This window comes from Eupeodes corollae, chromosome 1, assembly GCF_945859685.1.
Source record: "Eupeodes corollae chromosome 1, idEupCoro1.1, whole genome shotgun sequence".
Classification (NCBI taxonomy): domain Eukaryota; kingdom Metazoa; phylum Arthropoda; class Insecta; order Diptera; family Syrphidae; genus Eupeodes; species Eupeodes corollae.
In genome coordinates, this window is record NC_079147.1 from 111,296,887 (window position 1) to 111,531,729 (window position 234,843).

General features: G+C 34.5%; 7 protein-coding genes across 7 annotated transcripts; 3 read left to right on the top strand and 4 right to left on the bottom strand.

Annotated features, from left to right (window-relative positions):
* Positions 1-1,557: 1,557 nt before the first annotated feature.
* On the bottom strand, positions 1,558-29,427 carry LOC129953775 (V-type proton ATPase 116 kDa subunit a 1-like). Its single transcript, XM_056067232.1, has 5 exons — positions 29,238-29,427; positions 11,500-11,636; positions 2,211-4,323; positions 1,972-2,143; positions 1,558-1,901 (listed from the first exon to the last, which is right to left on the bottom strand). Exons 2-5 carry the CDS (start codon positions 11,614-11,616, stop codon positions 1,808-1,810), a joined length of 2,496 nt encoding a protein of 831 aa, XP_055923207.1. The 5' UTR covers positions 11,617-11,636; positions 29,238-29,427; the 3' UTR covers positions 1,558-1,807.
* Positions 15,311-16,657, bottom strand: LOC129942752 (uncharacterized). Its single transcript, XM_056051813.1, has one exon. The coding sequence runs from the start codon at positions 16,655-16,657 to the stop codon at positions 15,311-15,313; it is 1,347 nt and encodes a 448-aa protein (XP_055907788.1).
* A 7,665-nt stretch (positions 29,428-37,092) lies between the features above and the next one.
* On the bottom strand, positions 37,093-51,891 carry LOC129941470 (CUE domain-containing protein 2). The gene is made up of 5 exons (XM_056050108.1): positions 51,641-51,891; positions 51,201-51,514; positions 50,913-51,138; positions 50,647-50,813; positions 37,093-39,105 (listed from the first exon to the last, which is right to left on the bottom strand). The coding sequence occupies exons 2-5, from the start codon at positions 51,512-51,514 to the stop codon at positions 38,919-38,921; spliced, it is 894 nt and encodes a 297-aa protein (XP_055906083.1). The 5' UTR covers positions 51,641-51,891; the 3' UTR covers positions 37,093-38,918.
* Positions 51,892-55,096: 3,205 nt separating this feature from the next.
* Positions 55,097-55,819, top strand: LOC129942760 (uncharacterized protein K02A2.6-like). The gene is made up of 2 exons (XM_056051824.1): positions 55,097-55,284; positions 55,360-55,819. The coding sequence occupies exons 1-2, from the start codon at positions 55,097-55,099 to the stop codon at positions 55,817-55,819; spliced, it is 648 nt and encodes a 215-aa protein (XP_055907799.1).
* A 772-nt stretch (positions 55,820-56,591) lies between these two features.
* LOC129942128 (deoxynucleoside kinase) lies at positions 56,592-67,955 on the top strand. The gene is made up of 6 exons (XM_056050936.1): positions 56,592-56,750; positions 66,616-66,818; positions 66,882-67,015; positions 67,073-67,191; positions 67,251-67,402; positions 67,475-67,955. The coding sequence occupies exons 1-6, from the start codon at positions 56,732-56,734 to the stop codon at positions 67,613-67,615; spliced, it is 768 nt and encodes a 255-aa protein (XP_055906911.1). The 5' UTR covers positions 56,592-56,731; the 3' UTR covers positions 67,616-67,955.
* A 4,770-nt stretch (positions 67,956-72,725) lies between these two features.
* LOC129939566 (U1 small nuclear ribonucleoprotein C) lies at positions 72,726-73,399 on the bottom strand. The gene has a single exon (XM_056047622.1). The coding sequence runs from the start codon at positions 73,279-73,281 to the stop codon at positions 72,829-72,831; it is 453 nt and encodes a 150-aa protein (XP_055903597.1). The 5' UTR covers positions 73,282-73,399; the 3' UTR covers positions 72,726-72,828.
* A 7,257-nt stretch (positions 73,400-80,656) lies between these two features.
* LOC129938601 (serine-rich adhesin for platelets) lies at positions 80,657-231,968 on the top strand. Its single transcript, XM_056046263.1, has 6 exons — positions 80,657-82,696; positions 192,211-192,518; positions 203,149-203,450; positions 207,789-208,016; positions 213,290-216,012; positions 230,390-231,968. The coding sequence occupies exons 1-6, from the start codon at positions 81,523-81,525 to the stop codon at positions 231,712-231,714; spliced, it is 6,060 nt and encodes a 2,019-aa protein (XP_055902238.1). The 5' UTR covers positions 80,657-81,522; the 3' UTR covers positions 231,715-231,968.
* Positions 231,969-234,843: the final 2,875 nt, after the last annotated feature.

A 234,843-nucleotide genomic window follows, 5' to 3' on the forward strand; every position in this document is an offset into this window, starting at 1 on the left:
GAGAATCACTTTCAAGAGCAACATATAGCCGTCTTAATTTGACTTAATAATTATTTCTGTGAGGACCTTTCTGCTTCTGATATAAGTTTAATATTCCAAATACGGGCCTACCTCTTGAGCTCAACTACAGGCCACATAGAACTGCAATTTGCTCACTCTGCAACTCAAACCAAAACGAAGATGTCTACCATTTTTTAACAACTTGTCCTATTTTACAAGAAATCCGTAGATTTCATTGTGATAAAAGCCGGAAGAATGGGAACGTGTTTCCAACGAGGAGCATGGTTGGAAATTGTTGGTACGCTTGTCACCCATGCAAATAATTACAGAAATTCTTATTTGAGACTGTTTTAAAGTATCTATTTAAATAAAAAAAAAGTATTGTTTTAGGTAACTAAAAGCCCCAATATTCCATGACTTCAACCTCTTTTTCCGTTTTAACTAAAATAAAAGTCCATATTCTCCGAAACCTTTCCACTTCTTCGCCATTTCCACCTTTTTCGGTTTTTTAGTTAAAAAAAATTAAACTTAAATATTTTAAACAATCATTTAAAGTACCTAATTGTTAATTGTTTTCTTTTTTCATTGTAACACATGTTTATTGTTAACTATTCTTTTTCTTCTTTAAATAACTTTGCCACTTTAACAAAACAACATTTTAGATGATAATTTTTTTGTAGTATTATTTATGTATGTTCTTTATTTTATATTGCATAATATTTTTGTTATAGAGATATTTATGTAGTCAAAAACCAATGTTTACCAATTTTAGTATAATTGTCTTAAAGTTTTTTTATTTCGAATATAAAGATAAACATATTGGATTTTACTAAGACCTTTTTTTTTAATTTACCGAACGTCGTAAACTATATTTTCTTCAAAAAGATATAAGTTTGAACCCAATATTTTAATTTTTCAAAAGTTATTTAAGTCCAAAAATGTGACCAAGTTTTAGTAATGTTTTTTTAGGTTTTTATTTTTTCTAATAAAACTTTCAAAACCTCATGTCAAAAACGTATTCTTCGTTTTATACAATTATTTTGGAGATAAAATCATTTTTTGTTCGTAAAATTGTAAAATTGGGCAAAGCTTAGACCACATTATTTCATATTATGCGTAAGGGCCTTTGAAAAGTTGGCAAGACCTTTTGGAGAACCCTTTATAACTTATGCTCGTAAACTCACTTAAACTCTTGTGAAAAATTCGTACCAAACCTACTTTAAAGTTCGAAAATATGTATAATTAAATCAACAAAAGGTTTAACAGGTGACGACAAAAATGTATTAGCTATCAGCAGGGCTGCCGAAGCACTGCAGTGGCAATATGGTGACGGGCCGAATTTCTTCTACAAACTACACACATAAATAAATTCTGAAATAAAATTAAATAAAAAGCCCCGACTATCGGACTCAAAACTTAATCAAACTGAAAAATCTATGACGATTAAGCTAATATTATATTATTTTTGTAAATCTATATAGGAGTCTGTTTCTATATTATCTTCTTAGAGCAGTTCTTCAAAAAGGTTTACTTAAACAAAATTAAAATAACAACAAATTGCGTGTTTTTTAAATTTATTGCTATTAAAATTGAACATGTAGGGAAAAAAGAACATTCAACAGGAATACTTTATTTGTGTAAAAACTTTTAAGTTTTTTTAAAGTTAAATTTTTGTAAAAAGAAAAAAAAAACAAATATTTTTAAGGGAAAAAAACACAATTGTAACAGAACAAAAACATATACATAGGTAAAGTTATAAGAACAAAAAAAACATAATTATTCGTTGGATAAAAATACTGCACTCTTTTTATTCCTCTTCTTCAGCTTCAAGAATTAATTTAAAGCTGAATGGCTGGAAGGCGTAACCCAAACCGGCATAGAACTTGCTCATGAATTCGACCCTGTTTATGAATATAAAAACATATTTAATAAAGTCTTTTGAACCCTTGAAATAATAATACAAAATCTTACCAATGCAAACGAAGTGTATGCAAGAAAGCCGATAGGCCTTCCATCATGACCAAAATTGCAAGAGTAAAGAGAGTCCATGCTCCAAAAATAAAGAACAGCATAATACTTCCGGTATACGAAGAACTTTGCATACCCAAGGATAGCACCATACTCCAGAGTACTTCAGAAAGTTCTGAAAATATAATTTAAACAAATTTAAAAAAAGGAACTTTCAATAAAACACTTAAGTGAATACTTACGAGCATGAGCCAGTGACAAAGCCCAAAGACGCAAATATGATGCCGTATGGGAAATAGTACTGAGGACGTATTCAATAGTGTGAATAGCCTGGTGAATGAAGATTTCGCTCATCGGTTCCTCCTCTTCATTATGACCACCTTCATGTCCATCGGATCCAAGTGGAAGAGGGCTATCGGTTTCGGGAGTGAGTTCCATTCCTTGGTTAACATCGCCATTAATCTTGACGTGTCCTTGATTTTTTCTGGTCAACTTGACATAAATGGGTTTACCCAACAGCATCCATGGAATACATATTAAACCGATACTAATGAAAATAAGTTGCACCATGTGCTGCGACTCGAACATATATTCGTCACAGGTTTTGAGGGGTTCTGTAGATTTGAAGAGCATCATGTTGATGAACATAATGAGCACAGATGGAGCACATCCGGGTCTGTCAGCTGGAATATCGGTCTTGGCTGTATATTTCACCCATTTAAAGAACATCATAAAGACCATATAACCAAACAAGAGAGTTAAGAAAAGAACTTGTGGCAAGAACTCCAAGAAGATGCTGACACGTTTTTGGAAATGGTTGAAGTTAACGACACTCATACAGACCCCGAAGAACATGTGAATCACACCAAATATAATTGAGAGCTTCATCTTGTAGGTATTCAAGAATATAATCTTGTTCTCTGCCAACTGCCACACAGGATCCAATCCAATTGGGTAAACACCTTCGACGTCTGTTGTAGGGTTAAGTTGAAGATGCTTATTGGTCATGACTGTCGACTCGTTGTAGCTAACTCTCCAAGTCGAGCCAAAGATATTGAAGGATTTGGAGAAGACATCATTGTACATGAAACCGGTATACATTGAGAATACTCCCATGAGCAAAATGATATAGCGACCGCCAAAGAATATTGTCCAGATCTCTCCAGCACGAACCCTTTGCAATTTCCTCTCCCATATGCACATCCATGCACCGAACAATAGCAAAATAAAACCGTGACCCAAATCACCGAACATCACGGCGAACAGGAATGGGAAAGTGATAATGGTGTACAGAGCCGGATTGGCCTCGCGGTAAGTAGCAACACCATAAGCATCAATGAGATTTTGGAAGCCCCGAGTGAATCTGTTGGTGCGATTGTAGGTTGGTGGGGCCTCATTAGTATCAATAACATTCAAAAATGATGGAATAGTACTCCCAACTGCTGCTGATCCATCTGACAGAGCCTTTTGTACGATTGGTAGATCCTGGGTTGGTACCCAGCACTCCCCGATTAAACACTTCTTAGTGACGTCCATGTTAAACAAGTTCAGCGTATGGTAGATTGCTTTCATTTTCTTCACCATGATGCTCCATGTTGGCAAATTTTTCGATACAGTAGCTAATACCCTGCTGCGATGATCTTCGGTCTGACTCAAGACCAGCTTCAAGTCTTCCAACCGAGTACGAACACCCTTTACCATATCTTCTCGTTCTGTGTGCGAACTTGGACATGGATACATCGATGCATGAAAGCCAGTGCACACCTTTTTGATTCGGTTCTTGAGCTGTTCACCTTGGAAGAATGCCACAAAAACGGTCTTATAGATAGGATGACCCGTTGCTGGATCCTTTAAGGGCTCATCCAAATCGGAACGTTTAAGAAAAACATTACCGCGTGAAATACGCCACAACATTCGCTCAAAACCAAAAACCCTTTCTCGATTTATGACACCAGCCACGAAACCCAAACGACCACGATTCTGGTTGACAGTATGTTCGTCGGTTGGTAAATTAGTGCGCATAGAGTCCAAGTTTAGAACTTCTTGATCGGAGAAAAAACCTTGAGTATTCTCCAGAACTTGACGCAATTCGGTGAGTTCCAAATAGTTTGACTTAAGGTTTACTTCGTTTTGAGCCAACTCAAGAATTTCATTTTCGGTCTTCTCTAAATGGGCTTCCAGATCAATGATCTCTCTTGGATTGGGAGCCCTTGGGATATCGTCAATTATATCGGGCAAAACGATTCCATCTTTTTTTATTTCTGTCTCAATATAGCGAATCTTTCGTTCAAGTTCGTCACAACGTCGTACTTCGGTAACAAATTTACGTTGGAATGCATTGACGCCATTGTTTAACTGAAATTAAACAAACACAATTTTTTAGATAAGTTTTGGTTTTGATTATTTAACAATTTATAATTTAATTTGAAGTTTTAGAGAAAGAAGAAAATTTTGCAATATTTATTTCCATAGTTCTTAAAAAGACAAAAGAAACATGTTCGCCGTAGAATCGAAAACACCATCATAAAAGTCAAAATATCAGACTTGCTTTTCCAAAAAACCAAACATTTTAAATCTAACCTTCTTGAACCAACCAGTCTTCACTTCTTAAGGATTGTGATTCTTAATTTCACTTTAAAATGAGAAAGCAGAAGATTTTTTTTATAATTTAAAGACACTCAAGGGGTTATTAGTACCCTTTCTATGTTTATATTTAAACACAGTGCGGGCTTTAGGAAAACGGGAAAGGATTTAAGACGAGATACCCGTTCACATTATTCTCAAAGTTCTGAACATCAAAATGGGGGAAAAACAGAGTTTACCAAAGCATTCTACATTCTCGATGTGCGGTTTAAGGAATAGTCTCTGCACACCCGAAATTGAGCTCAAGAGTAAACTGATGAGCATTCTTGGAATTTGGAGTACTGTTTTAGTTGTATTGTTTAAGTGGTGGAATGCAACTGTCTAGTTCAACAGAATATTGTTGAAAATATCGATAGAACAACGAAAAGCATGAAACATTGCGGCGGTGTTCGAGGGGTGTAAATGTTTTAATAAAAGTTCTATCGCCTATCATTTTTAAAGCCCGTTTTTGAATTCTGAGATTCGAATTTGTTTTGGAGGCACCTGCCAACATGAGAATTATATTTAAGCTTTGAACGGATGAAGGCTTTGTAAATTACAGCTAGAAAAAAAGGGGTGTAAAGTTTCTTGCACCGTAGCTTCGGAGAAATCCTCAGCACCTAGCAGCATTTTCAGTAATGTTGAATATGTTATTATGCCATAAGAGGTTATCTGTGATATACATACCCAGTAATAAATGTTGACTAGTTCCCTGGATTAAAGTGCCACTTATAGATATCAGCATCGAAGATGGGTTACGCTTTAATGACAGGAGACAGTACTGAGTTTTTAAAGCATTAAATTCTACACGGTTCGTAATTCCCCACTGGACAATGCTATCGACATCAGAATTTAATGGGCTTACCATATGCTGCTATTGAAGTTCCACATGCGAAGGACAAGAATGTCGTCATCGAAACAGTTTAATGGATTAGAAGTGGCAAAGATCATTTGTAAATATACGAAAGGGATTCGGAGACAAAACGGAGCCCTGGGAGATACCAGCGTTTATTTTATGAGTTTTAGATTTGAAACCATCGAATACCACTAGTTTGAACGGTTATAAAGGTAGTTTCTAATGCAATGAAGAAGAGATAAAAAATCTTGGTACCAAACTCTATCAAATGGTTTTGAAATATCAAGTTCTTACTTTCTTTAAAACAATGTTAAGATTCGTTCCACTGTTAGATGAACCATGAGATCACCAGCAGCGGACCTATTGATACGACAACCATACTGCCGGACATTAAATAGTTTCTGTTCTTCGAGATATTTCTTAAGCTGATAATAATTAATCAGCGTTTCCATGACCTTGGAAAGAAGTGACATGAGTGCTATTGGACGATAGTTGGAGGGGGAGGAGGATTCGCTTTTTTTAGGGACAAGCTGGATTAATGCTGTTTTCCATCCTCTTGGAAAAAGACCTGTAAAATAGGAAAGACAGAAAAGCTTACGCAGTGGTTTTGCCAACGAAGAAGATCACCGCTTCAGAACAATATAAGAGATACTTTCCAGGCCGGTGAATTTGTAAACGTGAAGATCTTTCAGTATTCTTCCAACTGCACGAGTGTGAAAGTAAATTTGTCCCATAAATCGTTAACGCTCCCAAGAACGGGAGGCTCATGACACTCTTTAGTAGCGTCGAATTAACAGACAACTGTGTTGCAACAAATTATTTTTATTAATGAAGCTTACAAAGGAAGTGTCATTATGAACTAGCTTTGGAACCGAGGATGACTTGGTGGCATACAAAACGTCATTCATATATTTAGACTGTTGCAGGTCTTTCTAGTTTGTTTGAACTTAATCCGGTTTTCCTCAGAGGTGTTGGCTTTATAACAACGGAAACTCACGTTTCTGATCCTAATAACCTTTTTTTTCAGTTCGAATAATCCCATGAGCTTTCTTTGTATTGGCTAAATTTCACCCTATTCAGGATAAAAGTCTCATTCCACTCGCTACTAGATCTGTATCTTGCCAGCGATGTTGGTAAGTTTATGCTTTACAGCCTGCTTTTAGCACCTGGTTTTTCCAAGCACGATTTACTTTTTGTATGTTTGAATTTCAGGTTGATCATCAATTTTTTCAATTCGAGACTTCAAAAACTTAAACACATTTGACTTAGTGCGTGATTTTGACTGCTTAGAATGGAACTCACTGTACTATATGCAAAATGTAAATGATCAAGTCAGGCTTTTACGGCAAACGTCGATCAGCTTTTTGAGAGGCATATTCCTAGGCTGAATAGCGACATCTCTGCTCTGATGTCACGACGTGATGCCGCCTACAGTCAATGGAGACGTTACAAACTGGAGGACTGCAGTTGCAAATTGCATTGCAGACTGCGTAATTAAGTTGTCGTAACGGTCAGAACGGCAAAATACTTTATTATGAAAAAAAAACTTATTTCTTTAACCTCTGGCAAAAAATTATGGAAAAAATCTGCGTGAAATCGGTATTGGCAAACAATCTATAAACCTTTTGGTGACGTCGATTGTGATGCACTCCCTTACTGAGAAGGAACCAACTGCTATTAAAAGCTCTCTGAGTTTTATAAGAATACAAGAGGAAGACATTGTAGAAGCAATTATATCGATTAAATCTAATGCTAAATCAGTCTGGTTTTCGACCTAAGCGCAGCTGCAAATCCACCTTACTTTTTGTAACGGATGAAATAAGAATGGCTATGGACAGTGATCATGTTACATTGCTAACACTGTTAGATTATTCAAAAGCTTTTGATATATTAACTACTCAATTTTTTGTATTTAGAAAGGTGCGAATTAACTTTGGGTTTTCTTAAGAGTCCTGCAAGCTTGTTCTTTCGTATTTCAGCGGAAGGCAACAATGCGTGGTGGCCAATAGATACTCGTCCACATTTCTCAATGTTTTGAGTAGAGTGCCACAGGGATATATTCTTGGACCAATCCTCTTTTCACTTTACATAAATGAGTTATCACAAGTTGTTAAACATTGTTTAATTCATCTTTATGCTGATGATATGCAGCTTCTGATAAGTCGACCTTTTGGGGCTAAAAATGATGCCATAGCTTTAATGAACGAGGATCTGCTCCGCATTTCACAGTGGTCAAAAAAGAACGATCTCCACATTAAACCAGTCAAATCAACATCCCTCCCCATCTGTTGAAACTTGACGACAATACCATTGAATATGTAAGCACTGCTAGAAACCTAGGAGTAGTATTCAATCGCACTCTCACTTGGGATGACCATCTTAATAGTGCCATTGGTAAAGTCTATGGAAGTCTCCACCATCTTCAAGTCACTCGAAATTTCATCCCGATCAAAACTAAACTGCTACTTGCGAAGGCCCTTATACTACCAATTGGGCTGTAGTGGTGTGAAATCTTTTGTAAACTAGGCTGTGTGACTAGCCGCAAATTAAATGTTGCTTACAACAATATTGCCCGCTATATTTGTGATCGTTATTATCACATATCCATTTTTGCGGTACGGATTTCTGGTTGTAGCCTAAACACTTTAATAAACTTTCGCTCTCTGATATACCTGCATGAAATCATCCAAACACAATAACCTGATTATCTATACGGTAAGCTAAATTTCCCTCATTCAACAAGGTTCTTGCTTTAATATTACCCCGATACAATTTTCTAAATACTGAGCGTCAATTTTGTATTCATATTTTACTCCTTTCGAACTCTCTGCCCGGATAGTATTCCCCCTATTGTTCTTAAGAGGTGTTCTTCAACGCTATTAAAACCACTGCGTAAGCTTTTCCATCTTTCCTACTCTACAGGTCTCTTCCCGAGTGGATGGAAAACAGCATTTGTACAGCCTGTCCCTAAAAAAGGCGAATCATCCTCCCTCTCTAACTATCGTCCAATAGCACTCACGTCCCTTCTTTCCAAGGTCATGGAAACGCTGATTAATTATCAGCTTAAGAAATATCTTGAAGAATGGAAGCTTCTTAATGACCGGCAGTATGGCTTTCGTAGCAATAGGTCCACTGGTGATCTCATGGTTTATCTCTCCAACCAGTGGAACAAATCTTTACATCGTTTTGGAAAAATTAAGATTATTGCACTTGATATTTCAAAAGCATTTGATAGAGTTTGGAACCAAGCTCTCTTATCGAAAATGCGTACTTTTGGTAAAGATGAATCCCTTCTTCGTTGGGTTAGAAATTACCTTTCAGACCGTTAAATTCAAGTAGTGTTGGACGAGTTCAAATCTGATATTCAAAAAATAAACGCTGGTTGCCCTAGGGCTCCGTTTTGTCTCCGACTTTCTTCCTTATTTTTATAAATGATCTTTTGGCTGAAACTTCTAACCCACTAAATTGTTTCGCTGATGATAGCTTTTCAATTTCGTTTTAAGATTCTCATCCTTGTTCTTCGGATGTGGAATTTCAACGGCAGCGTATGATAAGCCCATTAAATTCTGATCTCGACAGCATTGTACAATGGGGAATCAAAAACCGTGTAGAATTTAGTGCTTCGAAAACTCAATGCTGTCTCCTGTCGTTAAAGTGTAACCCACCCCCGATGCCGCTTTCCATGAGTGGCACTTGCATCCAAGAAACAAATCAACTGTCAGTACTTGGTATGTGTATCACAGATCACCTTTTATGAAACGATCATATATTTGATATTGCCAAAAATGATGCCAGGTGCTTAGGATTTCTCCGACGACGGTGCAAGAAATGTTTCACCCCTTCTGATCTGGCTGTAATTTACAAAGTCTTCATCCGTCCAAAGCTTGAATATAATTCGCATATCTGGGCAGGTGCCCCTAAAACAAGTATAAGTATTTTGGACAGGATCCAAAAAAGAGCTTTGAAAATGATAGGCAATAGAACTATAACGGAAACAATTACCTCATTTGAACACCGCCGCAATGTTTCATGCCTTTCGTTGTTCTACCTATATTTTTATAAACAGTTTTCTATTGAATTAGCCAGTTGCATTTCCCCCCTAAAACAGTTCAGCCGTAATATTCGTAGTTCTAGGAATGCACCTCAGTTTAACCTTAAACTCAATTTCGGACATACTTTCAAGTATAGAGATTCTTTTTTTAACCGCACATCGAGAATGTGGAATGCTTTACCCAGCTCTGTTTTTCCCTATCATTTTGATATTCAAAACTCTTAGAGCAATGTGCATGGGTATCTCCTATTTGATCCTTCCCTATTTTCCTAAAGCTCGCACTGTGTTTAAAATTCAAACATGTTAAGGGTATTAGTAACCCCTTGAGTGCCCGTTTATTATTTTTAAAAAAATGTCCTACCTTGTAAGCGATTTTTGAAATAAATAAAATACAAACTTTGTTACGATACAATGTGCCTAGAGGCGGTTGCGTATTTGTTAGATTCGGAGGTAAGAAACAAGTCTAGGATGTTGGTGGATTTGCCTGCAACGTCAGGGATTCCAGTTGGATTAACGAGCTGAGTTTTGTGAATTATAACTTAGAACTTGAAGTATTCCGTTTTAGAGGTGCAACCCAAAAAAAGGTACTAAAAACATAAATGTAAGGAAATACACTTTCCCTTACGCAAAAAAACAAACAACAAAATTAATGAGACCCAAATGCAACGGATTATCCAATTTGCGGTTTTAAAAGTATAGGTCTGGAATGCGACATTTGTCAAATTAAGTTGTTGAGCCGTTTTTTTTTTTCAGATGAAAGTTTGACATTTACGAGAATGGATTGCTTAACTATCGCACAGCGCATACAAATATATATATAATATATATACAAAAATGCTGATTCTGCCACAGCCACATAATTAACATGAAAAATATATAAATAAATATTATATGTGTTTAATTTTTCTTGTCATGAAAAAGTGCTTTCTCAAACTAGCCGTTCGGATTCGGCATAAAATTGTAGGTCCCCTCCATTCCTGACAACATTACTCGGACACAGGAATGGTTGAGAGTTGTAAGTCACTAGGCCCTGGTTCACAACGGACTGTTGCGCCACCCCATTTGATTTGATTTTTTTTTTGATGTGTTTAATTTACGTTTACTTTTGAAGCCGCAAAATGGATAACCCTGTATTTATGTTAATTTCTAAGTCCACGAAGAGATCCCTTAGTTATGTGATTACCTAATTAAATTTTGGCAAACAGTGTATTGATTATGAAGGACTAATTCTGCGTAATAAATGTCCTTAGTTGCATTTATTTTTGTCATCAAATTAAAATTAACATAATGACTACATAGCGACGCATTCAAAAAATGCACATAAAATGGTCTACAAATCACAAATGTGTTTATATTTAAAGCCAACAATTCGTAACGCACTATAGTTCTTCACACTTCTAGCTAGACAAATTGAAGCCCACCTATACAATTTTTGTTTTTATTGCCATGTTCTCAAAACTATAAAAATAAAATTAAATATTTTCTCACTACCAGCGATCATCACACACGGCAGATGACATAAATATATAGCTAACCTAGTATTATGTATAAATAAACTTTATCATGCGTTTAAATAAAACAAATTTTTCAAAACGAAAATAAAAACGACTCTTTTTAAATTAGGTCCATCATAAATCAAACAAAAAATGATGATGATAAAAATAAATTCATTTTTAAGCACTTGAACTTGACAGTTTAAATTTTCTTTAATTTTATATTTTATATGTTATTTAGTAGAGCGTGTGTCGAACTTAAATTTAAAAAAATATAGCCTCCATTCATAAAATCAATACTTTCTATATTCACTTGATCAAAATTAAAAATAATAATAACTCCATAGTTACTCGTACCTTTCCTCAATAAAACATTCATCAAATGTAAACACAAATACTAAATTATAAAAACTGTTTTGATTAGCCATGATCCATGAAATTATAATCCAACAGCAAGTAACATTATTTCCATCAATAATAATTCCTCAAATTAATCTAAATAAACTTACATCACGAAATTGAACGCATCCAGTTTCTCCCAGTTCCGACACAGACGTGTATGCCGCCTCTGGCTGTATAAACATTTGGCACAGAGCCATCTCTTCGCTGCGGAACATGTCCCCCATGATGAAGACTTATGATTGCCCTGTAAGAAAAAAAATATTGTTTTGAATAAAAGAATTAAAAGAAAATTTCAAAAACACTAAAAAAACAAATAAAAAGGCTCAAAATCAATCTTAATGTTTAACGATCAAACATTGTTTTGAAAAAAGAACGAAAAAATACCTTCAGCTACATATTGTAAATTTTCTTTTTATTATTTTTGGATAGTTGTTCATTTGCTAGCATTTTTTAGTTCAAAAACTTAAGATCATGTTTAAAAGCTAACTAGCAGTTTTCTTTGTTAATAGAGTTTTTTAATATTATTTTAAAAATGGCTCCTTATAATACTTTCGAAATAAGATCTGATTTCGAATCTAAACATTGATCTTAAATATCCGCTCAGCATTATTTGTGTATATTTTAATATATTTCAAAAACTTGATATTATAATCAAATTATTGGACGATGGATTCGTTGGCAAACAAACATTGTTTTCAATCTGTTTTACCCTTTTCAGTTGAAAAACCTTTCGACACAAATGGTTTAATATTTCTTTAAGATAAATTTGAGACATATGAAATCAAACGCAACCTATGAAGATTTTTCGAACATTTTATAAGATATAGTTTTGGAATACTATCACCAATTGTATCAATAAAAAATGGCTTCGAAAAGCCACAGAACTAATATCTTAATAACCTTAGGTAGGTATGTAGGTACATGGCAGTCACAAGCAGCCCTTGCTGCGCAACTTAATTAGCGCTACAAAGCACCGTTTTGGTATTGAAAAATAAAAATATAGGAAAATACTTGACGGATTGAACTGAGTTTTAGGAAGATTATGTTTTGGGAAAAAGTCTCAAATCTCCTTTTTTGACAAAAAAGAACTCTTCTATTAATAAACCACTCATTTTGAGGACTTCCAACAAAGTTCAATGTTTTTTATTTACAAAAGTCTATAACTTCTTTAAATGGCAAAGCATAATTTTGATTTCAATATTGAATAATACCCCTACGTCTTGTGTCCCTTGTCCTCGTAAAAAAAAGCACATTTCCTTACCTAATATTTTAGCAGACTTCCTCTGTCCTCATTTATTGTAACAACCTCGTTACTCGAAATTACGAGGTTTTCAACAATGACTTGTTACCCAAACTCGAAGATACGAGGTGTTGCTTTTTATGCATTACAAAAGCGAATAATAATATAACTGTTGTCTTCTTTTGAAACTTTTCTTAAAATTCTTATCTTACAACCTTCAATTTTGCCGTAATAAGAGTGGTTTGTACAAGCATTGTTGATTTTCGTAAGATGTGTAAACGTCACAATTGTGTGCATAAGAGTGTTTTGTGAAGCCAATGTGATTTTCTTACCGTATTTTCGGGAGATATAATCTGTGCTTTTGTTAACATTATTAAAATTCTAATCTAAAAATCTGTATATAATCAAAAAGGAGGAGCTGGGTGTTATCAATGTGAAAAATTGTAATTTGGATGAAACAACTGGTGAACTAAACAAAAAAAACACGTTCATATTTGAGCTCGAATAGTGATGATTCTCAATGTGACTTTTTGGTTTCGACTGACGATACAGATTACAAGTATAGCGAATGTTCCAGCGATTCAACCGACTTGGGTAGCTTCCAGGGCTATAAATGAGACCATTATAGCTGAAGCACAAACACGCTACAGCTTAGGCTTCACCTGACGTTAACGAGTTCAGCCATAGGAATTCATTGCATGCTATCACAATAATACATCGACCTCTCGTGTTGTTTGACAATCTTAAGCAAATGAATGACTCCAAACGGAAGGTCTAGTTCAATTATCTGAACATTTGCTCTGTCTGACAGCTCAACAGCTGTACAAAAATGTGAACACACAAAATATTTGCTCTTTGGAGGGATGAAATAATAGAAATGTCATTCAAAGCAACCTTAAAGCAGGCCCACCGTAACGCAGACGAAGCCGAAGATGAAGCGTGTTTGTAAGAAGAAAGTGTCAAGAAATGTCAGTAGATGACAGAAATTAAATTGTTCGTAATTTCTGGCACGTTCTTTCTTGAGATCAATGAATATTGTATGTAAGTTCTATGGTTGCACTAAAGCACTATTCACATGAGCACGACCAACGACCAACGAATGAACGAATATACGTCGATTTTGACATATGAATGAAGTTTGACTCTGGCTACAGCCGAACACCATTCACCACCGAAACCAAAGTAAGTTGCGAGTGTTGATAATGTGGAACGCGAAGAAAGTTTGACAGTTCGTATCAACTACAATTTTTTTCGCGACGGATAAATTTGTTTTCTTAAATTCATTAATATATGATATTGAAAAGTAAAAGTACATATGCATCATAAATCAAATACAAACTATATTGGTATCGTTTTGTTAAGAATTTATGTGGAAATATGTCTTCAAACGTAAATAAACTCACATTTTTTAATTCATTCGTCGTTCGTTGGTCGCGCTCATGTGAATACTGCTTAAAGACTGCGGAAAAATAAACCACGGACATTCCAAGCAAAATATCGCATACGCTCTAGTATAACTTAAAGACTTTGTTCAAGAGTCCTAAAAACGAAATCAATGTGACGACCTATTTCACACGAGACGGTTTCGTCCGTATGATTTTTTATCCGTGAGCCATAGTAAATTTGTAAACTGAGATATCTGCACTATTAAAATAAATGTTAATATTTGATAGACCAGATTTAGTAGTTTTTGACTAAAAAAATGTCTGTGGCCAAGCATTGAAATTAAAATCATGCTAACACAATATTCTATTTCTTTTGGGTTTTCCATATTAAGTCAAGCTTTTAGCTGCATGAGTGAGTGTTATGACTCTGCCTATATTTATCTTTATTTTTATATCGTTTAAGAGAAAATAAGGTTATTGCACTTGATATTTCAAAAAGCATTTGATAAGGTTTGGCTTATGGCTCTCTTATCGAAAAAGGCGTGCTTTTGGTATTCATGAATCCCTTCTTCATTGAATTAGTAATTTCCTTTTAGATCGTTCAATACATTCAATATATTCAAGTGGTATTCAAGTCTGAAATCTACAAAATAAATGGTATACCTTAGATCTCCAACACTCTTTCTCATTTTTATTAATGATCTCCTGTCTGCATCTTCTAATCCAATACATTGTTTCGCTGACGATAGTACTCTTAGCTTTTCATATTCGTTTTCAGATTCACATCCCTCTGCTTCGGATGTGGAACTGCATCGACAAAATATGATATGCTCAGTAAATGCCGACCCAAACAGCATTGTAAAATAGGGAATAGAAACGACGACGTGGAATTTAATGCTTCGAAAACCCAATGCTGTCTTGAATCGTTAAAGCAAGATATACCCCCATTGCCATTATCCATGGATGGCACTTGCATCAATGAGACTGAACACCTCGATATTCTCGGTATGTGTGTCACCAACCACCTCTTGTTGAATCATCACATATGCGATATCGCCAAAAATGCCACAAATGCCCTTCTGATCTGGCTGTTATTTACAAGACTTACATACGTCCAAAGCTTGAGTAGTTTTTAGTTTAATTGACTTCTTTATTTCTTAGAATAATAACATTACATATTATTAATTTCTAAAGCCTAATTGGTATGGCCTATTTGACCGTCTACCAGAGTGACATATTATAATATGAATTCATTGAAAAAATACAGAAATTGTTAAAATTTGTTTTGTTTAATTAAAAATCTTCTTCAATAATAGCTTTTCTATAACGCAGTGCTGTGATAACATAGTTGTAAAGTCCATCCCATCCCTGGTCGCCGTTGAGAATGCTGAGCATTTCTCCTTCTTCCAAGTTGCGTTTGTTGAAGTATCTCAACCGAATTTCAATCAGAACAGGACATATTGCAATAAAATGAAATGTATCTTCACGCGCTTTCAAGTTACATAGACTACACAGTAAAGGCAGATCTGGTCGGTGGGGTACAAAGTTGAGACTGAGCAATTCTCCTCTTGCTTTGAAAATGATATTTATTTTATTTAATGAGTTCTTATTTAGAAGGTACGAGTTCTGTTGAAGGTTATAGTTAAGACGATTATAGTAGCATCTAGACAGAGAAGAACTGGCTTCCGATGCATATCTCTCAAACAAGATGCTTCCAAACTTTTCGAGGATCTCATTGAACTTTCTCCTTAGCATTGACGGTTGTTCCCTTGAAGATATGTTCATGGTTGTACCACATGTTTCGGCGAGGTTAGTCCATTCTTCGAACATTGATCCTTTTCCTTGGATAGCTGCTCTTAGAACTTTTTTTGGTATCCGATTACCATCCATTTCAAATACCTTTACAATATAGTTGAAGTGTATTGCGAGGGTGTCCATAATCAAAGGTGGTGTACCTGTTTCTAGGTAAACCATGTAGTTTGGGGTAGTTTTTGGTAGACAAAGTATTCTTTTCACAAAATATCTTAGGAATTTTTCCACAGATTCAAAGGCGGAATATCCCCAAACTGGCGTTCCGTAGAGCAGGGCTGTAGAGCGGAACAACTTTTGCTTAGCACTGTGTTCAACATACCTGTTTCTGAAGCACCTTTCCCATAACGAAGAGATTGCGCGCTTGGCCTCCGCCAATTTTCCCTCCAGATGTTGTCTCATATTCAGGGTTGAGGTTACGAAAACTCCTAGGTATTTGTACTCGCGCACAATGTCTATTGTCTGTCCGTTATATTTCCACTGCTCATTTCTTGAATATCTGCCACCCCCACCTCTGAAAATCATCATCTTCGATTTTTGCAAATTAACTTCCAGATTCCAACGATTGCAATATATCGCAAGCCTGTTTATCATCAGCTGCATGCCATCTACTGTTTCGGAGAATAGCACGATGTCATCTGCATACATAAGGGCTGGAACAGTCAATCCTTCTACAGTGATTTCACCTCTCACTTCATCAGTAATATCATTTAAGAAAATTATAAATAGGAGGGCGCTAAGAATACAGCCTTGCTTAAGACCAGTTACTGTTGCAAACTCCTCGGATATAGACTCGCCATCCCAAACGTAAGCTAAGTTGTTGTCGTACATCGCTCTTAGCACGTTTATAACTTTACTTGACACACCTGATACAGAGAGCTTGTAAAAGAGAGCTTGACGGTCGACAGAGTCAAAAGCTGCACGGAAGTCTATAAAGAAAGCGTATAATTTTTTCTGCTTCCTTTTATAAAGATCAGCAATGTTCAGCAGTGAGAAAATATGGTCTATGGTTGAATAACTTTTCCTGAAACCAGCCTGGAATTCCGATAGAATGTTCTTGTCCTCCACCCACTTCGATAGTCTGTTGTGAATAAGTCCAGCAAATAGCTTAGCGCAGGTGTTAAGAAAGGAAATCCCTCTGTAGTTTGCTGGGTCCTCGTAGCTACCTTTTTTGTGAAGCGGAAAAATAATTGACTTATGAAAAACTTCCGGAACAGAGGCACTTTCGAAAATTCGGTTGAATTCGGATGTTAAAAGAAAGATAAATTTTTTCGTGGCGTGTTTGAAGAATTCAAAGGGGATCCGGTCATCCCCTTGAGTATAACTACCATCTCTGGGCTGGTGCTCCTGACACTAACTTAAGCCTTTTGGATATATTTGAACGTAGAGCATTTAAATTGAAAGATGATAATATCGTTATAAGTTCATTTACGTCGCTTGAACATCGTCGTAAGGTCTCTTGTCTGACCCTTTTTTACCGTTATTTTAACAGCGTATGCTCTAGTGAAATAGTCAGTTGAATTCCTCCTCTTAAACAGTTCAACCGTAATACTCGCTCTCCTATGAATGCTCATCAGTATACCCTCTAGTCCAACTCAGGCAGTACTGTAAAATACAGAGACTCGTTCTTTAGCCTTACCACACTCTGTCTTTCCTAGTCATTGCAATATTTAGGAATTCAAAACCATTGTGCACCGACATCTCCTTTTAAACCCTCTCTCCTCTTCCTAGTGCTCACACTGTGCCTCTGAATAATAAGGAAAGTAATGTCCCCTTGAGTGTGTGCTTATTATAACAAAATTTTATTATGCACACCAAGAGCAGGTTTGGGCTACATAAACGGGTATAAAATTGTTATTTTAAGATTAGTTTTGGTAATCGTTCTGGCGGTATGTTTTTCAAAATTCAGTTTCTTGTTAAGTGTCACCCCGAAGGTAGTTGAAGTTTTCAGACCAAGCGATTTACAAAGAGTTTAGCTGTAACGAAGTTTGTGGTAAAAAATCTGATTTTTTCGCCGAGAATGCTTGCGGTTTTTATGAAAATAGTTTTGGTAGGGTATTCATTGAGCATTGTAGATTACTGAGAGTGCATTAAGACAATAGCAAATATAACAAATTTAGTGTTTCGTCCAAAGGTCGGGTACATGAAAGTTGAAAAAATGGGTCCTAGCATAGACCCCTGTGGAAATTCACTAACTATATCATAAAGAATAGAGTTTACACACTGCCTGCGTATACGGCTAATTTTCTGTATAGTTAAAATTTTTTTATTAATATTCTAAGATATATCTGAAAACCAACAACAATTAATAATACTTAAATTTACCTCTATAAAATAAAAATAATTTTGTATTCAAATTTAATTTCAGACCACAAAATATAAATATTTAAAAAACTGAACAACCATCCAACAAGTAATTAATGATATATGTATGATTTAGTTTTCACATTGAACGTTTGACTTTTATAAATAAAAAACTCGATTCAAGTTTATCATTCTAGTTGCTATTAATTAACTCGGAGAACATTTAATTTCTTTTAAATTCAAAGAAATATTAATCTCCGAATAACATTGGTTTTAAACATTTTCCCAGATAAACAAATAAGGGGGCTAACCTCAAAATTGCGTTTCTTTATTTTAATTTTTTGCAATATCGTCTAGTCCATGCCCCAATCATACACCACGGGTTAATTAAAATATCTTGGTGTTTTAAATTGACATAATATTAAAAAGAGGTATTTTTTGAACAAAAGCATGGTTGTTTTTTTTTAAAATGGATTAAACGTTTTCAATAAATATCATGCATAATTTTGTAGCCAAATAAAAAAAACGTTAAGTTAAACTTATGAAAAGTTTTGTTCATAAAAGGTACAGATACCTTTTAATGGTTCTATTGAAGGACACTTTCAGACTTTGCTTTGTGTGATACTTTATCTGTTAAAAACGCTATTGATATACATACATATGTACATATATGCACGAGAACAAGGACAATTTATCCAAGGGTATTTAAATTTGTATACTTAGTACACCACGTAGATTGTATACATGAATGGCCTCACATTTTGTAATCTTGTTTTTTCCTTAAATAAATCATTCATATCTTTTTTTAACTTAGGAGTTATTTTTTATTGCATTTATCTTTTTCCATACATATATAAATGTATACAAAATTTCTTAAGAAAATGATTATAATTTGTTTAATCGTATCATTCAACAAAATAGTTAATTTAAATGATAATTAATCCAGTTTATATCTTACAAAAACAAATTGTTTACATTCAATTTGTGTGTGGTTGAGTTTCTTTGTTTTTCTTTGCAGTAAATTAAATTAAAAAACAAAACAATAATAAGCTTCGATACAATTTATGATTGTTTAGATTTTTGAACAAATAAACCATATTGCTATGGTTGAGGCATCATTAATTTAATTTAATTTGTTATTTCTAAATGAGGTTCAAATAGAAATATTTGTCTGAATATGTGCTGTGCACATATGCCTATAAACGTATTTTCTAAAAATGTTACTGCACGAAATATTTCCAGAATGTGTGGCCTATTTAGAACTAAAATGGAATTTTTAATACGGTTAAGGAACATTGAAATGCCCCCTTACATTGGAAGATGTCAACTTATTGGTATGCGATAACTTTTATTCATGACATCATATCTTACCGCATAGACTGTCCTTTTTTATTAGTTCTCATAGATCTATGGCTCAAAATCACCAAAGTTGCAAATTTCAATATGGTTTTATGAGCAACAAAATTGCAAGCTAAAATGATGACTTTTAGCTTATACTTTTTTTTTTATTCACAAGCACTCAAGGGGTTATTAGTACCCTTTATATGTTTATTTTTAAACACAATGCGAGCGTTAGAAAAATAGGGAAGGATTTAAAAGGAGATAGCGGTGCACATTGAAAAACAAAGTTGGTCAAAGCATTCCACATTCTCGATGTGCGATTTAAGAAAGAATCTCTATACTTGACAGTACGCCCGAAATTGAGCTCAAGGGTAAACTGATGAGCATTCCTAGAAGTGCGAGTATTATGGCTGAATTGTTTAAGGGGTGGAATGCAACTGGCTAATTCGACAGAACATTGTTTGTACAAATATCTATAACACAACGAAAGGCATAAAACATTGCGACGGTGTTCTAGCGATGTAAATATTTCGATTATAGTTCTGACGCCTATCATTTTCAAAGCCTTTTTTTGAATTCTATCCAAGAGATGTAAATTTGCTTTGGGGCACCTGCCTAGATATGCGAATTATATTCAAGCTTTGGACGGATAAAAGCTTTGAAGATTATAGCCAGATCAGAAGGGGTGACAAATTTCTTGCATCGTCGGAGAAATCCTAAGCACCTGGTGGCATTTTTGGCGATATCGAATATGTGATCATTCCATAAGAGGTGATCTGTAATACACATAGCGAGTACTGATAGTTGATTGGTTTCATGGATGCAAGTGCCACTCATAGATAGTGGCATCGGGGGTGGGTTACGCTTTAACGACAGGAGACAGCATTGAGTTTTCGAAGCATTAAATTCTACACGATTTTTGATTCCCCATTGGACAATGCTGTCAAGATCAGAATTTAATGAGCTTATCATACGTTGCCGTTGAAATTCCACATCCGAAGGATAATGGGATGGATGTGAATCTACAAACGAATATGAAAAGCTGAGGGTACAGTCGTCGGCGAACCAGCATTTATTTTATGAATCTCAAATAAAAATTTGTATATTAATAAACTTTGACAGGCCAGCGCACAAAATTCTATACGTTATTAGAAATATTTGTTAGTATTAAATATCTTATAGAAACCATCAATTCGGTAACGTTTTTCTAAGTTTGATAATATCAACAAAACAAAGCACATAATTTAAGCTTTGATTTATATTATGTATCTATGCGTTTATTATGTATCTATATTAAATAAGCAATAATGAAAACAATTCATACAAAATCTTTAACAAGGAAAATACGTCAAATCATGTCATGGGAACGTTCCCGAAATGACCGTTCACAAAATGACGATTTCAAATAAGAACGCCCTTTGATTATACGGCGGCCATCTTATGTTATTTCGAGACTTAAAAAAGAATTTCATCAATGATTAAATGTAATAAATACGTTCATAGAGTGACGGACTATTGATGTACGCTCTACGAATAATGAATAGATAGGGACTTAACTTTTAGATATAATTTATTTGACGGCCGGCTTTGTTATTGTTCTCTTCCTCGACTAACGTTTGACACCGAATGGCTGGATTTCGTTAAAATTATTTTTGATCGAGTAATGATATGTTCAATGATATGACTTATGCGATATTGGAAAAACTATTTTTGCATTTTTATAGTTAAAAATAAATAATCTTTTAGCAAAGGTTACCGGGTTAAATACCTTAAATTTTTCAATTATATTTTGGATTTGTTGTTGAAGATTGTATGTAAGGACGCGTTCCCGAAATGATTTTCTATGCGTGTATATTGATTTCATTTAAAACTCAATTTATTAATAAATTATATTGTTAGATGGACACCCAAAACAGGTTAGTTTTAGTATTTTATTCATTTTTTTTAAACTAAATCAAGATTTAAGGCATTAAATTGCTAGCAAAGCCAAACCTGCACCTTAGTGATTGTGAGCCCTATACGCTCCTTTACTTGATTTGACACATCGTTTCTTGTTTCTCAAAAATGCTCATATAGTGAACTATGCATGTGAACTAGGAAGAATTAATTAGAGAAATTAATAACTTATCAAATTGTATTGGCTTTCAGTCTATTCTTTTTTTATTTTCAACACTTAGTATATAACATAATATTTCAAAAAAAAACTTGTGTTATTCATTAGTCTATTTGAGTATGTTGTTAACTCCAATTGATGGAAATAAACAAATAAAAGAATAAATATATACAGTAGCTTATTCTTAAAAGAAGCTCAATTTACCAATATCAGAAGATATTATATATACTTTCTCGTAATGATCTGATTTCCTAATAACAACTTGACAACTTTTAAATCTGAAAATTGTGAACGCACACTTTTACCAAACTTTGAACTGTCACTGTCAATTTATTCAATAAACTCAATAATGTCATCCTGGTAAGTACACAAACGAGCAAATCAGCAGACGTTGATTATCAAAATTTGATACCGGATTTCGAAGTCACTGACCGCAAATGTCAAGAGGTTTAACTTATATTTTCGGTCGCATTCCTCGACCTAGTTTGAAAAACAAAATAATAACGGTTTGGTCGAATTGTCAAAAATATCGCTCTTTTTACACGGTGCTCTCAAGAATTGGTCATCATTTGCGTAATAACCTAGCCTTACACCTCCCAAACAAGATCAAACTGACTTAAGAACTGAAGACGATGGACCATTTTTACCCGATTAAACTCTGGAGAAGATGCGCGAAGATCGATGCCTAATGGTGTGTCAATAACTAAAATATGAGTTATTGGATGGGTTAAAAAACAACATTTGCTTCATAATTCGTTCATGGACCACTATTTTCGTGCAATCATTTTTATTTATTTTTTGCACCCAAGATATTGCCATAATCCACTCAGAACATCTAACAAACGATTTAATGAAGAGTAAGTTCGATGATCACAAGAAAAGGGCCATTAATGCGATTTAACGTCATAGACGTTGCAGCTCTGGCTTCTGAGCCTCAACGAAATGTGTGGCCAAGTCATCGAAAATTAGTTCCAACGATTTAAACGCTGCAAACGTGCCCTTAGTGGCCAAATGATCCAAGTTGAGTTCCAATTATACATTTTTGATTGTACTTCAAGCAGATAATACAAATTTAGAAATATCTCAAATTATTTGCCGTTTATTTAAAGAAAAAGTTGTCTAGTCCTTATAAGAAAACCCATTACACATTTATAGTGTAAAAGCCTCTAAGAATCTTTTTGTTTTCACTTAATAAGCACAATTTGAAATTAAGCCTTTCTATATAAAACCTAGAATACTTTCGTTCATAACGTTTGCCGACGCCGCCGTAGCCGTCTAGTTGCCGCTCGTAGATCTTTTCCAATGGTATGATGTAGGTACTTCGCTTATTGTATGGTACTAAGGTTAAGCAAAACAAATTTGAATGAAAGATTCATACCTGCATCGAGGCTAGTTCCTACTACAGAAAATAATAATAACAATAAAATAACGAAAAAAGAGGCTGGGACGCAACCCACACTGGTAACTTCCCATCAATTAAAAGCTTGTAGGGTTGGGTTAAAAAAGTTGTCAGTTGAATTATTCTTAAAATATTTAAAATTAATAACAATATTTTTCATATAAGGAAATAGTTTAGTTTGAAAATTTAATTTTCTTAAATGGATTTTTAGTAGAAAACAAATTTTTACCAATTTAAGTAGCATTTCTAAACTTTTTACAAATTGGATGAATGAAATTAATTTGAGAGATATCAAGAATTGAACACCAATTTTTACCAAATTTGCGTACTATTTCTTGTATTTTTTTTTTTTTTTTTTTGAGAAAAACCGACTGTTGAATTTTTATAACAAAAAACTACTGAATATCGAAAACAATATTTTTTGTGAAATAAAAAGTTTGAAGACAATATTTTTAATTTGTGAAAAGCTTTGAGTCTTTGAGCTTGAGAATTTGAATCGAAAGTTAATTTTGACCAAGTTTTAGTATTGTTTTTATTTTTTGTAAAAAAAACTTTCAGTTCGATTTTTCTCAAAATTTTAATAAATGTTTATAACAACACTTTTAAAAGATAAAAGTAGTTCAAAGCCAATATCTCAAGTTTTTAAAAAGATATTTGAGTCAAAAATCAATTTTTATCAACTTTTGTTGTTTAAGTTTTTAGTTTTTTGTAAGAAAACGGTCGATTCGATTTTTCACAAAATTTTACTGGATGTTGACAACAATATTTCTTAAAAGTTTAAAGTAGTTTAAAGCCAATATCTCAAAGCTTTGAAAAGATATTTGAGTCGAAAATCAATGTTTTCAAACTTTTATTAATTTTTTCGTTTAGGTTTTTATTTTTTGTAAGAAAATTGTAAATTCGATTTTTCTCAAATTGGTATTTTTCTAAAAATGTATTGGCTTGGTATCACGTTACAATATATAATATAAAATTCAATTCAAGTCTCTAGCGTCACCGGTTCGTGAGATATTTAGGGTTAACCAAAATGTTCACCTTTTTTTAAACTCCTATGATAAAAATACCACCAACGCAATTTTCTTGAGAGCCCTTTCTGAATCTTTCTGCATTATTATCTGTATAACAAAATTTATTTGAAGTTGATTACTGTACTGGTTCTTGAGCTATAGACAACGAAAAAAACGTCGCGAACGTACGTACACACGCACGGACATACATCTTTCTAAAAATCTTTTATTTCGAATCTAGGGACCTTGAAACGTCGAGACATTTAAAAATTTTCAATTCGACAAATCGGAACCATTAATGGTGCGAAGAATTAAATTATCAAATAAATAGATATCATAATCTACTGATCAAAGACGCTCTGTTTAAAAAGAATAAGAGCTATTCCAATTCAATCTTATCTCATTGCAGTTCAAACAAATTATTCGAATCATATTAAGTCCACTTGAGTTCTGACTTCACTTTTCACTTCCTATCAGTAGGTAATCTAAGGTTTTGATTTAATAGCCACTTTAAATTCTATTAGCACATAACAATGATGGTTATCTGATTGAAATAGTTAACAAAGCCCCTTTTTAAAAACGAAACTACTATCCAATCGAATTTTATTTCATGATAACACTGTTATTCGTAATGTATAAATAATTGAGAGACTGAAGAAGTATAAAACTCAAAATAAACCGATAACAAACTTTTTTTAAAGGGGAATTCATTTTGAATAGAAGATTTTTATTTTCTTGATAACTTTATGACAAAGTCTTTGTCAAGTTAACTTCTTGTTTAGGCCCACCCAGAACCCTGTGTAATAAATGGGTTATTTAGACAAATACAAATAAGACATGTACTTGGACTATTTCTCAGTTCCTCACAAGAGGCTTTACCAGTAAAAAACTGAAATGACAATCATAAGCACTAACCATCACGTCACGGGCTATCTAGACAGCTTACGAATAATGAAAAGAAATTAAGTTACCTGTTGACGGGAAAACAAACACAGTTATACCATTAGTTGGTCCGTTGTGATACCACACGGATCTTGAGATCCACCTTACTCGTCGAACCAGCTAGAGTTAGCTATGAAGTCTTTGAGGCATAGATGTCGGAATATCTTAGATCACTAGGATCATTGTAGTTAAAGTAGAGTATTCGTCTTTATGACAATGAACATAGAAAGTCTCCTATTTTTCTTCATCTATGCAGCTTCTGCCAAAATCGTTCGCATTAGTTCCAAGGCGAAAGCCATGCCTACCCATTAAAAAGTGTCCTGTTAGGACTCCTATTACGGATCTAATGTGCAATGTACCAACCTTGATGAGTTGATAAGAGCGGTTATCATGTCATGCCATAGGATCTATCCCTGCCTGTGCCATCTGATTTTTTTTCACGGTTACTGCCTCTTGCGAGGAACTGACAAATTCTCCAAGAGTAATTCTTGTCATGAAAATTGCTTTGTCAAATTAGCCGTTTCGATTCGGCGTAAAACTATAGGTCCCCCCCATCTCTGAAAACAGTCCTTGCACAGGAATGGTTATTATTATTAAGATCAAATAGGATCAAGCATTGGCCAAATTAATTTAGTTGACCGCTAAAAGATTGTATTAGACCATATTTGGGCTGCCTTCTTTATGGTATCATGCTTACGTATAAGTTTACAAATAGCTTTGAGGGGTATCCCAAAGTTGATTTTTTCCCGAACAAAAATAAAGTTGTTTTATTTTAAACAAGTTTGTAGCTTAGCAGTATCGTAAGAAGTTCTGCCTGGAACACGCTACAATAATACAAAGAGACATAGATTCATTCCATCGAAGTACACGCCTCCAACAACCTCGTCATTAAGTTTTGATCCATCTGTTTAAAAGTTGGTTGTTTCATTTGTCAAAAATTACTTATTCTCCCAGTAGAACCTTAAGGGAATGGAGACTTTAAAGTGTTTGTTAAATTGTGGATGAAGGGTTATGTAAGTCGTATTACAAAGTTAAAGATCTGAATGAGTTCAGAATAATGAAGTGGCAAACATTTTAATTGATTGACTGTAAGGTGGCTTTAAGTTGAATGGACAGCTTCAGACGACATAAGGGACTTGTAAGTTAGGCAAGTTTCTATTATCTGATTGGCCAGCTGCCAAAAAATTACATTCCAATTAAGGCAACTTTAATGGAAAGTTGACTGGAAAGTTAGTCAAGAAAAATTTCCCTTACTATTAAGTCAAGTCTACTATTATCAAAATGACAGCTGATCATGTTTTTTCATTCAACTGAAAGCTGAACTTTATTACTCTATGATTTATTTGTTTTCTGCACAACTTCATTTAATGCTCATTGTAAAAGGGTTACTTGTCAAATTGGTAAAGAAATAAGAAATACAAATCGTGATAGACTTGTAGCTTGCCTGAGGAGTGTTTTGTAGACAGTAATTTTGTTGGTACTTTTTGTACTATGAACTTAAAGTAGATGTTTGAGAAGTAGAGTTCTGAACTTGAAATTCATGACACTTGAAAAACTAACTAGTTGCCTTGGTCAAAATGTACGTTCAAAGAATGAAGTTGACTGCAAATGAAGTCCCTTATGTAATCTGAATCTGCCGAATGGCTTTGTTAGTGGCTGACAGTTTGCTGAAAATAATTATCGTTATAAATTGGTACAGAACATCAAGCGCACAGTGACACTTATATAATCGGAAGAACTCAGCGAGTATTGTCATTGGAGATTTTTCGAGTATTGAAGCAGAGGCGGCAACAATTAGTTTAACAAAGATTTAGTTAGCAAAACAAAGTACATGCTGCCATTAAGAAACGACCTACAACACTGGGCGCATTCACAAAGCTAGTGACTACGTAGTCTGAGTGAATGCAAAATTTCACTACAAAGCTAGTCAATCCAAAACTGTCATATTAATGACAAATACAAATATATAAAATAAGAAACATTTGTAGAAGATATAATGTAATTGATTTATATTTGTATCTAAATACCGAAAGATTCATTTTATTTTGAATTCTTGTTTCTTTACCGAGCAGCTGATTGTGACGTCTCGGTCAAAACGTCACCATCAACAGACGTAACTTTGAGGCAGTTAATGACGTTGTCTACCTAGGCTCCGCTATGAAAACAGAGAACAACAGAAGCGCGGAGATCAAACGAACAATTACTATTGCTAACGGTCTCTTGTTTGGAATAAAAAAGCAATTGGTTAGTAAAGTCTTCTCTCGAGCGACTATTGTTGCTATATAAGACCCTCATAATCCCCGTCCTACTCTACGGTGCAGAAGCATATACCTTGGGTCGTTTCGAGAGGAAAGTTATTCGCGTGGTCTCCTTTCCGCTTTGCATAGAAGGTAGGCGGAGAAGAAGGTGGAACGACGAGTTGTACGGGCTGCATAACGACGTAGACTTAGCCAGAAGGATAACAGTCCAATGGCTGAGATGGCGGGGTCACGTAGAGTGCATGGAAACCGGAAAGTATTCCAATCTATGCCCACAGGACAGAGCAGTAGAGGAAGACTGCGAATCTGATGGCGCTCACAAGTGCAAAGTGAACTCACGCAACTTGGATTGCGCAACTAAAGACATCTAGCTAGGGACTGAGCTGTATGGAGAAGTTTGTTGGGTAAGGCCCTAGTTCACACATTACTGTAGCGCCACCTGAAGTTAGTAAGACCATACACAAGTTTTTTTTAATCCACCTACTACAGTCAACTAAACCTAAAAGTCAATAAAAAGTCATCATTTATTCAATCTTTAAAGGCATTTTATTACTAGCTATTCATAAAAATGGCACTCCCTAAAAAACTTTATCCAAAAACGAAACTTTACTTCCAAGTAGGTGAGGTACCTACAATATTCCAATTAGATATTTGTACAGCTCCATTCTTTTCAAAACAACCATCTTATCATTTACTTCCAATTGAAGGCTCAGCCCATATAAAGTTATTGCAAATATTGATATTTAATTTTGAATTTTATTCAAGATTCATCATCAAACTTAATAACAAGTTTAACAAGCTTAGCTCTTAGATAGAATAAAAAAATGAAAAATTTCAATTAAAATTCATTAAAATTATAATATATAATGTATATTTCAAAGATCTTCCACTCCACTCAAGTATTAAAAAACAAAAATGCTGACGTATGTTTCGGTAGCGGATATTTGTATCTTATTTCGCTCTCAAAAAGAAGAAATAAAACAAACATCAGACTATACATAAATGAAAAGGGGTTTCAACTTCCAACCCCACTATTATTCTTCCCACCATTTAAACTGGAAACTTATCAGCGTGAGCCATCATCGGAGAGTAATAATAATTATACCATGTGATATTCATATATATATATCCTATGTTCCATGTATATACAAAAGATCGGAATAAACAGAACAAAAAGTAGTAATTTAGATACCATATTTTTGTTTTGTTTGTTCATCACAATTATATAACCAAAACCATCACCATTTTTATAGGTTTCTATATCTACATCAGCGAAGTTTTGTTGCTACAACACGGCGGCCAACTCCCTTCCCTATCATAAGGCACATGACAAGATGCATAAATTGATCATAATTAATCCTCGAATGTCAAAAATATAAAAATAACAATACTGATAAGAAAACAAGCAAGACTTATACGGCTTATTGTAGGTAACAACTACCTTTATGAGGTTCTCGTTTTCGTTCTCGGTACTATGAAAGGCTTGACAATTGAGTTTGTAGTGTAAATACCTGTTCGTTTTTAGTTGCACAAAAAAGTTTTCAGCTCGTTCGCCCTGAACACTCATACACCTCCATTTCTTCACTAACACCACCACAATAAAACAACAACATCATCGATCATGATGTACTGACACTCTTACTCTATACCTATCTACCTACCTTACCTTTGAAAAACAGCAGGTAGTTTTTTTGTAATTCATTTACTCGATCCCATGACCGATCGTCAGTAAGAAAATTTTATCGAAGATCACGTGCATGTTTTCGAGAAATTGTTAAGAGGAACTTAGAGATGATTAAAAATGATCTAACTATCATAAAAACCACATACCATCTATTGACCCTTTGTCCCACAAAACAAATTTCAAACCGAAAAAAGAAAAAAAACACTAAATTGTCCCCGAGAAATAAGACTTCTTGAATTTTATATCTAAAAATATCTGCAAAGTTATCAAGATCATCTGGGTTGTGTTTCTGTCGCCAAAACAAGTTTCTTTTCTTCTTTTTGTGTAAATTTTTTAAAAACTTCTTATTGGAAATTAACTTACCTCGTGATAAATCAAAAAACCCTTTTTGTCAGTTTCACCAAAGTTCAATACAATTTTAAAACACTAATTATTTTCCAATAAATAATTTTTCTTTCTTTTTTTCCAATGCACTCCACCACAAGACGAGAAAACAGTCCTATTGCGCGTTTACCCGTTCGTAGTTAGTAGACGTCTGCTAGACGTTTGGCTCTATTCCCAAATATCAAGCTCAATCCAATTTGTTCGTTTCATATAAAATAAATTATAGCTATGGGTGTTGTTGGTGTTGTTGTTTTTGTTGTTTTTGTTGTTGAGACTTGAGAGTTTTCAGATGTGGATGGACTTTTAACTCAAACTCTCAATGTTGCTATAAAATTGCTCTTGAGTGAAATTTTATAGAAATTTTCCCACATTAGATCTTTAATAATTTTAATGAAGAATTAGTTTTTCGGTTTTTCTTTTAATTTGTGTGTTGCACCTGTTTAAGAAAAAGAGAAGAGGATCTTGATTGTTTTATTTTATTTTAGATAAGAGTGCTTCCATTTACTGCTGTGGCAACGTCTCAAAGAATTTTAATTAGTTTACATAGACAATTTAAGTTAGATGTCTTTAAAAGCAATCTTTGATTTTTAATTGAATGTAAATAAACACTTTAATAATTTCAATCAACTGTAACCACAAATATAATAATTAAGTTGTTTATATACATATTACAAATTTCTTGGACCTATCCAATCTTTTTGATATTGAGGAAGTTTACCTTTGTCATTTCTGCTTTCGACATTATAGGAAGTATGTAAAGGGAGATATTTTTAAAAGCTATAGAAAAGTTTATTAAAAAAAAATACTGTTCAAAGGAATGCATGTAATCTTTATATGAATCGATAGTACGGTCCATATAATTTAATGTTTTATTATTTTATGCAAATGTTGAGATTGACTGCGTCTCAAATGGTCCGCTTAGTCCAATTTTGGCATACTCTATCCAACATTTCTGTGGGTATCTCACGAACAAATGCTTCAATGTTATCTTCCAATGCGTCAATTAAAGCGGGCTTGTCTGTATATAGACATGAACTTTAACAAAGCCCCACAAAAAATAGTTTAAGGGTGTTAAATCGCACGATCTAGGTGGCCAATTGACCGGTCCCGAACGTGAAATAAAATATTTGCCGAACTCACCTCTCATTAAGACCATTGTTGCGCGTGCTGTCAGCTGTGTTTCATGTGGCACTGTCTTCTTGAAACCATATGTATTTTTAAATTTATTTTTTAAAATAAAAACGATTATAGTTTTCTTAAAAATTAACAATTTAATAAAACTTTATTATACTTATGTAAACAGTTGCCCGATGATAGAACATGAGTTCTGAAACGCGTCGCTAGTTTTATTTATATTAAAAAATTGTTTGTAACATAAAGTTTTAATAAATTGTTAATTTTGAAGAAAACTATAATTGTTTTTTTTTTTTGTAATACCCGTGGCATGATGATTAGTGCGTTGGACTGACATGCAAAGGGTCTTGGGTTCAATCCTTGCCTGTGCCACCTTAATTTAAAAAAAAAAAATGTTCGCGGGTACTGCCTCTTGCTAGGAATTGAGTAATTCTTGTCATGAAAAAGTGCTTTTTAAAACTAGCCGTTCGGATTCGGCATAAAATTGTAGGTCCCTTCCATTCCTGACAATAGAACTCGCACACAGCAATGGTGGAGAGTTGTAAGTCACTAGGCCCTGGTTCACAACGGACTGTTGCGCCACCTAATTTAATTTATTTAATAATTGTTTTTATTTTAAAAAATAAACATAAAAATACATAATATAGCAAACATGGCGACAAGCAACACGTCATATATATGAAACCATATGTCATGCAACTCAAGCTCTTCCATTTTGGGCAAAAAAAAAGGATATCATAGCGCTCAGTATTCACAGTTATGTTACGATTCGCATCATTTTTGAAGAAGTAGGGTCCAATGATGCCATTAGGCCATAAACCGCACCAAACTGTAAGTTTTTTTGGATGCATTGGTAGGTCTTGCAATGCTTTTGCTTGATATTCACTCCAAAATCGACGATTCTGCTTATTTACGTACTCATTGAGACAAAAATGAGCTTCGTCGCTGAACACAATGGAAATGGAAAAGCCCGCGAATAACTTTCTTAACAAAGTACGCATTTTGATAATAAAATTCAACGATTCATGGTTAAATTATTATAGACCAAACTGAGGATGTTGACAGTGAAACAAAACACGAAACGTGCATCAGCTGTTTAAACCAGTGTTGACAAAAAGATAATAGCTATAAAATTTACCTTTAAATGCAGGGTTATCCATTTTGCGGTTTCAAAAGGAAAAACGTAAATAAAGTATATATTTTATTATTATGTTTATTTTCATGTTTTTTTTAAGTCGACGTTATGTGTGAAACACTGCATCATTTAAATGACCACCAAGCGAATTGTCCAGTGGTGTTAAATCGCATGATCTTAGTGGCCAGTTGACATCGCCACGACGAGAAATTACACGGCCAGGACATTATTAAAGTTTCCAGTCTTAATTGTGTGAAAGCAAAGATTTTTTTAGTTTTTTAGTTTTTGAGATCAAAACGCTTTTTGGTGAATACAGTTAAATTACTAACAAATCTTTAGATGAAGTCTTTACTTATACAACTTAACTGTATAGTCTTTATAGCTCATATGCCCCCCACTACATCGTTAACTGATTCACAGTTAATGAATGTGTGCTACTCGATTGTAATAGGGCTGGATTTTCGAGTAATTTTATGTTCTTGGCCTAAGCCTCATTCAAAAGTAGTTATTTTATCTACAAAGTTTAAAGCAATAAAATACAAATTCCATGTTCATACATAAAAAAATAAATAATTAAAAATATAAGGGGGGTAATATCCATCAACGCAATACGAAATTAAAGAAAATAATCTCCCAGGGGCGTCATGACCTTACGTCCCGTTAAGCGATCTTAATTTGTTTTTAGGGAAAAAATCAATGTTTTGGTCAAAAATCAAAAGTTCAATATTTCTAAAAATTAACCGATTAATTTTTATTAAATAATCTCTAAAAAAATGTCTTTCTTAGCTTTTCATCTTTCATTTAAAAAAAAACTGCTCCAAAAGGTTACCTACCTTAAAACCGTTAGTTTACTCTTTTTTAAGTTTTTTTCAAGAACTAATGAACCGATTTCAATAATGTTTAGTCTGCACAAAAGCTCTTATACTGAAAAATTTAATATACACAAAACAAATTTTTAACAAGAACGCTCTAACGATTTTCGAAAAAAGAATTTAATTTTTTGATAATTTTGATGGCACTTACATTTTTTAATTTGAAAATATAATATAATATATACATATATAATATAAAATAATAATATATGTAATATAAGCAGATTATTTGGATACTAGCTGTAAGTTCGTGCAATCTAGAAGTGCACTTTATTTTTTTATCAAGATAAGATTTTAAAATTTCTCGACATTTCAAGGTCTCTAGAATCTAAATCTAATGATTTTTAGAGGAATGGTTATATCTGAAGGACTAGTCGAGATATTGACATCAAATAAATTTTGTTCTACACATAGTAACATCAAATGATAAACTATCAATTAATTGGGTGTTTTTAACTATAGTAATTTGAAAAAAATTTAAAAATTAAGTTTACCTCAAGCATCTCACGAACAAATACCGTTAGTGACTTTAATTTTATTTAATTAAACTTGAAAGAAATGCAGCTAATGTTTTTTTTAATAAATCAAAAAAAAAACTGAAAAAATGTATGTCATCCCGATAATAACAGACAATTGATATTAAATAGGTTTAAATGAGTTTATATGGCAAGTTTTCAGCTAATTTGTTGTTATCCACTATTTAAGTACTCTAAGACTTAATAAGCAAAGTATTTTGAGAACAAAGAAAGATATTAACTTCGAATTCTTTTTTTACCTTTTAAGAAATACTCAATTGACAGTGAAATACAAAAGTTAAATTTGGAATCAAATATCTTGAGAAAAAAGATACTGACTTCAATGTTGTTTCATCCAATAAAAATATTGTTGTCAATATTTTGTAACACTTTTTATGACACGTACATATATATCAATACTTTATTGATTTATTTTAATTTAGCGAGCATTAATGGAAACGTCTTTATGAATTGATTCCTATCAGAAATGTATTTAACTAAAGACTTTAACAACATGCCATGCTTCTACATATAAACAAAATGTTTACAACATTTCTTTCTTAAGAGAAATATTTAAGCACTTATTTCTTAGCGAACGGTTTTATTTCCCGTTCAATATATTGTTGGTGCACTTTGGCGTATACTTACTTTTTTACCTGGATTTCTTAAATTGCTTTGAGCTGAATACCGGACACCCTGTATAGCCCGTTTAGTTTTATTATTTTTTTTAAATGACTATGTTTACTAAATAAATTTTAAAGGTGTGGTAAATGAATAAAGGTAGCTTAAATGTTAATGGAGGCATATTCTTTAAGAAAAAAAAAATTAGGTGGCGCAACAGACCATAAAGAACCAGGGCTTAGCGACTTACAACTCTCAACCATACCTGTGTGCGAGTAATGTTGTCAAGGATGGAAAGGTCCTACAGTTTATATGCCGAATCCGATCGGCTAATTTGAGAAAGCACTTTTTCATGACAAGAATTACTCTTGGAGGATTTGTCAATTCAATGTTGAGTCAAAATAACTTATAAATCTGCAACAAAGCGGAGACATTAAATCAACACTTCTCCTCAAAGAATTTGTTTACAAATTATACATTTGTTTCGAATTTCCAATGGATTGGAGTGATCTCAAATATTTGTTCTCATCAGTGCAACTTACTTACTTACTTAAGGGGGCGCTACAGTCCTGTGTGAACTCACCCAACAAACTTCTCCATCTAGCTCGGTCCCTAGCTTGATGTCTCCAGTTTCGCGCTCAAAGTTGGGTGAGATCACTTCCCACTTGTGCGCGCTGTCCTGTGGGTGTGGATTTGAATCCATTCCGGGCCGGAGCATTGGTTTCCATGCGCTCTACGTGACACAGCCATCTTAGTCGTTGAACTTTTACCCTTCTGGCTAAGTCTACGTCGCTGTACAGCCCGTACAGTTCGTCGTTCCATCTCCTTCTACACTCTCCTCCGATTCATACGGGACCGTAGATCAGACGAAGAACTTTTCTCTCGAACCGACCCAAGGTGCTTTCATCCGCTTTTGTCATAGTCCATGCTTCTGCACCGTATAGCAAGACGGCGATGATAAGGGTCTTATATAGCGAAACTTTGGTCCCTCGAGAGAGGACTTTACCATTCAATTGCTTTCTAGCCCAAAGAAACAGCAAGAGTTATTCTTCGTTTGATCTCAGCGCTGGTGTTGTTTTCTGCGTTTACAGCGAAGCCTAGGTAGACGAAGTCCTTGACTACCTCAAAGTTACGTCTGTCGATGGTGACGTTTTGACCAAGACGTCGGTGTTGTTTCCCTTTCTTGGCGACAGCATGTACTTTGTTTTGCCCTCATTAACCGTTAAACCCATTTTTGCCACCTCTGCCTCAATAATACTCACAAATGCCGCATTGACATCACGCTGAGTTCTTCCGATTATGTCAATGTCATCAGCATGCGCTAGTAATTGGACAGACTTTTGACAGATAGTGCCTCCAATGTTGACGTGTTAGCTCTGCACTATTCTTTCGATCACAATGTTAAAAAAATCACATGACAGTGCATCACCTTGCCTAAAACCTTTTTGACATCGAAAGGTTCTGTTAAGTTGTTTCCAACCTTTATGGAGCAGCGTGAATTCTCCATGGTCATCCTGCACAAACGGAGGATTTTGGCAGGGATGCCAAAACTAGACATGGCGCTGTACAGCTCGTCTCTGTAGATGCTATCATATGAAATTTGGTGTTCTTTGGTTTTTTCCAGGATCTACCGTAATGTGAATATTTGATCGACTGTGAACTTTCCTGGTCTATAACCACACTGATAAGGACCCACCAGGTTGTTGACAATGGGCTTTAGACGTTCACATATTACGGCAGAGAAGATTTATAGGCGAATAAGTCAATCTGGTTGACGGTAGATTGATCTGCAGAACTCTAAGTTCCTTTGTGGATGTTGAGGTATGGCAAACGCGTACTGGCTACCATGACGTTTCGTCCCGCAGCAAAATCTATGTTTTTCCCTAATATATTTTATTATAATATTGTTATATTATTTATTATTGTTTTGTCTAAGAGCTCGAAGAACATATCTTTGGTGTTGTCATCTTTCTCTTCTGTGGGGACGTGCGCGCATATCAGGCTAATGTTGCCGAATTTAGCCTTGATGCGTATGATCATGAGGCGCTTATTGATGCACCTATAGCCTAGCTCCAATGACGAAGTCGCATCCAAATAAGCGCTGTTGATTTTCGTGGTAGCAGTCACCATAGTTAATATCGCAGTTTTTCATCCTCTTTTTGCCCGGCCCATCCCATCGTATTTCCTGGATGGCGGTGATGTCTGCTTTATAGCGGTCTAGGGCCTCCGCTAATTCTTCGGCCGCACGTGGTCTGTTAAGGGACCTAACATTCCACGTGCATATCCAAAGTTCGTTGTCCTTAATTCGTTTGCGTAGGTTGTCAACAGTAAATCCGTCCGTATCCGAGGCTTGTTGTTGCTTCGCAACTATGAAGTTTTTACGTGGCCAGGAAGTCACCCCGAAGGCACAACCCCCAACCTGGAGGGCCAGATCTTAAGTATAACTTCAAGGATGGGGAGCCAGATAAAACAGCTAATTATATACCTGAGCTCCGAATAAGTCGACGAAGCCCTATAAGATGTTCACTAAGTAGTTCAACCTAACTGGAACTGTAGACGCCACCGTTGATGCCATCTCGGGAATTCCTCCGTTGCCGTCTGGACAAGGAGAGGTAGCTTAGTGGAAACTCCTCTCACCCCCTCTTTCGTTGCCTGCACCCAACAACTTTCCACTGGGGTTGAAACCCTAACTCCGGTTGAGGTACTAGTCACCCGATGTTCACCACGGGAAAGTGAGAGTACGAGTTGATAGACAGAGGTGGGTTTTAAGAAAAACCTGTGGACGCTTGTGTCTTCTTGAATGTTGTCTACGATTTGAACATCCATCAGCGCAACATTACAAAAAACAAATCAATAGAACTATCCATTTCGTAATATTTTGTCTTTTTTATAAAAAATTGCACTGAATTCAAAAACTTTGAAATACCTACGTATTTTTCCTTACACAGCTGATTTTAAAAGTAGGCAATGTATTTGGTCAAATCAAGTTGTCTTACATAAAAAGAATTTTGTTTGGTAGTTGTCCTCAAATTGAGTTGTCTTGATTACAACTCAACTAAGTCAAGATCCATAATAGGCCCTTTAGACTCACGAATACGAATATGTTGATTTTCAACACACATTTACTATAAAATATTAAAGTTGATTAATATTTACTTGAAAAATTTGCATTTAATACTAGAAAGACAAAATTTGTATGCATACCATTTTTAGTACTTACTGAAAAAATTCATCCGAAGCAAGTAAATACTGTTTCTTATAGTAATTTCTAGTGTTCTAGTATTTACTGTTTTTATGCATATGAAAATTAGTAAGTGATATGCAAATTTACCACAAGGAACATTTAATATAGTTTATACATATGGCAGAATGTCACAGTTCTGTTTCAGGTTTTAAGGCATCGATAAATCATTAATTAATTTTATTATAAACGAAGCATTATTATAACACAAAAATATTCCCTAAGAAATAAAACTCCAAGTAATTTTTAATAGATGTTCTATTATTATGAAATAAACAACACATCAATATAATATATTTTTATGTACTCATGTAGTTTATACATAATAATGTGTATTATTTCATTTGAGATTTTATTCTAGTATCACAAACAAATATCAACTAAAAAAAATTGTAAGATACAAGTGTAAATATTATAAATCAACCATCAATAAATAAATTGACAGAGATAGATATTTAGATAAATAAATCGCCACAAAAATAAAATACATTTTGTTTTTTTTTTTTTTGTTGTTTCAATAATAATAAGTATTATATAGGTAAGTATATATGTATGTTGTTGTAGTTGCTGTTTTTGTGTATCAAATTTATATTTTGTTATATTGAAATACAATATCTATTTTTGATTTAATTTTAACAAAAACAAAAAAGCACAACATGTCTTATAATACTGGGACACGACAAAGGAAACAATGTGATGCTTAAATAAAATAAATGTCTAATGGTAATTAAAAAAAGATTTTGATTTAAAATTAAAAACGAAATAGGACTTAAATTAAGAATTGTTTGTATATAAATTCATTTAACTAGTTTTAACTTAAAAATAAAAAGATTTACCTTTAATATTGTAAAATAAGAAAAATGGAAAATAGGTCAAAGTTTAATTTTCTATGTTAGATATTATTTTATGTTTTTTTTTTTAAGAAAGAAACACCATAAATAAAAAAACCTTTAAACACAGACACAAAGTAATAATCGTTTATATTAAGAAAAATAATATCCTTTAGTTTGCGAGAAAATTTATATAAAGCGATAGTTTAATTTAAAGACAAAATCAGTAAAGGCTGAAATTCGAATTGTTTACCTAGAGATACCTCAATTTGGTTATGTTTCACTTTAAGATGAAACGAAATTCTGATTCTAACTAATTGTTAGTTAGTTTTATGAATGCGTATGCTTTATCTATTTAAATTTTATAAAGATTGTGGTTACCATATTAAAACATAGATACCTTTGCGCCTTAAAAAAAAAAAGAAACTATTTAAAACTTAAAGAGAAAGAAACCCAACTTATATTTTAATGATACCAGCGGCTTGGTGGGTGGGCGAACTCCGCTCGCATACATGTAAATGCGAATTGCCTTGGTTATTTTATGAATAACTTAGGGTTTTCGAGTTTGAGTTATTTTTGATTTTTGTTTAGTTTTTTTTTTTATAAAAAATGAAATATAAATGTTTTTGTTGTTAAAAAGTCCATAGGATTTGAGCTATTACATTATACATATGTGAAATATATAAGTAATGTCTGTGTGTAAAATATTGTGTGTTCATTTGGAAGGACAGTATAGCAAATGCTTAAACTGCACACCAAATGAACACAGCCATAATTAGCAAACAATAAAATTCGCAATATAATAATAAATTATATAAAGTAAACTATTAATATTGTTATTTCATAAACATGGCGCTGGTAAATAACTTGAATAAATGAATTTTCCAACTAATAATAATAAAAATAATTTATCAAATTTATGCAATGATATCAATAATAATATTAATAATAATAATTTGTTACCTAAATTATATTCGAGGCTGGTGATACTTTTAAATTTTAAATTTAATTGCTGAGACGATGGCAACAACAGCATTAAATTAGTAATATTTTGAAAAGCTATTGCTGTTGGTGATGTCGATGGCGATGGCGATAATGGTGATGGTAATGGTAATTGTAATGGTAATGATTTTTGGGCTATTTCTATTACTCGTATGACTAAAATAACTACTACTACAACTATTATGCACATTGATAGATTGAATAAATTACCGCTGATGATGATTAGATTTTGGGATAATAATTTTAGTAATATTATAATTTGAAGGTTCTTTTTGATGAAGTATTTGAAGTAGATCTTGATCAACTTTAGTTACGGATTAATCTGCTTTTTGGGTTTTTTCAATTCAGCATCTTCGTCACGTTTGATTTCTGTATAACGTTCACCTTTAAGGGATACGATTTTATTATCACGATATCGGACAAGTTTTTTTGGTTCAACTTTTGGTACAAATGGCTTGTATTCACGAGTGGCAGCATTTTTGTCAACATAGGAATACCTGTGGATAATAAAAATAAAAATAATAGCTTAGATGAATGATTTATTTTATTGAAGTATTAAAAATTATAGATATATACTCGTACATATAAAGTGATGGACAAACCAATAGGACCACTTTTAATGTGGAAATATTTCTTATACAAAATTAAGTAATTTACAATTCATTATTCCTTGAACGGCTTCGAAGACATTTAATATCAAACCTATCAAGAAAAATACCTATTTTGAATAATGTTGAAAGGGTATTACATAATGGCATAATTCAAATTGAAAACTTAAAGTTCAATACTATGCTCTTTGTATCGTAGTGTTTGAAATATTTATATGATGTTACTAAAAGCATGTAATACCAGAACGCTGACTTTTTAAATTTTGTTTTATTCTAAGTAAATTCTTAAGAATGCTTGTATTTTCTAGCGCTCAAAAACATGTGAGTAATACTTATCATAACTTGGTATAAATTCTAGAAGGAAATTCGGCATGTCACGATACTTGATCAGCTGCATAAGATCAGCATCACGAAAAAAGGGGCCACAAAAGTAAGTAGAAGCAACTGAATCTTTATTGCCCATTTAAGCAAAATGGATAATAGATTTTCACAAATCTTTAAAATAAGGCAAACGGCAACACTCAATTATTTTCATATATGTACCTACAAATAAATACATTTAATTTAAAAATACAAATCCTGGAGTAAGCTTTCCGCTGATGATATTGAATATTGGATCGTCTCATGACCTAGCAAATGCATTTAATATGATGGTCCTTTTTTTAAATCTCGAAGAACATACGAAGAAAGTAAATTTAGAGTTTGCCAATCGTCTTAATGGTAAAGAAGTAAATAGCGAGAACTATTAACGTGAATGGATTTTGTATTCCATCTCAAAAGGAGCGCTGTTCTGCTCTTATTGTAAGCTATTTCCTGATCACAGTAGGCCAGGAATAACTTTTATAAATCGTGAAGCTTTTTCTGATTGAAAAATGTGTATTTAATAGATAATCATGAAAAATCGAGCTCTCCTAAAAAAACGATGATAAATTACATTACACGTAGATCTCACCGCGGAATTAAGACAGATTTTGACAAACAAATGTAAGAGTCATGTTCATACTGTAAACGTGTACTTAAAAAGGTGGTTGCTGATATTTGATCATTGAACGTGGTCTAGCATTAAGAGGATCTCAAGACAAATTTGGTTCATTAAGTAATGGCAATTTTTATCCTTTCTTGTCCACTCATATTTCAAAATTCGGACATCCTGGTTCAGTAGCAACTTCATATCTATCTAAAACTATATATGAAGAATTGATCAAAATAATCGCTCATAGAGTTCGCTAGGAAATCATTAAACAAATAAATATTTCTGGGTATTTTAGCTTGTCTGTAGATTCTACACAAGATTTGTCTTATGTGGATCAATTGAGTATTGTTATGCGGTATCTTTAAGATGGCCAGCCTATTGAACGCTTCTTAACGTTTTTGGAGTTGCATTCTCATACTGGATCCCGAATTGCCAATCAAGCATTAAAGTATCTAAGTAAACATAACATATCAATTTTGAAATGTCGAGGGCAAACATACGACAATGCTCCAAATATGTCCGGTCAGTATAAAAGGATGCAACAGTAAATTCTTCTGTCAAATCCATATGCAGTCTATGTACCTTGTGCAGCACACTCTTTAAATCTTGTTGGTCATAGTGCTGTGGATTGCTGTCTTATCGCATTTGATTTTTTTTTTCTGAATGAACTAGTAGATGGCAAACGTTAAAATCTGCTCTTTAAAATGATAATGTGATAAAATTACTCTCAAATACAAGGTGGGAAGCTCATGCTACAGCTACTTTTGCCATCATTAAATCATTTAATAAATTATTAGATACTTTAAACGACTTTTCTGAAGATAATGCATTAAAATGAGATGCTGGGAGGGAAACTGGTGATCTACTACACAAAATTAATAAACTTGAATTTGCCTTAATGCTTGTGATTTGTAACCATATTTTACAATGTTTTCAAAAAGTCAGTAAGGTTTTGCAAAGGAAAGATGTAACAATACTGACATGCGCGAATTTGTATAGATCATTGTCCGATCAACTGGAGAAAATGCGTGATAATTTCGACACTATTGAAATGCGTCTAAGGAACTTCTACCTGATGGCAGCTACATGATTACACAAAAACGAATTCGCAAAAAAAGGCTGGAAATGGTAATGCTCCCGATATAGATTTAAGCTTGAAGAATAATTTTCGAATAAACGCTTTTTATATTATTATCGATAAGTTAAGAACACAAATGGATTCCAGACGTCAAATATATAAAGAAATTTCTGAACTATTTGATTTTCTTTGCATCAGCAATGAAAAAGTCAACGTTTTCGCCTGTGCCCAGCGTGTGGTGTTTCAGTTTCAGTTTATTTATTTATAAAGCTTACACAGTAAGATAATAGATATCTTATAAATTTGTGAAAGCCTATGACTTAACTTTATATAACAATTCAAATTTTTAAAAAAATACGATAAGAAAATAATATAAAATTAAATTATATACAAAAAAAGAAAATAAAAATAATTTATCGATAAAATATTAATTGACGTTAAAATAGAAATGATAGAAAAAGAAAGAAGGAAAAGATAGTTAAGTTGGTTAAAGTTAAGAAGAGAAGATAGTTCATTAAGTTAAGTTAGTTGCTTTGGTTCGAAAAGAAGATTTAAATACTTTTTTGGAAAATATGTATATCACTTATATCCCGCAATTGAGTTGGAAGTGAGTTCCAGAGGCGACATGCAGCGATGAAAAATTGCCAAACACGAAAAGCGTGGCAAAATTACTGATGTCGATCTATTCGATGTTGACATTCTGATTTTTTTCAAACAGATAAGCTGGTTGACGTGTTTTCAAGATTTTAAAAAACAGTATCAATGTTCGAAGCTTCATAAAGTCATTAAAAGGCATACTAAGCAGAATCTCTTGAAAATGGGAAATATGGTCGTACCTTCTTAAGCCAAAGATGTATCGAATGATATTATTGAATGCTATGTTTAATTTTTTTTGCTGATGGAATTGCAGTTGTAAAAAAATTCGCATCCATGAGTGAGAACAGGGTTACAAGGGTCTTTTCTAGTTCTTGGTTCAGGGTGAAAGCGCAGTCGTCAATTAAACCCAAAGAACAGCTTTTGTAAATTTGAATGTCATCGGCATAAAAATGTTTTGATACTTCATTTATAATGAAACCGATTTCATTCACATATAATGAGAATAGAAGGGGGGATAAAATTGATCCTTGAGGAACTCCTTGTTGAACCGAAAGAAAATCGGAGAGATTTCCATTTAAGAAAACGGCTTGCTTTCTATCATTCATAAAGGAAGAAAGTAGTTTAATAGCTTCTGAAGATAAGTTGAATCTGTGACGCACTTTATTCAGAAGTATGAAGTGATTAACCATGTCGAATGCTTTTGAAAAGTCTAATAAGACTAAAAAAGTTACATTATCAATATCGAGTTCAGTCCTTATGTTTCAATTATTTTAATTAGTGCCGTTATATAGCTATGGTGCGAACGGAAACCTGATTGAACATCGACTAAAAGGTTGTTGCGACTGACGAAGTTGCTTAATTGTTTTTGCATTATCCTTTCACAGACCTTAGACAGAAATGGAAGTATTGAAATTGGTCGAAATTCATTGCAAAGGGAGTTTTTGGGGATGGGAATTATTTTTGCTTTTTTCCATTCATGGGGGAAAATTCCAGTGGTAAGGATTGAATTTATTACATGTGTAAAATAGGGTAGAATTAAAATCAGAACTTGCTGACGAGTTAATACAATTCCATCGTTATGTGATGCATAAAAATGGCACTTATTTTAATTTTTCAATCAAGCTAATTTATATAAGATTATGTGGGAAGAAAAAATTACGTTATTTTTAAGTCTGATGGTGACAAATTGTTCGGCGGAAAGATCATTTAGTCAATTAAAACGCTTAAAAAGTCCTTGTCGAACAATGATAACGCAGGAAAGACTTGATGCACTATCTCTGCTCTGTATTGAGAGTGATTTGCACATGAAATAGATTCTGATGAACTTATAAAATACTTTGCTGCTAAAAAAAACGAGAAAACAATATTTCAAAAATTAAGTAAAAATCTCAAAAATGTCGTATACATTGTGTTTATATTGTTGTAAATAACAATATAAATATAATTAATTTTAGTATTATGGAACTCGTTGTTGTTTGATTTCTTAAGTAGGTATTTAATTTTGTATGAAGTAAACCATACAATATAAGAAAATATATGCAAAGGGGGCACCATTTATCTTCAGGGGTACGGCCCAAAAAAGATAAATCGGGCGCTGGATATAATGGTGCTTTTCAACTTTTGCAGCATACAGTTTTACGGCCTAACAATAAATTAATTTTAATAAATTAGAAAAAAATTCTAAATAGTTTGCCAAATAAATACTAGTTCATACACCCTTTAGAAAAATCATGATCCTATCATAATATAATGAAAACACTTCCAGGCCAACATACTCGTATACTTAAAAATTAGTTAGAATTTTTTTTTTAATTTATGTTTACATTAAATATGTAAAATGCCTTCATAAAATACAATAATACCAGTCTCATTACTTGAAGTACACAGAGGAAATCGCTAAGACAAACAAAGTAATGGAACCTTTATTTAATCATTTTGTTGATACTATAAAGTTGAGTTCATCATTTTGTTAGAAATTAAATATGAACTAATATTGATTTGCGTGTTGCTTATAAAAATAAACTCGAGTCACTTGTACCCTTCATAATAATACCAACAAATTCAATTAAAGGACGATGCAAAGCAATCAAAAGCTATATTAATGAAGCAAACAGAGCTCCCATGCAACAAAATGTTGAGTTTGAGCCAAAAAAAACTTTGTTTGATTAGCTTGTTTTATAACCAGGAAAAATGCTCCTAAACACCTTAAATCCTTCAGAAAAGTAAACCTGGAAATATGTCCTAGTACTACTATTATATAGGATTTTATGTAAAACTAGGAGTCTTGAATCTGTTTATTCAGCCCGAGAGTGGTGGAAGATTGCTAATCAAATACGCGGACAGTGGATCAAAACCAAAATGTCAGTAAAAGTAATTGAATTTAAAATGCATTTTAAAACCTTACTATCGCAATCAAATGATTCAGCTTCTATCTCATACGCTCTTCCTCAGCGACAAGTTCCAGATTTAGATTACTCCATTGAGCTGCACGCGATATATTCTGGTATATCTTCATCAAAATATCTGAAATCTCCTGGTTTTGATGGAATACTATATGAATTTTATATAAATGCATGTCCATCTCTTATTGAAGAAATACAGAAGTTATTCACTGAGATTCTTGAAACTGCAATGCTTCCATCATCTTTCAGAAAATCTATTATATACCCACTGTTCATGAAAGGAGATACAAATGTTGTGTCAAACTATAGAGGACTTTCATTTCTCGATACGCTCTATAAGCTGTTTACTACAGTTATCTTAAACAGACAGTCAGCTTGGTTAGAAAAAAAACAACATCATCAATAAATTCCAAGCTGCATATAGAACCAACTTTTCTACTGAGGACCAAGTTTGTAATCTTTCATGCATAATTCAACTTCAACTCTGCCAAAAGAAGAAACTCTACGCTTTTGATAGCATTGACAAGAATGCTCTTATTTATAAGTTATCGACTCTGGGAATATCTTTAAAGATACTAGCTATTATAAAGTCTCTTTATAAAGATAATACTGCAGCTGTTTGGGATGGTTGGTGTTTTAAGACTTCTTCCCCACCAAGTAAGATGTTCGTCAAGGATTTGCGCTAAGCTCTCTTCTTTTCGTTCTGTTTTTAATTGATCTTCATGCGTTACTTCCAATCGGTATTGTTTTAGACTATCTTCAAATTAACACTCTCTTATATGCGGACGATATTATATTGGTGTCAGATAATCTTTACAATTTGCAACAGCTATTTGAGGGTTTTAAGACTTACTGCATTCAATGAAATCTTGAAATAAATCTTGATAAGTCGAAATTGTAATATTTCGGAATGGTGGAAGAAGAGCAGCGTGCGAATAATGGTTTTACAATAATTCTGAAATTAAGGTGTCTAATCAATAGAATTATCTTGGCGCAGTGTTCAATTACAAAATGGCTTGGAATGAGCATCTAACAAACTGATTGGGAGCATCTAAAAATGTCTTCAATGTAACGTGATCGAGACTGCTGCGAGACAATGCCGACTCAAAAACTATTATGTTGTACTGTGCTCAAATTTGGGGATACCGCGAATACAACCAAGTCGAAAAGTTGCAGCGTTTCTTCATGGATAGATGGTTTTTACCACCCAATTATACGCCTAACTATGCTCTGCACATTGAAACAGGTTTACGGAAGGGTTTTCTAACGTCCCTCCAGCTACATTTTTCTTTCATAAGACGAAATCTAAATCTTCCTAATAATAGATTACCCAACATTTTATAGAAAGCCATTATAAACAAGAAAATGTTCTGTTCTAAGGAATGGTTGGAGCTTTTTCATGGATGTTCGTTGGATTTTTCTTTGACATGAATATACTTGAATGACCCAGCTTACATACAATTATCTTGCTGAAAATGAAAGAAAAACACTGTAGTGAATTTACAGTTATTGCGACACAGTCTTATTTTCACGATGAATATTGCAACTTGATGTACTCTGGCATACCGAACTACTTTTAGGACTCCAATTCACGTGATACGATTTCCATTATTTTTGAAGCTCGCTGCGGACTCCTTTATATCAATGAAAGAGCCTTCCAAGGAGATACAGATGGAATATGTACGTTATGTAATATGGAAGAATCGGAAAATATTATGTACTTCATTGGAACCTGCCCAGTATGCAAAACGTACAGAAGAAAATTTCTTGGCAGTGGTATGCTTTCTCATTCCCAACTTCTCAGCATTCTTAATGGTTACTGCTACTCAAACTTATATTACTTCTTAAAACGTCGATTAAATATAGCAATCTTATTATAAATTAATTTTCATAACATATGCATGTAACTTAATCTACTTACTAAGCTTATATATTTTAAAACTTCCTTTTTAAAGTGACAGGCAACTTAAAGTTATTGTCAAAACTAATTTTAAACTAGCAATACACATTTTTAGTAAAACCTTTTTGAAAATAAAATAAAATAATATATCTGTCTATATTGATTTGCGAAATTATCAAAGGAGATATTCATAACAAAATACAGTGATGAAAAAAGAATAGAAATGATCTTAGCTTGCAAATTCTATTGCAATCAATAAAAAGCGCATTGGGAAGAGTGCAAACAAATTTAAAAAAATATCCTACAACTCTCCATACTTTAAGGAAAAAATATCATATTGAATTGATAAACTTAAACAAAAGCAAATAATTATTAAAAATCGTTCAAGTATTTCGCACTTATTTGCAATGGAAATAATAATAGAAACGAATTATACTGTACTCTATTACAAAAAAAATTACTTAGTGATTAAAATTGTAGCTAAACATTAAATACATGGTTGTTGCACATTTATTTTAAATAGCATAATTTTATTTTTCAATATAGAAGTAACCATCTTGAAATATGTCATATGACCATCAATTTAATGGGCCATTAATTAAGTATTATGTTATGGAGATTATATAGGTATTTGTTCTACAACTTTTATGAGTGCTTCGGCTCATTATCTTGCGTGATTATTCGTAATTGGCATGCCTTCTTTGGCAAAAGGCATGATTTCGATGCTTAGAGACCGAATTTCATATTTTTCATTTAATTAAAACAATTGGTCTAGCTTCGGATGGTGAAAAAAAAGCGAGAGTTCATAATGCTTCCACCAAAATCCTTAACTGTTATCCCCGTGTATTAGATTCAAACTTAACATGTCTGGATCGTCTGACATGATATTTTCTGTCTTGACTGAACAAATGTTTCTTTGTTCTTCTAAACAGACGATCAAAAAATCTGTATGTGTTTATTGATAAACAATTGTGACACTGTAACACCCTGAAGAGCACTGTGCGCCGTAGCAGGAATGGCAACACTATACAGCGAGCTTATCATAGTGTTGCCATAAGAAGTGATAAATTGTGATATTAGTGTTAACTTTGTTGTGTTTTTGTTAAATTATTTTAAAGTGTTCGTTTATTTATCTTTTTATTTGTGTTATTTATTTATTTATTCAACTTTTTATAACAACAAAAACTAATAAATTTGAAAAAATCCCTTGAAGAAGCTGAAAAATAGCCAGCGAAACGTCGGGTAACAGAAGATGAATTAGTTTTTTATTAATTGCATCAAGAATATTGATCATTAAAGCCCAATCAAACAAACATTATATATTGAATCAAGAACTTATGATCCAACAACCAAACCCATAATTTTTTACTTTATTCGTTACTCTCAGTATTGTTTGAGATTATGGCGAAAATACCTTTTAGCTGTGAGTTTTATATACCGGGAAACCTTCAAGAGGTCCGACGTCTTATTGATACGTCGTCGTTTATTGTTACGGGACCTTAGAAGAAGTTAAATTTACCAATCAAAAGCCGGACATACAAGAAAAGTTCAACTGCACAGTCAAAGAAATAATCAAAACCGAACCACTTTTTTTGTAAAGACAAACTTAATTGGGCCAAAGAAAAATGTCTTTTGGACAGACGAGACAATGATCAATTTATCTCGATCCGATGGAAAACCAAAAGAAGGGCGCCCCAAGAATACTGCATTTGATTCAAAACACATGATAAAATGATAAGGACCGTTAAGTATGGTGGTGGCAACATTATGCTTTTTGGATATTTTTGTCTTCAGGTGTGGGATCGATTTATTGGATTTAGGATGATTTGATGGCCACAGGTTAAGTTGATATAATTAAAAATATAATGTTGTCATTTTCCGAAGAAAAGATGCCAACTTGCAAAAAATTGGTTCAAGGACAAGAAAGTCTATCTAATGGAATGGCCGTTACAATCGCTTTAATCGCATAGAACATCTAGGAAGATTGTTAGGCTACTTGTGCCAAGTTAGTAGATTCCATGGGTACAACGAACGAAGATTTAAAAAATCGTGGTGACACAACAAAATATTAGAAAAAATTATATTTTATTGTTTCAGTTTAAGTTTTTTTGTAGTATTTTTTTTTAATGAAAATAAATTAAGTTAATTTTTTGTTATTTGAATTTTGAATCTAATTTATTAACTTTCCATAGGAAGTTATTGTAATGGGTCCCCGATTTGTTAAATTTAAAATGTTGACATTTCATGACAGAGTCGAAATAAAAGATTTTTTGAAAGATGTCTATGGGTGCGTATGTACGTACGTTCGCGACTTTTTTTTTCGTCGTCCATAGCTCAAGAACCATATCGACTTCAAATAAATTTTGTTATACAGATAATTAGGCAAAAAGATCCAGAGAATGCTCTCAAGAAAATTGCGTGTGTGTTTTTTTTTACCATAGCAGTTTAAAAAAAGGTGAACAAATTTGGTTAACCCTAAATATCTTACGAACCAAAAACGCTAGAGAAGTTAATTAAATTTTATATTATATATTGTAACGATACCAACCAAGTATATTAAAAAAAAAAAACAATTAACGGTTTTTTTATAAATCAAAAAAAGAAACAGAAAAAAATGTTCACCTCGAAAATTTTACGCGTACAAAATAATTTATCTTCAAAACAATTTTCTGCAACGAAAAATAAAGTTTTTAACATCTGGGCAAATTTTGAGAAAAATCGAATTGACCGTTTTGTTTTATAAAAAAATAAAAACCTAAAAAAACATCACTCAAAGTTGGTAAAAATTCACTTTCGACTCAAATAGCTTTTCACAGATTAAAAATATCGTCTTCAAACTTTTTTTATTTCTCAGAAAATATTGTTTTCGATATTCAGTAGTTTTTTTTTTATAAAAATCCAACAGTCCGTTTTTTCATAAGAAAACTAAATTAAAAGAAATAGTACGAAAATTTTGTAAAAATTGTGGTTAGGTTCTTGATATCTCCCAAAATATCATTTCATTTATCCAAATTGTGAAAATTTAAGAAATGCTACTAAAATTGGTAAAAATAGGCTTTTTACTAAAAATCTATTTAAAAAAAACTAGATTTTGAAACTAAACTATTTCTTTATATGAAAAATATTGTTGGTAATTTTAAATTTTTAACCCAACACGGAAACGTACAAACTTTTATGCAAGACAAAGGGAAGTTATCAGCGTGGGTCGCGTCACAGTCTCTTTTTTTTTGTTTATTATTTAAAGTGTACATTAATGTATTTTAAATATAAAATGTAACATTTAAAAATAGTGCAAACATGTCGTTTCTATTATTTTTTCCATTACTGTATATGAATTGTCTAACTTAAGACTTAAACTTTGCAATTTTTGTTAATTAATTAAAAAGAAACTATCGAGTTTTCCAATATGGAATTGACAATTTTGATCAATCATCAAACTGTTATTATCAATTGATTCAGTAAACTCAACATTTTCATCCCAAAATTTCGAAGGAAGTTGCGAATTTAAGAGCATTAACACCAATTTTCTTCCATAATTCGTATTTAAATGGGTTCATCAAAATTGTGGTTTCAAAAGGATGGTGCCACAAGCCACATAGCACACCATACAATTGATTAATTGAAGAGTTAGTTTTTTGATTGGCTACCTTGTTTTTATAGTTTTATAGAGCCTTATTTGTATGGATTGTCTAATGTTTGTTTTTAAAAAAATCACAAGGCACTACGACCCCTTGAGGTATGAGGGAGTGGTTTATGTTATCCCATGGTGTCCGAAAACATAGCAATCATTACTTCTTTTACGGTAATATTGTGATTCTTCTATTATGAAATCAGGTATATACATACATGCATATATTCCCGAAAGTACTAAGATCTCAGACTGGTCGCCATAGTAAACAGTTTTCCTATATATAAACCCTTTTAATTTATAATAAACTTAGGCCTTTTGGAGCGGAAGCCAAAAGGTCCATTGTCCTTTGAAAGTGTCAATCTGCTGCCACACCCACATTTCTTATCGATATATATATTCGTATTTCTATTTGTATTATTTTTATCTCTTACTAAAAATAAAAGGTTTTTCTTTAAAATCTGTTTTCTATCATCATCCTAACATTTTCAATATTTGGCTCCATAGTTGAATTTTTGTATATATTTCGTTTCTAATCAGAAGTCATCATAATTCAATGCGACTTAAATATTTTATAATTGCTTGGAAGAAGTTTAATAATGGCTTCAAAACATTAACAACTATCTGAAAACATTAAAAAATATCCGCTGCAAAATCTATTGTTGCAACAAAGAAACTGAATAAAAATTAAAAATCTTCCGTTCCGCAACCATCGCGCAATCGCTCATATTTTGTTGCTTTTAATTTGTCTTTTAAAGACGAGACAACCAAAAACTTCATCTGGTTAATTTTCATGTATGTATGCAATATGCAAAAGGCAAGAATGCAGTATGCACGTAGATATGTACCTACCTTGCAATGATACGATTCTTCAATTCGGTATCATTTACAACATTATTCTTCCTTCCTTGCAAATTATTGGACTTGTCTGTCAAAGACTGTCCTGTCTCCTGACGATGCAATAGAATTTGTGTTGCACTATCGATGTCACCCTTGGCAATAGCAATGCAATGTTTAACCTAGATTAAGAAAAAGGATAAAGAAGAATGGTATAGATTTTCCTTGTTGTGGATCGTAATTGATTTTTTTTTTTTTCAAATTGTAATTTTTGTACCTACCTCAACGTACGATGTCTCTGGGAACATCTCTTGAAGGACTTCACACTCATCCAGAAAGTAATCACAACCAGAGCTGTCTGTGGATCCGCAATCGCTGGTCTCCGAAAGGTGTTGGGCTCGTTTGCCTGTTCCAGAACCCAGGCCCGAGCATTCGTCCTTCTCGGAAATAGATGACGGGCGAGCTCGGAGCTTTGATTCGGGGATAATATCAGAAAGGCTCAATGAGCTGAAAGACATAAATACAAAGTTTCTATTTCCGTTGACAAAGATTTTAAAATGTATTTTTACTGTAGCGAGATATTAGCAGAAGTTTCAGTATCACGGCTCTTCTCCATCTCGGAGAGTTCACTCTCCAGCTTGAATATCCAATTGCAAATCACTCCAGAATCTATAAGCGAAAACTCTGAGAAATAAGCACTCATCATCTCGGTAAAGCCTTCCACATCGAAGCACGGATCCTGCGATGCTTCTTCCAGAATCGATATTATGTACGAAAGGACGATTTCGTCCACAACACTGAAATCAGCTTCGGGAATATGTCCGCTCACAAACTGAATTAGACTCTTCTTAACAACCTCGTGCTGTTCCTGGAGATTGGTCATCTGAAATTAAAACAGGGATCAATTTTCCACCATCAATACCGCAACACCAAAAAGTGCAAATTAAATTTTCAGATTCTTGTGTAGACATTTTTCGCTTGGCCCAGGGAAAAATTTCTATCCACTTACCTTTTGTTGGTAATCGTTTTAGTTTTGCGTTTTGCAATCCGTCAACTGAGGAAGAATAAATTTAATTAAGATTTATGGCAAGTCTATGTTGTTCGTTGCAGAGATGATTAATTATTATCTCGAACTTAAAGTAGCTTAAACAAAAATTATAGACAAAATCTGCGGCAAAATTGAAATTTCCTCTTCGGTTCTTCTTCTACTCGCAAAACTCAAACACAAAACAATCAATAAAAATCAATAATCAACTTTTTTTTTGCATTTTCTTGTTTTTTCTTCTGCTTTTGTGTGCCTTTTTCTTTTTTCTCTTTTGTTGTTCCTTTTGACAATCAAATTCGGGAGTGGTGGAATAAAATCATCTGCAGCACACTGCCATCTAGGACCTCAATAGTAAAACATAAGGAAGGAGGTGAGTACTGTAGTTGGGATTGTTTTTTGAAAATGAAAAACTGTTCAATCCGACGAAGGTGAAGTTCGAGTTCTGACGAAAAATAATGTCAATAAGTTTACGAGTCAATTGACGCTCCCGTTGACAAACGTTTTTGAGTCAACGTGTAGAGTCTTTTCACGATGTTTCATTTTTGTGACAGTCAGTCATCGCAAAAAGGGGATACAAAACTGTGATATTTACTATGGTGACTGCTTTGGGTGAAATCTAAAAACGCTTATTTGGATGCAGCTTTGTCAAGCAGCAGGCGATGACTTGGTAGGGAGCTTGCACCAACTTATCTGCAAAATATGGTCTGAAGAAAGCATGCCCTATGAGTGCGGTCTCAGCATAGTTTGCCCGATACATACAAAAGGAGACCCTCTAAATTGCGCCGACTACAGAGGCATATAAGATCTTCTCTGCCATGTTATGTGAACGTCCGAAGCCTTTCATCAACAACGTGATTGGTCCTTATCAGTGTGACATCAGACCAGGAAAGCCCACTATCGACCAAATATTCACATTACGGTAGATCTTGAAAAAAACCCAGTAACTTAAAATCGATACCCACCATCTCTTTATCGATTTTAAAGCCGCGTATGACAGCATCTATAGGGAAGAGCTCTACCGAGCAATGTCCAGTTTTGGCATCCCTGTCAAACTTATCCGTTTGTGCAGGATGACTTTGGAGAATGAACGCTGCTCTATCAAGGTCGGAAAAGATGTCACCGATGCATTTGATGTCAAAAAAGGTTTAAGACAAGGCGATGCACTGTCATGCGACTTCTTCAACATCCTTCTGGAAAGAATTGTGCAAAACTCAATCGTCAACCGGCACAATCTTCAAAAGGTCCATGCAACTACTCAGATACGCAGATATTGACATAATTGAAAGACCAAAGCGTGATATCAGCGAAGGAAGCGAAGAAGATGGGTTTAGTGGTCAATGAATGCAAGATCAAGTATATACTGTCATCAAAAAAGGACATTGCACAACGACGTCTTGGACAAAACGTCACCATGGACAGCTATAACTTCGAGGTAGTTAAGGACTTTGTCCAAGTTGGCACCGCTATTCACTTAGACGAAGAATACCTCTTGCAAGTCACTGCTTCTTTGGACTTATAAGGCAATTGAAAAGTAAGGTCCTCTCTGGAGCATCTAAAATCACCACCTGTATGACACTGATCATCCCGGTTCTCATTTATGGCGCTGCGGCCTGGACCCTGTCAAAGAAAGATGAGAACGTCTTAGGATGATTCGAGAGAAAAATTCTTCGGGTGATTTTGGTCCCATACGCATAGATGGAGAATGGAGGAGAAGATATAACGACGAACTGTACAGGCTGTACAGCGACATTGACCTAGTTAACAGAATTAGTGGTCTAACGACTAAGATGGCTTGGTCATGTAGAGCGAATGGACATCAACGCTCCAGCCCGGAAGGTCTTTGAATCCAATCAAGAGGGATGGCGCAGTAGAGGAAGACCGCGACTCAGGTGGCGCACTCAGGTGGGTGAAGACCTCAACTAACTTGGCGTGCAAAACTGGAGACAGCTAGATAGGAACTGAGCTGGCTGGAGATGCTTGTTGGTTGAGGCCCAAGTCCACCCGGACTGAAACGACTAGTTTCGTATGCAGCACTTTAGCAATTCGGGGAAGAATTGGACCGACTGGAACGATTGGGTATTATAACGCCGATAGATTTTTCGGAGTGGGCAGCACCCATAGTTGCCGTTCGTAAAGCCAATGGCAATGTAAGGATATGCCCCAACTACTCAACAGGCTTGAATGATGCTCTTCAGCCCCACCAACATCCACTTCCACTTCCTGAAGACATTTTCGTGAAACATGCTGATGGCAAGTTTTTCACACACATTGACTTGTCGGACGCATACCTTCAAGTTGAAGTCGAAGAAGAAAGCAAGACAGGTAGAAAAAGAAGATCTCGCTCTTACATTTGCAGTGTAGAAGTTTCACCGTGTGTTACTTGGACGTCACTTCACCCTTCAGACAGACCACAAACCACTTCTGTCAATTTGTGGCTCAAAGAAGGGAGTTCCAGTGTATACTGCCAACAGGTTGCAGCGGTGGGTGATTACTTTGCTAAGGTATGATTTTTCGATTCAATTCATTTCCACTAGTGACTTCGGAAACGCGGACATTATGTCACGTTTGATAAGCCAACATCCAAGGCCCAATTCTGAAGAGTACGTCATAGCTACTACCACTGTGGAAGAAGAAGCTTGCGCTGATTTGAAACACACCATTCAGCTACTACCACTTACATACATTCGACATGGTACAAAAAGCTACGTTGAACAATTCAGAACTGAATCGAATAGCTAACTTCATCAAATCAAAGTGGACAAACAAAAACAATCTATCTTCAACCGAGCTTTAGTACTTTAATAGACGGGAAGCATTGACACTCGTTAATAACTGCATCATGTTTGGAGATGGACTAGTTATTCCCGAATTTGACCGTATCAAAATACTTCAATAAGTACACAGAGGTCATCCAGGTATCCAAAACATGAAGGCGATAGCTAGAGGCTACATTTACTGGCCACATATTGATAAAGATATCGAAAATTTTGTGAAGAAATGCTCGAGTTGTCAATCAGCAGCAAAGTCACCAATAAAAATAACACTTCAGTCATGGCCTCTCGCAACGGAGCCCTGGCAACGTATTCATATTGATTATGCAGGCCCAATACAGAATGTATATTACTTGGTAGTAATATACGCTCATTCCAAATGGCCTGAAATTAGAGAAACATCATCTACAACCTCTACAGATACAATCAACATCTTGCGAGAAATTTTTTCCAGACATGGGTATCCGAAAACCTTGGTATCGGATAATGGAACTCAGTTTTGCAGCCACCAGTTCAAAAATTTCTGTGAGTCAGCAGGTATTCTTCACATGAAAACTGCACCGTTTCACCCCGAATCGAACGGGAAAGCCGAAAGATTTGTCGACACGCTCAAGCGATCAATTCAAAAACCAGTAACCAGGAGGTAACCATGCAGGAAGCTCTTCAACAGTTCTTATTCATGTACAGGATAACTCCAAACCGCAACACGCCGAACAGTACGTCACCAGCTGAAGCAATGTATAACAGAAAAATCAGAACATCGTTGGATCTTCTAATTCAACCAAAGTTGAACCAGCCAGTCATCAATGAAAAACAAAACCAGAGTTTCAATCGAAAGTATGGAGCAAAGCACAGATAATTCGCTGTAGGAGATGCAGTTTTCGTCAAGCTGTATCACTCAAAAAAAAGCAGGTGGATTCCAGGTGAAATACTGGAGAGAGTTGGAGCAATCAACTATAATGTTCGCGTCAACACAAGAGATAGATTAGTGCGGTCTCACACAAATCAAATTAGACCGAGATCATCCCCACAGACGTCATCGACACCTACAGCGGAAATACCTCTTTCAACGCTTTTGCAAGATTTCAACATGAAACCAGTTCCAGAACTCCAAAGTCCGGAGATAGCAGCTAGCTTAAGTTCACAGCCTGTAGCAGTTGCCTCAGAGGAGTTTCAACAACATGGCAGAAGACTTGATTGGGAGCTTGGGGACAACAATCCGAGTGGTTCGGATCAGCGAGAAGCAATCATCACTCCGCCGTCTATCCAGAGACGATCGAATAGAAAGCGTGGAGCAACAAAGATATATTCTCTTCCCTCACCACCAGCTAAAAGGGGTGGTGTTACCACCCTAAAGGTACGACATCCCTGACATTATGAATGACAGCAACCTTAAGTACCAACCCTGGACGGAGGGGGGATAATATCACAGACACATTCCATTTTTGCATGCTCATCCAGCAAGTTAATTCAATTATATTCATTAAAAAGCAATTCTATTTTCCATTTTATGTATTACGTAATATTATATTTAAGTTTATGTTCTTAAAAAATATTCAATAAAGTCTACGACTTATTAACTGTCTTCATTTCAAGCACAAAACATAACATTACCCAATAAATAGTTTCTAATAATAATACTTTCCTAGTCAATGCGCGCAATTTGCTTTCTTCACTACTAAATAAAGTTTTAATATTAAAAACATTCAACCGCTTGAAGTTTCACTCTACTATAAACACTCAATAGCTAGCGCGATTCGTTTACGCTCGGTCATGAACATAGCCTAAAAGTTGTATTTTAAAGAGTCATGCTGATATTTGAATTAGTTTTTCGACCCGCCGAAATCGCATGTGCTTCCAAACTTTTTTATAAGAGATGTCATTAGTTTCTTACAAAACAATTATTGAGTCAAAGAAACGAGAGATGGCGTTTAAAAATTGTTTATAATTTATTCCACCAGACCTACAAATGGGCCAGCATAGCTAAAGAGAAGTAAAAAATAATGTGAGAGAAAAGTAAGTCCACTGTCCTGTCGCGTGTATATTGTGCCCAGCCAATGATCCAATCTGTTTCTCACTTAATGTTGATTTCCTCTTCCAAACCTACCATTACTTGACAACCGGTTGATTACCTTCACCGTGAACTTACCTTCCAATCAAAATTCATGTTCTTGCTTGATTCTTTTTATTTACAAATAAAATTCCTAAAAGTATTGTGAAATTCCAATTAAAAATTATTATATCAATTTAACGTTAATGTAATACTTGTCATTTTATTATTCAAATGCTATTAAGAACTATAGGTAAGTGTAGTTTTTATTATAGATGAATTATATTGATTTATATGTTTAATTGATCAGTAATGACGATTGCAATTTTTCCAATTATTGTTTGATTATATTCGTATAGAATATATTTTTGCTTTATTAAATAAAGCATTATGAAAGTTGGATGTTACTTTTTAGTTTAAACGTTACACTCAATCAGAGCAGAGCTGTAATAAGTAATAAGAATAGTTTAATAATTCTGAAAATTTAGTGTTCTTTAGGGTTTGTTTTTGGTTGGTCGCAGTGAATTTAACAATGAAATAATAAAGTTAAAATTTATTCCCTACTTTTGTTCGAGATTCCTGCATTTCTCATTTGAAGCTTATTTACTATACTTGGAGCAAAAGTAAACCGACATTTTTTTTAATAGATATCTTTATTTTTTATCTTTATTTATTCTTCTAAATTCTGTCATCTTCCTCAAAAATGTGCTTCCGAATGCAATACCCTTGTACATATCCTCTTCTGGTATAGTCTCACTTCAGTTTTTATGACTAAACGATGTCCACTGCAGGGTCCTTTAAGTCAAATGGTGCAAAGTCAAGCGAATACGGTGATTGTGCAACGATATGGGTTGAGTTTTTGATGCAGATATTAAGTCGTCCCAGATGGTTTATTAATTTAGTTGCCAGAGGATACTTCGATACATTCTAATAGCAGGGCAGCCCACGATACTAAATGTGGATTTAGTCGGACGTCATGGAAAATTATTAAGTTTCGAAGCTTATTTATGATAAAATGAAACAAATGTTATTTAGCGTCTTAGGACCTTAAAAAAATATAAAAAAAAACTGTTGGGCGTTCCAAATATTTGCATTTTGCTTTGGCTGTAAGGACGATTTGAAAATGTAAACCAAACAAATTTGGAAAAGCGTGTAAGAGTTTTTGAAGGGACGGAAAGTATATTCATAGAAAGTTCTCATTTTATAGTCTGATGATTTAACTTAATAATTTTAGTGGCCAGTTTGTTCAAAATGGGTACGATTTTTATGTTTTGCTAAACTTCGAAGCCTGAAATTTGGAATATTATTTTTGGGAGCCAGACCATTTGTTTGCAATAGATATCAAGTTATTACCTCTACATATTAATTGAGAACAAACAAATTAGTATTCAAGACTTAAATCGCTGTTGTGAGCTGTTGGTTGAATACTTACTGAAACTTACATTCATTTCAAGAAATTACCTTAACTATGCACTTGATAAAATACTATAAAGCATTCGCGACGATGTTCTATGGTTTGGTTTCATTTAAGCTTTAATTTGTTGAGATTTTAGGTCTTTAAATAATTGTATACATAACAATAGGTTGTCATTAAAAACCATTTCTGCTAAAATAAACCGCTTATTTTACTTTAGAATAAGATTTTCATCAACTTATTATTTTGTTTATTTGTTTGTTTTATTTTTACTTGGAATTTACTTTACTAAATTTGCTATTCTTTTCTGAATCTTCAAACTGTTGAAGCGTATATTCTTTTATTTAAATTTAAAGCAACTTTTAAAATGTTATGGGCCCGGTCAATTCCTCACATAGTTAATTAAATTAAAGACCCATTGAAATTTTATTGGAAGAAGCTGAATATTTTCGCAAGATTTTTCGTGATGTCACAAAACGTATTGCCCTCTACCGAAAAACTTAAAGGTCGAAAAAATTGGGATTGCTGAAAGTTCGCGGTTAAGACATGCTTCATCCATTTTCAGTCTGCGAAGACTGCAAAAGAAGCATGGAACAATCTGAAACGAGCTTTTGAGGATTCAGGACTGACGCGCAGAGTTGGACTTTTGGGGACTTTAATCACTACACGATTGGATGATAGTGATTCTGTCGAGTCATACGTAACCAAGTAGTACTTACCCACAAATTGAGATCAGTGGCCATGGAGGTGAGTGGCGAATGGGTTTGTACTTTGCTGCTTGCTGGATTATCTGACGACTATCGCCCGATGATAAAGGCCATTGATATATCAGGTTCTCCCATTACCGCAGATGCTATCAAAACAAAACTACTTCAAAAAGTTAAAACTAGTGAGTCCGAATCTGCAGTGTTCTTTGCAAACGAAAGCCAACGTAAAAGTCACGTGGAAGAAGGTGCTACGAATGTCGAAATTTGGGCATATTTTGCGGAACTGCCCAACAAAAATTTTGAATCTACGAGTTGCTGTCCAGAAGAATGTCCGAGATGTTTCTGTGAAGGACGTTTTGTACATTCCCAACTTGTGCGTTCATTTACCCTCTGTAAGCCAGACAGTTTTTTCTCAAAAACCACCTGTCTATCAACTCCTACTCTCACATCTCCGCGGTGAACATCGGGTGTCTAGTACCTCAACTGGAGATTGGGTTCTTACCCCAGTGCAAAGCAAACGATGGCGGCAAACGAGAGGGAGGAGAGGTGTTTCCACTAAGGCACCTCTCCTTATCCAGATGGCAGCGGACGAATTCTCGAGATGGAATCAATAGTGGCGTCTACAGTTCCAGTAAAGTTGAACTACTTAGTGAACACCTTATAGGGCTTCTTCGACATTCCCCGTCCTTGGAGTTATACTAAGGATCTAGCCCTCCAGCTTGGGGGTTGTGCCTTCGGGGTGACTTCCTGGCCACGTAAACAATACCTTTAGTTGCGAAGCACCAATAAGACTCGGATACGGACAGATTCACTATTGACAACCCACGCAAACGAAATAAGGACAACGAACTTCGGATCTGTATGTGGAATGTTAGGTCCTTTAACAGACCACGTGCAGCCTAACAATAAGCAGAAGCCCTAAACTGCTGCAAGGCAGATATTACCGCTATCCAAGAATTGCGATGGGATGGACGCAAACTAAAAGACTGCGATGTATACTACGGCGACTGCTACCGAGAACAAAAACAGCGTCTATTTGGGTGTGGATTTGTTGTTGGAACTAGACTCAGGCAAAAAGTCTTGAGTTTCAACAGTGTGGGCGAGTGCATCACGACAATCCGCATCAAGGCTAAATTTGCCAACATGTGCGCATGCCCCAATAGAGGAGAAAGATGAAGACACCAAAGACATATTCTTGGAGCTCTTGGACAAGACATATAGCAGTGCCCTGGCTATGACATTAAAATTGTCTTGGGAGATTTTAATGCCAACCTAGGAAGAAAAGACATCTTTGGTAGCATAAGCGGGAGATACAGCCTGCACGATACCACCTTCGACAACGATTCAGGCTGATCAATTTCTCTGCGGGGCGAGACGCAGTTCACACATCTCAATATCCACAAGGGGACATGGAAATCTCCTGATCAATCAACCGTCCACCAGATTGACCACATTGCGATCGACGCACGACACTTCTCCAGTATACAGGACATCCGAACATTCCGAGGGGCCAACATTGACTCGGACCACTACCTCGTTGTAGCCAAGGTACGGGTACGGATATCCCGATCCAAGCCAAAACAAGAAAGTACTGTGAGAAGATTTAACGTTAGACGGCTACAATCCTTTTCCGATCGAGTCTCTAATAACCTCTTATGGAGTCCTATGCTGCCTGCATTAAGCACTGAAAACCAGTGGCAACATTGCCTTGCAGCCATCAGAGATGCCGCCTCTGAAGTGCTAGGATTCACACTACCACCACAGCGAAACCCCTGGTTTGACGACGAATGCCGGCAAAACGGCACTGCACAAAAGGACCAGAGCTGCTCGCGAGCTCTACGAGCAGAAGAGTAGAGAGGAACACCGGCTTCTTAAATGGAAAAAAAGAGAGCATGAGAAGCGCGCGATCGAGGAGATAGAGGGATGTCACAACAGGAATGAAGTTCGTAAATTTTACCAAAAGGTACAAAAAAAACTCCAAAGGCTACCAGCTACGAACCGAAGCCTGTAAAGACGATCAGGGGAACATCATAGTAGAACCGCAGTCAATGCTGAGAATATGGAAAGCTCACTTTTCCAAATTATATAACGGCTATGACGAACCGAATTCCGCTGTAAGGGGAATAGAACCACTCAACCTTGGCGACGCAGATCAACTATTCCGCCTACCAGACCTTGACGAAGTGAAGATAGCTATATCTAAACTTAAGTCAAACAGCTGCTGGAGCTGACGGCATCGCTGCCGAACTATTAAAAGCAGCAGGCGATGACTTGGTATGCAAAATATGGTCTTAAGAAAGCATGCCCGATGAGTGGAATCTCAGCATAGTATGCCCGATACATAGGAAAGGAGATCATCTTAATTGCGCCAACTACAGAGGCAACAAAAAATCAAATGGGGTGGCGCACCAGTCCGTTGTGAACCAGGGCCTAGTGACTTACAACTCTCAACCATTCCTGTTTGCGAGTACTGTTGTCAGGAATGGAAGGGCCTACAATTTTAGGCCGAATCCAAACGGCTAGTTTGAGAAAGCACTTTTTTATGGCAAGAATTACTCTTGAAGGATTTGTCAATTCCTCGCAAGAATTGGTGGCACAGGCAGGGATTGAACCCAAGACCCCTTGCATGACAGTCCAACGCACTAACCATCATGCCACAGGTACTACTACAGAGGCATCAGTCTCCTTAATATTGCATATAAGATCCCCCCTGCCGTATTATGTGAATGTCTGAAGCCTTTCGTCAACAACGTGATTGGTCCTTATCAGTGTGGCTTCAGACCAGGAAAGTCCACTATCGACCAAATATTCACACTACGGCAGATCTTGGAAAAAACCCAGGAACTTCAAATCGATACCCGCTATCTCTCTGCCGCGTATGACAGCATCTATAGGGAAAAGCTCTACAGATCAATGTCTAGTTTTGGTATCCATGGCAAACTTATCCGTTTGTTCAATTTATTCCCTCTAATTAATTGTAAAAATTGTTAGGAGAATATGATATTAATAAAAAATAAAAAGAAAATAAATGTTGTTTTTTTTTCTTATTTTCTATTTATCATTTTTTTCTTCACAATTATTTTTATCTCTCTCAAATTTTGACATAAATTGTTCCTATCATATTCAACAATTGCACCATACTAATTGATCTGTCAAAACTTCCACTATTATTTGGTACAAGACTTTGACAATACAGCTTTTTGTGATAAAGTATTTTGAAATACAGAATGTTAACCATACAGTATTATGACCATACAGTATCACACAGAATTTTGACCATATAGGATACTAAAATGCAGCATTTCGACCATCAATTTGACATTTTTACCACAGTAAGTGTGAAAAAATCAGCTCAATTCTCAACTCATTCATCTTATTTTATAATCATCGGCATAATTATGAACAAAAAAAAGCCTTGAGGCCGCTTTAGTACTTCTTCTACAAATCAGGCATTAAAAAAACAGTGAATAATTGGCTGCGTTCAATCTCAGATAGATAGCGTATCCGGATACCTTTTTCTTAGTGTTTACGTGTAAAATAACAGCTGATCAAAAAAAGCTTACTTACTTAAGGTGGCGCTACAGTCCTGTGTGAACTAGGGCCTCACCCAACAAACTTCTCCATCTAGCTCGGTCCCTAGCTAGATGTCTCCAGTTTCGCGCTTCAAGTTGGGCGCTTCCACTTGTGCGCCCCACCTGATTCGCGGTCTTCCTCTACTGCGCTGTCCTGCGGGTGTGGATTCGAGGACTTTCCGGGCCGCAGCATTGGTTTCCATGCGCTCTACGTGACACAGCCATCTTAGTCGTTGGACTTTTACTCTTCTGGCTAAGCCTACGTTGCTGTACAGCCCGTACAGCTCGGCGTTCCATCTTCTCCTCCACTCCCCTTCGATGCATACGGGACCGTAGATCCCACGAAGAACTTTTCTCTCGGAGCGACTCAAGGTGCTTTCATCGCTTTTGTCATTGTCCATGCTTCTGCACCGTCAGGACGGGGATGATAAGGGTCTTATATAGCAACACTTTGGTCCCTCGAGAGAGGACTTTACCACTCAATTGCTTTCTTAGTCCAAAGAAAGAGCAGTTAGCAAGAGTTATTCCGCGTTTGATCTCAGCGCTGGTGTTGTTTTCTGCGTTTACAACGGAGCCTAGGTAGATGAAGTCCTTCAAAGTTACGTCTGTCGATGGTGACGTTTTGACCAAGACGTCGGTGTTGTATGTCCTTTCTTGACGACAGCATGTACTTTGTTTTGCCCTCATTAACCGTTAAACCTATTTTTGCCGCCTCTGCCTCAATACTCACAAAAGCCCCATTGACATCACGCTGAGTTCTTTCGATTATGTCAATGTCATCAGCATATGCCAGTAATTGGACAGACTTTTGAAAGATAGTGTCTCTAGTGTTGACGTGAGAGCTCTGCACTATTCTTTCAAGCACGATGTTAAAAAATTGCTTGACAGCGCATCACCTTGTCTAAAACCTTTTTTGACATTGAAAGGTTCTGTTAAGTTGTTTTCAACCTTTATGGAGTAGCGTGAATTCTCCATGGTCATCCTGCACAAACGGACGAGTTTGGCAGGGTTGCCAAAACTAGACATAGCTCTATACAGCTCGTCGCTGTATATGCTGTCATATGCGGCCTTGAAATCGATGAAAAGATGGTGGGTGTCGATTTGGTGTTCTTGGGTTTTTTTAAAGGATCTGCCGTAATGTGAATATTTGATCAACTGTGGACTTTCCTGGTCTAAAACCACACTGATAAGGACCTATCAGGTTGTTGACGATGTGCTTTAGACCTTCACATATTACGGCAGAGAAGATTTTATAGGCGATGTTAAGTAGACTGATTCCTCTATAGTTGGTGCAGTTTAGAAGGTCTCCTTTTTTCAGGATCGGGCAAACAATACTGAGTTTCCATTTATCGGGCATGCTTTCTTCCGACCATATCTTACAGATAAGTTGGTGCATGCTCCTAACCAACTTATCTCCAGCTGCTTTATTAGACTACAGTTTAGATATGGCAATCTTTACTTCGTCTACGTCGGGAGGACGGGATTGTTGGCTTTCGTCGTCTATGTTGAATGGATCATCCTGCCTGACAGCGAAATTCAGTTCGTCCTCGCCGTTATACAGTCTGCAGAAGTAGTCCTTCCTTATCCTCAGCATTGACTGCGGTTCCACTATCATGTTTCCACTTTCGTCTTTGCAGCCTTTGGTTCTAGGTTTATGTACATGTGAATTTCGTTTCGCCTGTTCATAAACTTTCGAACTTCATTCCTGCTTTTAAACCTCTCAACATCTTCGACCGCACGCTTCTCATGCCCTCTCTTTTTCCTCCTGAGAAGTCGGCGTTTCTTTCGCCTCTTCTGCTCATAGGGCTCATGAGCAGCTCTCGTCCTTTTATGCAGCGCCGCTTTGCGTGCCTGTTGTTTGGCTACATTTGCCTGCCGACATTCCCCATCAAACCAGGGGTTCCTTGTTGGTGGCTGTTTGAAACCCAGCACATTAGAGGCGGCTTCTCTGATTGCATCTTGGCAATGTTGCCACTGGTTTTCTATGCATTGTGTTGGCGGCAGAGAACTTCGAGAGAAGTTACTTGTAACTCGGTCGGAAAAGGATTTGGCGATCTCTGGCGATTGTAGCCGTTCGACGTTGCACCTTCTCCCAGCATCACCCTGTTTTGCATTGGGTCTGGAAATCCGAAGTGCCTATTTGGCTACAACGAGTCGATGTTAGCTCCTCGGAAAGTTCGGACATCCATTATGCTGGATGCGTGTCAGGCGTCGATCGCAATATGGTCAATCTGGTTGACGGTAGATTGATCTGGAGAAGTGCAAGTACCTTTGTGGATGTTGAGTTGTGGAAAACGCGTACTGGCTACCATGACGTTTCGCCCCGCAGCAAAATCTATGAGCCTGAATCCGTTGTCGGAAGTGTTGTCGTGCAGGCTGGTCTTCCCGATTATTCCACCAAAGATGTCTTCCCTTCCTAGCTTGGCATTAAAATCGCCCAGGACTATTTTAATATCGTAGCTAGGGCACTGCTCATATGTTTTGTTTAGGAGCTCGAAGAACATATCTTTGGTGTTGTCGTCTCTCTCTTCTGTGGGGGCGTGCGCGCATATCAGGCTAATGTTGCCGAATTTAGCTTTAATGCGTATGGTCATGAGGCGCTCATTGATGCACCTATAGCTCAAGACTTCTTGCCTAAGTCTGGCTCCAATGATGAAGCCGCATCCAAATAAGCGCTGTTGGTTTTCGTGGTAGCAGTCGTCAAAGTAAATATCGCAGTTTTTCATCCTCTTTTTGCCCGGCCCATCCCATCGTATTCCCTGGATGGCGGTGATATCTGCTTTATAGCGGTCTAGGGCCTCCGCTAATTCTTCGGCCGCACGTGGTCTGTTAAGGGACCCAACACTCCACGTGCATAACCGAAGTTCGTTGTCCTTTATTCGTTTGCGTTGGTTGTCAACAGTAAATCCGTCTGTATCCGAGGCTTGTTGGTGCTTCGCAACTATGAAAGCTTTTACGTGGCCAGGAAGTCACCCCGACGGCACAACCCCAACCTGGAGGGCCAGATCCTAAGTATAACTCCAAGGATGGGGAGCCGGATAAAACCGCTCCTTATAGAAGCCCTATAAGGTGTTCACTAAGTAGTTCAACCTTACTGGAACTGTAGACGCCACCGTTGATTCCCTCTCGGGAATTCCTCCGCTGCCGTCTGGATAGGGAGAGGTGCCTTAGTGGAAACACCTCTATCGTTTGATGCCCCCAACAACTTTCCACTGGGGTTGGAACCCAATCTCTAGTTGAAATACTAGGCACCCGATGTTCACCCAGGGAGGTGAGGGTAGGAGTTGATAGACAGAGGTTGGTTGTGAGAAAAACCTGTGGACGCTTGTGTCCTCTTGAATGCACATGTCTACCATTTGAACATCAAATGCTGAGATGTCATAAAAGGTATCCGAGAATTCCTGGGGTATGTAGGTATCTGACAAAACAGCTGATTCAACACATGGTTGAATTTCAAGAAACTTAAAAATTGATTTCAGATTTTTGTATTTGTTGGTAAACAAAAAGATACAAAATGTTAGTTAAAGTTGTATTTGAGGATGTTCTGTACATAATAGACGATGAAGAAGCTATTTGCCTCCGAATTTTGCAAGGTAATTATGACCTTTTTTTACACTTCAAAATTGACTTAATTATTAAATTGTTACGCACCTATCAATGCATCATCGTCCGACGAATCAGTTGAATTATCCATCAAATGTTTTATCTTACAACAATTTTGACTTCACAGCTTAAATGTTTCTCTTATTTTTGTAAACAGCTGAATGTTGTTTTTATTTTTTGACAGCTATCCAACTCGTTCAACAAGGTATCTAAAAATCCACCTATCCAAGATACCCTATCCAACACGAGAGCCCTTCAATACTTCCATACGCTCAAGTCTAATAATGTCAGGTATTAAAACCTGCTGTTCATGCTTCTAATGCTTGCTCAATCTGTTTGAAGCATAATGTCACAAACAACAAAATACATTTCCCTCTTTTTTAATGATCCCCTTGTTAAATTCCCAAATGTCAACAGCTCGTTCAGAATTCAAAATAAGTATTTTTAAAAAGCAAAACATCGATTGGATCTGTTTCTGTGTAGATGAATGTGAACAGAGTACTGTCAATTAAGTAAACAAATAAGAAATCTTGGCGCTCTTTTTATTCCCGCCAACATTTCATAATTCTATCAGATCACCAACAAAACTCAAAAGGTTATTCATTCCGAAAAATTTCACCTAAGAAGTTTAATTATTTGTGTGTCATCATTTGTGTTCTCTTGGTTGTTCTTTTTAAATGCTGTATTGACGACTTAAATTTATTAAATCTTAAAGCCTTAGGTTTTCTGATTCTCTAAGTTCCAAGAAACTTGGTTATCTTTTTCGATTTGATTTGGAATTTAATTTAATTCGATTAAAAAGAAAAAACTCATCTCAATCAGGACGACAAATGGCTTCTAAGTCGGGCGTTGTTAATTTACATAAATATGCTGCTGGCAGCCAACCCTTCACTGTCCTTATTGAAGGCAATATAGGAAGTGGAAAAACAACATTCCTAAATCATTTTAATAAGTTCCAAGACGACGTATGCCTTCTTACCGAACCAGTCGAGAAATGGAGGAATTGCAATGGAGTTAATTTATTGGTAAGAATTTACAAAAATCCTTTCTAACTTTCACGATCACTCTTCGACTTCTTTATTGTTTAGGAACTTATGTATACTGAACCTCATCGTTGGGCAATGCCATTCCAAAGTTATGTCACATTAACCATGTTACAAAGTCACATAATGACAACAGACAAAAAAGTCAAACTAATGGAACGATCCCTTTTCAGTGCAAGGTAAGTAGCTAAATGTGATAAGCAGAACACCTTTAATGATCTTGTATACCTATCTAGATACTGTTTTGTGGAGAATTTACGTGCTAATAACACTCTTCACGACGGGATGTATCAAATCCTTGATGAATGGTACAAGTTCATTGAACAATCCATCCACATTCAAGCTGATCTCATTGGTATGTTATTCTTCTAAAGGGTTATCCTTACATTATTGAAAATTATGTCCATATTGTAGTTTACCTTCGAACATCACCGGAAATTGTCTATGAAAGAATGAAAAAACGTGCACGCTCCGAAGAAAGTTGTGTCCCACTTAAGTACCTGCAAGAATTACATGAACTCCATGAGAATTGGTTGATCAAAGAAAGAGTAGGACCAAAGATTCCCGTAAGTAACCATAAAATCTTTTTCTTTGCTCTTAAATTATTTATAATTTTTGTTATTGTTATTTCATTGCAGGTTCTAGTTTTAAATGGTGATTTAGATTTGGAGCACATTGGTAATGAATATCTTCGTTCGGAAGAGAAAATAATCAATTTCTCTGACGTGGAGCGGCATCCAATTCTAGTTTCACCCAGCAAACGACATAGAATGTCTTAGATTAGATTATAACTTTTTGTGCATTTAGTTCTCATCAAAACAAGAGATCGACTTTGATTTGAATATCTTATATTTAATTGTTTACTTAAAAAAATCATTTATAACTTTTTTGTACATTTGTTTTTTATTATCGACATATTTTAGCAAAATTTTTAATTTTCTTATATAATCTCTCTTCTCGTAGTGTTAAATTAAAATAGATAGTTGATTTCTATCGGATGGATTTTTGACAATTTTATTTGTACTTGTACCATATTTTTATGTTTTATAATAATATACCTACCTTCCTACTTAACCATTTAATTTTACATTATTTTAATATTATTATTATTATTTTTTGTGACTACATTAATTAAATATACTAAATAAATAATGATATATGTTTCCAATTTATTAACTGAAACTGTTTTTTTTTCCTGGTGTACCTATTCCGATAGTCTGAAAGGAAAAAGGAAAATAAAGAAAATCCGGCATTGGATTCAACGAACTACGGTTTCCTTAGAAATGCATTTCTGGAGAAACAACACGGCAGCTCATACTTGCTTGTAGAGATAGTGTTGACCTAAAGCTCTCGCTTTACTTCGGTGACCGCTAAAACCAACAACTCTTATTTGGATTCTAATTGCATCCAGGCTTAAGTAACAAGTCAAACGAGCGCCTCATGACCATACGACTAAATTTGGTAAAATTAGTATAATATGCACACACGCCTCCACAGAAGAGAAGGATGCCAACATCAAAGATATGTTCTTCGAGTTCTTGGTGTGCTAGCAACAAAAATAATCGAGAAAACCACCACACCACAACACTTCTGATATCGGATTCAGGCTTATTGAATTTGCTGCCGGGCGAAACATCATGGTAGCCAATACGCGTTTTCCACACCTCAACATCCACAAAGGAATTTTGAATTCTCCAGATCAATCTACCGTCAACCAGATTGACGATATTGCGAACTTTTCCAGGAGCTAACAACGACTCTGACCACTACATCGTTGTAGCCAAGGTACAGGGATATGCTGGGCGAACAAACAACGTCAAACGGCTCAATTACAAGAGATCGCTAAATCCTTCTCCGACGAATCGCAAGTAACCTCTTTCGAAGTTCTATGCCGCTAAAATAATGTATTGAGAACCAGAACCAATGAGTCGCCGGCCGCGCCGCCTTTGACGAGATGGCTTTCAACAAACAGCCACCAACAAGAAACGCCTGGTTTGATGAGAAATGTCGGCAGGCAAATGCAGCTAAACAACAGGCACGCAAAGTGGCGATGCATAGAAGGTCGACAGCTGCTTCCGAGCTTTAAGAGCAGAAGAGGAGAGAGATACACCGACTTCTCAGAAGGAAAATCACAAAGCATCAGAAGCGTGCGGTCGAAAATGTTGAGAGGTTCAAAAACAGGAATGAGGTTCGAAAGTTTAATGAGCAGGTGAAACGATCACAAGCATATAAAACTCGAACCAAAGGCTGCAAGAACGAAAATGGAACCATCAAAGTGGAACCGCAGTCAATGCTGAGGATATGGGAGGATCATTTCTGCAGACTGTATAACGAAGACGATATATCGAAATTCCGCTGTAAGGTATGATCCATTCAATATAAACGACGAAAGTAAAGATTGCTATACGTAAGCTAAAGTCTATTAAAACAACTCGAGCAGATGGCTAACGAAGCAGCTGGAAATAATTTGGTTAGGAGCATGCACCAACTTATCTGATAATGAATGGCACCTCAGTATTGTTTGCCCGATACTGAAAAAAGGCGACCCTCTAAATTGCACTAATTATAGAGGAATCAGTCTACTCAAAATCGCTTTCAAAAGTAATATGTAAACTTCTAAAGCCCATCGACATCAACCTGATAGGTCCTTATCAATGTGGCTTTAGAAAAGGAAAGTCCACAGTCGGTCAAGCATTCACATTACGGCAGATACTGGAAAAGCCCAGGAACAACAAATCGATACCCACTATCACTTAATCGATTTTAAATCCGCATATGACGACATCTTAAAGAACGAGCTGTGAGCCATGTCTAGTTTTGGAATCCCTGCCAAACTCGTCCGTTTGTGCAGGATGGCTGGGAAGAATTCGCGCTTATCCATAACAGTTGTACACAACTTAGCCCAACCTTTCGATGTCAAGAAAGGCTTTAGACATCGTCCTTGAAAGAATAGTGCAGAGCTCCCACGTGAACACTAGAGGCACTATCTTTCAAAAGTCAACCCAATTACTGGCATATGATGATAACATTGACATAATGGGAAGAACTCAATGTGATGTTAATGGGACAAAGTACATGCTGTCATCGAAAAAAGACCTACAACACCGACGACGTCTCGGATAAAACGTCACCATCGACGGACGTAACTCCGAAGTTGTTGATGAAACAAAGAATAACTCTTGCTAATCACTGATAAAAGCGGATGAAAGTACCTCGGCTCGTCTAAAAATTCTTTGCGTGATCAACGGTCCCTTATGCATAGAATGTAAGTGGACGAGAATATGGAACAGCGAACTGCACGGCCTGTACAACGACGTGGACTTAGAGAGAAGGATCAAAGTCTAACGACTGAGATGGCTGGGTCCCGTAGAACGCATAGCAACCAATGATCTGACCGGAATGTCTTCGAATCCGCACCCACAAGACAGTGCAGTAAAGGAAGACCGGGGATCAGGTTCCGCGCACAAGTGGAAAGTGACCTCATTCAACTTGGAATACGCAATTGGAGACATCTAGCTGGGGACCGAACCAGATGGAGAAGTTTGTTAGGTCAGGCCCTAGTTCACACAGGACTATAGCGCCGCCTTTCGTAAAATAAGAAAAAAAGTTATGGTAATACAAATTTGAAATTTATAATACCATTTTAAGGACTTTTATTGGTTTTTGCAGATAGGTATGCTAGAAAAGTAACAAAAAAAGGCAATGCGTTTAATAATACACTGTAAAAGATATACCTACACCTATTCACAGTGTGCTGGAAATGTTCACATGGTAAAACATTACAACACATATTGTCATTTACATATATTTAAAATTAAAAACAAAAAAAATTGTGTAGTGGTTCCCTAAGTAGAAGATTATAAACTAGGACCGATGCTTATTTTAGACATATAAAAACTCAAAACATGCTGTTTTTTAAAGGAGAACAACTTTTCAAAATAATACATACACAGCTAGTCAAAAAATAGGTGTGAGAAAATTTTTGATATCCACTCTTGACTTGTTGCTGATTAACGGTTGTTTTGAATGCAAGCAATGCAACCAACATTTTTTAAAAGAAAGAACAGCTATTCTCTCTATGAAGATGCTAAACTTTTTGCATTTAAGTAAGCAGATAAGCTTTTTGTGTTGGAATAAGATTCTGTGTGTTCTAGAAGTTGTCCATGAAAATAGGTGTGCTCCAAATACAATCCAAGCTTCTTATAATATAAATATTCTTTTTTTCACTCTTGAGGTGGGTTGTTTAAAATCATGTTATTAGCTTTAAACAATAGTTTTTCATTCATTACTGTTTGAATATGGGTAGTAAAGTCCACTGGTCGCCTAGGAAAGGAAATTAGTTCGACCTAGAGATGAGGGTAAGACCTACAAATTTATTGCGGAGTTCCTAGGCAGATCTCAAAATCTAATAACAAATGCTCTTAAGCGTAGAGGAATGCGCTAAAATAGAGGCCGGCCGAAAAAACATCAGCTACCACTGACCGCATCATACTATTTCTAGCTAAATCTAATCCTTTTATTTCGATAAGGACTATAGGTGCTCTGATTGATAATGCGGTCATTGCACGCTCAATCTGAAGAAGGCAAAAACTCAAAACTCGAATATCCCAGGAAGAATCGCCGGGAAAGTTCCATTCCTTAGGGCTAGCTATATAAGGTCCAGAAAATAATTTGCCTCAAACCATGCTAATTGGAACGAACCAGAGGGCTTACAAAAATAGCGAAATATCTTGTGGAGTGATGAAACAAAAGTAAATTTGTTTGCATCGGATTCTGGGCTCAACTTTAAAGGTAGGGACTACCACCCCCGGTATACACCGAAAACTATTAAACACGCAGAAGGGAATATAATGGCGTGGGGCTGTTTTTCCTGGTACGTTGTAGGTCCGTTTGAATAACATCTTAACAAAATATGGATATAGTGATATTTTGGAAGATGTCATGTTACCGTTTTCTAAGGAAAACTTGCCCCTGCGATGGCACTTTCACCAAGACAAAAATATTAAACGTACCGCAAGTCTTGTGAAATATTGGTTTCAAGAGAAACAAGTATCCGTTGTCCCATGGCCAAGTCAATCAACTGATCGTAATCCTATTGAGAACTTGTGGAATGAGCTTAGTTAGTTAGGGAGCCAATATTTCCCCAATGGAAACCAATTGTGGGAAGCGGTTCCAAGGGAATGGAATTCCATATCCCAGCAAACATGCCAAAAGTTAATAGTGTAAATCCCGTGACGACTTTAAAAAGATTTGGATAATAATGGAGGATACTTAGGTTATTAAAATAAAACAAAAATGGTGATAAGATACAGAAATCATTATTAAAAACGATAATATTACTAATTTAGGAAGACGCACCTCCATCTGTAGTTTTGGGGCTATATTATCTATAGTTGTAATGTTTTTCAAAGCCTTAAAGTGTTTGTTATTTATTTAATTTAATAGCTTTAAAAATATCTACGTAAAATAATATTTAACATAAAAAAGGAATACAAAATTAATTATCACACCTATTTTTTTGACCAGCTGTGTATGTCCAAAATATGAATTATTTGTATTAAGCAATTAGGAATAATATTTAAGAATATGAAATCAACAGATTCCAAAGAAGGCAAAAATAACAAACTAAAGAGAGCTGTTGGGGTTACATTTTAAAGGGGAAGTAAAGTTTGTTGGAACACAACCTAAAAGTCATTTGAATAGCCAATATAATGTTCGACTTATGTAGGTAAGGCGAACATTTTTCATTTTAAAAATAACTCATTTTCCGACCCCAGAAGCATATGTTCTTCTATTCTAAAGTCCAAGTTCATAAATCAGCAACTATGTATTAAATGATGTGCTGTATATTCATTGAAATAATAATGTAAAAAAAACAAGGAGTATTCCTTTTTTTGTTTTTAATCATATAAAATGAAAAATTCTTATTTAAAAATCTTAAATAAAGTACAATTTAAAGTTTAGTTAGAAATTACTAGATTTATTCTGATTATTATTTTGGAGGAGGTCCATTCACCAGCGGTGGTCGCATTCCCATTGCACCAATTGGTGGAGGTGGTCCCATCATGCCCATAGGTCCCATCATTGGAGGTGGACGCATACCCATCATTGGTGGAGGTAAAGGTCCATGAGCACCCATCATCATTGGTGGCATTCCCGGCGGCATCATTCCTGGTCGTGGTGGAGGACCAATATTTGTTGGTGGTGGAATAGCAACACCACCTTGCTTTGGTGGAGCTGTAGCGAAGGGATTCTGAGATATTTTACCAGCTTTGAATGCTGCAGTGGTAGCGTCAATTAAATGCTGGGCTTGTTCTTCCATCCATTTTTGATAGTAAAATTTAACATTGTCACGATGTTTACGGCCGGTACAGTGGGTTTTTCGGACACTAGGCGAATCATGAGTTAAATATGTGTCGCAATAGTCACAATAGTATTTGGGCATTTTGCCTTCTTGTAAAATGTACAATTTTTTATTTTATTTAACTAAATAGCGTCGAGATTATTTTAACTTTTCCTACACATTTGGACGCACCACAGAAATAAAGGGAATTCAGCAGGAAAAAAAATAACCATTCAAATTAACATGACATCTGTCAGATTGACAGACTATCACATTCAGCAGTAGGATTCAGCTTTAAGGGCATGAGCAGATGAAGAATTAATATAAATTACCTCATTAAGCTAGATGCACATTATAAAACTAAAATACTATTGACCCATTGTTTATAAAACCTTTAGTACGGAGGTTTGATATGGCGGCATTAGTAATTGCAGTTTTTTTAATTTAACTTATGTATATAAAACTTCCAACGCCATCTGGAGGCTAAGGCGAACGTAACAACTCCATGATAATTCTATAGATTTATATGCAAAGATTGACCTACTAGATTTGATAAGGGCTGCTAGTACCCAACTTAACGCTGGTGTCATCTATTCCTTAGCAGTACTATCATTTTTAAAGGAGAAACTTTTGGCTTGGTCTTTGTATTTTGTTTGTTACCCGTGTTTTTTTCCCAAGAAAACCCATTGGCAATAGCCAGATTTTTGTATTTAAAAATTGGTGCAACTGAAAGCAGACCTGTGAGGATAATAATAAAAAAAAAACACAAATAGAATAAAGTTTGTGAAATGAGCTCGACTCCGGTCGGAGATCGTAGAAAATTCTTATATGGTGCTGAACTATTCAATTCTTCATTGTTTAACACGTATCAAACTATTTCACTTGCATTTCATAAACATCGAAACACCATTTTCATTTTAGAAAACCTTTGGTGGAAACATTCAAAACTTAATTATCTTTTCTATTGTTTTTTCTTGCAAAATATTCCCAGTTAGGCCATTTTCATTAACAAAACTAAATATTATCAACAGTAACAGATTGATTTTTTTTCGCCAATGGAAAACACACGATTCCAAATGCACAACCACTCAACGAACACAGCCATCGAGATACAATACATACTTACAATATCAATCGTACCAACATTTGGGAACGAAATCACATAAGATCAATTCGAGACTCGCATAAAAGTCAAAAACCCATCCGTAATAAGATTCTACTTTAACTTATATCGGTACTATTAATACTGCGGATATTGTTTTTGTTATTCATGTACTATACTGTTTATTAATACATATGCCCTTAATTTCTTTGAGAAAAAGATGGCTTCCAAAGATCAATTATAAGGTTAAACTTACAGGAAGGCAACTAAAGAGGTGGAATCACTTTTAATTTGTTTTGTATGAAAATATGCATCGACCACAAGTTCATATCTAGTATGTCAAAGTTTATCCACTGGATTATTTTTGCTGAGAGTGCTCCAGAGAGACAAATTCTGCCTAAAAAATGACTTTGGACAGACATTGTTCTGTTGGCCTATAAAATATTATATTGGAGTACTTAAATTAACCGTTCTTAATTGATTTAAAAAGCAGCAGACCATTTTTACCACGAAACCGTTTCATACTTTTTAGGCGGTTTTCATATCTCTGAGAGAATTTCATATCAAAATTTGACAGACCAACAATTTCTGTCCAAAAATCTTTGTCACAAACACTCTTATAAAGATTTACATAAATAATTCGATGTGATCTTGGTTTGCCTACATGCGTGACGTTTTTCCTTAAAACTCAAAATACAACAATGTAAACAAATGCGTTTCAAAGGATATACATCTTTATAAGAGTTTTTAATTTTGGAAACAAACCTATAATCACAAATTTTCAGTATAAGTTGTCATTAAGTAAACTAGTCTGTTATAATAAACTTAAGTATTTTAACCTGCGTAATAAGGAGTTTCAAGACATTCTGTAGATTTTTGGTTTCACACTTGAAGTTGGAACAAATTTGTTTTTGACTGTAATTTTGACAGTATGAACATTACCATTAAAATTAACTTCAATCACTTTGGCCCAGGTCTTTTTGCTATCGAGGTAGTTTGCAAGTTCAAATACTTGGGAGTGTTTATTGATCAAACAGCGTTTTCGTATTATTCTTCGCCATTTGTTTCTTTTAAGAATATATTTGAATTAAATAACTCTACTGTGTAACTTTTCATTCTAGACTTCTATATGGTATTATTTGTTGGGGTGGCACTTATATATTATACTATTTTCTCTTTTACTCCTGAACACAGAAATAGTACATGCTATTTTGCTTATTTTGTATTGTTCATAGTTTCATAAAAAAGTCTTTAACAAAATGGTCCGATGCACGCGCATTGTAAAAAAGAGGACAAATATTTTTGACCTTCATACACAACAAACACTTAATTGTTCCCTTAAAATGGTTTATAATGATATAAGTTTAGTGAGAGCAAAACGAGATTTGACAATAGAAAATAAATAAGCCACCACTTCGCAAAACTCCGTAAAGCCATTGGTAGAAAGTGCAAATGTTGCCCTTTTAAGTCATCTTGAGACATTATGGCAAAAGCGAATGATGAATTTAGTGTTCATGTCTCAAGCAGACTGATAAGAAGATTACTCAACTATGCTGTTTGGAGGTCAAAGAGAGTGCTTTGGAGAGACGAAACCAAAGTTAATCGAATAGGTCCAGATGGGAAAACATTTTTTCATCACAGGTATACTCTTAAGGGTATACAATACGGGGAAGGCAACTTGCTAGTCTGGGAAGCCATGAAAATGCACGTGGGTCCACTGGTAAGGATTGATGGCAGAATGGATAAATTCTCAATTCTCAATGTTCTTAAGAATGCCATGGAACCATTTTCCTTTGAGTCTATGCCAGTAAATTTGATATTCATACATGACAATGATTTCAAACATGCATCAAACATAGTCAAAGATTGGCTTTTGGAAGAACAAATTGATATACTGACTTGGCCAGCTCAAAGTCCCTATCTTAACCCAATAGAACATCTATGGAGTGTTGTTAAGGTTAAGATTGGACAGACAAAATACAAAAATTCGACTGATCTTTGGACCGGTATCAAGAAAGCGTGGTATTCTATTCGGCAGTGTACGTGCCAACAATTAGTTATAAGTTTACCAAGAAGGTGAAGGTGAAAGGAAAAACAATAATGTCAGATTTTTTAGCAAAGAGGTCGTTTTTTTCAATTCTAGGAATGTGTGCTCTTTCTTTGTGCACAAGAAATAACGTTACCACAAATTGAAATAACTTTCAAAATCTAGTTTATGGCATAACATTTTAAATTTATATTTTTAGAAGAAGCATTATTAGTTGTAAGAGGTCCTGAAATAAAAATGATAATGTTTGAGTTCATTAGTATAAATACGTGTGGTATTTCTTTGTTCATAGCTGTAAGTAATGTAAAAAGCATTTAAACATATTGTCAATTCTGTTGATTCGAGCGCCGTTATATAGGACCTCGTTGGAATAGTAATGCATGTAAGAAGATTCGTCTGTTCGATGTAAGTCGGTACAGCCAGCGTCGTAAACACTGCCGCTCGAACACCCGAAACTTCCCTATCTGGGAAGGGCAACGTAGAACCACACAGGACAACCATAAACGATCATCGCCCGTATGAGGGCCATGTAGCAAATTACCTTCACTCTGGGGTTAAGCCGACTGCTGTAAAATAGTCGTTTTGTTAGAGCAGCATTTATATGTCTGTCGAAATACTGAGATACTTCACTACACTTTTGCTCGCTAATGGATGACCGTGAAGATGAACGATGACCATCTTTCGCCAATTCTTGCACGTATCCCCCGTGGCCCTAGCCAACGGAGTCCGGAACAAAATTGCCTCCGACTTCTGGACATTTATGTTCAGTTTCCAGTCGTCGCAATATCGCTGAATCTTATCGAAATCACGCTGCAAGCGAATTCTAATAACCTCAACCTTTCTGGCCGTTCTGTACGCAATTATATCGTCGGCGTACGCAATTGCCTTTGTAACACTACATATTAGATCGCTGGTGTAAATGCTGAAGAGAATAGGCGAATTCACCCTGTTCAAGACCATTTTTAAATTAAGAATGCTGTGGCAGAATTTACATTGCCACTTTTGACAACAAACTTTCTACCGTTAAGCATATCATAAAGTATATACAACAATAGCTTGCTTATGCCAAGCCTGCTCAGTTTTAGGTAAAGACCCTCTAACCATACGGTGTCAAAGGCCTTTTTCAAATCAACCAGAACAGCACCTGTGCATTGTTGTTTTGATTTATTCCATTGGATATCAGAAACGAGTTTAGACGCATGAATTGTGCCATGACCCGCCTCGAACCACCTTTCGTGAATGGTAACACTTAGCTCATGTCTGTTTTGACAGATAATTAGTTTTATCCTTCCGCTGAACGAATATGGTTGTGTATACGCTTAAACAACGTTGGGAACAACGCTTAGAGAAGATGCCGATTTTGCCAAAATAATAATCTTTCCAGATGAACCTTTTTTTGATCTTGGCGGGTATTAAACAAGCAAAATTGTCGCATTTGGGGCACAGAAAACCCGCACATTGAAAACCGATACACCCAAAACGATTCACTGTTTGGTTCAGATTTTGGTCCAGAGGCATAATTGAGGCATTTTTCTTCGAAAATGAGCAAGGAGTGGCCGTTACAGTCAATAGCGATCGTTATCGGGCCATGTTGAACGAATTTTGTACACAATAATTAAAGAGGAGGATATTGCCAACATTTGTATGACCCCACTTGGTGTATTGTCCAGCAATAATATTGATGGTAAAGTTACAAAATAAGGAAATGCGTTCATTTCTAAACTGTAACAGAAATACACCTATCAAAGAATATTAGATATGCTCAAATGGTTAAATATTAGATAAACAATTGTTGTTAATACACTAATTTTTATATTTTAAATGAAAAACAATATGTTAATTAGTTGTCTTAGTAGAAGATTATTAACCGTATAACGTAAGAACAAATGATAACTTCAATGTGCAATATTTTAGAAATTTAAAAACTCAACATGCTATTTTATAAAGGATTACAAATCGTCAATGAACTTCCAAATAATGTTGAAACTGACATATTTAAAAAGATCCGCTATATTATTTTTAAAAATTTGTATTAATTGTAAGAAAACGTGTTAAAAAGATAAATTTAATAATTTTTAAAAATTAGTAAACTGTTTAAATAGCTGAACTAAGCTTAACAGACAATACCTAATTTAATTTAATATAATAGGTACAATATAAAACATTTAAAATTCAATTAAAGAAAAAAAAAGTTTTTTCCAAAATGACGAAATTAAATTATTAGTTCAATAAAGAAATATCCTTGAATAATTTGGAAATCAACCAACTGAATGTTGGGAAATGAATATACAATAACAATTGCAAAAACAGAAAAGCCCAATTAACATATGTACAAATTTCCTGCTATTTCTTCCCAGGAATTTTGTTTACCCTGTTTTTCAAAAGCATTCAATACAATATAGACAAAAAGTAAAGTACTAAAAAAAGGTAGCTTAAAAAATAACTAAACGTAAACGACACAACCAGCGTTACCACTTATAAAAAAAAAGTGGAAGTAGATTTTAGGAAAAAAGTGAAGTAGATTGAGAAAAATGGAAGTAGATTTCAAAAATTAACTTTTTCATATTTTTATTTTACAGTATTTCAATAAAAAAAATAGAAAAAAAAATAATTATTTAAGGCTCCATATCATATCCTTCAATATGTTAATGTAACATTTCTTAAATTAAATCTTGGTTGTTAGCAACGAAAAAGCAAAGATTGGGCTCGTGTTGGTCATATCAAATGACTTTAGGATGTTTTTATTGCAAATGACGAGTTCTTCAAGAAATAGTTATTATTGTAATCGTACTACAATTTTAGTACATCAAAAAACCTTTCATCTTTGTTTTTGGACAAACTTGAAAATATCTTTTCATATTGAAAACAAACAATCAAATCCAAAATAAGACTAGGGCACAACTTAAAACATTAACAAACAGAAAAAAATAAAATGCACGACTGGTTCGCATGAACTCGCTCATGTATTCAAAAATGTCTGTGTAAAACTATTTCCTGTATTGAATTAAAACGTACCTGCAAAAACGTTTGTTTTCAAAAATGTAAATGCCATTTGGTTTCTCAAGTAAAAATAAAAAAAATTTTAATTTGCGTTTTAAAATCGTTTTTGAATTTCAGTTTAATAATATTTTTGGTATATAATTTTGAACTTATAATTAGACGACTGGCATTTCAATTTTTTTAAAAATGATAACCCATTTTCAAGAAATCAAATTTCGAAAAAAATAATATTCGTTCTTAAATTGAAAATAAAAACAATGATATTTTTGGCAGAAAAAAAATATCTTAGTTCTTGAGAAAACTCAAAAACAAAATAACGGTTCTAGCTGGGATGGGATAGCCTTTATATATTTTGTATATTGGAAGAAGCTAAACTAAGAACACAAATTTTAGCAAGAATTTAAAAAAATCTATCGATTTGTTTTTAAACCAAAAATCGAATTATCGATTTTTGACCATACAAATTTGTATTGAAACAAATGTTATTCTTACTTTGAAAAAATCAGGGGACCACTTTTTTCATCTTCTCTACCGTCGTAATGTTATGTTTAATTAAAATCTCGAATTCGAATTTGTATACGAACGCAAAAATTGCAATACAGGCCCTTTATGTATGATAGATAAAGATATTTACAAAATCAAACTATGTAAATTTGTTTGGGAGATCGATAAGCTTTGAAAACGAAACAAAAACAATAAATAGTTTTCGTCTATTGAAATCAAGTCGTTGTTATTGAAATACGGCCTAGACATTTTCAACAACCCATTTTTACTAGAAATTATGATAAAGGTCTTTCTAGACCCTTTCATGTATGTCGAAAATGACAAAAGGGTTACACTAGAATACACTAGATAATACGTAACTTAACTGCAAATGAAAATACTCAAGCGATTTTCAATTCTCTAGAAAGTTTTAGACTACATACAAGAGTGAGAGAAAAAAGGAGAAGATTCTGTCTATTTTTATTAAAATTGAAGTAGGTAAAAAACCAGATACTGAAAATGAAGTAGATTTCAATATTTTGATGATGGTGCGAAGTAGGAAGTAGATTTTAAATTTATTTGAAAAAAAGTAGATCTACTTCAATTGAAGTAAAGTGGTAACGCTGGACACAACTGATCATCTGTCAAATGTGAAATTTAGCAGGAACTGCGGAATACAATTCCGCAACTTCATTCCCATAGCTGAATATGCAATCATTTGAAGAGAGTCGCTCTTCTCCTGTTCTTTTTTAGTTGACATTTATTACTCTCTCTCTCTCCGTCGCACAACTTTCGTGTTTCGTATTCCTCCACACTGCATTTGTTTGCTGTATTTTTCATTCATCAATCGAACATTACCAGCCTAGCCGGTAGTGCGTGTTGTACGTTACGTTGTCGTCGTGTGTCCTCCGACTTATTTATTTATATTTATTTTCGTTTCAAAATAACAAAAAGAAAACAACAACCGGCGAATGTGAGATTCTGTGTTGTCAGTTTAGTCTTTTCATTTCGTAACTATCCAACTTGGGTTGGGCTTTTGGTTTTTCATCTCCACATCAATTTGAAAATGTTTTCATAACAAAAGTTACTTTAAACTTAACCAAGTCTCAAAAAAGAAAACAACAATAGGAATAAGTCGTATCTTCCTCCTAGAGGTAATACCTACATACCTATGTTTATGTCGTCCTAACCAATCCTTCGTGCAGTGCAAGAAAACGTAACCCAATCTAGAGCCCTTTGCTCTGCCTATAATTATAATTCACACACAGCAGATGCCGACAGTCACTCCGTCCGGCTCACTCCGGGAAAAGACGCAGGAAAAAAAGTAGTTATTCCAGTTTTTGTCATTTCGTTCGCCTCGTTGTTGCTCTGTCCGTTCCGTGCTCCGTGTTCGTTTGGTTTTTTTTTGTTTAAATATTTTGTATTCCCTCCTCTCGTTTTCTAGTTATTTGTTAAGAATGAAGAAGTGAAAAGGTGCTGCTGCTACGGCTACACTACCACGAACCGAATCCCAGGAATCAGCACACAAAAATCAAATCAGTGGGGAGTAGTTTTTTTTTTTAAACAAGAGCTTCAAGTGGATAGAAGGGTAAATCGTGAGATTTAGTTTTGTGAGTTGAGTTCTTGAAAACTAGTGCTATGTTTAATAGATGCTCTTAAAGTTCTGTCTATAATAATGAGTTGATGTTAGTTAAGAAGAGGTGATTAAATAATGCCATTCGTACAACGCGTTATCCAACCAACCTATCTGTCGCGCTCTCATGGCACTCGCAATTCTGACCATCGTCCAAGGACAACGGGTGCGGTCGTTGTCTCTCGCCAAAAAACCACCCAAAGCCAAAACCCAAACACTGCCTCCATAGCCACCTCTTCTGTTGCCACAACAACAACAACCCGAGTTCTTGTGCATTCCAATGCTGTTGTAGCAAGTGTTGAACCATCTGTTAGCAGCAATGCTGCAACACTTTACAACCACCAAGATGATGCCTCTTCCTCTTCTTTGCATAGTCCACCATCTTCTACTTCTACCACCAATTGTTGTTGTACAGGAATTGGAGTTGGAGTGAACTCTACCAAACAGCACCAGAAGTATACGCAACAATGTTGCAACACTGATGCTGCTGGCATCAATAACAACAACAACAACAATAACAACAACACCAGCAGCAAAAGCAAAGGTATAATTGGAAGCTGCTGCAATGGCAAAACCAACTCGCTAAGCAGCTTCAGCTATTCTGCAGACATTGATATCGAGGTAGTTGACGATGAAGTTGATTCGAGTGCACCAATTCCGCCAGCAAACAGACCCAGACATCCATCGAGATGCCGAGCAGGAGTTTCATCTATGGAGGAACGACACAAATCCAACAATCGACACGAAAGAGAAGAATACAGAGAACAAAATGACGACGAGGATGAATTAAAGGAATTCCTAACAAGCAGCAGCAACAAGAGATCCGGTTATGGTGCTGGCATTGATTGTTATTCCTCATGCAATGGCGGGAGCAATAGCTTACAACAAGCCTCAAACAAACTCAAGACAGTAGACAATGATGATGATGGTGATGGCGATGATGATGATGATGCTGACGAAGATGAAGATGAAAATAATGTTGATGTGGAAGACGATGAAGATGAAGATGCTGCTGTAACTATAAATCAAACTCCGCCAATAGTAACTGGCTATGAACTGGAATCGATCAGTAATATTACTCTAAGCAATGCACTGAGGCAGTTAGCTTCTTTGGTTATAATTGCCAGTGACATTTTTCATAATCTCAATAAGGAGCTACAAAATGTTGGCGATCGAACGAGAGGCATTAAAGCTAAGATTGACTTGTTGGACAGAAAAGTCACTGATTTTGATCCTAAATTGGTCACAGTTCGTAAGTACCTACATATATTCCTATAACTATCTATCCTACTATTTGTGTTTTTACTCCTTTATCATCTATGGATATAGGTATATTTTTGCAATACCTACAATTTGGAAAAAATCAAACCTAGGTAGGTAGAGACCATTTTAGTTAACCTACCTACCAACCTACGACTGAAAAATGTGGGTGGGTTTTTCTCGCTTCTAGCTGGATGCTATAATGACTTTTCAGTAAATGATTCTAGCATAATGAAAATATATACACAAAACAACAACAACAGCATCAACTTCAGCATTGCTCTAAAGTTCAACGACACTAACGCTCAGCTCAGTGGAAAAGAGTTGTGTGTTGTGTTGTTCGACAACGACAACGAAAACAAGACGACGAAGTTTGAACGTTCATCGTTTTTCTTTCACACACACACTTCAGATATATTTGTCTTAAGGTTCTTCTGATTTTTGTTGGATTATTTTCTAGCTTTTTAATCCTACAGACTAATAGGTTTTTGAAGGATAGAAGAATAGTGCACAGGGTAAAAATAAAGGTTCATTATTATCGGTATAGTTTTATTACTCCTTTTTTTTCAAGTGTAGGTAGACGATGTCTTAGTTTTAAATTTAACTTTAAATAAAAACAAGGATCAAAACAATTTTAAAATTTCTCATAAATTGAGGATTGTCCTACCTACACATTTTTGTGTTTTGAGAAATCTATTTTGTTATCTTCTTATAAGAGAAATAAAAAGTCACTAGATTTTAATTAAATTAAGATGTAAGTGCAATGATTATTGGAAGCTGATTTCTAGATCAACATTTGACCCTAAGAAGTCCGAGCAACTTGCTAATATTTTCAAGGCAATACCTAAACCTATGAATGCAATTTATTTTTACCTAGTAGAACTAATAAAACTTATACAATTTTTCTAGGTAATTTTTGACTTTTTAAGCTGGAGCAAGGCGTGTACAGATTAGGTGAAGAATTAGATTAGCTTCTACAAAAATCTTTTGAGAATACGCCTAGCTGCGTGGCGTGCTTTTCTATTAGACAGTGCCCGATTATGACCCCGGATATTGAGCTTATATGCGATCTGCTTGCTATCGATCTTCTTAGATTTTGCAAGCATTTTGAGCGCTTGAATTCTAGTGCAGGCAAGATTTTTACCTTCAGCTTTCTTGTAATGGCTGAAGTAACCTTCCAAGTGCTGCACTCATAAAGAATCACAGATTCGACATTTGTGCGTAACAGTCGTAGCTTTGACTTTAAGCTGATAGAGTTATTCCTCCAAATTTTCGACAACATACCGAAAGTCGCTTTTGCTTTGCCGATGCGGTCGATGACGTCTTGTTCGTTCCTGACTGAAAGCTCTCCACTTTTTCCACCGGTTGTGAGAAAATATTTATTTGAGAGGATGGTCGGGTTCCGAGGCTGATCATTTTTGTTTTGCCGAAAATAATGTTCAGCCCCACAACTTCTGCTTCTCTTTCCACACTTCTTGTCATTTGATGGAGATCCATCAAATCGTCTCGGCAACCTGATTGCTTCCACAACCAATTAACTTTTTCAAACTCGCTAAGAACTGTTGTACAGATCCAGCCAATATTTGCTTGCCTACAATCTGAACGTACATTTTTTGTCCATGCCACTCAATTATGGAACTTACTACCTATTACAACTTATAAACTTATACACATAAGAAGAAAGAGGAAACCACAATGGTGGGCCTCAGAGCTTGACTCGTTCAGGAAAGAATGCAGGAAACTTTTCAACCGGGCCAAAGCCGCAAGACTAGCCTCTCACTGGGACTCTTACAAAGAATCCCTAAGAATCTACAAAAAGGCACTAAGGAAATCTAAGCGATCTTCTTGGCGATCCTTCTGTGGCACGATAGAAGAAACTTCTGAAACCTCTAGGTTACGGAAAATTTTTTCAACTAGTCCAGCTATGCCAAGCTGAACTTACAATTGGACACTCACTTTCCTGGTAGTTCTCTTACCGAAACTTGCAACAATTATATACGTTCAAGTTCAAATACAACATATCCACAAAGTCTAATCACAAGGGATAAGCTACAATGGGCTCTCATCAGCTTCAAATCATTTAAATCTGCAGGACCAGATGGAATAATACCAACCGAGTTACAAAAGACTTCTGACATAATGGCACCAATCATTGAGGCAATTTTTATCAGCCGTCTTTACCTGGTCCATGTTCCCTCCGCATGGAGAGAAGTTAAAGTTGTTTTTATACCCAAAGCAGGTGAATGATCGCAAGTCAATCCTAAAGATCTACGACCTATAAGTCTATCATCATTCCTTCTTAAGACCTTGGAAAGATTGATTGATATCCATTTAAGGGCAAGTATCGATACAAGACTTCTGTCTTCGTCCCAATATGCCTACTGTAAAGGTAAATCGGTGGAAACAGCGTTACACACTTTAGTACGCACCGTCGAATATTCTCTCCATCATAAAGAGTTCACTATCGTTGCTTTCCTTGACATCGAAGGTGCCTTTAACAACGTGGACACATCTGCACTAATATCTCCAAATGTAGAGAGTTCGCTTCGGGAGTTAATTCATTTAATGCTTACTAGCAGAATAATTAACTCAAAACTGGGCAACTCTTCTGGTAGACGATTCGTTAGTAGAGAGACAACGGAAGGTGGTGTTCTACCCCCTCTCCTCTGGAACCTAGCGGTGAATACTTACTAGTCTGGATGCAGAGGGTTTCAGAGTGATAGCCTATGCGGACGACGTTGCTATAGCAGTTTCAGGAAAGCATCTTAACATCCTAAAAGAACTCTTAAAAAATGCCTTGGACAGACTAATATTTTGGGCTGATCGGTGTAGACTGATGTGTGTTAACCCACACAAAACCGATCTGGTCTTATTTTCGAGGAGATACAAAATTCCTTTTGTCAACCCTCCATATATAAAAGGAATCCAATTAAAATTCTCCCAGATCTTTTTGGGAGGATAGGACATTTTTGGAGGATGAGTCCATCCATTTTTACACAGATGGGTCAAAAACAAAAGAAGGGGTTGGTGGAGGTGTGTACTCTAAAAGATATCCGTATTTTCTCTGATAGCCATGCCTTCGGATGTGGAATTTAAACGGCAGCGTATGATCAGCTCATTAAATTCTTATCTTGACAGCATTGTCCAATGGGGAATCAAAAACCGTGTAGAATTTAATGCTTCGAAAACTCAATGCTGTCTCCTGTCGTTAAAGCGTAACCCACCCCCGATGCCGCTATCCATGAGCGGCACTTGCGTCCAGGAAACTAATCAACTTTCAGTACTCGGTATGAATATCACAGATCACATCTTATGGAATGATCACATATTCAATATCGCCAAAAATGCTGCCAGGTGCTTAGAATTTCTCCGAAGATGCAAGAAATTTTTCACCCCTTCTGATCTGGCTATAATCTACAAAGCTTTTATCCGTCCAAAGCTTGAATATAATTCACATATCTGGGCAGGTGCCCCCAAACCAAGTCTAAATCTCTTGGATAGAATTCAAAAAAGGGCTTTAAAAATGATAGGCGACAGAACTATAATCGAAACATTTACATCGCTAGAACACCGTCGCAATGTTTCATGCCTTTCGTTATTTTATAGATATTTTTACAAACAATGTGCTGTCGAATTAGCCAGTTGCATTCCACCCCTTAAACAATTCAGCCGTCATACTCGCACTTCTAGGAATGCTCATCAGTTTACCCTTGAGCTCAATTTCGGGCGTACTGTCAAGTACAGAGATTCTTTCTTAAATCGCACATCGAGAATGTGGAATTCTTTGGCCAATTCTGTTTTTCCCTCCCATTTTGAAGTTCAGAACTTTAAGACCAATGTGCACCGGTATCTCCTTTTAAATCCTTCCCTATATTCCTAACGCTCGCACTGTGTTTAAATATAAACATATAAAGGGTACTAATAACCCCTTGAGTGCTTGTGAATATTTAAAAAAAAAAAAATCTGGACTCTGTCTCTACAAACTCTATAACAGTCCATAACTGTCGATCATCTCTTATGATGGCGCAACAGTTTAATATTCACCTTTGCTGGGTGCCGGGCCATAGAGACATTCCAGGTAACTGTAAGGCAGATGAATTCGCCAGGAACGGTACAGTACTGCCCATCCTACCACGTTTGGCAGGTACAGGCATACCAATCGCTATTTGTAAACTGCTGCTAATGCAAGACGCTGTTCGGAGGGTAGGCTTCAAGTGGAACAACATCACCACGTGTCAAGTCACAAAAAACATCTGGCCAACACTGGATTTAAAACGTTCAAGGTGCTTGCTCTCTCTACGCAGATCTTATATAAGCTGTAAAATAGGTGTCATAACCGAACACTGTCTAAAAGGAAAGCACCCCACGAGACTAGGCGTATTCTCAAATGACTTTTGCAGAAGCTGTATGGACGAGGAAGAGGAAAAAAAGGTTCTTCATCTTCTCTGCACATGCCCTGCTCTAGCTCGAAAACGCAAGAATAACCTAGGAGAATTCTTCTTTAATGATCTAAATCATATCGGTATAATCAGCCTCTCACGTTTCGTAAGGGACTCAAGCTGGTTACATTGAGCTTAGGAGGAAGCCTCAAGATTCATGTGGTATCACAATGGGCCATTAAACTGGCCTATGTGTGTCCGTTTCCATCTTGGACAGCCACTATAACTTAACCTAACCTAACTTAACCTATTAAAATTAGAAAAATAATTAACACAAACGCATTCAAATATCGTCTTTTAACGCATCTGACCAATGATGCTTAGGGTTATAATTAATAAAAAAAATTTAAAAAAATTGTATATTGTAAACTGTTGTTTTAAAATTATATTTTTAGTATCTACTAAATTTAAAGTTCTTGAACGCTCTAACATATTTTATAAAGCCTCCACAGATAATAAAGTTGTAATCTTAATGTGGAGATGAATTAATAAATATGAAATAACCTAACGAGACTGATTCCTCTACAATTGGTGCAGTTTAGGGGGCCTCCTTTTTTCAGTTTTGCACAATATCAATGTTAAAAAGTAGATCAACAACAAATTAATTGATTTGCCTTCATTTTACATTTAATTAAAATTCTTATGCAGCTAAATACCGATGCACTATACCGCTTCCTATTTAAGAATCCTCTACTGCATTAAGTCTTCATACGGTTCTAAAAATAGCTGCTTTTTCCGTTCCTGTCTGCTAATTGCAACGTTTTGCCTTTGAAACTTGAGCTCCTACTTAATGTACATAGGTTGTACTAAAATCAAATAAGTAATAATTTTTGGATATTAAAATCCGGTTATGTGTTCCAAACAATAAATTTTCATGTAAATAAAATAATCTTTTTTTTTTAAGTTGATGTCATAAAATTACAATGTTACAATGATTTATTAGGCTTTTTGGCAAAGTGTAGAGGGTGATTCGATAACTACATTACATTTTTAAAGATTTCTACTCTCCAAGTATCATATTTTATCGTCTGTTTTTTTTCCAATTACTTTCAAGAAAACATCCATATAATATCGAAGTACCTACATATCTAACTTACAAGTAAGTTAAAGTCAACTTTTGTAGTTAAAGAAAAAAAGAAAACTTATTTAGATATAAACAACACAAAAAACATAAACACAGTCAAAAGTTTTTCCCAACATCACAATAAGAAAAACATTCCTATTTTTTTTTAGGTACCAGATTTATTTTTATTGCTTTGCATGAACCACAAATTGTTTTCAAAAAAAAGTTAACAACAAAAACAACCACATTGCCAACTCAACTTGGTTAGTTTAAGTTCCAGCTTCAAGCTTCCAGCTCATGTGTGAAGCTATTCTAGTCTCTGTGTCTGTTCTTTCACCGAATGGAATTTTTTATCCCGAATATTTTATTCAGCTATTTATGTGTTTTTTCGTCTTTCCATAATCATTTCATAGCATCCACCAGCTACCAGTACCTAAACCTTCCAGCCACCACCCCAAAATTTTCTGCTTTCCTTTGCTATTCAAAAGCTTGTCAATGTTTTCAATACTCGTATATATGCAAATCACTTCGATAAGTGTAACGATGGATGGTTCTGTGAGGAGCAAAGAGAGAATAGCTTCATTATGTAAAAAAAAAACAGTAACAATGTAAAAATTGAACAACAACAAAAAGAAATATTCGTTATTCATTCGAATAATAACATTGTTAACGAGGTCAGGTCAGCATTATTGCAAACGCGTACGTACCTAGATAGTTTTGTTGTAGACGTTTCTAACTTTAGTTCAGTCATCATTTTTCATTTTTCCCATCGGCATACTTTTTAGTTTTTGTTGTTGATCACTTATTATTTATAGGTACTATGTAAATATGTACATAGATAGAAATTGGTGTACATGTGTACAATGTAAATTTTTATATATTGTCCTTTTATGTAAAATGAATATTTCATTGTTATATTAAAAATGCAGGGAAGTTTTCAATATACTCGAACACATTGAAGCAAACCATCCCTTTTTAGGGAAGAATACAATAACATCGATGAAAATTACATTCAAGAAACGAAACCACTTTAGTTTAACATGAGCAACCACATCCTTTTTTGAATTTTATAGGGGTTGATTATGCACATGTTCAGGATCACCTATAGCTATTTTAATGCTTCCTTCCGAAATTTGGTTAAAAAGATCAAAGTTTATACCTGCATGGAGGATATTATAATTTACAACGTCTTTTTTCAAAAGTATGCAAACTATAAAAATTCAAAAGCTACTTAACAATATTTTTCTTTAATTTTGGACTTAGGGACTTCATTTGCAGCCAACTGCATTTTTGAAACGCACATTTTGACAACTGGTTAGTTTTCAAGCGACGTAAATTTCAAACTTGGAACTTTACTTCAATGACTTCTACCTTCAAGTCATCGTACAAAAACTACTTAAAATATTATTCTCTACAAAACGCTCCTCAGGCTAGTTACAAGTCCTATTTTGTAATGTAAAGTAATATTACTTATTGCATTTTCAATTTGACAAAGAATCCTTTTACACTGAAGATTAGATGAAGTTTTGCAGAAAATAAATAAATCATAGAGTAAAAAAGTTCAGCTTTCAGTTGAATGAAAAAACACGATGAACTGTCAATTTGACAGAAGTAAACGTCACTTAATAGTTAAGGAGATTGGGCAGGTTCAAGCAACATAAGAGACTTCATTTGCAGTCAACTCCACTTTTCGAAGGTAAATTTTGAGCAAGGCAACTAGTTTTTCAAGTGTCATGCATTTCAAATTCGGAACTTTACTTCGCAAACCTCTACTTAAAGTTCATTGTACGAGAAGTACCAACAAAATATTGTCTACAAAATACTCCTCAGGCAAGGTACAAGCCTGAGGAGTTTTTGTAGACAATATTTTTTAAGCTGAACTTTCAGTTGAATAAAAAAACATTATCAACTGTCAATTTGACAGAAGTCAACTTGACTAAATAGTTAGGGAGATTTTTCCTGACTAACTTTCCAGTCAAATTTTCATTAAAGTTGCCTTAATTGGAAAGTAGTTCTTTGGCAGTTGGCCAATCAGATACTAGAAACTTGCCTAACTTTCAAGTCCCTTATGTCGTATGAACCTGCTCACTGAAATGAAAATACAAACAAAAATGGATGATAAGAGCTCAAACTTAACTGATAAATAAAATGGTATCGAACATCCAGGCTATGTTAAAGCTGTAAGGGTGTTTCGTTTACTTTAATTAATTAATTTAGCTTTAATTTGATTTGATTGCTTTGCAGCACTGGCAGTGTGTTGACCTTGAATCTATGTAAATATCCTTGCTTTGTATTTGATTGCTTAAGGAATAGAAATATACTCCTTTAAGATTTACATTGAACTGGTGGACTTGGCTGGTTTATCAACCCTGTTATCCGAATACATATATAATAAGTGTTTTTGCAGATATACTTTATGTATTGAAAGCAAAATTATACCAAGGTACAGTATACGTGATTTTTTGGCATTCTATAAAATATATAGTACAATAGTAAATTGCCAAGAAAACCCATCGGCAGTAGCGAAATTTTTGTATTTTAAAATTGGTACAACTGAAAGAAGACCTGTCAGAATTATAATACAAAAAACATAAGTAGAAGAAAGTTTTGTGAACATCAAAAGTTAAAATTAACTTCAGCAAAAAAAACTAACTAAATCTAATAAAATGGACAATTGTCAAGAAGAAATGGTAAGAAAACAACTGGAAATTGAGATTTTATAAAATAAGTTCATCTAACAATAGTAGTTTTGATATAAAATATAAACTTCAAGAAAGGGGTTTGTTTGTAGACTACTAAATTAACATATGGTGTTCAATTCTTTATATATCTGAATCGAGTTGAAATGAGCTTAATTCTACTCGATTCCGGTCAGGAATCGGAGTTCAATCTCAATAGTGTATCCAGATACCTTCGTGTTAGTATTTTACGTGTAAAATAACAGCTGATCAAAAAAATCTGAGATGTCAAAAAAAGGAATGCAAAGAAATCGAAAATTTCTGGAATTTGCAGGTATCTGACAGAACAGCTGATTCAACACACTATTGAATTTCAAGAAACTTGAAAACTGATTTTACGTTTTTAACTTCCCATAGGAAGTTATTGTAATGGGTCCGATTTGTCAAATTGAAAATTTTGACATTTCTCGACGTTTCAAGGTCCCTAGAGTCGAAATAAAAGATTTTTAGAAAGATGTCTGTGCGTGCGTGTGTACGTACGTTCGCGACGTTTTTTTCGTCGTCCATAGCTCAAGAACCAGAAGAGATATCGACTTCAAATAAATTTTGTTATACAGATAATAAGGCAGAAAGATGCAGAAAGGGCTCTCAAGAAAATTGCGTGGGAGGTTTTTTTACCATAGCAGTTTAAAAAAAAGGTGAAAATTTTGGTTAACCCTAAATATCTTACGAACCAAAAACGCTAGAGACTTGAATTAAATTGTATATTATATATTGTAACGTGATACCAAACAGGTATATTTTTTGAAAAAAATCGATATAACGGTTTTTTTTCTAAATCAAAAAAACTGAAAAAAAAATTTGTCACCTCCTAAATTTAACGACTAACATATGATTTCATCTCCAAAACAATTTTGAGCAACGGAGAATAATGTTTTTGAAATCTGATAAAATTTTGAGAAAAATCGAATTGACAGTTTTTTTTATAAAAAATAAAAATCTAAAAAAAACATTACTCAAAGTTCGTAAAAATTAAATATCGATTCAAATATTTTTTCAAAAACTTAAAATTTAGGCTTCAAACTTATTTTATCTTATAAGAAATATTGTTTTCAACATTCAGTAAAAATTTGAAGAAAATCGAATTGACAGTTTTTTTTACAAAAAAATAAAAACCTAAAAAAAAAATTAATAAAAGTTGGTAAAAATTGATTTTCGACTCAAATATCTTTTCAAAACTTTGAGATATTGGCTTTAATTTACTTTTATCTTTCAAAAAATATTGTTGTTAACATTCAGTAAAATTTTGAACAAAATCGAATTGACAATTTTTTTTATAAAAAATTAAAAACCGAACAAAAATTAACAAAAGTTGGTAAAAATTGAATATGGATTCAAATATCTTTTCAAAAACTTGAAAGTTATACTTCAAAATTATTTATCTTATAAAAAATATTGTTTTAAGCATTCTAAAAGATGTTGAAAAAAATCGAATTGACAGTTTTTTTACAAAAAATAAAAACCTTAAAAACAAATTTATAAAAGTTCGTAAAAATTGATTTTCGACTCAAATATCTTTTCAAAAATTATAGATATTGGCTTTTAACTACTTTTATCTTTCAAAAAATATTGTTGTTAACATTTAGTTAAATTTTGAAAAAAATCGAACTGATAGTTTTTGTACAAAAAATTAAATACCTACAAAAAAATTTAACAAAAGTTGGTAAAAATTGATTTTCGACTCAAATATCTTTTCAAAACTATAAAATATTGGCTTCAAACTAATTTTATATTATAGAAAATATTGTTTTCAACATTCGATAGAATTTTGAAGAAAATCGAATCGACGGTTTTTTTACAAAAAATAAAACTCTAAAAAAAACAATACTAAAACTTGGTAAAAATTTAATTTCGACTCAAATAGCTTTTCAAAAATTAAAAATATTATCTTCAAACTTATTTTATTTTACAGAAAATATTGTTTTCGATATTCAGTAATTTTTATATGAAAATCCAACAGTCCGTTTTTCATAAAAAATAAAATCTATAAAAAATAGTACGCAAATTTGGTAAAAATTGATACGAGTACATATAGACAAACTTTTAAGCAAGACAAATCGACAGACGGGATGGGAAGTTATCAGTGTGGGTCGCATCCCAGCCTCTTTTTTTTTATATGTTGGTAAACAAAAAGATACAAAATGTTAGTTGAAGTTGTATTTGATGATGTTCTGTACATAATAGACGATCAAGAAGCTATTTGCCTCAGAATCTTAGAAGGTTATTATGATCTATTATTTAAACTTCAAAATTGACTTATTTATTAAATTGTTACGCACCTATCAATTCATCATCGTCCGACAAATCAGATGAATTATCCATTAAATGTTTTATTTTATAACAATTTTGAGTTTGAAGCTTAAATGTTTCTCTGCTTTTTGTGAACAGCTAATAGTTGCTTTTATTTTTTGACAGCTATCTCAATACAGCTATCCAACTCGTTCAAGAAGATCCAAGATACCCTATCCAACACGAAATTGAACGCAGCCATTGTCATATGTAATTTAAATTCTAAATCGTCGACTAAAAAGTTTTGAAACGGAAAATCTTAGAAGTATTATGTATAAAAAGTGAAGAAAATCGATTTAGAAAAAATTCGATATAATTCGAATATTTGGGATAATTAAGTTTTATTAATTTTTATAACAATCCCTTGTGCCAGAGAAATTAAATGCTTTCTCGAGGTCTATTTTAATGTAGGTAGTACATTCTTCAGATTTCAAGTTATGAACAATTTTGTGTAGCGTATTCAGTAGAGTACTCTTTTCTAAATCTAAATTGATTTTTAGGTATTATATTCAATTATTAGTGTTTTTTTTCGAAAAGTTTTGCAATGCTTGAGAGCAATGATATAGGATATAGGCTTTGAAATTCTTTAATCGATTTGTTTTTTTTGCAATTGGTAATAATTTTGCTATTATCCTATCTGAGGTAAAATGCAGTGATTGAAGAGTATCAAAAGAATTCCTCCATTTTGATAGGATACAATTTGGTATCCTGTCAGTTTCTGACGATTTCTTGGGCCTGCTGTGGAGTAGTAAAAGGAGATATGCCAGGACTATATGAGGAGTTGCCTGCTGTAGGCTTTGAAATTCTTGTAATCGATTTGTTTTTTGCAATTGGTAATAATTTTGCTATTATCCTATCTGAGGTAAAATGCAGTGATTGAAGAGTATCAAAAGAATTCCTCCATTTTGATAGGATACAATTTGGTATCATGTCAGTTCCTGACGATTCCTTGAGCCTGCTGTGGAGAAGCAAAAGGAGAGATGCCAGGACTATATGAGGAGTTGCCTGCTGAAAAAGTGATGTTGGGTGCACAGAGATAAGGATTAATAAAACTATTGTACCGTGAAACTTCTTAGGTGACGTTACTGTCTGAGTATTAGCTAAATCAAGGCCATTTTGAGTAAGAACATCTTTCTGAATGTCAGTACCGAAGAATTTTCTTCCAGTTATTTTGCCGATTTCTTTAAATGCTTGTGAGAAGGGCGACATGCAATTCTGGATGAGAGTTCCCGGGACTGAAAATGGTTGATTTTATTATAATTTTAGACAATATTTTCGTAGAAAATCGACTGACAATTGTTGACAATTTTTTTAATTCCAATTTGAAATTGTCCGTTAATACGGCTAGAAGACTTTAGGAAACAAAAAATTGGTAGGCTCATCAAAAGACGATCTTCTTGAAAGATGACAAGTGGATACATAATACAAAAAAACTATAAATTTATTTTAGAACTGAAAACCATAGATTTGATAAAATAAAGAAAATAAAGCAGCATAAGTTTAAATAATTTCCAGGAAATCTCTGGCCAAATTTGTCAAGGTTAAGATTGAAGGTTTTGCGGAGATTTGACTATTTGGCTTTACATTCGTTAATGGCATTCCATAAGCATCGATCGCCTCGATAACTTTTAAACTTTGTTGATGCGTCCAATTCTTTCCAACTTTTTTTGTATGACGCCTTTTTTGTTATTTTTTCTTTCCATTTTCGTAGTTTTTAAATTCATTCAAAATCATGTTAACTTTTGTTGTTGTTTCGTGCTCAAAAACTATCTGTTGTTGGCAAGAACACCATCCATCCAATTCAATATTGATTTAGCGATTTAGCGGACAATCGTCCAATAGTTTGACAAAAAAAAATGTTTATTTAGATGACTTCAAACTATTGCAAGAAGTCTTTCAATTTTTTTTTTATAGAAAAGACACTCCAAGACACACAGTTGGCTGCCAATCTTAATTATGCCATTTTCGAAAGATAAGATTGTGTGTTTAAATGGTTTATAGAAAATTATTTGAGATTTGTTGCAGAAAATCTGGCAGTATTGAAATATCATGCAATCGTGTACTAAGCTTGAGTTTCAAATGCTGGGCAATCTGAAAATAGAAACTTTTCTTAGCTTAAAATCTTTAATGTCGTCTATAAATAGCTCAAATAATTAAGGTGAATGTAAGCGTAGTCCCTGTTTTCTTTTTCGATTTTTAATTGTGTTATCTTATATCATAACCCCCGCATTAGCAAACAAACACCTCACTCAAATCTTAATGAAATTGTGGTTAAAGTTAAGAAAAAGTAGATGGGGAGCGCCTCCCTGGGCCATACTTATTTTTGGCAGAATTTTAGAATGTCTTTGAAAATTTAGACGTTGCAAAATATTCGAAATATTTCCTACAACCAACAAACTTTGATAAGTTTAATTTGTTTTAGTGAGAAGAATAATTTTGATTGTCAGAAACAAAACCTTCAGTTCTCAGTTCCAAATTATTGCCACTTGAAAAATGGAACAATTTGGAAAATACAGGTTTTTTGTCTCTATATAGAAGTCGACATTGCATACAACTTTCTATCCCAACAAAAACAAAAGATTAATAAACACAACAAGTGGTCTGAATGTTATGGCGCCCACTGTTGGATGCATCGAAGATCTTTTCAAGCGATGATGCTTCCATGTTTATCGAGAATGTTGCATGTTTATTTGTGATGGCTAATGTTTATTTATCTGGATACATAAACCATCAATGTATTTCCTATAGTTCCCAGTATCCAACAGTGCATTCATTCCAGCTCTATATTGGTCTATAGCTTCTCTAAGAGGCATGACGTCTAGCTCTAGATCTACTCGTATACATACAAGTTCTAGACTTTATCTTTTAAACTTTCTTATGTTCAACAAAAAGAACTTCACCTGTATGTGCTGTGCATGGGTTGGGTTTTGAGTTTGGGTACCTATACAATAATCTTTCTAGTATGTAGGTATTTAAATTTATGGCACGTCAGCTTTCTTGGTTGATATTTGTTTTTGATGATAAATCGAGCAGCACTTGACCAGATTGTTGTTTGTTCTTTGCCTAGTCTATATGTAGGAACGAGTATGTTGTTTATAAATGATATGAATCCTTTAAGTTTGTTTATCAAAAAATTCAATTTTGAAGAATTTCCTTAGATTCTTGTTTTTCCTTTTTAATTGGCCGCAATAAAGAAGTTATGTTGTTGTGTTTTCAATCCATGCGATGGATGTCTACTTCAACTCCGTTCCGTCGTCATGTGTCGGTTTTCGTCGTCGCCGCCGCCTCCGCCGTCTTGGTCGGTGGCAAAGGCACAAGTCATCCTTTTTTTTTTCGTTCCTGATGCTCAGGTGAAGATAGACTCGCCAACCTGTTTAAATGTATACAATATAGGTACAACATTATAGCCTTATGATGTTTGGATATCGAAGTCTTTTGAATTTATTTTTTCATCCTAACCACACATTATGTTTGTAGTAATTGGTTGTGCACGGGATCGTGAGCAAGATACGAGTAGAGGAGGGAAACTACTTTTATGACCATCAAAAACAAACTCCTAGGACTTCTTTGCCTGCCTACCTTTATAAATTGTACCTCGGCTCTTATATAGGTGAGGTGTACCAATACCAGCCAACTAAACTGTACATAACTTTAGCTTCCTATAATGGAGGAAAAATGATGACGGAACCACTAGAGTGTGGTAGACCCTCGTGTATTGTTGTTGGGTTTTTCATTTCTTATTTTGGTAATGTTGATGAGTTTCGACTTTTAGAGTTACACTTGGCTGAGCGCAGCAGCGTAGAGCGGCAGCGCACAGGTTCAAAATAACGATCAACTAACTGTGTTTTAATACAAATATGGACACAATAATTTTTATATGTATCTACTGTTGCTATAGTTGTGTGGTGGTTTAATTTATTGATATAAAAATATACAGGTACGAAAAGGTATGTAAGTTAGACCGATTAAGAAAAACAAAAAAGACTTACATTTTTAATTCAACTAGCTTTTTAAAATGTCTTCTTTTAAGTATGGTTTTAAGAAGTCGTTTATAGGGGTTATAATATAAAGTTGTATTTAATAGCTGATTATTTTAACACTTGCTCCAAGAAATAGAAGAATTAGCCATGAATTATTATTAAAGTTTATTAATTGCATGTATTTACAAAATAAATACAAACCTTTTTTTAAAGCCATTCAAAAATGTATAAAAAAAGGTCACTTTCATAATTTAAACATTTATACCTATGTTTTTGAAGTTATGCGAAACAACCAAAAAATCCTATACAATTAATTCGAAAAAAAACAAAAACCCTATTAGCGACCTCTAAATATGAATCTAATAAGCTTAAATTTTGACTAAAGCATGTTTTGCCTCCTACCTACTAAAAAACAATAGTTTTTTTTTTTTTGATTTGGCAAGCTGTTGAAAAATTGCACAAACAACAATACAATTTTGATCTGTCAATTTCTCGATTAAGAAAATTGTTGTAAGAATGTTTTAAAATTCAAGCTTTTCTAATGAAATTCGGAGTCGGTAGCCGCACCTTAAGAGCGTCAACCCTAACTTTCGGTCGTAATTCTTGCTCTTGCAGAAAGGCATTGTAACAAATTTAGTGCAAACATCTGAGTCTATATATGTACATATTTATTTGTGATGAAGTATCAGCGAAATAATGGATTGGTCAAAATGACGAACATTTCGCGTCTGGTTTCTAAAGAATTAGTCGTCGTTCAAACCACGATGTGTAGTTCTTGGTTAACACCCATAAAAGTTGAAACTGACTCAAGAATTAAAGCAGATGAAGCAAGGGCTTTGGAGAAAATATGCTTATTTTTGGCTCAATAAGCGTGTTATCTCAAGAACGGGCCAATAGATTAGTCGAGCAATTTCACGCTTAAAGACTATTTTCTTTGTGGGGCTAAGTTAATTCATTGGACTGTAAAAATGTTCAGAGCCAACATTGAACGCGAAATAGCGGCTGTTTCGTCAGAAATATGTGGCCTAGGTATTGAAAATTCGGTCCAACGAATCGACCACTGCAAACGTTTCCGCTTTAAGTTACATTCATACATTAAATGTTTTGATTGCTGTTGAAGCACAAGCAGTTCATCAATCTATTATTGAATTTTTGTTTTAAACTAATTTTTTGAATTCACTTAAAATCTATACTTAAATTAACTCTTGACTTAACACTAAATTTATTTTCAATTTGATATTTTTAATACTTAAACTTTAATTTAAATGTAAAACTTAAAGTCTAAACTTGAATTTAAAATTCTAAAATGTAAATACAAAAATCATTGCGAGTATAGCTTAAAATGTTAAGATCCTAAATTTGTACTAAAATTCTTAAATTTTCAAATTTGCCGCCACTAAAAATCATCGGCCATCTTTAAATGTAACAAATGTAAAACTAAAAACAAGAAAGAGAAAGAGAAAGAAGAAAATAAAAGAAGGATGTGGCATTCAAGCACTGACCACCTTACCGAAAAGTTCAACTTTGTTTTTCTTTCGTGCTTTTTCTTGAATCCGCTCCACCGTCGCTCGTCGGTCGTCGCTCGAATTTTCCAAAGGCTTTTTCAGTTTTGAAGTAAGTAGAATAATTTATTATCAGTGAAGATTTGCTAATCAGATCATTCGCGATTAAAAAAGCAGAGCGAATGAAAAAAGCTTTGCTCGTACAATTGCCATTCAAGCAGATAGTAAAGTTTTTGAAATAATTATTATAAATAGTTTTCCGTCGACATTAAAGAACAGCACAAAAATACAAAAATAAGATCTTAAGCTTAGTATAAACGATTGGTAGATTTTTCTAGTAACTAATTGGCCAGCTGCCAAAAATGAATTTGACAATTAAAGCTTGAACATAAAACATTAAATGGAATTATGCATAAAATAAATAAATCACAGGGTAAAAAATTTCAACTTTTAGGTAAGTGAAAAATCAAAATTAGATGTCATTTTGACAGAAGTGGACTTTACTTGATAGCTAGGGAGATCTTTTTTCCAGTTAACTTTCCAATAAAGTTGTCTTAATTGGAATTAAAATTGTTGGCATCTTGATTTACTTTTAAGTCCGTTATGTCGTCTAAGCCTGCCTATTGTCTTATAAAGGGTTTTTCAATAAGAGCGGGTAGATGTTGAAATGGAATAAAACAAGCTGTGTGTGAGGTATTAACTAAATTACTTTTTTATTTGAAAGGCACTTGTATGCTATTAAGTATGGAATATGACATCATTCAAAAAACCGACTCGGCTTCTTACGGTGGCACGGATCCGAGTGGTTCAATTTTCAAAGAATCTTCCGCTTAGATCGGGCTGAATTTGGGTGAGGGCCTGTGTTATGTTCATCTTTAGGGCATCGGTCGATTGTGTTTTATTTGCATAAACCTGCAATTTTCAGAAACTCTGAGGAAAAAGTCTATCGGGGTCAAATCGCAAAACCTTAGTGGCCAATTCACGTCACCCCTCTCGCTTACCCTTAATTCGTTCATGCAAAATGTCAATCGTGGCGTTTGCTGTGTTGCACGTAGCGCCGGCCGTCCTGCTGGAAACACATTTCGTCTAGGGCTATGGTTTAATTTGGGCCATAAGAAATTAATAATCATCAATAATCAACATAGCACTCGTTTTCAAAAAAGTACGGCCCAAAATCCACACCAAACAATTACTTTTTAAAGGTACATTATTGCGTTGGTTAGTGTCGTCCCATGTACAGAAACTTTGCTTGTTAGCACAGCCATTCATCCAAAAATGCTCCTTGTCACTAAAGATGATTTTTCGTCCAAAATTGGGGTCCTCCTTCAAATGATTCGAAGCCCATTCACCGAACAAACGGCGTTGTCTGTGGTCATGAGCTCAAGTCCCGACGCACAATTCGACGAGTTGAAGTCTGCGAAAAGCCGAGTTCTTGTGAACGGGAAGAAATAGACTGCCTCGGGTTCTGCTTTACACTTTCACGGACCGCGGCGATGTTCTCGGCCGATCTTACGTTCCTTGAACTCACGGGTTTTGGTTGAATGTTTACTGAACGGGTGGTCTCAAATGTGACCAAAAAACGTTGAAGAGCCGACTGTGAAGTGCCACCACATCTACCATAAAATGGGCTGCTTAATCGTGTAACTTGCTATGATGATTTGGCATAAATAAAATTAGGTGGCGCAACAGTCCGTTGAGAACTAGGGCCTAGTGACTTAGAAAATTTAGATGGCATAGGCAGGGATCGAACCCAATACCTCTGGTATGACAGTACCAGAGGTTCTACGGGTACTAAGGCAAAAACAACTAAATAATAAACAAAAGACTTGACAGATGTCACCAAAACAAAACGGCCGCAAGGCGGCGCCAAGATCTACCCGTGCCAATTGAAAACCCTTTTAGGTATTTGGATAAAATTGACCAATCGTATAAACAAACAATTTCTACTTGATATCGAAAATTGGCAATTGTCACCTTATTGTATGCTATTGGAAGCCTTTTGACAGTTCGTCAAATATTGGACGGTCTTCCAATTAGTTATATGTACTTAGTTTTAAATTCAAAGTATTGAAATATTCTTTTCCTATATCAAATTCTTTCAAAAATAAACATTTTTTGTTGATGTTATTTTTGCTGCTGTTGTTTTTTGTTTTTATTTTGACAGGATACGATTTATTTATAAAACGACGATGACGACGACGACTGACTTCCCTGAATGTTAAATCCTGCAGAATAACTTAATTTAAATTCAACATGAACGTTCGTTTTTATTGCAAAAATTGATGATACCGCAACGCATCAGGCTTGTATCGGCTATCCCCATAATAACGACGATGATGATGGCTATCGACTTCTCTTCCATTCTGAATGCGTCATTTTGCAATCATTTAGGAGCTATGAACATTTGTTATGTTCATATATAGCAAACTATGTATTCAACTGTATTTATTCAGTTTGGAAAATTTATTTAAGCTTTTATAAGCATCGAGTCTTACTCTTAAATGCAATGTATTCGTAGGGATAAATTGAATTTTTGCACGAGTTTCCAATAATTATTTTTAGATCATTGGTAAACAAAAAAATACTCCAAATTGTATATAAAATCGTTAAATGATAAAAATGTGTTCAACCATATTGCGGCATTCAATTTTAAACAAAAGCAACGTTCTCTCTATACTTTCCGATTGTTTCGCATTCATTTTTTGTGCCATAATTAAAAGTTGTGCCATAGGCGCAAAGGCTATGGCAAAGCAACGTCAAGGCATATGAACCTACAAAGCTACAAAATATTTAAACATCAGACGGGAATAAAAAGAAGTTTTTCACATCGTTGATTACATTACACAACCCAAATACACATCTGTCTGTAACACACAGCTTTTAACAACTTTACTAGAGCTAGAGGTGGCCAGCCTAGGTATCTAAATACACTCTGCTTCATTTGATTGACATCGACATCAATTAGATTCATTTAGCTTTTTTTGTAGAAAATTTAAATTGATTTATTGACTGAAGAGATTTTTTAAACTTTAACAGGGATGCCAAAACTAGACATGGCTCTATACAGCTTGTCCCTGTAGTGCAGATCCTGGCATATGCTGCCTTGAAATCGTTGAAGAGATGGTGGATTTCGGTTTGATGTTCTTGGGTTTTTTGCCAGGATCTGCCTAATGTGAATATTTAATCCATTGTCGACTTGCCTAGTCTTAGACCACACTGATAAGAACCTATCAGGTTGTTGACGATGGGCTTTAGACGTTCACATATTACGGCAGTGTGGAGCTTGGAGGGTCTCCTCTTTTCAGTGTCGGGCCAACAATACTGAGGATCCATTCACCGGGCATGCTTTCTTCCAACAATATTTTACAGATAAGTTGATGCAAGCTCCTACCAAATTTTCTCCAGCTGCTTTAAAGAGCGAGCATTCAAGCCATTGACTTTTTAATTGAAGAGATTTTTTAAAACGTTTAATAATTTTTTTAATTTTATGGAAAAATGCTGACATTTTTGTTGCAATGACAAGAACATCAAATATGGAGTGACTCGGTTAACCTCAATCAAATAATGTAGAGTGTATATCTACGTTTTCAAGTACTGACACTCACGTGCATCTTTGGTTTTTTTGGCGTTTACAAGTCATTACAATTTTTGAGAATAAACAAAACAGAGTCAGCAAAATAAAAATCTTCTTTTTTCTCAGTTTTAAATAAAAACACCAAACTTCCCGTCTAAACTGATGTTGGTTGGTGTGGTGTGGTGGTGTTTACTTTCACTCCCTCTCTGATATTTTTGAATTGGATAAAAATTGTTAAATTTATACATTTCTATTTGACTTTTGAAAACAAAAATATACGTTTTTAAGACAAACCTCAAAATACAAAATGAATTGAGTTTTTCTACAAACAAAATGAAAACACAAAACTCGATACGGCAGATGTACAAGAATGCAGTAAGAATACCAACCACATGGTTTTTTCAGTAGGTAGGTACTCCGCATCCGTACTCAGACTCACCCTACTTTCGGTTTTGGGTATGTACACTTAAGCAGGGGTAAAATAATGCTTCCAAGTGATGTTAATTATACGTCACTTCATTTAAAAATTGCAGACAGACATCTTGAATATGTGTTGTTTAGGGAGTCGAGGAGGGTATAGCAGGAAATTGGAATGTGTTTCAATTTAAACATCTAGCAGCTGAATTTCAGCAAACGCAGCAGTGTGGCAGTATGGCGTCTAACTGCTAGACAAGACAACAAAAATAAAGCAAGCAACAGGTACATTCAATTTATTTAAACGATCCATATCTTGAATTGAACACATACAATTTGTCTTATTATAGTTTCGAAATTTATGTAAATATTTGCACAATTAGACTTTTTGCCACAAATATCAATGTTTGTTTTTTTTTTCATATCAATAATCAAACATTTGATTACTTTTATAATTGGAAAAACAGTGCGGTCTCGAATTAGCCAACCGATTTGTATTAAAATTTTGTTCAGAGATACATAAGTCGCTTGTCAAAAAAGATGAGAAGGTAAAAAGAGTTAAAATCTGGAACGAACTTACTGATTATAATCCAAAAACGGTTTAAAAAATGCATGAGCTTAAGTAGGAACAGCTTAAGAACAGTAATTAGCCTACTCACTGACCTAACCTAAACATTGCCAGTTGTAGGATTTTACCACTTGACCACATTTTGAAAAAATATGAAGTTCTCATGTATCGAAAGAGGGAATAGTTGGACCAATTACTTTCTTACTTAAGGTGGTGCTACAGTCCTGTGTAAACTAGGCCCTCAAACAACACACTTCTCTATCTAACTCGGCCCCAGGGTAGATGTTACCAATTACGCACTAGAAGTTAGGTAAGGTCACTGTCCCACGTGCTACCTGAACCGCGGTCTTCATCTACTGCGCTTTCCTGTGGTGTTGATTCGAAGGCATTCCGGGCCGAAGCATTGGTTTCCAAGGGCTCTACGTGACCCAGCCATCTTAGTCGTTGGACTTTTATCCTTCTGGTTAAGTCTATAGCACGTCGTTTCATCTCCTCCACTCACCTTCTATGCATACGGAACCATATATAATGCGAAGAACTGTTCTCTCGAAACGACCCGCTTTTATCCGATTTTGTCATAGCCACTGCTTCTGCACCGTTTTGCTGGAGGGGGATGATGAGGGTCTTAAATAGCTCGAGAGAAGGTTACTACTCAATTGCTTTCTCAAGGCCTAGTGTTGTTTTCTGTGTTCAAAACGAAGCCTAGGTAGAGAAAGTCCTTAACTACTTCAATGCTACGTCTGTCGATAGTGATGTTTGACGAGACATCGGTGTTGTAGGCCCTTTCTTGAAGGCCCTCAATAACCGCTAATATCATTTTTGCCGCCTTTGCCTCAGTACTTACAAAAGCCCCATTGACATTACCCTGAGTTCTTCCAATTATGTCAATGTAATCTACATAAGCCAGTAATTGGGCGGAGTTTTGAAAGATAGTGTCTCTAGTGTTGACTTAGGAGCTCTGCATTATTCCTCCAAGGACGATGTTAAAGAAATCGCATGACAGCGCATCACCTCGTCTAAAGAATTTTTTGACATCGAAAGGTTCTGTTAAGTTCTTCCAACCTTTTTGAAGCAACGTGAATTCTCCATGGACATCCTGCACAAACGGATGTGTTTGGCAGGGATACCAAAACTAGACATGTCTCTGTACAGCTCGTCCCTGTAGATACTGTCATATGAGGCCTTGAAATCGATGAAAAGGTGGGTGTCGATTTGATGTTCTTGGATTTTTTTGCAGGATCTGCCGTAATGTGAATATTTGATCGACTGTGGACTTTACTGGTTTAAAACCACATTGGTAAGTACCTATCAGGTTCTCGACAATGGGCTTTAGACGTTCACATATTACGGCAAATAAGATTTTGAAAGCGATGTTAAGTAGAATGATTTCTCTATAGTTGGTGCAGTTCAGAAGATCTGAGGTTCCATTCATTTCTAATAAATTGGTGCATGATCCTAACCAAATTATCTTTAGCTGCTTTGAAGATTTCGGCATTCAAGACATCTGCTCCAGCGGCTTTATTAGACTTCAGCTAAGATATGGCTCTTTACTTCGTCTAAGTCGGGAAGACGGGATTGTTGGCTTTCGTCGTCTTTACTAAATGGTTCATCCTGCCTGACAGCGGAATTCAGTTCTTCGTCGCCGTTATACAGTCTGCAGAAGTGGTCCTTCCATATCCTCAGCATTGACTGCGGTTCTACTATGATGTTTTCACTTTAGTCTTTGCAGCCTTCGGTTCTAGGTTTATGTACCTGTGAATATCGTTTCACCTGTTCATGAAACTTTCGAACTTCATGCCTGCTTTTAAACCTCTCAACATTTTCGACCACACGCTTTTCATGCCCTCTATTTTTCCTTATGAGAAGTCGGTGTTCCTCTCGCCTTTTCTGCTCATAGAGCTCATGAGCAGCTCTCATCCTTCTAAGCAGCACCGTTTTGCTTGTATGTTGTTTGGCTGCATTTGCCGACATTCCTCATCAAATTAGGGCTTTCTTGTTGTTATCTGTTTGGAACCCATCTCTGACGTGATGGCAGCTTCTCTGATTGCATCTTGGTTATGTTGCCACTGGTTCTCGAAACATTGTCTTGGAAGCAGAGAACTTCGAAAGAGGTAAATTGTGTCTCGGTCGGAGAAGAATTTGGCAATCTCTCGCGATTGTAGCCGTTCGAAGTTGTATCTTCTTCCAGCATCTCCCTGTTTTGTTTTGGGTCTGGAAACCCGAAGTGCCACCTTGGCTACAAGGATGAAGTGGTCAGGGTCGCTGTAAGCCTCCCGGAAAGTTCGGACATCCATGATGCTGGAAACGTGTCTAACGTCAATCACAATGTAGTCAATCTGGTTGACGGTAGAATGATCTGGGGAACTCCAAAGTTTCTTTGTTGATGTTGAGGTGTGGAGAACACGTATTGGCTGACATAATGTTTCGCCGGCAAAAAAATGGATAAGCCTGAATCCGTTATCGGAAGTTTCCCGATTATGCTGCCGAATTTAGACTTGGTGCAGATGGTCATGGGGCATTGGTTTATGTCCCTCAAGACTTGTTGCCTAAGTCTGGCTCCAATGACAAAGTTGCATCAGTCAAACTGAAAATATATATATATAAATCGTATTTTGTTCGCATATTTGGATTAAAAATAAATCAATTTATTTAGCCAAAGAAAATGTAGGTACTTACCTAAAATCAATCAAAATTAATTTTCCGATTTAAGTTTGATGATGAAGCAATCAAAGACGCCATAAGTCTCCTAGTTCTAGGTTATATCATAATATACTTATAATTTTGTTTACTATTCTAATAGATTTGTGTAAATAAATCAAACATAAGTGACATTGACTATACAAAAACAAAATATTTCAAACCGATAACAAAATAAGGTTTGTATGTATCCAAAGTTAATTATTGAAATGGATAACACTTTCATAAGAAAATAAAAGATAGAAATATTTTCTTGCGTATAACTTTATAATCTTGAAAATGATAAGAAAATAAGATTGAAGGTGTGTTCATAAGATGATAATGATAACGATAAAAATTAAATTGGTTCAATGCCGCAGCGAAAATATGTAATTTAAACTTAAACAAATGCGTAATTCTATTTATTTTCTGTATTAGTTTTAGCAGGCAGTTTTATTATTTTTTTTATAACATTTGTTGTACGTTTAATTTTACAAGATAATTATTTACGATGACCTTAAAAAACACCCTATTAAGTTTGATTGAGATGTGATGAATCATAAAGTTAGGACGTAAAAGCTGCAATTCATTTTTATTTAAAAAACGTTTACGCCAATTTCTGTTTTTGGAAAATTTGCTAACGACTGTTACGAAAATTCACCAAAAAAAGACATGTAAAAGATTGGCAAAAAGTGAGAAAATTTCGAACGGGGATACGGTCATTAAAAATAGTTAAATAGTGAATTTTCTCATTCTCTGATTTGCATTTATAGCACTTATATTTACTTAGTGACTTTTCATACTTATGGGAAATGATCACATGAACACGCAATGACTTTTTCTGGAATTTGGGAAAAATTGCACTTAGTGACTTTTGACTCCAAGCAGACGATTTTAGTGATGTCGACGAAGTAATGGTCAGGCTTCTGTCGTTTGGATGAAGTCGTTAGCCCATCAGGACACGCTGCAGGTGGCTAGTTTCATAATGATTCTCGAAAACTCATTGCAGTTTCTTTGTCAACGCTGAATTAGTCAAAACCAGTACCAACAATTCTGCACCAGTAGCAACCACTATGACAGCTGCTAAAGAAATACTGTACGAAATATGTCTTGAAGATCCGACTTTAAAAAACTTCATCCCGGTAGCTGCCAACAATAGATAAGTAACTATTTGAGAATTTTGAGGAACGACACAAAACAAAAATAAAAGGGTAAGGTTTTTTTTAGAAAATTTTCGAAAAGCAAACTCAAGTTCAAGAAAAATTAGTCTCCAACATTGATAAATCTTTAAAGGACATCGAAAAATACCTTAAAGAAGATTCCAATGCAATTATTGACATCAACAAATCTTTGATAACTACGAGAGTCGTTTGAAAAGTCCGTGCGAAAATAAAAACTGCTTAATTTTTTTGGATAAACCTTTTTTATTTTTCAACGTAGTCTCCTTTCAGGCTTATACACTTCGTCCAATGCTGCTCTAGTTCGTTGATCCCTTCCGAATAATAGGATATGTTCAAGGCCGTAAAGTAGCCATTGGTTTCTGCAATCAGCTCCTGGTTTGAATGGAATTTATTTCCCACCAGCTATTTCTTCATATTGGGGAACGACGACGGAGCCAAGTATAGAGAATAGGGGGATGAGGAACGATTTGGAATCCTAATTCCAATAGTTTTGCAGGCGCAACTGCTGAGGTATTAGCTGGTGCGTTGTCGTGTTGGAAAAAAACTTTTTTGTGGGCCAATCGTGGACGTTTCTTTTTCAGCTCGGTTTTCAAACGGTCCAATAGTAATGCTTTATATTCACCTGTAATGGTTTTACCCTTTTCCAGATAGTCGATGAAAATTATTCCTTGCGAATCCCAAAAGATAGTCACCATAACCTTCCCTTCCGAAAATTTTGAAACCACTTGTAAACTGTTCTAAAGGGTGATTTTTTTGAGGTTAGGATTTTCATGCATTAGTATTTGACAGATCACGCGAGATTTCAGACATGGTGTCAAAGAGAAAGATGCTCAGTATGCTTTGACATTTCATCATGAATAGACTTACTAACGAGCAACGCTTGCAAATCATTGAATTTTATTACCAAAATCAGTGTTCGGTTCGAAATGTGTTTCGCGCTATACGTCCGATTTATGGTCTACATAATCGACCAAGTGAGCAAACAATTAATGCGATTGTGACCAAGTTTCGCACTCAGTTTACTTTATTGGACATTAAACCAACCACACGAATGCGTACAGTGCGTACAGAAGAGAATATTGCGTCTGTTTCTGAGAGTGTTGCTGAAGACCGTGAAATGTCGATTCGTCGCCGTTCGCAGCAATTGGGTTTGTGTTATTCGACCACATGGAAGATTTTACGCAAAGATCTTGGTGTAAAACCGTATAAAATACAGCTCGTGCAAGAACTGAAGCCGAACGATCTGCCACAACGTCGAATTTTCAGTGAATGGGCCCTAGAAAAGTTGGCAGAAAATCCGCTTTTTTATCGACAAATTTTGTTCAGCGATGAGGCTCATTTCTGGTTGAATGGCTACGTAAATAAGCAAAATTGCCGCATTTGGAGTGAAGAGCAACCAGAAGCCGTTCAAGAACTGCCCATGCATCCCGAAAAATGCACTGTTTGGTGTGGTTTTTTTATGCGTTTTTTTTTTTTAAAGTTCTCAAGCTCTTAAAAAATCATCGTTTACTAGAAGGTGCGCAGTCACCATATTGTTTATCAAACTTCTGTTTAGTCTCCTGAGGAGTTTTGACTTTCATAAAGTAATGTTTATTCAAACATTTTTGTTCATTTTTTTTTTTACTTCCTCAATTCAAACGAATGTCAAACACAAACCAATAGACCAACATGGCTAAAAATTGGTGTGTATTCTTTCAAGATGTGGTACTTATTGTAAATAACCTCGCTATACGCCAGTAGTGCCATCTGTCTGACTTTGCACGGATTTTACAAACGACCCTCGTATTTCTGGAAATCTCAAAGAAGGTAAAATTCCTTTTCGTTTGTAGTAGTTGTAGTACATGATCTGTCATTTCAAGACTCAATATCGTAGCATAAATGACATCAACCTATCCAATTATACCTGGAAAGCTAGCCCGTTAAAAAAAAGCTTATTTGCTTCACTTTTTCGAAATTCCGCGAGCTCCATTTTAATCCAGAGCAGGCATAGTTCCCTCGAGGATGTTTAACATTTCATTGAGTATTTTACTTGAGTTAAGCTGTGATAGTCCTAAATTAAAGTCGTTTCCAACTCCTTTTAGGTAGCTTCCTTCTGTGAAAAATCTAAGGGTGGCAGCTAGCTTAAGGGGCATTGGAACTGCCTAAAAACTTTCTGAACATAATGTACTGCTTTATACAATTTATATTCATTAACATTTTCCCATTTAGATAATACTCTCTTAATTCCCTGCAGTAAAATTAAAATTACAAGTGAAAATAGCTACAGGCAACATAAATCAAAAACCCAAAACTCATTTTTCAATATGCTATAAACCTTGTATTTAAAAAGTCAGAACTAGTGATTAAATATTAACAACAACAACAAAAAAACATAACTTTAAGACTTAAACTACCGTAATTTAACGCCTTTTTATACCTATTCCAACGTACATACCCACATTTATTGTGTGTTACTACAGGTATCCATCACACAATAAGCCCATTCATCAAATAAAACTTTAATAAAACCTTAAATGGTCTTAATGACCGGAAACTTGACTACACTCAGCCTTTTCATTAACGCCAAAGTTATAATATCGTCCATCCTCTTCCTATTGCAACCTTTGCTTCCATCATCATCATCGTCATCATTATATCAATCCCCTGGTAAATGTGCTATGAAGTAAATCTCTTCAAGCGCATTTGTAGAACGTATAGGTACCTACCTATAACGCCATACTTCACCATTACCCCAGCGTAGTTCAGTGAGTCCCATGGTTAACTCAAACAAGCTACAGCATAAACTTTTAACAGTCATTCATTCAACTTTCTCTCAGTCCTCCAGAGTTGGAGTTGTAAATTGTTTGGGTATAGAAAAAATAAAAAACTGCGTGGGACAATCCGGTTGGATTCGGTTAAATAAAGACAAACTCTTCACAACACTCCCGCGGCTTAGGAAGGTATCGGCCTAGAAACAACAACATAAATTCGTGCAACAGGTAAAATCTAACCTAGAACACGTTAACGTTACTATTTTCAATTGGCCATAGATAGACGTTGATCCATGTTTTTTATTTTACGGTTGGCGGCGTTAAGAATACAAGATCTCAAGCTTCGACCGGTTGAGTCCACAATCATCACAGACAGGTTTTTGATTTTACAAAAAATTAAAAATAAATTCTGACAATTCACACCAAATACACAACACAGTCCAGCACAGCACATTCTTCGTGTAAATGATTGAGGTGCGGTTTTCTGGCTTCTCTCTGTCTGCTCTTACACCAGGCCAGTGCAGGGCAGCGCAGCAACGCCTATCCCTTTAATTATGCACATGCTATTAATTTAAGAGTATATGGAATGAAAAACCCAGATAGCCGAAAAGCGACCGATACGATGATGATGACGAGGGCAGCACTGGGCACAGGCACAGCGCCGCCGTCGCTGCCGTCCTTTCAACAACCCTAATCTCAGTTTTGAAAAAAAAAAAGAAAGATCCTTTCACATATGCCTGCCTATATTCCATGCAGAACAGATTAGTGAGTGTGTCCTTATTTAAAGAGGCTCATGGCATTATTATTAAATCAGTTTTACCGCAAAAGGTTCTTTCTCTCTTTCAAAAAAATAGATGACAGCTGCATTGCTGTCACTTGTCAAAAGAAAAACACGTAGGATTTTTGGTATAGGTAGGTACTCAATTAGATCATTGGAAACATGCATATGTATATTAAAAGAAAAAATATGAACCTACACTGCTGTTGGTAAATTTGATCGATTTTTTTGTGGTAAATGGATCACAACTGATTATATTTTTCCTTGACGTTCTTCTAGATTTTAGAAATAATAACGACAGAAAATGTCAAATTTTCTTTAAAAATTGTCGAAATGATAGATGAAACGTAACTTAAAAAATGTTGGTATGTTTACTAAATTCATAACAAAAAAAAAACAACAAAATGATTCTCATTCTCATTCATTAAGGTATACACAAAAAACCGAAACTTATTACGAATCTCGTCAAGGCGTCTTGTCTGATAAAAACATACAACTTATTGACTGGTTTCGAGCGTTTTGTGAAGATTTTCAAATTTACCAAACAATTATTTAAAAAGCTTCAAATTGATCTTTTAGAGTTTTTAATATTTGCTAGGAAAAAGTCCCTCAAAAAACAAAAACTTTAAACGTCAACAGTCAAATTTCACAATGTTTTATGCTGTCAAAACACTTGTCGCCGTTCATCATCATGCTTACTTACTTACTTACTTAAGTAAGTAAGTAACAGTAAGCTAAGTCCTGTGTGAACAAGGGCCTCACCCAACAAACTTCTCCATTTAGCTCGGTCCTCTACGTAACCCAGCCATCTTAGTCGTTCCATCTTCTTGTCCACTCCCTTTCGATCCATACGTGACCGTAGATCACACGAAGAACTTTTTTCTCGAACCGACCCAAGGTGCTTTCATCCGCTTTTGTCATAGTCCATGCTTCTGCACCCCGCCGGACGGGGATGTCTTATATAGCAACACTTTTGTCCCTAGACAGAGGACTTTACCACTCAATCGCTTTCTTAGTCCAAAGAAACAGCGGTTAGCAAGAGTTATTCTGCGTGTGATCTCAGTGCTGGTGTTGTTTTCTGCGTTTACAGCGGAGCCTAGGTAGACGAAGTCCTTGACTACCTCAAAGTTAAGTCTGTCGATGGTGACGTTTTGACCAAGACGTAGGTGTTGTATGTCCTTTCTTGACGACAGCATGTACTTTGTTTTGCCCTCATTAACCGTTAAACCCATTTTTGCCGCCTCTGCCTCAATACTCTCAAAAGCCCCCTTGACATCACGCTGAGTTCTTCCGATCATGTCAATGTCATCAGCATATGCTAGTAATTGCACAGACTTTTGAAAGATAGTGCCTCTAGTGTTGACGTGTGAGCTCTGCACTATTCTTTCAAGAACGATGTTAAAAAAATTACATGACGGCGCATCACCTTGTCTAAAACCTTTTTTGACATCGAAAGGTTCTGTTAAGTTGTTTCCTACCTTTATGGAGCAGCGTGAATTTTCCATGGTCATCCTGCACAAAATTACGAGTTTGGCAGGGATGCCAAAACTAGACATGGCTCTATACAGCTCGTTCCTGTATATACTGTCATTTGCGGCCTTAAAATCGATGAAAAGATGGTGGGTGACAATTTGGTGTTCTTGGGTTTTTTCCAGGATCTGCCGTAATGTGAATATTTGATCAACTGTGGACTTTCTTGGTCTAAAACCACACTGATAAGGACCTATCAGGTTCTTTTACTCAAAATGACCGATCTCAGCTTTAATGCCAGTCCTAAAACGCCAGTGGCGCGCATTGCTTCCGTTAACTTTATCTTAAGAGTTTTACAAATTTCAGTAAGAAGTCTTTGAGGCACGCTCTCCAATTCTACCACAAAAAAAAATCTTAGATATTAAAATATGGACTTTCCGTGAGCCAATGTAAAGCTTCTTTAAAACCTACTATATTGCACCTAAGGCACTTTTGTGTTGCGTTTTGTTTATCTTACCATAGTGTTAAAGAAGAATTTATGTATCTCCGTTCAAAAAGGACTTCTGTTAAACAGGTAATCAAACTCTCTTACACTTCTCTAAAGTACAAATTGTCAACAGTTTTCATATTTGTTCCCAAAACTTGTGTTATGTGAATTTTTGGAGTAAGCCTTTCAATCAAACCATTACAGAAAGATGGCGATGATTAAGTTGGAACCTTAGAACAGTAGTTTTAGTTTAATATGATGATGTCGCATAGATTGTATCGTTTGCTTTGTTTTTTACTTCTTCAACGTCAAAAATCTTTTCATTCAGAAAAAAAACAATGCTCTTTGATTTTTTTCACGATAACTTTTTGGAGTCAATGGGTTACCAAATCATAGTCGATAGTCCTTTATGTGCAGATGTTCCCTAATCAGCATTGAAACGGATCCGGTGAATATATCTAATTCTGTGACCCATATATTTCTCTTCCAGAGAGATTTAAGTGGTATTCGTTTTGATGCTGCTTTCATAAGCGTGCAAAGGTGGCCAATGTGCAGACAACTGCTTTTTGGGATTGGCATCTTCACTTGAAGATATGAGAAACCTGAGGAGAAACCGACTCCCGAACAGTATTGCGGTTCCCCGGTTTTTAAAATGAAAAAATGTCGCCAGAACTCATTCCTTACCTATGTTTGTCAATAGATACGATTCTTCTTTCTTTAGCGCCTCACTCCACTGTAACATTAGCGAAACTAAATGTCAAAAAAAATGTGTAACTTCTATTATAAATTAAATGATTTGACATTTTTTTTTTTAAACACAGCACTGTTTATTCAATCATATTATTTATTTTGATTGATACTGTGATTTCGTTCCAGCTCTTCCAGTTTCCTAGAAAATTAAAATTATAATCAAATACTTGATCAGGAAGGCAATCTAAAAATAAAAAAGAATTAACCGACTATGGCCAATTATGCATCTTTCTATTGACAATATGTCAACTTTAAAAAATAAAAATAGGGTCACCCAGCTATTGAAACGGATGAACGGATGAAAACCAAGAGTACTTTTGTTTGCTTTCAAAAAGATTTTAAGGGGACGAACAGACTGAGTACTTTCAAAACTAAGCGTTTTCGGTAGATGCATATATCTGTATTCCATTTTTAAAAGGCGGTATAATTTTCACAGTTGTTTCCGTTTTTCGTTCTTCTGTTATTTTAGTTTTTATGGTTGAGTGACATCCTAGACTGAGTGAGGCTGTTTTGAAGTTGTAAAAACTTTAATATGAGTGGCGAACTCGACCCTCTCTGGTTGCCCTAAATTTTAAGGTAAAGTTGTTGAAGATTTTTCTCACAACATATGCATCACAATTCAATAGAGAGAAAGACGATAAGAGGAAAGTTATGGGTATCCGTACCACCTATGGCAAAGGGGAAGTACGATTCGAGTACCCATAGTGTCGTGTGCATTTACGGTTTGGATAAATGATTTCAAGTTCCGGTTGTTGACAAGGACTTCTTTTTCTTCTATGCTGACGTTGAAGATTGATTTTTTAATCATGCACTTGCATATCAATGTGGAATTAGAACTTAGTTTGCCTTCCATATGACTATGTTCTTTAAAGATACAATTGTGCTGACCTAAAGTTTGATATTAAAATAATTGCAATTCGTGCAGCATTATCGTTCCTACATATGATGTGGGAAATCGTGCAGTAACTAGCCAAGAACATAATAACAAAGGACTTGCTTCATTTGAGATAGTGAAGAAATTGCTTACGAACTACGAAGACGACGACGACGCCCAAACACGAATGAAATGAGACTTCGCTTAGGGCAAGGCTATGATGATGAAGCATTTTGTATATAGGGAATGTATAAAAATGCAATGCTAACACTCAGGTTCTCTAGCTTGTATCTAGACGTGCTACAAAAGGATTTCAACTTGGATTGAGTTCTTATGAGTAAAAAAGAATTAAACAAAGCGATATCCAAAATATCCATTAAAGAAAAAGGTTTAACCTGCATATAAAGTTTTAAGTCCATTTAAAAATAAATAAATACAGATTTTGAAGTTTGTATTTATTTTTAAGTGTATAACCCACTGAGGCTTACTGTAAGTCTATACGAATATGGCAATGGGCTTACGCTTGGATTCAGTGTAATAAATATTTTCTTTAACCATTGCTCTTTGACTGCACTGCATGACATAGCTTAGCTAGAGTATAAGCTAAGTAAGCATACCTACCACCTAAACCTACCTACATAAATATAGAGCTAAAGATCTGATCTCTTAAGTCGTCAATGTAGCCTTGTGGTTGTCGTCGTCGCGTCGTTCGTCGTCATTCCCAAAGTCGTGTGGTGCCCACCCAGAAATCTTCCTTCATGTCACATTTTAAACGTAGATTTATTTTGGAGCATATATACACTTTTGTGACTTGAAATTGAATTGCAAAAAAGGGCAACAAATAGACGTAATGGTCGTCGTCGTAGTCGTTGGAGCACAAAATTCGTTTGGTTAAACTTTTCGATTAAGATATATAATTTTCGTGAGCAGAAAAATATAATTTAGAAAATAAAAATGTCTGTAGACGATCATTTCAAAAAAGTATTGGAACGTGTAGATATAATCATTTTATACAGAAAAAAAAAACTTAGAAATTCTTCTGGACGACCAATTATGACCACACACGCTGAAGCTTTCATCTTTCGGACATTCTTATAATTGTTGCAATAAATCAAAGGAATCCAACAAATGTATTATCTTAAAGGCCATATATGTAGGTAAAAATGGGGGCTTATGAGTTGGTAATTTTTCATAACGTTTATCTTTTTCGAATTAGGTTTTTCTCTTTCAATTTTCAACAACTTAATCGCTAGTGATTAACTTTTTACTTTATTTTCCCAACACTTTCACATTGAAGCGTTGTTCTTATGATCCCACAGAGTTTGTTATTTAAATAAGAATCTTGTAGCCCCACGTATAAGCATTTGTAACTGATTCACTCATTTGAAAGTTTTGGGATGTTTTCACATATTAAATATATAAAAATGGACGTAAAGTCGTTCGTGACGTAATGTTTCTGTGTGAATTAACTTGGAAACAATCAGTTAGTTTATTTATTGCACCTTCCAAATCCACCAGAAGAAGATTCTGAGGATTGCCAAGAACCAAAATGAGTTTCTCCAATACCAATATTATCACATTAAAAAAAAATGACAATACATTTTTTGAATAACTTGTGTTTATTCAAAATCAACATCAGTCCTTAAAATTTAACCACTCTTTAGCTCAAACTACCTAGAACATGTTTTCCTGACATTGAAACATAGAACCCAACCTCTCAACATAATTAAGGGATGTTAAAGATTTCGAAGTGCTTTAATTTAAAATAATATATGTCTTTGACTACGAGAACCGTATGAGATGATATATTATGAAAAAACCGACTTGGATAGTCTCGACGACTTTTTCAGGAATTTTAAGGGGTTAGTGACCTTCTTGCTTCTTCGATAGTAACGTGGATTTTAGCGCAGATAGGGTTACAAACTTAATTCATTGTGGAATGGGAAATTCTATTCCGAAAAGTATAAAGTCTATGCAAGCTCGATTGATAAAGCCAATTTGCTTGCAGTATGATTATAAATAAATAAATTGGGTGGCGCGACAGTCCGTTGAGAACCAAGGCCTAGTGACTTACAACTCTCAACCATTCCTGTGTGCGAGTAATGTTGTCAGGAATGGAGGGGACCTACAGTTTATATGCCGACTCCGAACGGCTAATTTTGAGAAAGCACTTTTTCATGACAATAGTTACTCTTGGAGAATTTGTCAATTCCTCGCAAGAGGCAGTACCCGTGAAAAGACTTTAGATGGCATAGGCAGGGATCGAACCCAAGACCTCTAGCATGACAGTCCAACGCACTAACCATCATGCCACGGGTACCACGCAGTATGATTAGGTTAGGTTAAACTGGCTGCGGGTACAGAATCCACATGAATCCAGAGAATTAATTCTTACTAGTCGAACCATTTTGAGCTTTTTATAAAGCAAAGAAGATATTTGATATCATTATTAGCTAGTTCACTGGGATTATCAAAAAGGTAGTCTCCCAAATGAAGTCTGCGTCTTAGTGAAAGAGCAGGGCAAAGGCAGAGAAGGTGAGAGATTGTTTCCTCTGCTTTTTCGTCCATACAGCTCCTGTAGAAGTCATTTGAAGCTACACCAAGTCGTATTGCGTGTCTGCCTATAAGACAGTGTCCTGTAAGAACACCTATTAGGGAGCTAATATAAAGTCTACTTTGAGGCCCAGTGAAGGCCATATGAGTTTTGTGGCTGCGCATGTTGGTAAATTGTACCACCTAAAGTTCGCTATCGCGAAAGCTGTTTCTTTTAACAGAAGTTTACATGTAGCTATCGGTATACCTATCTTCTCCCTTTCAGATGAAATAGGTATGACGGTTCCATTTTTAACGAGTTCATCGGCTCTACAATTTCCTGTGATGTCTCTGTGGCCCGACACCCATCTCCATAAGAGACGATCGAAAATCGAGGGCCGTTTGAGATTTCGTTGAGACACCCTCAAGAGATTTAATAGCAGCCTGACTGTCAGAGAAGATGCGGATATCAGAAGTTGATAACACGTTTTCTCTTCACCAGGAGAGGACCTCTTTGATCGCTTAAATTTCCGCTTGGAAAAGCAGAAGTGATAGCGGATGTTTCAACGTTGTTGAAAGCGCCCTCAATATCCAGGAAGGCAACCTTAGTATATTCTTGTGCTCTAGGGAGTATTCGATAGTTCTTACCAGAGTGTGAAAGGCTGTTTCTACCGATTTCCCTTTGCAGTAAGCATGCTTATCAATGCTATTACGTACATGAATATCAATCAATCGTTCCAGAGTTTTGAGAATGAATGATGACAGGCTAATAGTTTGACATGCGACCATTTGCCCACCTTGGGAATAAAAACTGTCTTTACTTCTCTCCACCGCTGAGGTATATAGACCCGATCTAGACAACTTTTGAAGATCATCTCAATGATTTGCAAAGTTATAACGATGGTATGTTGTAACTCAGCTGGTATAATTTGGAAGGTTCGAAACTGTTCACAGCCCATGTCAATTTTTTTTTGTAACAAGACCTTGAGGAGAAGTTAAGTTAATAGACAAAGTAGGACGATTTGTTGTATTAACGGATATGGAGTTATATCTGGGAAGTGGGTGTCTAGTAGCACGGTTAACGTTTCTTCAAAAGAGTTAGTCCATGTACCGCTTCTGAGTTTTTAAGGCAACTAGGCATGGTTGGATTTGTCGAGAGAATCTTCCTTAGCCTGGATGCCTCCGAGGATTTGTCTATTGAGCTACAGAAGGATCTCCATGAGGACCTTTTGGTTAATCTCAATTCTTGTTTATACTTTTTGAGGGATTTCTTATAAGAATCCGTATCTTGGGGGTGTCTAGAATTGTTTGCACGTTTGAAAAGCCTTCTTCTGCTTGCAGTATAGTTTGTTGTTAATTCGACGCTATATGCGAGTTTCATTAGTCCTCTTCTTGGGAGCGTAAACGATTTTAAGGGTCGAATCTTCTTTCGCAACTGTGCAGTTTCACGAGTACTGAAAGACCTTGGCATACACAAATCCGCTGGTCAGGATAGTATCCCCGCTATTGTTCTGAAGAGGTGTTCTTCATCGCTGGCAAAACCACTGCGTAAGCTTTTCTATCTGTCTTATTTTACAAGTACTGGTATCTTTACGAGTAGCTGTTAAACGGCATTTGTCCAAACTGTCTTTGTGGGGCTAGTAATTACCTTCTTAACCGTTCAATTCGAGTAGTATTGGACGGTTTTAAATCTGATATCCAGAAAATATACGCTGCTGTGCCCCAGGGCTCCGTTTTGTCTCCGAGACTCTTTGTTATTTTTATAAATGATCTTTAGTCTCAAACTTTCAACCCACTTACTTGTTTCGTTGATGACAGTACTCTCAGCTCTTTATATTCGTTTTTGGAGCCTCATCCTTGTTCTTTGGATGTGTTCTACCAACGGCAGTGTATGATTAGCTCATTAAATTCTGATCTTGATAGCATGGAAAATCAAAAACTATGTACAATTTAATACTTCGAAAACTCAATGTTGTCTACCGTAGTGAAAGTGAAACCCTTCACCAATGCTACTATCCATGGGCGGTAATTGCATCTAGGAGACTGAACAGCTCTAATTTCTTTGAATATGTATCACACGCCAAAAATGCTGCTTAGTGTTTTGGCTTTCTCTGACGATATAATTCTAATATTTGAGCCTTTTGGATTGTACAAATTGAAAAAAGAGTTTTGAAAATGATATTGAGCTATTTTCCTCTCTTGAACACCGTCGCAACTTTTCATGCCATCATTGTTTTATCGATATTTTCACAAACAATTCTCTAGTGAAATAGTCAGTTATATTCCTCTCTTCAAACAATTCAACAGTAATACCCGTACTCTTAGGAATACCAATAAGTTTCCCTTTGAGCCTTATTTTCGAAGTACTGTTTAGTATAGGGATTCTCTCTTTAGCCTCACTATACGAATGTGGAACGTTTTACCAGGCTCAATATTTTCTAGTCATTACAATGTGCAGACGTTGGATCTTCGGCAACACTGATATTTGTCTTGAATAACGATTGTGTTACCGCAGTCTATTTTTTTTAAATTAAAAGCTACAAAATAATTTATACTTAATATATTTCTTAGCTAAAAATGTTTCGCCTCGTGTATTCCAGCAGAGATGTCTACCGCTTATCTGGGAAAGAAAAAGTGTTAAATACAAATTTGAAAAAGGAAATGTTCAAAAACATCTTAATTTGTTGAAGTGTTGCTGTACTCTCAGTAAAGAATACAGGTAAAACCCAACGTGATTTCAACATTTAGCATTAATATCTTGAAAACACATTATCTACGCTTTTATTAGATAAACGAGAAGGTAGTATTTCATCTTATTAATAAAGCTGAACGAATTCATAACAGTAGTACAATTTATAACTTTACTTTCTTAAATTTACATATTATTAATTTTTCTATCAACTTGATAGACCATTATGTTCCACTATATATGCACTCAACAACCTCAATTTAACAAAACACTTATGTATCTTGAGTATAGGTAGACAACAGTTTAACAATGAAGATGGTTATATAAAAGCTATTAAAAAAGAGACAAAGTTAATGGCGTTTAAGTAATATGTATATAGGAAAAGAGTATAAACTTCATATTTAAATTATATTTTTCTTCTTCAAAAGCCCTTTTTCATTTCCATCTTCTTCACTTCTCTAATGCTTTGAACATCTTACACTTTTAAATAAAATATACATCCTCATTATGTAAATTATCATTTAAATTGTGAATTTTTTCATTTATCTTAGCAAAACGAAAGACACCGAGCAGACTCATAAATAACAATCACAAGAAGATTCTAGTTTGTTTAGTAAGAATATCTATAACGTCTTCAAATCGTTATACGAAGGAAGGTTACGTTATATCAATTTATTTAAATAAATTCTCCATTTTTATTTTGACGCTTTTACATTATAGAATTTTCGTTTTCGAAAGAAAATAAATTGAAGAGACTTTACATAATCCAAATTCCAGATTTGACAGCGAGCAAGCATCAGAATGAAATGAACAAAATATAGCCTGTGGGGAAATATAATATCTTCCCATTCCCATCATCATCCACAGGCGGATATTGTCAAACCTGTGCACTCTGCACTCAGGCATCCCTACGATGCATATTTTATTTGTACTTGCTTGCTGCGATAAAGGTAAAGATTTTATGGATGAGTTAAGGATTCGTGAAAAAATTTAAATAACAGAAATGCGATGTGAATACAGTCTGCTTTACAATTGGACAATCTAATTACAGATGTGACGTAAGGGACTTGAAAGTAAGGCATGTTTCAAGCATCTGATTGGCCAGCTGCCAAAAAAATTGCCTTCCATTGTGTAACTTTGTTTGAAAGTTGACTGCAGAGAGTTAGTCAAGAAAAATCTTCCTGACCATCAAGTCAATTTCACTTATGTCAAAATGACATCTAATCATGTTTTTTCATTTAACTGAAAGCTGAACATTTTTTCCCTGTAATTTATTTGTTTTCTGCACAATTCTGTTTGATGTTTTATGTTAAAGGGCTCCATCTCAAATAAGATAATAATAAAAGTTTGCCTGAGAAGGGTTTTTAAGACAATAATGTGTTCGGTAGAGGTTAACAAAACATAGTCCCGAATTTAAAATGCATGACACTTGAAAAACCAAGTAGTTGTCAAAATTAACGTTCAGGGAATGTAGTTGACTGCAAATGAAGTCCTTTATGTTGTCTGAACCAACCCACTCTAGGCTGCAACGGAAACTACAAATAACAAGTGTTAACTGTCAAACTTCCTGTCACTAGAGAAAGTGTTGCCAAATCAAAATTAAAATACTCCCTTAAAAGCAAATAATTGCGACACAATCGTTCTCTTTATTTCATTTCACTTTGTCACTTGGGCTGAGTTTGGAATACAAAAAGTAAAAAACACAGATATCCAGAAGAAAAAAGAGAAATCTTAGTGCAAGAATGAAAAATAAAGGTTAACAAAAAGAAATAAGTTTAAAATCCCTTTGGGTATAAATTGAAACGGAAATTTTAAAACGACACGAAATGAGCAAGTGAAACCAATACTCTTGTTGGTTTTCGTTTTTTTTTTTTTCGTAGCTCGGTCCCGGTCCCGGTCGTCACACTACACCTGGAATACAATTGAAAAAAAAAATCAGTCATCTTTATGGGAATTATTCTCTGACGGCAAAACTGACATCATTTTTGATTGTTATCTTCGTGTAAACTTCACACAGAAACAAATAAATATAATGTTTTTCTTAGGAATTATATTGCAGTTCATTATCTTTTGTACATACTTTTGATCTACTTATGTATTTTGTGTAATTAAATCGGACTACATAACTTTAAATATCGAATTTTGTTTGCTGTCAAAAACTGTTCGTTTTCAATCAGTCGATTAATTGACAGGATAAATACGAAATTCGTACTTAATTTTTAATTATTTATTGAAGTTGACATTTGTAGATGGCAGAATAGGTTCGTTTGTGATCTGTGTTAGGTCCGTTTATTTGACGTTTATTAAAAACATTTCTCATCGTGATAGTAAAGTGTTTTTAAATTATCAAATTGTAAGTGTGATTTTAAACACAGGTGGTTTAAAATAAATGTAGTACCCGTGGCATGATGGTTAGTGCGTTGGACTGTCATGCAAGGGGTCTTGGGTTCAATCCCTGCCTGTGCCACCTTAATTTAAAAAATTAATTTTCGCGGGTACTGCCTCTTGCGAGGAATTGACAATTCCTTCAAGAGTAATTCTTGTCATGAAAAAGTGCTTTCTCAAATTAGCCGTTCGGATTCGGCCTTAAATTGTAGGTCCCTACTATTCCTGACAACAGTACTCGCACACAGGAATGGTTGAGAGTTGTAAGTCACTAGGCCCTGGTTCACAACGGACTGTTGCGCCACCCCATTTGATTTTTTTTTTTGGTTTAAAATACAGCACCATAGAGAAATTGTAGGGACATAAGATTATGGGGCTATAATTTATCAAGAAAGACTGAAAGAATAGAAATGTTGAAAATTTCAAGATATGAGTTCTGTATGGCATCAAAAGCAGACAAAACAGACGAGAAAGAACTATCATCGAAACCATATTGATAAACTTACTTACGTACTTCAGGGGGCGCTAGAGTTCGGGTGGACCTGGGCCTCAACCAACATGCGTCTCCAGCCAGCTCGGTCCCTAGCTTGCTGTGTCCAGTTTCGCACTCTAAGTTGGTTGAGGTAATCTCCCACCTGCTTGAGCTACCTGTCTTCCTCTACTGCACGCCGCCGTCCTACGAAATTGGATTGGAAGACCATCCAGGTTGGAGCGTTGATGTCGATTCGCTCTACATACATATATCAACCATTTAAGTCATTGGATTTTCATTCGTTTAAACAGTTCAGTGTCGCTCGTTGTATCTTCTCCTCTACTCTCCTTCTTAGCAGACGGGACCAAAAATCACCGAAGAATATTTCTCTCGAAGCCTCCTAAAACGCTTTTATCTTTCTTTGACAGGACCAGGCTTGAGCTTTTTATTTTTTTTTCCAAAAAAGACTCCGCAATGCTCCTTAAAACGAATATATGATCGATGATGGAGTAACCCGACCTGAATCCTGCTTGAGGCTCACATAATAGATTGTTCGAGTCCGACGTGTTCAGCCGCTTTAGTAGAATCCCAGTGAAGATTTTATAGGAAGCGTTCAAAATCGAGATTCCTCTACAGTTGGCTGGATCTTCGATGTTGCCTTTTTTGTGTATCGGAAAAATCAAAGCATTTTTAAATTGCTAAGGGATGATAACAGTTTCAAAAATTTGATTATATATATTTGCCAGGTTCTTAATCATTTCGTCAGTGCTATATCTGTAGAATTTCGATGGTATCCTGTTGGCACCTGCCGCTTTTCCATCTGCTAGTGCGTTGACCGATACGCGAACCTCATACTGGGAAATTGCACTGTCTAATCTCGTCACTTGTTGGGCATAGTAGATCCTGACTGGGTCCATCATTGCTGGGCTCAGTAGTTGATTGAAATGAAATATACTTCGATCCATTTAGTTTTGGTGTCAAGTTCCAAAATTCAGAGGGACTACTACATCTAGCTACCTTTTCTGCTTTAGCTTCATACTACTTTTCTCTTTTTTTATTACAAAGCGCTTTATAAATTTGATTCTGTTCAATATATTGGTTTTTTGCATAGCATACGCCTAAACTCATTAAGCCAAGCAAATGATAATTTTCTCGCTCGCGCACAAATTGAATCAAATTAAGGTTCTTTAAATTTCTTTTTTTCTTGACGGTACCTTGTGCGCCTCCTTTATGAAAAATTCAATTTTGCTCAAACACACATAATTTTCCTCGGACAGTAGGAGTGAATTCAGTTTTGTTCTGTAATTTAAGGCCGTTGTATTCCTCCATTGGAGTTTGGGCATAAGTTCTTAGGCCACAATTTCCTCTCGTACCATTTCGCCACATTTAAATGTTACCACAATTGGCATATGATCTGAATAGTTTTTTGTTTTTGAACTTCAAAATCAGTTATAAGTGAGCTCCATTCACCTCTTTCAAGCTATAAACTAAAACAGAGCTACCCTGTTTCCCGACAAATGTGAGTTTACCTTGGTTGGTACCGTTTTGGATCCGGAGCCCGAAAGAATTGCATAGATCCAACAACTTTGCACCCCTTCCATTCTTCGTTGCATCTTTCGTTCTCCTGCTCATACCAATTCGATCATTTTCCGTTCCTCCTTCGTTAAAAATCCTGGCATTTAAATCTCCAACTAGCAGCAAATTTTCAACCAGGTTTACCGATGTATTGTTTGTTTTTCTCCGTAATAGATCCATCACCTTCTCAAGCAAGTGTTCTTCAATGGTCCAAAAAAAAGTTAGGAATACATGCATCATAGAAATCAAGGTATAATAAAAATTAAAGGATTAAGACAATAGTAATACTGTCATAATAATACCCATAGAGTTCAAGACATTCATAAGATCCTAAAACAATTCAATATCAAAACGGTTTAACTTGTGAGCAAGGTTAGGAATTCCCCTAATCCAGTATTTCAGCTTTTTTCTTATTGTTTATTTATCAACTAAGATTCTGTTTTCCGTTGAATGACTGCTAGGTAGGTAGGTACCAGTACTATTCAAAAACAGCAGGTAGATCGAAACATTGCAACAACCAACCTTATTTGTTGTTCTTTTGTTTATTTTTTAAGAACTATCTACTGTTGTTTATATGGATTGTAATGCATTACATTCAGAGGGAATTCTATATATAAGATCCTACCTATTCGATACCATTTGAAGACATATACGATTTAAATATCGTACAAAAAGACCCACGTTTGTCAACTTTCAAACATAACTCACGCCAACAGAGAAGTCAAATAAAAAAAACGAACTTCTGCTTCACCGGGTATGTGTTTCCTTCAGCTGTCAAAAAGTCAGTAGGTTCATAATATGCCTATATAATTATTTGTACAAAGTTATTTATAATAATTTTAATGTAACAGGTAGGGTCACTCGTCACAATTATGACTTAACACAGGTGTTTTGAAAATTTTTCTTTAATGTATGGAAAATTATATATTTCATGCTAAGGGTTAATTATATGTAAATTAAAAGACAATTATGGAACCATGTTATCTTTTGACATAATCAAATTTTAAAAAAAGAACACAAAAATGTAGTCAATAAAAAGTCTAATTTTTATACAAAATAAACATAAGGTAATCTTTGTTTCCCAGAAAGGTAAAATTTTTGCCGACGGACGCCATCGCCAGTCTTATCCCACCATGTTAAACAGATTTATTGCCTAACATATAACACATCGTATGCTATAGGTTTTACACTTTATCAATAACCTGCAACTTTCATGAGTTCAAGCACTTATAAAAATGTTTGCCATAAAATATTAATAACTATTTCGATCAAACACTTCCTTGTTTGCTTTTGCATTATTTTTATGACACTCATAATCTTTGCTTTTAAGAGGTTCAGTCTTTTCTCGAAGCTAAAAGAACGAACATTAAATGGCCGTATATTTAGTTTCATCACAACACTGTTATGCTAATGTTTGTCAAGAAATCTCAAAAAACGGACGCGCACGTTTGTGCGATGGAACATTTTATGCTAAAAGCAACAATGTTCCCTTATGCAAATAAAAATGAAAACAAAAAAACTATATATAGTAAATATTTACATTTCAAAGAGTCACAGATCGTTTATATAGTGAGTGTTTAACGTTTTGGTATTTATAAGCTAAACATTGTGAATGTCAAACATTGATGCCATTCATAATATTGACAGACTGTGTGTCAATCTTTATAAGATTTTGACATTTAACCAAAAGAGAGATTTTTAGTGTCCGACCGAAGGTCGATTTTCAGCCGAAGCCGAAGCCGAAGCCGAATTATTAGGCTGAAAGAAAATCTTCGGCCGAAGCCGAAGCCGAAGCCTAAGGTTAAAAAAGTCAAGAATTTTCCTTTCCAATTGGATACAAATATTATTTTTATTGAAATTTATTGCTTACAAAACATAAGACAAATGAAATAAAAATAACTAATTAGTAATTATAAAGAAAAAAGAAATAAATAATTCATTTTTAGTAATATTAATTCAAACAAACGATTTGCAAAAGGTGTCAGGCAAAATTCAAAAATTGAAATTCTGCGGCGCCTACTATGATGGCACACAAGTGTTTTGAAATACCTATTCAAAAATTTTAAAAATTTAAATTTTTTTCGGGCCTGTTACGATGCTCGAATAAACAGATTCTTCGGCTTCGGCCAAAACTTCGGCCTAAAATGGCCGAAGCCGAAGGTTTGGCCGAATGTTGTTTTTTTGGCCGAACTTCGGCCGAACCGAAGCCGAAGCCGAAGCTTCGGTCGGACACTAGAGATTTTCAATAAAGAATTGAAGGACATGTTTTTTTTTGTTTAGTCTGTTCATAAGGATTTGAAAACAATGTCAGATGATATGAAGTTTTGTGTATTTCGAAAATTTTTTACGGGCACAAGTTTTCTTAAGGATTTCAATGACAACAAAACTGGAAAAATTGTATGTCCCTTTTATGGTTCTTTTTGATACCGTAAAAAATCTAACAGAAAGTTACGGGGATGCTTGAAGTTATTAGTAACCTTTATACGGTTATATTTAAACGAGCGTTTGGAAATAGGAGGTCTTGAACTTCTGAACATCAAAATGAGAATGAAAAACAGTTGGCCAAAGCATTCCACGTTCTCAATGTGCGGTTTAAGAAAGAATCTCTATACTTGACAGAACAAACGAAATAGAGTTCAAAAGTAAACTGATGAACATTCTTGGAATTTTGAGTATTACGATTGAATTGTTTAAGGGGTGGAATGCAACTGTCTAGATCAACAAAACATTGTTTGTAAAAATATCAATAGAAAAAAGAAGGGCATGAAACATTGCGGCGGTATTCAAGCATGTAAATGTTTCGGTTATAGTTCTATAGTATACCTGCCCCGATATACGAGATGTATTCAAGTTTTAGACGAATGAAGGCTTTGTAAAATACAGCCAGATGAAAAGAATCGTCAGTTGTGAGAACGGAATAAGTCCATTTTGGAAAAGTGTTGGGAAAACGCAAAAAACTGAAAAGCGTCTATATTTTACTTTTTTGAGATACAAGACCTGTAGATAAAATGAAGATCACGTAGATTTGAGGGGAATGAGGTACAAATTGTGTTTGGAAAACGTTGGACTTATTCCGTTCTTGCAACTTACGGTTTGAAATTTCAAATAAAACTCATATTTTAATGAAGTAAATATTTAATTTGTTTTAAATACATTTTTAATTTAAAATAATACCAAAATATTTAAGTAATAGTAGAGATTATGTAATTAAAAAAAGTGGTATACATAAGCAAGATCACATACAGAAATATAGCAAAACAAAGTTGTATCCTTCTTCTTCTTTAGCCCTTGCAGAAGCTGTGCTTGTCCATGTTAATATAGTTAGGTAGAACTCCAATTCTTGTCGTCTTTTATATACGATATGATTTGGCAGCCATCCTTCATCTTTTTATGGTTTATGGAAATTTTATTTTCATAAGCCATTGTCGTTGGCAAGGCAGGAGTGCCGAGGCTTTTTTGGAGCAAAACCTGGTGTTTTATAGGACCGTCGATCTATTCCGAAGCTTCGACGCCCTATAGATGTTGAGCTGTAGGGCAGATGTCTGTATTAAGAAATCAGAAACATAGAATCCTTGTTTAATGATTTGCTGGGTTTTTGAAAAAAATAACCTTAAAACGGCCCAATTAAACTAGTAGCAGGAAAAATATTACTAGTGTGTTGTTCCTGTTTTGCCCTCCACACGCGTCACTGAATACATGTAGTTCTTTGATAGCAGGATCAAGATTTTGAATACTCTTTCACAGCAGACTGCAAACGTCATCAGGTCCTCGCCTTGCTATGCCTTCATGGTACGTATAAAAGTCCGCAGTGTTCGTCTTCATATCATGGACGCAAAATACATAGAGCCACAGTTTTCGCAAATAAAACATTTTTTCAAAAACTGTAAAACTCAAAATAGTTTACTATCTTATATTAAAAACCAAACTAGACATTGATGAAAAAATAACGTCACATTTATAGCACAAGTTTTTCGCGATCTGGACACTTTTTCGCAGAGTTTGAAAAAACATGCCTTTTTTTATTTTCTTTCATAAAGTTCGTGGGTTTTCCTAACGACCCCAATATCTTTATGACTCCCCGTTTTCCAAATATTTACTTTTTGGTAAAAACAAACATTTCTCTGAAAAAAAAATAGGTATCCAATAGATGTTTTTTATTACCCTTCTAAAAGGGCCAAGTATAAATAACGCAACTTCGCCTTAAAAGAGGTAAAATCTTACATTTCATTAACAGAACTTGGGAAATTCAAAAACGTTTTTCTAGTGACCTGTCAAAGCTGAATTAAAAAATAATTAGGTTTCCCTTACAAGAAATGATTCCAAGAAAATCTTGAAGAAATCTACAACTTAAAAATGTACACGAAATTCTAAAAGTTTTGAGAAAACTTATGAAATTTTTCACCCTTTGTAACTTCGACTACCAAAATAATTTGTTTGTTTTTTTTCGACTTAGAAGATGTGTCTTAGTCTAAACATCTGCATCAAAAAGTGAATTTCGAAAAAAAAGTGGACTTATTCCGTTCTCACAACTGACAATTCAAAAGGGATGTACAAAATTTCTTGCACCGTCGAATAAATCCTAAAAACCTATCAGAATTTTTGGTAATGTCAATTATGTGATCTTGCATAAGAGGTGATCTGTAATACACATGTCGAGTACTGAAAGTTGATTAGTTTCCTGGATCCAAGTGCCACTCATGGATGGTGGCATCTGAGTGTGGGTTACGCTTTAACGACAGGGGACAGCTTTGAGTTTTTGAAGCATTCAATCTTACACGGTTAATTATTCCTCATTGGACAATGCTTCACCAATGGGAATTTAATAGGCTTATTATACTCAGCGTTAGTTGTACCCGTGGCATGATAATTAGTGCGTTGGACTGTCATGAAAGGGGTCTTGGGTTCAATCCCTGCCTGTGCCACCTTAATTTAAAAAAAAAATGCACGGGTACTTCCTCTTGCGAGGAATTGACAATTCCTTCTTGTCATGAAAAAGTGCTTTCTTAAATTAGCCGTTCGGCCTAAAATTGTAGATCCCTTCCATTCCTGACAACAGGAATTCCTCGCACACAGGAATAGATGAGAGTTGTAAGTCAATAGGCCCTGGTTCCCAACGGACTGTTGCGCTACCCAATTTATTTAATTATACTCTCCGTTGAAGTTCCACTTTCGAAGAACAAGGATTAATCTAGAAACGAATATGAACAGCTGAGGTACTGTCGTCTGAAAAACAGTTTAATCGATTAAAAGTGGTGGACATGGACAAGAGATCATTTAAATGAATATAAGGAAAAGAGTAGGAGACAAAACAGAGCCCTGGGGGACACTAGCATTTATTTAATGAGTTACAGATTTGAAACCATCTACTACAATTTTTGCTGGACGGTTAGAAAGGTAGTTTTTAATCCAACGATAAGACATGAAAGAACTTGAAATATCAAGTGCAATAATCTTACTTTCTCCAAGCTGATTTAAAGATTTGTTCCACTGTTCGGTGAGATAATCCATGAGATTATTAAGAACCTTTCGTTCTTCGAGATAGTTCTTGAGCTTATAATTAATCAGCGTTTCCATGGCATAGGAAAGAGAGGACGTGAGTTTTATTGGACGATAGTTGGAGTGGGGGGATTCGCCTTTTTAAGTTACAGGCTAGACCAATGATGTTTTCCATCCGCTCGGGAAGATACCTGTAGAGCAGTAAAAATGAAAAGCTGGTAAGAAACAAGTCTAGGGTGTTGGCAGATTGACTAGCTGTGTAAATTGATTTAGCCCAGCAAAGGCCTCAACATACCTTCCTTCGAGTGTTACCTAGCCAAAAAAAAGCGAAGTCAAGAAGTATTTTGTACATTCCAATTTCAATACTTATTTGAGACAGGGAACGTAATTTTCTTGATCCGATTGTGAAGTTGTCCTACGAACTCTATTTCCTGAGTAAGAACTTTTAAAAATTTTTAAATACACATTCGTTAAATAACATTAGACTTCGAAGCTCTTAGAAAAAAGAACATCTTTTCCTTATTTTAGTACCATATCCATAAGTGTTTGTGTGTAACGTTTAGATAACATTTTATCTAATGAGCACAAAGTTGTTTCTTCTAAAGTTTGTTTTACGACATCAAAGTACTTTTTAACGACCTGTTGGAGTACCAGAGTATAGTCGTAGCAATAAATGCTCAAGAGGCGATCAAGTTTGTAAAACAAATAACCTCAATTTATATTTACGTGCTTTTTAACCATCATTGTAACAATCGATAAGAACTTAAAAAACAGAATGTATCTCCACTTTCAGGTGTACATATTCACACAGGCGTTATTTTTTCGGCGGACATTAACCAGCTTCTTTAAGTAAAACTTTTCTGTTTCTATCTTACATATTTAGTTGAATGACCCCTTTCGTTCCTTTTCCTCTATAGCTTCGAAATATCTAGCTGCAACAATCAATTCGATCTACATTAACATACCAGCTTATACAAAAGAAAAAAAAAGACTTCTAGTATAAGTCAGCGCTGGTATAACCATTGCCCGGATGCCCACATAAAAATAGTACCGCATGTCTATTGCAATTCACCTCAAAACCAAAAACCGCGATGTCATTTTGATTTTGACTTCGATGGTTTGTTATACTCGACGTTGAGTATAGACGATGTTGGCGACCTCTTTCATTAGAGCTCCTTTTTTTCCTTTGGCTGCTGATGTTTAATTTAAACATATTTCTTGTGTTTTTTTTGTTGATTTTGTTGTTGTAATCTTTTCTTCGACTTTTGATTAACTTTCAGTGAAAAAGTCTTGAATAAAATAAAGCAACCGCAGGCATAAGGGCCGGAGCGATCAATTGACAGAGCCTGTGTTTAACTTTTTTGATATTTAATAACCTTTTGAATCACTTAAAAATCCAATGTTGCTAATATTTTTGTATTGATTCTAATACTTGTACAAAAAACATACATTTTCGAAGACTAAGTGATACTCGTAAATACCCTTGGTGTAATGGTTTGAGGTCTTGAGTTCAATCACTTACCTGTGGCACCTAAAGTTTTGTCTTCATGCATGCAAACTCTTGTGAAAAATTAAGAAATCCTCCATAAGTAATTAATGTCGTGAAAGGTGCTTAACCTTTGGGACTCGGCATAAAATTGTAGGTCCCCTCAATTCATGAATGGTTGAGAATTTCTCCTATTTCTCAAAAGACCAATTTATTTAATTTTCAAGTGCTTAATCTTATGTTTGCATAATGATTTCTAGTTGTAGGACTGTAACGCTGAATTTCTATATAAAGTTCATTTCTAAGAAATACGTTCTGTTTTTATCGTTTCGCAAAAAGGGCATGTGAAGGCTCCTTATCCAAATTCAGACATCGGAACAGTTAAATTTCATATTCGATATAGTGTCAAGTATCCGAATTACATAACTATTCAGATAGTTCAAATCTCATGTCATAAGGTATCCGGATTAGGGTATTTTTTTTGAAGAAGTAGATTCTATTGAAGACATTTATTAAAGACGCCCTTACGGTCACTAAACTATGCACAATGAGATATTTTGATCCTGACATTGTGGCAACAAATAAACTTCATTAGTTGAAGAAAAAAGCCGCAGTTTTGTTTTATGAACTGCGCTCCGGTTTAAATGTCGTGCAAGACAATATTATATGCAGTCTTTTGTATAGAAGGTACGCGAGTATCTTTGTTTATTTATCTCTGAACATTTTCATGTTATTTTCTTTACTTGTTGTGGTTTTTGTTTTTCTTTTTTGGTTGATATCTTTTCTTATGTCTTGTCGGTTTTTCACCTCAACAAAAGGTATTCCTTGTCTCATAAATGTAATTAACTATATTTTAATGGGGTACAAAAGATATTATAGAGCTAGAGAAGGTACTTACCTTATAACCAAAATAGATAGGAAATACAAAACCATGTATAGTGTGGTTAGAGAAGAAATTCACCATCAACCATCAAACGGTGTGAAGTACGGGAATCAGATTACCAATTGTTTGAAATTAGATAAAGCTTGGGTCTATTTATTTACTTTATACTTATTTTGTTTGTTTGCTATGCTTGGTCTTTGAAGAATGCTTTTGCTAACTATTAAAAAAGATACAAGAAAAGGTATAGATTTCTAATTATTTTATTTATATTTCGTTTTTTTTTTTGCTTTTTCTTGTAGCCAGAGTTAATTAGAAATAAAAGTAGATTTTATGTTAAGTTCAACGAGAGTATTAGTTTCAAGTTTAATATGTTTTAGATTGGATATATTTCGCACTGTTCGAATTTTTCATTAAGCCAATTAATGTGAATCGGAAAATGAGGGTAAAGAAAGCAGAAGCTGTTCATTTATGCAAACGCTTATCAAAATTTGTATTATTACTATGGGGTTATAGGTTAAAGCAGAGAAGAAGAGTATATTTAAAATGCGTCAAGTCGTAAATTATACTCGTAATGTTATCCAAACTTTAAAAGCCAAAAAAAAGTAAATAGAAATTCTTGTTAAGGTAGTACCAAAAACATTTAATTTTAATAACGTTGACCTGAGCCCCAAACACCATGCGTTTTCAGCCAGCTCGGTCCCTATCTAGCTGTCTTAAGTTTCGCATTTCAAGTTGGTTAAGGTCCTCTCTTACCTGGGTCCAATCCCTGTCTGTGCCATCTTAAGTTTGTATTCACGGGTCTTGCCTGTTGGGAGGATTTAACAAATCCTTCACGAGTAATTCTTGTCATGAAAAGTGCTTTCTCAGCTTTCATAGCCTTCCGGAATCAGCTTAAAACTATAAGTCCCCTCCATCCTTGGCAGTAGTACTCGCGCACAGGAATGATTGAGAGTTGTAAAATCAAATGTCAAATTTATAGCTGTCCATAGTGACGTTATGTCAAAGACTTCTTCGTTTTGTGTCGTTTTTTCATGACAGCATGTACTAGGTCTTCCCCTCAGTGACTACTAAATGCATTTACTCCGCTTTGGTCTCAATGATCAAAAACGCTCCACTGACATTACGCTTTGATTTTCCAAATATGTTAATATCCTCTGAGTAATTGGATGGAAGATTGTGCTTCTAGTGTTGACGGTTAAGTTTTGCACAATTCTTTCCATTACGATGTTGAAGAACTAGCATGACAGTGCCTTGTATAAAACCTTTTTTGTATCGGTAAGATTTTTTCCGATAGAGCAGCGTGCATTCTCCATCGTCATTTTAACAAACGGATAAGTTTGACAGGGATGCCAAAACTAGACATTACTCTGTAATGCGTTTCAAAATAGATGCTGTCATACGTGGCATCGAAAAGGAGATGGTTGGTATAGATTGAAGTTCCAGGGTTTTTTCCAAAGATCTGGCTAGCATTAATTCACACTGAAAAGGCAGAAGGAATCTTATTAGACTGAAGCTTCTGTAGTTGGCGCGATTCAGAGAGTCTGTTTTCTCCTGTAGTAAACGAACTATGATGAGATTCCACTCATCGGGCATGCTTTCTTTCGACCATATTTTGGTGATAGGTGCATGCTCTTCACCAAGTCATCACCTGCTGTTTTAAATAATTCGGCAACAATGCTGTCAGCTCCAGCAGCTTGGTCTTCAGTTTCGATAGAACTATTTCACTTGGTGGCAGTGTGAAACCTAGCACTTCAGAGGCAACATCTCTGATGGCTGCAAGGCTGTTTCTCAGGATTGCCATTAAATATTTCTTCTCTTCCTTGCTTGGCGTAAAAATCTCCTGAGACAATATTAACGCCATGCCAGGGCACTGTTCATATGTCTTGTCCAAGAGTTCGAAGAATATGTCTTTGGTGTCTTCATCTTTTTTCCCTGTTGGGGCTTGCGTCCATATTGTGCTTAAGTTTGGCGAATCAAGCCTTGATGTGGATTGTTGTGATGTGCTCGCTCACACTGTTGAAACTCAAGACTTTTTGCCAGTTTCTAGTTCCAGCATTATATCCACTTCCAAATAAACGCTGAATTTGTTCTAGATACCAGTCGCCGTAGTATACGTCGCAGTCTTATAGATTGCATTTAACGGGTAAATCCCCTCGCACATCTTAGATTCAGGTACTATCTGCCTTGCAGTAGACCTTAAGCTAACTGTTCCGCTTCACTCGGTCTATTAAGGGACCTAAAACTTCACGTACAGATCCGAACTTCGTTGTCCTTATTTTGATTGCTTGGTTCGTCATCAGTAAATCCGCCTGGAATATGGTACATAATGTATAATTAAACAAATGTTCAAGACAGTTGATGGTAAAACAATATCGCGAACTACCAAAGAGACACTGTACAAAACTTTAATCATCACAGTCTTGCTGTATGGTGCTGGACCCTTTCCCAGGCAGATGAAGGATCTCTTGGTTTTTTTTCGAGAGGAAGGTTTTGCGTACGATCTATGGTCCGGTTTGTGTCGACAGGCAAAGTAACATCTGGCGGAGAAGATTTATTCAGGAGTTATACGAACTGTACAGCGACTTGCCACTGGTCGAAAAACTGTGTGTACAACGCTTAAGATGGCTAGGGCATGTAGAGCGAATGAACATAGAAGTTCCAGTCCGTAAGGTATTCAACGCCAAGCCTGAGGGAACAAGAAGCAGAGGCTTGCCTCATCTCCGGTTGAGTGATCAAGTTAAGGCCGACGCACGTCAACTTGGTATTCGAAACTGTAGGCAGCAAGCTAGAAGTCGAGTAAGCTGGCGAAAGTTATTACTTGAGATCCAGGAGCACAATGCGCTGTAGCGCCAACTAAAGTAAAGTACGTAAATTGCCTAAACTAATTTTCTTCGACATTCGGTTCACAGCATTTTCTTGTAAAACTTGGCGTATAGATAACCCAATAATCTGGAATGATAACCTCAATTTGTGGGGCCGTTCTGTAAGCAATTAGGTCGTCGGCGTACGCTATTGCCTGAGGCAGACTTGCTATCAGATCACTGGTATAAATGCTGAATATGATCGGCGAGTTAACCGCTTCCTGCTGAAGACCATTTTTAATATCAAAGATTTCTGTAGATGTTACATTGCCAATTTTGACAATAATCCGGTTACCATTAAGCATGTCATAAAGCATATAGAACAGTGGTTTGCTTAATGCTTATGCCAAGTCTGTTTAACTTTAGATACAGATCCTCTAACCATACAGTGTCTAAGGCCTTCTCCAAGTCAACCATACAAGCACCCGTACATTGTCTTTCAGATTTGTTACACTGGATATCAGAAGCAAGCTTAGACGCAGCATGATTAGTGTCATGTCCCGCATTAAAGCCGAACTGATTATCCAGAATTATTTTGTTATTCTCAGCCGACTTGGACAGAGTCTATTTATGACCTTCTCGAATACCTTACTGATACTCGGCAGCAGACTAATCGACCGGAGATTCGCCGGATTGGAGTTGTCCTTTCCCTTTTTCGGGAGAGGATGTACAACAGCTGTTTTCCAACGGACCAAATAATATGCATTTTTCAGAACCTTGTTAAACAGAGTGGTATAAATGCCCACAGCTGCCTGAGGTAAATGCCGTAGTGCAATGTTTGATATACCATCGACACCTGTGGTCTTCTTTTTCTCTAATGAATCGAAGATGTGCTTAAGCTCTATCTTCGTGACTAATAGGGTATGATGGCATTTGCAAAGTTTTCGTCATTGAACCTGGTAAAACCGAAGTTCTTGGATCGCCTGTCCTTTGCTGTTGACCTATTAGGACCATTGAGTTATGATGCATCAAATATTCTTTGCCAAAAAAGTAAATCCATGCTATTTTTTAGTTCAAAATACCTGCATAATTAAATGATTGAAATTTATTGAGACATGTTCTCCTTTTTTTTTTATTGCATATTGGTTTTCCATAAAACAACAAATGTGAATTTATTTATTTATGCCACCATATCAATAAAATAAAAAACTTATATAAATTCGAAACAATAGACAAGGTATAAAAATGTGTCAATTAACTTAAGTGCACACAAGTTCTTAAGGTCAAGAATTATTGTTATCGTCGTCGAGTCGTTTCGTAGTCGTGCGAATGCTGTCACAATCAATTTAGATCAAATTTAACATATTTAACTGAAAATAAATTTCAAAAACAAAAAACAGCCTACATTTTTTCAACCCACAAAAAAAGAAGGAGACCAAAAGAATGTCTTTTGCATAAATTTAACATAAATAAAATATTTATTCATATCACAAGACATATAAATAACGAAGCCGAACTTCCTTTTTATTTTTCATCTAGTTTGAGTTTATTTTTGGAATCTAGACACAGACAGTTTTGAATTGATTTATAACCATCATCAAAATATTCTTTTTGTTTTTATTTACTATTCATTCTGCTATACCTAGTATGGATATAAAATTGAAAAAAAAAGAAATAAAAACAAGGAACAAAGTTCGCAATAATCCATATTTGGGGAGCAGCATGGGCATGTTTTGAACCAAGCCACAGGCAGAGAGGAGTCATAATAATTTTATTAATTGGTCATGTCGTCAAAATTACGTTGTTATGAATCTTTTGTGTTCTTTTTTTTGTACAATATTTATGTATAATGTTTTCGTGATCATCGTTCGTTTGGTCGTAAATCCGTTGTTGTAGTCGTTATCATCATAGAATCACCACATTCACGTGCTGGGGAATACCCCAAGCCACGCCACGCCACTCCACTCCAATCCAAACCACTCTCTTCGCAAATCCGATTCTGATTCATGTCATCATTATAATTTTGCCTCAATCATTCCATTTGAAGCTGGTTAAATGTCATTAATAAATATAAATCCAAATCGAATTTGCAATTCTGCTTCTTTATAAGGGTTGGCGTTAATGTTGATGATTTGAATTATGGTAATGGTTTTCGAGGCGCCAGAGACATGTGTTTTTGCTGTATAAATGATTAGATTCGTGTTGAATAGTTATGTATTTAATATGCCTCAATTGTTTTGTGACTCCTTTTTGGAAATTTGGTGGTTACATCTTGAAAAGAGTCATATAATCTTAGCATGATATGAGAAAGTTACTCCTTCCTTGACGAATGCAACTGTTTTCTTGTATTGAAATGTGTTTTTTTAAGACTGAAATTCATATAAAATACAGGGTGTCTGGCGGCAAATTGATATATATTTAAAATTAAATAAATAAAATCAATTTGATAGATTGTTTTATTAGCTTCTCATTGGAAATTATTGTAATGGGTCCGATTTGTCAAACTGAAAAATTTGACATTTCTCGACGTTTCAAGGTCTCTAGAGTTAAAATAAAAGATTTTTAGGAAGATGTCTGTGCGTAAGTGTGAACGTACGTTCGTGACGTTTTTTTCATTGTCCATAGCTCAAGAACCAGAAGAGATATCGACTTCAAATGAATTTTGTTATACAGATAATAAGGCAGAAAGATGCAGAAAGGGCTCTCAAAAAAATTGCGTGGGTGGTTTATTTTTACCATAGCAGTTTAAAAAAAGTGAAAACTTTGGTTAACCCTATAAATATCTCACGAATTAAAAAAGCTAAAGACTAGAATTAAATTTTATATTATATATCTTAACGTGATACCAAAAATCAAAAAAATGTGTCACCTCGAAAATTTTACGAATAAAAAACGATTTTATCTTCAAAGCAATTTTGTGCAACGAAAAATAACGTTTTCAATTTCTGGCAAAATTTTGAGTAAAATCGAATTGACAGTTTTTTTTTGTAAAATAAAAATTGATTTTCGACTCAAATAACTGTTCAAAACTTTAAGGCATTGGCTTTAAACTAATTTTATTTTTTTAAAAATAATGTTGTCAATATTCAGCAACATTTTGAGAAAATTCGAATAGACAGTTTTTTTTTTTAATTATAGACCTCAAAAAAAATTAACAAAATTTGGTAAAAATAGATTTTCGACTTGAATATCTTTTCAAAACTTTGAGATATTTGCTTTACACTAATTTTATGTTATGAGAAATATTGTTTTCAACATTGGACAACATTTTGAGAAAAATCGATTTGTCAGTTTTTATTTTTAACAAATCGGTGCCTCGTGTTACGCGCCACACGATACAGTAGACTTGATTTAATTGTTCTGATTTCTCGAAGAATTTTTTCTTGAAAGTTCACTAGAGTTCTATTTTGTTCCTGTAAACTGTCTTTGAAGTAGCCCCATAAAAAAGATTTAACTTTAAATCCTTGTTTAAAACATCATGAATAAACGCTCTAGGAAGTTCCATTGCGGCCGGATTTTCCGTATCGAAAGTCGTGGATTTTAAGAAAACTCACTTCAACCACTTAATGTTTTCGAGAGTCTTTGAAGGTCGACTAGGCCCTTGCCGAGGAGTGCTCATACCCAAAATTGTTGCGCAGAACCTTTGCACCCAGGAACGAATTAAATTCACACTGATTATCACTTATTCGTCGTATACCGAAGTTTGATCAAAACTTTCGACGCGTACGTAGGAATCGTTACTATTAAAAAATGCCATCGTGACTGAGAAATCTGCATGATCAATGATTCTAATGACACCACATTTTTTACATTTTGAAATACTCTTATTTAAAAATATAAATCTTGCACCAGAAATTTTGTATAGTGAAAATTGCAATATAAACGATCTGCAGTACTTCAGTTTTTATATTTTAAAGTTCATAGAACTGAGCATTTCTCAAATTTTAAAAAAAATTTAGCAAAATTCAGATTTCAACTTATTTTAATTGAAAAACATTTTGAAAAGGATATGTTAAGAAAATATGCTTCATGTTTTCCCTTTTTTAAATTAAGGTTAAATGCAATAAGAGCTGAAATAAAGGGGTTTGTTCGTAGTTTATGGTTTAATTTGTGTAGATCTTCGTATTCAACAGATAGCGCTATATATTTTTGTACACTATTTTTTAGCAAAATTAACAAAAATTATATTATGTCGTAGGTAGTCAACTTACAAAAACAAAAATAAATTTTTGTTAAATTTTACATTTATTTAAAAACAAAGATTACGACGACGCGACTCGCAAAGAACTCAAAGATCGATTTTATCCTAATCAAGGTTGAAAACAAGAATGAAAAGATCTTTTCCTTTCTTTTAGATTTAATTGTGAAAAGTAGTGTTGAAGGTAGTACTTACTGCTAGGTTTCGTGTTGACATGTTTTATCAACAATATCGTTCACTTTGAAACAAAACGGTTTTAGCGATTAAGTTATTTTCTAGTCGTTTTAATAACTGCCAAATTTTTCAGACTGGCATCTGTAAGTTCCAATATAATCAGATTGAAGAGTTGGATATTAACAACTTGAACCGAAAATTCGTTTCCAGCTCTATCTCCAAAAGCGCAGTATCAATACCACTGCATCCACCGCTTATAAAAGAGAAACTTCAAGTAGACGATCGTTTAAATTGACTGCCATTTGATCTGAAAATGTGGTCGAATGTGTCCTCTCTATTAATTGAAAACGCTGTAGGACTTGATCAAATGCATCCTTCATTTCCTAAACTTTAATTGCCAGTGCTTCTGCCATATGTAACTCACATATTTAATTCCATTATTTCGTCAAGTGAGTTTCAAATTCAATGAAAAAAAAGTCTAAAATTATACCAGTGCCAAAGTTCTCCAGTTTTAGCATACCTTTTTTTCTCAAAAGCTTTTGAAAAATCATCCAAGCTTAAAAAAGTATCCAAGATTTCTTAACCATGAACATTTATTAACGACAGCGTTAATAAGTGTTATTTTGGTAAATAACATTCTATTGCTTTTGGACTTTTCAAAGGCTGGAGAAAAACTCTTAAACTCGTTTTAATTTTCTTCTAGTGCAGTCCGACTCATAAAATCTTACTTAACCAATATACTACAGGCTGTCGAACTCAATAAAACGGAGTACCTCAGGGATCTATTCTCGGTCCCCTGCTATTTTCAATCTCTGTCAATGAACTTACTTTTATTGTAAAACTATGCACAATTCGTTTGCACGTTGATGATGCTCAGTTGTACATAAGTTGTCCGTTGGGACTCATCGATCATGCAGCAGTTTTTTTTAAATAAAGACCTTTAAGTAATTAAGTACTGGTCGGACAATCAAGGTTTAGTGGTAAACCCAAATTTATCAACATTATTTTTTTTAATTTTAAGAAATAAGCTAGATCTTTCATTTCAAACCGTAAAGAACCTAGGTGTAGTTTTTAACCGAAAACTTACTACAAAAAATCACATCAATTATATTGTTAGCAAGACATACGATGTTCTATGTACGCTTTGGTCTACACAGTATTATACGAAAGTAAGAGAAAACTAATGGCTAAAACACAAACACGCTTCAGCTTATCTTCGTCTGCGTTACGATGGGCCTGCTTCGAGGTTGCTTTGAATGACATTTCCAAAATGACACTTCGGTCTTTAGCAGCTGTTATTTTGTCTCAAAAGTTTGTTTTAATTTTTCGTTCAGTAAAAGATATGAATTTTTAAATCGAAACAATTGAATTTATCGCGGAAGTAGCTTACAGAGTCTATCGTGGGTGTGCTCAGCTCATGGAGCAAGAAGAAGCGCAGACTGAGAGACGTTGGTGGGTCCGGGAGCTCAATCTGCGGAGTTATTCAATCTATGATAAGTTCTTCAAAACTCTTTTTCTGTTCTACACAAATAAAACGTTTTCAATATTTCAATAACTTACCTTTCAACTTTTTCTTATTCTAATTTTTCTAAGCTGTTGAACTGTCAGAAAAAGCAAATTTGAACTAGAGCTTCCGTTTGGAGTCAGGTCAGAGTTTTATTGTGATAGCATGCATTGCATTCCTACGGCTGAACTCGTAAACGTCAGGCGAAGCCGAAGCTGAAGCGTGTTTGTGTTTCAGCCATAAATGTTGCATTTAATAGTGTAGTAAGTTAAGAATCGTGAATCACAGCATTCAAAAAACCTCTTAGATATGTGTTTTGAAAGTCTTCTCTATTTAAGAACCTTAACTTTATTTTCGGTATCTCAATTTAAATAGGTCATGTCTTCTAGTAATTCCCTGTTTCAAGCATCTAACATCTGAACGACAATTCTTCGTAAACTCTGTACGCACAAGATTTAATAGGGTATCTTAGAGTGTAAGCTTGGTTTAAACAAATATAAACTAAACTTAGCTCAAGAATTGTCATCTCCTTTCAAAACTATTTTATTATAAAAAAATTGAGTTTTGTGTGTTAGACACTGTTGTGCGAACTCATCCATTGAGCCTCATGGAGCTATCAAACGTACCAAAAACTGAAAAACTTGGAAATTGATTTCAATACTAGAATATACGAGCAATCTCTATCCGCAGCCGGCTTTCATTTACGTTTTTATCTGTAGACCAGGTAGTGCTGTTCTATGTATTATTCATATACATTTCTACTGTACTTAAGATTGCTTTTCCAAAAAAAAAACTATTCTATTGTTAATAAAAATATTAGTAAAACGAAAGACATACGTATTTTTGATGGTGCTAAAGTGATGTAAAAAGTCAAGCTTGTTTCAAAGTCATAGGTCCTTTTATGTGAATTTTTTGAATCTGTTGAAAACGGTTTTATTAAACAAAATGTTAACAAAGAAACTTAAGTGTTATTGCTTAAAAAAAAACATTCAAACTTCAAAGTTAAATTGAAAACAACCACAAAAACTTTTAACGATATTTATAATAATTTGAGATCTTAAGTCACTGACGGAAAAGTTGACCCAAAGAGAGACTTCTTTTCTTAAATACGATGATAGTCATCGGTTGTAATTGAATTTAATTATCATCTTCTTAAAAAATTTACTCGTTTAATTTAAGCCATCTTAACCACTGCTCAGGCTGGCCCTTTGAACTACTAGGCTTCAAATTAAAGAAAAAACATGCAAAAATTATAGTTAGTATAACCTTAAATTGAACATCCGTTTTTGTATATGATCAATCTAAATTGAAAGAAGACTCTTATAGACTGTACTTGTGTATATTGTCATAATTATGAAGTATTGTATATATGTACATTCAACCTAAGTTAAGTCATCAACTTCATATATTTAATCTTTATTGGAAACGTCAAAACTGTGAGATATGCGCCATAATACCATTATTCAGGCATAGACACCACCTTCCACTTTGCCATAATTGTTCCGTTAGTAATCGTCTATAAGTTTGACGTTCTACATCATCACATGAGTTCAGAGTTTACGCTCATAAAATACTAAACACACCCAATTGATTGACAAAAGAAACACCACACACATTCTGTTAATTTGAAGTGAACTCTGTGAAGTCTAGAGTCTCTGGGTCTAACGTCTGACCGATATAAAATACCTATATAAAGGGTGGGTCAAAAGTAAAATCCTTATTTAAACTTTTATAAATTTATTTTCGTATTAATAATTTATTTTAGAACCAGAAACTACGATTTATAGATTTTTTTGTGGGCTAATTAGGGAATATAATGTCCTTAAATGAACAGCAGTTTTATGCTGACAGAGATGGTTTATTTTTTTAGGTTGTAACATAACATAAAACCTCTTTGACATCTTTTCTCAACCTCTGCATTAAGCACATTATTCGAGTTGTAAGTTACTAGGCCCTGGTTCTTCATGGACTGTTCCGCCACTTAATTTATTTTATTTATTTGTGGCGTAAGCAATGTGCCCAGTAGCTTGATTCTACTAAAATAACATCTTAGGAGTATCAGCCATTGTTAGCCTCTAAAAATTCATATCATAGTCTAATAAATTTCATCTTTTTACCTTTCAAATACCAGACCGCCTTCGTATCGATGTTTCTGGACTCTACGCAAAACTTGCCTGTAGAGGTGAAATATTTTTAAAATTAATTTGGTTCTCTCTAAAACTAAAGAAAACTTTTGAAACACCCTGTGTATTTATGTCAATCTATAGATTGACCAAGTTTCGTTTGTGTATTTAAATTTTGTTCAAAAATATTATAACAACTCATTATGCGTTCGGTTTGTGTGTTTTATTTTCATAGAGGGTTAGAGGGGGGGGGGGTAGGGAGTACGGCTTATAATATTAAAAGAAGAATTAAAGATTCATTGAAATTCATGTCTAGTTGCTGTTCGGATTCGGATGTGTGTAAAATCCCTCCCCCTCCACATTCTATTCCTAAACATGGATTGCGTGCTTTTGAAGAACTCATACGTTTATGAGGTACGCTTATGTGCGCTCTATATGAAAACTGTTATAATGAAAACAAAAATTACCAGGAAATGCTAGAAAGTATAATTGTTTAAAGTTCACCGCCTCTATCTATTATAGTTCGACCAGGCCGTTGCGACGCGCCATCGCCATTAGGCTATAGGCAATATAGGCATCATCGAAAACGTTGATCACGTTTGTTGAAGAGGTTAAGTTTTACTGTTAAAGGCCATGAATAAATAGGTAGTAAATGCTTTAATTAATATCTTTTATTATGATAAATAAATGCGGCATAATCTCAAAGAAGAAAAATGTAATGATATTACTTAAGCAATTTCGACTTTGGGGTGGGTCATTCAAATGAGGCTCTTTTTTTTAGTCTTTTCAAAAAATAAAGAACATACAAATTCTTGTATATACATTTTTTCGACAAGAATGATATGAATTTATTATTGAAACATTAACATTAAGTTTTATGTGTAGTAACTTGGTAATTTAAATTCAAATTAGATGGTCTCCCATGCAGTTTTGTTTTCTGTAGGCAAACAAATATTGTTAAGTGGAAATATGCGTAAACTCTTCAACATATGAATTACAGTTAATAAATATTCAAGTTTAGAAAGGGTTTATTGCTTTTGGAATAGATATCTAAATTTAAAAAATCAGTGTAAAGATTAAAAAGCTTAATTTATGCAAGAAAAATAAAATTAAAATAATATTCTTTCAAAAATTGAACAATACAATAATTTCTATCTAATATATACAATTCTCCTGTCACAGTGTTAGTTGCCATACTCCTCCGAAACGGCTTTACCAATTTTAATGAAATTTCGCATATACATTCGGTAGGTCTAAGAATAGGTTTTTCTCTAATTTTTAATTTTAAGTAATTTGGTTTAATTTCAGTGACGCTAAATACAATAAAGCATTGATTGCTATTAGGGATCTTTGCATTATCACTGCCAAACTACCACTCATTCATTTCGGTATGCATTCAATTCACCAAATCGAAATGCATCTGATTTAATAGACTCTGAATTGAATCCCGAACTACAATACAATACTGTAGAAATGGCAGCGATTGTTTGCTCGCAACGTCCCACTTATGAATGAAGAACCATTTACGACCACATTATGCTCTTAGTTTCGGCAGGACAAGGTGGATTATTTTTTTTGATGCACCAGGTGGAACTGGCAAAACATTCCTTATTTCGCTAATTTTTGCTAAAATAGGATCAAATAATGGTATCGTATTGGCTATTGCATCTTCTGGCATTGCGGCAACTTTATTGGATGGAAGCAGAACAGCTCATTCAGTATTTAAACTGCCACTAAACACAGGACATTAACAGATAAAAAACAATGACTGACTATTTGGCGGCACTCTTTTCAGGTGATTTCCGACAAACACTTCCCGTTATTCCGCATTCAACGTACGCTGATGAGATCAATGCCAACCAACCAACTGAAGGTTGGATTTCAGGTTATTTTGGTTCATAATTTGAACCCACCACGGTTGTGCAACGACACGCGATTAGTATTTAAAAAATTGATGAAAAATGTTATCGAAGCCATAATTCTAAATGGCAAATTCCGAGGTGAAAGTGTATTATTACCACGAATCCCTTTTAAACCCACAGATGTGCCAATTCAATTCAAAAGCCATCAATTTCCAATTAGATTGGCATATGCAATTTAATAAATTAAACAAATTTGTTTGGCGATTGTTATTTAAATATTTTGTCACCGTTTAAAGTACTCCATATCTCTCCCACTTAAGTTATTTATTTCCAGCAAAATATTTTCTATAAATTATTTATATGACAAAACAACGTTTTTCGGGTCAGCTAGTAATTTAACAAATATGTAAAAACACTAAGTAAATAAAATTTTTAAATAGTAGAAATGTGCATTGAAGAGGACACAAGCATCCCTAGGTTTTTCTGAAAACCCACCTCTGTCTATCAAATCCTATTCTCACCTTACCCGTGGTGACTATCAGTTGCCAAGTACCTTAACTGGAGATTGGGTTCCAACCTCAGTGGAAAGTTTTTGGGGGTAGCCAAATTGAAAAGAGCTGTTATGCCGGCTTTCGACCTTTAAAGGAGCTGTTATGCCGGCTCCCGACCTAGGAGTTAAATCAAGACCGTGGTCGTTTAGGTTGAAGGTTGTGCGTCCAGGTGACTTTCTGACCACTTAAAAAAAAACTCAGTTGCGAAGCGCCATCAAGCATCTGATAAAGGTGGATTTACTGTTGACAACCCACGCAAATGAATTAAGGACAACGAACTTCAGATATGCACGTGAAATGTAAGGTCCTTTAAAAGACCACATTCGCCTTTAATACGCACACACCTCCACAGATGGCGCTACATTGTTGTGTCAACTAGGGCCCAACAAACTTCTCAATCTAACTCACTCCCTGGCTAGATGCCTGCAATTCCACGGATTGTAAGACTTTCCTAGACGGATCATTGATTTCCATGAGCTACCCAGTCATCTCAGTCGTTGGACTTATAGTTTTCAGGCTAAATCTACGTGGCAGTACAGCCTATCTTCTCCTCCATTCATCTTCTATGCATACGGGACCGTAGATCACGGAAACAAATTTTCTATCGAAGTGACCCCATCCGCTTTTGTCATATTCCATGCTTCTGCACCGTATAGAAGGAGGGGGAAGATTAGGGTCTGTCATTTGCGGCCTTAAAAAGATGAATATATAATGTTGCTTTGATGTTCTTGGGTTTTTTCTAAAACCTGCAGTAATGTGAATATTTGATCAACTGTGAACTTTCCTGATCTAAAACCACACTGATAAGGACCTATCAGGTTGTTGACGATGGGCCTTAGTCGCTCACATATTAAGGCAGAGAAGATTTTGTAAGCAATGTGAAGTAGACTGATTGCTCAATACTCGGAACAGTTTAAAGGGTCTCCTTTTTTTAGTTTCGGGTAAACAATACTGAGGTTCCATTCATCGGGCATGCTTTCTTCCGACCATATTTTCCGATGGTTGGTGCTAACTGCTCCAGCGGCTTTGTAAGACTTCATCTTAGATATGGCAATCTTTACTTTGTCTATATTGAATGGATCATCCTGTCTGACACTAGAATTCATTTCGTCGTCTTCGTTATACAGTTTGCAGAAGTGGGTTTGTCCTTTTTATATTATCAGCATTGACAGCGGTTCTAATATAATGTTTCCGCTTTCGTCTTTGCCAGCTTTTTGTTTGAGATTTATGTTTTTGTGATTTTTTTTTTCACTTTCATAAAACTTTCGAACTTCATTTCTGCTTTCACACCTCTACACATCTTCGACTACTTCCTTTTTTTTTCCTTTGGAGAAGTCGGTGAGCTCTCTTGCTCATAGAGATCATGAGCAGCTCTCGTCATTCTTTTATTATTTGCATATAAAATGAATAAAGATGTAATTTTGGGCCAAGTCTCCTAAAAAAATTAGCGAATGTGGGTTTTTTGCATTACTGTTTGCGATTCGCCAAGTTTACGTTCGCATTAAACTTCAAAAATTTGGCCAATTGAAATGTCGTTCTATTGCAATTTGCGAATTCTCGCCTTTATCTGTCATAATCGGTCGAACTGTAATTCTTGGTAACTTTGAAAAAATAACAGTTTTTTTTAATTCGAAGTAGTTGTCTAGATTTTTTGTTGCGACACAAAAAAAATGACTGAAAATCGACAAAGGTAAGAACAAATTAAATAATTATTAAATTATAACTTTTATAAGTGTAGCATTAAAAGAACCAACAACGCCCAGTTCTTAAAGTTGGTGGAGCTTATGGAGGCAAACCCGTTATTGTCAAGGGTGTCGGGACGTTCAGATCATCCAAAAAAACTAAGCCTCTTCTTCCACTGCCTCTGGATCCAGAATGTTGTATACTTCCTACAAATATTATACAGTGCACAAAAGGCGTTAACTATTTTGATGGCTTTCTGTGGACTGCAGTGCAGTTTTCGCTCATTCAAAACTGATCTGAATCTACTTTTTAAAATGCAAATTGTTCTCGCAATAATGTTTCTTGCCTTCGCATGTTTTTTATTAAATAGTCCTTCTCTAGACCCTGAAAAAGTATTTCTAAATGGAACGATTAAATACGGCAGTAGATGATATCCTGAATCTCCTACAATTTTTAAAAACAAAGAATTGATTAAACATTTGCTAATATAAGAGTATGATTTACAAACTCTACATTTCCAACAAATCCTTTAACGCACTATGATTCCACACAAACGAGTCATGCGTAGAACCAGGATATCTAGTATCAATAAATCTTATTACTCCATTATTGTCACAAGCCTTAAAAAGAAAAAGTTTTTCCCAAACATCAAGATTTAATTTGAAGTACCTACTTAACCAATATCGAATTTAAGCTTTAATGACCTGTTTTATTTAAATATTGGTGTTGTAACTGAGCAGGAGCTATGATACCAATGTAAGTTCCGTTTACACATCCAACTATCCTTGGTAAGCCTGCTCTTTTAAAAAAATAGTTTCTTGCTTCTTGCTTTTCATTAGTGGACCACGCTATCTGCATTGATCCAAACTGGGCAGATTCTCGATTACAGCAAATTAAAAACATCGCTTAAAACTACTGAAACTGTAGGTTGAGAGAAACCTAGCCCAAAGTCATTTCTTACATTATTTTGATAACTTCCACATCCGAGAAAGCGTAGTGCGCACGCAAGTTTTAAAATTGGTGGAATTGCAGAACTTTGAGTCGTCTAAAATTCTAAACTTATCTGACTTAAAACATATTTAAAAGTTCGCCTTTGGTAACACCACCAAACTGTTAATTCGCCATAACATACGACTTTAGGCGAAGCCCAAGTTTTTTTTTCAAAAATATTCTACACTCAGACGTTTCCAAACTAAGATAAACAGTTCAAAAATAAACCTAAAAATTAACTGATTTGATAAATAAAGAAATCAGAATTAATAATTATGTGGATATTTTGCTTAAATTGTAAAAGGATGTTAAATTATGAAGTTTTATTCAAAACCTATCAGAATGTTAAAAGTTAAAAGCTTTAATAATTGATGCCATAAACAATTCCTGCTAAGGAATTCCTTTTAGCATAACCCAAAACACTGATTTTGGTTTTCTAAAAAGATATATGTACCTTCATACCTATCGTGAAAAACATTCCAATCAGACTTGAGAGGGTAAATAAGGAGATAGGTAAAAACATCAACAGAACATACCTACCTTCTGTAAAATCATCCATAAACAATTTTTCTTGTATTTCAACAGCGCAACGTGTTCCTTAAATAAAATACGATAGGGTTTTTCCTCGATGGACAAAATTAGTTGCAGGTATTTTTAGATAGCTCACGACTTCATGTCGCAGTCGTATAAAATACAAAAACAACAACAAACATCAAATGATTTAAGTTCTTTTAGTTTATTTGGGTAATCCCTAAAGTAAAATTTATTTCACGCATTAAATTGAAAAACTGTCTTATCTCTTTGAGACTTAAAAAGAAAAGAAATGAACAAAAGCAGTTGTAAATTTTCTAACACAATTTTTCAATTTTTAAAAGTAGGTGTCTTAGATTTTATTATAGGCGACATGCAAGTAACAGGAAGTTATTTCCGCCCGCCTATTGTATAAAAGATACTTTACACTTTGTTGGTTTTAACACTTACAATTGATAGAGGCTATCTTCTATTTACAATATGCACCCGTATAAATACAAAAATGAACATTTCATTGTTTAAAAAAAATTAAAAATCAATTTTCCTGTCAAAAACAATTTTCGGAAAAACCCACATTACATTAGTGATTTTTGAGCAAAGTAATTTGTTCCGACCCATAGAATATCTGAGAGGAAGATATTTTCTTGAAATAATAATAATTGTGGTAATGAAGAACACATTAAACTCGTGTTCTATCACTTTCCATCTAATAAGAAAACTTCACACACTCGATTTTATCTCTCGATGATTTTCTTTTTGTTTCATGAGAGCCGAATATATTTTTATTCATTTCTTTAATTATTTCTTATAGAAGAATCCCTTTGGGTGTCCCTCGATACACATACATTTCCCTTTTCTATGTTTCAGAGGAGAACATTCATATTCGATGAAAAATGTTTTCATTTCAAGTGAATTCTTCTTTGGAAAGCTGAACACAATACGAGTACAATTTAAATCGATTTTCCCATATCAAAGTGCTGATTTATGATTGAAAATACTTGTAATGATTGTGCGGCAGACGACACACAGAACATGATAATAAAACGATGCGGCAAGCAAGTGCAACATATATTTAATTTTAATCGGGCGTCTTATAGACCGGCCAGTTTTGTTGCAAAGATTTCAAATTTTTCTTAAACGTGATTAAAAAGATTTCATTCCCATTCGCTTACATTTTTTTATAAACAAAATTTAAGGCAACGATAGTTAAATAAAAGAGGTTTCGATCAACACTGATAACTTTCCATACCGTCTGTCGATTTGTCATAATTTAATTAATTTAACAAAATATTCATAACAATATTTGGTATGATATAAATAATTTGAAGTCAATATCTTTCTTTGTTCTCCTAATACTTGAGTCGGAAACCATTGCTTATCAGTTTTTTGTTGTTTTTGTAGGTTGTCGTGTTTTGTTATAATCGTTGTCATTTTGAATTTTTCTAAAAGATCAACTAAAATTTACAAAATATTTTAAAATAGTTTAATTTCAAAATCTATTTTTGTTAACGAGAACCATTTTTTATCAATTTTAGGAGCATTTCTTAAAACTTTTTATTTGTGATAGAAACAATCACAGATTGAATATTTCCAAGAAAATGTAGATATGTTTTCATTCCTTTTGAAGTCAATACCTTCATTAATTCAAGAGATATCGAGAATTGAAAATCAATTTTTAACAATTTATCGTACTAGTTTTTTGTAGATTTAAGTTTTTATGAAAACACTAACTCCTGTATTTTTATAAAAATTCTTACTGAAAGTCGAAAACTGTATTTTCTATAAGATCAAATCAGTTTGAACCAAATATCCTTTATTTTAAAAAAGATGTTCAAGCTGAAAATCAATTTTTAACAAGTTTCAGTAATATTTTGTATATGTTTTTAATTTTTGGAATAAAAAAACTGTCTATTTGATCTTTCCCAAAACTTTACTAAATGTTAAAAACTATATTTTTGTAGCTTATATCTTAAATTTTAAAAAAGACTTTTAAGCTAAAAATCAATTTTTATTAACTTTTAGTAATATTTTTTTAGGTTTTTAGTTTTTGTAAGAAAAACTGTTAGTCAATGACATTTGGTTCGCGTCATATGTGATTCAATTCATTTTAACATTTTTAATTCGACAAATTGGATCGATTAAAATAACTTCCTATAGGAAGTTAAAAACTAAAACATCGTTAAGCTTATGCTTTCAAATTCCAACAAAATCCTCATTTCAGTACCAAAAAAATCATTTCATTAACAATATCAAACTTTTGCTTAATCTTTCTTATTTTTCTTATTTAAGTGCAATTTAAACTAAATGGCAAAAGTTTTTATTTGAAACTTTATTTAGTGACTTTCGTAACATCAATGTTGAGTGACGATTGTTTATCAATAGATCACAGAGTTTTTCCTGATTCTCTCCTGATATACTTAATATAATCAAGGCAAGTTGGAGACGTTTTGGTTCTTCAGAAATGCTTCGCGAGTTTAAATGGTCACATAATCTTGTAACAAGTCTAAAAATTCTGCAAAATACAGTTTTTATAATAATAAGTATAGCTCAACTTGGTCCTCAAAGTTTTTTTTTTGGAAAGAAGGTAAGAACATTGGCTTAAAAAGGTGCCCATGTTTGTGATGTTGATATTGAAGAAAAGAAAAAGGACTACAGAGCCGTTTCTATCCTTCCTTGTGCGTGAACAATAACTTTCTCTGCAAACCGTATCTTGTAATGGAAATCTATCTTCGTTCCTACCTGTTCACACTGGTGTTCCTCAAGAAACAATACTTGGGCCTTTACTGTTCTGGTTGTTCGTTAATGATTTACCTTTTGTTTAGTCTTTCTGTCAATGTCATATTAAAGCTGATGGTGTTCACTTATATATTCGTTTTCCTGAAAGCATGATTAGAAATGCAATATAGTCTATATATTATGCTTGGTCGACCCGTAATGCAACTTATTCCAAAAAATTAGACAAAATTAATGCTCTTCGAATATCGAATAAAAACCCAAACCTGAAAATTTCCCTTTTGTTAAAAATTAATTATTAGATGATTCCGTAATTGATTATGTTACACAAGTCAAAAACTTGGGATTGATTTTTAACAATAGACTTCTTCGTTCCTACCTGTTCACACTGGTGTTCCTCAAGAAACAATACTTGGGCCTTTACTGTTCTGGTTGTTCGTTAATGATTTACCTTTTGTTTAGTCTTTCTGTCAATGTCATATTAAAGCTGATGGTGTTCACTTATATATTCGTTTTCCTGAAAGCATGATTAGAAATGCAATATAGTCTATATATTATGCTTGGTCGACCCGTAATGCAACTTATTCCAAAAAATTAGACAAAATTAATGCTCTTCGAATATCGAATAAAAACCCAAACCTGAAAATTTCCCTTTTGTTAAAAATTAATTATTAGATGATTCCGTAATTGATTATGTTACACAAGTCAAAAACTTGGGATTGATTTTTAACAATAGACTAACTTGGGATAAGCACGTGTCGATACTGTTGAGTCAAAGATTTATGCTTCGCTCAGAGGACTATATATTATTAGATCCATTCCTTCCGCTCATACTAAATACATATGAATGCGAGCTGTTTGCAGATTTTAACCTTCAATCGGCTCAGAAGTTAAAGGTAGCATTTAATGCCATTGCTCGATTTGTTTTTAACCTTCGTAGATTTGATCATGTCTCGTTTTAGGATCGTCAACATTTTAGCTGTAACCTAGAAACTTTCTTCAAGTATTTTTCAATTTGATTGTTAAAAATATTCCAAGTTATCTAATAGACTTAATTATTGTTTCGCCCGTCCACCCATACGTGTTTAACATCGAGCATGTAATTGTGTATTCATGCTGTCAGACTTTGAAATAATCTCCGCAGTCATATAAGGTCTAGAAACGAAAACAGAAAGTTCCAAGATGTTTGTTTTGAATATTTTTCGAACTCCAACTTAATTTTAATTTTTTAAGCTTTGTATATAAATATGATATTCTTGTTTATAATTAATACATTTAACTTAATAAATTCTGTAATATTTATAAGTTTTACCTAATATGCAGCTACATTATAAATAAATAAATATCAAATATAAAATATAGAATAGATTTTGTCATTTCTGTAGTTTTTCTTACGCTCCATATCGAAAAGAAGTGCTTCTTCTTTTCAAAGGCTTTTAGCTGATTCATGGCCGTTTTAGAGATGATTTATCAAACGGAAAAGCTGTAACCAATGACTGGTCTCAACAGCTCATTCTACATCAATATCTTGGTCAGTTGTCTTCATGGGTGTACGAATCGTCCCGCACATGTATGGAAAGTGGCATCGTTGTCATTGCATTAGATATTTGTTCGAGGAAAATTTATGATATCGGACAAAATTTCGAGACAAATAAAATATTCTGAGGGAAATTTTTCTAGGGATTCCGTACAATACCCAAAAACTATAATAAAATGGTAGATAGGTTTTTCCCAAATTTAAGTTTTTGACAAAATGAGTTTTGAAGTTTTAACAGTTTGCAGCATGAATTTCTGGACTATAAACAATAATTGAATACTGAGTTACATTACTCTGTAACAACGCATGATTAATTCAAATTTACAATGACACATGGCTGAATGTTATTGTAAGGCACAGTCAGTGTCATTGTAAATAATAAACATACGGCGTTAATTTACAATTAAATCAATTAAGCTTTCAGTATCTTCCAAAAAAAAAAATAAAGATAAAAATGATTGATTAAGTGTATTATGTATAAGAACTCTTGAAAACATGCGTATTATAACAATAATTGAGTTAATATATTTTTAAGAACATCAAATGAAGTAGATTTTAAGATTTAAAATGTCTAAGAAAGTAATCTCAAGAGATACATTATAAAACTTGAGAGATAAGTGCTTAGATTTTTACAGACTTGAATCCACTATAGGTCAAATAATATGGTTTGTTTGAAGAAATGCTAAATTTCAAGGCCAAATAATAACAGAAAGATTAATAAAAACATAAAAATAGAGAATGAGAAAATATTGCGTTTCATCATACCTAGTATGTGTTTTTTAAAAGCAAATTTGATACATTTCGATTAAAGAAAATTGAATTTTTGATTTAGCTTGATGATTGATTACTCGTTATGTGAAAGTATGCCAATAATTTTTTCTTAAGGATTTAAATTGGTAATTTTCAAAAAAAAAACGGTTGGAAAATTCTAAGCGTTATAATGCACAATGAAAGATCTTGTAAGATTTAAAAGTGAGTAAAAAGAGTGCTAATCAAAGTTGATCACCATTTCTTTTGGTACCACCTTATTGTCTTCCACTAACAGTTTCTTGACCTTACAATCTTTCAGCAAAAATTCATCAACTTTTGACAAATTAACGATATTCATCAAAAAACAAGTTTGCTATAAACAACTACGAGTAAAATCTTTGTTTTCACTCAATTTAGGATTTTTTAAAAACTTTAGTAATGCTTTAAATTATTTTCATAAGATCTTTTCTGATAGAGAGAACAAATATTTAGGTTCTTAAGAAGAAGTCTTGAATATGAGATCGCCAATTTGATATCAAGTTGCCTTGACATTCCTGAAACTCGTCTTGAATTCATAAATAGTGTAAGGCTTCTTAAACTTAAACTTCTTAAAGTATTTCTTTCTTTCAAAATTGATTTTCAATTAAATACGATAACTTTTAAGATCTTAAAAATTTTAAGAAATCTACCTTTTGTAGTAAATTTGCTTTGGATGCTCTAAAACTGAGATTTAAACACGAATTTCAAGAATATAGATGTCCCCAAAACTGCAAAAGTAAGCTTACGTTAAACTAATGGCTAATTAAAAAACAGGATGCACGTCTATTTTGAATCTCTCGAGAGTGAAAAGCTATCCTGCAACGTGTAATTTTTGAGTGCCACACTAAAGTTTCTTCCCAACTTATTTGTTTATATAATCTCTTTTTTATTTAAGTTTTACAGAAACTATAAAAACTTAAAAATAATAATAATAATTTTATTATGTATTATTATTATTTACAGAAATTATGTACTTAAATAACAAAAATGTTCTAAAATAACGGTTGTCAACAAGGTTTTTTTACTGGAAATATTTTCATTTTTACAATTTGTTTTGGTGGCCTTAATTCAAATTCGACTTCAAAGTGAATATGTTAATGTCAGACTTTTGAGATATTACTTAAAAAAAATGACGGCTGCGACCCACACTGATAACTTCCCATCCCGTCTGTTGATTTTTCTTGCTTAAAATTTGAATGTTTTGTTAAAAAAGTTGTTAATTGAACTATTCTTAAAAATTCTATTGAACCGTTTTTTTTGTACTGTTTTTTGTAGATCTTATTTTCTTATGAAAAAACGGACTGTTGGATTTTTATCAAAAATTTACTGAATGTCGAAAACAATATTTTATGAGAGAAAAAATAATTTTGAAACTAATGTTTTTAATTTTTGAAAAATATTTAAGTCGAAAATTATTTTTTACGAATTTTTAGAAATGCTTTTTTAAAGTTTTTTTTTTGTTAAAAAACTTTCAACTCGATTTTCAAAATTTTTTATCGATATTCAAAACTATAGTTCCCATAAGATTTAATCCAAAATCTGAAAGTATTAAAAAGATATTCAAGTCGAAAATAAATTTTTACCTTCTTTTGTTAATTAGTTTTTTTTTGGTTTTTAATTTTTTGTAAAAAACATTGTCAATTCGATTTTTCTCAAAACGGTACTCAATTTTGACAACAATATTTAAAAAAAAAATTAAATTATTTAAAAGACAATGTCTTTAAGTTTTGAAAAGTTATTTGAGTCGAAAATCAATTTTTACTAACTTTTATTAATTTTATGTAACTTTTTATTTTTTGCAAAGAAAACTGTCAATTCGATTCTTCTCAAAATCTAACCGAATTTTGAAAACAATATTTTTTAAAGATAAAAAGTTGCCATAATTTCAATTTTTGAGATATTTGAGTCGAAATTCAATTTCTTACCAACTTTGAGAAATGTTTTTTTTTGGTTTTAATTTTGTATAAAAAAAACTTTCACTTCGATTTTTCTTAAAATTTTACCAGATATTAAAAACGTTATTTTTCGTTGCACAAAATTGTCTTGGAGATAAAATCAATATTTACTCGTAAATTTTTTTTTTTGATTTATACAAAAATCGGTAATTGGATTTTTTTTTCAAAAAATATACTTGTTTGGTATCACATAACAATATATTATAAAAAAATTTATTCAAGTCTCTAGAGTTCTTAGTTCGTGAGATATTTAGGGTTAACCAAAATTTCTCACCTTTTTTTCAAACTGCTATGGTAAAAAAACCACAGACTCAATTTTCTTAACAGCCCTTCCTGCGTCTTTCTGCACTATTGTCTATGTAACAAAGTTTATTTGAAGTCGATATATCTTCTGGTTCTTTAGCTATGGACGATGAAAAAAACGTCACGTACCTACGCACGCACAGGTACGTACGTACAGGTACGTACGACAAATAGGACCCATTACATTCCTATTGGAAATTAAAAACACTTATTATAATGCTTTTTGAAGTTATCTAAATTTAAAAAAATAGCCTTTTTTTAATAAAATTCGTGATGATTTTTCAAATCTATAATCCCTTTCTTCAATATTCAGTAAAAACATTTATATTATTTCATATCATAATAATGTCATCATAATAATCAAAAATTTAAAAGAAACACTTAACCACTTATTCGAAAGCGATTTAAAACAGAAAAAAAAGCAAAGCGTTTGAAAGTTAGTTTTGCTATTGTAACGAACCTTTCCTATTTTATCAAGTTTATAAAATAATTTAAAACATATAAAAATAATGTTGAAATCAAGTATTTTAAAACTTGAGCAAATAGTTAGAATTAAAGTTTGAATTCGAAATCACCACTAAAATTTTAATCAAATGCGTATTTTCCAAAACTTTGAAAGTATAAAATTAAAATTTCGCTCAAAACTTCATATAGAGTCAAGTCAAGACTTATAACTAATGAGGATTGCAGAAACTAAGTATGATTTATAGTTTTCAAAATCGTCATACAATTTATTGTTAAGAAATATTTTGAATCTTTACTTAGCCTTAAAAATACCGTTTTTGGTTGTTATTAGCATTTTAAAAGGGGTACACTTTAAAAACCGAATGTTATAGAAGACGAGATTCGATTTTAGGGCATCTTTATCCTTAAAAAAGTATTGTTTCGTTTTTGAAATAGAACAAATTTTAATTTTGTGGCCATGTAATCTAGTAAGTAAAGTTAAGATAAATATTGTTATTTAAATTATGTAAGTATCTTTAGAAAACATTATTAAGTGCTCAAAAACTCATCCTTATGTTAAGTCTGGAATCCCTCCCCCACTAATTAAAAGTCCTGATCTGATCTTGCTTCATGGCTTTATGTGTTAGTGGCAAATTTCTATGGATAAGTTTTCTTTTTATTAAAAATGTCGCTTACGATGAAATAGCGAAAAGGGCTGATTGAAATAGAGTCTTAAGACATCCATAAATCTAGGTAACTTTAGTTTTTATTTTTTTCGATTTCTTTCTAAAATACTTTTTACCCAAGTGACTTACAAAGATTATGTGAACAAGTTTTAAAGAAAGGCACTGGAATGATAGGTTTAAATGAAAATGTAATCGCTTTTGAAATAATACAAATAAGTCTAATTATGCGATGCAATGGTAATTCAATACTTTTCCCAAAGAACGCACAATTAATCATTCGGCACCTACTTTAAAGAAGCCTTTAAAGCTTGACAAATGTCTATATGTCAATGATAATTGCTTTTGATGTCATGAATATTTTTCCAGGTGTATGGTATATTGTTTTAAAAAGACCTTATAAGAAGATTAAGCTCTTTTGTTGACAAAACAGCTATTTTTGATTATTCACTTCTTAATCTTACTTTTTTTTATTTGTTAATCTTCACCTTTTCGTCTTAAACGTCTATGTCGTCGTTGTTGTATTCACACCCTAGAAGTCAACATTATTCATCGAACCCTAAATATTTCAAATGCAACATGACCCAACTCCAACTTTATAATTATATACTTCACCATCATCGTCGTCAAGACAGTCGTTAGTGAGAACGCGAAGACTGTTTTTTATATATTATTTTATTAACGAGAAGATCGCTCACAAAATATGCAAAATGCCAATTTAATCACGAAAATGTCATACAAATGCAGTGAGAATTTCAACAGCTCATATTACAAATCAACATTGTAGCCGTGAGTGTGTAGTGTGCAAAGTCTAACTGTATATTAACACGAAAATATACTATACTGCCTCTATAACTGTATATGAATGTTGAGAAGTAGATATGTCTGTTTTATGAAAAATGATAGCTGCTGGGAAGAAAAATGTCGAGTTAATCATATCTTGAAGAAGTTTTGTCCTCAGGCAAATACGTAAAGTACCTATACCCACCTCTTAACAAAATAAAATACTTAAAAAAGAAATAACTGCAAGGTATTTCTCTTCTCTTCTTTGTAACGAAGTGTAGAAGGGGTTTCACCTTTTTACTTTCCTTCATTGCCCCAAGGACTAAAGTACTTATATGCCTATACTTACATCTACACTATACACTATACACATTACACAGGTATATTATTTATGAATATAATGTACCTACGACGAAGGCGAAGACTACGACGTCTTTAGAATTGTTAAAAGTTCCATAAGACAAAAATTACTATACGTATGCCATTTAAATATATAACATATCCTTTTTATTATCCATGCCATTTAGGATACGATATAACCCCCAAAAGGAATTATATTTTGCCCTTTCCTTTAAAAAATTGTAAGGATTCCTTTGAGTGTATTTGGTGTAGAAGGTACTCGTATATAGGCAGGTTTGCATCTTTTAAGGATAAGAAGCCTTATAGTAGGTAGGTATTTCTTATTTTTGTAAGTTCTGTGTAACTATATGTATGATTTCTTGTATAGTACCTATTGGATAATATTTCAAAAATAAGAAACAAATTGTTTTGTGGGAAAATGCAATCTCCTTTGGAGAGATGTAAGGGGTGTTCCTATAAACTTTAAAAATAAGTTAATATTTGTTATAATGAATAGAATATACCATTTTCATAAACGCAGCTTAACAATAACCTGAAAATTTTAATTAACTATTACACCTACTCATATTATGTTTAAAGTTTAAACAAATAAACAAGATCATATGAAATGTGACCAGACAAGTTGTTGCACTAACGATTTTTGACCCGCTTCAAATAGAGAACCAATTAAGCTAGCAATACTAAACTAGCTGATGTCTTACATTTTACTACATTTAATTTCCCTATCCAAAAGAATATTAGAGACACAGAACTTCTAAAATCGCATTAGTCGCAAACCGTATCTGATCTGACTGACCAATCATCAAACATATGAAGCCCTTATTGGACATTGATAACAGAATCTTGAAATTTGTTTGTGGTGCAAGAAAATAAAAACATCAAACACAATGTAATTTTTAGAGGGCGTGGTATCCACCCACAAAAATATATTGGGTTGAGAATGCAACTTTTAAGTGTAAGCGGCCAGAGTCTTTCTTTCAGTTGGTTATCCTGCCATTTTCTCAAAAAAATGTCCCCCTTTTCTTTCAACTTCTCCATCTAAAAAGACTAAAAGTTTAGGTGGTTAACTGTCGACCAATTGCTAAACATTCTCATATTCCGAACATTTTTGAAAGCATTCTATCTCTTACTACCCCAGCAAGGCGCGATTTCTTAAAAAATAACCACCACAAACCTTGTAGAGTTTGTTTGATTCACTTCAAGAGCCTTAAAAGGCGAAAACGAAGTTGATATAGTCTCCCCTGACTTCACCAAAGCGTTTGACAAAGTCTCTCATAATCTTTTAGTCTTCTTAATCTCCTCCTTAGGTTCCGAACCTATTTTCCTAAAATGGATTACTTCTTGCATTGAAAGCCGGTAATATTATGTCCGATTTAGATCCGCTCTTTCTAATCCTATTCTAGCTACGTCTGGTGTTCCCCAAGGTAGTCATTAAGGTCCACTACTCTTTATCCTTACAATTAATGACACTGACATCTTCATTAAACATTGTAAAATAAAGCTTTGCGCTGATGATAATTTTTTTTTAATTTATGCGACTCATTAAGATTAATCTTTACTCCAAACAGATCTCAACAATTTTTCAACCTTGTGTACTTAAAATTGCTTAGAGCTCAACATTAGCAAATGCCAGACAGTAACCGCATTAAAACATCTCCCTGTCATTACTATCTTATAATCATCCCATAAATATAAAAGAAAACATTAGCAATCTCGGAAATTGTTCCTTTACATTGACGAAATAATTTACAAGTCTAACTCTGCATTAGGTTTTGTTAAAAGATGGTCCAAAGGATTTTCTAACCCTTACGTGACCCGATGGCCTTACATAACGTTTGCCCGAACTCTACCTAAATATACGTAGCAGGTTTAGTCTCCCTATCAAGATATACACATATTAAGTATCCAACGAAGCTTCTTCGTTTTTGCACTTCAATACCTTCCTTCGAAAAATCCTTTGATCTTTCCCCCTTGTCGTGATCGCTTTTGTCTGTTAAACCTCAACGCATTACAGGAACGTACAGAAATTGTTGAATTACTGTTCTTACATACTGAGAAACCCTTGCGTCTTCTATTTAACAACTCATCACACCACTCCTATGGCCTTAACAAACCTCAGACCCGTATAGTTCGGTTCGTCAATTAGAATCTAAATCCATTTGATTTTAACATCAGGATTATGATCTCAAATTTCTTTTGAAGTTTAGATTGGAGTTAACTTTTAAGTTATACTTTAAGCTTGAATTATGATAAACAAATGGGGCTTAAGCCCCCATTGAAATTAAATTATACGCCAAAAAGGCGTGATATCCGCCCACTTTTCTTGTATTTGTTATCGTCTATATGCAATACTTCTGATTCTTTTACAATTAATAAATTGAACAGAATAGAAATCTTTCATGTGTATTCAAAGGCGGAAATATGCCCACTTTGTATGTATAGATTATCATTCATGATGACATTTAATAGAATGGAAGTGGTGGATGGGCAATCAAAGACAACATTTTAAAATTCGTAGTTTTACACTCATGTAGTGTGGACTTTTATAAGAATTGTTATCGATTGAAAATTTAGAATGAAACAACAACAACTTGTGTGTGCTACCACCAAGTTCATAGGCTGGAGTTATAGCTATTTCACGGGGACCAACCCGATCATCAGACTCCTTTAGTGGTGCTTAATCGCTTTTTATGTTCAATTTAATTTTTGAAGAACTTTTGCCCGAGCTGGGCTTGAACAAGCGACCTAGTGTGTGAGGAGCTAGTGCGTAGTGCACTAGCCACCGCACCCACATGAAAGTTGTAAGCCAATTACAGGTTTTTTTTCCGTTCTATCGAACTATACTGAACCGATTAGCATTTTTCTAAGCACACACAAGTAATTGTTGTTGTTTTATTCAGGTTCCTTCTATTATCTCCTCTCTTTATTGTTATCATTGAAGTGAAAAGTATGAATGTTGAATATTTATTTACATTTTACAATGCGATTTATTTTATAAAAGCGGTAAGCTTTGTTTGCAACCAATTTCCTAAAAATATTTGACAAAACGTACAAGCTTTTCTATAAATTAGCTCTTACTTGAGCTGTAAAATAAGTTCACAAATTAAAAAAGAAGTTAAACTTAAGCGACAAACAAAATGCGGATTGAAAAAAATGCGTCTTTAGAGTGCGGAAATAACGTGTGGAATGGTTTTTATTTCATTTCATTTGCTTTTCCTTTTTGTTCTTAATTTTTAAATAAAATATGGCCGAATGGGCAGGAATTTTGAAAATTATATACCAATACATTTCAGTTCACAAAAGTGCAAATTTCTTAAATGATATAATTTTTGTAATTTAAAATTAAATTCAATTCATTATTATTCGGATTTTAATTTTAATGAAATGCATTTTAAAACTAACGAAACAATATTAACATTTATGTTGGTAAAAATGATATTTTTTTATAGCCATTCTAAGGTTAATAATATAATACACGATTCTGCAAACACAGTATTGTAATCCAGAGTTTGAACACAGACTAAAAATATAATTAAAAAATGACGATATAGTCTTGTGTTTATCATTATTTTAATTAAATTAAACGCATATTAAATGAGCCTCCACCACAAAGCAAATCTTATTCTATAGACATTGCTTAAGATTTTTAATACTTAAAAACCACAACCAATTTAAATGCTATTTGGTTGTTTAAATGCCGGATAGTCGAGAGTCATCTGTATTCTCATTAAACTTTCTAACTAGGTTATTAATGCTTAGTTAATAATAAAACTTCTCACACTACAAAAATAAAACTAAATTTAATTATAGTAAGATTCTAAGTTTTAATAGCAAATCCACATTTATAATTACAATAAAACTGTTGGTTAAGTATTTTTTAATTCTCGGTTTCACCCGTTTACGGTTAAGGTGAAAAAGAAACAAAATTTGATTACTCATTTATTTAGCACTTTGATGGCGCTAAACTGTATGGGACTTGGACCACTGCCTTGAATGATTGAGACTGGTGCTAAAAATAAGAAGGAATGTTAGCATATTTAAATTGTAAAGTTTTCGTATCAAGGAAATCTCATTTTTTGGTAACCAGGGTTAGGATTTCGTTGACCTTAAAAATTAAAAAAAGGCAAAACAAATCATTTAAAAAGGCAAAAAAGGAATTTAATAAAAAAAATAGTAAGAAAATAAACAAAAATACATTTAACTGTAGTAGCATTGGAATACCAAGAGTTTTTTGAAATTTTTAGGTAGCAATCTTCTTCGGTTGTCCCTTAGAAGGGCTTTGAAGGAGCTAAATGATCTCTCGACTTCAGCTGAAACGAGTGGAGCCCATCTGAGACTTTCAACATTATTCACTTCAATTTTCCTGTAAGTTTGGAATCTACTCTTCAACTGAATACGCACAACATTTTTTGAAAATACTTTTCTCATTTTTTGCCAAATATTGATGGATATTGTGCCATCTGTTCGTGCTAACTACTGCTTTAAGATGTTATGAAAAGAATCGCTCACTTGCAAAGCTTTCTACTAAGAAATAGTGAATATATTTTTGAGTGAACTGAATAAATTCAAAAATTGAAATTGTTATTTAGTTGGAATAAAACAAGTTTCTGTTTCTGAAGTTTCCTTCTGTTTTGTCGGAAATTAGTTCAGGTATGAATTCTACAGACTTTTTATATAGTTCAGCGATATTTCTATAAACGCTAACTTAATTGCAGAGATTAAGGATTCTTTGTCTTTAAACTGACGACTTCCATCATTAACTGCTGTTACTTTCTATCCCCAAGTATGTTTAATAATGTTTTAATCTGATGATTTTGGCAGTTATTGAAGAATTTGGGAACTAAGTTTCTTTGAATAGACGCGTTATTATCTTGTTAGGCCAAATTTATAGGTCGAAAAATGTTTAGGAAAATTTCTTTCCAAGATTCCCTTATGCAGTAACTATATAAAAATAACTGATAGCTTTCAAGCATTAAAAATCCTTTTGATGGTTTTCAGTTACAAGCAGACCTTAATAGGCTTTCAGAATGGTGCCATAACAACAAACTGCTTCTTAAAAACTATCGTTAATTTCAAAAACTTAAATAAATATATTACTGGCCCTATCCGGGTGCTCTAAGTTTATCCATTATCTTATAACTACTGCTTTTCAGCCTAAGAACAATTTTAATACGATTTTTCGTATTTGATGCCAACCTGACTGTGCCTAACCTAATCCTTAAACCTATGTGAGCCGTCCAAGACCAAATGCCCTAGACAACTTTAAATAACATTCTTAATTTAAAGCCACCAAAACTGGTTCTCCTGCCTCACCCTATCTCTATCCCTATCGGTCCCTATTGGAAATAGTCCTACTGAACCGAAGGCGCTCGGCTCCGTCCAGTGCGAGGACGTCTCGTCACGACTGTAAAGGAGTCGACTACAGTTTTACGGCTGACGTGGTAGATTAGAGTAACCGCCCCTCTATCCTGTATCAGCCCTCGGTTGTCTATACGGAAAAGCTTCGGGTGGAATGTTGCCACTTAAACGTGCGCTTTCGTACTCATTGTTGGGGTAGTAAGCTCCAAAAATTAAGCTGTTAGTCGACGACATCGCTCTCGCAATGTGACCAAGCTTCAGCAAGAAATTATCTATTCTGTTCGTGTTGGCTCTGTTGTATAGAACCTATTTGAAAAAAGTAATGTTTGTACCCCGAATCCAGTGTTCTGTGTAGTCCAAGGCAACGTCGCAAACATTGTCTCTCAAACACCCGAACCTTTTCCATTTAAGATGGGGCAACGTTGGACCATACCGGGCACCCATAGGCAATGATCGGCCGAATAAGGCCATGTAGCAAATCACCTTCACCCTGCTGTCAAGACGGCTGCTAAAAAACAACCGTTTTGTCAGGGCAAAGGCTCCCCTAGGTCTGGCCAGTGCAGCACTCATATGTCTGTCGAAATACAAGTACTGATGCAACCAGATCACAAGATTTCTCCAGTACTTTCTCGTATCCCTAAAGGCTCCACAAAGCGGAGTCCTGAACAGAATAGTTACGCAATTCTGAAAGTTGATTTTCAACTTCACCGCAATATTGCTAAATCTGAAAAAGTGTCTTCATAACCTCAATTTGTGGGGCCGTTCTGTACGCAATTAGGTCGTCGGCGTACGCTATTGCCTAAGTGAGACTTGCTATCAGATCACTGGTCTAAATGCTGAATAAGATCGGCGAGTTAACCGCTCCCTGTTGAAGACCATTTTTAGTATCAAAGATTTTGGTAGATGTAACATTGCCAATTTTGACAATAAACCGTCTGACATTAAGCATGTCTTGAAGCATATACAACAGTGTTTAACTTTAGATACAGACTCTAACCACACAGTTGCCTTCTCCAAGTCAATCAGACAAGCACCCGCACATTGGCTTTTAGATTTGTTCCCCTGAATATCAGAAGCAAGCTTAGACGCAGCATAAATAGTGTCATGTCCCACCTTAAAACCGAACTGATTATACGGAATTATTTTGTAGTTCTCAGCCCACTTGGACAGAGCTCTATTTGTAACCTTCTGGAATACCTTACCGATACTCAGCAGCAGACTTATAGACCGGAGATTCGCCGAATGGCGAATGCATTAATTGCTTGTTTTTACTAATTTAATTAATTTGTAAGCTTCGAGTCGTGTTTTTAGAAATCGAAATTTATTTTATGAAGAAAATCATAGATCCAATTATGAGTTCAATGAACCTATGAACTTGATTTGAGAGAAAATTAAACTTAAACTTGGTGCACCTTAAAGAACACATGAGCGAAGATCAACCTGTCAATTCTGTGATGCAAAATAATTATTCGAACAATCAACTGAAACACCCTGTTGATCACTATTTTTATTACAAGTTCCACGTTTAACCGCTGCCTGAGAATTCACCGCTACCACCTCAGATTCTGTCACTTTTCGTGTTGTATTTGGGATTCCTAAATATTTTGTTCGTGTGGCCTTATCTAAAAATACAACAACTAAAACTCATTAAATGCGTCGCGTCTCCGTATGTGCTTCTGATTTCTTTATATTGCGGGGCGCACGCTAAATAGTGCACTTAAGAACATAGAACCACCTTTTTTGGAGTATAGCTTCGCATCTCCTCGTCTTCTTAATGCCTTGGGGCTGCCACAAAACAAACACCATACTATGCTCACTGCTCCTGCTCCCTCCATCTAATTAAAACAAATGCAACTCGTCGCGTCGTCGTTGTTGTCTTGTCAGTCGTGCACCCAAATACCTATGCCTTCTTTTTCTACTATGACTCTATAATAAAGTTAAAGCCCCCTGGTTTTGCCTAAACAAATTTTTATAAACACACATTCTCCGAGGCATCCGCATCGTTGTCTTCATATTGTTGCCTTAGCGTCCTTAGCATTAATCTGGCGTGAAGGAAATTCGAAAATAATTTCTTGCATTACTGATGGCACCATGGATGGTGTGGCAGATGAGGCGAGGGTAAGGGCTAAGACTCAGAGCAGGACGGGACCTGAGGGCTCAACTCAGAAACGATAAATTTTAATGGAATGTTGTCTGACGGTGGTGGTGGTGGCATACTGCTGGTAAGCAGGCGTTAGTCTTTCTTGTATTATAAAACCTTCCGCCACGCCATCCATCCACCATGGTATCACCAAACATTGTTCATATAGCCAGCAGGGAAGCGATGGAAAAGGAATTAATGGCCTTCAAGGAATCAACTACATATAGATAAAAGCAGGAAGGAAGGACGGGAAAGTAGAGGAAAACTGCATTCAATTGCCGATGATGGCTCGAAGTGTAATTAATACGTTTTTCGGGTGTTGTTTTTATATCCTAAGATGCTTTACGTCTTCTTACATCTCATAGATGCATGTCCCGAAAATACAACAATCTTTTTCAAATATATTTTGTTACATTTTTATCGGGATCTAGAGAGAGAGTACCTAATTTTATTTGATCTTTATTTTTTGGGTAATTTTTCTCATCTTTTTATTTTAGTGTTTATTTTAGGTTTTATTTTTTTTTTCGAGTGGATTTTTCTTGATGATGTTGACAGATATGCGAGTTGTGACATTTTATTTGGTTTCCGCTCATATTTAGGGTATTCTTTTATTTAACTGCTTAGGAAGAATGTGCTGTGCAGCATTTGCTTTTGTTTGTCTGTTTTGTAATATTAGATTATATTGTTTTGTCCCCGGAAATATGGTTCAAGATGGGAAGGTATATAAAGTATGATGTAAGTTGATTAGGTGTATTGTTCCATCTTCTATCGTGTGTAAGAGATGCATGGAAACGGAAGATGTGTAAATATTTAAATAAGAATACGTTTACCTATAGGGCTTGGAGGGATTGTATAATGATGAAGTTAAAGTAGAGCAACAATCACGTATAAATATAATATGAATATGAAAAACCGTGAGAAAGATTGTATTCATATACAAGACTCTTAGGTAGGTAAGACGAAAAAGGTATCTTACTTGTACATCCGTATTTACTACACTAAGATTTCCTAGAAAAATTTCATTTTTATTTATAAATAAGTTTCTAGGTAAGAATTACGTAGGCATTCCTTCTTTCTTTGAACGATATTTGTTAAATTAATTCTGTTATTAATGCAACATTTATGTTTGGTACTTTAAAATAAAAAAAGTTTTATAAAAATTGTAATCAAGTATTTTAAGATTAACTTAGCTAAAGTCTGATTTGGAGTAGTAGTAGGAGTAAAATGTTATTTATTTCCAACTTAATATCTAGAAGTTAACAGTAAGTATGTAAGTAATTCATTTATTTACATTAATTTACAAAATTTTATCCAATTTTTGAATTTAGATGCTATGGCTATGCCGTCAGCCAGCTTTTAAATTTAATAGAATTCTGCTATGAATAACAATCTACACTTATAAATATCTTTCAAAAATGTACTTAATGTTTTCCAATCATGCTCGTTAAGGACGTTTATAGTCTCTTGTAGGGTAAGAGTATTTTTCCCGAAAAAGTAGCGTCTTTGAGTTTTGAATAATGGACAAATGCCAATGAAATGTGGATAATCTTCTTTTGATTTTAAGTTGCACAGCGTACAGAGTTAATTAAAACCACCATTTAAGTTGAGAACTTTACATCTTGCTTTAAAGATTAGGGATATCTCTTCATAACTCAGTGAATCCTTGAAAAAATTTCTGGCACTAAGATTATAGCTGAGCTGGCTGTAGATTATTCTACTGAATGAGTCTTGAGCTTCTTCTTTCAGTGAATGCCTCATTATGTCCTAATTTTTCTTTATGATGCTGTACATTTGTTCTTTCACATGGTTTACATTGCTGAAATCATCATCCAATCTCACTCCACATGATTTTAGTATTCCTGAGGCTGACCGAAAACAATTTTTTATCGCAGTGTAGATGTCTTTGCAGTAGTTTTTGAATGTTGTCCTTATGTAGGTAGTAAATCCATGTTGTAGAATACATTTTAAGGAGATTATATCTATTTTTTAATATTGAAGAATAACGTTATTCACCTAAATATTCAATTTTAAATTAGAACTGAACGTAATATTCAACATTTTTAACTCTTTTAAAGCCGATGCTCCAGTATCGCTAATATGTCCAACCCTAGTTTTAACGTGTGTAACAAAAGCTAAAGACAGCTTCCCTCTTATAATTGTGTTTCATTTATAAAATCCAAATAAAAATGGTTAATGTCAGACAAGATTCTAGGTTGAATGTTATTGGTGAAAGAATTTTCTCCATTAGCTTTTGCTTAAACTGTTACTCTTGTTAAGTTATAAATATTATTCAAATTTATCTTGAAAAACGAAAAACGAACTTTTTCATACTTGAACTTGTAGCTTATGTCTAAGCACAAGATAAACTACTCTATTATATTTATAATCAGTGTTTTAAGACACTTGATTGAAATATAAAATAGATCTTCCCAAAGTTTCAATGCTGCAATAATTTGTCGTGTGAGTTCTTTGGATTACCAAGGCTGTAGCTCTCATAGACCTAGCGGAAACATAGGTTAGGTTAGGTTAACGTGGCTGCGGATTAAAAATCCACACACTTAGGCCAAGAGAAAGGCACGTTGTGATACCACATGAATCTAGAGAATTACTTCTAACTAGTCGAACCATTTTGAGCTTTTTATAAAGCGAAGAAGATATTTGATATCCTTTTTAGCTAGTTCACTGGGATTATCAAAAGAGTAGTCCCCCAGATGAAGTTTGCGTCTGAGTGAAAGAGCAGGGCAAGTGCATAGGAGATGAAAGATTGTTTCCTCTTCCTTTTCGTCCATACAGCTCTTACAGAAGTCATTTGAGGCTACGCCAAGTCGTATTGCGTGTCTGCCTATAAGACAGTGTCCTGTAAGGACACCTATTAGGGAGCTAATATGAAGTCTGCTTTGAGATCCAGTGAAGGCCATATGAGTTTTGTGGCTGCGCATGTTGGTAAGCTGTGCCACCTAGAATTTGCTATCGCAAAAGCTGTTTCTTTTAGCATAAGTTTACATGTAGCTATCGGTATACCTATCTTCTCCTTTTCAGATGAAATAGGTATGACGGTTCCATTTTTAGCGAGTTCATCGGCTCTACAATTTCCTGTACATAAGTATTGGTCGGATGACCGATGTGTATAGCCAGTAGGTTATGCGAGGTTAAAAACCCCATTGGCTTCCTATAGCTTTCTTGCAAAGGAAAAGAGCTGCTGTAGCTTGTTTAACTCTTTCCTGTATATTAGATTTCCAACTTAATTTTTTGTCCAATATCAGAGCAAGGTATTTGGCTTCATTGGTAAAAATTAGTGGTATACCTTTTATTGAAGGAGGTAAAATTACTGGGATCTTGTATTTCCGTGTGAAAAGGACGAAGTCTGTTTTTTGATTATTAATACTAAGTCCGCTGTTATCAGCCCATATAGTGAGCATATTGAGTGCATTTTGGAAGAGGTCTCTCAGTGTACTAGGATGTTCCCCTGTGACAGCGATAGCAACATCATCGGCATACGCAACCACTCTGTAGCTTTCCCTCGCAAGGGATATTAGTAGTTGGTTAACCACTATGTTCCACAGGAGAGGGGACAGAACACCACCTTGCGGAGTGCCTCTACTGACAGAACTTTTTGTGCAAAAATCTCCCAAACTGGAGTTGATGATCCTGCTTTTTAGCATTAGATTAATCAACTCACAGATTGAGTATTCGACGTTTAAGGTCGTCATAGCAGAAGTGATCGCGGATGTGTCAACGTTGTTAAAAGCGCCCTCAATATCCAAGAAGGCCACCATAGTGTATTCCTTTTTCTCTAGGGAGTATTCGATAGTTCTTACCAGAGTGTGCAAGGCTGTTTCTACCGATTTCCCTTTGCAGTAAGCATGCTGAGACATTGATAGTCTCTTCTCAATGTTCTTACGTATATGGATATCGATCAATCGTTCCAGAGTTTTGAGAATGAAAGATGATAGGCTAATAGGTCTTAAGTCCTTAGGGTTAACATGCGAGCATTTGCCTGCCTTGGGAATGAAAACTACCTTTACATCTCTCCATCGCTGAGGTATATAGACCAGATTTATACAACTTTTAAAGATCATCTCAATGATGGGCGAAGTTATATCAATGGTATATTGTAGCTCAGCTGGTATGATTTGATCTGGACCTGGAGATTTGTAAGGTTTGAAACTATTCAGAGCCCATGTCAATTTTTCTTTTGTAACCAGACCTTGAGGAAAAATTAAGTTAATACCCGACCCAGGAATGTTTGTTGTATTAACGGATTGGGAACTATCCGGGAAATGGGTGTCTAATAGCAGGTTTAGCGTTTCTTCGCAAGAGTTAGTCCATGTACCATCTGAGTTTTTAAGACAACTAGGCATGGTTGGATTTGTCGAGAGAATCTTCCTTATCCTTGATGCCTCCGCGGATTCTTCTATGGAGTTACAGAAGGATCTCCATGAGGATCTTTTGGCTATTCTCAATTCTTGTTTATGCTTTTTGAGGGATTCTTTATATAAGTTCCAATCTTGGGGATGTCTAGTCTTATTTTGTCTACAACCTCTCTTGAGTATATCTAGTTCAGCAGCCCACCAATATAGTTTCTTCTTTCCCCGCACTGTAGTGAGGGGCAGGCAGTTTCCATGGCTTTATTGAGGGCTGCTGTAAGTCCATCGACCTTTTGATCGAATTCAAGAGCGCACAAGGGCGGATCCGAAAGTTTTGGTTTAAGCAGATTTTTCAGAGTCGCCCTATATTTTGGCCAATCTGTTTTCCTATAATTCCGGAATTGGATTGGTTTTGGGGTACCTTCAATAAGTGTGAATTGGATGTATCCATGATCGGAGAACGAGTTCTCCTTTAATACTCTCCAATTCAATATTTTATTTGAGAGATTTAACGAGACAAGAGTCAAATCTAAAACTTCTTGTCGATTTTTTGTGACGAAGGTTGGTTCACTTCCTACATTACTTACTACCAGATTACTTGTTAGAATATAATCAAAAAGAGACTCATGTTATTTATATCGGTACTACCATATGTAGTATGGTGCGCATTGGCATCACAACCGATAATTAGGTTTGTTTTCTGTCTTGTTGATTCAGCGACCGTCTTCTCAAGAATGGTACCAGGCAATGGACCCAGGTGATCATGACCCATATATGCTGATACCAGCCAGTAGGTATAGTTGTCTATTACCATACTGGCTGTGGTGACGTCTTTAACAGCGAAATTAGGGAGTAAAAATACATTTAGATTACGTTTTACAAGTATGCAGGACCCTGGGTTACCTTTTCCTGTTACATATAGCACGTAGTAGCCAGGAGTTCTCAATCCTCGAACCAGGGATTTCACAATCCAAGGTTCTTGGATGAGAACGACATCTTCTCCAATTTTTGTCAGGCTGAGAAGAAGGGAGGTCGAAACCGTTTTAGAGTGTTGGAGGTTAAGCTGTAGTATTTGCAGCATTTTGGCTACAAATAGGCAGATCAACCTCCACCACTGTTAAATCCAGCTCATCCAGATCAGACGAAGAGGAACCTAATAGTTCATCTTCTTCCTCACTGGGAAAAGCTTTGTCAATTTGAGTCATCGGCCTCCATTAGGGATAAACTTTGGACGTTTTCAGGAGAAGACTGTGCTGCGACAGAAGAGGGGTCCGCCACATTCTTATCCACATCCAAGGATGGGAGGGTGATGATAGCACTGGGACCCCCTACGTCTTGCTGCACAGCTTCGGAATAGCGGAAACATAGATTGGTATGAATTTTTCTGCTTGATTCTAAAGACTTTATTCCAAGTAATTGACATCTACCCTAATAACTAGGAATAAAGTTCGTGCCCATTTTTTTTTAAATGTATATTTCGACAATCGGCTATGAATTTTTCCAATCCGATCAGAATGAACTTTATAAATAGAACTCCAAACAACATCCGCGTGTTTTAAAATTGATCTGACAAGAGATGTAAACAAGGATAGTAATACGAAAGGAGCTCTTAAATCTTTTTCATTTCGTTTTATAAAACCTACTAACGAATTGGTCTTAAGAACCAAATAATCAAAATGCATATTAAAAGATAATTTGAAATCGAGAACAACCCCTAAGTCTTTAATTTATTGAAAGCTACCGATTCAATTGCGTAATTGAATAACAATATGTGAGAGACAAATTGAGACTACTGATGTGACATACATTTGATAGAAGATCAATGTCAGATTGCATAAGTTGACAATCATCCAAACTCGTAACTTTTAGAAATATTTTTAGACCTTCCGCATATACTCGTAATAAGCATCTACAGTACTTAAAAACGGTGACAGTATCATTAACAAACATTATGAAAAGAAGCGGACCCAGGTGGCTACCTTGGGGGTAACCTGATGTACACTGAATTTCCTTTGAGTATGTATATCCATATCAAATATGACGATAACCAACGAAGAAAGTAAGAATGAAAACCAAATATTTCTGAAGTGTTTCACAGAATCAAAGGCTTTACTAGAGTCAGTGTGTAATGCGTCCACTTGAAATGTTTGTTCTAAATTATTTCGAAGGGAAGTAATCAAATTGGTAACTGATGATTGATCGGAGACAAAACCATGCTGTACTTCAGTTAAACATTCACTAGTAAGAAAATCAAGCTTTAAACCACTTTTTCGGAATTGCAGAGTTTACAAATACTCCTGTAATTTATACTACATTACCTGATTAATGAATTGGTAATAAGTAAGAAACGTAGTACCAGTGGGATTGTGGTTAGTGCGTTGGACTGTAATGCCAAAGGCCTTGGGTTCGATCCTTGCCTATGCCATCTAAAGTTTTTTTCACGGGTACTGCCTCTTGCGAGGAATCGACAAATTCTCCAAGAGTAATTCTTGTCATGAAAAGTGCTTTCTCAAAATTTGCCGTTCGGATGCGTCTTAATAATACTCTGAAACAAAAATCTGAAACGTTAAAAATTGTTTATTTTTATTTTTGAAGTTCATTTTTGAACTAACTAAAAAATAAATTGTCGGTACTTACATTATCTAACTTAGTTTAAGTACCAACTTAAATAACTCCCTTACTGAAAACTTTAATAAAAATCACTTAATTTTATGCCGGGACAAAAATCAAACAAATGTATCAATTTTTCATTTTCTTATTTGAGTGCTATGCAAATTTGGAACCTACAATTTTTTGTCAGAACTAAACACATAATATGGGGATCACATGTTAGAAGATTTGTATATTCCTCGCAAGACAAAATGTGCATGAAAGTGCATTTTTAGTTTCTTGAACTGTATTAATATAAAGAAATTCCAACCAATGTTTGACGGCTCCTTATATCATAAAGGTTTGTGTATAGTCTCGAAATGTATTCACATTTATTAAATCAAATTCATCTCGTGCAACTTAGTAGTTTATTTTATTTTTTGAAAACCTAACTATTATCTAGATTATGTGTCTTTCTTGTATCCTATTTTTTATTTTAGTAGGTATTGAGACCATTTAGCTAAGCACTAAGCACGAATGAAGCAGTGGCATGTTTCATGTAAAGCAAACATTCACTTAAATCAAATACAAAATATTCACTTTTTATCTCTGTTTGTTCATATATATTTATATATTTTAAAATGTATAATCATTCGTGCTTGCTAAGTTTTATACCCGGAAAGAAAATAAACTGCAACTGAAGCATGAAACAAAAATAATGAAACATTATACATAAATATGCGATATGCACGTATATCCAATTCAACTGGTAGACCGGCCCGGCCGGGCCGTCATGAAACTGGTAGTGGTAGTGAATTGGTGGTCTTGGCAGAAGTAAAAATATCTACACTGCAGAAAAATTATTATCTTCGTCAAGTTGCCTGGAGTCTCTTAAAATGTCCCTCAGTTGACCAAAAACAAAACAAAAATCTTCTCTAGAGGTAGGAGAACATACGTATATAGATTTATAAGTCCCAGTCTTTCAGTCAACCACACCGCACCAAACCAGATGACACCGAACTCCCTAAATTAGCCATAGCTCTCGTTCCTTGTCCATTATTTTGGCATGAGATTCACCTTTTGTGATGATGATGCTGATGATGCTGCTGTTGTGGTGCTAATGCTGCTGCTGATGCATGCCTCTTGACATGCTTCTTGCTGTAAGTATAGAACTCGATTTACTAAAATATTATGTGTGCTGTGCTGCGCAATGTGCATACCGACAAGAAATCCCAACTCTTCCAGAAGGAGCATGATCTTTTAGTTTTGGTATTCTGATGATGTTGATGTTGATGCTGATGCCAATGCTGCTGCTAGCTGCTGCTGGTACCATAAATATCCATAAATCATCTTAAATTTTCCGCAATACAAGACACCAGCAATGGTGGTCATATCGTTCTGACACATCTTTGCTGCAATCAAGAGAAACCGTCACAGCAACAACGCAAGATGACTGGCTGCTGTATTTCAGTTTCGAGTCATTCGGGATGCAGATCCGCATCTGGGTATACTTTTCCCCTTCAAAATGCCGATGATAATAGTGTTCCAAAAAAAAAGTGGTTGCCAGACAATTTTTGAATGTTATTATTTCCTTGCTTGATTTGCGATGTTGGTGTAAGTAGTAGGCAGTTTATATTTCGGTTATACAAATATTGGAAACATACTCCAATTAAGGATATTAAAAGTTAACTATACGAAAGGTGTAGGATATTTGGATATCTAGACTTCTGAGTAGTTCGAATACTTAAATCACAAATTCAGATTTGGATTCATTTAAATCTGTCAAGGTAGTGCAAAATAAGTTCAGATCGGAATCTTGATTCAGGTATCCAATAATATCTTGATATTGTAGCATCTCAAACGTTTCATTTTTCTATCAGCATATGTGACGCTTTCGGAATATCCGACACTATCCGGAATGTCATTATCTCATAATTATGGATCTATTGTAATTTTTTTAGGTCATAAAGTTCGTTTCTAAGTGCTTCTAAATTATCAATACTTAGTGACAACGGATAGTTATATTCTGATGCCAAATCAAATCAGTCTTTAAAAGGAGAGTAGCGACTTCGTATAGAGCTATCAAAATAATCCTTTTCTGAATATTGTTATTTTAACAATATAGTCTGCGTTAACTTTGAGATTTTTTAAGTAAACTGGAGGCAGGCCAGATTTGATGTAAATAGCGTAGTATGTGTATTAGAAGAGAGTCTAAAAATAAGTTTAAAAGAGTACCGTTGGACTTATTCGATTACTTCTAATTCCTTGTATCCATAAACTTCATTAGCATATAAGAGAGAACTATTGATAGTTGTTTCAAATACTTTAAATTTAGTCGATGCATTTATAGAGTTACTTTTGAAGAAGTTTGCCCACATACAATTGATAGCTGCTTCACTTTGTCTTTAAAATGAGCTCCAAGATGTAAGTTATATTGTGTTATAGTAAATCCTAGTTATTTGTAATCACTCACTACTTCTATGTTTGAGCCGTCAAGGTGCCAGTTGTGACTAGTCCTGTTACAGCGTATTTGAGATCTGAAAACCATTATCTTTGACTTTGAAGTATTTATTTTATCGGTTAGAATGACAAGGTCATCTGCATATAAAAACGCCTTGATAAATACATCTCCAAAAATAACACCACCTGGAATTTGATCTTCAATGTCATTGATGAAGAGGGAGAAAATCAAGGGACTCAAAATGCAACGCTGTGGAACTCTCGTTTCAGATTTAAATTGATTTGACAATCTCATACCAATTTTTACTACTAAACTTGTATTTGATTAAAGTTGTTCATATATTCTTATAAACTTTGCAGACAAACCTATAACCTGTAAGTTTGAAAAGTAATAACCTTCTGTTTATAGTATCAAAGGCGGCTTTGAAATCTACAAAAAATGCATAGAAATTCTTTTTTTTTTATCAATAAAACGTCTAGCAACACTCGTTAAAGTAAAAATTTGGTCTATTGTAGAGAGATTTGCTCGAAACCCAGTTTGGAAACAACTTATTTTATTATTCCTTTCAACCCAGGAAACAAGCCTTATGTACAGTAATTGAGAGATAACTTTCCACAGAGAGCTGAGAACAGAGATTCCCCTGTAGGTTTCCGGTACGTTAAGATTTATCTTTCAAAGATCACAGAAATGTATGAAGATCGGAAGCTATTTGGAATTGTCTCATCTATTAACATCTTGTTTATTAAAAGTAAAATTTATTCTAGAATTTGTGAGCTGGCATTTTTGTATAACTCGAAACCCGGAGTCTTATTATTAAAATTTAAAGTTTTATGTTTAGCCCTCGAGAAAGACTCCCTAGCCTTATCAATATGAAGCAGATACCTCTGCATGTCTATTTTGCCAATGCACTCATAAAAAATGTTTTGCTATTCTTTTTATAACTTTGTTTAAAAAGTCAGCATTGGCCTTCAGGTTTTTTATACAAATTAGAGGTCAACCGGACTCAACGTAGATAACAGAGTTTGGAGTATTCGAGGGTAATTTGAATATTCTTTTGAAAATTTTAGATTTGTTCAATATCCTCCATCCATTGATAGCCGTAGACTTCGTTACCATATCAGAAACACGTGTTAATTGTGGCGTTGAACACTTTGAGTTTGGACGTTTCGTCCTCAAAAAACTTCGAAAAATGTGTGACTTCATTGAATTACTTGCTGATTGGCTACAGCCAGTTTTTTTGTATGAGCACTGATACTTAAATAACTTGAAATAACGAAACCTAGGTAGTTAAATTCATTTGACAACTTCGTTGATGGCACCAGTCAGGTCCTCGAGTTTCTGTTAGATCGAGTTTTGTGTCTAAATATCATTGTTTTACAATTTGCAGAGTATATTTTTAGATCCCATTAATCACAAAACACCTTTAAATTATTTATTTGAAGCTGAAGTGTCATCGGGTTGTTAACAAAAATGACAATGTCATCACCATATAATAACATTCTTACAAATATATCGCCAAAAGAAATTTATCCTGGTATATGATTCTCGATATCGTTTATAAACACGGCGAACATTAACGGACTAAAAACACATCCCTGTGGGACATCAGTTTCTGAGCAAAGTGAATTTGACACATTTTTCCATCACATACCACTGCAGACATATTCAATAGCAACTGCTCATAGACCCAAATAAACTTTGTTAGCACCCCGATTAGTGCGAGTTTATATAATTAAGACTTTCTGTTTATAGTGTCAAAAGCCGCCTTAAAATGAATGGAAACTGCAAATAAAGGTTTTGTTTTATTAAAAAAAATCGTCTGGTCACTGTAGTTAAGGCAAATATTTGATCCACCGTCAAAAGGTTTGGATGAAACCTGCTTGAAAACAACTGATAATGTTATTGCACTTTGCCTATTTCGACAACCCGTGGTATAGAATCTGAGTGAAAATTTTCCTCAGAGAACATTAAACAGAAGTCTGTAGCTTTCTGACTGATTTGGATTTAAAAAAAAAAAATTTGGTGGCGCAACAGTAAATGAAGAACAAGGGCCTAGTGGCTTACAACTTTCAACCATTCCTGTGTCCGAGTACTGTTGTCCGGGATGGAGGGGACCTACAGTTTTTTAGACCGAATCCGAACGGCTGATTTGAGAAAGCACAAGAATTACTCTTGGAGAGTTTGTCAATTCCTTGCGAGAGGCAGTACCCGTGAAATAGGCAGGGATCGAACCACAGACCTCTGGCATGACAGTCCAATGCACAAACAATCATGCCACGGGTACGGATGATTTGGATTACATTTTTTTAAAATGGCAGTATGCCGGGCGAAAGCAGTTAGGGAAGGTCTCCTCATTAAACATTTTATTCAATAAGCCAAGAATATATTCCAAAAATGAGTTGAATTCTTGTAAAACTTTATGGGAATACCGTCTGACCCTGCAGCTTTATTATTCTTCATTCTTTTCCACGATATAAGTAGATTGGGCATTGTCTGATTCTTGCATAATGACATTTGGGAGTGCAAAACTTTTCTGGTTTGGATCTGCTATTAAAAAGTTCAACGAAGTTCTTAATTGAACCCTAATGACAGTTTGTCATTTCTTAGACAAGGTCTTGTTATCAACGCCTATATAAAATTTGGACGGTCTTGCCTTAGATATAGATCTGCAATAATATAAAATACCTTATTTGGCAACCATCTTTCATAAGGAACGAAAACGAGTATTATAACATTAGAATTGACTATGGGCTATTTTTCAATTTGCAACATTTGTCGTTGTGCGGCTCTGCCAGTTGTAACGGCTGCTGCTGTAAGTCATTAGCACGTTCTTCAAGTTAAATTTAAAAAAAGAACGAAACTGCAATCACAGAGTAGTGTTTAATTATTCCGACAGAGTGCATCCGCGAGCCTAGTACCATCCTGGCAATAGTTTATGAAATGTATATTGTAGGTTAGATAGGTAGGTAGGTAAGGTATAGATCTGTTGGAGAAGTATTTTCCATTTCTTCAGCATACAGGCATTTATAGAGTTCATTTTTCTTTCTAGGTCACATAAGAAAGGCAAATTAAAAAGTTGAAAAGAAAAAAAAAACGTTTTATAAATTGTACAAGACCGAAAAATGTATGATTTCATGCTATAATTGTATTGATGATACTTATCATCGTCATGATACTTTGCACTCAGAGGGGAAAGAGCTTAAAAAGGGCAATCATCGCTTATATTGGATTGCTTTGCTGGCAATATGTCTGATGTCTGGCTCATGTAGATAGACCATATAAGAATATGTACATCTCAAAATCAAGGAGATTCCTGCTTTTTTTAAAGCATGCACATTTTTGACAGTGCACATAACAAACTCAACAAGGGAATTTATGAATTCGATGATAATCATCTTCTTCTTCATTTTTGTTTTTTTTTTTCCTTTAATTAATATGAAGAAGGATGTAAATAAGTATCAGTTTGGAGAAACCTTTAATTATAATGAGACCTAAGTCTTAAGGTTGGACACACCCATCCTTTTCAGCCGGAGAATTTGAATTATTTCCTTTCAAGGGGTTTAATTTGCATTCTTGTATTTCATTATTTTGTTGCTGTTTTAATTTTGTCTTCTTTTTTTTGTAAGTAACTTTAAAACAGTTTGTATGTAACTTGTTACGAGTATGTGGCTTGTAAATTTAGTTTTATTAAATTCTATGTTAAAAAAGAAGGATGAGAGGATGATTCGTATCCCTGTCCGTCTGTCAATTTTTCTAAAAGTTTTAAAAAATATTGATAAAAACATTTTGTGACAGATTCTTTCTTCTCAAGGCACTTGAGTCTCAAAACCATTTTTGTCAGTTTTTAATTGTTTTTATAGGTTTTCGTTTTAAGTGAAAAAAGTTGTTTTGCGAAAAATTTCATATAATTAAATCTAATCAGCAATATTTTGTTTTTCTGATTATGTCAATATCATCAGCCTATGCTAGTAATTGGACTGACTTTTGAAAAATAGAGCCTCTAGTGTTGACTTAAAGTGGGAATCTGCACTATTCTTTCATGTTAAAGAAATCACATGAGAGCGCATTATTTTGCTTAAAGCTTTTTTTGACATCGAAATAAAAAAATTCTTTTAAATTCTTTATGAAGCAGCGTGAATTCTCTGACAAGAATGCCAAATCTAGACATGGCCCTATGAAGTTCTTTCCTGTAAATGCTGCCATATGCGGCCTTGAAATTGATAATATTTTTTTCCGGGATCTCAGTTGTTGACTCTGGGCTTTAAACATTCAAATATTGAGTTATTTTTCAAAAGCTATAGGAAAGTTAAAAAAAAAAAACACATGCAATTCAGAATAATGAATAAAATCTTTATTTGAATCGATACTTCAGTCCAAATAATTTAAAGTTTGAAGGTTATTTCATGCAAATGTTGACCTTGACTACCTCACTTGGTACCTCACGAATAAATGCTTCACTGTTGTATTCCTATGCGTCAATTAAAACGTGCTTACCTGTATAGACATGAGCTTTAACATAGCCCAACTTGAAATAAAATGTTCACTGAACTCGCCTCTCAAGTAGTCCATTATTGCCCGTGCTGTGTGGCACCGTCTTGTTGAAACCACATTTCATGCAAGTCGAGCTCTTGTGTTTTGATAAAAAAAATAGGATATCATCTCACGGTAGCGCTTACCATTCACAGTTACGTTACGTTTCGCATCATCTTCGAAGAAATACGGTCCAATGATGCCACCAGCCCATAAACCGCCCCAAACTTTGACTTTTTCTGGATGCATTGGTAGCTCTTGCTATGCCTCTGGCTGATATTCACTCCAAAATCGACAATTCTGCTTATATACGTACCCATTGAGCCAAAAATGAGCTTCGTCACTGAAGACAATTTGTCGGTAAAAAAGTAGATCTTCAGCCAACTTTCTGAGAGCTCATTCACCAAAAATTTTACGATAGCCGCTTCCGCAGGTCGATTAAACGGACCATAAAACGGAAGAAGCGTGCGATGAACTTTCTTAACAGGGCACGCTTTTTGATAATAAAATTCAATAATTTGATAGCGTTGTTCGTTTGTAAAACGAATCATGGTTAATTTATAGACCAAACTGAAGATGTGAATGAAAAAAAAACACGATACGAGCGTCAGTTGTTTAAACCAGTATTGCCGAAAATATAATAGCTAACAAATCACCCTTATTACGACATAGAAGCTTTTGTAAGCAATGTTAAGTAGACTGATTCATCTTTAGTGCGTACTTTGTTAGACTTCAGACTAAATATACTTCGCCTAAGTCGGGAGGACGGGATCGTTTGCTTTCGTCGTCTTTATTGAATGGCAGCGCCGTTCGCGTCGCCGTTATGCAGTATGGAGAAGTGGTCCTTCCGCAGCATTGACTGTGGTTCTACTATGATTGTTCCACCTTTGTCTTTGCAACCTTCGGTTCGAGGTTTATGAACTTGTGAATTTCGTTTTACCTGATCGTAAAACTTTCCAACTTCATTTCTGATTTTGATCCTCTCAACATCTTCGACCGCATACTTCTCATTCTCTCTCTTTTTCCTTCCTTTCTGAAAAACTCGTGTTCGTCTCTCTTCTTCTGCTCATAGAGTTCGTGAGCAGTTCTAGTGTTTCTATAAAGGTCTGGTTTGCGTGCCTGTTGTTTGGCTACATTTGCTTGCTGATATTCCTCATTAAACCAGGGGTTTCTCGATGGCTGTTTGAAACCCAGCACGTCAGAGGCAATTTTGTCGCTAGTTCTCGATTCATTGTGTTGGCGGATAGAGGTTACTTGTGACTCGGTCGTAGAGGGATTTAGCGGTCTTTTGCGATTGTAGCCTTTCGATGTTGTTATTCTCCCAGGATCTCCTTTTTCTGCCTTGGAAATTAAGTGAATCCGCAAAAATGTCAATCCTTGTTCTTACATCGTTTTTTTGCATGTGAAGAAACTAACGATGTATTTTTTTTTTCAAAATATAATTGCTTGAATTAATAAACGAAACGTCCAATCGAAAGTATCTGCCATTTAAGAGAATTCAAACATTTTGGTTTCTGAGCTACTGGGTTCACAAGAAAAACCACAAACAAGACGCAATGATTGCCACAAAAAGAAAACACTTTAAAAAACCTGTAAACTTTATTAAAAGTGTTCTTTAATTCAAGGCCTTAGTTTTAATTCGAACTCAAAACTTCTTTAAAATGAAAACTTTAAAATGAAATTCATGTTTTAATCAATTTCATTTTGTCTTCAACTCTATCGAGTGTTATTAAAAATTTATTTTTAAATATCACAATAAATCAATTAAGTCTAAACGTAATAAAATCTCAAGATATGTACAAAAAAAAGTTCTGAAATAACATCCACATCACAGACAGAGTTTGTCCTAAGAAGACCGGAGGCCCAGACAAGACAATCCTTTCCTTTCCATATATCCATAAGTCGTTGTGATACAAGGGAAGATTCATCTAAATTAATCGAAGAAAGATTTCTATGGTGACCATCTTTAAATTTATATTTAACTTGAGTGGATTTATCATTCCCAAATTTACACTTTAACATAATAATAACAAATACGATGTGAAAAACGAAATTTAAAAAAAAGAGCACCTGTAAGCTAATTTTGTAGTTTTTAGATTTAAATCAAACTCCGGAAAACTTACAGCATTTTTACAGGGAGTAAAATTTGAAACTTCAAAATTAACATATCTTTTTGTCAGAATTATGGTAACCAAAAATAGGTTTTGTATCTCAAAAAACATAGTCATAATAGGGCAAGGTACCCACCTATACACATTTAAAAAGATTAAAACGAATAGAAAAAAGAAGAAGAATAATAAAAGATATTCTCACGTATGGCAAATCACTTCAATATTTTATAGATACTCGTATATACGAGTGTATTCTTTTAAGATGTAGATACATCCATGCACAGTCTCGGGAAGGGACCATGAAATAATTATTTTCATTCCTCTTCACTTAGCACTTTTATATGCCGTACAAAATCTCTATATAAGAAACCCAGAGTCTATTGTTTGATGTCTGATACTTAAATGAAGGCATCCACTATTGGGTTGTGTGTAGGTATATCTTAAGGTTTTATTTTTTTATATCGTTTGGGGCTTTGATTTTGAAATGACCTCGAAGATATCGAATTCCTTTAAAAATTAACTGGTTTTTCTATTTAATGTTGTTTCTTGTTGTTCTTAGATACGAGATTCGATAGGTCTTAAAAGAAGCTCATTATCGTGAATTTAGACGGTTAGATTATGGAATATTTCCATTTCTTAAACTTAAAATAAAAATACAAACAAATTCTTGAGTGTCAGCAAAAAAGTTCATTGTCTTAAACTTTTTCAGTGAATGTCCACAGAATTCTAAGTCTTCAAAAATAATCAGTCTCGTCGTCATCGTGTCGGTCGGTCGGCTAGAAATCGCAAAGAAAATAACAACAACGTCTTATCCATTCGAAATCCAATTAGACAATGGAATCCACACTTGAGATACATTATTCATTCTTCACTTGCGTTGTAATTTTCAGTTTATCCTAGTCTATGTCTATATGGTCTATAGGCCCAACCAGTGAACAATCTAAAGATAATAGACTATTTGGAGCTGGTTAAGTGGATAATACATGGTATGTGTATGTTAACCTGAATAGCAAATGAGTAAATGGCCTTGGTAATTAGATGTATGTCTTGGTCTTAAATTCGCAGCACCTCTTGACGTGATTACTAGAGCTTTGAACTATTTATTTTATTAAGGAGGTCTGAATCTGCATTTAGCTTATTTAATTGCAGAGATAATATTGGATATTAGTTCTTTTACGTACTTTTACTTTTCAAATCTTTGTTTTTCCTAACCACCTCTGTCGGAAAAAGGAAATTAACATTGGTGACTCTTTTTTAACTTTCCATGTGAAGTTATTGTAATTGGTGCGATTTGTCGAATTGAAAATTTTGACATTTCTCGACTTTTCAAGGTTTTTTATTTATTTTGTATTTATTTTTTATTTTATTTTATTAAAATATTAAAGCTTTCTTAAAGCTAAACAAAAATTCTTTAAAAAAAACTAGCATAAATTTAAAAAAAACTTAAAAAATTTCTTACTTGTCCTATACAGGTGCTCTAAGTTAATCCATTATCTTATAACTACTGCCTTTCGCCTTAAGAATAATCTTAAACTAAATAACAAGAACTTAATCTACAACCACGAAAATTAAAAAAAAAAAAACTTGGTATCTTTGTCATTATTTTTGTGATTTTATATAAAACTTAAAACTGAATAAAAAAAAAACCGAAACCATTATAATACTGAAGCTACTTAAAATTAACCAAAACCAATAAAACTACTTAAAAATACTTAAAAACTAAAACAGCCACAGTAAGTTTTTTGTTCTTAAATAATTTCTTTGGTGCCACCCTGACTGTGCCTAACCTAATCCTTAAACCTATGTAAGCCGGCCAAGGCCAAACGACCCAGACAACTTTAAATGACATTCTCAATTTGAAGCCACCAAAACTGGTTCTCCTGCCTTACCCTATCTATTCGGTCCCTATCGGAAACAGTCCTACTGAACCTAAGGCGCTCAGCTTCGTCCAGTGCGCGGACGTCTTGACTGTAAAGGAGTCGCCTATCTACAGTTTTACGGCTGACGTGGTGATTAGCGGAACCGCCTCCCTATCCTGTATCAACCCTCGATTGTCTAAATAGAGGAAAGCTTCGGGCGGAATGTTGCTACTTAAACGTGCACCACTTTCGTAGTACTCATTGTTGGGGTAGTAAGCTCCAAAAATTTAGCTGTTAGTCGACGACGTCGCTCTCGCAATGTGACTCCTACCAAGCTTCAGAAAGAAATTATCCATTCTGTTTATGTTGGCTATATGTATAGAACCTGGTTGGAATAGTAATGTTTGTACTCCGACTCTAGTGTTCTGTGTAGTCCAAAGCAACGTTCGCAGACATTGTCTCTCAAACTCCCGAATCTTTTCAATTTGAGATGGGGCAACGTTGAACCATACCGGGCGCCCATAGGCAATCATCGGCCGGATAAGGGTCATGTAGCAAATCTCCTTCACCCTGCTGTCAAGTCGGGTGCTAAAAAACAACTGCTTTGTCAGGGCAAAGGCTCCCCTTGCTCTGGATAGAGCAGCACTCATATGTCTGTCGAAATACAAGTACTGATCCAACCAGATGCCAAGGTACTTTGTTACGCTTTTATTCGCCAGTGGCTGTCGATTTGGTCCAACGATTTCGCATTTCTGAAAGTTGATGTTCAACTTCCAGTCATCGCAATATTGCTGAATCTTATGGAAGTCGCCCTGCGATCAATTTTTGGGACCGTTCTGTACGCAATTAGGTTGTCGGCTACGCTATTGCCTGAGTCAGACTTGCTATCAGATCACTGCTGTAGATTTGTTCCACTGAATTTCAGAAGCAAGCTAAGACGCAGCATAAATAGTGTCATGTCCCGCCTTAAAACCGAACTGATTATCCTGAATTATTTTGTTGTTCTCAGCCCACTTGGACAGAGCTAGAGCTCTATTTATAACCTTCTCGAATACCTTACTGATACTCGGCAGCAGACTTATCGACCGTAGATTCGCCGGATTGGAGTTGTCCTTTCCCTTTTTCGATAGAGGATGTACCAAAGCTGTTTTCCAACGGACCGGATTTGAAAACAGAGTGGTATAAATGTCCACAGCTTCCTGAGGTAAATGTCGTAGTACAATGTTGTTTATACCATTGACACCTGCTGATTTCTTTGTCTTTAATGAATCGAAGATGTGCTGGAGCTCTATCTTCTTGAATAATAGAGTATTAGTCCTGTTTTGCCCTTTGTCTGTGTGTGCGTTTATACATAAGTTTGGAATATCATTTTTCGTTGTCCATATCGTAAGAACCAATAGAGATATCGACTTTAAATCAAAAAAAATCAACTGTCGAATCTCGATATCTCTTGAATAAAAAAGGTAGTGGCTTCAAAATATTATCATTCTGTGTTAATTGTGTTGTTAACAGAAATCAATAGTATTGAAAAATCTAATCTGTATTTTTTATATACGAAATAAAAACTCTTAAAAATGCTTCTAAAATTGCCAAAAACTCGTTTTTGACTAAAAATCTCGAAAAAAACAGATATCGAAATCAAACTTATTTAAATATATGCAAAATATTGTTGCTAACTTTTAGTTACTATTTTAGAAACATTTGACTGACAATATTTTTTTTAACAATATACGAAAAACTAAAACAAAACTGATAAAAATGTTTTTCGAATCAAGGATTAAAAGAACTAAGAAAGATGTTGACTTTAATTTCTGCATCTCACACAAAATATTATTAACATTAATAATTTGTCAAACTTTTAGACAAATCGCCATGCAATAAACTTTTTCACTGGATATGTTTAAGGGATGGTAGCACCAACTTTTTTTTTTCTTTTACTACAAATTCAAGACAAGTAATCCAATAATTAATTTTATAAAACATTGAAGTGGACATAATATATCGACAGCTTGATGCAAATTAAATAATGGAAAATCTTTAAGGAAAGGCCTTGCTTTATAATAAAATTTAATGAAGAAACTAACTATTGGTAACATTTACAATGTAAATAAAATGTTTGTTGAATTTTCCTGCGTCTTTTTTGAAAAACGCCAACACACATAGTACAAACATTACCCGTGTTTTGTTGGAAAACCCATCAACAGTATAGTAGAATTTTACACTAATAACAAAAACAATATCCGAAGTATGAATACTACTGATAAAAGTTAAAGTAGAATCTTACTACGGATGGGTTTTTGACATTTATACGAGTCTCGAATGGATCTTATGTAATTTCGTTCTCAAATGTTGGTACGATTGATATTGCATTCGTATCTCATAGCTGTGTTCGTGGAGTAGTTTTGCATTTGGAATCATGTGTTTTTCATTGGGAAAAAATCGATCTTTTATTGTTGATATTATTTAGTTTTGTTAATGAAAATGGACTTACTTTGCTTATTTTGCAGTAATTAAGATTTCCTATGTTTCCACTCAAGGTTTATCTCAGCTTAGATTAAGTCAATCTTTTTGATATTTTCACCACACAAGAAGATTTAAAATGATTAAGTTTGACAGGACTTTCTTAAATGCAAATGGTGTTTCGATGTTTCTTATGAAGTGCAAGTGAGATAGTTTAATTTGTGTTAAACAAGGAAGAACTAAATAATGCAATTTTGTTTTAATTTGATTTAAAACAAAACTATATTTTTTGTACACAGACATGCAAATAAACAGACCTTAATGCATTATCTGTAAAACCAACTCCTCCACACAGGCTTTTCTTCACAAATTTTGAATAGACTCTGATCCCCGACCGGAATCGAGTCAAAGCAAGCTCATTTTAACTCGATTCAGTTATATAAAGAATTGAGACGAGCTTCAAGCTCGCTTCAATACCACATTAATGTAGTAGTCTACGAACAAACCCCCTTCTTGAAGTTTTTATTTTATATCAAAGCTGCAATTGTTAAATGTACTATTTTTATGGAATCGCATTTTCAAGATGTTTTCTTAGCATTTCTTCTTGAAAATTTTCTATTTTATTACTTTTAGTTAGTTTTTGTTGCTGAAGTTAATTTTAACTTTTGATTTTCTCAAAACTTTCTTCTATTTATGTTTTGTGTATTATTATTCTGACAGATCTTCTTTCAGTGGTACGAACTTTTAAATAAAAAACTGCGTTTTCTTGGGAATTTTTTACTATACTATTTATAGAATGCCAAAAAACCACGGCTAATATAATGTAACAATGTCAAATGCACGTCCAATTCTTTTATGTTGTGCATCGACCTCCGACTAATTTTGCTTATCCCCATAATAATTATTGAAAATTAACTAACAAATTTTCAGTTGGAAATAAAATGAATGCATACACATCATAAAATGTCCTCATATTTTAAAGAAAACAAAAAAACATAAATGCGTTTACAATTTTTAAAAATAAAGAAATACAGTCGTTGACCCCAATTACACTTTTGAGTTGGTTTTATTGATTTAAACAAAGCAACAACAAAAATCCCACAAAGTAATCAAAATATAGTTGCCACATAATGACAACCAAATCACGCTGCATGTCTAATGACGGTGCACATCAGAGCCTTGATTTTATAATGCAAATGAATATGAATGTGCCTCTTCACTCTATGTCTACGATTACACTATACAAGTTTATGATTCACTGTTAGCATAGAATTTTTGTATTATAATTTCATCTATGGTTGCATATTTATGAATTTATATAAATATAAACAAATTAAACAACAACAATGTATTAATAAAATTGCACCGTCAGCCAGACGTGACGGCGCTTAATCAGAATTCGTTTTGCAAAAGGTGATTTCTGAGCTAACTACGACGAAGACGACCAACGAGGCGAATGAGACGAGGCATGGATTGGACTTGAGCTAAGACCAACCTACGTTTGTAGGTTTGTACACCAACAATCGTGCTCTGATAGCGAATTTATAGGTAGAAAGATTTAAAAAATAAAAACTAAACAAGAACCCAGTAAATTAATGCCTTTGCGCTTCTTAACAGCCTTGGCTGATTTTTATTTGAGTTTTCTTGCTTGTAGGTTTGTAGGGGAAGTTATGAATTCGTAAAATAATTTTTGTTAAAAAACTTACATCTTTAAAAATTTCGCCTAAGAAATATGGTCATTTTCCTTAAATTCCTTTTTACATGCCCATTTCAATGCCAACTCTACTCGGTTCAAGGTTTCATAAGGGTTAAAAAAAAACTATAAGCTGGTTTTTGTTTTAAAGCAAAACATAAGCCGAGTTTAATGGAAAATTGAAAGCCAAACAGTAAAAGTTGGGTTAGGTGAAAGTGGCTATGACGTAGTAGGATATTTAGGCCGGTTTAATGGTCCATTGGGACACCATATGAATCTTGAGGCTTTCTTATAAGCTCAATGAAATCAGTTTGAGTCCCTTACGAAACATAAAAGACTCAAAGCCTAATGCCTCTGTGCTTAAGTTCCACCCGTCGGGCATGCTTTCTTTCGACAAAATTTTAGTAACTAGCTGGTGCATGCTCTTTACCAGATCTGCTCCAGCGTACTTAAAAAGCTCCTCCTGCAGAACGTCATCACCGGTCGCTTTGTTTGACTTCAGCCTGGTGATGGTTAGTTTTATCTCACTCTTGTCGGGTGGGTGGAACTCTACATCGTCAACCAAATGGATTTGATGTGGCTGCTCGCTGGCGGAATCGTTGATTTCATCACTATTAAGCAGCTGTTTGAAATGATCTATCCAGATTTTTAGCATAATCCGCCAAGATTCTAGTCTTGTTTCTCTGATTCCCTAATTAATACGCAATCAGTGTATTATGGCCTCTAAGCACAAGAGACCTAGTACCTGAGGCATAATAGTTAGTGCGTTAGAATGTCATGCGAGAGGCCTCGGGGTCAATCCCTTCCTGTTCCACCGAAAGTTTTTTTACGGGTACTGCCTCTTGCAAGGAATTGACAAATTCTCCAAAGAATTGCTGTCATAAAAAGAGCTTTTTTAAATTAGCCGTTCGGATTCGGCATATAAACTGCCCCTCCATCTCTGCAATTACTCACACACAGTAATGGTTGAAAAAAGACAGTTAAAGCTAAAATTCCTATGAGAACCGTTTGGCAATATGAGAAAGCCAACTAGGACCGTCTCAACGAATTTTTTAAGAGCTTTAACTAGTCTCTGTGCTTCCTCGATAAAGACTTGGATTCAATCTCGATTGATTTAGCCAGCGCAGTTTGCTGTTAATTTGACGCTGCTAGAAGAAGAAGTGTCATGATTCCTCCTGTTCTTGTGAAGCTAACAATTGTATGAGACAAATCTTATTTTCTGTGCCCTTGTGCAGTTGCAAGAGCACTTAAAGACCTTGACATACACAAATCCAATGGCCAGGATAGAATCCCCCCTATTAGTCTGAAGAGATGTTATTCAACTGGCAAAACCACTGCGTAGCTTTTCCACCTTTTCTACTCTACAACTATCCGAGATCTGCTTCCGAGCGTAACGTAGCATTTGTCTAGCCTATTCCTAAAGAAGCCGAATCATCCTCCCTATTTAACTATCGTTCAATAGCACTCACGTTCCTTCTTTCCAAGAAAGTTTCAACTTTTTAGTTAAAAAATTAAGATTTATCAGTCGTTTTTAATCCATGGGATTGAGACTTTTAGTACGGGTTTAACTTCTCAAAAAACACGGCTTTTTCCATATTATCTTAAATTTGGATGTACCAAAATAGTGATAAGAGCATGATAGAGCGACCCAGTGTGGGACTAATTTTTTGTTCTTTGACGGTTGGATTTTCTTTATTCAAGTACGGTGTAGAATAGCCTTTGAAAACCTCTTCTTCTTCCTGGCTTTTCTTTTGTACTTCTTCGAATTCCAAAATGATAGTCCTCGCAGTAGTCGTTCAATTCCAACTATATACGAAAACGTTCATACCATTATTTGATTTGCCTTGAACTGCAGAGTTAAATGGAATTCCTTTCTTTAGCTGACAAAAGGTCTGTCGCTGTTGGAATAATCAAATTGTATAGATACAGATACAGCTACGAGCTATGCAAATGAAATGAAATTCTTTAGTATGTAAATATGGAGCATCATCATCCAGAGTCCAAGTCAAAGGCGATTCACAAAACATACCCGCAGGTAATAAAATGGTAAATAATCTGTATTTGGTTTACCTATAACATTGAAAGTGCGAAGAAATGAATGTTTTGCACATTTTGTGTTTTCTTTTTGAAAATTAAAAAAAAGACAGAACAAAACATCAAACAAAGGTATAAAAATAAAAATTGGTGTTTTTTTAAAATAACACTTTGCTTATTTTCTTAAAATTTGATTGTTTTATGCTTTCATTAAAGAAAAAACCATAAAATAAAATCAATATTCTGTTAAAATTGTTAAAAATGTTAAGGTAATGGATTTCAGTTTAATAATGAAGAATTTGTGCAATAACTTTTTTTGTGTCTATCAAGCTGTCTGAATATTATCTTAAATTAATATCAAATTATTAAAATTTTGATTAAGTATTTTTGAGATATCAGAAGCTTTTTGGTACTTTTTACTTAACTTGTTTTACTCGTTAAATTTTAAAAATAAAAATTCAATAAGAAAATTACCTTATTGCCTTATAAGATTAAGTTATTCCTCAGAGCAAATTCCTTGAGAGCACTTAATAAAAAATTTTGATTTCAAAATCAAATTTTTAACTACCCATAGGAGGTTGTTGTAATAGGAACGATTTGTCAAATTGAAAATTTTAACATTTGTCGACGTTTCAAGGCCCCTAGAATCGATATAAAAGATTTTTAGAAAGATGTCTGTGCGAAGTTTCACTAATATATTGACAAAAAATAATTCCAATTATGTTACAAGCGCCAAGAAAATAACAGTTTTTGACGGTAATCTGAATTTACCCATGTTAATTCCATAGGAAATATGATTAATGAGCGCTGCCTAATTAAACCAGGAATTCAAAAAGTGGAATTAATAGTCAAAAACCAGTTGTAACGATAAGAAGAAAAAACTTTAATTGAGTTTTATAATACTTTTCAATTCAATTTGATAGCCAAAGACATATAGTGCAATGATCTTGTTTTACTTTCCAAATCCCTAAAAAAGATTCTTTTTTGTAATATGAAAAACTTAAATATGTTTGAGATTTGAGCTTGTTATCAATACTTTATTTAATTCAGCTGAAATATATCAAATTGAATTTTCGGAGTAATTTAGAATTTGAGACTAGATCCAATTTATTTTCGGCATCACAGCAATATATTTCGCGAATATTGGTCAGTTTGATTTAAAACTTGGACCTAAAATTGTAGGCCACAAGTTAATTATATGTATTGTGAACTGTCATACCACCAAAGACATAAGACGACGTTTTATTATTAATAAACCTTATCTTTGCATATATAAACCAACTTCTTCTTCTTGAATCACTTTTTTTTCAATATTTCATTTCCATAATAAATACATGAATAATCAAATCCAGAAATATCTTAAAAATTTAAATCTAAAAGTTACTAAAAGTAAATAAATCAAAAAAAAAATCATATATTATATAGTATTAGATATCCGATTTATAATTGAGGTTCTTGAGATATGGTTTTTAAGTAATCACAAAGTAATCATTCAAAAGTAACAATTAATTTAAAAAAAGTAACTAAGTAACGATTATAAGAATTCCAAATAATAGGTCCGTTTAATCTCGTTTCCTTTGTTTATTTTCACAAATTGTCACTATTTAGACATGTTCGGATACCAGTTTTTTTTTAATAAAAGGCAATTTGCAATTTACTAGTTCGAAAAAGGAAAATAAAGGTTTAAAATGTTGGAGTTATTGCTTAGTATATTCCTTAGTATTAAGAAAATTGCTACTTATTTAAATATTAAGCAGTTAATAAAATCTTCTTTAAAATTTTTCGCCAATTTGTTTAAATTGCGAAACAGAATAAAAAACAAACTCTAAATTAGGGATTTATGATGAACAAATTTACTCTAAGCTTCCTTAATATTTATTTATTGCCAAATAAAATAAAACAAATAGGTCGAAACTTGGCAAGTCTGATGTAGAGTTTCAATCTATGTCAAGCTTGTTACACCTGCAAAAGGTTTTAATATCTTCAAGTGCCTCCATTCTTAAAAATTTTATTACAAAACTCAGAGAAAAATCGCGAAAATTGGCAACTCTGATGTAGGAGTGGTTTTCTTTCTTCCTTTAAATATCCGCCTACGAACATTCTGATGTATAAGCAATGAAGTATTTAACCTAATTCTACGTCAAAGGCAAAATAAAGAATATCTATATAAAGTTAAAACTTCAGAGAATTTCTGAGCTATGTTCAAATGTATGTTTATTTAAATAATTTATGAGTGCACCTCTTGTAACGAACGTGCATAGAGATTCAATTTTGAGGGAGTTCATTGAATTTTTTTGTTTGTATTGCAGACAAAATGCAAAGAAAATTAAAATTTTAAAGAATCGTGTTGCTCGCAAATGTTAAGAATATGTTATGGATTTTAAAGATAAAGTATTTATAAGTTCATTGATTTTATATGTGCAATATGCACATTCTCGCACTTCTGTATTTTTAATGATGTTTGATTTAAAAAATGGTCGTTTTATTGAAGTTAAAAAGTTCATCTTGCTTTTTTAAATTAGATACGATTCAAATCTAAGTTTGAAAATTAAAACAATTTTCTGATTCATTGACTATACATCAAGTTTGTATAATATTTTTTTGACCAATCAAACCAAATGTTCAAAGTGAATTCTAAGAATGCAATCTTTTGATTCAGTACTCAAAGATTGTCAAAGATCGCATTCGCGAAGTATTCTCATTTTAAAGCCTAACTTTTGAAAAACGTTTAGTTTTCTAAATTTATTTGTATTACTCATCCATATTTCTTATATAAGTAATATTTATTATGTTCATGCTTTAAAAAAATGTATCTAACTGATTATTTTCCTTATTTTCTTTAATTTCAGCTGAGAGTGACCTGGGAACATTCGCGCAACGTAAAACTCATTATCATTGCGACAAGTCATTCCATAAAGAGCTATTTACCAGCGAAACTCGTCCTACCAGCGTTAAAGTGCTATACGAGGAAGCAGCAAAGATCTCAGAGTGCCGGTTACAAGCGTCTCGATATGACACAACAACAACATCAACTACTACAACGGCAGTGGACAACAGCTGCACAGGTGCGCTGGACGAACTGGTTTGTACGCCCGTTTTTGGGAAGGCTAATCGCAAGATGAGAACTAGAATTGATGCTGAAATTGAAATAAGATTGGTAAGTGTACTTGCATACCTAACTATGTACCTTTTACGTAGATATTTATTTATACCAAGAAGAAGAAAACAAAAACTATACAAAACTTGTCCTATGTGTTGTGCATTTAAATAATTAGGGTGACCAGTTATGGGTTGTTTTGAGAAGAATGAATCTATTTACATTAACTAATAAAGCAATTCCGTTCTATAAATCAATAATCAAAGTAGAAGTTACTTTAATTGTTTGTCTTCTGCGAAATTATGAAATAAGCTCTAATCTTAAACCTTGCCTTAAACAAAACAACTGCATCCTAACATAATTTTACATTTAAAATTCTTCTATTCATAACTTCTGATAACTTTTTAATCTCCACGATTATGTCTACTACAGTTGTCCATTTAGGCGAACAAATTTATATTATTTATTTTAAAAGGTTATAAAGTCATAAGCTTGCAAATAAATCTTAAGTAGATTAGACACAGACAAAAATCAGCATAAATATAAAATAGTGGTTGTTGAGATTTGAGAACAATGGAAAAGATTTCTGAAGCAAGCCTATGCCTTCTGCCTTAGGGTATTATACTCTCAATTTATGCACCCAATTAATCATATTCAAATCACCATTAATTAAGATTAATAATCCGAGTTTTGATTCTGAAGCTATACAACATGTTTTATTTATCAAACCTGATGCCATAGGCCATGAGGCTTAAGTTTTCCAATGGTGAGTAAAAACAAAAGGTAGTCGTTTAAGTAAGTCTAACTTTATTTCAAAAACCATTGTTTTAAAAATACATAATGCAGAATAGTCAAACAACACATTGAAATCCCAAATTTAACTGAAGCTTAGTACTTACTTTTTTTTCTTTTAGATTTAAGATTTTAAAAGTTCTGTTCATATATTTTTTTTGTAGACAGGTGACTTAAAGGAATGTTTGCCAGAAAAGTAGAACAAGCTTTAGTTAATAAATTAAGTGATCAAAATACTGATTTTAAAAACATTTTTTTAAAAATTTCCAAAGCCCCTGGTCACATTAAAATTCAGATAAAATGTGTGTCTTTTCTATGTCTTTTCTCCTTGGAGCTTAGATTTTACCTTCTCCTCAGGAGCATAGATGTATTTTATTTTTTGGAATGTCTTGTCTTGTCATTTAAAGTTGTTTACAGTTGCAGTCAAAAAATAGCACTCAAGTATAATTTCAAAAAATGTAAACCATTAATATTTTTATGGGATAAATATTTGGTGAACTGTTGAAATCTAGATTATGGGTTGTATGGTGTAGAAGGTTCATGAGCATAAGTTAGAAGATCTCGAAATTCTTTTAAGCTCAATTTTAAATACGCAGCAAAAAGATTATCTAGGATAATGAGAAGAAGTCTTTCAGCAATGACCCGAATTACTTATACAGCAAACTAGTTAAAAAAGTGTTTCTTACTATTAACCAGAGACCTAATCCCAATTAAAAATCTTTGGGCGAAAGTTCCTCTGTACAAGCTAAGTTACACTAAAGAACTCTAGTTATTATTTTTAAAAGCAGCTTGTAAACTCTATGCAAAGTAGCTACCAAAAAATAATGACTGAATTTATACATGGCCAAAAATTACGGCAAAAAATACTGCAATGTCTCAGAGGCAGAACGAACTCTTGGTCATTCTTAAAAAAAACAAAAGATTTTTCCTCTCTCTCGGTTTCTACGCTCGTTGTCAATGATGAAATTTTATGACTCCGTCTGTACCTGAACGAGTTAGTGATTCTATAGGACCCATTGTTTTCCTTTGAAATCTTAACACACATAAATTCGTTGGTCCGGATGATATCCTCGTTATTGTTCTAAATAGGTGTTCTTCAACGCTGGCAAAACCAATGAGTAAGCTTCTTCATCTGTCCTACTTCTCAGGTTTCGTTCCGACCGGATGGAAACAACATTTGTCCAGTCGTTCCCCAAAAAGGCAAATCTTCCTCATAATCTAATTACCGACCACCTATTGCATTTACGTCCCTTCTTTCAAAGGTCATAGATGGAAACCTAGATCAAGAAATACCTCAAGATCGAATACTTCTGAGTGACCGACAGTAAGGCTTTTTGCAGAAATAGGTCCACTGGTGATCTCATGATTCATCTCACTGAACAGTGGGATAAAGTTTTACATCCTTCTAGAGAAAGTAAGGTTATTGCACTTGATATTTCAAAAGCATTTGATAAAGTTTGGCTCTCTTATCGAAAATGCGTGATTTCGGTTTTCATGAATCCCTGCTGGTGTGCCCCAGGACTCTGTTAAATCTCCAATACTCTTTTTAATTTTTATTAATGATCTGTCTCTTAGTACTCTTAGCTTTTTATATTAATTCATTCAGACTCACATCCCTCTTCTTCGGATGTACTCGTATAACTGCAACAGCAAAATATGATAAGCTCATTTAATTCCGACCTTAACAGCATTGTACAATAGGGAATTCAATAAGACTTATATACGTCCCAAGCTTGAGTATAACTCACATCTCTGCGCAGCGTGCTCCTGAAACTAACTATAGCCTCTTGGACTGTATTAAACGTAACGCATTTTAATTGATTGGTAATAATATCATCGTTAGTTCCTTTAAGTTGCTTGAACAGCGTCGTAAAGTTTCTTGTCAAACCCTTTTTAACAGTGTCTTTAACCTTTTATGGTCTAGAGAAATAACCAGCCTCATTCCTCCTCTTAAACAGTTCAACTGTAATAATCGCGTTTTCAGGAATGCTCATCAGTATACGCTCGAGTCCAACTCCACCCGTACTGGCAAATACGGAGATTCGTTCTTTAGCCGTACTACGCGAATGTGGAAGTCAAGAAATGAAAACCTAATATTTACTTTGTTGGATGTCAATTCGACTTGGTGCTATTTTTTACTCCGGTCAAATCATTTTTCATATTTTACATATCTCAAAAAATTGATTGAACTTGAAACCTAATTTTTGAATAATTATTAAAAGACTTGAAAGCTAATTGATTTAAGAGGAAACAAGTGTATCCAAAGTGCCAAATGAATTATTTCGCGTTGTGTGGTGCTATTTTTGTGACCACAGATGTTTGTATATACTTTTTGTGTCTTTTTGCTTACATTCAAAATATTATATATGGCAAAGGATGACAAGATCAATTTGGTGACTAGTCGAGGCAGGGATATGTCTGGTACTGTATTTATACCTGTATCTATTAAATTTATACAAAATATACAGTTCTTCTTTATAAGTAGTTTGGTCTTTGGTCATCTATTGCAATGTGCGGCAAAAATGGTTAGCGATTACAGAAAGACAAGCCGGTTTTTTTATTTTTTAAATTCAACTTGTGCAAAATAAAAATTAAAAAATCTAATAGGTTGCTGTAGCATAAAATTAAAGAGGTTATCGCTTCTTGATTAGGTGGAACGACATATTTTTCATCCAACATATATTTATAAGAACATACAAAGTTAACTCAATTCATTAGAATTAAGTATTTGATGTTGGTTTTGTTCCATGCTTCATTACAATTTATTTATAGGGGATAATTTTATTTTAATACGTATTAGCTCTAATGTTTTTATACTATGCATTAATAAAGTAATTTATGTTTATCAGCTTCATGAAACTTAGTTGTAATATTCGAAACTTGAAATTCATAAATATGAGAACAATTTTAAGAAATCACTATTTAGATTTGACAGATAGGGGCATAGATTTTTTACGAATGTAATTATTTTAATTTTATGAGCTCATAAAGGAGCTCAAAAGGCCGCCTGTCTACCTAGTGTCTAGAAACGAAACCTATAAAAATGATTAGGTACTATGAAGTTGACCAATGTATGACCATCTTTTATGACCAAAATAATGAGAGTTGGCTAAAGAAGCGACTGACGACTAGGAAACAAAACATGCGATTTCGAATGCACAATGATGAAATGTTTTATAAATTTATGTGAATGTTTTATCTGGAATGAGATGGGTGCTATTGTCATCTGCTAGAAGTCTGAATATGTTTTAAGTAAGTTGAACTTAATGGCACGTTCCCATGAGTGAGAAATATTGAAGCTGATAAATGGTTCCACATTCGTAAAGTGCGGCTGAAAAAAGAATCTCTGTACTTTAGAGTACGTTTGAAATTGTTCTGAAGAGTAAACTGGTGATCATTTTTAGAAGCACGGGTATTAAGGTTGAATTGTTTGAGGCAGAATACAACTGAAAATTTCACTGAAGAATAATTCATGTAAATAGCAATAAAATAATTTCTCAGTAAGAGAAAGATAACTTATTATTTTTCGGGCTCTCTTTTGAATCCTATCCAAGAGACTCAATTAAGTTAATGGGATAAAGGCGAAAATATGATGTTTGTACCCAAAACTTTTTGCATCGTCGGAGAAAACCTAAACACTTAGTAAAATTTGTTTGGCGGCGTCGAATATGCACACCACAAGACATGGTTTTTGACGCACTTACCTGAACCGAAAGCTGGATAGTGGCATACACTTTTGCAACTGTATAGACAGCATTGAGTTTTCGAAGCACTAATGCTTTCAGTTCCAGGTATGTGCCTCACAAACTATCTCTTGTGGAGTGAATACAAATATGAAGTCACCAAAAAATTCTACACGACTTATGAGTCCCCATTGGACATATTACGCTGCCGTTGGTAGTCCACATCCGAAGAACTAGTAAGGGAATCTTAAAAACGAAATTAAAAAGCTGAGGGTATAATCATTAGCGAAACAATATAGGGGTTTAGAAGGTTCAGATAAAAGATCATTTATAAAATTAGGGAAGAGTGTTGGAGTCAAAACTGAGTCCTGTGGCACTCAAGCAATTATTTCGGTTATATCAGATTGGAACCCTTCCAATAGTACTTTTGTTAAACGGTCCGAAAAGTAAACGTAGGAGAGATTATAGATTTTTGTACATACAAAAAATATATGTGCTACAGTTAAGCCAGAGGTGGGTTTTGAGAAAAACTTGTGGACGCTTGTGTCCTCTTGAATGCAAAAGTCTACCATTTGAACATCTGCATAAGCAAACGCCTCACGACCATCCACATCAAGGCTAAATTCGGCAACATAAGCCTGATATGCGCTAACAACCCCACAGAAAAGAAGGATGACAACACTAAAGATAGGTTCTTCGACCTCTTAAACAAAACATATGAGCAGTTTCCTAGCTACGATATTAAAATGGAAGACATCGTTGGTGAAATAATCAGGAAAACGCGTTTTCCATAACTACACATCCACAAAGGAACTTGGAGTTCTCCCGATCAATCTACCGTCAACCAGATTGATCATATTGCGATCGACGCCAGACAAGCTTCCAGCATCATGGAAGTCCGAACTTTGCGAGGAGCTAACATCGACTTAGACCACTAACTCGTTGTAGCCAAAGTAGCACTTCGAGAAAATACAACGTCGAACGGTTACAATCTAAAGAGATCGCCAAATCATTTTCCGACCGAGTTACAAGTAACCTCTCTCGAAGTTCTGTGCCACACAATGCATCGAAAACCAGTGGTAACATTGCCAAGATGCAATCATAGAAGTCGCCTCTGATGTGCTGGGTTTCAAGCAGCCACCAACAAGGAACCCCTGGTTTGATGAGGAATGTCGGCAGGCAAATGCAGCCGAACAACAGGCATGCAAAGTGGCGCTGCATAAAAGGATGAGAGCTGCTCATGACCTCTATGAGAAGAAGAGGCGAGAGAAACACCGACTTCTCAGAAGAAAAAAGAGAGGGCATGATTAGAAGGATGATGATCCATTCAACATAGACGACGAAAGCCAACAATCTCCCAATGACCAAGTAAAGATTGCCATATCTAAGCTGAATTCTAATAAAGCCGCTGGAGCGGATGGCTTGAATGCCGAGCTCTTTAAAGCAGCTGGAGATAAGTTGGTTAGGAGCATGCACCAACTTATTTGTAAAATATGGTCTGAAGCAAGCATGCCCGCACCTGAAAAAAAAGAAGACCCTCTAAACTGTACAAACTATATATAATCTTCTCTGCCGTAATGTGTGAACGTCTAAAGCCCATCATTAACAACCTGATAGGTCCTGATCAGTGTGGTTTTAGACCAGGAAAGTTCACAGTCGATCAAATATTCACATTACTGCAGATTCTAAAAAACACCAATAACATCAAATCGACGCCCACCATCTTCATCGATTTCAAAGCCACTTATGACAGCAGAGACGAGCTGTATATTGATAGACCAAATCTAGTTTTAGCATCCCTACTAAACTCGTTCTATTTTTGCAGGATGACCATGGCGAATTCGCTCTGCTCCACATATCTCTGAACACATAAAACAACATGAACGTTGATATCAAACGAAGAATTAATCTTACTAACCGCTGTTTATTTAAGCTTAGAAAGCAATTGAATAGTAAAGCCCTTTGTCGAGCGACCAAAGTGTCGCTATATAAGACCCTCATCATTTCCGTACTGCTATTGGGTGCAGAAGCATGGACAATGACAAAAGCGGTTGAATGCACCTTAGGTCGTTTCGTAAGAAAAGGACAGCTTTTTGTTAACGGTGACCTTACCCAACTTGGAGTGTGCTGCAAATGGAGACATTCAGCTAGAGGCCGAGGTTTATTAGATAAGGTTCTAATTCACTTAGGACTGTAGCCACACCATAATTAAGAGCTATAAAGCTTACCTACAACAAATATCTCAAAATCATATACAACAGCGCTTTATTAATGTCATCCTGAGGTTCCAATTAAAACCCATTTTTTCGAGAAACACTCGATCTTATATCGTAAATAGTGTAAGTTGTTAATGACTTCGGGTTCATCAGCACAAGGGACAGTCTAATTCTTCATATGATTCGGTCACCAAAAAATGCGGCTTGTTGAAATCAATCGCCATTTATTGCAACACTGGCACCGGATATCCGATTTCAAAAGTAATAGATTGATGAATCTTTCGCTGTGTAAACCACACCATTTGCAGGTTTAAGATTCAAAAGTGACAGTCAATTGCACAACTACCTTTCCATGCTTGCCAATATTCAGAAATTTCTTAATAGAGCATTTCTCTGCTGCTTCTAGGTTCTAAGGCAAGTTCTTTAAGTTCAGTGAGTTCAATGAAGTAATTAACATTATTAATTAAAAACATTGCTAAATTAAAAACAGTAACATATTCTTCGAAGTTTACACCCGTTATTCCTTATTTACAAGACTTAAACTTATTCACATTCTCGCACCTTGGAAATTTGTGTAATTTACAATTCCCTTGTGGGTCAAATCAAAACAATTTTAACGTGTCTGCTAATTACACTTACAGCAAGTTCATTTTTAATAAACAAATACTGAAATGTTTGTACATTAACATCAATTAGATTTACACTTTAAATGACTCACAATTACTAACGTTGTCGTCGCGTCGTCGCCATCCTGTGGGCTAGGTGCTTCCAAACATCACCTGCAGCCCTGCCCCATTCTAGACTCAAACTTAATGCAAAATGTATATTCCATCTTCAATCTATGAGCCTTTAACTTAAGCACATAGATACCTTTATACTTAATTCTTACCCTTCTAAAAGTTTGTGTGTGTTTTTTTTAATTGCTTCAATTAATTTGATGGTATTTATAATGACTCCAAAAGAAAAATGAAACTTCCATTTAATATATCTACATACCTAACCTTAATGGTATTGAATCCTTTGGCGTGACTTGTAAACATTTCCCATGTGACCATGTTGTCATTAATGAAAACCTCATTTTTTGTTCGATAAGAGCTTCTCCAGCTCTGTTTCTTTCGGTCTTTTTATTTATTGCCAAACAAAAACCCTTGTGATGGTTTTAAGCCTTTAATAATAGAATATTGTCATCGAGGGTCTTTTTTTAGGGTACTATGAGCTATTAGAAAATATATAGAAACATTTTAATAATATATTTTTGGAAATAATAAAATTGTTGGTAAAGCGAGAATTAGCATAAAAAAGGTTTTGCTTAAGTCTTTAATATTCAGCATTTTTATTTGTATATTTCTTGTGCCGAAATGAACCTTTAAAAGTTTGGGAATTATTGTTCTTTTAGAAAGATTTGGTATTTGCCTTAGTAGGTAAGGTATAATAATAATGTATGGCACGAGAACCTTTCTTTGACGTAAACAACAGAGGCAAAGTTTGTATGATTTATTTAGAATTTGGGGTTTTCGTGGAGAAAATTTATTCAGTGGTATAAAAGTTATAGGGCTCATAACCTCATTCTCACGAAGTTATAAGATTCCATGTTTATGAGCACAGCTCATAAGATTTAATGTATGGTCAGGTCAGGGGTATAATGTCAAAATTGTAACAAAATTAAACCAAAATCGTGAAATAAATTAAACGGACACACAACGAAAAAGTGTAATTGAGCAATAACCGTCATTAACGCCCTTAACTTAAAGCATAAATGTTTATGATGTGCTTCAAATACTCGGTCTCGAGTTTTGATGACTCATTTCAATGTTATGCCCTGTTATTTAGGAAAAAATGGTCTTGTAATCATCCAAAGGAATAGGATTGTGAGCTTACTTACTTAATTAAGGTCCTGTGTAAATTAGGGCCTCACGCAACAAACTTCTGCATCTAGCAGGGTCCCTAGTTAGATGTATACAGTTTCGCACTCCAGGTTGAGTGAGGTCACTTTACACTTGTGCGTGCCACCTGATTCGCGGTCTTCCTCTAGTGCCAGGTCGGAGCATTGGTTTCCATGCGCTCTATGTGACCAAGCCATCTTAGTCGTTGGACTTCTACCCTTCTGGCTAAGTCTACGTCGCTGTTCTCCCCTTCGATGCATACTGGACCGCAGATCACACGAAGAACTTTTCTCTCGAAACGACCCAAAGTGCTTTCATCCGCCTTTGTCATAGTCTATGCTTCTGTGCCTAAAGCAGGACTGGGATGATAAGGGTCTTATATAGCGACACTTTGGTCTTTCGATATAGGACTTTGCCACTCAATTGCTTTCTTAGCCCAAAGAAACAGTAGTTAGCAAGAGTTATTCTTCGTTTGATCTCAGCGCTGGTGTTTTCTGCGTTTACAGCGGAGCTTAGGTAGACGAAGTCCTTGACTACCTCAAAGTTACGTCTTTCGATGGTGACGTTTTGACGTCGGTGTTGTAGGTTGTTGACAGCATGTACTTTTTTGTTGCCCTTATTAACCGTTAAACACATTTGTACCGCCTCTGCCCCAATACTCACAAAAGCCCCATTGATATTACGCTGAGTTCTTCTGATTGTGTCAGTGTCATCAACATATCCTAGTAATTGGACATAATTTTGAAAGATAGTGCCTCTAGTGTTGACGTGTGAGCTCTGCACTATTCTTTCAAGTTCTAAAATCGCATGACAGCGCATCACCTTGTCTAAAACATTTTTTGACATCAAAAGGTTCTGTTTAGTTATTTCGAACATTTATGAAGTAGTGTGAATTCTCCATGGGCATCCTGCACAAACGGACGAGTTTGGCAAGGATGGCAAAACTAGACATGTCTCTATACAGCTCGTCCCTGTAGATACTGTCATATGCGGCCTTGAAATAGATGAAAAGATGGTGGGTGTCGATTTGGGCTCAAGGGTAAACTGATGGGTATTCCTTAAAGCACGGGAATTACGGTTAAATCTATTCCAAAGCACCCAGACTACACCATTCCCTAACACCAATTCAACAGAAACTTACAGATTTCTATACCTTCAAGATCTTTCTTGGAGCGAAGACCTGGAAGACGAGTCAATACACTTTTACTTAGATAAAGGGTTTAGTAGAGTTGTGTACTCTGAACGACTGAAGTTAATTCTCTCATTCCTTCTTCCCGATCATTGTAGCGTGTTCCAGGCGGAACTTTAGGCAGTAAAAGAAGTCTAGTCCGGGCTTAAAGAAAACGTGATATCAACATCTGATATCCGTTATTTTCTCAGAAAATCAGACCAATATCAAATCTTTGGACTCTCTCGTCGATCATCTCTAATGGAGATTAAAAGATTAAAATTTACCTTTGCTGGGTGCCGTTCCTAAAAGACATTCTAAGAAATTGTAAGGCAGGTCAAGTCGCCAGAAATAGTACGGTACAACCCATTCTATCACGTTTGGCTAATACTGGCATACCAATCGCTACATGTAAACTATTACCAGACCCTATGACAAAGGCAAACATAAGCTTGAATAGCATCACGACCTGTCAGGTCACGAAAAACATCTAGCCTACAGTAAATTTAAAGCGCTCAAGGTGCTTGCTATCTCTAAGCAGATCACATAGAAGCTCGAACTCGATAAACTGGGTACTGTCTAAGGAAAGCACGTCCCGTATTCTCAAATGTTTTTTGTAGAAGCTGTGTGAATAAGGAAGAGGAGAAAACAGTTCTTCACCTCCTCTGTACATTCCCTGCTTTAGATCAAAAACGCAAGGCTTACCTAGGAGCGTTCTTCTATAACGATCTTAAGATATAAATTATATTAACATAATCAGTTTTTTCCATTTCGTACGGGACTTAAATTAGTTTCATGGAGCTCAAAAGAAAACCTCAAGATTTATGTGGACAGCCACTTTACATTAAGCTTTAGACGTAGGCAAAGATAACAAAACATTACCTTAAACTACTAAATAATTATTTTTTCTATTCTGATACTAATTGATTCCTCATTTTATATTTTTAGCCGGCCGGTATTGAAGACCTTCGAAAGTGGACATCATCCGAAGCATTAGGTGATGTAACAGTTACGCCCGATTGTATGAATCGTGTAGATGCATCCATAAGTACATCGATGAATATTGGTGATAATGGAGTCCTAACGCCAGCCCTATCTCCGTCCGTGTTATCAGCTGATGCTGTTGACGCAATTTATTCCATAAATAATAGTAATGATAATTTGCATATTCCTAATGACATAAACAAAGATGTGCCTTTAAACCATCGACTGCCTTCCCCGGAGGAACAATGTAAACTGTTAGCTTTAAGGTAAGTACTATAAACATCTCCAAGCTTCCCTATTTTGGTTACTAGAGACATCCCTATCCCACATACCAATCCCAAAAATAACCATTTCCTATAAAAAAAAACACACATTCACAAGTAATTTTGAAAATTAATTGTTTTTATCGGTTTGACGGATGAGCTAGTTTTAATGTCAAACTCCAACCGTTTTATGTTAATTTTTTGGTGTGTGTTAAATTGAATTGTTGGGTGTTCTATGTTCCTACCTACCATAAATATATTGAAGAAGCCCTTGGAGTGGGCGAATATAAGGTATTCAAAATAAAATTTAAATGAATTTTTAGTTCAAGAACCCTATAGATACACACATGTCAAAAGCTGTCAGGAACAACCAACCGAATCGCATTAATTTATTATTCCTGGTTTGGTGAAGTGAGAATAATGTTTCCACAGTATGAGTTCAGTTCAGTTGAATTTTGAGTTGATTCTATTTTAATTTTAATTTGCTCTTGATGATTTTGTTGTTGTGTTTGTATTTTTATTCCGGTCGAGTAGAGATGCGGGCTAACTTCCTGATAGGGTTACCATGTGTGTGTACTGTTCTAACATTATTAATTCAACGTAAATAAGGCAGCTAATTAGTAATTAATTTAATTCCTTTAGAAATTATTTGATAAGGAATTGGTAAATACATATTTAGTCAAGCGTAAGTTTAATAACATTTAAGGTTAGAAATTATGTTAAATCATTGAGTTGATTATAGTTTCCATCATTCTGCGTACGAGATGGGGTCTGGCAAATATTTGAAGTAAATGTTTTGGCATCTGTCACTTAGAACTTGTTGACTATGATCTCCAAAGAAATATCAATTACAATGCAAAGTGTTATAAGGGTGAATATAGGATTTCTTTTTAATTTGCATCGGGAAAAAAATCAAATAATCCACAGATAAATAATTTTAAGATCTAGGGATAACATTTGGTATGGAACGTAATGCAGTTGTCTCAGGTAACAGCGCTATAATTAATATTGTACGCATAACTTCTCCCTTTATTAAGATATTAAGATGCCTAAAAGAGTATCCACACTTCTGCAACATAGAAAACGACCGATATGATGAGGATTTTGTCTCCTCGGTGCTTGAAGATAAGGCCTTATTTCTCAATTGCTTACTTAGTCCAACCAAAACAACGATTAGCAAGAGTAATTCTACATTTGATCTCAGCACTAATGCTATGCAGGCTTAACAATAAGCACCAGATAGAAGTTATACCTATATCAGTGGTCACGTTCTGTCCATGGCAAACGACGATCTTTGAAGATGCCATATAGGAACTTAGTTTTGTCCTTATCAATAGGTTACGGAAAATAGGTTACGAAAAATTCTTTCAATTAATCCAGCGATGCCAAGCTGCTTGAAAAATGTAGACGGCAAATTCAAGTAATGAATCGCTGAACTTACTACTACTACACTCACTTTCCTGGTAGTTCTCTTACCGAAACTTGCAACAATTACAGTAGCGAGCAAATATGAGTACATACTTTAGTAAAATGAACCAAAAGGAAAGAATTATATGGATTTTATAAAAAAAAAACTTAAACAAATTAGTTTAATATTAAAAGCTTGGTTCTTAATTGACAAACAACACAAACAATGCTTCAAAGCTAACGGTAAAAAAATTCATTGTTAATGGAAGCTCTCATTTGCTCAAATTTTCACGTTTCGCAGTTATGTCTTATTTCGCTTTATCTGTTTGTTCATTTTCCGTTTTCTTAAAATCACCATATCGTGGGAGAAGAAGGTACTGTTTTTAAAGTCTTATCAAATTTTATTTTTCCTTAAAAAATAAATATTCAATGAAAAAGAAAATTGAAAATGAAAAAAATTTCACCTACTTAAAGAGAATGAAAGTCTGTCAACGCACTGTCCTTTTGCTAAAAGAAGGAAAAATGTGCATTGCAGAAACAATCCTCCAGGCCGTCCGAGAATGCTTAGTGGTGGTGATGCGCGGTTAATGGAACGTTTGATACAGAAAAAAGACTGCAAGACGCCAAAACAGCAGTCAAATTGATTAAGAAGGACGTCCGTGAATGGAGAGCTAAAAGAGCCCTAAACAGGATTGGTTTAGTACTCGCTGTTATTCAGAAAAAACGTCTTAAATTCTGCAAAGCCCACAAATACTGTAGTGTTGATGATTGGAAACGGGTGGTTTAGTCAGACGAGACCAAAATTAATCGAATCCAGTCAGATGGTAAAGAATATTTTTGGCATCGGCAGAATGAAACTCTCCAGAAGCATCAGGTAAAGGAAACCATGAAGCATGGAGGTGGCAGCTTAATATTGTGGGGGTGTTTTACATAATGGAACATCGGTCCGCTGATAATTGAAGCAATGTTCATGTTTTTCTTTAAGTTCTCAATTAGGAACCAAGCTTTTATAATGAAATTAATTTGATTAAATTTTTTTGAAAAAAGCATACAATGCTTTCCTTTTGTTTCATTTTACTAAAACATGTACTCATTTTTGCTCGTCACTGTTTATACGTTCAAGTGTGTTTATACAACATATCCACAAAGTGTGATCACAATAGACAAGCTACAATGGGCTCTTAACAGCTTCAAATCATTTAAATCTGCAGGACCAGATAGATTAATACCAGCCGAGCTACAAAAATCTTCTGACAAAATTGCACCAATCCTTGAGGCAATTTTTACCAGCTTTACCTGGTCCATCTTTCATCGGCATGAAGTTAAAGTTGTTTTTATACCTAAAGCAGGTACATGCTCGAAAGATCTACGACCCATAAGTCAATCAGCATTTCTCTTAAGACCTTGGAAAGATTGATTGATATCCATTTAAGGGCAAGTATTGATACAAGACTCGGTTAAAACAGTGTTACACACCTTAGTATGCACCATTAAATATTCCCTCCATCACTATGGTTGCTATCCTTGACATCGAACGTGCCTTTAACCCACCATTGGTGACGCAAATTTGAGTTTATTCAATGGTGACGCCGGTCTCACGGACCGGGCTTTTCAACTGAAGATTTTTCAAAATGTGGGTTGGTGGAGGAGTGTACTCTAAACGACTGAAATTAAGTCTCTCATTCCGCCTTTCCAATCATTGTAGCGTGTTCCAGGCGTAACTTTTGGCGATAAAAGAAGTCTTGTCCTGGCTTAAAGAAAACGTGATATCAACATCTGATGTCTGTATTCTCTCAGATAGTCAGGTTGCTATCAAATCACTGGACTCTGCCTATACAAACTCTATAACAGTTCATAAATGTTGATCATCTCTAATGGAGATGGCACAGCAGTATAATATTCATCTTTGCTGGGTGCCGGGCCATAGAGACATTCCAGGTTACTGTAAGGCAGATAAACTCGCCAGGAACAGTGCAGCCCATCCTACCACGTTTGGCACGCACTGGCATACCAATCGCTACTTGTAAACTGTTGCTAATGCAAGACGCTATGAAAAAGCAAACACCAGGTGGAACAATATCACCACGTGTCAGGTCACAAAAAACATCTGGCCAAAACTAAATTTAAAACGTTCAAGGTGCTTGCTATCTCTAAGCAGATCCCATATAAGCTCGATAATAGGTATCATAACCGGACACTGTCTAATATGAAAGAACGCTACGTGACTAGGCGTATTCTCAAATAATTTTTGCAGGAGCTGTATGCACGAGGAAGAGGAGGAAACAGTTCTTTACCTTCTCTGTACATGTGCTGCTCTTTAACCTAACCTAACCTAAGCTTTATGGATCAAAATTCAAGATCATAGGAATATTTTACCATTTGCTTACATTTAGAAACCATAATTCTACAAAATAATGCTTCCCTCGATCCTAACTACGCTACAACATATGAAATGAGATGTCAAAAAATGTTGGGTTTGTATTTTTTGATTTAAGAGATTCTGTAAACTATAGAAATGGCGTCATTAATAAGTCGTACCCACAGACTTTTGCGAGCTTCAAATTACTGCTTATAATTGTGTTGACCAGATATCCTAACAGAGTTATTGTTAACAATGTTATTACCACATTAAGTACAAAAGCTCTTAAAAAAACCACACAAAATGTTGATGGAAACATAATTTATGTTAAAGAAAATAATAAAGCAACTTACTTTACGACCAACAGACGACCGACGACGACGACTAAGACGACGTTCTTACATGTGTCGTATGCTATAAAGTCCCATGTTAAGGTCAAGGTTAATTTTCGACACATTAAATTACATCACGTTCTTTTTTAACTTTAATGGGGTTTTGTGTGACCAACCCGTAATAAATCTTATACCTTGGCTCGTATTTTTCTTATTATTACTTTATTTTTTATTTTTTCAAAGATATCCTGCCGAAGTTATCTCAGTGGACACATCTGGAAAACGTTTTGAACGCATGTGCCTGGCCAGAAAATCAACCACTGGCTGTGCCCTTGGCATGTCCGAGAGCAATAATTTGAACGATGACGTGCAAACGGTCAGTCGCCGTTCGAGATCACGTAAGGTTCGTGGCAAACGAAGGAATACAATCGCAGGAATCGATCAAAAAGAGATTCAGGATGCAGCTAATGGGTATGTTTTTTATTTTTGTTTTATAGATTTTAATTTTTTGTTTTCATTTATTAAACATCAATGTATTAATAATAATTTTCATAAATCTGAATGTTGTTTTTGAAATTAAATTAAAATTATAAATATAATTATTATAATTGTGTCTGGTTTGTTATGCTGTTGTTAATAGAAGAAAATATGTACAAAAATATATTTTATATTATAAACGTTGTTTTTATTATTATTTTTTTGGCAAATATAATCGATTTTTTGTTTTCTATCACTATAAATAAATAGAGGCATGTTTTATGTCCCCTTATAGATAGTGTAATATGGAATGATCCACCAAAATTATTAATTTTTTCGTTAAATTTTTTTTGTTCTTTTTTTGTTAATTTGACAAATAACAGTTATAACAAATTAACGTCTAACAACATCAAATAAAAACTAAGGTACACTTGTAAATATATTAAAAGAAAAATGATTCAAAAAAATAGCAAACTTCAGTATTTTACACGCATATTTTTTTTTCATGGTTTGTGAGTAAAATAAACAACAACAAAAAAACGCACATTTCGTGTAAAAATTAAATTGTCTTTGCTTTTGCTTTTTTTTGTTTTGCAATGAAAAGTGAATAATTATATTGCACCACATAAAACATTATTTTGCTTTTCATGAAAATACATTTTCATTTCTCTTAAGCTTTATGACGTTCGAATTTTTGTTCGCTTATTTCAGGGTATTACATAAAAAGGTTTTTATTAAATTTTAAAAAGTGGGTATTTTAATCAAAATTTTTAATAGTTGTATACAAATTTTGCTTACACAAGGCTTTTGTTCTGCCGATAATTATTAGAAAAAAAAAAACATTTAATAAAAAATGCGTATACGCCTCAGTGTACGATTATTTAATTTAAAACTATGAAGAGTCTACTACTTACCACAGTTTTAGATAGTTAATAATTGATATACATACATTTTGTAAATAATTTTAGTCCCGCGCCTCATAGACAAAACCTTTAAATAGCACTGGTCGACAAAATTACGTCTGTTGTACATACAAATTAAAAGATTAAATGGTGCTTAATTCGAATCTCGCCTTTAAATTTTTCTATTGTATCAGGTTAAAAAATATTGTGTTTTAAAAATGCTAAAAACATACAAAAAACAGGGTATTTTAAGGCTTAGTTTGAACTGAAAATATCTCTTAACAATAAAGTGTGTGATGATTTTGCCAAGTACAAAACTTACTCTTCTACAATACTTACTTACTTACTTACTTAAGGTGGTGCTACAGTCCGGGGCGGACTGTACATGCCTTAACCAACATGCGTCTCCAGCCAGCTCGGTCCTTAGCTAGCTGTCTCCAGTTTTGCACGCCAAGTTGGTTGAGGTCTTCACCCACCTGAGTGCGCCACCTGAGTCGCGGTCTTACTCTACTGTGCCCTCGGGATTGGATTCGAAGACCTTCGGGGCTGGAGCGTTGAAGACCATTCGCTCTGCATGACCCAGCCATCTAAGCCGTTGGACTTTAATTCTGCTAACTAGGTCAGTGTCGCAGTACAGCCCGTACGTTCGTAGTGTTTATAGCGGTGCCTAGGTGGACAAAGTCCTTAACTTCCTCGAAGTAATAGCTGTCCATGGTGACGTTCTACCCAACACGTCGTTCTTCAATGTGCATTTTTGATGACAGCATATACTTGTTCTAGTACCCGTGGCATGATGGTTAGTGCGATGGACTGTCATACCAGAGGTCTTGGGTTCGATCCCTGCCTATGCCACCTTAAGTTTTTTTCACGGGTACTACCTCTTGAGATGAATTGACAAATTCTTCAAGAGTAATTCTTGTCATGGAAATTGCTTTCTCAAATTTGCCATTCGGATTCGGCTTAAAACTGTAGGTCCCTTCCATCCCTGACAACAGTACTCGCACACAGGAATGATTGAGAGTTGTCAGTCACTAGGCCCTAGTTCTCAAACGGACTGTTGAGCCACCCAATTTATTTAATTTATCCAATATTTAACTATTGTAAACGAAGGACCCCAGGGAAGAATCTAGATCCGCTTTAATATTGGCTTGACTGAGGCCTTTCATATCAAAGCATTGTATCACATAACGTTGACGAAATTTGTCCATGTTTACAAATTCACTGAGAGCGCAACGAAGCGTCGTCAAACTTCACACTTTAGCTTTATGAAGTAAGTACTCTCTACTAAAGTCACTCTTTCAAACAACAACCGCCAACTGTACGTCAGGTTGGATACTTTTTTTAATTACATATTTTAAGGTAATTGAAAAATTGTATGGAGATTTCAATAACAAATAATAAATTTTGTGGAACAAATTAACTAAAAATTAAAAATTCACTACGAAATGATTGTAAAGGCAGTTTTGATGATAAAAATGACCAAAGGTTTTCAACAGGATTTAAGACTTAAGTCGGTAGCCAATCAAGAGTGGTGATATTTCGAGACTAAAGGAATTCCGTTGTTGCTCTTGGTCGGTAGATTGCAAGGTTGTCTTGCTGGAAAATCAATTCTGGTGTGGCTATGTCCTCTTCAATATTGATTAGGGCATCATTGACCAGTTGAATGTAATAAACAGAATCCATTCTTGTGCTCGTGAAGCAAATGGGAGTAGTTCCTTTGAATCCTATACTCCCCAAGCCATAACGGTTCTTCTTTGGGTTATTTTTTAGAGCGCCAACATTTGTATCCGTCACCGTCTGGACCATCCAAATGAAACTCGTCTGTAAAAATCACTGTTCTAAACTCCTCTTTCCAAAACCGGTCTTTTTCAGCAAATCGAAGTCGGGATATCTGGTGTCGTGGCAAGAGTGCAGGTTTGGCACATTTGTTTTCATAGGAAAGCTTCAAATCCTGTTTCATTATTTGTTGGACTCGTCGTACTCCTATTCCTAAGTAAATTTTGCCATTACTTCTTTAGCACACAATTTGTCTCTAATAAGGAGTCTTTTCATTTATCTTTTGGCACGATGGCCCATATTCCAGACCTCTTTTCATGGAATTGAAAATAACGCAATTCCACCTTCCCAAACGTCGTGAAATTTCTCGATTGGACACGCCAACCTTATGGTACACCTTAATTTTTTCTTAGTCGGTTAACGACTTTGCACGTGGAATTGTTAAGAAACCACTAAAAAGCTTTTTAAATTCATTAAAAAATCAAAAATGAAATACAAAATCACTGTTAAAACAATAATATCCGTGTTTTTTTGGCTTCTATAAATAGTATAGTAGAAAATTCCCAAGAAAACGCGCCAGATTTTTGTATATAAAAATTGGTGCAACTGAAAGAAGATCTGTCAAAACAATAACAAAAAAACACACAAATAGAAAATAGTTTTGTGAAAATCTAAAGTTAAAATTAAATTCAGCAAAAAAGAACTAACTAAAACTAATAAAATGGACAATTTTCAGGAAGAAATGTTAAGAAAACATCTAGAAATTGAGATTCTATAAAAATAGTTCATTTAACAACTGCAGCTTTAACATAAAATATAAACTTCAAGAAGGGGGTTTGTTCGTAGACTACTACATTAACATGTAGTATTGAAGCGGGCTTGAAGCTCGTCTCAATTCCTTATATAACTGAATCGAGTTGAAATGAGCTTAATTCGACTAGATTCTGGTCGAGTCAAAATTTGTGAAGACAAACCTGTGTGGAGGAGTTGGTTTTACAGATAATGCATTATGGTCTGTTTATTTGCATATTTGTGCACAAAAAATACAGTTTTGTTTTAATTAAATTAAAAACTAAACTATTCAGTTCTTCATTGTTTAACACAAATCAAACTATCTCACTTCCACTTCATAAGAAACATCGAAACACCATTTGCATTTTAGAAAATGCTGTCGAAATTAATCATTTTTAAATCTTCTTGTGCGAAGATTTATTTAATCTAAACTAAGATAAACGTTTAGTGGAATCATAGCAAAACTTAATTATCTTTTCTATTTTTGCAAAATAAGCCCAGTTAGTGCATTTTCATTAACAAAACTAAATAATATCAACAGTAACAGATTGTTTTTTTTTCCAATGGAAAACACATGATTCCAAATGCAAAACGACTTAACGAACACAACCATTGAGATACAAATGCAATTTCAATTGCACCAACACATAATCGAAATCACATAAGATCCATTCGAGACTCGTATAAATGTCAAAAACCCATCTGCAGAAAGATTCTACTTTAACTTTTATCGGTAGTATTCATATCATGGATATTGTTTTTGTTATTCGTGTAAAATCCTACTATACTAATGATAGATTTTCCAACAAAACACGGGTAATAATTGCCTTGACACATTTGGGCTCTTATTCAATGGTAAATTAAATATGTAAATCATAAATGCCTTTATATTTATTTCGCATGAAAAACAGTTAAAGCGACGGTTTCATTTTCAAATAATAAATATATAAATTTTTCAAAATACATAGAAATTTAGGGTTGCCAAATACGCAAAATAATGTTTAATATGTTTTCTGAAAAACAACTGCTTTCATTTTAAATTTAATAAAATCAGCTTGACTTTCTAAACTTCAAAATTGAATCAAAAAAGTGTTCTTTTTTTTGGATTCAAAAAACTTGTTATTCGACCTCTTTTAACAGTAAAATTTTTCTTTGTAGGATCCTAAAATTAATTTTGTTAAACGTTTAAGACAACAATGGTTATTTATCTATATTTTTATGAGAATTCATCTCTGAATAAGTTAGTTCACAAAGCAGTTTCTTTTTAATTTTCCATGAATAATAATTACCAGTAAATTCAATTTCAATTCGTTTCCTTCTTTACTTCCCTCCAACATCATCATAAAAAAAAACAATTATATCAAAGCAATTCAAATTTTCTAATAAAAAAATAATCATTTCGTAGACCTTTCAATGAAAAAAGTCTTCACACTTAATTATGAACCCAATTCAAACTGAATTTACTAATCAATCGACAAAATATTTGATTGCTATGTAGATTCAATCATTGCGCATCTTTTCATAAATTAAATGAAGACTCCAATAATAATAAAAAAAGGAAAACAAATCATAATGGTCTTGCATGAAGTGATTTAATAAAAAAGACATTCAAATTCGAAAAACCCCTATTTCTGGTTTATCGTTTTGTCATTTTAAGCCCATTCGTAAATTACTCACAAATCAATTAAAAAATATGCTATAATATAGAATACTGAAGTTTAAGATAGTTTACCATCCTTAAATAGAAATAGAAACAAAAAGTATTTTTCACACATTTCCCCCATTTTACAAAAACAGGACGGATACCCATGATAGCGGTAAGAATAGTTTAGCAGGACCGACAACAACAGGTGACATCGTCAATCCCAATGACGGCTATAATATGTCCGCCAATGAGGAAAAGAATAAGTTTGGTCGAAGTAAGTCAAGCGACATCTTAAAAAAAGAATCTGTTGCCTTGCCATATGATAAAGGGAAGAGCACTCTGACGCGCTTAAACTCCCTCAAGCAATGGGGTCGTAATCGTTTTAAATTTATAACGCCTAGTGGTGGTAAGTCGGGGCACAATAACAACAACAGCAACAATAGCAGCAAATCATCACCGCCAAAGACAGGAGCGGTAGCACAGAGTACTGATATTGACATCGACGATGAATGCACTGTGCACGAGCTGACAAGCAAAAAGAATGAACTTTTCGAAAAGGAAGGTAGATTTTCGCACGAACGAAAACCTTCTTATTCCTCGTCAGAGAAGAGCGTTTCCTTGGCCAGTAATGGTGGCAAGACGTCGCAGGGGGTTGCGCAGAAATTAGTGGCACTCGGCAGCGGCAATGTCAAATTACGCGACACCTCGTCCTTGAATCGTCAACGACGGAACGGTATCAATGGCCATACCAAGGATGAGCCACATTCTTCTAGTGGCAATTGGAGCGCCAGTTCAGAGTCGGGCCGCACTTCGATTGGCAGCGAAATCACTATCCAACCCAAGTCGAGTGCTTCTAATACGTCCCTGAATGTAAGTAGCTTCCATCCGGGCAGCGGCCCACCCAGTTCTATAATAAGCCGGCGACGATTCTTAAACACATCGGCGTCAAGCAGTGTCACCAGTGAAGGTACTGCCACCCCAGACTTGCAGGTAAATGACGACGACGAGACTAGCTCGGCATATTCCTGTGACACAGAAGGCTATTACACCTCGTTCCACATGGATTCGGGGTTGCGAACTTTGAAAGAAGAAGAACCAATGTCGCCATTGCAGACAAGTTCAACCCACCCCAGTAATTACTCCTTTGGCAGTGTGTCAAATCAGACCGTCCTAACGGCCGAAAATGAATACGAGTTATTTGGCAGAGGTTCAACATCCACCACCACCAGTTCAGCTGGCACCGTCTGCACTACTCTCTTAGTAAACGACCACGGGCCAGATGTACCCGAGCGCATTAGTTCCCTTTCCAAACTGAACAATAGTGCTAGCACAAGTACTCTCGAACGAAGTTACTCGAGCAGCACAGTGGGAAGTACATTAGAGCGAACTGGCACAATAAAGAGAAACATCTTGGCAACAACAACAGCAGCGCCAAAAGATGCGGAAGGCATAAACACTTCCACAACAGACTCTTCGCCGGCAAGCCAAGAAAGTGATTTCACCTTTGAAACGCGCATAGCCGAGCGCTCCGCCCAACCCCTGCCCTCTTCTGAAGTCGAGTACTCTGAGAGCTCAGACTTAGAAGGCGTGGAACGTATTGAAAGAATCAAACAAAAGACTGCCATGACCGCCAAACGTATTCCATCCATGTGCATAATCACTCCATCAACCAGCGACGATGAGAATATCAAAGAAACAACAACCGTCGTTAATTATGCAACCCCATATGCCACCGTTGGCATCGATATGATTGATCCATCAAAAAAAGATCACAATCTAAACCACTTGAAGCGCACTCTGCAGCATCCACTTCACAATATGCTCGATAAGCTAAAAGTCGTCCTTCCCAATAAGAGAAAATCCCCCGCCAAGCAGGATGATGCCACCATTTATGATGCTGCAGGTGAATATGTTACCATTGCTGATATAAGCAACAACAACAACAACCACACTAAAAAGCCAGCAGGAAATCTTGGAATCTACTATTCCAATGACATAGTTCGTCGCAATTTAGATCCCACTCTAAGTTCGGTGGGGAACGCTGCTGCCGCCGCCAACAAAACCGTTGGCAGTATTGAAAAGAAGGAATATGTTTCCTTGAATGAATTGCCATGCAATATTCGCCGCAACCAGGCGAAAGGCAACACAGTAGCGCATCCCTTTGCACTGCCAACAATTAGGAGCGCAACCGAAAAAATCAATAGTCAGTCATCGTGCGCAGCATCAGGAAATGATTTCGACGAAGACGACAACAACCCAGGACGAGCAGTATTGTCAGCATCATCCCCTTATGGCAGCAGAGAAGAGGACGAAATATCAACAACAGCCCCATTACCAACAGTGGCGGTGGCGGCGAATAAGGGTGCGCGTGTCAAGATGAATTCGCAGGGGAAAGCAATTTACGATTCAGATAGTTTGAAACGTCGCAAAGGAGCGCATACAACATTCGCACCTGGACCGTACGTAAAAGAAACCGAAAGTGCTCTGCTATTTAACGACCATTACCAGACCATTAGTAGTGACGCTCCACCCAGTGAAAGTTTTACTCCCGCTGCATCCGCATCTGCATTAAAAAATAAATCCGTATCCGTTGTTTCTCTAATCAATGGCGGCTGTGTCAATCGAAAAGTGCCAAATGTGCGTCCAGTAGTTGTTTCGTCACCGCATCAATATCATCGGGCCCCATTAATTGTTAATATGACGACAAAGTGTCTCGATAGACCACCACCTCCGTTACCCCAAGCCATGGCAACTATGATGGCTCCTATGCCATCTCCATTATCTTCTTCGTCATCGTCATCGACTTTAACGTCATCAAATTCGTCAACGTCAACGTCATCATCAACAGCTTCGACCAGCACAGTATTAGAAGAAGGTAAGGCATTTTCTAATGTAACTAATAATTTTATTGTAAATAACACAAACAATTGCTTAACAAAAATACATTCCACAATCACAACACACAAAATAAACTGCAACAACAACAACAACAACCATAATAATAATATTAATAACAATTGTATAGAAAAATTTACTGACAAACATTTACCAATGCATTTGACAACATTCGCTAAAAAAGTTGAAGCTTCTTCTCGTCCTCGTTCTCGTTCTTATGATAGGGACAGGGAGGAGGCTTCTTGTGACTTATCGATTCGTGACCTAAATAAGCTTAAAAAAGATTCAACTGCTACTGTTCCTGATGCTGCTGCCGTTGCGCTTGGTAATAGCTGTAGCAGCATCAACAGCAGTAGAAGTAATCAATTGCAACAACAACGACCCCTAAAACGAAACAATAGCTATAGGCTGGCCAATGACGAATTAGTCAGCAGTGGCATCAGGAGTACCTGTATGATTTATACAGATGACATGCAGATCGATATGAAGACTGTGGATGTTGTTGGTCTGCTGCCAAATGCACCATCGACATCTGCCAATTCCAATAAAGTTAGAAAGATTGCCAAATCCTTTGAGCGTTTGGTCGATGAATTCTCTTTATCCACAACCACCACTTCAATGGATTCGTCCTATTTGAAAAATAAATCCTTAGAGAATTTTGACACTTCCGAGTCGACAATCGTTGGTGACGGCGATGACGGCGGTGGCGGCGTCTCGGGTGTCGATGAGGATATTGAATCGGATTGTGAGTTCATGTGCTCATCCTCGCTGACGAACACTCAGCCAACAAAGTATCAAAAATCCTTTATTGAAGGTGTTTTGCTAAAACCTTTTAAAATAATCCAACCAACTGGTGATACCAAGAAGCATAGAGAGAGAATCCTTCAAAAATTTGATGTTATGCAAAGTACAGAGATTTGGTAGTCCTTCCCAAAGTTGATGACGACGAAGACTTATTTTATATGTGACCATGTTCCATAGATACCTCTTCGTCTTCTATATATTTTTTTTGAAGTGAGGAGGTTTGTGTTCTACTCTTGTCAGTCATTTTATAATTTTCTTTGTTTCTTTATTCAAGTTTTGAGTACAATGTTCTCTATTCAAGTGGATTTTTGTTGTTTTTGTTCCTTTCGTCATTGTGAAAAATGTAGAGTATGTGTCTACCGCTTTTATAATTAACCATTTCCATGTGAATCGTTCATTCATTCTGTTTATATGATGTGACGAATCCCTCTTGAGCATGATGCACTTGTTTGTTAGGGGACTAGTAGTAGGGTATACATAGAGTGTAGTGTAGTGTGGTAGCGGGTGATGGAACTTTTATGTTTAAAGAACTATTCCAAAGGAAATAATGTGAACATGAGGAGGAGGAAGGAGACAAAGCCTTGCATACTCTGCCTTACATATATAAAAAGAACTTTGGCCTTTATATTACACAAAAAGTGTCTATACGGTGCAATTATTTTGATAATGTAAATTTGAAAAATAAAAGTTGAGGAAAAGTGTATATAGACTTAAAATTTATCCATGTACGTGTACAATGATTACACATTCAAAAAAGATATTACAAGGTGGATCAAAAGTACTTACTTACTTAGGCCAATGGGTCCTTTATTTTGGCCTAAGTGCGTGGATTCTGAATATGTTTCAGCTCCCTCTAACTCTTGCCTAGTGACGCTAATTCTGCCTCGACTGTCTTGCGCCATGTACTCGTTCGTTCGTCCAGCTCTTCTTCCTTCTTGCGTGAGTGGATTCCACTGCATTGCTTGGCCTGTAATTCTAATCATGAAAAAGTGCTTTGCAAATTTTCCGTTCGGAATCGGCTCAAAAAAAAACTGTAGGTCCCCTCCATCCCTGCAACTACTCGCACACAGGAATGGTCGAGAGTTGTAAGTCACTGGGCCCTAAATTTTCTTTTTTTTCAATTAAAGCAAAGCTATGGAATAAAATGTCAATGTTAGACGATGGACGTACTGCTTATCTCTTAACACAAACATGCAGATTTTAGATTCGTTTTTGAATTCATTTTTTTATCTACATACTCTTAACTTTAATTTAAGATCACGTTGACGCTTGGAGTTATAATACCAACATAAAATTTACTGTATTTAAATCTTGCTTAAATTTATTGAACTTTTTTCTAAATTTTCCTGAACTTAAAGTCCGGTTCATTTGTAGTTAAAACTAGTCCAGTTCAATAAGTTGAAAAAGAGGGTAAGCTGGATTTCCTATTCAATCAGTTTTGTTTGTTGAAAGTTCATTCCTCACGAAATGAAAATGTTAATATTTTTTTAAAAGGGTACCTGAGGTAGCTTTGCTCATTTCTAATATTTTCTCTTATTCCAAAAATATGTTAAGGTCTAACAAAGATCTCTCTCTCGTACTGCTTATATATTGTTAAATGTTAAAATATTGATGTAATTCTCAAATGAATATCCTTACATTTTAATCGAACACATATTTTATCAACTGCAAGGAAAAAATAGCTTTAGAAAATAAATAGAAACATAAGGTATATATATTGGAAGTACAGAAATAATATTTAAACGACGCCAAACTCTCACCAAAAGACTCCGGTTAACATTGTCCCTGGTAAACTGTGTCTCCTTCTTTATTTTTTTGAAAGAAATAAGGTCCGATGATGCCGATATGTTATAAAGTTTTTTGTCTTCGGTCCATTCGGGCAACTAAGGCAATGGCTCAGTTCTAAATTTCAAAATCAATCAAAAAATTTATTTCACATGTCCATTTTATCTTGATTGATATGTGGTCACTAAACGCTTGCTTCTTTTCATTTTAATCAATTATCCTAAAAATGATTTGCAATGACATGTAGCAACTGAGCCAGGCAGTGATTTTTTCGGAAGGATTTTGCTCGATCCAAAAATGATATTCTGCTTGCTTACACATCTGCTAAGCAAGAAATGAGCATCATTGGAAAAAAATGCCCACAGTTCTAGTATAAGTCCTTGCATGCTGATTGGTTACGGTTGTATATCTCTGTAAAAGACATCCGATATTTTTTAATAATTTGTACATAATGACAACTTTGAAGCAATATATGATCAAATGGTAATGTTAACATAACATTTTGACAGCTTAAAACTATTGGATGCGTTCAGTCTCAGGCAGATACGGTACCCGGATACCTTTTTATTAGTGTTTACGTGAGAACCGCTGATCCAAAACTGCTGGCACGTCAAAAAAAGGAATGTGGTATATGCTGGTATTTGACAGCTGATTCCACAAATGGTTGAATTTGAAAGAACCAGAAAATTGATTTCAAATTTTGTATCTCTTTTTGATAAAAATCTGGTGAATTATTAAAATTATGGGTTGAACAATTTGTTTAACAATAGTTTGGGTATCGAAATCTAAATGTTTGTTTGCTTTTGGTGAAAAACTGAAAGTTTTTTTTAACTTATTACCAGCTACCTCAACTAAGATATACAACTCGTTCAATAAGGTGTCTTAAAGTCCACATATTCCCTATTCAACACGAAATTTAACGCAGCCTATAGCAACGATTCAACATAAGGCTTGTTTTAAAAGTAAAATAAATAAATAGTCAACCAATTAAACCAATTATAATTTAATTAATTTGTGTTTCGGTTAATATTAATACTTTTTTTGGAGGAAGTATAAATAGACAATTAACTTTCTTCTCTGATAAATCTTACCAAACTACTTCAGTCGTATCTATAAACGCTGCATAGAGGCTGCATAAAGTTAAATGTCAAACACGTACATATTTATAAAGACTATGTAAAGTTGAATAGCTAAACGTCGTCAAAGGTTTCTTAGAGCCTACATAATTCTGACACGAAGGATAGTATTAACAAAACATTGAACAAAGTTTAAGGAACGCTGATACACTGCGTAATTCTTCGTCCCTTAAAAGGTTTTTTTTTATCGAACTCTTATAAATACAATTGACTATGATTAAGAAACTGACTTAGCTTTTCAAATTTATTAATTTTAACACTTTGTATTGCTAATAAAACGTCCCAAATGGTTAAGAAGTTTAGTCTAATACATCTACAGTTGCGGTCAAAATAATAGTAGTGTTGGTAGGTTTTGAAACTGCAACCAATTTTTTAACATCCACCCAAAGGTTCTCTAATAGGTTGAGGTCAGGTTAATGGGGGGAAGCCAGTCCAGAACATAAATATTCTTGACCCGAAACCACTCCTTAGCTTTTTTGCTGGTGTGCTTTGGGTCATTGTCTTGTTAGAAAACCGATCTGTTTGACATGTCCTTCTCTGCATAAGGCAGCCATCACACCATTTATTCGGTATATGGGTCCTACACCATGCTATGAGCAGGGGCCTCCTTTTCCTTTCATTCGTTAATTAAATATTCCGTCAATCCTGAAGGGGCCTATGAACATGGGTCTTTGCAGACTGAAAGTCTTATGGCATTGTGCTTTTTTGTCAAAAGTGAGACTTTTCTTGGGCTTCTGGCATTTAAATGATTTTGTGGAGATAATTAGTAGAGTGGTACCCGTGGCATGATGGTTAGTGCGTTGGACTGTCATGCTAGAGGTCTTGGGTTCGATCCCTGCCTATGCCATCTAAAGTCTTTTCACGGGTACTGCCTCTTGCGAGGAATTGACAAATTCTCCAAGAGTAACTATTGTCATGAAAAAGTGCTTTCTCAAAAATTAGCCGTTCGGAGTCGGCATATAAACTGTAGGTCCCCTCCATTCCTGACAACATTACTCGCACACAGGAATGGTTGAGAGTTGTAAGTCACTAGGCCTTGGTTCTCAACGGACTGTAGCGCCACCCAATTTATTTATTTATTTTAATTAGTAGAGTACATTTAGACGACTTCGAAATAAAAGATTATAGTTACAATACTAAAGTCTACTTTATTTAACATAAAATATTTCTTAAATGAAGATGAATATTATGATAATATAATTTAGCATACTTATGAGGCGTGTGTTTCACACGAGTTCATCAAAGAGAAGAAAGTTAAATTAAATCGTAACATTTTTAAATGTCTATCAGCCTTCCGGCATTTGCTAAGGTTCGCCACAATTTTTTCTCAATATTCTTCTAAATGTTTCCAAACTTGCATTCAAACTTCAAGTTTTTTTATCTCAGTTACAAGCAAGTATCTTACAATTCTTCTTACCGGTTTTGGAGATAAGCCCTTTTTTCCGCCGCGCATTTCAGGTTTTTCTTCATAATTTGTTGCATTTAAAATCATTTTTGCAGAGATTTGAAGAGTGTTTTGGATTTCCAAACAAGTTTTTCCTTTAGATAGAAGTTGCTGAATGATTCGTCTTTTCTCCTGAGTTGCAGTGTTTACTACGGCTCATACTAAAGGGTTATCTTAGTGTAAATATGTAAATACTGTGAAACCTTACCTTGAAACTTAAAATAATTATAGTTTAAATATGCTCAGGATAAAAAAAAACAGTAAGATACACACTTTGAGAGCATTCTAGTAACATTTCCGAAAAAAAAGATACATCATGAAATTTTCTTTCCGGAAACGGAAGACAAAAAGGTTCTGGTACAAAAATAGTTGTTGGAGAACGTATTTAATTGGTCATACATTGCATTGTACTAGAATATATATTAATGGGGAGGTTACACTGCTATTATTTTGACCAATATAAAATTATTTAAAATTAAAGTAAATTTATTTACTTTGTTTTAAAATAAATTCTCTTCATTTCTGTTGGAAAATACATTGGTAAATGTTTTTTTTTATTTCAAGTTGTAAATTGTGTACATAACAGATGTGTTTTTTTATTTTTCTAATATTATTTTGTTTTGTATTTCAATTTGTCTATTGTGTTCTGTTTTTAACTCCCTGTACTTAATTTGTTTTTTTTTTGTTAATTAAAATTTGTATGATTTATTTAATGATAATTGTTTAAGATTTAATTGAAAAAGAAACCAACGCTTGGCTTTTATACTATCATCAATAATAATGTGTGCATTTAAACTATTTTGTATTATCCGTATTTATTATTAAACAAAAATAAGGAAATAAATGTTTTTGCACTATCAAATTCTTTAAGATTCAAAATATTATGATGTCCGCTGTTTTTCTTAATAAAATATATATTTAAATAAATAACTTTTATAGGATTATAAACAAAAATAAAAACAATAATCTCAATCTCATACATGCACAGTACACTCAAAAGGCAATGAAATTTTGAAGAAAATAAAATTTATATATTTTGTATTAAATTAAGATTATTTATATACGCCATGAGTTTTCTATTTGAAATTTTCAATATACAATTTGTTTTATTTTAATTAATGAATTAAACAAACAAAAGTGCACGGATATTTTTGTTTGTCTTTTGATTTTTTGTTTATTTGATAAAAAAGTGCAACAAAAATATTTATTTTCCTTTTTATGTGTTAAAACCTTTCATTCTATTTTAACTTTAACTTTATCTAAATCTTAGACTTTAGTATATTGAAAATTTCATGTAGAATTTCCTCTATTATTATTATAATAAATAAAATAGCTCTCGGTAAATTTGTTTACGCTTTAAATGTTTATTAAAACTCCTGCCATGTTTGTATTTACTATTTATCAATTACATAAACATTAAATACCATATAAATACATATATCAACTTTTTATCTAATAATAATAATTTTTTTTTAATAAAGAAAGTAATAAATTTAAAAAATAACGTGCACTATTTATTATTTTCTGCCACATGCAGTCACATTGTCATGGTGTCATCTTATTGGGAATATGGTTTGGTAGTTTATTTTTATACACTTTAGTTTACAGCTACAATAAACAAATTATTTTTAATCAGCTGTTAGTGTTTATAAAATCCAAAGATATTTGTTTTATCATCCGGAAACATATTAATGAATGAAACATCGATTTAAGATCTGCTTAATATTTTGTTCTTCTAATTATAAAATTTACGCATAAGAATTTAAATATCAACAAATTTTATACAATTTTTGTTTCGCGCGTCCGTTTAACTACACTTCGTTACACATGAACAAGGACAAGGATTTTTTGTATTTGAATATATTTTTCAAACCCATAGGTTTTTTGGAAATCCCAAATGTGTGGTGCATGGATTCATAGGGTTATATGCGCACTAAAGGGGTAATGAATAGGAAAGTAGGATAGGATTAGAAAGGAGAAACCGATGCACATTGGTTTTGAATGTCTTCACATTGTAATGTGTGGGAAATATTGAGCCTGGTAAAGCATTCCACATTCGTGTAGTGCGGCTAAAGAAAGAATCTCTGTCCTAAACAGTACGTCCGAAACTTTTGCTCTAATATAAACTGATGGGCATTCCTTGCAGAACGGGTATTACGGTTTAATTGTTTAAGGGGAGGAATGCTCAATAGAGCATTGTTTTAGAAGTAACGATAAAACAATGACAGGCCTGAGACCTTGCGGTGGTATTCAAGAAAATTAAATGTCTCAATAAGAGAAATGTCTCAATTCTATCCAAAAGACTTAAGTGTGTTATTGGAGCACCAGCCCAAATAGATCGGGTGAGTACGGCCGGCGGCCATTGAAGCAACTGCAGTTGTTGCTTTTCTATGCATGTTTTTAGTATGCGCACTGAGTGAATAGGTGCATCATCATGTTGGTAGGTCCAGTTTATGGGTCCAAAGATGTTAGAAAATTTAAGAAAATTTCTTTCCAAAATTACTTTATACCCAGCTGCTGTCATTTTTGATGTTACAACCTGGAGCTCAGCTATTCCATAATAACTGACTGCTCCCCATATCATGACACCTCCTTCACGACTATGATGGCGCTTTAAAAATCTTTTTTCTTTTCTTAACTCGTGAAAATAGAAGTTGAAACCCATCTGGGCCATCGAAATTAAACTTTTTTTCATCTGAAAAAAAACGTGATACCATTCTTCTTTCCAACTCATGTGAAGTCTTGAAAAATCTAATCGCAACATTTTCCGTCTCTCGTCAAGTGTTGGTTTTTTCTTAAGTTTCATTCGTTTAAGATGGTTTGAGTTGTTGATTACTCCTAAAAATCCATCTTAAAATTCTTCGTCTCTTTTCTTACCTCCGTTCATGTTTTTGCCGTATGAATCTTTATTTTTAAAGTAAGAATAACCTACATTAAAACTTCGGCCAACTTTGTCAGCTGTTGCACGTCCAGTTAGGCCTTGGTCTCTAAGTAAATCGATTTTAGCTTTTTCAACACTGTTAAGACACGTAGATCTACCCATTTTTCTTAAAATTTTAAATCAAGAATTAAATTTTACTGAAAACACTAAAATCGTTCATTTAAACTGTCAAGCACTCCAAAAAACTTATAAACAACGAAGAAAATGGAGTTGTACCTATTCAGTTGACTAAAAAAAAACTCCTACATTGCATATAAAACACTTTGCAAGTGGTTGAAGAAAAACTCACGGTTGTTTTTGGATAATTCTTTCGGAATTTTCTGCTTAACATCTTAAGGAAATAGTTAGCATCAACAGATGGCATAATAACCATTACTGTTTGGAAAAAATGGATAAAGTATACTAAAAAAATGTTTGTGCGTTGACGAGGAGTGTATAAGAGTTATACTCAAGTTTTGGACGAATAAAAGCTTTGTAAATTATAGCCAGATCAGAAGGCGTAAAAAACTTCTTGCATCGTCGGAGAAAATCTAAACACTTAGCAGCAAAAATGTCATCACTCCACAACAAGTGGTTTGTGATACACATACCTAGGACTGTTAGTTGTTCAATCTCCTCGATGCAAGTACCCCATGGATAGTGGCATTGGAGGAGGGTTACGCTTTTGTGACGGTAGAAAGCATTGAGTTTTCGGAGCATTGAATTCCACACGGTTTTTGAATCTCCATTGAATAATGCTGTCAAACGCTGCCGTTGGTAGTCCACATCCGAAGAACAAGGATGAGAATCTAAAAACGAATATGAAAAGCTGAGGGTACTGTCATCAGCGAAACAATGTAGTGGGTTAGAAGTTTCAGACAAAAAATCATTTATGAATATGAAGAAGAGAGTTGGGGACAAAATGGAGCCCTGGGGCCCACCAGCGTTTATATTGTGGATATCAGATTTGAACCCGTCCAATACTACTTGAATTGAACGGTCAGAAAGCTAATTTCTAACCCAACAAAGAAGAGATTCTTCAATACCAAAAGCACGCATTTTCGATAAGAGAGCTCGATGCTAAACTCTATCAAATGCCTTTGAAATATCAAGTGCAATAATTTTACTTTCTCCAAAACAATGTAAAGATTTGTTCCACTGTTCGGTGAGATAAACCATGAGATCGCCAATGGACCTATTGCAACGAAAGCCATACTGCTGGTCATTAAGAAGCTTCCGTTCTTAAAGATATTTCTTGAGCTGAAAATTTATCAGCGTTTTCAAGAGCTTGGAAAGAAGGGACGTTAGAGGGAAAGGGGGATTCGCCTGTCAGATATTTGAGCGAAATTTGGGCCCAAGACCGTTTCATGGCACCAATAATCTCTGTCCATTCTTTCTTTTTCTTCGTGCGGTATGTTTTGGTGCTTTATGTTTTTGAAAAGTCCATCGTTTTCCGCCAAATAATTCAAAAAAACTGCAGAAAAGCTCTTTCCAGAGTCGATTCGTAAGTAATTGCCCTAATCGATTCCACCGGATTGGATTTGCGTGCAGCATTCTGTGGTGATTTTGTCTTCATTTTTTGTCATACGTAGTCGATCTACTAGCAATTACCACAACTTCTTCCTTGATTTTACTAATTTAAAGTCTTGAATTTAAAGAAGCTCTCACTCTCGCCCGCCTTTTCTGAAATGATGTGGCTTTCTCGACTCTTCCTTTGTGGGTCCTTGATATAGTTGTATACAACATTTGAACCTCATCTAATTTTGTTGGCTATAAAATTGATGATTTTGCCGAGATCTCGGTAAGCTCGAATTTGGTCTATTTCCTTCTTGGTTAGACCCTTAACTCTAACCATACATCACCATCAGAGTATCCTTTTATCTGATTTCTATAAGATAAATTTAGATCTTATCCCTATTCATGTGACACAAAAAAACAGGTATCTTCCTCCCTAAACCGTCATAAAACTTGTATTTATCAACTTAAACTAAATATAATACCTCATTCATTCCATCATTGGGTTTAAAAAAAAAACTTAAGTGTTCCAAAAATATCATCTAATAGAAATCAAAAAGCTTTTCCTAATTAATGTGACACGAAGTATATTTAACGCTCATTATTTCTGTTCACGCATTTTGCCTTCAAGTTTAAGGGCATGTCGCATGCAAAAAAATTGATTGGTGCTTTGATCTTAGCTTTGTAGCGTTCACATTTTTTTAAATATTTAAACGAAATAAACGGGTTTTGATTGAAAATATATTGGGCTAAATATGTATAAAGGAATAAAAAATTAAAAAAAATTGTTTGTTCCTTAACAGCACTAGAATAACTAAAAAATCATTAAATTCAGGTAGTTACTTGCGAAAATCAATGGGGCAGTGTGTAAAATATAATTTTTTATTTTTTTTATATTTTTTTCCAAAAAACAATAAATTTTTATAAATAGTATCGATTTTCTTTTTTTTTTAATTTATTTATTTATTCCAAGAAAAATTGTAGAAAACTATGAAAAATAGGGCAAATTTGCATTGTGGCATAGGTGCAATATTTGATAAAACTTCCAAAGTATAACAGCTAGCTAAGTCAATTTAACTTTTTTTCAAATTCTAAATATATGTTCAGATATTTGCTTTTAAATTTTTTTTTTAACAAATAGTTATAGTAACTTTTTTAGACAACAAATCCAAAATGCATTCTTTTTTTCCAATATTTTTTGCGAATTCATGGGGCGAGCTGATTTTTATTTTTTTAGTTTTAATTTTTTTTTTTAAAAAAAGGACCATATATATTACTCTTACTATCGATTTTGAAAAAAAAAATATTTGTCGCAACATAATTAAAAATGCATTTCAATATAACAACATTTGTGGTGCAATTGAGAGGGATTGGGAGTTTATATAATTGCAAAATATTTTTTTTATTTTTTTTTTGGCATTTTGTTTATTCTATTTAAAAAAGTAAAAAGTTCTTGCGTCTACTGTTTATTTAATTTAATTTTTATAAAAGAGGTCTATTTTGCATTTTTTAACAACAAATTTCTTTGTAAACGCACACAATGAAGTTTCCAGTTCCCAAGAATGCCACTGCATCTCAGCGCTCAAGAAGAGAATTCTTTGCAAAAGAATTGCGCCCGCCCATCCTCTCTTAGATTTTTTTTTGTTGTTGGACTCATGGCTCATTTAGTTTTTGTATTCTTTGTTTTGCTTGCGGTATACAATAACAGAAAATACAACAAAAAAAAGACTTTTCTTAGAAATATTTTTTTTTCTAGTATGTGGTATGATGTAAGGTCATGGACTCGTGATTTGGGTGTTACGGAGTCAATCGTATACGCAGAATTTGATTTTTGGTTCAACTTTCGGCAAGTTTTGTGGTTGCACATTGTATTGTAGGTATAAAAAAGGGTAAAGAGGTATTGTAGGTATCGTGAATTCGCTGTCATATATTTTGTTTTCTTGATTTTTTTGCGTACTATCACTCCTGGGTATTGCATTTTTTTAACTTCCCGTATACGAAGTTATTATAATGGGTCCGATTTGTCAAATTGAAAATTTTGAACATTCAGTCAAATTTTGAACAAAATCAAATTGACAGTTTTTGTACAAAAAATTAAAAACCTAAAAAAAATTTAACAAAAGTTGGTAAAAATTGATTTTCACCTCAAATATCTTTTCAAAAATTTGAAATATTGGATTCAAACTAATTTTATCTTATATGAAATATTGTTTTCAACATTTGATAGAAATTTGAAGAAAAACTCATTGACAGTTTTTTTTACAAAAAATAAAACTAAAAAAAAAAAACAATACTAAAACTTGGTAAACATTTACTTTCGACTCAAATAGCTTTTCAAAAATTAAAAATATTGGCTTCAAAACTTTTTTTATTTCACAGAAAATATTGTTTTCGATATTTAGTGATTTTTATATAAAAATCCATCAGTCCGTTTTTTCATAAAAATAAAATCTACAAAAAATAAAACGCAAATTTGCTAAAAATTGATAGACAAACTTTTAAGCAAGACAAATCGACAGACGTGATGGGAAGTTATCAGTGTGCACAATCCTGTCAAACTATTTCAAAAAAGATGCTGGGATGTGACCTACACTTATAACTTCCCATCCCGTCTGTCAATTTGTCTTGCTTAAAAGTTTGTCTATATGTACTCGTATCAATTTTGAACAAATTTGCGTACTATTTTTTGTAGATTTTATTTTTTATGAAAAAACGGACTGTTGGATTTTTATATAAAAATGAAATGAAAAGAGTTTTGAATCGATATTCAATTTTTACCACCTTTGAGTAAAGTTTTTTAGATTTTTATTTTGTATAAAAAAAACTGTCAATTCAATTTTCTCAACATTGTTGATAACAATATTTCTTATAAGATAAAAAAAGTTTGATGCCTAAATTTCAACTTTTTGAAAAGATATTTGAATCGATATTCAATTTTTACCAATTTTTGTTAATTTTTTTCGGTTTTTAATTTTTTGTAAGCAAACTGTCAATTCGACTTTTCTCAAAATTTTATTAAATGTTGACAACAATATTTTTTGAAAGATAAAAGTAAATTAAAGCCAATATCTCAAAGTTTTGAAAAGATATTTGAGTCGAAAGTCAATTTTTACCAACTTTTATTAATTTTTGTTTAGGTTTTTATTTTTTATAAGAAACTGTCAATTCGATTTTTCTCAAAATTTTATCAGATTTGAAAAACATTATTTTTCGTTGCACAAAATTGTTTTGGAGATGAAATCATATTTTAGTCGTAAAATTTGGTAGGTGACACATTTTTTTTCAGTTTTTTGATTTATAAAAAAACCGTTAAATGGATTTTTTTCAAAAAATATACTTGGTTGATATCACGTTACAATATATTATATAAAATTTAATTCAAGTCTCTAGCGTTTTTGGTTCGTAAGATATTTAGGGTTATCTAAAATTTTCACCTTTTTTTTAAACTGCTATGGTAAAAAAAACACCTACGCAATTTTCTTGAGAGCCCTTTCTGCAGCTTTCTGCCTTATTATCTGTATAACAAAATTTATTTGAAGTCGATATCTCTTCTGGTTCTTGAGCTATGGACGACGAAAAACACGTCGCGAAAGTTCGGACGTACGAACGTACGTACACACGCACGCACAGCCATGTTTCTAAAAACCTTTTATTTTGACTCTAGGGACCTTGAAACCTCGAGAAATGTCAAAATTTTCAATTTGACAAATCGGACCCATTACAATAATTTCCAATGGGAAGTAAAAAAATATTAAAATAAAATAGGTATTTTCAATAATTAGAAAATGTCGACCAAAAAAAGAAATTCAAGAAAAAAACATCTCCTTCGATAGCAAAATACCCACTTGCTTTATAAAATTCGAACCATATGCAAAAGACAACAACAAATCTACCTAACTAGACATACCAAAAAAAACCGGTTTATCATGCAACGTTGTTCTGTTTCTTATTTCTTTGATTGGCTGCTTGTGCGGAAATATATCCCTCGCTCTGAGAGACAAAAAAGATCAAGAGGCAAATATAGAGTAATTGGAAATTCAAATTTTGAATTTGATAATGAAGAGAGCAACGATCTTTCACTAATACATTCAAATTCATTTACATGAGTTCTGAGTTCGCTTCTGCGGGAGACATACCCTTAAATCCTTAAGATCACAACTGTGACCTCGAGTTAGAAATATTTCCCACTGAATCCAAGAGACGTTATATTTATTCTCAAAATAAATCGGTTTCCTCCAGAGTTTGAAACGTCCGACCTTAAAATACAAGAAATCACAAACAGAATCGTTCGCAAGCAAAATTTAAAATTTATAGATAGGCCTCAATTTTATGGTTATACGTGTACTAGGTATTTGTATATGGCTTGGTTTATGCGTTTTAGTCGAACAATTTCATCACAGGCATTGTTTAGTAAACTTAGCAGAATCACAAAAATACACACATGGTGGAAGACAGGTGGTGTAAATAGTCATCCTTCAATATTCCATAAACACACCCATTAAACCCATCTTTCTATAAGAAAAAGTAAGTCTAATCATCGTGCACTTGGTGAGTATAAAATTTAAATTAATTTGCATCCTTTTGATTTGAGCTTTTTTTGTTTTAACGGTTTTCATCTACTCACTGCACTTGAATGTGTGTCTGTTTTAAAAAATCTTTGTAATTACGTCTTGAAAAAATATACTAACAATTAAAAGTATGAGTTTTCTAATTCCATATAACTAATGTTTGTTTTCTTTGTTTTCCAAAACAGGTTATCATCGTTTCTCTAAAATTGGACCAACTTTGACAACAGAGAATCCAACGACAACAACTGCCACTATTCCTATGGATAGCAGTCTTGCATTTAATCGTAATGCCCCGGTGTATTGGACACTACAGAACCGTCGCCAGAACAAGCCACCACCAACAACTGCAGGAACATGCAGAGATGACTTATATGCTGTTCCCATAAGTCGTGCTAATAGGAATGCCTTAACCAAGAGCAATGCTGAGTTGCAACGCGCCACCAATATCTCACCAATTGTACCGAGAAACAGGAGCAATTTCTTTACTTCGACACCAACTAAACCATATCAGAATTCAGAAAGCATACCGACTGCCGAAAACACACCATCAATGCAGCCAAGCACACGATCCTTCCAAAAAGGCGACGAGAACAACCCAGAGCGCTTGAATACATGTTCTGATCGCATTGGCAATAGTAAAACCACTCTGATGGACTTCAAGAAACTTCTTCTGGCCAAGTCAGTCAAGAATACCCCAGTGAAGAAGCTCTCAGCTGTGGAATTGTTAAAGATGAACAAGCGTGAAGCTGAGAAAGCCGAAGCAGCAGCTGCAGCCACAGCAGCCAATGGAAGCGAAAACAAAACCTCCTCTGCACAATCCCTTAACTCAACCATGACTTTATTAGATCTGAGTGGATCGCCGAAAACATTCGCAAATCGAAGGATGTTACGTCAGGGACAGTTTGGGTCACCTTCAAAGTCGTTTGCCCCCAAACAACGTTCAGCTCAGTGGCGAATGAACTCAATGCGAACTGATGTCATATCCACAACCATTCCGGAGGCCAATAGCGAGGAAGACCATTCCAATTCAAGCGGTGGATCTAATCACAGTGGCTCGAAGCCCAGCTCAGAGGCCGGAGATGCGATTCACGATCGTAATGAACTGATATCAGAGGAGAAACTTGATCTGAAAAAGAACATCTTCTTACAAACCGAAGAGAACAACTTCATGAAAGGTGAATTAAAAATTCCATTTGGAAGAACAACGCCACAGGTTGTTGGAAAATACGTTAAGAATACGCCACAATTGGTGAGCAACAGACCATTAAGAGTATCTCAATCCAACTTTACGTCGTCGTCAACTATTTTGACCACAACACCAGCTGTCGTCACAGCAACTCAAACTGCCAATCGAAACTATGAAACAAATGAATTGATTTTAAAAAGCAATAATACAACTGCATCTCAAAATAATAAAATAAAAAGTATCGCAGCTAGTATGAATATGAATATGAATTTGAATAAAGAAGCAATTACAACAATTTCTCCAGCCTTGGAAACGGCTCTTTAAAAATTATTATAAACAAAAAATTGTTTAATAAATATTATATTCGTATATGATTATTTAATAATACTAATTTATATGTTAAAGTTTGCATTTCATTTTTTTTTTTAAATTCATAATTTATAAACGTGTGTAACTTAGTTTAAATTTAATTATTAAGTTTTTTACATAAATGCAACAAGAATTTGCAAAATTTAAATAAAATATTTATAAAAAAAATTATATTATAGAAAATTAAATTATAATATATTGAAAAATTAGATGGAATATGGATTTGAAATGATTTATTTTGTTTTGGAAAATGTAAATACAAGTGATATTTGCATTCATAAAGGAGCCAATGGGGGGTCCATAGGGATCATGACAAAGCAACTTACTACTCCACCCACCTGAGAGATAATTTTTTGTAAATATCGTAGAAAATATGTATTTTACTGCTTTAAACTTTGTTGCTCAAAGTACAACTTTTATCTAACGATTGGACCAATAACATAATATGATTCGGACACTCAGGCCTATTCCAATCGCGCAGCACAAACTCATCAACTTTTGATAAATGGATGATCCATGGCGGGTTCATATGAGCCATAAAGCTTATATCGTAAAGTTGTGTATGTAAAGATTTCATCTTAAGATTTGTTAGTCATTTAACAATATTCACCAAAAAGTGGTTTCCTATCATAAACAATTTAAATGTTTGTTTTCACACAATTTAGAATTTGGAAAAACTTAAGTAATGCTTTAAAAAATTTCATAAGGTCTTTTTTGAGGCAAATAGCAAATGTTCAGGTTCTTAAGAAGAAACCTTGAATAAGAGATCGCTAATTTGATGTTAAGTTGCCTTTAAAATCCTGAAACTCGTCTGCAATTCTACCTTATTTTGTTTAACACAAATCAATAGTGTAAGGCTTTATGAAAGTGTTTTTCTTTTAAAATCGATTTTCTATCAAATACAAACATTTTAAGGTCCTTAAAAAATTAAAGATATCTTGTTTTTAAAAAGAATTTGCTGTGGATGCTTTAAGATTTAAACGAACTTCCAGAATATTAATGTCCCAAAAAGTGACACTTTCATTATATTATGTCAAATTAAAAAACATAATAAGCGTTTCATATCTATTTATTTAATATATGTAAAAAATTTTAATCCCTCGAAAATTGAACTTAAAAGGAATCTGCAACGTGTAAATTCTGAGTGCCACACTAAAGTTTTATCCCAAATTATTTATTATTTACCTTAATTAGGTTTTATTTAATTTGTTAGAGAAATTAGGAAATTTAATGAACCTGTTTCCTTCAGTTCAAGAACCAAACATTTTTCTCTCTACAATTTTTAACTCCTTTAAGATCAAATTATTTTCCAAACGTTCACGTTAAACAGTAATTTTTAGAATTTTTCCTTTAGCATCAACTCCAATCTTAGAGTAAGATGACTGATAACGATAGTAATAATAGACTCCCGAAAATTGAGTCCGAAAAAAATCCGTCAATAAAGCCCAAAAATTCTTCATCTCAGATTCTGCTTTAATATCCTACGAAAAACGATCTAGCAAACTTATCATTACCTTCCATTACCATTATGCAAATTTAATGGAAAGTTAGTCAAGAAAAATCTGCTTAACTATCAAGTTATTTCCACTTATGTCAAACTGATGGCTAATCATGATAATTCAATTAACTAAAAGCTGAACTTTATCACTCTGTGATTTATTTATTTTCTGGACAATTCTGTTTCATGCTTAAATCAGTAACTTTGCAGCTGAAAATTGTACAATACGATTCCCCGAGGGGGACATTTCAACTCATTTTGCAGTTGCCTTTAGCCAATCAGAATGCCTTGACTACGGAGCCATTAACTTAGTGAATGTCCCCAATTATGTTTTTAGTAGTTTTTGAACGATGAACAAAAAATAAAGGCTGTCGAAGTAAAGTTCCGAATTTGAAGTTTATGACACATGAAAATTTAACTAGTTGCCTTGGACAAAATGTACGTTCAAAGAAAGCAGTTGACTGCAAAAGGAAACCCTTATGTTGTCTGAACTTTCCCAATATCTTTCCTTGTTTTTGTAGCTCTTCGTTTTGTGTAACAAAAAGTTGTCAGTTGGATTTTTCTAAAAATGCAATAATTCCGAGAGGCTTTTTACTTAACCGTCAGTCGTATTCCTTAACTAAACGACAGCATTTTTCTGGCTCTTACATTACACAATATGATCCTAGAAAGCAACTGACATTGTCATACAATTAAAATTGATTGCATGCCCATCTTCATTCGTCGAGAAGAATTATGAAACGAACCAACCGAAGCGTATCCTATTGGACTAACGACTTCATTCAATGAAAATTGACAACGTCTATTGTTTCGTCGACATCATTCAAATACTGCGGCTTGAAAGTTTCTCCTCCTGTGACCTGGACTACTTTTTTGTTAATGGAAAGTTTTGCTTTGCTTTAAATTGCTGGCAAAGCCAATTCTGTGCCTTGATTATTTTAGGCCATTTATATATTTCATTTTAGCTGTGTAGGACAATTAATAGGCTCTTTTTTTAGCTTTTAGTCATAAGTTCTATCAACAATTAAACGATTTTATGCTCCACGCACTCAATTACGTCAGATATAATAGAGATATCGGTCTTTTAAATTTAAACGAACTATTTTATCAGGTTTTAGGCTTTTAATCGCGTAGAAAATGCAATACAAAGTATGATTTTTATAAAATCATCCTTAGTTATTCTTTACATTTACATGTCTAACATAAAGTTTGATAAAAGAAAGCTGAACCACTTGTGGAAAGGATTTTTAATAAACAGACACATTCTTGATTGACATATTGGAAACATAAAAACTGGATTTGGAAGACAAAGATTTTCAAAATTATACAATTTGTATTCAAAAACTACGTACATACATACATATGTATATGTACATATATTATGTATAAGCATTCATGTTCAGAAATGGCAAAGAAGAATGGGCAAAAATATATCGGACCTAGTCTACTTATGTAGTTCCTAGAAACAAGACCTATCAAAATGATTAGTTACTATAATTTTTGTTCAGTAACTTAAGCAATGAGCGTTGGCTCCAATAACAAATGGGATCTTTCCTATTATCATAAACTAGGAGTATGAACATATT

Excerpts from the sequence above, each read along its gene's own strand:
- LOC129953775 (XM_056067232.1), bottom strand. The coding sequence starts at position 11,616 with ATGGGGGACATGTTCCGCAGCGAAGAGATGGCTCTGTGCCAAATGTTT. Across the intron at positions 4,324-11,499 it reads GATGCGTTCAATTTCGTGAT|TTAAACAATGGCGTCAATGC; the intron begins GTAAGTTTATTT and ends GTTTAATTTCAG. Across the intron at positions 1,902-1,971 it reads CATACACTTCGTTTGCATTG|GGTCGAATTCATGAGCAAGT; the intron begins GTAAGATTTTGT and ends ATTCATAAACAG.
- LOC129942752 (XM_056051813.1), bottom strand. The coding sequence starts at position 16,657 with ATGTACGACAACAACTTAGCTTACGTTTGGGATGGCGAGTCTATATCC.
- LOC129941470 (XM_056050108.1), bottom strand. The coding sequence starts at position 51,514 with ATGACCAATCTCCAGGAACAGCACGAGGTTGTTAAGAAGAGTCTAATT. Across the intron at positions 51,139-51,200 it reads TCTGCTAATATCTCGCTACA|CTCATTGAGCCTTTCTGATA; the intron begins GTAAAAATACAT and ends TATGTCTTTCAG. Across the intron at positions 50,814-50,912 it reads CAGAGACATCGTACGTTGAG|GTTAAACATTGCATTGCTAT; the intron begins GTAGGTACAAAA and ends TTCTTAATCTAG.
- LOC129942760 (XM_056051824.1), top strand. The coding sequence starts at position 55,097 with ATGCAGGAAGCTCTTCAACAGTTCTTATTCATGTACAGGATAACTCCA. Across the intron at positions 55,285-55,359 it reads AACCAGAGTTTCAATCGAAA|GTGGATTCCAGGTGAAATAC; the intron begins GTATGGAGCAAA and ends AAAAAAAAGCAG.
- LOC129942128 (XM_056050936.1), top strand. Across the intron at positions 66,819-66,881 it reads GCAATGGAGTTAATTTATTG|GAACTTATGTATACTGAACC; the intron begins GTAAGAATTTAC and ends TTTATTGTTTAG. Across the intron at positions 67,403-67,474 it reads GAGTAGGACCAAAGATTCCC|GTTCTAGTTTTAAATGGTGA; the intron begins GTAAGTAACCAT and ends ATTTCATTGCAG.
- LOC129939566 (XM_056047622.1), bottom strand. The coding sequence starts at position 73,281 with ATGCCCAAATACTATTGTGACTATTGCGACACATATTTAACTCATGAT.
- LOC129938601 (XM_056046263.1), top strand. The coding sequence starts at position 81,523 with ATGCCATTCGTACAACGCGTTATCCAACCAACCTATCTGTCGCGCTCT. Across the intron at positions 203,451-207,788 it reads TGTAAACTGTTAGCTTTAAG|ATATCCTGCCGAAGTTATCT; the intron begins GTAAGTACTATA and ends ATTTTTTCAAAG. Across the intron at positions 216,013-230,389 it reads CAGCACAGTATTAGAAGAAG|GTTATCATCGTTTCTCTAAA; the intron begins GTAAGGCATTTT and ends TTTCCAAAACAG.